The sequence below is a fragment of the Bufo bufo genome, chromosome 1 (genome assembly GCF_905171765.1).
Source record: "Bufo bufo chromosome 1, aBufBuf1.1, whole genome shotgun sequence".
NCBI lineage: Eukaryota > Metazoa > Chordata > Amphibia > Anura > Bufonidae > Bufo > Bufo bufo.
Genome location: NC_053389.1, coordinates 162054797 through 162343154, shown reverse-complemented (window position 1 = coordinate 162343154; position 288358 = coordinate 162054797). Strand labels below are relative to the sequence as shown.

The following is a 288358-nucleotide window of genomic DNA, read 5'->3' as shown; positions in this document are numbered from 1 at the left end:
CTGCGTGAGTGATCTGGGGATGCATCACCACCCGATCCTTCCATCTTGAAGGCAGTGACTGTGTTGTATGAACTTGCGCGTTTGGGTGCAGGTTGTCCTGAGGATAGGATGCAGACAGAATTAGTCTCTTGCTTAACCACTTCATGACCGCCCGTAGACTATAAACGTCCTATGGGTGGTTGTTTATCTCTAAATGAACGTTTTTAGCACTATGGTGTATTTCCCCTGTAACTGGGGCTACTATGTCAGCCCCAGTTACAGGAGAAATCAATAGTAAAAAAAAAAGTGGGACGCAAAGTGTGAAATAAAAAATAGTACCAATAGTACCAATCAAACCGTCACCTCATCCCGCAAAAAAATTAGACCCTACCTAAGACAATCAGTCAAAAAAAAAACTATGACTCAGACAATTGAGACACTAAAATATGTTTTTCTTTTTCCTTAAAAACTGCTATTATTGTGTTAAAGTGAAATAGAAAAATAAAAAAAATTATATTAGGTATTGCTGCGTCTGTAACAACCTGCTCTATAAAAATATCACATGACCTAACCCCTCAGGTGAACACCGTAAAAATAAAAAAATAAAAACAGTGCCAAAAAAGCCAATTTTTGTCACCTAACATCATATAAAGTGCAACACCAAGCGATCAAAAAGGTGTATGCCCCCCAAAATAGTACCAATCAAACTGTCACCTCATCCCGCAAAAAATGAAACCCTACCTAAGACAATCGGTCAAAAAATAAAAACCTATGGCTCTCAGACTATGGAGACACTAAAACATAATTTTTTTGGTTTAAAAAATGCTGTTATTGTGTAAAACATAAATAAATAAGAAAAAAGTATACATATTAGGTATTGCCACGTCTGTAACGATCTTATCTATAAAAATGTCACATAACCTAACCCCTTAGGTGAACGCTGTAAAAAAAAAAAAAAGAAAACTGTGCTAAAACAACCAATTTTTTGGTCACTTTGCCCCATAAAGTGTAATAATGAATGATCAAAATATCATATGTACCCAAAAGTGGTACCAATAAAAACGTCAACTCTTTTGAAATTTGATCTCCATTTTCCTTTAATTCTTGCGGAACACCTAAAGGGTTAATAAGGTTTGTAAGGTTACTTTCACACTCGCGTTTTGGGTGGATCCGTCATGGATTTGCAAAAACGGATCCGTTACAATAATACAACCGCCTGCATCCGTCATGAACGGATCTGTTTGTGTTATCTGTAACATAGCCAAGACGGATCCATCATGAACTCCATTGAAAGTCAATGGGAGACGGATCCGTTTTCTATTGTGCCAGATTGTGATTGTGCCAGATTCTGAAAAAACGGATCCATCCCCGTTTGGCTCAGTTTCGTCAAGTGGACAGCAAAATGCTGCAGGCAGCGATTTGTTGTGCACCTCCAGAGCAGAATGGAGACAGAACGGAGGCAAACTGATGCATTCTGAGCGGATCCTTTTCCATTCAGAATGCATTAGGGCAAAACTGATCTATTTTGGACCGCTTGTGAGAGCCCATGAGGGATCTCGCAAACGGAAAGCCAAAATGCAAGTAGACTGAAAGTAGACTAAAATCAGTTTTGAGTAACTTTAGGGGTGTAGTTTCTACAAGGGGGTCATTTATGGGGGGTTTCCACTATGTAAGCCCCACAAAGTGACTTCAGGCCTGAACTGGTCCTTAAAAAGGGTTTTTTGGAAATTTTCTTAAAAATTTTAAGAATTGCTTCTAAAATTCTAAGCCTTCTAACGTCCTTTAAAAAAAAAAAAAAGACATTTACAAAATGATGCCATTATAAACTATGAGGTATCACTTTCTGTTTTAAAAGCAGAGGAATTGAAATTTAGAAAATTGCTAATTTTTATTTTTTTTTGCTAAATTTGGGATTTTTTCATAAATAAAAGTGTAATATATTGACTCAAATTTATGACTATCATGAAGTACAATGTGTCACGAGAAAACAATCTCAAAATGGCTTGGATAAATAAAAGCGTTTCAAAGCTTTTACCACATAATGTGACACATGTCAGATTTGCAAAATTAAGCCTGGTCAGGAAGGGGGTAAATGGCTTGGTCTGGAAGTGGTTAAAGTATAATGTTTGGTCAGCAGAGGTTGCAGGCTGTGTGACAGGTTCTTGTTGCGGCTTACCAGCAGGGGGTGACTCCACTCCTGGTGCGGAATGCAGGTAGTCGTCTGACTTGCCGTGCTGTAGTACATAGTCTGTAGTCTGAGGTACGTAGCGAGATGTCACGATGACTAGGTTCAGGCCCAAGTATGTTGCTGAGTCTTTCACTAGTGGGGTATGCCCCTTCCTATAAAGCCTGTGCTTTGGCTTCTGCCGCCGCTGCTTCCTTGTCCATAGCGAGTTTCTCAAGGTTAGCTTCTAAGAGGGATCTTTGTAGTTCTCTTTCAGCTTCTAAGCATGCCTTTTTCATTTCCAACTCCTTTTCAGAAAATACAGCTCACTTTTGCTGCTTCCGTCCTTGCCCTGGCAATGGCTATTGCTGTGCTGCCCACTGACTTCCTTGAGGCTCCTGAGCCTGTATGGGAACGTGTTTATATTCCTCAGATCTTCTGTCTGTCATGATGTCTGTTTGCGGGCTTGACTGCTGAAATTGTTACTTGTGGCGGTGTTGCTGAACGGTGGCACCGAGTGGGGACAGTGTACCGCCGTTTGACCTGTGAGGCGCTATCCTTCTGAACAGGGTTCTGAAGACAGCAGGGAAGAGTGCGCGGGAGGTCTCTGTAGGAAGTCTCGCTGACCTGGGATCAGTGACTTGCTATTTAAACTTGTTAAACAAGTCAAAACATATTGAAATACATATGGGCATGAATAAGGTATAGGCATATGTGGGCAAGATGGCTGACTAACAATGAGGGAGGCTAACCGCATGGTATAAGATGGGTACAGCAAAGAAAACAGCAAATGCAGAGATAACCTTGTGGGGTGATGACAAAGGTAAGTGAGACTCACCGACTGTGCTATGGTAGGGTTAAACATCAGGATGAAGCAAATGGTGGAGAGAGAAAGACAACATGTCTGGCTTCCATGAGGACAAGATGGCTTCCTCAAGGACAAGGGGCAAGACCCAAGGGGCAGATGGGAAAACTAAGGTGGCTGGAATAGCCAAACTTAAGAGAGCTAAGCAGGAGCTAATTACTAGTATAGGAAATGGTATAAAACAGGCTGCATCAAGACAGTAGATGGAGTAATTAGCAAGGGCAATACATTACAGTGGGGAATGAGAAAATACACAATAAGGGTCCATTCACACGTCCGTGTGTGTGGATCCGCAAAACACGGACATCGGCGATGTGCGTTCCGCATTTTGCGGACCGCATATCGCCGGCACTTAATAGAAAATGCCTATTCTTGTCCGCAATTGCGGACAAGAATAGGATATGTTCTATATTTTTCGGGATCGGAATTGCAGACCCGGAAGTGCGGATTCGCAATTCCGGATCCGGGCAGCACATCGTGCTGCCCCATAGAAATGAATGGGTCCGCAATTCCGTTCCGCAAAATGCGGAACGAAATTGCAGACGTGTGAATGGACCCAAAAACAGATATTAATGCTTGCGAAGGCATGACAAATGCTATCAATGCCAGGGGCGTAGCTATAGGGGGTGCAGAGGTAGCAGTCGCTACCGGGCCCAGGAGCCTGAGGGGGCCCAAAGTCCCTTGTGCCATATAAGAAGACACCTATTTTATAGAAAGTGCATGCTGGTCACGTTACACCTCTGGCTGGAGGGAAGGTGTTAGGTCAAGAATTTGGCATGGTGGGGGGGTGCAGTTTAAATTTTTGCCTCAGGCAGCTGGAAGGCAATGTGCTTCCCTGGCCACAAAGCAATGAGGGATGGGGGGGCCCAAGCTAAACTCTTGCACCAGGGCCCATGAGCCTTTAGCTACGCCCCTGATCAATGCCCTCATTAACAGCGCCATCAGACTGGTTTCATTAATAGTGCTATCACTGCCCTCATTAATAATTCCATCAGAGTGGTCTCATTAATAGTGAAATCAGTTCCCTCATTAATAATTCCATCAGAGTGGTCTCATTAATAGGGCTATCACTGCCCTCATTAACAGTGTCATCAAAGTGGTCTCATTAATAGTGCCACCAGAGCCCTCATTAATAGCACCATCAGAGTAGTTTTGATTAGTGCCATCAGTGCCATCATTGATAGTGCTATCAGAGTGGTCTCATTAGTAGTGCTATTAGTGTTCTCCTTTGGCAGCCATGCTTAAAAAAAAAAAGACATAGGCATTCCTTGTCTCACCACTGCTGTGTCCCTACTCTTTTTGAGAATGTGGCATGTATGCTGTATAGACAGGATACAGACTGCTGTAATTAACAGAACAGAATTGTACAAGGTTTCAAACAAATCATCGGAAGTGATCGCTTTCCATGACTGCTACTAAACATGCTGTGAACAGTTAAAGGGGTTGTCCGGGTTCAGAGCTGAACCCGGACATACCTCCATTTTCACCCCGGTAGCCCCCCTGACAGGAGCATCGGAGCAGTTCATGCTCCGATGCTCTCCTTTGCCCTGCGCTAAATCGCGCAGGGCAAAGGCATTTTTTGGAGATCTGGTGACGTACCGGGGCTCTCCATGGGGCTGCCAGGAAGCCCGGTGACGTCACTGGCACTGATGGGCGGGATTTAGCGCTGCCCTAGCCAGTAAAACGGCCATGAGATGCTCCGATGCTAGTCTCAAGGGGGCTGCCTGGGTGAAAATAAGGGTATGTCTGGGTTCAGCTCTGAACCCGGACAACCCCTTTAAGGAGACAGTTAGGCCCCTTGCAGACGAGCATGTCCGGATTAGGTCCGGATGCGTCCCGTTGCATTGCGGAAAACCCACGCGAGTAGGTACGCAATTGCAGTCAGTTTTGACTGCGATTGCGTTCCGTTGTTCAGTTTTTATCGCGCGGGTGCAATGCGTTTTGCACGCGCGTGATAAAAAACTGAATGTGGTACCCAGACCCGAACTTCTTCACAGAAGTTCAGGTTTGGGTTCAAGGTTGTGTAGATTGTATTATTTTCCCTTATAACATGGTTATAAGGGAAAATAATAGCATTCTGAATACAGAATGCATAGTACAATAGGGCTGGAGGGGTTAACTCACCTTAATCCACTTGTTCACGCAGCCGGCATCTCTTCTGTCTTTTGTGAGGAATAGGACCTTTGATGACGTCACTACGCTCATCACATGGTCCGTCACATGATTGTTTACCATGGTGATGGATCATGTGACGGACCATGTGATGAACATTAGTGATGTCATCAAAGGTCCTATTCCTCACAAGAAGACAGAAGAGATGCCGTCTGCGCGAACAAGTGGATTAAGGTGAGTTAACCCCTCCAGCCCTATTGTACTATGCATTCTGTATTCAGAATGCTATTATTTTCCCTTATAACCATGTTATAAGGGAAAATAATAATGATCGGGTCCCCATCCCGATCGTCACCTAGCAACCGTGCGTGAAAATCGCACCACATCCGCACTTGCTTGCCGATGCTTGCGATTTTCACGCAACCCCATTCATTTCTATGGGGCCTGCGTTACGTGAAAAACGCACAAAGAGGAGCATGCTGCGATTTTCACGCAACGCACAAGTGATGCGTGAAAATCACCGCTCGTGTGCACAGCCCCATAGAAATGAATGGGTCCGGATTCAGTGCGGGTGCAATGCGTTCACCTCACACATTGCACCCGCGCGGAAATCTCGCCTGTGTGAAAGGGGCCTTACTCTTTCACATGCCAGATACCAGTGATGAGTGATATTGGTGTCAGTTTGACAAAGATTTAGAGACATGGGCTAGATACTATTAAGGACATGTGACATGAAGAACCCACAAAAAAACAAGGCTAACCCCTGCACCAATTCCATAAAAATTACAAATCCTTTATTGAAAAATAATTGAAAAGTTGTCAGAAACCAGTTTAGATGCCAACATATTTCAGAAATGGTGTCCTTCCTCATGGCATGTGGATTTGTGGATTTATCTTGCATGAGCCGATGAGTAACTCCTTCACAGGAAAGCATTTTGGCCCACACGGAATGAACTGACGTTAATAACCGTAAGGGTACTTTCACACTAGCGTTATTCTTTTCCGGTACTGAAATCCGGTAAAAGGTATCAATACCGGAAAAAAACTCATCAGTTTTGTCCTAATGCATTCTGAATGGAAAGCAATCCGTTCAGTATGCATCAGGATGTCTTCCGTTCCGTCCCTTGTACAAAATACCGCAGCTTGTAGGACGGAAGGGTTTCCGCCTAAACCCTGTTCAATGACCTTTGGGCCATTTTTCCACTGCCTCATTTGCTAAAAGTTGTTCCTTTAGGCCTCTTCGACACAAACATATATTTTTTCAGTTTCCGTTCCGTTTTTGTGGTTTCCGTTTGCGGTCCGTATGCGGAACCATTCATTTCAATGGTTCCGCAAAAAAAACAGAATGTATTTCGTGTGCATTTCGCTTCCGTATTTCCGTATATCCGTTCCGCTAAAAGATAGAACTTGTCCTATTATTGTCCGCAAATAATGTTCCGTCGCTCCATTCAAGTCAATGGGTCCGCAAAAAATATGGAATGCATATGGAACACATCCGTATGTCATACGTTTTTTGAGAATCCATGCTCACTTTGCCCATGTGTTTACTGTTTACAAACATTACAGTACATAACAGTAATGATTAAAAATTTTGTTTCCGTTTGCGATCCGCAAAAAACGGATCGCATACGGAAACCATATGGAGATGTTTTTGCAGAAATACGGAACGGAAACGGAAACACAACAGAAGCAAAAAAAGGAACAACAGATCTGTGAAAAACGGACCACAAAATACAGCAAAATACATGCGGTCGTGTGAAAGAGGCCTCAGAGGGTAGAGTCCTGACCAAGTTTTCACCTCCAGTAGAAGAGGAGATAATCCCAACTAAGACTGGGCCCCCTCTTGCCCTGGGCCCCATAGCAGTTGCATGGTCTGCCGCTATGGCAGTTACACCCCTGACTCCATCTGTTGTGAAACTACAACTCCCAGCATGCTCCTTTCACTTCTGTGGTTGTTCAGAGAACAGCCAAGCAAGTGTGCATGATAGGAGATGAAGTTTCACAGCACCTGGAGTGTGGAGGTTCCTGATCCCAGGCCTACAGCTATCTCACCTGTCTCTCCCATACACACACATGTTCAGTTCGGCTGAATAAGAGAGAAGAAAGTCGCTGCCACATATTTCTGTCTGCTGCTTATTTCCTGGGAAAACAAAAGGATCAGGCAAAAAAAATAAAAAAATCAATACAATATAACATTAGATACAATGTAACACTGGACACAATATAACATTAGATACAATATAACACAGGATACAATCTAACATTAGATGCAATATAACATTAGATACAATATAACACTGGATACAATATAACATTAGATACAATATAACACTGGATACAATGTAACATTAGATACAATATAACACTGGGTACAATCTAACATTAGATGCAATATAACATTAGATACAATATAACACTGGACACAATATAACATTAGATACAATGTAACACGATACAATATAACATTAGATACAATGTAACATTAGATACAATATAACACTGGGTACAATCTAACATTAGATGCAATATAACATTAGATACAATATAACACTGGATACAATGTAACACTGGACACAATATAACACAGGATACAATATAACATTAGATACAATGTAACACGATACAATATAACATTAGATACAATGTAACATTAGATACAATATAACACTGGATACAATGTAACACTGGATACAATCTAACATTAGATACAATATAACACTGGGTACAATCTAACATTAGATGCAATATAACATTAGATACAATATAACACTGGATACAATGTAACACTGGACACAATATAACATTAGATACAATGTAACACTGGATACAATATAACATTAGATACAATGTAACATTAGATACAATATAACACTGGATACAATTTAGCATTAGATACAATATAACACTGGATACAATCTAACATTAGATACAATGTAACACTGGGTACAATATAACACTGGATACAATACAACACTGGACACAATATAACATTAGATACCATATAATACTGGATACAATGTAACACTGGATACAATTTAACATTTGATACAATGTTACACTGGGCACAATATGACACTAGATATCATTTTACATTCTCTCTCGCTCAGTGTACAATATATTGTTAATAGGATGAGTTGAAATGTATCTAATTATACCAGGAAGCCTTATGACAGATTGCTATAGGGTTTAGGTCTTTCTTGCGACGGTAGAGTCCCCAGATAATCAGGGAATTAATGCCGACAAGGATCCCACACAAGATATTTATAACTGAGAATTCATTTTTTACAAACCGCATGTGATATATGGATGATGGTTACATAACTGGAGCAGATCTGCTGAAAATATATTTCTGAATATTCCTTGCAGGCAACTGCATATAGCGCATTACATCGTGAGCATTACTTAAAGAGGTATTCCCATCACATACAATGGGGGCATACCGCCAGGATATGCCCCCATTCTCTGATAGGTGCGGGTCCGATCTCTGGGACCCGCACCTACAACGAGAACGGAGCGCGGAGAGCTGAGGCTGGAGGACCCCGGATTTACCGGGGTCTGTCCATCACTAAGCACTGCTCCCATAGAAGTGAATGCTCGGCTATTTTCGGCGGCCCCATAGAAATTAATGGGAGCAGGGGCCGCGCGTGCACATTGCGCCCTCTGTTCATTTCCCCGCTCCGTTCTCATTGTAGGTGCGGGTCCCAGAGGTGGGACCCGCACCTATCAGACAATGGAGGCATATCCTAGCGATATGCCGCCATCGTCTGAGATGGCAAAACTCCTTTAACCACCTCCCGACCGCCTAACGCAGGATTGCGTCCTGTGGGCGGCCGGGTTATTCCTCCTAGACGCATCGGCGCTTCCTCTCGCGAGACGTGAGATTTCCTGTGAACGCGCGCACACAGGAGCGCACGTTCACAGGATCGGGAGGTAAACGAGTGGATCTACAGCCTGCCAGCGGCGATCATTCACTGGCAGGCTGTAGATGCGATTTTTTTTAACCCCAAAAAGATATATTAGATGCTGCTTTGTTAACAGCGTCTAATATGCCTGCTACCTGGTCCTCTGGTGGTCCCTTTTGCTTGGATCGACCACCAGAGGACACAGGCAGCACTGTAAGTAGCACCAAACACCACTACACTACACCCCCCCTGTCACTTATTAACCCCTGATCACGCCATATTAGACTCCCTGATCATCCCCTGTCATTGATCACCCCCCTGTAAGGCTCCATTCAGACGTCCGTATGTGTTTTGCGGATCTGTGGATCTGCAAAACACGGGCACCGCGGATCCGCAAAACACATACGGACGTCTGAATGGAGCCTTACAGGGGGGTGATCAATGACAGGGGGTGACCCCAAATAGACTCCCTGATCACCCCCCTGTCATTGATCACTCCCCTGTAAGGCTCCATTCAGACGTCCGTATGTGTTTTGTGGATCCACGGATCCGCAAAACACATACGGACGTCTGAATGGAGCCTTACAGGGGGGTGATCACCCCATATAGACTCCCTGATCACCCCCCTGTCATTGATCACCCCCCTGTAAGGCTCCATTCAGACGTCCGTATGTGTTTTGCGGATCCGCTGCGGCACTATAAAGATCACTTTTGAGGGGCATGGCGAGTTCATAGAAGTTTTTTTTTTTTGGCACAAGTTAGCGGAAATTGTTTTTTTTTTTTTGTTTTTTTGTTTTTTCTTACAAAGTCTCATATTCCACTAACTTGTGACAAAAAATTAAATCTCACATGAACTCACCATACCCCTCACGGAATCCAAATGCGTAAAAATTTTTAGACATTTATATTCCAGACTTCTTCTCACGCTTTAGGGCCCCTAAAATGCCAGGGCAGTATAAATACCCCACATGTGACCCCATTTTGGAAAGAAGACACCCCAAGGTATTTCGTGAGGGGCATGTGTTCATGTAAAATTTTATTTTTTGTCACAAGTTAGTGGAATATGAGACTTTGTAAGAGAAAAAAAAAAATCATTTTCCGCTAACTTGTGCCCAAAAATTAATATTCTAGGAACTCGCCATGCCCCTCACGAATACCTTGGGGTGTCTTCTTTCCAAAATGGGGTCACTTGTCGGGTATTTATACTGCCCTGGCATTTTAGGGGACCTAAAGCGTGAGAAGTAGTTTGGAATCCAAATGCGTAAAAAATGCCCTGTGAAATCGTAAAGATTCTCATTGGAATTTGGGCCCCTTTGCGCACCTAGGCTCCAAAAAAGTGTCACACATGTGGTATCGCCGTACTCAGGAAAAGTATGGCAATGTGTTTTGGGGTGTATTTTTACATATACCCATACTGTGTGTGAGAAATATCTCTGTAAATGACAACTTTAAAAAAAAATGTATACAAAGTTGTCAATTTACAGAGATATTTCTCTCACCCAGCATGGGTATATGTAAAAATACACCCCAAAACACATTGCCATACTTCTCCTGAGTACGGCGATACCACATGTGTGACACTTTTTTGCAGCCTAGGTGCGTAAAGGGGCCGAAAGTCCAACGAGTACCTTTAGGCTTTACAGGGTTGCTCACAATTTAGCCCCGCCCAAAATGCCAGAACAGTAAACACACCCCACAAATGACCCCATTTCAGAAAGTAGACACCCCAAGGTATTCGCTGAGGGGCATATTGAGTCCATGAAAGATTGAACAAGTTAGCGGAAAGGGAGACTTTGTGAGAAAAAAATAAATAGAAATATTTCCGCTAACTTGTGGCAAAAAAAAAAAAACTTCTATGAAATCGCCATGCCCCTCATGGAATAATGTTTGGTGTCTTCTTTCCAAAATGGGGTCACTTTTAGGGGCCCTAAAGTGTGAGAAGAAGTCTGGAATCCAAATGCCTAAAAATGCCCTCCTAAAAGGTACTCATTGGAATTTGGGCCCCTTTACGCACCTAGGCTGCAAAAAAGTGTCACACATGTGGTAACGCCGTACTCAGGAGAAGTAGGGCAATGTGTTTTGGGATGTATTTTTACATATACCCATGCTGGGTGAGAGAAATATCTCTGTAAAATGACAACTTTGTATAAAAAAAATGGGAAAAGTTGTCTTTTACAGTGATATTTATCTCACCCAGCATGGGTATATGTAAAAAGACACACCAAAACACATTGCTCTACTTCTCCTGAGTATGGCGATACCACATGTGTGACACTTTTTTGCAGCCTAGGTGCGCAAAGGGGCCCAAATTCCAAAGAGTATCTTTACGATTTCACAGGGCATTTTTTGAGCATTTGGATTCCAAACTACTTCTCACGCTTTAGGTCCCCTAAAATGCCAGGGCAGTATAAATACCCGACAAGTGACCCCATTTTGGAAAGAAGACACCCCAAGGTATTCCATGAGGGGTATGATGAGTTCATATAAAATTTTATTTTTTGTCACAAGTTAGTGGAAAATGAGACTTTGTAAGAAAAAAAAAATCATTTTCCGCTAACTTGTGACAAAAAATAAAAACTTCCATGAACTCACTATGCCCATCAGCGAATACCTTAGGGTGTCTACTTTCCGAAATGGGGTCATTTGTGGGGTGTTTCTACTGTCTGGGCATTGTAGAACCTCAGGAAACATGACAGGTGCTCAAAAAGTCAGAGCTGCTTCAAAATGCGGAAATTCACATTTTTGTACCATAGTTTGTAAACGCTATAACTTTTGCGCAAACCAATAAATATACACTTATTGCATTTTTTTTATCAAACACATGTAGAACAATAAATTTAGAGAAAAATTTATATAGAAATGTAGTTTTGTTTGAAAAATTTTACAGAAAGTGAAAAATGACATTTGTTTGCAAAAATGTCGGTCAATTTCGATTAATAACAAAAAATGTCAGCAGCGATGAAATACCACCAAATGAAAGCTCTTTTAGTGAGAAGAAAAGGAGGTAAAATTCATTTGGGTGGTAAGTTGTATGACCGAGCAATAAACCGTGAAAGTAGTGTAGTGCAGAATTGTAAAAAGTGGTCTGATCATTAAGGGGGTTTAAGCTAGGGGGGCTGAGGTGGTTAACCACTGGGGGCTGGGAAGGGGGATATTTACTTATGTCGGTGCTTCCATATAGCATTGCATTGGTCATATACTGTACATATATATTGTCACCTTATAGGCTGCTCTGCTTTATCACTCCTGCTGTTTTGCCTTTGTATCAGTTTTCACTTTAATTCTGGCATTCTGTTCATGCAAAGCTTGGTTTTTGGATTCTGCCCAAGAGTGGAAGGACGTAGAAAATATCCGGTGTTAATGTTCAAGTGCATCATATAAAATGACCGTAATGGCTCATGCACACAATCATGTTTTTTGTCCGCATCCAATCAACATATTTTGTGTGTCGGTTGCGGACCCATTTATTTCATCCATATGGCCGTTCCAAGGCACCCGCAAGAAATAGAACATGTCCTATACTTGTCCGTATTACTTGGACTGTTCTAAAAGATGGCAGGACATTCCGTTCCACAAAATGCGGAACACACATGGGCGGTTTCCGTGTTTTGTGGATCCGCAATTCACAGACTGCAAAAATGGCTACGGCCGTGTGCATGAGCCCTAAAACTGATGTGCTTTGGCTTGTTATGGGACCTCTTTAGAATTCCAAATATTTCTTTACTACCCAGTCCCCACTATAGCACACATAAGAGTACATTCTAAAGAGTATCTAGGCCCCATACTCAAGGGGCCCCAATCTCCATTATGATGCTCCAGTTACGTCTGAATCATCCTATTATATTCTATGGCTTCCTAACAACATTTATATTCAGGCAGCCTTGGACATGATGTCTCCATCAGCAGCGGAGGAATATCCGGCTGCACACACTGTTCATATCTCCTCTGTATCTTTTTGCTGTTGCACAGTGGGTTTACTAATTTATTATTTTGGGCCATGGATATTATTTTTTACCGCCCCCGCACCATCTGATCATTGCCGTCGTTCCAGTACAGATAATTATTTATTTACTTTCTTTTCATTTTTATTCGATACAATATTTTTACCAAATGTAAATTTCATTAAAGCAAATAAATGTATAAAGCCATGTAAATAACCATTTAAAAAAGGACTACATTCACCAAAATGACTAATGAATGAAGCCCCTCACCGGCTCCATGATGTCCCTTATCTATAACCAACTGGATAAATAAAGGTTTAGGAAAATTGAAATTTTCTATGCAATTTGCTGCTGTTTTATTTACGTCGCCCCCATAGTCTGTGGTTCTAAGGCAGCATGCACATGGCTGTTTCCATATTTCAGTCTGAACAAAGTATTGATTATACCGCCACACAGTGTTGAGTGTGTAGCTGTATAAAGTCACACCCAAATTAAAGCAGAGATTTATGTGAACTTGGTATCTTAAAACATAGCTTTTACTAAATCATTTAAAATAGGTATAACACCACTAGGTGAGAACAACAAAATTACAAACAACTCCACTATTTATAGATCACAGTCAAGTGAAAAAGAGTGGATCTTACCATGTCTTGTGGGTTCCACATCCAGTGCAGATAGGTCCTTGTGGTTGGTTACAGAGGGACCAAGGTGACCACGGTGCTTGTGTCTGGTAGCATGGAATGAACTCCTGGTATGCCCTAGTAGTAGGTTCCCTACCTAGAGGAGGGCTATGGGCTATTCTTGACACCTGCCTAACAGACACAGAGCACCCGCCCCGACAGGGGCGACCCCATAGGGAACCTTTCCCTCAGTATGGGCCTGCAAACCACATATTCACCGAAATATTACATCTATGTATGTAAAAGTGAATGTTTGTGTATTTGATAGGCTCTTACATGCCTTGATGGATCTCCACCAAGCTTGGTACATGTATTCATTATCCAACTTGAAATACTGGGAGCTTGTCAAGTCCAGCTGACAGAGTTTTGAAAGGTTCTAATGAAGTAATATATTTTTGGTGCAGCGTGTATACACTAATGTAATGGAACGCCTAGCACCCCGACCGGGTACCTCCGTCGATAGATGCTCCTAGTGCTTCCAGAGGACTCCAAGCACTCCACTTGACACCGTCAGCACTGCAGACCCGGCGAACCGCCGAAGCTTGGTGGAGGTCTCGCCGTCTCCTACCTACCCTGGACCTACGACAAGGCTCCAGGCTCCAGTGGGTGAACCTCTCCTAATTGCAGAGAGCAGGAACCATGAACAAGCTCTTACAAGAGCTTATACTCAGGGGAGTATTGTGATATAGCAATCCCCAAGAGTGTAGTTATCCCATTCCCCAAACATGAGCCAAAACTTCATGAAAGTATAAACAGGAACTCTCTTTATTTTAACACACAAGCATTTTATACTCTTCCGCTGGGGTAGCCTGTGGGAAGTCCGGCTCTGAAGAAGGGGATAGGGGAGGGCAGAGGCCAGCGGCGCTCTGCCCTGATGCCAGCACTTCAGCTGGGGTGCATGGTGCCAACTCCTGCTGGGTAGTAAATGAACGGTTAGGGCAGAGACCAGCGGCGCTCTGCTCTGATGCCAGCTCTTCTGCTGGAGAGGGGTCAGTGGGGTTTAAAGCCTTACCCACTACCCTCAGTATTGGGCTGGGAGAGAGCTGTGGAGGGGGGCTATCACTTACCCCCTCCTCTGGATACCCCATCTGCCGCTGGGGAGAGAGACCAACTGTCTCCTCTCCCTGTAGAGTATACTGCCGCTGGGTAGTGAGACCGGCTGTCTCCACTACCAGTGATTCTGGTTGTTGCAGAGATGAGGGATGGACGATCTCCTCTCCCTGTACTCCCAGTGGCAGTTGGGGATCTGGGCCGCTTGCCCAGCCACCCTGTTGGGACGGTGGAGTGACTACGGTCCCATCTCCACCTGCCGACTGGGGTTCCTCCCAGTACCAGTCTATGAAGTCCCCTACCTCCACAGTTGGTGAGGAAGTAGGGGATACCTCAGCTGTGACTTTCCAGGGGTAGGGCTGCAGGTCTAGGCCTGGTATCCAACTGTCTTGTATCTTGCACTGGGCTTGAATGGAGCGAAACAATTGTTGATAATCTTGCTCCAGTTCCCACTCCCTTTGGACCAGAAAGGTCAGATCTGCCCTCACCCCACTAGTTGTAGGCCAATTGTGCAAGTCCCACCTGTAGTCAGTAATGTCCCAAAATCTAGACTCTTCTGTGCTCCCAAAGTCAATGTCTTCAAAAGACTCCCACAATAAACCAGGGCAATTATATTCCTCACCTTCGGGCTTGGCGTACTCCTCCATCCATGGAGACTGTCGTACTGTGTCCCACCATAGTGCTTGGTAAGCGTCATCCAGCCAGGTTTCCTGCCATACCAGTGTCTCAAGCTCTGACACCCACTCCATCAATGGTTGCTCTCCCAGTAGAGGTAGTCGCAGCGCCAATCGCATTCGCAATCACTGCTCCTCACTGGGAAGACTCTCACCCCTCCGACGCTGCACGTCCTCCAGGGCCTGGTGCCATACACCTTTCCGCTCGGCATCCCTGTAATCCGGGCGATCTTCCTCATGGAATGCTGTGCAGGAACCAACGGCATCCATATTGCTGTAGCCAGGGGCGCTGTACGCATACTAGCGTTGCCCTCAATATACTCCACGAACAGTTTCTCCAAGCTGCTTCTCCTCACACTAGGACGCCATCCCACTGCTTGCCACCAATGTAACGGAACGCCTAGCACCCCGACCGGGTACCTCCGTTGATAGGTGCTCCTAGTGCTTCCAGAGGACTCCAAGCACTCCACTTGACACCGTCAGCACTGCAGACCCCGCGAACCGCCGAAGCTTGGTGGAGGTCTCGCCGTCTCCTACCCACCCTGGACCTACGACAAGGCTCCAGGCTCCAGTGGGTGAACCTCTCCTAATTGCAGAGAGCAGGAACCATGAACAAGCTCTTACAAGAGCTTATACTCAGGGGAGTATTGTGATATAGCAATCCACAAGAGTGTAGTTATCCCATTCCCCAAACATGAGCCAAAACTTCATGAAGGTATAAACGGGAACTCTCTTTATTTTAACACACAAGCATTTTATACACATCTTCCAACAAGGTTACCACCCACAGGGTTTTGTAAAAACTGCCAATAAACCACGTACAATACACTCAGACACTCCCACACAAAATCCTCCCCTCTGCCCGTGATAGAATTACCTCACACTGGGTTGATGCAATCATCACAGGCTGGCGAATACACAATATCCTCTGTCCTGGAGACAACCAAGAAGTAATTAAATTATCTCTCAGGACAAAGAACATCGCCAATACACACAGACAGACAATGGAACAGACCTCCCTACTCAACGTATACAATGTCCCACCCTTTTCAATACACATAGACATTTAACATCCCAAAATGGCACGAATTAGACCAGGGTTCAAGTTAGTCCAAGTCCTTTGTGAACAAATGAGGCCTGGCTGATGAGAGGGCCCATAATCCTGGGGCAAGAGGCTAGTAGCCAGGCCCCTCCAAAACCCAGTGGCGAGGTTGGTTTCGCCACAACTAATGTAACTGTAACTGCTGAGGCACTGCTTCTCACTCTGCCTCTCATCTCCCCGCATGTGCTGTCTAAAAGACAAACTGTAGCCCATAGCAACCAACCACAGCACAGCCTTTATTTTTCTAAAGGTCTTCTTAGTATAGAATACTGTAGACCTATGTTTACCAACCAGTGTCTCTTCCAATTGTTGCAAAATGTCAACTCTCATCATGCCCTGATGGCTTCAGGTTGTCAGGGCATAGTGTGAGTGGTAGTTTAGCAACACTTGGAGAACCACAGGTTGGTAAACATATAAGGGGTGTTCAATAAGTTATCTACCTGAATATGGAAACAACATTTTCAGAGAAAATTTAACTTACTACTTTTCAGTGTAATCTTCCTTGACTTCATCACACTTATTTCACTTAGTCCCCAGTGATCGGATGCCCTCAGAATAGGAGACTTCTTGCTGCTGCAGGAACCTGTTACGGCCTCCTTGACTACATTATCATCAGGAAATAAATGCCCACACAAAAAATTTCTTCAGGTTCCAAAAGAAAAAATAATCACTAGGAGCCAGGTCTGGAATGTAGGGTGGATGGTTAAGCTCCATGAAGCCATGGTAGCTTGTGATTTGCGAGACTTGCTGGCGCATTGTCGTGAAGCAGCAACACACCTGCCGACAACTTCCAACTGCGTTCCCTTTGATTGCCTCACTTAAAGGGGTTATCCAAGATCTATAATGCCCCCCCATGTGCCTGGGTCCCTCGCACAGATAGTACTTACATCGCTCCCCGGTGTGGGGGGGGGGCAGCCAATAGCAGGCCGCGATGGGAACGAGCCTCCCTAGCGTCACCCACGATGCTAGGGAGGCTCATCCCCGTTGCGGCCTGCTATTCGCTGCCCCCGCCGTCGCTGGATGTTTTAATTCGTGCTACGGGAAGATGTAACAGCAGCCGTGCTGGCATCAGAAGCGATGCGGGTGCCGGGGAGCGAGGTAAGAACAACCTCTGTGAGGGGCCCGGACACATGGGGGGGCATTATAGATCTTGGATAGCCCCTTTAATGCCTTCATTGTTGAAGCATAGGTTGTGTGGCATGAATTCTAGTAATAAAATGCCTTCTGCATCCCAAAAAACTGTTGCCATGATCTTTCCAGCTGACTTCACACTAAATTTCTTTAGCGTTGACATGGACTCTTGTTAGGTCTCAGGATCATGCCGGTGGACCTATGTTTCATCACCAGAAATAATTTGAGAATAGAAATGTCCTGAATTTTCTCTGAGCATGTCTAAATTCCTGGTGAATAGTTTTTGCTCAGGACATGTTCATGATAAATGGGTCTGGATACGTCTGTGGAATCTGCACGGATGTTGCCCGTGCATTGGGGACTGCAAATCGCAACGGCAGTGTGCATGCGCCCTAATAGAAATCTTAATTAACTTAAAGTTACGATTTTGAGATTCCAGAATTGCTATTTGAATGGAGCTGTCGCGTTACTCCTGACATTGACTCCTCCCCTTCTGCGGCGGTACTTTGTGTATTATGTGATTGATAGTAGATGACATTGTAACAGTTTCTTGTATCACGGCCATCTCATTTCCTCTCCATTAGGGTATGTTTGTTCTGGCAGGTAGCGTTCAGCCTGGGTAGTGGGCGTACGAGCTGACAGATCACTCTCCATCCGCTCATCATGGCACACAGGATGCCAGGCTCACTCTCTGTCTGTGCCTTTTCTTCCGCTCTGAAGTATTTATATGAAATCATCTTAGTTATGATCAGCTCTTAAGCACCCAGTGAGGAAATCTGCGCAGTTCCTTCCTTGGCTCGTTGGAATCTGTCTCCATGGTGATGCGGAACCCACAGGAATAAAATCTGCAGGCAAATTGATGGGAACAAAGGCATCTGGGACTGTCCGGAATAACGGCCTCGTTACCAGTCACCGCTCCCAATCCCCACCCGCCTGCTGGTCTCACCGGCGATCTACAGGTCACTGATAAGAATAGCACCCTGTATTGTCAGAGGGGATTTCCAGTTTTATGTGTCCTCTGTGAGCTAAACCCATGAGCAGCACACATCTCTCTCCTGTCCTGACAGGTTGTTACAATGTATTTCACTCACAGGGAATGGATATAATTTAAACAAACCCTCAGTGGTGAGATGGTTTAGGTCAGAATTGATTGGTTTTCAGCCTGTAATCCAGGGATCAGCAAACTTCAACACTGCAGATGCTGTGAAACTACAACTCCCAGCATGAACACTTAGGGTACTTTCACACTAGCGTTAGTGTGATCCGGCAGGCAGTTACGTCGTCGGAGCTGCCTGCCGGATCCGCCGATAAGTGTGACAACTGACAGCATGCCGGATCCGTCCTTCAGTTGTTTTGCAAAGCCGGATCCGGCACTAATGCAAGTCAATAGGAATTAATGCCGGATCCAGCATTCCGGCGACTGATCAGGCATTTTGGACGGACATAATACCGCAGCATGCTGCGGTATTATGTCCGGCCAAAACACCTGACAGTGACTGAACAGACGGCATACTGATGCAAATTGAACGGATTTCTATCCATTCAGAATGCATTGGGATATGCCTGATCAGTTATTTTCCGGAAAAGAAAAACGCTAGTTTGAAAGTACCCTTACTCCGCTGTTCTTGTGGCATATATAGAAGTAAAAGGAGGAGTCTAGGAGTTGTAGTTTCAGAAAAGCTGGAGTGCCAGAGTTTGCTGATCTCTGCTGTAATATATAGAAGGGGACAGAAGGCAAAAAACACAGTCAGGGGTTACAATTAGGCTACGTCTACACAACGACATTTGTCGCGCGACAATAAGTCGCGCGACAGGTAGGGAGCAACTACACTGCAACATTTGTAGCGCAACATTTTGTTGCACTAATGTCGCGCGACAATTTTTATAATGGCAGTCTATGGTGTCGCACTGCAACATGCAACATGCTGCGACTGCGACGCAACAGTCGCAGAAAAATCCATCTCAAATGGATTTTCTGCGACTGTTGCGTCGCAGCATGTTGCATGTTGCAGTGCGACACCATAGACTGCCATTATAAAAATTGTTGCGCGACATTAGTGCAACAAAAGCCTTAACTGTTTCTGTAGAATGTGCTTTAGGCACTAAATCCTGCCATGTAACTGAGTGCACAGCTGCATAACAGACTCTCTCTCTCTAAATATATATATATATATATATATATATATATATAGTAGGGATTTACCAAATGGTAGCCTTCGGATAAATACACAGCAGCCTTTATTCGGTGAAAATTAAAGTAATAAATGTATTTTATTGTTGGCACACAACAAGTCAACAGGCTGCAGTAACCGGCTTACTCTAGCCGACACTTAATGAAAAAAATAATAATCAGTCCCATATCTGGTGACATCACACAGGTATTATTAAGGCACAGTACCGTAATCCCCATGGAGTGGAGGGGGATCTGGCTTTGACTTCCGTCTCTCGGCAGAGACTCGCCGGCTTTCACTCAGCTCAAAAACCACCCAGCTATCCAGAGCTCCACCGTCAGCCAGGTAATAACACACACACACACCCTGCTGGCTGACTTTTTGTAAGCCAGTTAAAACCTGGCCTGGACCGTAGGGAGTAGCCACCCGCCCAGCACTATGGCTACTCCCAGTAAGAGCCGTCCCGGATTAGCTTTTTGCAGCTATGCTAACTACCAAAGTGTCCATCAGCAACTGCTGCCAGCATATGCACTACTGGCTCCTACTTCACCGAGGCCAGGAACCTCGGTGAGACATATCTTCCATTATGATGGTCCCTTGTGCCTTTCTAAATACTTCCTACTCTGCCCCAAGCCGGGGGTCTAGGCAACTCCAGCAAACATGCAGTGTACTCTGGACAGGGCATCCGCATTTCCTTGTAGCCTGCCCGGCCTATACTCTACCGAAAACCTAAAGTCCTGCAGGGCGAGAAACCAACGGGTGACACGGGCATTCTTACCCTTTTTCTCTCTTAACCATTGCAGAGGGGCATGATCCGAGACAGTGTAAATCTCAGTTCCAGGAGGTAGTATCGGAGATAATCAAGGGCCCACTTAATGGCCAAGCATTCCCTTTCAATTATATAGTAATTCCGCTCTGCCGGGGACAGTTTTCTGCTGAGGTAACACACGGGATGTTCCTCCTCATTTATGACTTGAGACATTTCTGCCCCTAGGCCTACTTCTGATGCATCTGTCTGAACAATAAATTCCCGGGAGAAGTCAGGGGCTACCAAGATGGGCTGTCTACAGAGGGCGGACTTAAGTTTTTGGAAGGCCTCTTCAGCCTCCGGGGACCATTTGATCACAGCAGACTTCCCCCCTTTTGTAAGGTCGGTCAGGAGTACTGCTATTTCTACAAACTTAGGAACAAATCTCCTGTATGTCTGTGAAGGTTCTCATTTATCCAGGTCATGATATATCTGTAAAGAATAAATCAAGGCAACTGGACTTACTGTAGATTTCTTGAAAACGTTTCACTCGTTCTTCCAACGAGCTTTCTCAAATCTGAGTGACTGTACAAGAATTCTCTGGGAATAAATATGTAACTGAATCAACATCTGGTAATTATACCCAACGCCTAAATACAAGATGGACAACATTGTGTATGCAGTCCAGTGCAATGAGAATGCTCAGAACTGTATATCGGCGAAACAAAACAACAACTACATCAGCGTATGGCTCAGCATAGAAGAGCCAAAACCTCTGGTCAAGATTGAGCCGTGTACTTACATCTAAAAGAAACAGGTCACACCTTTGAAGACAGTCAAGTACGTATTTTGGATAAGGAGGCCGATTGGTAGAAACGAGGTGTAAAGGAGGCCATCTACGTAAAAATGGAGAAGCCAAGCTTGAATAGAGTCAGGGGGATTAGACATCTATTGTCTGCCACATACAATGCTGTTTTGACACCTTTTTCTGGGAGGTCATTATCACCTACTGACTCCAATTAGGATAATGGAATCAACACCTTTCACCCCATGCTGGGTATAATGACCTCTGACCCCATGCTAGGTATAATTACCAGATGTTGATTCAGTTACATATTTATTCCCAGAGTATTCTTGTACAGTCACTCAGAATTGAGAAAGCTCATTGGAAGAACGAGTGAAAAGTTTTCAAGAAATCTACAGTAAGTCCAGTTGCCTTGATTTATTCTTTACAGATAAATCTCCTGTAGTATCCCACAATACCGAAAAAGGCTTTGACCTGTTTATTGGTAAGTGGGTGGGGCTATTTTGGGATCGCTTCCACTTTAGTTACTTGGGGTTTTATTATTCCTCTTCCTACGATATATCCCAAGTATCGAGCCTCTTCCAACCCCATGGCACACTTACTTAGATTTATAGGGAATCCAGCCTTTCGAAGCACATCTAGGATGCTTTGAACTTTACTGAGGTGACTCTCCCAATCTTGATCACTATATATATATACATATATATATATATATATATATATGTAAGCGGCCGTTTATTCCCGGTATGGGTGTAAGATTTTGTCCATAGCTCTCTGGAAGGTGGCGGGGGCCCCTTGCAACCCAAACAGCATCCTAATGTACTGGAAGGACCCTTCCGGTGTAGAAAACGCTGTTTTTTCCCTAGTATCTCTCGACAACGGAATTTGGCAGTATCCCTTTGTAAGATCCAGGGTCATTATGTATTGAGCTGGCCCTAGTCTCTCAATGAGCTCATCCATTCGGGGCATGGGATAAGCATTTACTTTGGACACCTCGTTTAATTTGCGGTAGTCATTACAATACCGCCATTCTCCATTGGGCTTGGGGACTAGCACTATGGGACTAGACCGCGCACTTTTTGATTCCTCAATTACCTCCAGTTTTAACATTCTCTGGACCTCTTTGGAAACTATCTCCCTTCGGGCCTCGGGTATCCTGTACGGTTTTAAATTTACTCGCGCCTGAGGTTCCGTTAGAATCTCATGTTCCACGACCTTTGTTAAGCCAGGGGTTTCTGTAAACAAGTACCTATTCTGCTGTAACAGGAGCTGGCATTGGTATTTTTGGGAAGGGGACAGGGTTTCGGCAATTTTTACATTCTCGATGGTGGCGTCTGGTTGGGTCAACAGACATGGGCTCTCAGGAGGGTCCCTATCCTTCCATGGTTTTAGCAAGTTGATGTGGTAGATTTGATATGACTTTATCCTACCTGGCTGATGTACCTGGTAGTTAACTTCACCCACCCTCTTAGTTATCTCATAGGGCCCTTGCCACTTGGCCAGGAACTTGCTCTCTACTATGGGGACTAAGACTAGAACCCGGTCCCCTGGACTGAACTGTCTAAGATAGGCCGTCGTGTTGTATATGTTCGCTTGAGCCTCCTGTGCCTGGAGAATATGCTCTTTCACAATAGGGGTTTGTGACAGACTGAACCGTCACTGGAGCTGCTGGAGAAGCCTGAGGGCCAGCCTCTATCCTACAGACTATGGACCGAGAACTATGGAGACCCCCTAAGACCTTTTGGGGTTACAAGGAACTATGAACCCTGATTTATGTGTGTAATTTATATGCCACATATTTTCTATTGCCCTTTAAAAAGGCATGGTGTGGATTCAGCAACACAAAAAGTGTTAACTCTGCACTGAGACTCCCACTGATTGTGTTAGTGATGGGATTACGATAGTTGATTATAATAGCAGCCAACTCCTAGATGAGTAGTTCACCCTATGATACACTCAGGAGATAATCCCATCACATGTGTCTCCTCTCTTCCTATTCATTCATTATGGAGGGGGTGAAGATGTCTGTTTGCATGTTGTTCATGGTTGATTGCGTTATGTTTTTAGACTTCTTGAACTGTATATATACTGAGTTGATCTTCAATAAAGTGAGTTCCTATTTTACCCTTTATCATGTTGAGCCTGGTGTTTGGTAACTGATCAATACTGAGGATTGCTATACGCTGAAGATTTGCTATACTCCCCTGACTATAACTACTAGCTCTTGTAAGACCTATTCCTGCTCTCTGGATTTAGGAGAGGTTCACCCACTGGAAGCGGAAGCCCGGTCTTGGGTCCAGCGTGGGTGGAGGACGGTGAGACCCCAACCAAGTGGTTCCTGTTCCTGGTTCCTGTGGTGGTTTTGGTGTAGAGCGGAGTGTTTGGACTCCTCGGGAAGCACTAGGAGCATCCATCAATGGAGGTACTCGGTCGGGGTGCTAGGAGATCCGTTACAGTGGTGGCAGCAGTGGGATGGCGTTCTAGTGCGAGGAGAAGCAGCTCGGAAACACAGTTCGTGGAGCATATTGAGGGCAACGATAGTATCCGTACAGCGCCCTTGGCTACAGCAGGATGGAATCGGCTAGACTTCGGACAGCGTTCCACTATGATGAGGAGGATTACATGGACTGGAGGGATGCAGTCTGGAAAGGCGTCTGGCACGAGGCCCTGGAAGATGTACAGCGTCGGCGGGGCGAGAGTCTCCCCAGTGAGGAGCAGCAATTGCGGATGCGAGTGGCCCTGTGAATGCCCCTTCTGTGAGAGCAGCCCCTGGATGAGTGGGTGACAGAACTCGAGAGCCTGGTATGGAAGGAGCTTTGGCTAGACGATGCCTACCAGGCACTCTGGTGGTATGTGATTCGGCACTCCCCCTGGATGGCTGAGCACAACAGAACCGAGGGTGAGGATTATGATGGCCCTGGCCTGTTTGAGTCCTTCGCAGAACCGGAGTTCGGAGATGCTGGAGAGTCCCGGTTCTGGGATATCTATGACTACAGGGAGGCTATGCATGATTGGGCTACAGCGAGAGAGGTGAGACAAGACCTGGCATCTCTAGTGACAATGGAGTGGGAGCTGGAGCAGGATTACCGATACTTCCTCAGCTCAATTCGGCCCCAATATACACTGCCGGAGAGCTGGGTGGCAGTCCAAGACCTACAACCTTACAGCTGGGAAGACCAGACTGAAGTATTTCCTACTTCAGTACCAGCTACAGAGGTAGGGGACCTCATAGACTGGTCCTGGGGGGAACCCCATATGGCAGGTGGAGATGGGACCGAGATCTCTCCACCGGCCCTACAGGGATGCTGGGCGGTCGTCCCAGATCCCCAACGGCAGCCGGAGTTTCAGGGAGTAGGGACAGTTGGTCCTGCTCACCAGCAGCAGTGTACCTTGGAGGAAGAGGAGACAATCGGTCTCTCTCCCCAACCACAGGGGGACAGCACCACTTACTTAGATGGTGCAGATGGGACCGCGGTCTCTGCACCAGACCTACAGGGATCCCCCACCAACCCCGCAGGAATGCCAGGAGGAGGAGGTAAGCGATCCCTCCTCTTCACAGCTGATCCGCAACAAGGTCCTGGGGGTAGGATTCCCTGACCCCATCCCAGCAGAAGAGCTGGCATATTGGCCGAGAGCAGTTGGCCTCTGCCCTCCCCTATCCTCTTGTCCAGAGGCTGACTCCCCACAGGCTACACCAGCAGAAGAGCTGGCATCTGGTCAGAGTACAGTTGGCCTCTGCCCTCCCCTATCTTCTTGTCCAGAGGCTGACTCCCCAGAGGCTACCCCAGCGGAAGAGCTGGCATCTGGGCAGAGCGCAGTTGGCCTCTACCCTCCCCTATCCTCTTGTCCAGAGGCTGACTCCCCACAGGCTACCCCAGCAGAAGAGCTGGCATCTGGTCAGAGTGCAGTTGGCCTCTGCCCTCCCCTCTTGTCCAGAGGTTGACTCCCCACAGGCTACCCCAGTGGAAGAGCTGGCATCTGGGCAGAGCGCAGTTGGCCTCTGCCCTCCCCTATCCTCTTGTCCAGAGACTGACTCCCCACAGGCTACCCCAGAGGAAGAGCTGGCATCGGGGCAGAGCGCAGTCGGCCTCTGCCACCAAGTACCTACAGCTCCAAGCTAGAGAGCAACAAGGAAGCAAGGAGTAGCAGATGCCCCCTCAACAGCTGGGGACATACAGACTACCCCAGCATAAGAGCTGGCATCTGGTCAGAGTGCAGTTGGCCTCTGCCCTCCCCTCTTGTCCAGAGGTTGACTCCCCACAGGCTACCCCAGTGGAAGAGCTGGCATCTGGGCAGAGCGCAGTTGGCCTCTGCCCTCCCCTATCCTCTTGTCCAGAGGCTGACTCCCCACAGGCTACCCCAGCCGAAAAGCTGGCATCTGGGCAGAGCGCAGTTGGCCTCTGCCCTCCTCTATCCTCTTGTCCAGAGCCTGACTTTCCACTGGCTACCCCAGCGGAAGAGCTGGCATCTGGGCAGAGCGCAGTCGGCCTCTGCCCACCAAGTACCCACAGCCTCCAAGCTAGAGAACAACAATGAAGTAAGGAGTAGCAGATGCCCACTCAACAGCTGGGGACATACAGAACAGAGCCAGGCCCCAGGGTTCAACAGGACCAATGTTCGTTTATGGGTGGGCTACTCGACTAACTCAGGCACCGACCAACAGGAGATCAGGTACCTGGTTAGTCTACTGTTGGGAGGGGAGAAATGTGATGGACTGAACCGTCACTGGGGCTGCTGGAGAAGCCTGAGGGCCAGCCTCCTTCCTACAGACTATGGACCGAGAACTATGGAGACCCCCTAAGACCTTTTGGGGTTACAAGGAACTATGAACCCTGATGTATGTGTGTAATTTATATGCCACATATTTTCTATTGCCCTTTAAAAAGGCATGGTGTGGATTCAGCAACACAAAAAGGGTTAACTCTGCACTGAGACTCCCACTGATTGTGTTAGTGATGGGATTAAGATAGTTGATTATAATAGCAGCCAACTCCTAGATGAGTAGTTCACCCTATGATACACTCAGGAGATAATCCCATCACATGTGTCTCCTCTCTTCCTATTCATTCATTATGGAGGGGGTGAAGAGGTCTGTTTGCATGTTGTTCATGGTTGATTGTGTTATGTTTTTAGACTTCTTGAACTGTATATATACTGAATTGATCTTCAATAAAGTGAGTTCTTATTTTACCCTTCATCATGTTGAGGCTGGTGTTTGGGTAACTGATCGACACTGGGGATTGCTATACGCTGAAGATTTTCTATACTCCCCTGGCTATAACTACTAGCTCTTGTAAGAGCTGTTCCTGCTCTCTGGATTTAGGAGAGGTTCACCCACTGGAAGCGGAAGCCCGGTCTTGGGTCCAGCGTGGGTGGAGGACGGTGAGACCCCAACCAAGCGGTTCCTGTTCCTGGTTCCTGTGGTGGTTTTGATGTAGAGCGGAGTTCTTGGAGTCCTCGGGAAGCACTAGGAACATCCATCAACGGAGGTACTCGGTCGGGGTGCTAGGAGATCCGTTACAGTGTTATTTGAGCTATTCGCTCCTGCAATGTAGTAACATGTTCAATGACACTTTTGTAAGGCGTAACCTCACTCTCCCAGGTCTCCTTAGCGATATCTAACAGGCCTTGTGGATGCCTTCCATACAACAATTCAAAAGGCGAGAAACCTGCTGACACTTGGGGTACTTCTCTGATTGAGAACAGTAGATAAGGCAATAGGTAATCCAAATCTCGGCCATCTTTCTCGACCACTTTTTTCAACATGGCCTTCAAAGTTTTATTGAAGCATTCCACCAGGCCATCTGTCTGTGGGTGGTACACTGAGGTACGCAACTGGGTAATTTTTAATACCTTACAGAGATCCTGCATGACCCTGGACATGAACGGGGTCCCCTGGTCAGTCAGGATCTCCTTGGGCAGCGCTGTTCTGGAAAAAATCTGGAACAGTTCTCTGGCTATAACTTTAGAGGTAGCTTTCTTCAAGGGCACCGCCTCAGGGTTTCGGGTAGCATAATCCATTACCACTAATATATATTGGTGCCCCTAGCGGATTTTACCAATGGCCCGACTAAATCCATCGCAATTCTCTTGAATGGTATCTCGGTAATGGTATTAAAGGGCTGTGGAAAGGTTACTTGGCACGTAGGGCAGGATTGGCAGCAATCCTTAATTTCTCTGTAACACCCGGGCCAATAAAACCTCTGAAAAATCCTTTCAAGGGTTTTATCAGCCCCTAAGTGTCCCCCTAATACATGGCTATGTGCCAACTCCATTACCATGCGTCGGTATGGTTTAGGAACCATGACCTGTTCCATTAATTCTTCCCGGATTTTAGTCACCTGGTACAACAAGTTTTCATTCATTGCAAAGTGAGGGTACCTTTCGTCTGCCACTGGCTCTTGACTACCCCCACATTGTTTAAGGCCCCTTTTAGAGTCTCATCTCAGAACTGAGCAGTCCCAAAGTTTCCACAAGACACCTCTAAGTCTGGGACCGTCTCCTCATTCTTGCCTACCATGGCCGAGAACAGAAAGTCAGGGACCATCTCAGGATCAAGGAGCACGGGGCTGTCTGCGGCCCCAGGGCGTTGTTGCGGTACTGCCTTGGCCCATAGGTCCCAGAAAACAGGACAGTCTTGGCCAATAATCATCTCATGCATCAACCCCTGCACAACCCCTACCTGGTGGTATACCGTACCCTCTTCTGTTTTTAAGGTGACCTGGGCTATTGGGTAGACCTTGGTATCACCATGAATGCAAGTGACTCCCAAGGTCTTCCCAGGAACCAACTTATGAGGAATACAGGCTGTTAGGAGCGTGACCAGGCTCCCCTAGTCCAGAAGTCCCGTTGTGGGGTTGCCATTCACATTAATTGCACAAAAAGGAAGTCCTCCCTCAACATTAGGAACCGCACTACACGCAAAACCTGGCCTGGACCTTGGGGAGTAGATACCCACCCAGCACTATGGCTACTCCCAGTAAGATCCGTCCCGGATTAGCTTTTTGCAGCTATGCTAACTACCAAAGTGTCCATCAGCAACTGCTGCCGGCATATGCACTACTAGCTTACTAGCTCCTACTTCACCGAGGCCAGGAACCTCTGTGACACATATCTTCCATCTATGATGGTCCCTTGTGCCTTTCTAAAATATATATATATATTACACACACCAGTAGCCCTGTTAATTATGGTCACTGGCCACTTGGACAACTGGCGGATGAGGCAATTTTGCAAAAGTCTGTGTACCTCTTGGGAATCAACAGTTTGGTATATGAGGTGCCCTTGTTACTGATTGTTTCTAGAACACAATTCTTTGCCCTTCTGTTCTGTTTCACAGAGGCTTTTAGGTTTTGGCTTTGCATCAAAATACCAGAACCACTGAATCTGGCATATGCCATGATGGATCCCTTTCACTATAATGGGGTCTGTTGGCATGAATACTGACATTTTGCCAGACAGGATACAGTTGCATGCAGCATTATTTTGTTCTTTTCTTGGCCTGAATCTGCGAAAGAGGCTCCTGCCAGAACCTCTGCCACAGATGTGAATTTATCCTTAAAGGGGTTAGCCCTCCGGCAGGGGCGTAACTATCAGGGCAAGAGGGGGCCCAGTCTTAGTTGGGATTATCTCCTCTTCTACTGGAGGTGAAAACTTGGTCAGGACTCTACCCTCTAAAGGAACAACTTTTAGCAATTGTAAAGGGGTTAAGCAGAAACCCTTCTGTCCTGTGTGGGGGGCCTGGTTTGATCCTTGCTATGGAGCCCTTACTTCTCTATGTACACCACTGCCCTCCGGGTTGCCAATTGTCCATAAAAATAGGCAACTTTCCATGAAAAATAATAGAAGTGTCCGTGATTTTATTGAGGCTGGTGGCTTGACTAGATTATTTTGGTGGTAGTTATCTTTATTGTACACCTCACAGTAAATGCTGGCAATGAGTTCTTATCAGTATATTGAGCTATAGACATGAATTACTTAAATTTTTTATAATTCATTGTGATTTTCCAATATGTTCGTAAAAAATGTTGCCTGTCCGTGATTTTTGGATATGTTGTCCAGAAAAAAATTCTGTTTAGAAACCTGGTTAGCTCATCTCATACATTGGTGGAATAGCCTTCCTGCAGAAGTGGTAGCTGCAAATACAGTGAAGGGGTTTAAGCATGCATGGGATAGGCATAAGGCCATCCTTCATATAAGATAGGGCCGGGGGCTATCCATAGTATTCAGTATATTGGGCAGACTAGATGGGCCAAATGGTTCTTATCTGCCGACACATTCTATGTTTCTATGTTTCTATGTAATGTAGCTAGGATATGCCACCAATGTCAGATAGGTGCGGGTCCCAGAGGTGGGACCAACATCTATCTCTATAACAGGGCCCCCAAAGCCAAGGAGAGTGCACGCGTATGTGCGGAGTGCCCTGCATTCACTTTTATGGGAGTTCTGAAAAGAGCTGAGCAAGAACACTGAGATATTTCCGGAACTCCCATAGAGGTGAATGGAGAGCACACCCAGAGGTAAGACCCACACCTATCTGACATTGGCGGCATATCCTAACGATATGCCACCATTTGTGTGGGATGGTAAAACCCCTTTAATGCTTAAACCTCCAGTATAAGGCTGGCACTTCTCCTGGGTTGTGTCACGCTCGTGTGTGAGAGGAAAACATCACACCAAGCGTAGGAGGGAAAAGTGGATATGGGAATAAGGCCTGGAAACTAGGGAAGGAAAATGGACACCTCCTAGAGAAAACCCTAACTCCAGTCCTGACAGACTACTTGTATGAACAGGCCCCAAAGGTAGGCAAGTTCGTACACCGGATACCTAGAATCCTATCTCGCCCTATAGGACCCTGGAACTAATGTCAGGACTGAATTTACCTGTTCCTCCAAAGGGAAGGACGAACAGGAGTCTCCCTCAGGTCTAATGACAAACAACAGGGAAAGGCAACACACACATATATAAACAAAATACAAAAGCGAAAGGAAATACTTATCTTCAATGAAGCTTTGGTAGCACCAGAAACTCAAGCACTTACCCACACACTGCCACTGACTGAAAAAATATGAGACTTCTACTGTTATAGCTGGCTAAGTGTACATCTATACACATGACAATTGCCCCAACACACCCAGCACTGCTATATCTCTATATGACAGCTGTCCCAGCACACTCAGCTCTGCTATATCTCTATATATGATAGCTGCCCCAGCACACCCATCTCTGCTACATCTAATACACATGACAGCTGCACCAGCACACTCAGCTCTACTATATCTCTATATATGACAGCTGCCCCAGCAAACCCAGCTATGCTACATCTATACACATGACAGCTGCCCAAGCACACCCAGCCCCGCTACATTTATACACATGACAGCTGCCCCAGCACACTAAGCTCTGCTATATCTCTATATATCTATCTACTGTATAGCAATACTTAGAGATATATAGATATAGCAGAGCTGAGTGTGCTGGTGCAACTGTCATGTGTATTATCTGGGTGTGCTGGGGCAGCTATCATATATATAGAAATATAGCAGAGCTGAGTGTGCTGGGACAGCTGTCATATAGAGATATAGCAGTGCTGGGTGTGTTGGGGCAACTGTCATGTGTATAGATGTACACTTAGCCAGCTATAACAGTAGAAGTCTCATGTTTTTTCAGTCAGTGGCAATGCAGCTCTTATGGCTGTGTGGGTAAGTGCTTTGCCTCTGATACAGAAGGTCGTGGGTTCGAATCCCAGCAGAAACTTTTCTGAAATACAGGCTAAATTAGAATACACAAGCACTGACTCCATTTATGGACATACAGGAAGAGGCTGCATTGCATCGCTGACATGGAGGTAAGTATAAGTGTTTTTTTGTTTTGTTTTTTATACCCGACTGTTACTGCCATGGGGGAAGCGGGAGGCACTTGATACTGGCACATGGGGGGAGGGGGGTTGGCACCTGATACTGGCACATGGGGGGGGGGGGGTTAGCACTATGATACTGGCACATTGGGGGAAGGAGAAAAGCACCTGATACTGGCACATGGGGGGGGGGTTGGCACCTGATACTGGCACATGGGGGGGGGGTTGGCACTATGATACTGGCACATGGGGGGAAGGAGAGAGGCACTTGATACTGGCACATTGGGGGGGAGATGGCACTATGATACTGGCACATTGGGGGGGGGGAGATGGCACCATGATACTGGCACATTGGGGGGGGGGGGGGATGGCACCTGATACTGGCACTTTTTTTGGGGATGGGAGATGGCACTATGATACTGGGACATGGGGGGAGGAGAGAGGCACTTGATACTGGCACATGGGGGGGTTTGGCACTATGATACTGGCACATGGGGGGTGGGAAGGAGAGAGGCACTTGATACTGGCACATTAGGGGGGAGATGGCACTATGACACAGGGACATATGGGGGGGAGGAGAGAGGCACTTGATACTGGCACATGATGGGGGGCATCTATGGGGACACTTACTGGCACATTATTGGGGGGAATTATGGGGGACACTAGGCCGGCAGCCTATCAGAGGCCGGACACTGAGGGCATCTACTGGGGCACTATATATGGGGCATTTTATACTGGTACATTATGGGGGGCACTAGCAGGAAGGGGGGAGAGGAGCACTATGGGGGAATTTACTGGGGGCACTATATAGGGGTATTTTATACTGGGACATTATGGGGGCACTATGGGGACATTAGCTCAACTGGGGGCATTACAAGGGGGTATTTTTTGTCACATTAAAAGGAGAATTATTTCTACTGGGGGGGGGGCATTATGGTGGGTTTATTACTCCCCTATGGTATGACCCCCTAGTAGCAGCACCAGCCTCTCCCTGCTCTGCTATTCCTCTGCCCCTTCTCCAAATCCTTATTATGAAATCTTTCTCATTAGGATAAAACACAACATCAGCTCCGCCGAGCCCCCCCAGCCAAAGTGTTGAAATGGTGTCCGAGATCCCCAAGGGCCAAGCCAAGTAATTGTAAGTTTTCATGTGAAATATGTTTATGTTATACACATATAGCCTACCCTGTGCCACACAATATACAGTATACCTCTACACTGTGTAGTCTGTTCTAAAAGCACCATTGTTTTGTGGCGGCGGACAGAAAATAATCTGGAAGTGCCCCTCCCGAGACCAGGCTCTGACTGCTAGGGGGGGTCTGCTGAGCTAACGGATCCCCCCTATGGCAGTAGCACCACCATAGCCCCCATATATGGCTAAAAAATTATTGCTTCGGGGGGGTGACCCCATTTTCTACCGCACCCGGTGACACCAGCCCTAGCAACGCCACTGACTTGTATGCCTGTTGATGCAACACTCCTTTAACATCCAACTGCCACAGCTGCTTTTTGTCCAACCTGGAGGCCAGTTCATAGTCTGGTGTAAATGCTGCAATGGTCAGTCCATATTCTGAGACCTGGACTAAGACCTGTAAAAGCTGTAGTTAGTCTATATTCTACTCTAGTGTAAATGCTGTAGTCAGTGAGTACATAGTCTACCGTAAATGCTACAGTCAATCTATAGTCTAATGTAAACGCTGTAGTCAGTACATAGTCTATTATAGACACTGGTGGTAAGTACATAATCTAGTGTAAACACTGCAGTCAAGTCAGTACATAGTCTACTGTAAATGCTGCAGTCAGTCCATAGTCTAGTGCAGCGTTTCCCAACCAGCGTGACTCCAGCTGTTGCAAAACTACACCTCCCAGCATGCCCGCACAGCCAAAGGCTGTCCGGGCATGCTGGGAGTTGTAGTTTTGCAACAGCTGGAGGCACGCTGGTTGGAAAACACTGGTCTAGTGTAAACGCTGCAGTCACTCAGTCCATAGTCTAGTGTAAATGCTGCAATCATTCAGTACATAGTCTGGTATAAACACTGCAGTCTGTACATATTCTGCGGTCAGTCGGTACATAGTCTGGTGTAAACACTGCGGTCAGTCGGTACATAGTCTGGTGTAAACTCTGCAGTCAGTCCATAGTCTGGTGTAAACACTGCAGTCAGTCCATAGTCTGGTGTAAACACTGCAGTCAGTCCATAGTCTAGTGTAAACACTGCAGTCAGTCCATAATATTAAGGAGTTATAGATTGGTTGTGCACACCTCATATGAAGTATAACATATGTATCAAGACTTGTTTGAGTAAGTACTAAATATTTATTGTACACAAATTAAAAATAATATTGTATAAAAACTTAATAGCTGAACAGAGTGCCACAAAACATCTTCATATTTGATGACCGTGGTGTGATAATGACCTTATAGAGGTTCAATCCCTAGAGTGATATTTGAATTCAATCTATAGATATATTATAAATAAGTATAAAAATAAAAAACCGTACATGCAAGTGAATAAGTGTAGTTCACACTAACGCCAGTCAGTCCATAGTCTAATGTAAACACTGCAGTCAGTCCATAGTCTAGTGTAAACACTGCAGTCAGTCCATGGTCTAATGTAAACACTGCAGTCAGTCCATAGTCTAGTGTAAACACTGCAGTCAGTCCATAGTCTGGTGTAAACACTGCAGTCAGTCCATAGTCTAGTGTAAACACTGCAGTCAGTCCACAGTCTAATGTACACACTGCAGTCAGTCCATAGTCTAGTGTAAACACTGCAGTCAGTCCATAGTCTAGTGTAAACACTGCAGTCAGCCCATAGTCTGGTGTAAACACTGCAGTCAGTCCATAGTCTAGTGTAAACACCGCAGTCAGTCCATAGTCTAGTGTAAACACTGCAGTCAGTCCATAGTCTGGTGTCAACACTGCAGTCAGTCCATAGTCTAGTGTAAACACTGCAGTCAGTCCATAGTCTAGTGTAAACACTGCAGTCAGTCCATAGTCTGGTGTAAACATTGCGGTCAGTCAGTACATAGTCTAGTGTAAATGCTGCGGTCAGTCAGTACATAGTCTGGTGTAAACGCTGCAGTGAGTCTATAGTCTGGTGTAAACGCTGCGGTCAGTCAGTACATAGTCTAGTGTAAACACTGAGGTCAGTCTGTTCAAAGTCTTGTGTAAACGCTGCAGTCAGTCTAAAGTCTGGTCTAAACGCTACGATCAGTCAGTACATAGTCTGGTGTAAACGCTGCAGTCATTCCATAGTCTACTATAAGGCTCCATTCACACGTCCGCAAAATGCGGAACGGAATTGCGGACCTATTCATTTCTATGGGGCCGCACGAAGTGCTGCCCGGATCCGGAAATGCAGACCCACACTTCCGGGTCCGCAATTCCGATCCCGAAAAAAATAGAACATGTCCTATTATTGTCCGCAATTGTGGACAAGAATAGGCATTTTCTATTAAGTGCCGGCAATGTGCAGTCCGCAAAATGCGGAACGCACATTGCTGGTGTCCGTGTTTTGCGGATCCGCGAATCTGTGGATCCGCAAAACACACACGGATGTGTGAATGGACCCTAAACACTGTTGTCAGTCTATAGTCTACCATAAACACTGCTGTTAGTCAATGCATAGTCCAGTGTAAATGCTGTGGTCAGTCCATAGTCTGGTGTAAATGCTGTGATCAGTCCATATTCTGGTGTAAACACTGCAGTAAGTCAGTCCATTGTCACATTGGTCAGTTAGTACATAATCTGGCGCACATTTTGGAGTCAGAGTGCCAGAGGTTAGCCATCACTGATCTAGTGTAACTTCTGCAGTCAGTCAGTCCACAGTCCAGTGTAAATCTAATGGGGTAAAAGAGTAGTGTAAAATTTTGCATTGACATAAGTATTCAGACTCTTTACTCCAGTACACCCGTATTTGGGGATTTTCTGCCATTCTTCTCTGCAGATCCTTTCATGCTCTGTCAGGTTGGATCGGAACAATCGGTGGATAGCCATTTTTAGGTCTCTCCAGAGATGTTCAACTGGATTCAAGTCAGGGCTCTGGTTGGTCGAATCAAGGACATTCACAGAGTTGTCCCTAAGTCACTCATTGTCCCTAAGTCACTCCTGTGTTGTCTTGGCTGTGTGCTTAGGATCATTGTCTTTGAGGTCCAGAGCACTCTGGATCAGGTTTGCATTAATAATATCTCTGTACTTTGGCCCATTCAGCTTTCCCCCAACTCTGAGAAGTTTCCCTGTCCAGCCACCGTAAAACACCCCCACAGCATGATGTAGCCACCACCATGCTTTACTGTCGGGATGGTAATAGCCGGCACCTGGTTTCCAGGGATGACACTTAAAATTGAGGCCAAAAAGTTCAATCATGGTTTCATTAGACCAGAGGATATTGTTTCTCACAGTTTGAGAGCGCTTTAGTTGTTTTTTTCAAAACTCCAGGTGGGCTTTCATGTGTTTTTATGGAAGAGAGGCTCCTTTTTGGTCAATCTGCCATAAAGCTCCGATTGCTGGAGTGGTGCAGTGATAGTTGCCCTTTTGAAAGTTTCTCCTATCTTCACAGAGGTTATTTGGAGCTCAGCTAGAGTAACCATTGGGTTCTTGGTCACCTCTCTTGCCAAGGCCCTTCTCCCCCGATTACTTATTTTGGTAGGGCAACCAGCTCTAGGTGTCCTGGTTGTTCCAAACTTCTACCACCTAAGAATTATAGAGGCCACTGTACTCTTGGGATCTTTCAGTGAACAGATTTTTTTAAAAACCTTTTCCAGATCTGTGCCTCCACAAAATCCTGTCTCCTTATGACTTGTTTTTTGCTCTGATTTACAGTACAGACCAAAAGTTTGGAGACACCTTCTCATTCAAAGAGTTTTCTTTTTTTTCATGACTATGAAGGCATCAAAACTATGAATTAACACATGTGGAATTATATACATAACAAACAAGTGTGAAACAACTGAAAATATGTCATATTCTAGGTTCTTCAAAGTAGCCACCTTTTGCTTGGATTACTGCTTTGCACACTCTTGGCATTCTCTTGATGAGCTTCAAGAGGTAGTCCCCTGAAAGGGTCTTCCAACAGTCTTGAAGGAGTTCCCAGAGATGCTTAGCACTTGTTGGCCCTTTTGCCTTCACTCTGCAGTCCAGCTCACCCCAAACCATCTTGATTGGGTTCAGGTCCGGTGACTGTGGAGGCCAGGTCATCTGGCGCAGCACCCCATCACTCTCCTTCATGGTCAAATAGCCCTTACTTTCAAAGTTTTCCCAATTTTTCGGCTGACTGACTGACCTTCATTTCTTAAAGTAATGATGGCCACTCGTTTTTCTTTACTTAGCTGCTTTTTTCTTGCCATAATACAAATTCTAACAGTCTATTCAGTAGGACTATCAGCTGTGTATCCACCTGACTTCTCCTCAACGCAACTGATGGTCCCAACCCCATTTATAAGGCAAGAAATCCCACTTATTAAACCTGACAGGGCACACCTGTGAAGTGAAAACCATTTCAGGGGACTACCTCTTGAAGCTCATCAAGAGAATGCCAAGAGTGTGCAAAGCAGTAATCCAAGCAAAAGGTGGCTACTTTGAAGAACCTAGAATATGACATATTTTCAGTTGTTTCACACTTGTTTGTTATGTATATAATTCCACATGTGTTAATTCATAGTTTTGATGCCTTCAGTGTGAATCTACAATTTTCATAGTCATGAAAATAAAGAAAACTCTTTGAATGAGAAGGTGTGTCCAAACTTTTGGTCTGTACTGTACATTGTCATCTGTAAGACCTTATATAGACAGGGCTGTATCTTTCCAAATCCTGTCCAATCATCTAAATTTACCACAGGTGACTCCAATCAAGGTGTAGAAACATCTCAAAGATAATCAAGAGAAATGGGAGGCCTCCAGACCTAAATTTCTAGTGTCATAGCAAAGGGTTGCAACTGACCACGGGGTTAAAAGTCTGTGATCAGAGTTATCGCCAGATGTCTGCTGTGTCTGCTATATGGAGAAACTGAGTGAGCTCCATCTTTACAGACCTGACATCTGTCATATACTACATGTATGGCGGATGTTAGTAAGAGGTTAATAACCTCATTGATAGCATGGAATGCTGGAATAAATTGAGATGTTTTGATTATTTGTTGTTTTTATTTGTATCATTTGCATATCATTTACATGTCTATCGATCCTATGATTTCCATAATTCCACGACTTTTCCTTCTTGGTGCTACAATTTCAATGTTGAGAAGTGTATATACTTGTATATATAATTTTCATTTAGAAGCAATGTCTGGTGTGATTCTGCGGCAACATGAGGACGTGACTACAATGATAAACTACAACTCCTCCCAGGCTGTCAAGGGGCGTCACGATGATTATAGGGGTTGAGTCGTGCACTGTGGGGAGCAACCTCTGCATATTCTATAACTGTAGTCAACATTGACCGACATACAGAGCGTGTGCTGCCATTTATATCACAGGACAGAAACTCGCCTGCCCCTCAGTTACAATTTGCAAAGATTAATAAAAAGGAATTGATACTTTTTTTTTTTTTTACTTCAAGGTCTCTGCTTGCAGTCAGTGAATGGGAACATTGGCCCAGATTTACTAATACCTATAGATGGTGTAAGCTTAGACAGACTGTCTAGACCTGCAGCAGATTTACCATAGGGGCTCAGGCTGGATGATGAATGGGGGACAGGGATAGAAACTTTTCTCTGACTCCATACCAACTACTGGTTGGCTTACTGTGAGAAACATTTTTACATTGGAATTGTGACAAATTTTTGGTACAAAATGAGGCATTTTAGGCCCCACCCTTTTCCACTAAGCCCCACCCCCACCTTGTCTGAGAATATGTAATGCCCCAGAGGTGCATTACCACCTTTGCACCTTGCTACTGTCTTCTATGGTTAACCACGTGTCATCCTATGTATTAATTGCCTGGTTTACCAGCAGATGGCAGCAAACCTAGCAGAGCTATCTTACAGAGAATGGAGCTTTCCTTCCATTCTAAAACCCTCTCTGTGGTGTGGTGGGCGTTTTCCCACTTGCTGCAGGAAGGGTGGAGTTCTAGTTAGAGTAAGGCCTCTTGCACACGACCGTATGCCCTCCGAGATATACGGTCGTGTGCAAGAGGCCTAAGTTGTAGTTTACCCCCTGCCAAGGGATGGTGTGCAGTAGGTGCACGTCCCCGTTGGACCAGCCCTGTCTGAACCACCTGTAGCACCTTCAGCTCAGCTGGACATGGAGGCAAAAGCCTGAAGTCTCAGAGACCAGGAGTAAAGTGTTCCCTGGACAAAGCTAGAGACAGACCAGATTCCAAAGTGAAGTACAGCATAAAGATAAACTTCATCACAAAGTCTGGACTCAATTTATTTAATAATTCTCTTCATCAACTACCCCCTTTGTCTGCTTCAAAGCCAACACCTGGGGTTCCAGCGTATCCAGGTAAGAGCACCGTGACACGTGCACAAAATCTTAAGGGACATCATAGGCTACCCTATACCACTCTGGCATTCCTACACCTGGGCACCATCCACAGTATCACTAAAAGGGGCTCAGTGCCCTTGTTGCTTCATTGCAACTGTCGTCACAAAAAACAAACACTTAAAGGGACCCCAGCGCGTCCCCCGGCCTTCTGCTGCTGCACATCGCAGAAGAAAGTGTGGAAACTCTAGATGCACCAAATTGCGCCAATTTGCTCCACTTTTTTGGCGAAGACTGATTAGTAAATCAGGGCCAATGGTTTTTACCTGTATGCTATCCAAACTGCACCCGCATAGCACACTGAAATAAATGGTGTAATTCACGACGTTGGTATATGCAAACTCACAGAATGCACCATTTCGTCCAGTTTCCATTTTAGACTTATGCATTCAAGGGAACGGGTCTGTAAAACACCACCAGATGCCATACAGATGCCCACATACATCTACATTTTGTGGACAGAAATCAGGACAGCTGTCTAAATCTGGCCTAGTTTCTGCAGCCAAAAACTCTGTAAAGTTCCCACAGCTGAGGGTTTGTTACAGTAGAATCCAGTCTATACTATCCTTTGTTTGCTAAAACACCCTTAGCTCAAATCTCTCTTCTGCCCTGATTGTTACAGTGTATCAGTGTGGGTAGTCCAGGGTGTTTAGCTGACAGAGGTTTGTCTGGACTGGATATAATTGTAACAAGTCAACAGCTAGTAACATAGTAACATAGTACATAAGGCCGAAAAAAGACATTTGTCCATCTAGTTCGGCCTGTCATCCTGCAAATTGATCTAGAGCAGGGGTGCACAACGTTTTCTGGGTGGGGGCCACATTGTCAGACTGAAGGAATAACAAGGGCCGAAAATAAAAGTTAAAGGGGTATTAACAAGTGAAATACTGTATTTATTGCGTATTGTACACACAGTTATATATCATAAATGTCTAGTTATACCTCCAGGACTCCCATCTAATGGGAGAATACATGAAAAATGCATGTGAGCAGCCGCAAGACATAGGCATACATGTCTGTTACCAAATGGTTGGGGGCCGCACAGAATGGTATCAAGGGCCGCATGTGGCCCCCGGGCCGCAGGTTGTGCACCCCTGATCTAGAGGAAGGCAAAAAACCCTGTGAGGTAGAAGCCAATTTCCCCCACTTTAGGGGAATAAAAAATTCCGTCCCAACTCCAATCAGGCAATCAGAATAACTCCCTGGATCAACGACCCCTCTCTAGTAGCTATAGCCTGTAATATCATTACACTCCAGAAACACATCCAGGCCCCTCTTGAACTCTTTTAGTGAACTCACCATCACCACCTCCTCAGGCAGAGAGTTCCATAGTCTCACTGCTCTTACCGTAAAGAATCCTCTTCTATGTTTGTGTACAAACCTTCTTTCCTCCAGACGCAGAGGATGTCCCCTCGTCACAGTCACAGTCCTGGGGATAAATAGATGATTGGAGAGATCTCTGTACTGACCCCTGATATATTTATACATAGTAATTAGATCTCCCCTCAGTCATCTTTTTTCTAAAGTGAATCTTTCAGGGTACTGTAGTTGCCCCATTCCAGTTATTACCTTAGTTGCCCTCCTCTGGACCCTCTCCAGCTCTTCTATGTCTGTCTTGTTCACAGGAGCCCAGAACTGTACACAGTACTCCATGTGTGGTCTGACTAGCGATTTGTAAAGTGGTAGGACTATGTTCTTATCACGGGCATCTATGCCCCTTTTGATGCAACCCATTATCTTATTGGCCTTGGCAGCAGCTGCCTGACATTGGTTTCTACAGCTTAGTTTGCTGTTTATTAAAATTCCTAGATCCTTTTCCATGTCAGTGTTACCGAGTGTTTTACCATTTAGTATGTACGGGTGACTTGCATTATTCCTTCCCATGTGCATAACTTTACATTTGTCAGTGTTAAACCTCATCTGCCACTTCTCTGCCCAAGCCTCCAATCTATCCAGATCCATCTGTAGCAGTATATTGTTCTCTTCAGTGTTAATTACTTTACACAGTTTAGTGTCATCTGCGAAAATTTATATTTTACTGTGCAAGCCTTCTACGAGATCATTAATAAATATATTGAAGAGAATAGGGCCCAATACTGACCCCTGTGGTACCCCACTAGTGACAGTGACCCAATCTGAGTGTGTACCGTTAATAACCACCCTCTGTTTTCTATCATTGAGCCAGTTACTTACCCACATACAGACATTTTCTCCCAGTCCGAGCATTCTCATTTTATATACTAACCTTTTATGTGGTACAGTGTCAAATGCTTTGGAGAAGTCCAGATATACAACTGTAAAGCCCCTTTCACACGGGCGAGTATTCCGCGTGGATGCGATGCGTGAGGTAAACGCATTGCACCCGCACTAAATAACAGACCCATTCATTTCTATGGGGCTGTTCACATGAGCGATGATTTCCACGCATCACTTATGCGTTGCGTGAAAATCGCAGCATGCTCTATATTCTGCGTTTTTCACGCAACGCAGGCCCCATAGAAGTGAATGGGGTTGCGTGAAAATCGCAAGCATCCGCAAGCAAGTGCGGATGTGGTGCGATTTTCACGCACGGTTGCTAGGAGACGATCGGGATGGAGACCCGATCATTATTATTTTCCCTTATAACATGGTTATAAGGGACAATAATAGCATTCTGAATACAGAATGCATAGTAAAATAGCGCTGGAGGGGTTAAAAAATAAATAAAAAATGATTTAACTCACCTTAGTCCACTTGATCGCGAAGCCCGGCTTCTCGTCTGTCTCCTTTGTTGAACAGGACCTGTGATGAGCATTAATTACAGGAACAGGACCTGTGATGACGTCACTCCGGTCATCACATGATCCATCACATGATCTTTTACCATGGTGATGGATCATGTGATGGCTCATTTTTTGCGAACGTTCTGTTCTTGTCAGTGATACCAATTTGAAGTGTGTGCGACTTTTTGATAAATTTTTATAAAAAACTATTGGGTAGTTGAAGTGACAAAAAATGGTAAATTGGCTGTTTTTTTTTTTTTCCGTTACGCCATTTGCCGTATGCCATTAACCACTTGCCATCTGGGCCATTTGCCCCCTTCCTGACCAGGCCTAATTTTGCAAAACTGACATATCTCACTTTATGTGGTAATAACTTTGGAACGCCTTTATTTATCCAAGTCATTCAGTGATTGTTTTCTCGTGACACATTGTACTTCATGATAGTCATAAATTTGAGTAAAAATATTTCACCTTTATTTATGAAAAAATCCCAAATTGACCCAAAAATTTAAAAAATTCGCAATTTTCTAAATTTCAATTTCTCTGCTTTTAAAACAGAAAGTGATACCTCATAAAATATTTATTACTTAACATTCCCCATATGTTTACTTTATGTTGGCATCATTTTGGAAATGTCATTTTAATTTTTTAGGACGTTAGAAGGCTTAGAAGTTTAGAAGCAATTCTTCAAATTTTTAAGAAAATTGCCAAAACCCACTTTTTAAGAACCAGTTCAGGTCTGAAGTCACTTTGTGGGGCCTACATAGTGTATATCCCCATAAATGACCCCATTGTAGAAACTAAACCCCTCAAGGTATTCAAAACCGATTTTACAAACTTTGTTAACCCTTTAGGCGTTCCACAAGAATTAAAGGAAAATGGAGGTCTAATTTTTAAATTTCACTTTTTTGGCAGATTTTCCATTTTAATCAAATTTTTTCTTTAACACATCGATGGTTAACAGCCAAACAAAACTCAATATTTATTACCCAGATTCTGCGGTTTACAGAAACACCCCACATGTGGTCATAAACTGCTGTATGGGCACACGGCAGGGCGCAGAAGAAAAGGAACTCCACATGGTTTTTTGATGCCATGTCCCATTTGAAGCCCCCTGATGCACCCTTACAATAGAAACTCCCAAGAAGTGACCCCATTTTGGAAACTAGGGGATAAGGTGCCAGTTTTATTAGTACTATTTTTGGGTACATATGATTTTTTGATCATTCATTATAACACTTTATGGGGCAAGGTGACCAAAAAATTGGTTGTTTTAGCAGTTTCTATTTATTTATTTTTACAGCGTTCACCTGAGGGGTTCAGTCAAGTGACATTTTTATAGAGCAGATTGTTACGGACATGGCGATACCTAATATGTATACTTTTTCTCATTTATTAAAGTTTTACACAATAATAGCATTTTTGAAACAAAAAAATTATGTTTTAATGTGTCCATGTTCTGAGAGCTATAGTTTTTTTATTTTTTGAGAGATTTTCTTATGTAGGGGCTCATTTTTTGCGGGATGAGGTGACGGTTTTATTGGTACCATTTTGTGGGACCTACGCGTTTTTGATCACTTGGTGTTGCACCTTTTGTGATGCAAGGTGACAAAAATTGCTTGTTTTGACAGTTTTTTTTTTTTTTTTTTTTTTTTACGGTGTTCATCTGAGGGGTTAGGTCATGTGATATTTTTATAGAGCTGGTTTTTACGGACGCGGCAATAATACCTAATATGTATACTTTTTTATTTGTTTCACTTTAACACAATAATAGCATTTTTGAAACCAAAAAAATTATGTTTTAGTGTCTCCATGTTCTAAGAGCTATAGTTTTTTTTATTTTTTGAGAGATTTTCTTATGTAGGGGCTCATTTTTTGCGGGATGAGGTGACGGTTTTATTGGTATCATTTAGTGGGACATACGCGTTTTTGATCACTTGGTGTTGCACCTTTTGGTGATAGCCAGGGGCTATCCATAGTATTTAGTATATTGGGCAGACTAGATGGGCCAAATGGTTCTTATCTGCCGACACATTCTATGTTTCTATGTTTCTATGTAAGGTGACAAAAATTGCTTGTTTTGACACATTTTATTTATTTTATTTTTTTACGGTGTTCACCCGAGGGGTTAGGTCATGTGATATTTTTATAGAGCTGGTTTTTACGGACGCGGCAATACCAAATATGTCTATTTTTTTTTTTTTTTTATATTTTGAACTTTTTTTTTTATTCCTTTCTTGGGGACTTTTTTTTTTTTACATGTGAAACTTTTTTTTATTTTATTTTTTCAACCCTTTATTTTTTATTTTATTTTTTTACACTTTTCGTCCCCCATAAGGTCATACAAGACCTCTGGGGGACATTTGCTTCACTTTTTCTTTTTTTTTTCACTGTTGATTTCTCCTGTAACTGGGGCTGACATAGTAGCCCCAGTTACAGAAGAAATGCACCCCCCAGAGAGGCTGTACAGCATAATTCTGCGCTGTACAGCCTCAGTGCAGGGCTGATCGAGGTCTCTGAAAGACCTCACACAGCCCCTGCACTCTCCGGTCACGGCGGTCACATGACCGCCGGGCCGGAACAGGAAGCGCATAGCGCTTCCTGCTCTGCATACACAGCGCTCGGTGAGCGCTGTGTATGCAGCGATCCAGAAGGCAGGGACACCTGGGCACTGTCCCTGCCTTCTCTCTGGGTTGCCCTGCTGTCACTGACAGTGGGCAACCCGATCAGCAGCTGCACGATTAGCGTGCAGCTGCAGTTTCTGAACGGACGTTTTAAAACGTGCGTTCAGAAATAGAGATCCACCCATAGGACGTTTATATCCTATGGGCGGACGGGAGGTGGTTAATATTGTTATATTTTATTAGTATGGGCATTTTTGCACGCGGCGATGCCCATGATGTTTATTTTTTTTATTGTATAAGTATTTTCATTTTTATTTTAAGAAAAGGGGGGTGATTTGAACTTTTAGGTTTTTTTTATATTTGCAAAAACTTTTTTTTACTTTTTTTAAGTCACATTGGGTGACAATAACTGGCAATCAGTAGATTGCCTATTGTGTTCATTGATGTCTATATAGACACCATTGAACACTTCATTTGCACTATACCAATATAATGCTGCCACCTAGTGGCCTGTATTGGTATGGTCATCTAATAGACACCGAAGCCTGCTTGAGGCTTCAGCCTATTAGATCAATGTAACAGGTTCCCCGATCTCAGCCGGGGAACGCTGTTACCGGAGCGGAAGTGCGCAGACTTCCAGACTGCTTCCAGACTGCGCAGATGCCGTAGTCACATTTGACCACGGCATCTGAAAGGGAAAATGTATGCGATCAGCCTTATGGCTGATCGCATACATGTGCCGTGGGTCTCTGCTATTTAAAATAGCAGAAACCCGGCGGCTATGGCGCCTGCCGCACGTGCGATCAGGCGCCATGTTTGGGGACCGGACTTCCGCCGTACATGTACAGCGGAGGTCCTTAAAGGGTAAAGTTATACATGCAAAGCCTATTCAGTTATAATATTAATGCATTATATTGGAGATATTCCAATGGACATGTCCAGACCTGTTCGGACGCACTCAGGCTGATGTCAGCAGTAAGTATATAAGGCAAGCTGGACAGATTTTGATAAAGTGATCTGTTATAGTGCTATCAGTTTTGAAACTTAAGATGGATAAACGCAAATGTGTTAACGATCCAGACAATTTCTGCTACATATGTGGCAAATACACTACTTATGATCAGCGCAAGAATCTGACAAAGCGAGTGCGTCTTGCAGCTTGAGATGCATTTGTGCTAGTAGTGCAGAACTTTCTTGGGAACAGACGAGCTGCAAACTATGTTGAATTAATAGACAACATGCTTACAGCATATGAACAACTTGGCTGCCGAATGTCATTGAAAGTGCATTTCTTACATTCCCATCTTGACTTTTTCCCACCCAATTTAGGACACGTAAGTTACGAACATGGAGAGCGGTTCCATAAAGATATTTCTACAATGGAGAACAGGAATCAAGGCCGCTGGAATCCCAACATGATGGGGGACTACTGCTGGTTTTTGCAAATGGAAAATATGACCACAAACGCAAAAGCAGATGCCTGAAGCACTTTAAACAGTACTGGGCCTTGCTCAAGTAAGACTTTTAAACTGAAAAACAAGACTTTTTGAAATGTTGTTATTCCATTACATTTCGATATACTGTTTACTACACAAACTTTGATGTAGATCAGGTAATTGTTGGAGTAAAACTCGTTCTGTTCAAAATTATTCAATGCTTTCCAAGTGCTGAATTCATTTAGGCATACTAATGCAAATTTAGTGACGTGTTACAACAATTCTGACTTTGGATTTGTAATCCATACACTCAATTTAGTATAGGACAAATGGTTTTTGCCCAGTAGCAGACGAAAAGTTTTTTTTGTTGCGTGGTGTTATAGGTTACAAACTGGTATGCGGCCCCTACAGATAGAAGCAATGTTAATGTTAATTTAGACCATTGGTACAGAGAGGAGGAGATATTTGGTTCTCTCAATGGGCGTCTTCTCCCTGGCTGTAACACTCTCTGCTACAATTGGACAACGCTACGTGAGAAAACCAAATGTCTCCTCCTGCCTGTACCGATGCTAATATTTTTCACAAAAGCCTGCCATAAAAAGTTGTCTTTGGGCTACAGTGTTGGACTTGCCCACTAGAGTACCAGACGATCCTCCAGTGGGTCCATGCTCTAATAACGTGGTGGGACCCAAAGGTTCAAGAGAAAAAAAACATTTGGCCTCCTTTGGGATCAATCACTTGCCACTAGGATCTATTCTGTGGATTCAAAACTTAGAATGTAGTCTGACACCAGGGCGTAACTACCATAGCGGCAAACTTGGTCAGGACTCTACCCTCTAAAGTAGTAATGCACAACCTACGGCTGTGTCATGTGGCCCGTGCGACTCCCTGGAAAAAGTCTAAGGTGTAACAATATGCCTTAGACTTTACCCCCACATTCATCAGTGCAGTGAGCACTGTGAATGGCACAGGCAGCGCAGCGATGCTGCCTGTGTCTGAAATAACCAATAGCAAATCTCCTTACAGCAAGGAGCTTTGTTATTGGTTGGTATAGGCGCGCGCTGGAGCGATACAGGTCCTGCAGCAGGGGAAGGAGGAGGGGACGGCTCCAGGGGTGGCTGTTGTAAGGAGAGCGGGACGCACTGCCCGAGGCCCTTGGGAAACATGACAGGGCCGCAGGAGAGATAAGGAGCCGTGGACTCATGTGACTGGTCCCCGGTGACCCTGCACCCCCCTCCTCCTGTCACCCCACTAGTTACACTGCTCCCCCCTACTCCTGTCACCCCACTAGTGACCCTGCTTCCCCCTCCTGTCACCCCACTAGTGACCCTACTCCCCCCTCCTCCTGTCACCCCACTAGTGACCCTGCTTTCCCCTCCTCCTGTCACCCAACTAGTGATCCTGCTCCCCCTCCTCGTGTCACCCCACTAGTGACCCTGCCCCCCCTCCTCCTGTCACCCCCCTAGTGACCCTGCTACCCCTCCTCCTTTCACCCCGCTACTGACCCTGCTCCCCCTTCACCTTTCACCTCATTAGGGACCCTGCTCCCCCCTCCTCCATTTCACCCCACTACTGATCCTGCTCCCCCTCCTCCTGTAAACTCACTAGTGACCCTGCTTCCCCCTCCTCATGTCACCCCACTAGTGACTCTGCTCCCCTCTCCTCCTGTCACCTCACTAGTGACCCTGCTTCGCCCTTCTCCTGTCACCTCCCTAGTGACCCTGCTCCCCCCTTCTCCTGTCACCTCACTATTGACCCTGCTTCCCTCCCTCCTGTCACGCCACTAGTGACTCTGCTCCCCTCTTCTCCTGTCACCTCACTAGTGACTCTGCTTTCCCCTCCTCCTGTCACCCCACTAGTGACCCTGCTCCTTTCTCCTCCTGTCACCTCACTAGTGACCCTGCTTCCCCCTCCTCCTGTCACCTCACTAGTGACCATGCTTCCCCCTCCTCCTGTCACCCTATTAGTGACTCTGCTCCCCTCTCCTCCTGTCACCTCACTAGTGACCCTGCTTCCCCCTCCTCATGTCACTTCACTAGTGACCCTGTTCCACCCTCCTCCTGTCACCTCACTAGTGACTCTGCTCCCCCTCCTCCTGTCACCCCACTAGTGACCCTGCTCCCCCTCCTCCTGTCACCCCCCTAGTGACCCTGCTTCCCCCTCCACCTGTCAACTCACTAGTGACCCTGCCCCCTCCTCCTGTCACCCCACTATTGACCCTGCTCCCCCTTCTTATGTCACCTCACTAGTGACCCTGCTGCCCCCTCCTCCTGTCACCTCACTAGTGACCCTGCTTCCCCCTCCTCCTGTCACTCTATCAATGACTCTGCTCCCCTCTCCTCCTGTCAACTCACTAGTGACCCTGCCCCCCCCTCCTCCTGTCACCCCACTAGTGACCCTGCTCCCCCTCCTCCTGTCACGCCCCTAGTGACCCTGCTCCCCCCTCCTGTCACCTCACTAGTGACCCTGCTCCCACCTCCTCCTGTCAGCTCTCTAGTGACCCTGCTTCCCCCTCCTCCTGTCACTCTATCAATGACTCTGCTCCCCCCTCCTCCTGTCAACTCACTAGTGACCCTGCCCCCCCCTCCTCCTGTCACCCCACTAGTGACCCTGCTCCCCCTCCTCATGTCACCTCTCTAGTTACCGTGCTGCCCCCTCCTCCTGTCATCTCACTAGTGACCCTGCTTCCTCCTCCTCCTGTCACCTCACTAGTGACCCTGCTCCCCCCTCCTGCTGTCACCCCACTAGTGACCCTGCTTCCCCCTCCTTCTGTCACCTCACTAATGACCCTCCCCCCTCCTCCAGTCACCTCACTAGTGACCCTGCTTCCCCCTCCTTTCACCGCACTAGTGACCCTGCTCCTCCCTCTTTTTGTCACCCCACTAGTGACCCTACTCCCCCTTCCTCCTGTCACTCCACTAGTGACCCTGCTCCCCCTCCTCCTGTCACGCCCCTAGTGACCCTGCTCCCCCCTCCTGTCACCTCACTAGTGACCCTGCTCCCACCTCCTCCTGTCAGCTCACTAGTGACCCTGCTCCCCCTCCTCCTGTCACCTCACTAGTGACCCTGCTCCCCCCTCCTCCTGTCACCTTACTAGTGACCCTGCTTCCCCTCCTCCCGTCACCCCCCTAGTGACCCTGCTCCCCCCTCCAACTGTCACTTCACTAGTGACCCTGCTCCCCTCTCCTCCTGTCAACTTACTAGTGACCCTGCTTCCCCTCCTCCTGTCACCCCATTAGTGACCCTGAAACCCCCTCCTCCTGTTACCACCCTAGTGACCCTGCTTCCCCTCCTCCTGTCACCCCATTAGTGACCCTGATACCCCCTCCTCCTGTTACCACCCTAGTGACCCATCTCCCCCTCCTCCTGTCACCTTACTAGTGACCCTGCTTCCCCTCCTCCCGTCACCCCCCTAGTGACCCTGCTCCCCCCTCCAACTGTCACTTCACTAGTGACCCTGCTCCCCTCTCCTCCTGTCAACTTACTAGTGACCCTGCTTCCCCTCCTCCTGTCACCCCATTAGTGACCCTGATACCCCCTCCTCCTGTTACCACCCTAGTGACCCTGCTTCCCCTCCTCCTGTCACCCCATTAGTGACCCTGATACCCCCTCCTCCTGTTACCACCCTAGTGACCCTGCTCCCCCCCTACTGTCACCTCACTAGTGACCCTGCTTCCCCCTCCTCCTGTCACCTCACTAGTGACCCTGCTCCTCCTGTTACCCCCCTAGTGACCCTGCTCCCCCTCCAACTGTCACCTCACTAGTGACCCTGCCTCCCTCTCCTCCTGTCACCTTACTAGTGACCCTGCTTCCCCCTCCTCCTGTCACCTCACTAGTGACCCTGCTTCCCCCTCCTCCTGTCACTACCCCAGTGACCCTGCTCCCCCTCCACCTGTCACCTCACTAGTGACTCTGCTGCTCCCTCCTCCTGTCACTTTACTAGTGACCCTGCTCCCCTCTCCTCCTGTCACCTCACTAGTGACCCTGCTTTCCCCTCCTCCTGTCAACTCACTAGTGACCCTGCTTCCCCCTCCTTCTGTCATTCTATTAGTGACTCTGCTCCCCTCTCCTCCTGTCACCTCACTAGTGACCCTGCTCCCCCCTCCTATCACCTAACTAGTGACCCTGCTCCCACCTCCTCCTGTCAGCTCACTAGTGACCCTGCTCCCCCTCCTCCTGTCACCTCACTAGTGACCCTGCTCCCCCCTCCTCCTGTCACCTTACTAGTGACCCTGCTTCTTCCTCCTCCTGTCACCTCACTAGTGACCCTGCTCCTCCTCCTCCTGTCACCCCCCTAGTAAACCCTGCTCCCCCCTCCAACTGTCACCTCACTAGTGACCCTGCTCCCCCTCTCCTCCTGTCAACTTACTAGTGACCCTGCTTCCCCCTCCTCCTGTCACCCCATTAGTGACCCTGATACCCCCTCCTCCTGTTACCACCCTAGTGACCCTGCTCCCCCCCCTACTGTCACCTCACTAGTGACCCTGCTTCCCCCTCTTCCTGTCACCTCACTAGTGACCCTGCTCCCCCCTCCTCCTGTCACCTTACTAGTGACCCTGCTCCTCCTCCTCCTGTTACCCCCCTAGTGACCCTGCTCCCCCCTCCAACTGTCACCTCACTAGTGACCCTGCCTCCCTCTCCTCCTGTCACCTTACTAGTGACCCTGCTTCCCCCTCCTCCTATCAACTCACTAGTGACCCTGCTCCTCCTCCTCCTGTCACTACCCTAGTGACCCTGCTCCCCCTCCACCTGTCACCTCACTAGTGACCCTGCTGCTCCCTCCTCCTGTCACTTCACTAGTGACCCTGCTCCCCTCTCCTCCTGTCACCTCACTAATGACCCTGCTTTCCCCTCCTCCTGTCAACTCACTAGTGACCCTGCTTCCCCCTCCTCCTGTCACCTTACTAGTGACCCTGCTCCCCCCTCCTCCATTTCACCCCACTAGTGACCCTGCTCCCCCTCTTCCTGTCACCCCCCCCCCCCTTAGTGACCCTGCTCCCCCTACTCCTGTCACCTTACTAGTGACCCTGCTCCCCCTCCTCCTGTCACCCCCCTAGTGACCCTGCTCTCCCCCTTCTTTTACCTCACTAGTGACCCTCCTTCCCCCTCCTCCTGTCACCTCACTAGTGACCCTGCTCCCCTCTCCTCCTGTCACCTTACTAGTGACCCTGCTTCCTCCTCCTCCTGTCATCTTACAAGTGACCCTGCTTCCCCCTCCTCCTGTCACCCCATTAGTGACCCTGAACCCCCTCCTCCTGTTACCACCCTTATGACCCTGCTCCCCCCCTAATGTCACCTCACTAATGACCCTCCCCCCCTCCTCCAGTCACCTCACTAGTGACCCAGCTCCCCCCTCCTCCTGTCACTTTACTAGTGACCCTGCTCCCTGCTCCTCCTGTCAGCTCACTAGTGACACTGCTCCCCCCTCCTGTCACCTCACTAGTGACCCTGCTTCCCCTTCCTCCTGTCACTTTACTAGTGACCCTGCTCCTCCTGTCAGCTCACTAGTGACACTGCTCCCCCCTCCTGTCACCTCACTAGTGACCCTGCTTCCCCTTCCTCCTGTCACGCCCCTAGTGACCCTGCTCCCCTATTCTCCTGTCACCTCATTAGTGACCCTGCTTTTCCCTCCTCCTGTCACCTCACTAGTGACCCTGATTCCCCCTCCTCCTGTCACCCCACTAGTGACCCTGTTCTTCCTCCTCCTGTCACCCCTAGTGACCCTGCTCCCCATCCACCTGTCACTTTACTAGTGACCCTGCTCCCTATCCTCCTGTCACCTCACTAGTGACCCTGCTCCCCCCTCCTCCTGTCACCTCACTAGTGTCTCTGATTCCCCCCTCCTCTTGTCACCTCACTAGTGACCCTGCTCCCCTCTTCTCCTGTCACCCCACTTGTGACCCTGCTCCTTTCTCCTCCTGTCACCCCAGTAGTGACTCTGCTCCTCCCTCCTTCTGTCACCCCCTAGTGACCCTGCTCCCCTCTCCTGTCCCCTCACTAGTGACCCTGCTCCCCCCTCCTCCTGTTACTTTACTAGTGACCCTGTTCCACCCTCCTCCTGTCACCTCACTAGTGACCCTGCTTCCCCCTCCTCATGTCACTTCACTAGTGACCCTGTTCCACCCTCCTCCTGTCACCTCACTAGTGACTCTGCTCCCCCTCCTCCTGTCACCCCACTAGTGACCCTGCTCCCCCTCCTCCTGTCACCCCCCTAGTGACCCTGCTTCCCCCTCCACCTGTCAACTCACTAGTGACCCTGCCCCCTCCTCCTGTCACCCCACTATTGACCCTGCTCCCCCTTCTTATGTCACCTCACTAGTGACCCTGCTGCCCCCTCCTCCTGTCACCTCACTAGTGACCCTGCTTCCCCCTCCTCCTGTCACTCTATCAATGACTCTGCTCCCCTCTCCTCCTGTCAACTCACTAGTGACCCTGCCCCCCCTCCTCCTGTCACCCCACTAGTGACCCTGCTCCCCCTCCTGTCACCTCTCTAGTTACCGTGCTGCCCCCTCCTCCTGTCACCTCACTAGGGACCCTGCTTCCTCCTCCTCCTGTCACCTCACTAGTGACCCTGCTCCCCCCTCCTGCTGTCACCCCACTAGTGACCCTGCTTCCCCCTCCTCCTGTCACCTCACTAATGACCCTCCCCCCCTCCTCCAGTCACCTCACTAGTGACCCTGCTTCCCCCTCCTTTCACCGCACTAGTGACCCTGCTCCTCCCTCCTTTTGTCACCCCACTAGTGACCCTACTCCCCCTTCCTCCTGTCACTCCATTAGTGACCCTGCTCCCCCTCCTCCTGTCACGCCCCTAGTGACCCTGCTCCCCCCTCCTGTCACCTCACTAGTGACCCTGCTCCCACCTCCTCCTGTCAGCTCTCTAGTGACCCTGCTTCCCCCTCCTCCTGTCACTCTATCAATGACTCTGCTCCCCCTCCTCCTGTCAACTCACTAGTGACCCTGCCCCCCCCTCCTCCTGTCACCCCACTAGTGACCCTGCTCCCCCTCCTCATGTCACCTCTCTAGTTACCGTGCTGCCCCCTCCTCCTGTCACCTCACTAGTGACCCTGCTTCCTCCTCCTCCTGTCACCTCACTAGTGACCCTGCTCCCCCCTCCTGCTGTCACCCCACTAGTGACCCTGCTTCCCCCTCCTTCTGTCACCTCACTAATGACCCCCCCCCCCCTCCTCCAGTCACCTCACTAGTGACCCTGCTTCCCCCTCCTTTCACCGCACTAGTGACCCTGCTCCTCCCTCTTTTTGTCACCCCACTAGTGACCCTACTCCCCCTTCCTCCTGTCACTCCACTAGTGACCCTGCTCCCCCTCCTCCTGTCACGCCCCTAGTGACCCTGCTCCCCCCTCCTGTCACCTCACTAGTGACCCTGCTCCCACCTCCTCCTGTCAGCTCACTAGTGACCCTGCTCCCCCTCCTCCTGTCACCTCACTAGTGACCCTGCTCCCCCCTCCTCCTGTCACCTTACTAGTGACCCTGCTTCCCCTCCTCCCGTCACCCCCCTAGTGACCCTGCTCCCCCCTCCAACTGTCACTTCACTAGTGACCCTGCTCCCCTCTCCTCCTGTCAACTTACTAGTGACCCTGCTTCCCCTCCTCCTGTCACCCCATTAGTGACCCTGATACCCCCTCCTCCTGTTACCACCCTAGTGACCCTGCTTCCCCTCCTCCTGTCACCCCATTAGTGACCCTGATACCCCCTCCTCCTGTTACCACCCTAGTGACCCTGCTCCCCCCTCCTCCTGTCACCTTACTAGTGACCCTGCTTCCCCTCCTCCCGTCACCCCCCTAGTGACCCTGCTCCCCCCTCCAACTGTCACTTTACTAGTGACCCTGCTCCCCTCTCCTCCTGTCAACTTACTAGTGACCCTGCTTCCCCTCCTCCTGTCACCCCATTAGTGACCCTGATACCCCCTCCTCCTGTTACCACCCTAGTGACCCTGCTTCCCCTCCTCCTGTCACCCCATTAGTGACCCTGATACCCCCTCCTCCTGTTACCACCCTAGTGACCCTGCTCCCCCCCTACTGTCACCTCACTAGTGACCCTGCTTCCCCCTCCTCCTGTCACCTCACTAGTGACCCTGCTCCTCCTGTTACCCCCCTAGTGACCCTGCTCCCCCTCCAACTGTCACCTCACTAGTGACCCTGCCTCCCTCTCCTCCTGTCACCTTACTAGTGACCCTGCTTCCCCCTCCTCCTGTCACCTCACTAGTGACCCTGCTCCTCCTCCTCCTGTCACTACCCCAGTGACCCTGCTCCCCCTCCACCTGTCACCTCACTAGTGACTCTGCTGCTCCCTCCTCCTGTCACTTCACTAGTGACCCTGCTCCCCTCTCCTCCTGTCACCTCACTAGTGACCCTGATTTCCCCTCCTCCTGTCAACTCACTAGTGACCCTGCTTCCCCCTCCTCCTGTCATTCTATTAGTGACTCTGCTCCCCTCTCCTCCTGTCACCTCACTAGTGACCCTGCTCCCCCCTCCTATCACCTAACTAGTGACCCTGCTCCCACCTCCTCCTGTCAGCTCACTAGTGACCCTGCTCCCCCTCCTCCTGTCACCTCACTAGTGACCCTGCTCCCCCCTCCTCCTGTCACCTTACTAGTGACCCTGCTTCTTCCTCCTCCTGTCACCTCACTAGTGACCCTGCTCCCCCTCTCCTCCTGTCAACTTACTAGTGACCCTGCTTCCCCCTCCTCCTGTCACCCCATTAGTGACCCTGATACCCCCTCCTCCTGTTACCACCCTAGTGACCCTGCTCCCCCCCCTACTGTCACCTCACTAGTGACCCTGCTTCCCCCTCTTCCTGTCACCTCACTAGTGACCCTGCTCCCCCCTCCTCCTGTCACCTTACTAGTGACCCTGCTCCTCCTCCTCCTGTTACCCCCCTAGTGACCCTGCTCCCCCCTCCAACTGTCACCTCACTAGTGACCCTGCCTCCCTCTCCTCCTGTCACCTTACTAGTGACCCTGCTTCCCCCTCCTCCTATCAACTCACTAGTGACCCTGCTCCTCCTCCTCCTGTCACTACCCTAGTGACCCTGCTCCCCCTCCACCTGTCACCTCACTAGTGACCCTGCTGCTCCCTCCTCCTGTCACTTCACTAGTGACCCTGCTCCCCTCTCCTCCTGTCACCTCACTAATGACCCTGCTTTCCCCTCCTCCTGTCAACTCACTAGTGACCCTGCTTCCCCCTCCTCCTGTCACCTTACTAGTGACCCTGCTCCCCCCTCCTCCATTTCACCCCACTAGTGACCCTGCTCCCCCTCTTCCTGTCACCCCCCCCCCCTTAGTGACCCTGCTCCCCCTACTCCTGTCACCTTACTAGTGACCCTGCTCCCCCTCCTCCTGTCACCCCCCTAGTGACCCTGCTCTCCCCCTTCTTTTACCTCACTAGTGACCCTCCTTCCCCCTCCTCCTGTCACCTCACTAGTGACCCTGCTCCCCTCTCCTCCTGTCACCTTACTAGTGACCCTGCTTCCTCCTCCTCCTGTCATCTTACAAGTGACCCTGCTTCCCCCTCCTCCTGTCACCCCATTAGTGACCCTGAACCCCCTCCTCCTGTTACCACCCTTATGACCCTGCTCCCCCCCTAATGTCACCTCACTAGTGACCCAGCTCACCCCTCCTCCTGTCACCTCACTAATGACCCTCCCCCCCTCCTCCAGTCACCTCACTAGTGACCCAGCTCCCCCCTCCTCCTGTCACTTTACTAGTGACCCTGCTCCCTGCTCCTCCTGTCAGCTCACTAGTGACACTGCTCCCCCCTCCTGTCACCTCACTAGTGACCCTGCTTCCCCTTCCTCCTGTCACTTTACTAGTGACCCTGCTCCCTGCTCCTCCTGTCAGCTCACTAGTGACACTGCTCCCCCCTCCTGTCACCTCACTAGTGACCCTGCTTCCCCTTCCTCCTGTCACGCCCCTAGTGACCCTGCTCCCCTATTCTCCTGTCACCTCATTAGTGACCCTGCTTTTCCCTCCTCCTGTCACCTCACTAGTGACCCTGATTCCCCCTCCTCCTGTCACCCCACTAGTGACCCTGTTCTTCCTCCTCCTGTCACCCCTAGTGACCCTGCTCCCCATCCACCTGTCACTTTACTAGTGACCCTGCTCCCTATCCTCCTGTCACCTCACTAGTGACCCTGCTCCCCCCTCCTCCTGTCACCTCACTAGTGTCTCTGATTCCCCCCTCCTCTTGTCACCTCACTAGTGACCCTGCTCCCCTCTTCTCCTGTCACCCCACTTGTGACCCTGCTCCTTTCTCCTCCTGTCACCCCAGTAGTGACTCTGCTCCTCCCTCCTTCTGTCACCCCCTAGTGACCCTGCTCCCTCTCCTCCTGTCCCCTCACTAGTGACCCTGCTCCCCCCTCCTCCTGTTACTTTACTAGTGACCCTGCTTCCCCCTCCTCCTGTCACCCCACTAGTGACCCTGCTCCCACTCCTCCTGTCACCTCACTAGTGACCCTGCTTCCCCCTCCTCCTGTCACCCCACTAGTGACCCAGCTCCCCCTCCTCTTGTCACCCCACTACTGATCCTGCTCCCCCTCCTCCTGTCACCTCACTAGTGACCCTGCTCCCCCTCCTCCTGTCACCTCACTAGTGACCCTGCTTCCCCCTCCTCCTGTCACTCCCCCTAGTGACCCAGCTCCCCCTCCTTCTGTCACCTCACTAGTGACCCTGCTCCCCCCTCCTCCTGTCACCTCACTAGTGACCCTGCTCCCCCTCCTCCTGTCACCTCACTAGTGACCCTGCTTCCCCCTCCTCCTGTCACCCCCCCTAGTGACCCAGCTCCCCCTCCTTCTGTCACCTCACTAGTGACCCTGCTCCCCCCTCCTCCTGTCACCCAACTAGTGACCTTGCTCTCCCTCCTCCTGTCACCCCACACGGAAGAAGCTGAACAGACTTTATCAACTATGATGGGATCTGTTCAGTTTCCGTTCGGGATCCTGTCTTTTTACCGGACATAAAAGAGCTGCATACAAGGCTTTTTTGTCTGGTCTTTCGACAGAATCTGCAACGGAAGCTCCTAACGCAGCCTCCAATGTAGATTTGAAGGCCTACGTATTATGTATTTTAGTAATGCTCACACGTGTCCCCTCACAATGTTTGCATTTCTTTCTGGCAAAGCCACCTGGTTCTGGCCAGCAAAATTTATACCATGTATCAGACGAAAAATGGTTGGGCACCACTGCTCTAAAGGAACAACTTTTAGCAAATGAGGCAGTGGAAAAATGGCCCAAGGGTCGTTGAAAAGGGTTTAGGCAGAAACCTTTCTGTCCTGCGTGGGGACTGGGAGCCTGGTTTGATCCTTGCTATGGGGCCCTTACTTCTCTATGTACGCCACTGTCTGACACTGTGTAGAGCACAAAGGTCAGCGTTTGGTGTAAAAGTCAGAAAAATAGGTCAGAGGTAGAAGAATAAATGTATCCTTTTACTGTAGAGCAAGATGTCAGTTTTAGTACATCCAACTATAGCAAAATACAGTAGTCCAGCTGAAGCATAACCCTAACAAATCTATAGGTAAATATTTATTAATAAATTACAAAATCTTATCCTTATATGTCCAGGCGCACACCAGGCCAACCATATAACTGTTAGGGAGTGGGGTAACTGACCCTATTGACATATACTATAGCTAGGCCCTAAGCCCAGAGGCGGCTCCTAGTGGTGGAGCCCCCCTGTCCTCCAACCTGGCTAACAACTCCTGTACAACCCTAAGAGGATGGCTATTAGGTATGGTACAGGATGTTGGGCTGGTGTGGGCATGGACAGAGAGGATCAAAACAAAAAATGATAAAAAAGCACAGTGTATACAGCCCCGACGATAGGGTCTATCATCAGGTACACGGTGCATCAAATTACAAAACTATAAAAAACTCCTAAGTAAGATAGCTCTAGATGCCACAGAAATAACCCGTGGTAAACCCCAACGCGTTTCCCCCACGGTGTGGGATCATCAGGGGGTAATAGATAAAAGATAATTAAATAGATTCAAGCGGAGTACAGAGTAAACGGAAGGAGGCCCAGATACAGTTGGCGCATCCGTACAAAAACCGTTCAGTACATGGTGTCAAATATGACATTAAGTAATAAGATCAGAATTGTTTGGACCAGATGACAATCTTGGGAGGGACGGATAGAAGGACATATATCGTCAGTCCTGATGTATCATATGCGTGCATCATATCTGTGAAGAAAAAGGAGGATATCCATATATACATATAGATACTTAAGTATGCATCCCAACACCACATACAAAAGTGTGAGAAACCATCACCAGTATGGGTTAAATTAGAGGGATTCACTCACAGTATCATGGAGGGAAATTCCTTATACTTAAGTAGATTCGATCAGTCATATAGATAATGCAGATGACTCCCTTGTAGATAATGAAGTATGCAAAGACCAATCGTGTCACTGATGTTCACATGTATCAATCACAGAGGTAGGCTATAAACACAATGAGATAATCAAATAGTGGAGGGTCATAATACTCTCAGCCCACATGAGATCATCGAGGTGAAATAAAAAGGTGAGCATACCTTCAGATATATGTTGAATCACATACCACAGTCACCCATGCCAGGTTAGCCTGTTAAATACCGGTCCACTATATGACAGAGAAAAGCATATATCACTAAGGCCACACTGCAGACAATTCATGTCTAAGGGTGCATTGGTCAAGTTACTTACTGTTTGTAGTCACGCCGCAGACATACGTCCCCTCCCTGGGTCCAACAATTACTCTCTCAGAGTTAGCCCCTCTTATAGTAGGCACCAGAGGTCCTCTAATTGTATACACCTGTGTTGGGGCGGCGTCCCAAACCACTCCTCCACATAGGGCTGCTGTATATGCCCTGCTGAAGCGCATATTAAGCGCCATGAGTGGTAGCGTGCGTTCCAGGGTGGAACGCACGTCACGCGACTTCCGGTAAGGCTGCCGGAAGTAGCGTCATCGGGACATAAGCTCCAACCCGGAGCAAGCCTAAACAGATAGCTAGTCACATGGAAAGCGTCCGGGTATGACGTCATCTCATCGGGCCCTTGCGTTCCAACATGGAACGCAAACCGCCGGATTGGACAGAACACTGTGGGCAGAATAGAAACGGCTACCTAACACAGGTAGTGACCGCAGTTATGGTGCATGGTAAAACCAGAACATGAAAGGGGCAGGGTAAATGATACGGTCGCCAAAAAGGGCGACAATGCCCTACCTCCCTACACATCTTAGTATATGCATGGACCATATAGATGTTTTCATGAGGAGTAGGTGATCGGGGGTACAAATATAAAGGACAAGATTGACAAGTAAATAGATAAGAGCCGATGAAACAATATATAATAAAGCCGGTGAAACCATTTATAATCACCGTTCAAGAGAATTACAATTTCGGTGCTTCACGCACCTGGTCCAGTAAAGGGACAAAACTAACTACCGGGCTCATAAATTGCAGGGACAGAATAGGGAGAGGGAAGGGGACGGGGAATAGGAATAGGGACCTATTGGGAAAGGGCCAAAAGGCCAGAAAAGGTCACAAAAAACATGAAAATGTCAGTCTTTCATTTAACCCGCGGGGGGACTGGGACCGGAGTCTATGGATCCATTCGCTCTCCTTTTGTAGGATCCTCCTGTCCCAGTCGCCCCCAAGTGGAGATGGATGTACCAGTTCCAGTACAGTGAAGCGAATGCACCTGGGGTCGCCCCCATGAACCTCGTTAACGTGTGTCGCAATCGGGGTAACTTCCTTGTTTTTAACGTCATTTACATGCTCAAGGATTCGTCTTCTGAACTCCCTAATAGTTTTCCCGACATAGTCGAGGGGGCAGGTACATTGGCATAGATAGATGAGAGCCTTAGACTTGCAATTAATGAAGTCACGTATCTGAAAGGTCTGCCCAGATACTGATCCAGTAATGGTTCTTGCTGTATTCAGGAACATACAAGCCTTACAGCCACCACATCTGTAAAGTCCCACCGGTCTGCGATCCAGCCAGGTACCCGCCTTGACTGGAGGCGTATAGTGGCTGGTCACCAGCCGATCCCTAAGGCTCCTGCCCCGACGGTAGGAGACGGACGGACGTTCAGTCACGACCTCAGAGAGGTCGGGGTCCATACTCAGAATTGGCCAATATTTACTTAAGATTTTCTTAACATTCTGATTGGCCGTATCAAAATTCGAGATAATTCTCATTGGTTGGGGACTATCGGGTCTCCTAGTTTTGGGGATAAGAAGATCACTTCGATCTCTAACCTGGGCGTGCTTGAAGGCCCCCATCCACCTGTCACTTTACTAGTGACCCTGCTCCCTCTCCTCCTGTCACCTCACTAGTGACCCTGCTCCCCCCTCCTCCTGTCACCTCACTAGTGTCTCTGATTCCCCCCTCCTCTTGTCACCTCACTAGTGACCCTGCTCCCCTCTTCTCCTGTCACCCCACTTGTGACCCTGCTCCTTTCTCCTCCTGTCACCCCAGTAGTGACTCTGCTCCTCCCTCCTTCTGTCACCCCCTAGTGACCCTGCTCCCCCCTCCTGTCCCCTCACTAGTGACCCTGCTCTCCCCTCCTCCTGTTACTTTACTAGTGACCCTGCTTCCCCCTCCTCCTGTCACCCCACTAGTGACCCTGCTCCCACTCCTTCTGTCACCTCACTAGTGACCCTGCTTCCCCCTCCTCCTGTCACCCCACTAGTGACCCAGCTCCCCCTCCTCTTGTCACCCCACTACTGATCCTGCTCCCCCTCCTCCTGTCACCTCACTAGTGACCCTGCTTCCCCCTCCTCCTGTCACTCCCCCTAGTGACCCAGCTCCCCCTCCTTCTGTCACCTCACTAGTGACCATGCTCCCCCTCCTCCTGTCACCTCACTAGTGACCCTGCTCCCCCTCCTCCTGTCACCTCACTAGTGACCCTGCTTCCCCCTCCTCCTGTCACCCCCCCTAGTGACCCAGCTCCCCCTCCTTCTGTCACCTCACTAGTGACCCTGCTCCCCCCTCCTCCTGTCACCCAACTAGTGACCTTGCTCTCCCTCCTCCTGTCACCCCACACGGAAGAAGCTGAACAGACTTTATCAACTATGATGGGATTTCTGTTCAGTTTCCGTTCGGGATCCTGTCTTTTTACCGGACATAAAAGAGCTGCATACAAGGCTTTTTTGTCTGGTCTTTCGACAGAATCTGCAACGGAAGCTCCTAACGCAGCCTCCAATGTAGATTTGAAGGCCTACGTATTATGTATTTTAGTAATGCTCACACGTGTCCCCTCACAATGTTTGCATTTCTTTCTGGCAAAGCCACCTGGTTCTGGCCAACAAAATTTATACCATGTATCAGACGAAAAATGGTTGGGCACCACTGCTCTAAAGGAACAACTTTTAGCAAATGAGGCAGTGGAAAAATGGCCCAAGGGTCGTTGAAAAGGGTTTAGGCAGAAACCTTTCTGTCCTGCGTGGGGACTGGGAGCCTGGTTTGATCCTTGCTATGGGGCCCTTACTTCTCTATGTACGCCACTGTCTGACACTGTGTAGAGCACAAAGGTCAGCGTTTGGTGTAAAAGTCAGAAAAATAGGTCAGAGGTAGAAGAATAAATGTATCCTTTTACTGTAGAGCAAGATGTCAGTTTTAGTACATCCAACTATAGCAAAATACAGTTCCAACTGTGCAGAGAACAATTCTCTCCCAGATAGCAGTGTATGGATTTAGGTAAGGCTACTTTCACACTAGCGTTCGGATCCGCTCCGATAATGCAGACGTTTGCATCCGTTCAGAACGGATCCGTCTGCATTATTACTTAGAAAATTTTCTAAGTCTGAAAGTAGCCTGAGCGGATCCGTTCAGACTTTACATTGAAAGTCAATGGGGAACGGATCCGCTTGAAGATTGAGCCATATAGTGTCATCTTCAAGCGGATCCGTCCCCATTGACTTACATTGTAAGTGTGGACGGATCCGCTCGCCTCCGCACAGCCAGGCGGCCACCCGAACGCTGCAAGCAGCATTCAGGTGTCCGCTCACTGAGCGGAGCGGAGGCTGAACGCTGGCAGACGGATGCATTCTCAGTGGATCCGCCTCCACTGAGAATGCATTGGGGCCAGACGGATGCGTTCGGGGCCGCTCGTGAGCCCCTTCAAACGGTGCGCACGAGCGGACACCCGAACGCTAGTGTGAAAGTAGCCTAAGGATGGTAGTTATGGCCTTCTTGTTACACTATCTTACTAAATTCTCTCTCAGGGCTAATGCACACGACCATGTGCCGGCTGGGCCCGTGCTGCAAATTGCGGTCTGCAATGCGCGGGCACCGACTGTCGGGCCGCCGCATGCGGATCGCGAACCCATTCACTTGAATGGGGTCCGCGATCCGCATTCGATTGTCCGCACCACGAAAAAGTAGTGCATGGACCCCCACCGTATTGCGGACCCATTCAAGTGAATCTATGGCTGGCAACAGTACTGTCACGGTCAGTGTAAGGGGAAAACTCCACACTGAACACAGGAGGGAAGGGAAACAGTAACTGGGCCTGGAAACTAGGGAAGGAAGAGGTCACCTCCTAAACAACCCTAATCTGGGCCTTAACTACCTATCAATATGAATAGACCTTGAAGGTAGGAATATTCATATGCAGGATACCTAAGCCCTTATTTCCCTATAAGGCCCTGGAATAAGGTTAGGACCAGAGACAACCCATTCCTCCCCAGATGGACGAATGGAAGTCTCTGTCTCAGGTTTAGATACAAACAACAGGGAATATAACAAACACAATACAATAAGAAAAGACAAGACTTACTGTAGCTAAAAGTAGAAAACTGGCAACTCCAGAAGCACCACAGAGTACAACCGACCAGCTAGTAAGAAGACAGGAAGAAAATCTATAAACCGCACCTACAAGAGTGAGAAGCGGCTACTTATGGGGAAGGTAAATTACCAACAAGCAACACCTGAAGCAGGGGATGTAGCGTTTACCAAAACACAGACACAATAAGATCCACAAGGTACTTGTCAATTTAACCTACATGTTGCCAGTCTTTCTGATCTCCTGGTACCTGCCACACGAGAACGTCTGTGACAGTACCCCCCCCCCCCTCCCTTCTACGGGTGACCTTATCCGGGTGAGATCTATGAAAGGCATTCACTAAAAGATTGGCATTAACGTCGGATGCCAGCACCCACATCCTTTCCTTCAGTCCATAACCTCTCAAGTGGACAAGATATTAAAGGGATCCACGGAGAACTCGAGAGTCAACTATTTTCGCGATCTTGAATTCCAAATTACCGTCCACCATGACCCGGAGCGAGTGGCAAGGAAAAGGTTCCACATATTTTTTCAACATAGACCTATGGAAAAAATTATGAATTTTCAGGGCCTGAGGAAGCTCAAGACGAAAAGCTACAGGATTAATAATGGCCGTGTTCTTTTATGGGCCGATAAACCTTAGACCCAACTTCCAGTAAGGTACCTTCAACTTAATGTTTCTTGTGGACAGCCACACAGAATCACCCACACTTAGGTCAGGACCATTCGTACGTTTCCTGTCAGCCACACGTTTATATTTGTTGCCCATATTTTTCAAGTTATTTAGAATTTTTCGCCATATCGATGACAATGATGACGGAAAAACGTTCTTCCTCAGGGATACCAGAAGTATTAGAACCAGAAAATGTGCCAATCTGCGGGTGAAACCCATAGGCCCCAAAAAACGGAGACTCACCAGTGGACTACAACTGTTTATGGCAAACTCTGCCAAAAACAAAAAAAGACCACTCTTTCTGGTTCTCAGATACAAAACATCTCAAATAAGTCTCCAGACTCTGATTAGTGCGCGTCTGTCCGTTCGACTGAGGATGAAAAGCCGAAGAAAAGGACAGTTGAATTCCCAGACGAGTATTAAAAGCCGTCTTCCATTCATCCCCTTCCTTGATCCTAACCAGATTATATGCCCCCCTTAAGTCTAACTTGGAGAACACCTTGGCACCAATTATCTGGTTAAACAAATCGGAATCAAAGGAAGAGGATAAGGATCACGGATAGTAATCTGATTGAGTTCACGAAAATCCAGACATGGCCGAAGACCTCCATCCTTTTTTTTTTTTTTTTACAAAAAAGAACCCTGCAGCCACTGGAGACTTGGAAGGTCTTATGTGCCCTTTCTTCAAACTCTCGGCAATATATTCTCTCATGGCCTGCCTTTCAGGTTCAGAAAGATTTTTCAACCTAGATTTAGGCAATTTAGCCCGGGAATAAGATTGACAGGGCAATCATATTCCCGATGGGGAGGTAAATCCTGACATCCACTCTCAGAAAACACATTGGCAAACTCGGATATTTAGGAGGGTACAGCCTTAGTAGTAACCACAGAAAAGGATGTATTGAGACAATTATCAATGCAATACTGTAGTTCCCCCAATCCAGAATCTGCCTAGCTTGCTAATCAATAGTTGGATTATGCTTGGTAAACCATGGTAAACCCAGACCCATAGGTGCAGGGAGACCTTCCAAAACAAAACACGAGATAACTTCTTGATGAAAGTCACCCACTCTTAATCTGATATCATGCAAAACTTGTGACAAGCACCTCTGAGTAAGAGGGGCAGAATCAATAGCAAATACAGGAATGTCTTTTTTTAATGTATTTGGTGATAACCCGTGCATGCGGACAAACTGAGCATCAATCAGGTTCACCCCGACCCCACTGTCGATAAATACTTCAATTCCCACAGTTTATGACTCTAGCGCCACCCCGGCAGTCAGGAGAAATTGGGTAATACCAGCCAAGGACAAATGCACATTCTCTGACTCCCCACTCACACCGGATTTAGACATCCTTTTTGTTTCTCTTTTTTGCCGCTGAATGCTTGGACATATATTGATAAAATGTCCCCTTTGACCGCAGAAAAAACATACTCCCTGCTTGCGACTCCTACTTTTGCAAGCAGATCTAGGAGTCGCTCCCCCTAATTGCATGGGTTCCTCCCCAGGTATAAGGCCAGGAGTCTCTTTACCCAAAGAGTCAAAGAAATATAGTACATTATGTAACAGAACGTCCTGAGAGAGTGGGCCCTTAGATCTCTCTCTCAGGCGTCTATCAATACGTACAGCCAAAGACATAGCGGCTTCCAAAGACTCAGGATTCTCATGAAAGGCCAAAGCGTCCTTCAGCCTCTCAGATAATCCCTGACAAAACTGTCTACGGAGAACTGGATCGTTCCACTCAGTATCTGTAGTCCACCTCCTAAATTCGGAATAGATGTCCGCCGAACGCTCTACCTGACGCAGGCCGCGGAATTTAGTCTCGGCCAGGGAGGTTTGATCCGGGTCATCATAGATGAGACTTAAAGCTCCGAAAAATGAATATCATACAGCCAGCACCCGCCCGCACTGACAGGAAGCGGCGATCGCGCCGCCCCAGTCATTTAGGGTGAATCACTAGGCTAAATATATAATGGGTACACGTCCCTATGGTATAGCAAACAAAAATATTGAAGACGACGCTTAAAATGGAGCAAAATAATAAACGTTTTATTCGTGCTCAATTAGGAAGGGGGTGAAACCTGTATAAATACGAAGGACTAAACCGTCTATCCAAATTAATCTATCCTCATATATATATATAGTAACCCTACCTAAAGGTGTGTAGGAAAACTATACAGGATAAACCATAAGGATAGACGGACTAATATAGCTAAAATTCACCGCACTATATTCAGATCTGGTGCTCAGAATGGCAAAATACTGCCATCTTGTCCCGCAAAAAATAAGCCCTCATATAGCTATGTGAACTGATAAATAAAAAAGTTTATGGCTATTGGAACGCGGGGAGGAAAAATGAAATGAAAATAAAAATAGGCCTGGTCTTTAAGGGGTTAAAGAACAAACCATTTGCAGACACCCTATGCTCTGGGGTACTGAAAGAATGAAGTGCTAACCCATTATCTGTAGTCTGTACTTTATGACTTTCAAAATGGCCGCTCGTGGTGAGAGCCTGCTTGTGGTATCATAATCGGGGCCATGACAAAATGAAGGCCTCTGACGAACAGCACAGGACCAGAACGGGTAAGGGTACTTTCACACTTGCGGCAGGACGGATCTGACAGGCTGTTCACCCTGTCGGATCCATCCTTCCGCTATTTCGCCGTGCCGCCGGACCACCGCTCCGTCCCCATTGACTATAATGGGGACGGGGGCGGAGCTCCGGAGCAGCACGGCAGTGCATGGCGAAAGGCCGCCGGACTAAAAGTCCTGCATGTCTGACTTTTTAGTCCGGCGGCTTTCGCCGTGCACTGCCGTGCTGCTCCGGAGCTCCTCCCCCGTCCCCATTATAGTCAATGGAGACGGAGCGGCAGTCCGGCGGCACGGTGAAATAGCGGAAGGACGGATCCGACAGGGTGAACAGCCTGTCGGATCCGTCCTGCCGCAAGTGTGAAAGTAGCCCAAGTATGGCTGCTTTTCTCCTGATGTGTTTGGGAATTGTTTTGTTGATCTTTATTTTCTTTCTCTTCAATACAACGTGAGAGCTGCATGTGTCCCTCTCCGTCCCCCGAAAATCTGACTGAGGTGCAACACTCAATCTTCTTCAAAGGAAGAATCCCAGGAGAAAGTGAAGGAGATTCCACCTCCCATAAAGAACCAGAGCCACAGAAATCAAGACCATCTTATAATAAATAAAAGTTTTTGTGTGTTTCTTTAAAAAAAAAAAAAAAATTGTTGTTTTTTTTTCTTTTGCGTTCCTTGAAGGATGGATAACCAATTAACTTCAGAGAGGAAGTTTATTGATGGGTTATTTCCATCTGTGACATTTATGGCATACTGCTAGGATATGCCATAAATGTCAGATAGGTTTGGGTCCCACCTCTGGGACGGGCCCTGAAGTGAATGGAAAGCACCCCATACATGCATAGTGTCATCTCCATTCCCTGCTATGGGACTTCCAAAGATTGCCAAGCAGTTGCACTGTGTATCTAATCCCATCATGTGTGATACTGCCTGCTGCACTGTGTATGTATTCGTCTCCCAGAGTGCCCTCATTAGTAAAGGTGCCCCCATTAGTTATATTGTCCCTTTAAGTGTTCCTGTAGTGCCCCCAGTATTTATAATGTATCCTGTATGTAGTGCCCCAGTATTTATAATGCCCACCTGTAGTACCCCCAATAGTTATAATGGCCCTGGTAGTGCCCTCAGTATTTATAATGCCCCATAGTTATACTGTCTCTTGTAGTGCCCCAGTATTTATTATGCCCCTTGTAGTGCTCCTAGTATTTATACGGGGGAACTACAGGGGCCTTATAAATACTGGGGGCACTACAAGACACAGTATAACTATGCAGCGAGCCTATGAGGAGCTCTGGCTGTCACAGCCATTTACAGCGGCTGTCCTCACACTGTTGCTCCCTTGGGCCATGCAGTCAAAAGAAGGCGTACCCTTTCTTTCCTCAGGCAAACTCTGATTCTGGGGCTCCTGTCTGATGGCAGTTGGGGTTCCCTTCAGGTTAGGTGTCTGGATGGGTTCAAGGTAGGGAGCATAGAGCCAGGGTTGGACTGGCCCATCAGAGTACCAGACGATCCTCTGGTGCGTCCAAGCTCTAATATCATAGTGGGTCCCAAAGGTGTAGGAGAGAAAAAAAACATTTGGCCTCCTTTGGAGTCAATCACTTGCCACTAGGATCTATTTCTTTGATTCAAAACTTATTAGACTTTATTGATGATATAGGGGTCGGCCCCGAGAATACTTTCCAGTTGTGAGCCCAAGGCTCCGCAGTCTGACACTGCCGGGCTCTAAGTAAAAGAACATTACATAACATATGACTGACAACTGCCACCAAGTCTCCTGTACATAACACGTGGCTGACAACTGCCACCATATTTCCTGTATATAACACATGACTGACAACTAGAGATGAGCGAATTTCCACTTAAAGGGAACCTGTCACCAGGATTTTGGGTATAGAGCTGAGGACATGGGTTGCTAGATGGCTGCTAGCACATCTGCAATACCCAGTCCCCATAGCTCTGTGTGCTTTTATTGTGTAAAAAACCCGATTTGATACATATGCAAATTAACCTGAGATGAGTCAGAGCTTGAAAATATGACTCTTCTCTGGTCACACAAGTAAGATATGACTCTTTTATGTTAATTTGCATATGTATCAAAATCGGGTTTTTTACACAATAAAAGCACACAGAGCTATGGGGACTGGGTATTGCGGATGTGCTAGTGGCCATCTAGCAACCCATGTCCTCAGCTCTATACCCAAAATCCTGGTGACAGGTTCCCTTTAAGAAATTTGTTCACACTTCATTTGTTGGTAAAAGGGGAATTGCGCTATGGATTCCGTTACCACGGACCATAACGCAATTCTATGACGGAATGCATAACGGAATGCCTCTAAATGCATTCCGTTATGCATTCTGTCATAGAATTGCGTTATGGTCCGTGGTAACGGAATCCATAAAGCAATTCTGCTTTTACCACCAAACAAAGCGTGAACGAATTTCAAAATATGAAATTCGCTCATCTCTACTGACAACCACCACAAACATTCCGTTATATTACACATGACAAACAACTGCAACAAAGACTCCTGTGTATAACACATGGCTGACAACCGCTAAAAAGTTTCCAGAATTATAATAATGTGGTCCAGCATTGCCACCTTCATAAAACCGAAACCTTTATTAGGCTACTTTCACACTTGCTGCAGGGTGATCCAGCAAGCAGTTCCGTTGCCGGAACTGCCTGCCAGATCAGGCAATCTGCATGCAAACGGACAGCATTTGTAGACGGATCCGGATGCGGATCCGTCTCACAATTGTATTGCAAGAACGGATCCGTGGATCAGTTTGTCATACGGACAAACTGATCCGTTTCAATTATTTTTACATTGCATGCACAGACCAGAAGGACGGATCCGGCATTCAGGCAAGTCTTCAGTTTCTTTCGCCGGAGATAAAACCGTAGCATGCTGCGGTTTTATCTTTTGCCCGATCAGTCAAAATGACTGAACTGAAGACATCCTGATGCATCCTGAACAGATTACTCTCCATTCAGAATGCATGGGGATAAAACTGATCAGTTCTTTTCCGGAATAGAGCCCCTGTGACGGAACTCCGTGCCGGAAAAGAAAACCGCTAGTGTGAAAGTAGGCTTAGTTAGTGGAACACAAGCCAGAGACATTGAAGGCTTTCGGGCTCTATTGTCAATACTTAAAACAAATACATTTTAACCTATATAACATGACTGACAGCCGCCCCAATGTTACCTATATATAACAGAACTGACAGCCGTCACAATGTCACCTATACATAACATGACTGACAGCCGTCACAATGTCACCTATACATAACAGAACTGACAGCAGTCCCAATGTTACCTATATATAACAGAACTGACAGCCGTCACAATGTCACCTATACATAACATGACTGACAGCCGTCACCTATACATAACATGACTGACAGCCGTCACAATGTCACCTATACATAACATGACTGACAGCCGTCACCTATACATAACATGACTGACAGCCGTCACAATGTCACCTATACATAACATGACTGACAGCCGTCACAATGTCACCTATACATAACATGACTGACAGCTGTCAGATATCCCCTATATATAACACATGACTGACAGCCGCCCCAATGTCACATTTATCTGGATCTCCAGTCATTTCATTCTTAGATTGTGAGCCCCATTGGGGACAGCTCGATGCTAATGTCTGTAAAGCGCAGCAGAATATGTCAGCGCTATATAAGTGCATAAAATAATAATAATAATAATGATAATAATTTTAAGATGCAACAGATACTTTTGAATATATTCTGCCATCTGCTGGATGATCTGACAAACTGCACTTTCCATTGATAATGGATGTATTACTCGGAATGTAGGAATCTGCCACAATAACGCACCTGGAACTGAGCCCCTCATCCACGTTGGACACGATTTGTGGTGAGGAGTTGTACCATGGCTCCTGAGCAACAAATCTGCCCGATTATGTGGTGATATGGGGGTGGGGAATATACCTCTGTACAGAACCAGACAGACTCGCCATTCAGGAGTCTGGGAAAGCTGGCTGGCAACATTTTAAGAAGCTGTAATGGCCATCATGCTGGTTTCCAGTCTTGGAATATACTTAGACACCAGTGACAATGGAGACAATTATAATAGCTTTAATGAAAAATTAATTTTAAATATTACAGCGGAATAACTTGGCATCACTGAGAGCGCTCACCGCACCATCATATAACATCACACATCATATAAAATAACAGCCGGCTCATTCGGCTTTCTCGGTGGCTTTGGTTTCATATCTGTTCTGTACAATTTCATTATAAAAATCCACAAAGTAACAAAAGAACATAAATAAGGACGCAGGTCATGTAATCACCGGTTCACTGCCACTGCTGGGCGAGATCCTGATCTGTGAGCGAATACTGCGCAGTCTGGTAATAAAAGAGAAAAAAGGGTCCTGAATCTTACCGAATAAAACATGGGGTCGGGGCAGCACTGCAAGGCTTTATGGTCTTAAAGTTTAACTGATTGAATTTGGTGGGGGGCGCTGTTTTATTGGTGTCTATGGCTTTATTTGCCTGTATCAACATGGTGAAAATAGGTATTGCAAGTGATAAAGTAGCTGTAGTGATTTTATAACATACAGTTCTCATAATTTTATCAGTAAGAAAGACTTGCAAGACAGAAATATAACAAAGCAACTCTCCTAATAGGTGATCCTTCCCCTTTAAACTGTTACCTGTTGGCCTGCAGATGGATTCCCTGCAATGGGGCTATAAATTGTGCACACTGTATAATAGAACGATTCCTGCACCGGTGCTGATCAGGACTCCTATCCCACTACAGATGCGGCCCCAACTGCCAGCACGCTACCTCAAGGCTTACCAAAACGGCAATTCATTCAAGACTTTCTGTTGTCATGGAAACCAATGTCTCGTTCACATACCATTACATTTTACTGAAATTTTATAGAAAATAATCTCCAGGGACTATGTGCTGCTAGGCCGTGTATTTCAGCTGATCATACGTGATACTGTCTGCTGAGCTGCTGTATCTAGGCCCATCATGTGTGATACTGTCTGCTGAGCTGCTGTATCTAGGACCATCATGTGTGATACTTTCTGCTGAGCTGCTGTATCTAGGCCCATCATGTGTGATACTGTCTGCTGAGCTGCTGTATCTAGGACCATCATGTGTGATACTTTCTGCTGAGCTGCTGTATCTAGGCCCATCATGTGTGATACTGTCTGCTAAGCTGCTGTATCTAGGCCCATCATGTGTGATACTGTCTGTTGAGCTGCTGTATCTAGGCCCATCATGTGTGATACTGTCTGTTGAGCTGCTGTATCTAGGCCCATCATGTGTGATACTGTCTGCTGAGCTGCTGTATCTAGGCCCATCATGTGTGATACTGTCTGCTGAGCTGCTGTATCTAGGACCATCATGTGTGATACTTTCTGCTGAGCTGCTGTATCTAGGCCCATCATGTGTGATACTGTCTGTTGAGCTGCTGTATCTAGGCCCATCATGTGTGATACTGTCTGCTGAGCTGCTGTATCTAGGCCCATCATGTGTGATACGGTATGCTAAGCTGCTGTATCTAGGCCCATCATGTGTGATACTTTCTGATGAGCTGCTGTATCTAGGCCCATCATGTGTGATACTGTCTGCTGAGCTGCTGTATCTAGGCCCATCATGTGTGATTCTGTCTGCTGAGCTGCTGTATCTAGGCCCATCATGTGTGATACCTTCTAAGTTTACCACCAAGCACTACATTCCCCCATCATGAATTATTATGTAAGGAATTAAATGGAAATAATAATGAAAGATTAGGAAAACGATGGCCGCTGTCCTGTCCGGTGAGTTGACTTGCAGACAATGTTCTACTCTGTAAATTCTATCTGTGAATCTGATATAGGCAAAAGCCAGGAATAAGTGACCTGGAACTCTTCAGCTTTTGTGACACTACAACGCCCAGCAGTTCTGTCAGGGCATTCTGAGAGTTGTTGTTTTAGAAACATCTGGAGAACCAAAGGTGCAGAACACTTCAGTATAAAGGAGGGCTCGGCATTAAATTTTATAAGCAGGGGCGTAACTATAATTCATGGGGCCACATAGCAACATAAAATGGGGCCCCTACCACCTAGTGTAATAAATTAAAACAGCAGCATAAGTGGCAGAAATGATGGGTATGTATAATAGCACAATATATGAGAAAGCCCACATTATAGCAAAATACGCCATATTGTTATTCCCCACAAAAAAGGTACAAAGTTCTTGCAACTGATTGGGCCCACCAACCTCTGGGGATTACTATAAATCTCCATGACCTGCATGGCTCCAGGTATTGTCATCTGGTAATATGAAAAGTCACCAAGGACGATGTGGTGGAGACCATTATAATCATCACCTTCTTTCTAACCGATCTGTGAAAAATAATACATTTGGGCCATGTTTTAAAGAGACCCTCTATCCAGGACGGGCTCCTTTAAGATCAGGTCATCTGTATAATGTGCAATATTAGAACAAGGCAACCAGAAGACAGTATCCAGTGGCATGACTGTCATCAGCTTCATTTCCGGTCTACACCGTGCTGTCCAGTGCATTATGGCGCCATAAACTCAAAGCCCAAAATCAGAAAATGATGTGATCAAAAAATTACTTCTCGAGACCAAAACGTTATAAAATCCACGATGGTGGGAAAGATATACTGAAGATATTATAAAAGAAAGGGGCATCAATAGGAACACAACACGGTATATGGCAGTGACCCGGAGTATGTCCCACGCCTCCGGACTGGATGAGATGGTGATGGAGTATATTTTGCTGGCAGATAACATGGTGGACAGATGTTGATTCCAAACATTTCATAACTGTTGGCAGCAGAGTCCTGTAAACATTCAGTCCTGTATAACAATGGAGATGGTTTACACCAGAGAGCCTGCCTGACTCTGAGCGGGCACCATGACTGGCACAGCCCCCATCCGCACCAGGTTGGATGGAGTGACTCCAGATGGGATATTTATCTCCTTCCTGGGGGGCTCTGGCTCCATGCCGTTGGTCTTTGGCAGGGTGGCCCGGTTTGTTGGCATGGCTGTGCTGTAGTAGTTGCCATTGGATGGCGCCATGTAGGTGGGCAGTGACTGACTGGACATGCTGGGGGTGGGTGTAGTAACTCTGCCATTGACATAGGGGGGTCTGAAGCCGAGGTTGCTCCCTGTGGCGGTGTTAACAGACGTGGTGTCAGAAGGTGATTTGGGTGGGTACGGCTTGTGATCTTGGTGGCTGCTCAGGGAGGATAAGGTGCCATTTTTATACGCCAGGCTGGAATCATTGCCCTTGGGCCAGGGGAGAGTCTTTGGAGCTGGGGCATCCTCCCTGCAAATAGTACAACGCATTAGTCTGGGAGAATGTAACACCACTATGCAATAACTTCATATCTGCATGTAAAGTGGTTGTCCAGAATTAGAAAATCACGGCTTCTTTCTTTTAGAAACAGCACCATGCCCATACACAGGTTGTGACTGGCATTGCAGGTCAGGTCCACTGAAGTGAATGGGGCAGAGCTGCAAAACCACATACAACCTGTCTACAGGTGTGGCACTGTTTGTGGTGGAAGAAAGCAGCCATATTTTTTTTTTAAATCCTGGACAACTTCTTTAAGAAAGTGCCTCTCTAGGCCCCGACTGGGGAACACCACCTACCAGGATAGTGACAATACCTTTAGGTGATGCCACAACATGGCTGTTATTTATATCTGTTTGTGGGTAAGCTGGGTGATTATAGGCAGTGTTCCTATAGAAGGTGCCACTCTAAAGCTTTCCTAGAGTCCTGAACAGCAAATGAGTCTAAGGCTACATGCACACGACTGTTGTGTGTTTTGCGGTCCGCAAAACAAGGATGGTGTCCGTGTGCGTTCTGCAATTTTGCGGCCCCATTGAAGTAAATGGGTCCGCATCCAAGCCGCAAAGACTGCGGCTCCTATGCGGATCAAAACAACGATCGTGTGAATGAGGCCTAAGGCCTCATGCACACAACCGTATGTATTTTGCGGTCCGCAAAAAATATGGATGACGTCCGTGTGCATTCCGTCAGCTGGCCCCTAATAGAACGGTACTATCCTAGTCTGTAATGCGGACAATAATAGGACATGTTCTATTTTTTTGTGGAATGAAAATATGAACATACAGAAACGGAATGCATTGAAATGAATGGTTCCGTATAAGGTCCGCAAAAAAAACGGAATGGACACGGAAAGAAAATACGTTTGTGTGTATGAGACCTGATTATCCAGCAATGTGAGAGCAGAGGATTTATGGCTATAAGCTTGTAAGATTTAGGCTGGGTTCACACGAGCGTGTCCGGATTAGGTCCGGATGCGCCCCGATGTGTTGCGGCAAACCCGCGCGAGTAGGAATGCAATTGCAGTCAGTTTTGACTGCGATTGCGTTCCGATGTTCAGTTTTTATCGCGCGGGTGCAATGTTTTTTGCACGCGTGTGATAAAAAACCGACTGTGGTACCCAGACCCGAACTTCTTCACAGAAGTTCGGGCTTGGGATCGGTGTTCTGTAGATTGTATTATTTTCCCTTATAACATGGTTATAAGGGAAAATAATAGCATTCTGAATACAGAATGCATAGTAGGTGATCAATTGAGGGTTAAAAAAAAAATAAAAAAATTAACTCTCCTCCTCCGCGTAGTACCCGGTCTCTTCTTTACTTCTTTAATGATGAGCTGTCGGCTAAAGGACCTTTGGTGACGTCAGATCACATGCTCCAATCACATGGTACATCACCACGGTGATGGACCATGTGATTGGAGCATGTGATCTGACGTCAAAGGTCCTTTAGCCGACAGCTCATCAGAAGAGACTGGGAACTACGCGATCAAGAGGAGAAGGTGAGTTAATTTGTTTATTTTTTTTTAACCCCTCCAGCACTTTTTTACTAAGCATTCTGTATTCAGAATGCTATTATTTTCCCTTATAACCATGTTATAAGGGAAAATAATACAGTGAATAGACTGTCACCTAGCAACCATGCATGAAAATCGCACCGCATCCGCACTTGCTTGCGATTTTCACGCAACCCCATTCACTTCTATGGGGCCTGCGTTGCGTGAAAAACGCAGAATATAGAGAATGCTGCCATTTTCCACGCAACGCACAAGTGATGCGTGAAAATCATTGCTCATCTGAACAGCCCCATTGAAATGAATGGGTCCGGATTCAGTGCGGGTGCAATGCGTTTACCTACCGCATTGCACCCGCGCGGAAATCTCACCCGTGTGAACGCAGCCTTAGGCCCCTTTCACACGGGCGTTGCGGGAAAATGTGCGGGTGCGTTGCGGGAACACCTGCGATTTTTCCGCGCGAGTGCAAAACATTGTAATGCGTTTTGCACGCGCATGAGAAAAATCGCGCATGTTTGGTACCCAAACCCGAACTTCTTCACAGAAGTTCGGGCTTGGGATCAATGTTCTGTAGATTGTATTATTTTCCCTTATAACATGGTTATAAGGGAAAATAATAGCATTCTGAATACAGAATGCAAAGTAAAATAGCGCTGGAGGGGTTAAAAATAAAATAAAAAAATGTTTAACTCACTTTAGTCCACTTGATCGCGGAGCCGGCATCTCCTTCTGTAGTCTTTCTTTAGGACCTGGGTAAAGGACCTTTGATGACGTCACTCCGGTCATCACATGATCCATTACCATGGTAAAAGATCATGTGACGTACCATGTGATGACCGGAGTCATCAAAGGTCCTGTAACTGTATTTAATGCTCACCATAGGTCCTTCAACAAAGGAGACACAAGGAGATGCCGGGCTACGCGAGCAAGTGGATTTTTAACCCCTCCAGCGCTATTGTACTATGCATTCTGTATTCAGAATGCTATTATTTTCCCTTATAACCATGTTATAAGGGAAAATAATAATGATCGGGTCTCCATCCCGATCGTCTCCTAGCAACCGTGCGTGAAAATCGCACCGAATCCGCACTTGCTTGCGGATGCTTGCGATTTTCACGCAACCCTTTTCACTTCTATGGGGCCTGCGTTGCGTGAAAAACACAGAATATAGAGCATGCTGCGATTTTCACGCAACGCACAAGTGATGCGTGAAAATCACCGCTCATCTGAACAGCCCCATAGAAATGAATGGGTCGGTATTCAGTGCGGGTGCAATGCGTTCAGCTCACACATCGCATCCGCGCGGAATACTCGCCCGTGTGAAAGGGGCCTTAGCCTTCAGGATTCTAGGAAAGCTGGGTGACAACACCTGTAGGTGGAATAATGGCAGCCATTGGTTGGCACACAGTTTTCCTACTAATAGATGAATATTCAGTTCACCCATTTATGAGTTCTCTCTGTGACATGACAATGAATGGCTGCCATCTCTAGAGAGGCTCTTATCCAGCTTTCCCAGGATCTTAGACAGCAGACCTGCCTAGCTTTCTAGCAATCCATCCTCTGGTCTTATCCTGCTGTATTACCAGGTAGATGTGCTGTTCAGGATACTAGGAAAGCTGGTACATGTTTAAACCATGTCATAAATTTCATGATCAGATGAAAATGCCCTTTAATTTGACAGAAATTGTGGAGAGGAATATTCTTACTTGATGTCATTCTCAATTTCATCCTGTGCGGCTTTCTTCCCTCGTCGGTACAGGTAAATCAATACAGTCGCCAGGATCGCCAGGCAGCAGAGTCCAACAATCGACCCCACAACCGCCCCAATGATTATCGCTGTCCTGGAAACTGCGGGGTATCGGTAATGATCAATATTAGCGCCTCACCAGACACGCAACTCATCAGGGGCATTAATGGCTCCTCACAGCCACACTCACCTGACTTCACCTCCATAGTGATGCTACACTCAGAGACCCCAGCCGTGTTTCGGGATGTGCACACATATATCCCGGTGTTGTCTGCTGTAAGATTGGTCAAAGTTAAGGTCCCTTTCACAGCATCTGCCAATATAAATACTACATGTTAGGCAAATCATTATAACAGTCATTCACAGCAGCACAGAGCATTTCAGCAGTGATATAGGGGCGGTCAGTTACCTATAGAACAAGGCTGCATATGGCAGGAGCAGAGTCATCATGTAAGGAGGGGAGTGGAGACAAGTCAAAGGAGTCACACAGGGAATTACATAGTGGAATTAGCAGGGCCCTCTTACCAGCACAGAGTATTTCAGGAAATACATGTAATGGGCAGTGAATTATTCTATACAATTAACATTTTTACCTTATGTAAATAACGCTCCCTAACATCGGGCTTCGCTCCCTCATCATTTTCAAGATCTTTGTTTGCTGTCAGTTAAAGATGTCCCTCAAAAAATATTCGACAGTTCTCAAACCAGCGCACGGATCTGAATACTTTTGCAATCAGATGTAATTAGATATTTTGTATAGCCACTGTTATTTAACCCCTTCAGGACACAGCCATTTTTCACATTAAAAACCCAGCCTTTGGTTACATTAACACGAACGTATTTTTAGCTTCCGTGTCCGTTCCATTTTTTTTGCGGATTGGATGAGGACCCATTCATTTCAATGGGTCCGCAAAAAATGCATCCATATGTCCATTCCGTAGCCCCACAAAAAATTATAGAGCATGTCCTATTTTTGTCCGTTTTGCGGGTAAGGATAGGCATTGTTACAATGGATCCGCAAAAAAAAAAAACGGATGCAATACTGATGCCAAAAGGACGTCATCCGTGGTATTTGCGGATTAGTGCTTTGTGGACTGCAAACGCATATGGTCGTATGGATGTAGCCTTATTTAGCGAATCTGACATGAGTCATTTTATGTGGTAATGACTTTGGAACGCTTTTACTTATCCAAGCCAATCTGAGACTGTTTTCGCGTGACACCCTGTACTCAGTGTTAGTGGTAAATTTGAGTCAACGTGTTTTACCTTTATTTATAAAAAAAATGTCTACTTTCTCTGCTGAACATATGAGAGGGCTCAAAATGATAAGAGCATCATGCACATTTTGAGGCCCAATGTGGTGATTTACACCACATGTACTGAAAACCGGTGAAATAATAACTGGAACCCCCGAGAAGTGACCCTATATTGGAAACTCTGCCCCTCAAGGTATTAGGGGGGTGGAGCGAGCATTTGGATGCCAGAGGTATTTTGCAGAAATGAATGAGTAGCATACCGTGCAAAATGAAAATTGCAAGTTTTCCATAGAAGTGGCATTTCAGTGCCCAATATGTTGTGCCCATCTCGTGCCATCTAAGACACACCATGCCCCTTAAATTGTTAGGCGGGTTCTAATGGGTGCTGAAATGCCATAATTTTGGATGTAAACTGATGTTCGAGTATGCTGCAGGGCTCAGAAGGGAAAGACCACCTTTTGGCTTTTGCAGCGGAGATTTTGATGGTTTGGTTTATAGGCGCCAAAGTGCAACCATTTTCTGACAACCATACTTTTTTTTTTTCTTCTCTCTTGATGGAGCTGTGTCAGAACTTATTTTTTGTGGGACGATTTGCCATTATCATTGGTTCTGTTTTGGCTACATACGACTTTTCGATCACTTTTTATTTCGCTTTTTAGGAAGCAGGACAAAGATAAAACAGGAACTGCCTTTTACGTTTTGTTATTGCGATGTACACTGTGTGGGAAAAATGACATGTTCCCTTTAGGGCTCATTCACGCGGCCGTTGCCGTATTGCTGGCCACATACGGCGGGTCCGTAATACACAGGGCACCACCGTGTGCATTCTGCAACACGGATGCGGACACATTCACTTGAATGGGTCTGCAAATCCGGAGATGCAGTGCGGAACGGAACGGAACCCTACGGAAGCACTACGGATTGCTTCCGTGGGTTCCGTGCCTCCGCACCGCAAAAAGATAAAACTTGCTCTATCTTTTTGCGGAACAGACGGATCGCTGACCCCATTCAAGTGAATGGGGTCGCGATCCACATGCAGCAGTATCACGGCCGGTGCCCGTGCATTGCGGACCGCACTTTTCGGTCCACAGCACAGTCACGGAGGGGCAATGGTCGTGTTAACAAGCCCTTATTCTGATGATCAGTACGCTTACACAGATAACAATTTTATATAGGTTAAAAACTATAAACTAAAACTACTCCCTGACTGGAGTCGTTTTTATTCCTCTTTTACGCCTGTTTTCAGGTGTAAAAAATAGTAAGTTTGCAGAAGCCAAAGGCCTCCACTATGTCCCCATCACTTCCAAGTGGTGAGGACAGTGTAAAAACGCCCATGTGATAAAATGTTGTCACGCGAGCAGTTAAAAAGTCGTAAAAAGAAGTCTTTCAACATTTTCTTTACACAAAAAACGGGCATACAAATGTTCGGAAATGACCCATTGATGTTAATGAAGTCACAAGCGACTCGCCTCCAACAAGTCACAGCTTTAAAATAGTCTTTAGACTTTTCTGTGACTTGGAGTTGCGCCAAACCCTAAACCTCAACATCTCCTAGTAACCATCAGACCAGTGTATGCCGTCGGTCAATGATAAATAGTGTTGAGCGAACTTGCGATTTGCAAGTTCAGCGTTCGGTAATCTAAGAATTCCGTAATGGATTCCGTTACCATGGACCATAACGGAATTCTATGATGGCATGCACCATGGAAACCTATAAGAGGCATTCTGTATTGCATTCCGTCATAATAGAAGTCTATGGCCAGCAATATAGGTTTCCATGGTGCATGCCGTCATAGAATTCCGTTATGGTCCGTGGTAACGGAATCCATTATGGAATTCTTAGATTACGGAACGCTGAACTTGCAAATCAAAGCCTATGACTTCAAAATGCAGGAAAGTAGCAGAGACATGCTGTGCAGCTGCTGCTGATGGATTTAGCTCACAGTGCATTGTCTAGACTAGGAACAATTGCATCTAGTTCTCAGCTACGTGCAGGACTAGCTATGTAGAGGTTTCAGCCCCTGTGTGTGAGCAAAAGTGTTCTTACCCAGTCAGGAACATACTGGGGCTCCATAGCAAAACTTTATGTGCCCCTATCCCGAATGACATTTCTGCCAAATTGTAAGATTTTTTCAATTGTGAGAAAAAGAATTTCATGCTCCGCGTCACCCACTTTAACCAAATTTTTTGTCAGAAAAGTGCAACAGGTGCTTTATTAAAGCTTCCGCTCACACAATGTATTAGAACACTGACTGCCTGCAGCCGCCAATCAGTGCAAAGGAATTTATACAGTTACATACGGCGGGTCCGCAACACACGGGGCACCGGCCGTGCGCATTCCGCATCACGGAAGCGGACCCAATAACTTGAATGGGTCTGCAAATCCGGAGATGTGGTGCGGAACGGAAGTACGGTACGGAACCCCACGGAAGCACTACGGAGTGCTTCCATGGGGTTCCGTTGTGCAAAAAAAATAGAACTTGTTCTATCTTTCTGCAGAACAGACCGATCGCGAACCCCATTCAAGTGAATGGGGTCACTATCTGCATGTGGCTGCCCTACGGTCGGTGCCCGTGCATGGCGGACCGCAGCACGGGCAAGGCCAGCATACGGTTGTGTGCAAGAGGCCTTAGGGTATGTTCACATGTGGGGTATATGCTGCAGATGTTCCTTTCTGTTCTGATTTGTATGTGGAAAATCCAATGCATTATACATTAGCAGCAGAGTGCATGAGATGAGATTTTACAACTGTAGAAAGAAAAAAATCCACAGCGGACACTGCACCTTGACCTGCCAATTTATGGCAGTATGTCACCTTATGGGACTGAGCTGCAGTAACCAGGCACATTTACTAAGGGACTTGCGACTATTTTAGGTGTAAAATAGTAGCAAGTCCCCTTCTCTAACAAGCCGTGTGACTATATATGGTTGCTCGGCCAGTTTTACGTTGTGTCCGCCAGTTGGGCGTGACAGGGACAGAGTGTGGGTGTGTCGGGGGCCGGGACCCCAGCCCTGGCAAATTTACTAATATTTACACCTGCAAACAGGAGCAAATTTTAGTGAAAAAATAATCCAGGCAGGTCAAATTGGATGAATCCTACGTCAGCGCAGAGGAAAACTAGGACCGGCATAAAAATCCAGTCTTAGTAAATGTGCTCCTGTGCAGGAGCTGTGCCTGGTTCCTGGGAGCTTTGTGTCCAGCACTCAACTAACTGGAGTTGGACCCCTGCCTATCTAAGGAAAGATCATCAATATTAGGCCTTTCACACGAGCGAGTGCAATGCGTGATGCGAACGTATTGCGCCCGCACTGAATCCGGACCCATTCATTTCAATGGGTCTGTGTACATGAGCGTTGTTTTTCACGCATCACTTGTGCGTTGCGTGAAAACCGCAGCATGTTCTATATTCCGCGGTTTTCAGGCAACGCTGGCCCCATAGAAGTGAATGGGGCTGCGTGAAAATCGTTTTTCACGGATGCTTGCTAAGAGATGTTGTTTGTAAACCTTTCGTTTTTTATCACGCGCGTGAAAAAACGCATTAAATCGCATTGCACCCGCGCGATAAAAACTGAACAACTGAACGCGATCGCATAGAAAACTGAATGAACTTGCTTGCGAAATCGCTCATTTGTCACTGAACGCATCTGCAACGCATCCGGACCTAATCCGCTCACGCTGGTCTGCAAGGGGCCTTAAAGTCCTGAAAAGCTTAATGTATGAAAAACCTCTTTGTCTGCGTTACAGCCGATTTTACATCTGAATTTACCTGATCTGGCAGACTGTTCCAGCAGAGAAGCAGCCTGTCGGAGTTCATCGGTGGAGCGAGGTAAGTATAAGCTATATGAGGCACTGGGGGTCATGTTTTATAGCTCTTCTATAACCCTTTTAAAGTCAATAGGGTCTGCCCGTGCCCGGCCGTGTCTGGATGCCAGATCCTGTCAGCTGCGGCCTGGGAACTTAAAGTGGCCCTGGAAAAAATACTAAAAGTGGCCCCGTTTTGTAGTCGGGTCCAAACTGATGGAAGGCAGGGCCAGCAATACCATATTGTGGCACATTATACCACCCCACAGAGCCAAATACCACAGTCCATCACAAAATACCGCCAGCAGCACAAAATAGATCCCCAAAAAGGTCCACTGGCCGGCTGTGAGGAGGGCCCAAGCAGCCCCCTGGGCATCGGCTCACTTGAAAATTTCCCTGTAATGTCTATGGCCAATCTGCCCCTGAATGCGGCAGGCTGTTCCTCTGCTGGATCAGGTCAATGCAGATGTGAGTCAGCCCTTATGCAGTTTTCTAGCACATTATTTAAAGGGCACTATCAACAGCCACGGCCTCCAACAACCGATGCAAATCTGCAACCTGTTAGGCCATGCTAGGACCTGTAGCTGGCTAAAGCTGGAGAACACAGTAAAACACAGTTCAAGTATAAAAGAAGTGGTGTTGGTGCCCATAGAGCTGCAGGGGGCCATTATTATTTTTTTTCCTTTGTACCAGTTACTATTTCCATGTAGAAAATGGCGAGGATGTTCTTCATATGTGCACAAAAAAAAAAAAACACAATTACCATGAGCAGGCGGAAAGTAAACAATGTTGATTGCTGCCTTCTTTATCCAGGAGTACGTGGGCACAGGATGTCCAGATGAAGACTTGCAGCTGAGGGTAACGTTGGCACTGATATAAGGATCTCCATGTAATTGGCATGTGGGTTTTGAAGGAGGCACTGGATATAAAAATACCTAAAATGAATTGCTAATAATTGTAATTCATCACATTTTCCTTATCTTTTTCTATAAAATTGACAAAACAAAAAATCTAACAAAGACTGCAATACTGATATTGACCACTAGATGGCAGGTAAAGCCCAATAAACTTCCATCAGGAGGCACTGTGCGCAGTAAGTTTTTGCTATATTTAACTGGACAATTTTTTTGTTTTTTCAGACTTTATAAACTACACCATTATCTATTAAATCCTTTGTTATATCCCCAGAAAAGATCAGGTTTCCTGCATCTGGTCATCTACCATCTCTCTATAGAAATAAGAAGAATGTGCACCTTAATGAGTGGACTTTTTGTGGTCAGCAGGTAAACCACTGACTGTGGTTAGTAATATAATGCAAGCACAGCTGTAATATTATGGATGCATTGGCTGACTGATAATATGAGGGCAATGGCTGATACTGTTATGGAGATACTGACTGTGGCTGGTATGGTCCTGGAGACACTGACTATGACTAGTAATGTTAGAGGCAATGACTGTGTCTGGTAAGGTTAGGAGAGCACTGAATGTGGCTTGCAATGATAGAAGGCCACTGACTGTGACTGGTAATGTCATGGAGGCATTTACTCTGGCTGTTAATTTAATGTGGGTACTATCTATGGCTGGTAATGTTATGAGGGCACTGACTGACTGGTCATGTTATGTGGGCACTGAATATTGCTGTTAATATTATGGGGACACTGACTATGGATGGTAATGTTATGGAGGCATTTACAATGGCTGGTTACGTTAAGGGGCTCACTGATTGTGGCTGGTAATGTAATGTGGGCATTGAATGTGGCTGTTAGTGTTATGTAAACACTGACTGTGGCTGGTGATGTTATGGGGGCACCAACTGAGGCTGGTACTGGTATGTGGACATTGACTTTGCAGATAATGTTATGTGCACACTGACTGAGGCTGGTGGTGTTATAAAGACAGTGACTGGTAGTGTTATGTGGGCACTGACTGTGACTGGTAGTGTTATGTGGGCACTGACTGACTGGTAGTGTTATGTGGGCACTGATAGTGGCTGTCAGTGTTATGTGGGCACTGACTGCGCTTGGTACTGTTATGTGGGCACTGATAGTGGCTGTCAGTGTTATGTGGGCACTGACTGTGCTTGGTACTGTTAGGGGGGTACTGATAGTGGCTGTCAGTGTTATGTGGGCACTGACTGTGCTTGGTACTGTTATGTGGGCACTGGTTAAGGCTGGTACTGTTATGAATGTAATGATATTTTAAAAATGCAGGTGTCTTTAACTACTTTCCATTTCAAACTGTTGGAATACAATGGCACGGACCATAGTTCTGGTTTCTCGATAACTCAGAAAATCATTACTGCAGAGTAGAGGACTCAGCTCACTGGGGTCCTGGTAAGTACATTTCAAGGTGTGAGGATCTAGAGCAAGTAAATTTTAGCTTTGGGTGGAGTTGCATTTCTCTAGTACATAATAAACTCTATAAATACCATCATTGTTTTGGTGCCTCCCCCCTCCTGTACTCCATTCCCCATGTGTAATAATCCATTTCTTGTTGCATTGTCTGGTGATAATGATATCTGCAGATCGTTCCTCCCTCCACACAATCACTCATATCCTGACCAACCGCACTGAAAATAACAGATTATTTTTAACACTCCATTTATGCAGACTATCCCTGGACTCACCCAGGACGGACACATCAATCACCCCGATGTTACTGCTGCCCACAGTCTGATCATTTCGCACATTTACATAACACCGATATTGTCCGGAGTCTGAGGCCTGAGTCTTATTAATTGCAATCGAGATGTTGTTTGACGGCATCTTATGTACGAAATCCAACCGACCCCTAAAACCATCTGCAATGTCAGCTTCCCCGTCCATGTACTTCAGAATCTGCAAATATGAAAATATAATTTTTTCATAGAATAAAATTAAATAAACTACCATTTAGTAAAATCCATACTTTCTCCATAGTGGGCACTATTATAGTACTTATATACAGTAGTACATAGGGGGCAGTATTATAGTAGTTATATTCTTGTACATAGAGGGCAGTATTATAGTAGTTATATTCTTGTACATAGGAGCAGTATTATAGTAGTTATATTCTTGTACATAGGAGCAGTATTATAGTAGTTATATTCTTGTACATAGTGTACAGTATTATAGTAGTTATATTCTTGTACATAGAAGGCAGTATTATAGTAGTTATATTCTTGTACATAGGGGCAGTATTATAGTAGTTATATTCTTGTACATAGAAGGCAGTATTATAGTAGGTATATTCTTGTACATAGGGGAAGAATTACATTAGTTATATTCTTGTACATAGGAGCAGTATTATAGTACAAAAAATAAAAATCAGGCAGCACACTCACATGAAAAAAGTTGAAGTGTTATTCACCCATGCTGGAAGCGCGACGTTTAATAAACACTTCAACTTTTTTCATGTGTGCTGCCTGATTTTTATTTTTTGTACTTTGGGTCAGGGTCAGACCCCATGGGCTTGTACCTCTGTTTTCTTCTTTTTTGATTTCATACTTTTTTGTCTTGTGTTGCCGTCTTTTTGTTCTGAGCAGTATTATAGAAGTTATATTCTAATACATAGAAGCAATATTATAGTAGCTATATTCTTGTACATAGGAGCAGTATTATAGAAGTTATATTCCTGTACATCGGAAGCAGTATTATAGTAGTTATATTCTTGTATAGGGGGCAGCATTACAGGTGAAACTCGAAAAATTAGAATATCGTGCATGTAATGAGTCTCATATGTTAGTTTCACCTTTTAAGTTGCATTACTGAAATAAATTAACTTTGCACAATATTCAAATTTTTCGAGTTTCACCTGTATAGTAGCTATATTCTTGTACATGGGAGACTGTATTATAGTACTAGTAGTTATATTCTTGTACATAGGGGGCAGTATTATAGTAGCTATATTCTTAACCATATTTCTTTTTATTGAGGTAAGAAGATAAGGCCACACGCCCACACAGGACATCGGTACAATATCATTAAAAGTCACCATAGTTATTTGGCATACATGTCATGTGTAAACAGTACCAGCTGTCATCATCATCATCAGAAATATACATCACAAGAGACAAAAAAAAAAAAAAAAAAAAAGGAAAGAAAAGGAAAGAAAAAGGGAGGAAAAGGGGGGACAAGAAGGGGAGGGTTCTGCTCTATCATGTGAAATTCCTATGTAATTTCCACGGGGACCATAACTTCAGAAAACAGTGGCGAGAGTTTGTCTCCCAGTGCGCCAATTCCTCAAAGCGGTAAATTTGGTCTACCTTATCCGTCCACATACTAGGATTTGGGGGGGAGCAGTGGCGTAGGGATCGCCATAGCAACCATAGCAGTGGCTATGGGGCCCTACGCCACTGGGGGCCCGTCCGGATCGCATTCCTTTTTTTTTTTTTTTTTATATTCACACACACAGGCACTGGCAGCCAGGCCCGCCCGCCCAATGTAGTGGGTGGGGCGTGGGCGGTCCGCGGCTCAGGCCTGGCTGGGGGGAAGCCACGTCAAGTCAGGACTCAGGACTGGAGCAGGCGGGCCCGGGGCAGAAGATGAGGTAGGTGGTGGAGGGGGCCGGAACAGGGGCGTACCCATAGGCGTGCGCACGAGGTGTGCCTGGGCACAGCCTAATCACACCCCTGTGCTCCGCCTCCTGCACTGACAGCCATGCACGTGCGGCGTGACGGAGTGAAGTGACGTCACGTTACGCTGCCTCCGGCTGCCTATTTTGAATGTGAAGAGCGGGAGCCTGCCTGTCCGCCCCCCCCCCGCGCCCAGTGTGCCTAATTAATCTTCAGGATGTGTCATCAATACAGAAGTGAATGGATTCTGATCTTTTGTGCACTGCCAGCAGTCTGGCGTGGAGAGGAGTCCTGACTGTCCCCAGTAAGTAAGTGAAGTGTCAAGTGATAGATAAGGATTATTAGATAGTAGTATACATACTAGTACATACTTTGCACAAGTTTATTATTTACAACTTAAAGGGAACCTGTCACCAAAAAATACTATTAACAGCTTAATAAGCGATTTTTTTGGTGACAGGTTCCCTTTAAGTTGTAAATAATAAACTTGTGCAAAGTATGTACTAGTATGTAGTACCTTATAGTGCTGCATAGTAGTTTCCTAATGCACTTTTTCTTCATTTAGCCTCCTTGAGAAATCAATGTTTTATTCAGTCGCTGCCCCCTGCTTCAAGTCAGGTTTGAAGTCAAGGGGGCAGCGGCCTAGGCGTCTCCAATCATGCTCTCCCCGCCGCCTTTATTGACACGCCGGATCTCAGTGCCGGGACCGCGCTCCCAGCCCGCATGCGCAGTAAAGGGCTGCTGTAGCTTGTAGCGCGATCCCGGCTCCGGCTCGTACACTCAGCCGGCTTCAGTTTCGCTACTGCGCATGCGCCCAGCATCTTCTGTAACTGCGCTAGTATGTAAGGCTGGCGGGCGCATGCGCAGTAGCGAAACTGAAGCCGGCTGAGTGTACGAGCCGGAGCCGGGATCGCGCTACAGGATACAGCAGCCCTTTACTGCGCATGCGGGCTGGGAGCGCGGTCCCGGCACTGAGATCCGGCGTGTCAATAAAGGCGGCGGGAGGCGGGGAGAGCAGGATTGGAGACGCCTAGGCCGCTGCCCCCTTGACTTCAAACCTGACTTGAAGCACGGGGCAGCGGCTAAATAAAACATCGATTTCTCAAGGAGGCTAAATGAAGAAAAAGTGCATTAGGAAACTACTATGCAGCACTATAAGGTACTATTAACAGCTTAATAAGTGATTTTTTGGTGACAGGTTCCCGTTAATCTCACTTACATAAGGAACGCGGGGTCCGTCTTACAATAGTTGTCGGCCTCCACCCCCTGTTGGGGGTCAGTCACTGTCAGGGACACTGTTATGGGGGGGGGGGCGGCCATAATTTTTTTTTGCTATGGGGCCCATGCATTTCTAGCTACGCCCCTGGGGGGGAGTCTGTTTTCCACAGAAGGGGAACCAGTAATCTAGCTGCTGTGATCAGCATTGTAGGGAGGTTGTTTTTGGCGGGAGTTAGCGTGGTATTAGGGCACCATAGTAAGATAAGTTTAGCATCCAAAACAACTTTAGTTTTGCAGATGCTGTTGATCATTGATTCTATCGATTTCCAGAACGGTTGGATCTTGTGACAAAGCCACCAGATGTGTGATAATGAGCCAGTTTCTATGCCACATCTCCAGCACACCTCAGGTACCCCAGGATTGAGTTTGTGCAAGAATTCAGGAGTTTTATACCATCTACTTAGTAGCTTAAAAGAATTCTCCTGAACTCTTACGCAACGACTAAAGCCGTGAGAATGAGCTAACACAAAGGCCTTCTCCGGTTCCGTCAGGGTCATAGAAAGCTCTCGCTCCCAGGAAGTCAAGTACCCCAGCTCTGGTGGCAAGGAGGAAAGCATTTCCTTATACATCTGGGATAATGGCCTAAGAGGGGGCCTAGGAGCCAGGATTTTCTTCTCAAGCCAGGAGGGGGAGTTATTACTAGCAAGGGTTCCCACGCATAACTTAGTATCTCTCCTAAAATCTGCCAAGTGGAAGAATGGAGCAGTCTTAATTTCAGGGCGGTCCATAATTACATCCCAATGCAAACTACCATCTGGAAGAAGGACATCCCGCATAGACAAGCCAGCAAGCCTAGACCAAATTCCAGAGGGGTTTGACACAGAAGGATGAATATAGCTCTGCAACAATTTAAGAGGCATACAGGGATTAGGAAAGCTAAACTGTTGGGACTTAACCATCTTAGACCATTCTACTAGCATTCCTTTCCAAACCGGGGATGAAGCGTAATGGTTGGCTGAAAAGAGTCTAACACCCCATAGAGTGAGCAGATCCTGGTTGGTGAGTAGTATAGATTCAAGCCGTGAGCAAAGGGAGTTGGATTTACGGGTCATGACAGCTATACACCTACATAACTGGATAGCAGTATAATATAACTTTACATCAGGCATCCCAAAGCCTCCAAATTTCTTATCTCTTGTGAGAATAAAATATGCAATGCGTGGTGACTTGCCATTCCAGAGGAAGCGTGTGAACACTCGGCGGACCTCTGAAAAGTAAGAGTTTGGCAGCCATATGGGGATGGCTTGCAGCAAGTAAAGAAATTTGGGGAGAATAAAAGTTTTCAGATAGTTTTTTCTCCCTATCCAAGAAACAAAAGGGAGCCTCAAATTCTGTAAGTGAGTGCGAACCTCTTGCAGGAGTGGAGCGAAGTTAAGGGAGGCTAGGTCCTGAATATTGGCCGAAACATGTGTTCCCAAGAATGTAATGTCTCTGGAGGCCCAGGCGAATGGGGTGGAGCGTTTTAGATTATTAATTATAGTTTGAGGGCAGGATATGTTAAGTGCCATAGATTTCCCATAATTTATTTTGAAATTGGATACAAATCCAAAGTCCTCAAAAGTATTCAACAACTTGGGCAAGGCTTCTGCAGGGTTGGAGGTCATGACTAAAAGGTCATCCGCGAATGCTGCAGTAACATGTGTTTGTTGGCCAATCTGGAGGCCTCTAATAATAGGGTCTGATCTAATTTTACACAAAAGGGTTTCCATGACCAGCACAAATAAAGCCGGGGAGAGGGGGCACCCCTGTCTTGTTCCATTGGTGATGCGAAATGGTGGGGACAAAGCTCCATTGACCTTGACCATGGCAGAGGGGGCCGAGTAAAGGGTGTTGACAGCACTAATAAACTGGTCTGGGAGGCCAAACTTCGACAGGGTCCGCGACATAAAGAGCCAGCTGACCCTATCGAAGGCTTTTTCCGCATCCGTACTCACCAGGACCAGAGGTTTAGAGGATTTCTTGGCCCAATTCACCAGATGTAGAAGTCGCACCGTGTTCTCCGACCCCTGTCTGCCATGGACAAAACCAACTTGCTCCCCGTGTATAATGTCGGGGAGGACATCTTGAAGCCTGGTTGCCAGAATCTTCGCCCACCACTTCACATCATTATTAAGTAAAGATATTGGCCTATAGTTACTGCAGCATGTTGGATCCTTGTTTTCCTTATGGAGGACAGTGATGTGCGCCATTAAGGAATGAGGAGCAAGAGACCCCCCTGTCAGAAGGTAGTTGCACAAGTTCCTGAAACGTGGGATTAACACATCCTGAAAGGATTTATAGTATGCAATGGAAAATCCATCCGGGCCGGGGCTTTTACCCGATGGAATAGACATGAGGACCTTGCGAACCTCTGAATCAGAAATAGGCTTAGTCAGGAGGGAGATTTTTGATGGGGATACAAAAGGAAGGTCTAGAGACTGCAGGAATTTATCAGTAGCTTCGCTTAGATCTCCCGGGGTAGTCCCATTAGGGGGTGGTAAATTATATAATGCTTCATAGAAGGCGCAAAATGCTTTGGCGACATCTGGGGTTGACCTATGTATTTCGCCCTTGGAGTCTTTAATAGAGGAAACAAAGGAGTCAGAAAACTGCTTCTTGGCAATTGCCGACATCAGTCTGTTTCCTCTATCCCCATGCGCATAGGCCTTAAATCGGGCACGAAGTATCAACTTTGCTGAGGTGACATTCAATAGATTTTTTAGTTTTGTTCTGGCTTCAGTTAGTTCTGCTAGGGTGCTTATAGCCCGAGATTCTTTGTGGGAAGATTCTAGACGGGATATGGTCGCCAGTAAGGCGTCCAGGGCCAATGTCCTTTGTTTTTTCACAAAAGCTCCTAAAGCTATGAGCTCCCCTCTTAGGACCACCTTATGGGATTCCCAAAGTATAGAAGGAGAAGGAGGCGACTCTGGGGTATCATTGATCGCAAAAAATTCAGATATTGAGGCCCTGAGTTTATCTGCATGCCTAGGATCTAGAATCAGGGTGTCATTGAGACGCCACACGCGCTCCTTTCTCTGTGGTTCAGACAGGGAAAAGTTAACAATGACAGGGGCATGGTCAGATACTGTTATGTTACCTATCCGGGCTCCAGAGACATTACGTATATGCGAACCAGACATGAAAATATAATCCAATCTGTGGAAAGATAATTTAGCATGTGAGTAAAAGGTGTAATCACGGCCATTGGGGTTCAAGGCCCGCCAGACATCTAATACTTTAAGTTTCCTCAAGGAAATTTTTACTCTTTTCAAGAGCCTGTAGGATACAGAGGGTTTACCCGCCGAGGTGTCCACCGCTGGCTCCAGAGCAACATTGAAGTCGCCCCCTAATATTAATAAGCCCTCTGAGAAGGAGGATAATGCAGCAAGGGTCTGAACGAGCCATGGGACTTGGCCTCTATTAGGCGCATAAAGATTGGCAAACGTAACCGGTGAATCACTTAAAACACCCTTTACAAAAATGTACCGACCCTCAGGGTCTGCTGAGGTAGCGGTGTGCTTGAATGGTAGATTTTTGTGTATAGCCACACTAACCCCCTTACTAGCTGAGTCATTTGTGCTATGGAACCACTGAACAAATTTCTTAGGGGGGAGGTTGGGGATTCGACCTGTCCTGAAGTGAGTCTCCTGTAGGAAAGCAACTGAGACCTTATCCCTCAGGAGAAGGGAGATAATTTGAGACCTTTTGCATGGCTCGTTCAGCCCATGAGCATTTAGGGAGGCGACTACAATTGACGACATATCAACATACGTGTATGAGGGAGATAGAGCCAGATACCCAGGAAAGTATTAGATAGCGCATAGAATATATGAGCAGAGCAGGGAAAATGAGGAGAAAGGGGGGAAAGGTAAAAAGGAATAAAAAGTAAGAAAAACATTACAATCAACATGTGAGACTGGCAATGAGCCAGCGCAGACAGAATATCCATCTGAAAAAGAGTGAGTGCTTCACCTATCACCATCCAAGACAGGGTTGGATTGGCAAGGGGGCAGGTGAAACACCCTATGGTCTGTAACAAATAAAGACCAACAACAAAAAACATATCCAGCACCGGTAACGCTCCGGTCATTACCCTGCATGTGGGGATCAAAAGTTCTCAGTTCAGAGACAACGTCCATTACATAATAAAGAGGTAATTGCAGTTCCTTATAACATCATATTCCCATCCGCCAATATAGAAAAAACAGCTCAGGCCCCAAAAACAGAAAAATAGGTCAGGATCTCCCCTGGCCACACGGAAACTGAAAAAAGGGAGGACCAGAGGTGCAAAACAGACATCCCCATAACCAAAGGGGAAAAAGAAACCTCAGGCCCATAAACTTTTCCTGAAAGGAAAAAGATTAGCATAAATCAGGTGGGGGGCCTCTCCGCCTTGCTGCGATTCGGACGCTCAGGTCTGCCCGATGAGGCCTTCTGCCAGGCCGAGATCCGCGGCGGAACCGGTAAGGGGCCATCTTGGTCGGCCGGTAGCCAGGAAGGGATCTCCACAGGGGGGACATTCAGAGAGTTCCAGACTGAGGCGAGATCGGCAGGGGATCGTATGGTAAGTACTTTACCGTTTCTGGATACAGCAAGCCCAAAGGGGTATAACCACCGGAATGGCGTTGATGATTTCCTTAAGACATCCAGGAGGGGCTTTAGCAGGCGCCGCTTCGCCAAAGTCGATGGCGCCAAATCTTGGTACATCTGGAATGGCGTTCCTTCATATTCGAGTGTCTCCATCTCTCTTTGCCTCTTCAAGAGGGCCGCAGTGTCCACGTAACTCAACAAGCCACATATGATGTCTCGTGGGGGCTCTTGCGGCTTAGGCCTGGGCCGCAGCGCCCGGTGTATCCGCTCCACCACGACACCCTCCGCTCTATCCGGGCCCAGCAGCATGGAGAAGATTTCACGCGCCATTGTCGGCAGGGCCTCCGCCGCTATCGATTCAGGTAAGCCGCGGAATCGAATATTGCGCCTACGGCTGCGGTTCTCCTGGTCCTCAAGCTTTAAAAAGGCATCGTTCAATAAGGCCCTATGGGCCGCCAGCACCTCCGAGGCTTTGCCTTCATACTCCATGATGGATTCCTGCGCTGTTTCTAGCGCAACCACCCTCTGGCCTAAGTGCCTCAGGTCATCTTTTATATCGGATAGATCTTGCTTGATGGGCGAGAGGGCTGATTCCAGGACCCGTCGGAGAGTCCGTTCTGAAATCGGTGGGTCTCTGGGTCTCCTGTCTGAGATGTCAGATCCGCTGCACGCGTCTGAGAGGTCTCCGGCATCGGAGTCATGGGCGGCAGACTCCGCCATATTGGGGCCTTTCTGTGCTACAAGCCGCGGTGTTTTCCGGAGAAACTTCTCCATTTCTGGCTGTTTGGAATGCCTCGGAGTCGTCTCTGTACTTCCTCTGACTTTATCCTTGCCAGGTTTCCCCATAATAAGGCAAAGTTATATGCTTAATTAGGGCAAATGAGCCGGAATGCTGGAGGAGCTCAAGCTCGTGCGGCCATTCAGCAGCGTGGCTCGGCTCCGCCCCTATAGTAGCTATATTCTTGTACATAGGGGCAGTATTATAGTAGTTATATTCTTGTACATAGGGGCAGTATTATAGTAGTTATATTCTTGTACATAAGAGCTGTATTATAGTAGTTATATTATTGTACATAGGAGCTGTATTATAGTAGTTATATTCTTGTACATCGGGGACAGTATTATAGTAGTTATATTATTGTACATAGGGGACAGTATTATAGTAGTTATATTCTTGTACATCGGGGACAGTATTATAGTAGTTATATTATTGTACATAGGGGGCAGTATTATAGTAGCTATATTCTTGTACATAGCGGGGCAGTATTATAGTAGTTATATTCTTAACCAAATTTATTTTTATTCAAAGTAAGTAAGGCATATCAATCGATCACAAACCATCGTAGCATCACTGGTAAGGCAAAGTCACAAATCGGTTATGGAAGTGACCACAAATGCATGTCAGTGCAACACATGTTGTACAAAATGATACATCAAATGTGACAGACAATAAAAATCAAATATAACACAAATAAGAGGAAAAGAGAGGGAAAGGAAGGGAAAGGAAAGGGGGGGGGGGGTAGGGGAGTTTTCCCCAACTCCGTCAGGGGAACTTCCTATATGTCTTCCAGGGCGACCAGATTTTCAGAAAGCGGGAACGCGTGCAAGATTCCCAGTGGGCCAGCTCTTCAAACCTGTAGATCTGATCCACCTTATCCCTCCACATCGAAACAGTGGGAGGTTCAGTATCCTTCCAAAGCAGCGGGATGAGCAGTCTCGCTGCCGTGATGAGCATAGTAGGAAGATCAGATCTACAGGGGGAAAGCGAGTCATTAGGGCACCAAAGCAGAATCAGTTTAGGATCCAGCTTAACCTGCTTAGCACACACCTCATTTATCAGAGCTTCTATACTGGTCCAGAACGCTTTAATCTTTTCACAGTGCCACCAAATGTGTGACAGAGAGCCTACGTCTTTTCTACACCTCCAGCACTCACTTGGGAAATCTGCATTAAGCCTATGCAAGAACTCCGGGGACTTGTACCATCTCGTGAGCAGCTTATACGAGTTTTCTTGTACCTTAATACAGCGGCTAAAGCCGTGAGAGTGTGTAAGGACAAAAGCCCTTTCCGGGTCTGTAAGGTGGATGGACAATTCCCTTTCCCATGAAGAAAGGAAATGTAGCTCAGGAGGGGAGGCTGAGAGTAACTCCTTATATATAGTAGACAGCGGTTTAGGGATCCTACGGGCATCTGATAGTCTCTTAGACAGCCAAGAGGGGGTTCCAGAGGTGGTGGGGGGTGGTAGCTTAATCATCTTAATTTCCTTCTGCAGGGCAAAACTCTGTAGGAAGGAAGCTTTTTTGACTTTAGGGTCATTCAAGACCGTGGACCAATCCAGGGACCCATCCGGGGACCTAATCTCACTTAAAGGGATCTCGGCCAAAAGAGGCCAGATACCTGAGGGCTTCTCGGCTTCCGGATGGACATAAAACTGTAAAGAGGAAAGCGGAGTACCCGGTATGGGAAACTCAAGTGTTCTATCCTTAAACTGCTTGGCCCACTCAACAAACATACCCTTCCATAGGAGTGGCAAAGAGGAACTACCCGGAGAACAAGGGGACAGCCCCCAGAGAATCCGCTTCATTCTAGTGGAGAGCAGAGAGCGCTCAAGACACACATATGGAGCACTATAAGTGCTATTGAGGAGGGATAGACCTCTAAATAGTTGAAAGGCCACATAGTAGGAACGTATGTCGGGCAGACCAAAGCCGCCAAACCTCCTCTCTCTGGTCAGCACCGAATAAGCAATTCTGGAGGGTTTACTTCCCCACAAAAAGAGGGAGAAAACTCTGCGGATGTCTACAAAAAATGAGTGCGGCAGCCAGATAGGCAACACCTGCAGAAGGTACAAAAATTTAGGAGCTATAAAGGTCTTGAGGTAGTTCCTCTTGCCACACCAGGAAATAAACGGCAGTCTAATAGAGTGCAGCTGCCTCCTAACTGAGGACAATAAGGGGGCATAATTCAGAGCAAATAAGTCCTTCGCCTGAGCCGGGACGTGCACTCCCAAAAATACTATGTCTTTTGTAGCCCAGTGAAAGGGGGGTAGTAATCTGAAGGGCCTCTTTAACCGATTCTGGACAAGTAACGTTTAGGGCCATTGACTTGCTATAGTTGATTTTAAAGTTTGACACATAGCCAAACTCCTCAAAAAGAGACAAAAGCCTAGGGAAGGATGTTTCGGGATTGGAGGTCATGATAAGTAGGTCATCTGCAAATGCGGCTGTCAAGTGGGTCCGAGAATCAATGGTCAAGCCCCTAACCGCAGGATCCTGCCGGATCTTACACAGCAAAGTCTCCATCACTATGACAAACAGAGATGGGGAGAGAGGACATCCCTGCCTCGTCCCATTGGATATGGAAAAGGAGGGAGAAAGCGTACCATTTATTTTGAGTTTGGCAGACGGGGCTGAGTACAGAGTGAAGATCGCAGATATAAACGAATCTGGGAAACCAAACCTCGACAGGGCCCGCGACATATAATGCCAACCGACCCTGTCGAAGGCCTTCTCCGCGTCCGTGCTCAGCAAAGCCAGAGGCGCAGAGGAGCTTCTAGCCCAATCCATAAGATGGAGCAAACGTATCGTGTTTTCACAGCCCTGTCTGCCACGCACAAACCCCACTTGCTCGCTATCAATAAGATCCGGCAGGATCAGCTGTATTCGCTGCGCCAGAATCTTGGCCCACCACTTGACATCCGCATTTAGCAGTGAAATCGGGCGATAACTGCCACAGTGGAGGGGGTCTTTGTTTTCTTTATGGATTATAGTTATGTGGGCCTCTAACGTTTGGGGGGGTAGAGAACCTCCAGACAGGAGGAAATTACAGAGTGCCTGAAAATGAGGAGTCAAAACGTCTTTGAAGGTCTTGTAATACGATATAGGGAGTCCATCCGGGCCTGGACTTTTACCTGAAGGAATGGAGGAAAGTACCTTGCCAATTTCCTCTCTTGATACAGGGGCGACTAGTTGGGAAGCTTGTAGGGGACTAACAGAGGGCAGCTTCAGAGTGGACAGGAACTCATCTGTGGCTTGCTCAATAGAGGCTGAACCAGGACGGTCTGGAGTGGGGAGGTTATATAGATCCGCATAAAAAGCACTAAACGCTTTCGCTATATCGTGAGTCGACTTGTGCTTATTGCCTTTCGCATCTAGAATAGCAGGGATAAATGAATCCGCGTGGCGTTGCTTAGCCATGGCAGACATCAGTTTATTCCCTTTGTTCCCATGAGCATAAGCTTTAAACCTGGAGCGGAATATAAGTTTCGCTGATTTGGCGTTGAGCAAGTTTTTCAGTCCCGTCCTGGCCTTCGCTAATTCAGCAGCCACAGCCTGAGCCTGGGTTTGCTTATGGGTCAGTTCAAGACTCGCTATGCGGGACAACAGGTCATCTACAGCCTTGGAGCGCAACTTTTTAACATGCGAGCCCAGGGAAATTAATTCTCCTCTAACCACCGCCTTATGAGTCTCCCACAAGATGGAGGGAGAGGGAGGAGGGTCGCCCACAGCATTAAGAGAGAAGAATTCAGACAAAATCCGGGAGATTCTAGCTGCATTGGTAGGGTCGGAGATCAATGTGTCATTAAGACGCCATATTCTCTCTCGTTTAGGAAGAGCTGTCATAGACACTCGGAGAAATACTGGGGCGTGATCAGAAAGCGTAATGTTCCCAATCCTCGTGTCTACCACCTGAGAAATATGGGGGGAGGATAAAAACAAGTAGTCCAACCTATGGAAGGATTTTTTAGCGTTTGAATAAAACGTATAATCCCTACCAGAGGGATGCATAGTGCGCCACACATCAATAACCCGCAACTTCTTCAGCGCAGTCTTCAGACGTCGTAGAAGTTTGTGGGATAACTCAGACCTCTGAGAGGACGAGTCAAGGCCAGGCTCCATAGTCACATTAAAGTCACCTCCTAGTATAAGCATGCCCTCACTAAAAGCCTGTAATTGCTCAAGAGTCCGAACGAGCCAGGGGATCTGACCTCTATTGGGGGCATATAAATTAGCCAGGGTAACAGGTGCGTCAGCGATGTGCCCCCTAACGAATAAGAAGCGACCATCAGTGTCCGCAAGGACAGCGGAGTGTTTGAAGGGTAGGCGCTTGTGGACGGCCACGCTGACACCCCTGCTAGCCGAGGCAAAAGAGCTATGGAACCATTGTGGGAATGCGTTTTGGGACAATTTCGGGATCTTCCCTGATTTAAAATGAGTTTCTTGGAGGAATACAACGGAGGCTTCATCCTTCAGTAACAAGGAGAGCACCTGAGACCGCTTACATGGCTCGTTCAGACCCTTGGCATTCAGTGAGGCAACTACAACAGAGGCCATAGTGAAGACAGAGGAGGCCTGTCGGCCCAGAGCAAGAGGACATCCAGTCTGGAAAGCCACGGACGGAGTAAGGAGAAGAAAGGGAGGAAGGAGGACAAAGGGAAAGTCAAAAGAAAAATAAAAGACATAACAAATGAGACAGTAACACAACCCAAATAACAAAGAATGTCTCCCCATGGACAGGGAGCGCGTGACCCCACCCAGCATCTGATATGATGGAGATCCTTTTTCATAGCGGCGGACAGCCGGGATCTATCAGAGGGGGGCTCCTGTGGGGCCACCGGGGGTGAGGGAGAGGACATAATCAGTAACATAACTGACAACAGTGCAGACATATAACCCCCGCATAACTAACAGTGCATTCAGTGCTCTAATGCACAGCTCGTAACCTGCATCTCATGCAGGCAAGGTAGTAAAGCATAGGGTCAGGCCCAAAACCCATGAGAACGGGGCAGTGGGCCAAGACCTAAAATAAGTCCAAAACCAATGGACAAACGATGAAGATTCAGCTCCGACAGAGCCAGACAGAGTTCCTACGTCCTGGGACCCAGCAAAGTCACAGAACATTGAACTCAGTGAAGAGTGAACAAAAGCGCCTTCAGCGCCTCCCGGAACAGAGTCAGGTAACAGGTGCTTGCGACCGGCCTGTTCCTTGTTTCCCAGCTCTGGAAGGTGAAACTTGCTGCCACGAATCTATACCCGGAGGGGTAGGCAGGGGATCCCCTTGATCAGCCGGCATCCACGAGGGAACTGTGATGGGTTCAATCCCAAGAGGGCCCCAAATAGCTTTCAGGTCACCCGGGGTCCGCACCGTATACTGCCTCCCGTTTTTCAAGATGGCCAGACTGAAGGGATAGAGCCATCGGAATGGCGTAGCTGTGGCTTTAAGGGCCCCTAGGAGCGGCTTCACGATGCGCCTCTTGGCTAAGGTGGAGGGGGCCAGATCCTGAAAGAATAGGACTGGGGTCTCACCATACATGATGCGGTCGGCCTCCCTTCCCGCCTTGAGCAGTGCAGCAGTGTCCACGTAGCTTAATATGCCGCAAACAACATCCCGCGGCGGCTCACCAGGTTTTGGCTTGGGCCTTAAGGCCCTGTGGATGCGCTCGATCACAATCGGAGCTGCTCTCTCAGCTCCCAGCAGGGAGGAGAAAATTTTGCATGCGACTGAATGAAGCGCGTCAATCGCAATATTTTCGGGTAGGCCGCGGATGCGAATATTTCGCCGCCGGCTCCGGTTCTCCTGATCCTCTATGCGCATCAGCGCGTCGTTTAGCAAGTCTCTGTGGGTTTGCAGGGCTGCACGGGTCTTACCCTCATGCACCAGGATGGCTTCCTGTGCTAGCTCCAGGGACTCCACACGATTCCCAATCTGCCGCAGGTCTCCTTTTATCTCCTCCAAGTCCTTTTTAAGAGGTGCAAGAGCAGATTCCAGGATGTCCCTGAGATCTGTTTTGGAGAGTGAGGAGCTTGTTCGCAGTGGTCTGCAATCTGATACATCAGAAGTGCTTCCTGCCTCAGAGCCTTCCTCTGCTTCTGAGAGCTGCCGCGCCCTCCTGGTTGTTGTAGCAGCAGCAGGAGTCCTGGACTGTTTCTTGAGGTATTTATCCATCTCCGGTTGCCTGGAACGAGCCCCTGTCGGCTCTGGAGTCTCAGAGTGTCGATCCTTGCCTGGTTTCCCCATTGGCACTGAGTTAATAGCTAATAAAAGGGGCTATAATAGCTGCCAGGGAGAGGAGCTCAGGAACAAGCAACCATTCAGCTCCAAGGTCAGGCTCCGCCCCCCCTATAGTAGTTATATTCTTGTACATAGGGGCAGTATTATAGTAGTTATATTCTTGTACATAAGAGCTGTATTATAGTAGTTATATTATTGTACATAGGAGCTGTATTATAGTAGTTATATTCTTGTACATCGGGGACAGTATTATAGTAGTTATATTATTGTACATAGGGGACAGTATTATAGTAGTTATATTCTTGTACATCGGGGACAGTATTATAGTAGTTATAGTCTTGTACATAGGGGACAGTATTATAGTAGTTATATTCTTGTACATAAGAGCTGTATTATAGTAGTTATATTCTTGTACATAGGGGCAGTATTATAGTAGTTATATTCTTGTACATAGAGGGCAGTATTATAGTAGCTATATTCTTGTACATAGGAGAAGTATTATAGTAGTTATATTCTTGTACATAGGAGCAGTATTATAGTAGTTATATTCTTGTACATGGGGCAGTATTATAGTTGTTATATTCTTGTACATAAGAGCTGTATTATAGTAGCTATATTCTTGTACATAGGGGGCAGTATTATAGTAGCTATATTCTTGTACATAGGAGCAGTATTATAGTAGTTATATTCTTGTACATAAGAGCTGTATTATAGTAGTTATATTCTTGTACATAGGAGCAGTATTATAGTAATTATATTCTCATATCATACCTGGGTCTGTTCCTCTTGCATACGCTGTATATACCAAGTGATATATGGTTTTTCTCCTGAGCTGCTTGAATACCAGACAGGGAGTGTAACAATATGTCCTTCTACCACTGTCACTGATTTCTGGTCCACATGAACTTCTAATAGTGCCAAGGAGAGTTCTGTCAGTATAAATCAAGACAGTACAAGTGTGAAAAAAAATGAATTGTAATGAGAAGAGTGGCAAAACAGTATAGGAAATCTGTTGCACAGTGTGTCTGTATACACTTGTAGATTACAGTGGTGCAGAGACTTCATAAATGTGACAGCTCTATGCATAGATGAATCTCCCCCACTGTCTCCTCAGTGCATATACAGTTCATGGAAAAAGTATCAAAGCATATTTATATGTTAGAATTGTCCAAAGCCCAGACCTAAATCCCATTGAGAATCTGTGGCAAGACTTGCAAAGAAGAATGGGCAAACATTTCAGTCTCTAAATGTACAAAGCTGGTAGAGACAAAAGACTTGCAGCTGTTAGGCCTCTTTCACACGGGCGTTGCGGGAACACCCGCGATTTTTCCGCGCGAGTGCAAAACATTGTAATGCGTTTTGCACTTGCGTGAGAAAAATCACGCATGTTTGGTACCCAAACCCGAACTTCTTCACAGAAGTTCGGGCTTGGGTTAGGTGTTGTGTAGATGTTATTATTTTCCCTTATAACATGGTTATAAGGGAAAATAATAGCATTCTGAATACAGAATGCTTAGTAGGTGATCAATTGAGGGTTAAAAAAATTTTAAAAAAAAAATTAACTCACCTTCTCCTCTTGTTCGCGTAGTTCCCGGTCTCTTCTTTACTTCTTTAATGATGAGCTGTGGGCTAAAGGACCTTTGGTGACGTCAGATCACATGCTCCAATCACATGGTCCATCACCGTGGTGATGGACCATGTGATTGGAGCATGTGATCTGACGTCACCACAGGTCGTAGCCGGTAGTTCATCTTTTAAGAAGTAAAGAAGAGACCGGGAACTACGCGAACAAGAGGAGAAGGTGAGTTAATTTTTTTTATTTTTTTTTAACCCTCAATTGATCACCTACTAAGCATTCTGTATTCAGAATACTATTATTTTCCCTTATAACCATGTTATAAGGGAAAATAATACAGTGAATAGACTGTCAGCTAGCAACCATGCGTGAAAATCGCACCGCATCCGCACTTGCTTGCGGATGCTTGCGATTTTCACGCAACCCCATTCACTTCTATGGGGCCTGCGTTGCGTGAAAAACGCAGAATATAGAGCATGCTGCATTTTTCACGCAACGCACAAGTGATGCGTGAAAATCACCGCTCATGTGAACAGCCCCATAGAAATGAATGGGTCGGTATTCAGTGCGGGTGCAATGCGTTCACCTCACGCATCGCATCCGCGCGGAATACTCGCCCGTGTGAAAGGGGCCTAATTGCAGCAAAAGGTGCTGAATACAAAGGGATGCCCCACTTTTCAGATTTTTATTTATTAAACATTTTTAAAACCATGTATCATTTTCTTTTCACTTCACACATACTTGTTACTCTATCACAGGGCTGGCCAACCTGTGGCTCTCCAGCTGTTGTAAAACTACAACTCCCACCATGCTTTGCTGTAGGCTGATAACTGTAGGCAGTCTGGGCATGCTGGGAGTTGTACTTTTGCAACAGCTGGAGAGCCTCAGGTTGGCCATCCCTGCTCTATCACATAAAATACATTTGTAGGTGTAAAGTGAAAAAATGTGGAAACGTTCAAGGGGTATGAAAACTTTTTCAAAGCACTGTATAGCAATTTTCCCCCTAGTCTTGAATATTTTGTTGTTATTTTTATCCTAAGGCCTCTTGCACACAAATGTTTTTTTTTCCGTTTCCGTTCCTTTTTTTGCGTTCCGTATACGGAACCATTCATTTAAATGGATCCGCAAAAAAACGGAAGGTACTCCGTATGCCTTCCGTTTCCATATTTCCGTTCAAAGATAGAACATGTCCTATTATTGTCCGCATAATGGACAAGGATAGTACTGTTCTATCAGGGGGCAGCCGCTCCGTTCCGCAAAAAATGGAATGCACACGGACGTCATCTGTATGTTTTGCGGATCTGTTTTTTGTGGACCGCAAAATACTAAAAAAGCCATACGGTCGTGTACAAGCTGTGTATTTTCTTGTGCAATCTGCTTTTTGAACGGGATGCACATGAGTGGCCCTGGAAAAAAAAAAACTAAAAGTGGCCCCATGTTGTAGGGGTATCCAAATTGACAGAAGGCGGGGCAACAGAAATAGGTTGGTCAGCAATACCATAGCGCAAAATAGTGTCCGAGCAAAAATATATACCACAGTGCAGCACAATATATTGCCCCAAAAGCTGTCCTTCTGTTGTGGCCATCAATAGATGCCATTTTCTGTCCTCCACCTCCAGTTGTCTCTGATTAAGATATGGGGCAGGGGTCTTAGGAGGTGACATGTGGACCACATCAGTTGAATTCAGGAGGGCACATTCTGTTGCTGGTGGGGTACATAAGTTTCTGATTCTCACAAAATACCACTGAGAGCTCATTATGTACCTGGCCAGCGGCAGAGAGGAGGACTTGGGTGGCCCCATGGGCATCAGCCCACCGGGAAAATTCTCTGTAAGGTCTATGGCCAATCAGCTCCTGGAGATGGACCTAAAGCAAGTTTGTGCATGGGGAGACAGTCTAGTGCAGGGGTCGGCAACCCTCGGCACGCGTGCCCGGCATGGCACGCGAGTCTGTCTCTGCTGGCATGTGTGAGCAGCTGTCAATTTCGCCCAATAAGACGCACTTTTTCTTCCCCCAAAATGGGGGAGAAATGCCCCTGCGTCTTATGGGGCGAATGCTTGCCGTTTTACATCGCAAGCTGCGATGTAGGAGCGAGCGGGGACTCGGGGAGGGACTGGGAGGAGGATCTGGGGGCTGGCAATAGCGGCGGGGCGGTGCAGTCAGTGTAGTATAGCCCCGCCGCTCCGGTATACTAATATAAGATGTCATATTCATTTATTGGTTATTAAACATGCTCCCTCAGTCCTATTACTACCTTACATCCTAATCGCATCTGTAGAATTCAGGCAGGCCAGGCGGGCGGCAGCGTAACTCTTGTCATGTGCCTGAATGAAGCAGGCGGCGCAGGCAAGTGACGTCAGTGAGAGACGCGCCGGCCGCCCGGCTTGGGCTGCCTGAATTCTACAGAAGCGATTAGGATGTAAGGTAGTAATAGGACTGAGGGGGCATGTTTAATAACCAATAAATGAATATAACATCTTATATTTGTATACTGGCGGCGGGGGGGGGGGAGCGATCTGTAGATGGCACAGTTATGGGCTGGGGGGGGTCTTTGGATGTCACTGTTATGGGCTGAAAGGGGGTCTGTGGATGTCACTGTTATGGGCTGAAAGGGGGTCTGTGGATGGCACTGTTATGGGCTGGGGGGTCTGTGGATGGCACATATATAACAGTGCCACCCACAGATCCCCCCAGCCCATAACAGTGCCATCCGCAGATCCCCCCCTGTAACAGTGCCAGCCACAGATCCCCCTGTAACAGTGTCCGTCATCCACAGATCCCTCCCATAAGTGTCCGTCATCCACAGATCCCCCCATAACAGTGTCCGTCATCCACAGATCCCCCCATAACAGTGTCCGTCATCCACAGATCCCCCCATAACAGTGTGTCATCCACAGATCCCCCCCATAACAGTGTCTGTCATCCACAGATCCCCCCATAACAGTGTCCGTCATCCACAGATCCCCCCATAACAGTGTCCGTCATCCACAGATCCCCCATAACAGTGTCTGTCATCCACAGATCCCCCCATAACAGTGTCTGTCATCCACAGATCCCCCCCATAACAGTGTCTGTCATCTACAGATCCCCCCCATAACAGTGTCTGTCATCCACAGATCCCCCCCATAACAGTGTCTGTCATCCACAGATCCCCCCATAACAGTGTCTGTCATCCACAGATCCCCCCCATAACAGTGTCTGTCATCTACAGATCCCCCCCATAACAGTGTCTGTCATCCACAGATCCCCCCCATAACAGTTTCCGTCATCCACAGATCCCCCCATAACAGTGTCAGCCATCCACAGACCACCATTAGTTCCAAACCCACCAAACACACAGCACACCTTTTGGTTACAAATATTTTTTTTCTTATTTTCCTCCCCAAAAACCTAGGTGCGTCTTATAGGGCGAAAAATACGGTACGTGATTCGCCCACCCACCTCTGACATTGCCGCATTTCATAAAAAGTATAAAAATGAAAATCTAACTAACACTATGGAGCGCTGTTGTTCACTGGCACCCGGTTGTCTGATGGTTTCAAAAATGGCACTCGGTGTGTAAAAGGTTGCTGACCCCTGGTCTAGTGTATAGTGACTAGTTATGAAAATACAGCTGCACAAATCCAGGTGGTGGTCACACAAGATGCACAAGTAGCCGCTAAACATCTGTCCCGCTATAGTACTAAATCAAAGTAGATTGTATTTTATAGTGCAAATGTTGTGTTGCATTTTAAATTTTTCAAGATTGACCCGTTAACACATGTTGAAACACAGTAATATTGATTATTTACAGTTGGTCACTAGGACCAGAAATTGTCTCTAGGTTTACATGTGTTACTTATCCCTATATATAAAATGTAACGTTTATTTCTTTGTCACTAAAAATTCCTACCTATGACTGACAAAAGGCCGATCGCTTCTCGGCCTTTTGTCAGTCATAGGTAGGAATTTTTAGTGACAAAGAAATAAACGTTACATTTTATATATAGGGATAAGTAACACATGTAAACCTAGAGACAATTTCTGGTCCTAGTGACCAACTGTAAATAATCAATGTTGTGTTGCATGACACATCAGATACACATACCGGGCCTCAGGCATCCATAACACATCATACATATGATAAGTGTACTGACACCGACCAGGGGTATAATAAGCACTAGCCACCATAAAAACATCATAACTAGTCAGCTCAGGGTGCCTCCGTTATGCAGCTAATGTAACTAGGAATCAATAATTAACCTAAATAGACTGATCTGCTGCTGGAATGAACAGAACGTGAACTATTTAACTGTTACTGTGCAAGAGAAGAAAATGACATAATACATCAACTATACATGACATGTATAATCTGTGCATAAGGGCTCCTTCCCACTTGAATATGAAAAAAAACAGATCAAATGCAGACGAGCAATATGGAACATTTCTTATAATAGCCATTTTATTCTGTATTTTCCTGTATTTATTCAGTATTTTTTGTAATGCTGCTAAAATATGTAAAAAAAATAAACAGAGCAAAATACAGAGCATATAAAAAAAAAAGATCAGATACATATGTATAAACTAGGCAAACTTGGAACATTCATCTTTAAAATAAACCCATTGACTCCTATGAGCTATAACCAATATGAATGCAGAACTGTTAGAACATGCTGCAAAAACTCCACGAGGATAAAAAAAAAATGGGAATAAAATTAAATGTGAATAAAACTTAAATATATTGGTACCATTTTTTTACTGAATACAGCAGTATGGTGAGCTCTAAGGGCCTATTCACACAGCGGGTTTTACTGCGTAATTTTGGTGAGGACTTTCCTGCCCCCCATACATATAAATGGGAGGCAGCGCTGAGGATCGCGGAATGGAGGCTTAAAGCGGCGGCCACACCAAGAATGGACATCTGTAGGCTGCTGCTCTGCGATCCTCACCTCTGCCTCCCATTGATATGTATGGGAGGCAGAAAGGATGCAGCTGCCGGCAGGTTTTCGGCGGAATTTTAGCCCAAAAGCTGGCCATACACATTAGCTGTCAGCCTAACCACTGTTCAGCTATCTTTCTCTCCTAATCCTCCCATATATACTCAGTTGAGCAACTTGGGCAATTAAATCCAATCTGCCCAATCCTTATCTCTCCCAACATCAGTCATTGGGGAGAGTTTTGGGCCACCATGGACATTAGTTCAGCGGAAGAACCTGCCAGAGTTGTCAGGTTCAGTCGACACACAACTAATGTTTTGGCCAGCTTAATTCAGCATTAACAGTTATGAACTAAACAGATATGAATCCTGTCTGATGCCCATGGAACCAAAAAGTGCGTGTGACAGATTATTCTCAGTAAAATGTTGTGCTATTTTGATGTAAAGTAACTCATGGGTCATCTGACTGCGCATCAATAACTGTAATAACCAAGAATTCAATAAAGAGCAGTGGTGATATCACTAAGAATGCAGCCAATCCATTCCCCAAACTAGCAGTGACATCACTGAGAATGCTGCCTAACTATTCACTACAGAACAGCGGTGACATCACTGAGAATACAGCATATCCATTCACTGGGGAACAGCGGTGACATCATTGAGAATGCAGCCTATCCATTCACTAGATAGAGGTGGTGACATCACTGAGAAGGCAACCTATCCATTCACTAGATAGAGGTGGTGACATCACTGAGAATTCAGCCTATCCAATCATTTGATTGAGGTGGTGACATCACTGAGAATTCAGCCTATACATTTACTAGAGCTTAGCAGTGACATTTCTGAAGTGTAATGTGAATAACTGAGGGATGTGTAGAAAGATAAAGTCTCAGAGTTGAAGCTTTTGAAGAATAAACCACAGTGTGAACGTCTCAAGAAATATGTACTGGGGGACACTCGCAGTGTCTTCCACTAATGTGGCCTGTAGCAAATGGGAGGAAATGATTATTCCTATTAAATCTTTTCACATCTGTACATTTAGATTATGAGTGTAAGAGAAAAGACAGGACCCTGAGCAGTGTACACAGCCGCCAGCACTAAGACGCTCCGCTCCAAAAGTCCCATCAAGATGATTAAGCAACCACCGAGGAAAGGAGCTTATTCTGCCTGGACGCACAGAAGAGGCTGCAGCGCACAATTTACGGTATTTAACCTTTACTGTGCAAGGGAACATATCCAGCCTGGCTGACACTGACAAACCAATCCGCAGGAGTGCAACAGTATTCAGTACCTATGTGTGCAGGTGCACTGGGACCAGTGTCCAGCCAGTACCAGTTATATGATCACAAGTCTATTCTTCTGAAGGGAGAACTAATAAAGGTACATTTATCCAAAGTGGTGTGAAGGAAAATTGGCTTAGTTGCTCATAGCAACCAATCAGATTCCACTTCTCATTTTCCAAAGGAGCTCTGAAAAATGAAAGGTGGAATCTGATTGGTTGCTATGATTGGTTGCTGTCAATAATATCATAAGTGATAGCTAACATGGTTTTTCTAAGAACAGAAGTTGTCAAACTAACCTGATTTCTTTTTATGAGGAGGAGAGTAGAAGCCTGGACAGAGGGAAGGCTGTCGATATTGTGTTTTTGGACTTTGCAAAGGCGTTTGATACTGGTTTCAAGATCGTATCCAAAGAGTTGTGGTCAATGATTCCTACTCTGGATGGTCCCCGGTTATAAGCGGTGTACCCCATAGTTCTGTGCTGGGTCCCCTTTTATTAAATGTATTCATTAATGACATAGAGGATGGGATTAATAGAGCTGTTTCTCTTTTTGCAGATGACATCAAACTTTGTAATATAGTACAGTCTATGGAAGATGTTAATAAGTTACAAGCTGACTTGGACAAACTTACTGTTTGGGCCTCCACTTGGTAAATGAGGTTCAATATAGATAAATGTAAAGTTATGCAACTGGGGGCAAATAATCTGCATGCAGCATATGTCCTAGGGGGAGTAAAACTGGTAGAGTCACTGGTTGAGAAGGATCTGGGTGTATTAGTATATGATAGACTAAATAACAGCAAGGCCAGTCAGCTGCCTCTAAGGCCAACAGAATTTTGTCTTATATTAGAAGAGGTATGGACTTCTGGGGCAAGGAGGTATTATTGCCACTATCCAACATTGGTACAGCCTCACGGAATACACGGTTCAGTTCTGGGCACCAGTCCATAAAAAGGATGCCCTGGAGTTAGAAAACGTACAGAGGAGAGCAACTAAACTCCTAAAGGACCTGGAAGATCTTAGTTATGAGCAAATATTAAAAGAACAGAATTTGTTTAGCCTTGAAAAAAGACGTCTTAGGGGGCACATAATTAACCTGTACAAAAATATAAACGGACCATACAAAAAATATCAAGGAAAGCTATTCTGTGTTAAACCCCCTCAACAAATAAGGGGCCACTCTCTACGCCTGGAGAAAAAAAGATTCAGTCATAAGAGGCAAGAAGCATTCTTTACAGTAAGGGATGTGAATCTCTGGAAAATCCTGCCGCAGGAGCTGGTCACAGCAAATACAGTAGATGGCTTCAAGAAAGGTTTAGATGATTTTTTAATTCTAAATAACATTGAGGGTAATTACAATGTATAGAAATCTTGTTCTACACTCCCTTTCCCTTTGGCACAACCCCTCCTTAAAAGGAAGATGGACATTGATCCAGGGATTTGTTCCGTGGATCATTATAGCAGGATTACAGGTTGGACGTTTGTCTCTTTCCCACCTTAACAACTATGTAATTATGTAACCAGTTTGGATAAATCTCCCTCTATATGCCCACAATATGTGGACACAGTCCTGATGAGTTTGGTTATTTGAGCCATACCCATTGCAGTAGTACAGTAAATGTACAGTAGGTTATGTCCTCAGTGGCTGTACATGAGGCAATGTAATAGGATGCCACCAGTAGGCTAGTAAAGCTTCTGCTCCGCTAGATCTGCCCCATGTTAAGTGCTATTATAATGACGTGTAAGTGTCTAGAAGACGGAACGGCTCAGCCACGGAGTGGTAGACCACACACACTCACAGAGCTGGGAGAGCTAGAGCTGAAGCGCGTGGGTGCAAAATCTATCTTCGGTTGTATCACTCACTACAGACTTCCATCCTGTCTCTGGAAGTGACATCGGCACAAGAACATTGGGAGTTTCATGAAATACGTCTCCATGGCAGTTTGATGATAATGGCTTTCCATGGCAGTCTGAGTCTGGGGTATATTCGGAAAAAAACTACCTGGTCATAACCATGGAAACGAGCAGTGTATAATGTGATGGAACAATAATCCAGCCAGCAAAGGAGACAATATGGACAATCACAATGAAGTTCTGCTTTATACCAGTTTGATAAATGACCCCAAAAGACTTTAAAATGGAGACAATTAGCACAATGTTCATTAACCCCTTAATTTCTTTCACAAGTATTTAGGATCATAATCATTAAAAAACTCACTGTAATAAAGTGACCAGAACATATATTAGTATTGATATATCATTGCACACATGCCTGAGCAGTGACATTTTTACACCTGTTACTTAGTAGCTGTACCCATCACCTTAGGCTCAGTTCAGACCTGAGCGTTTTACAGCGCGTTCCTACGCGCTGTAAAACGCTCAACAAGGAGAAACCAATGCTTCCCTATGGGAATGGTTCTCACCTGGGCGTTTTACAGCGCGTACGATTGCGCTGTAAAACGCCCGACGCTCAAACAAGTACAGGAGCGTTTTTTTGGGCGCTTGTCGCCCGTTCCCGTACATAGACTTTCGGGAACGCGCGACAATGTGTGTACGCTTGTCTCTGTATGCGCGATTGTAAACGCCCGTACAATCGCGCATACAGAGCGCTCCTTTCAGAACGCTCAGGTGTGAACTGAGCCTAAGGGTAGAACCACGTGGTGCGGTCAAGTCACAGTTGTGACGCGGCCGTGCTACTGTATTTGTGAATACTGCGTGTCTAAAACGGCTGTAGCGGGCTTTAATTAAACTAATGAAGACCGCACTGTTGTGTGGGTCTGTATTGTTAATAGTCAACACTGTGTGGCCATCAACAATACAGATGAACTGAAAAGTGTAGGCTTCCTCAGGTCAATTAGAGCCCGCTGTGGCACTTTTAGCCACGTGGAACTTGAATGCAGCACGGCTGCGACACAACCGTGACCATGTTCCCTTATATAATGAGGGCAGAGGTGTAGTAAATCCCATACAAGATAAACATAAATTATACCCCCAGATTATGCCCCCCTTAACTGGCAACACATTTGATAAAAATGTATCCAATGCAAGGATTCAGAATAAATAATGTGCCCCTATCATGGACCCCCTCCTCTGCCAAGCATCCATTTTATTTATACACAAGGAGCTAAGAGGCCACCAGACACGTATGATGCCGCTTAGGCCTCATGCACACGACCGTTGCGTTTTTTGTGGTCCGCAAACTGCGGATCCGCAAAAAACGGAAGCCGTCCGTTTGCTTTCCGCAATTTGCGGAACGAAACGGGGGGCCATTGTAGAAATGCCTATTCTTGTCCGCAAAACGGACAAGAATAGGACATGTTATATATTTTTTGCGGGGCTACGGAACGGAGCAATGGATGCGGACAGCACACGGAGTGCTGTCCGAATCTTTTGCGGCCCCATTGAAGGGAATGGGTCCGCATCCGAACCGCAAAAATGGCAGCTCGGATGCGGACCAAAACAAAGGAGACACCCCCATGCTCCTAGCGATTGTTGGCAGGGAAGCGTTCACTCCCAGCAGTGCAGAGGACACCACTGCTATTACATGCAGTGATCTCCTCTGCAACATGGGGAGGAGCGATCCCCATGCAGGACAGCAGATCGCTATTTAGACAGAGTGATCTGCCGCCAGCAAATCCAGGTCTTTCAGCAGCCTGGACTGCCTGATGAATGAGCATTTGCTCGTTCATTGGGCATTTAGAAGAAGTATTAGACTGCCAGATGATCGCTAACGAAAGTTCATAGGAACACTCGTTAGCGATTATCGGGCAGAAAATCTGGCAGTCTAATATACCCTTAGGCCCATTTTGCTGGAGGGTGAGGATTCATCGCTGATCTGCATGTGCTCTCAACAGAACTTCACCAAATCCTTAATTAGGAAAATTACAAAAAACTAATCTAGAAAGACACGTAGCAGGAAGAGGAAACACCGCCCTTAGGGAAACCATTCCAGTGCACTTCCTGTTATGTTCTTATTAATTATTATAATGTTTGCCTTATGACCAGTAGAAGATATCAAATCCAAAATATCATTATCAGAAGAGTCTTCGTGTATATGGGGGTTGTACGGCAAAACCTTATATTTACCCCATTATGGACCCAAAGACATATTCACTGTTTCCAGAAGTAGGAGGATCTAATAAGGAAATGCGCTTGAAAAGGACTTTACGTCTAAAATTTACAAAGTTTCTCTCTGTATGCAGTTGGAACTATTCTTTTAGAAATGACTGAAGACTAGCACAAAAAAAGCTGATGTTTAGGGCAGGGGGCATGGCTGTAGAGGTTTCTGAGGGTCCCAAAAGTTTCTGTGCCCTCTAGGAGTGACACCTCTGGTATAGAACACTATGTAACAGCAGAATTAGGAACGCAGCTCTGGATTTGACTGGAGAATATAATGTAATATAGTATTGGAGAGTGTAATAACCACATTGTGTGAACAGGGCCTGATTTCTGACCTGGGTGAAGGTGCATGGACTCTCATACAATATTATAATGTCATGCTGTTACGGGTTAACGCATATTGACTGCAGCGGGCAGCAGCACTGGGAACTGGGCCAGAGCTTTTTTCATCCATCCATTAGCCGGCCATTACCATTAATGTATTAGCCTGGAGGTGGACGACTCCTCATGGATATTTCTTACATTGTGCTGCAGCCTCATGTATCATATGAAAGAATGGCGTCTTGCACAACCAGTGAAAAGATAGCATATATTTACCCTGACATAACCATTACACATGGGAAGAAAATGTAGGAGAAACAAGACTTTAAGATTAGGGGGTGCTGCTGGGGGGCAGGGGAGAACGTCACATCTTTCCAAATGAGTCATATTAGAAGACACCACGTTTCATTGTCCTCTGCCAGGTGATCTCAGAAGAGTCCACATCAGATTCCTCAGAGTATTCTGCATTAGTTTTAGGCCTCATGCACACGACCGTTGTGTGCACCCGTGGCCGTTGTGCCGTTTTCAGTTTTTTTTCGCGGACCCATTGACTTTCAATGGGTCCGTGGAAAAATCGGAAAATGCCCCGTTTTGCAGCCGCATCCGTGATCCGTGTTTCCTGCCCGTGAAAAAAATACCTGTCCTATTTTTTTCACGGCCAACGGTTCACGGACCCATTCAAGTCAATGGGTCCGTGAAAGAACACGGATGCACACAAGATTGGCATCCGTGTCCGTGATCCGTGGCCGTAGGTTAGCTTTTATACAGACGGATCCGAAGATCCGTCTGCATAAAAGCTTTTTCAAAGCTGAGTTTTCACTTCGTGAAAACTCAGAACCGACAGTATATTCTAACACAGAAGCGTTCCCATGGTGATGGGGACGCTTCTAGTTAGAATACACTACAAACTGTGTACAAGACTGCCCCCTGCTGCCTGGCAGCACCCGATCTCTTACAGGGGGCCGTGATCAGCAGAATTAACCCCTTCAGGTGCGGCACCTGAAGGGGTTAATTGTGCTGATCACGGCCCCCTGTAAGAGATCAGGGCTGCCAGGCAGCAGGGGGCAGACCCTCCCCCCCCCCCCCCCTTGAATATCATTGGTGGCCAGTGCGGCCCCCCCCCCCCTCTATTGTAATAATAGGTTGGTGGCCAGTGCTGCCCCCCCTCCATCTATTGTAATAATTCATTGGTGGCACAGTGTGCGCCCCCCCCCCTCCCTCCCTCTATTGTAATAATTCGTTGGTGGCACAGTGTGCGCCCCCCATCGGCCCCCCCTCCCTCTATAGCATTAACAACATTGGTGGCCAGTGTGCGGCCTCCCATCTCCCCCCCCCCCCCCCCCCATCATTGGTGGCAGCGGAGTTCTGATCGGAGTCCCAGTTTAATCGCTGGGGCTCCGATCGGTAACCATGGCAACCAGGACGCTACTACAGTCCTGGTTGCCATGGTTACTTAGCAATAGTACAATAGTAGAAGATTCATACTTACCTGCTGCTGCGATGTTCGTGTCCGGCCGGGAGCTCCACCTACTGGTAAGTGACAGGTCTGTGCGGCGCATTGCTAAATGACCCGTCACTTACCAGTAGGAGGAGCTCCCGGCCGGACACAGACATCGCAGCTCCCAGGTAAGTATGAATCTTTTACTATTGTACTATTGCTAGTAACCCGCTGCCACCAATGATCGGGGGGGAGGGGGGGGGGGGAGATGGGAGGCCGCACACTGGCCACCAATGTTGTTAATGCTATAGAGGGAGGGGGGGCCAATTGGGGGCGCACACTGTGCCACCAACGATTTATTACAATAGAGGGAGGAAGGGGGGGGGGGGGGGCGCACACTGTGCCACCAACGAATTATTACAATAGAGGGAGGAAGGGGGGGGCGGGGGCGCACACTGTGCCACCAACGAATTATTACAATAGAGGGAGGAAGGGGGGGCGGGGGGGGGGCGCACACTGTGCCACCAACGAATTATTACAATAGAGGGAGGAGGGGGGGGGCACACTGTGCCACCAACGAATTATTACAATGGAAGGGGCGGGGCCGCACTGGCCACCAATGATATTCAAACTGGGGAGGGGGGGGGGTCTGCCCCCTGCTGCCTGGCAGCCCTGATCTCTTACAGGGGGATATGATAGTACAATTAACCCCTTCAGGTGCGGCACCTGAGGGGTTAATTGTGCTGATCACGGCCCCCTGTAAGAGATCGGATGCTGCTAGGCAGCAGGGGGCAGTCATGTACACAGTTTGTAGTATATTCTAACTAGAAGCGTCCCCATCACCATGGGAACGCCTCTGTGTTAGAATATACTGTTGGAAATGAGGTTTCACGATCTAACTCATATCCGACAGTATATTCTAACATAGAGGCGTTCCCATGGTGATGGGGACGCTTCAAGTTAAAATATACCATCAGATTGGAGAAAACTCCGATCCGATGGTATAAAAGGGACTCCAGACTTTACATTGAAAGTCAATGGGGACGGATCCGTTTGAAATGGCACCATATTGTGTCAACGTCAAACGGATCCGTCCCCATTGACTTGCATTGTAATTCAGGACGGATCCGTTTGGCTCCGCACGGCCAGGCGGACACCAAAACGACTTTTTTTTCATGTCCGTGGATCCTCCAAAAATCAAGGAAGACCCACGGACGAAAAAACGGTCACGGATCACAGGGAAAACGGAACCCCGTTTTGCGGACCGCCAAAAAATACGGTCGTGTGCATGAGGCCTTACAGGACATTTAGATGGCATCACCCGTCTCCTTTCATCAGGTCACATGTGGTCAGCGAACTCCAGTGTAATAAGCCTAACACAGAATTATCTGGTGCTTCTCTAAGGCCCCTTTCACACGAGCGAGTATTCCACACGGGTGCAATGCGTGATGCGAACGCATTGCGCCCGCACAGAATCCGGACCCCTTCATTTCAACGGGGCTGTGCACATGAGCGTTGGTTTTCACGCATCACTTGTGCGTTGCGTGAAAATCGCATGTTCTATATTCTGCAAATTTCACGCAACGCTGACCCCATAGAAGTCAATGGGGCTGCGTGAAAATGGCATCACATCCGCAAGCAAGCGCAGATGCGATGCGTTTTTCATGGATGGTTACTAAGAGATGTTGTTTGTACACCTTCAGTTTTTTATCACGCACGTGCAAAATGCATTAAATCGTATTGCACCCGCGCGATGAAAACTGAACAGCTGAACGCGATCGCAGACAAAACTGAATGACTTTGTTTGCGAAATCACGCATTTTTCACTGAACGCATTTGCAACGCATCCGGACCTAATCCGCAAACACGCTCATCTGCAAGGGGCCTTATTTAACAGTCACGTTTCACTCATCTGGAGACATCTATCATTTCTTATCCTAATAGTTTGTTACAATGTATCAGTCTGAAGGCCGGGATGTTTACCTCATGGAGGATAGTCTAGACTAGTTTGTACAGGGTTTCAGCCTCTGCAAGTTAGCAACGAATATTCACCTTTTGGCTACATGCACACGACCGTTGTGTGTTTTGAGGTCCACAAATCGCGGATCCGCAAAACACGGATGGCAAAGCGCGGACAAGAATAGGACGTGTTATATTTGTTTTGCGGGGCCACGGAACGGAGCAACGGATGCGGACAGCACACGGAGTGCTGTCCGCATCTTTTGCAGCCCCATTGAAGTGAATGGGTCCGCATCCGGCCGCCAAAACTGTGGCTTGGATGTGGACCAAAACAACGGCCATGTGCATTAAGCCTTACTGACATCAAGGAGAGATCATGAAAAAGATGAGGAATTTATTATGACTCCCTACGCCAGATACTTGTGTACAAAAGTCGCGATCACACGTTTTCCTTTTTTTTCTTTTTTAGCATCACTGCATCTAAGTTTAGGTGTACGTGATTTTTGTACACCACCCTTGGCACTTTCTGAAAAGGTGGAGTAGCAGGAGCGAGATGGGGGGGGTGGCGTGGACACCGGTGCCTCGGCACATTTGCTCCTGGAGTAGACGATAACCGAAATGTACTCCAGGCGCTCGGACTGCCGGAGGTCTGTCCCTCATCATAAATTAAGCGCATCCTCCAGGGGTGCAGGGGACATCAAACACCGGCGTAAAATAGTGGTCTTTGCTAAATGACCCCCAAAGTCCATTAGGAAGTTGCAGAACTGTTCATTGCACAATGATTACGTATATGAAGACCGGACGTCCTTCTTATCTGTGGACGTAGCTGCTCTGATTGTCCACAGACCGTTCTGATAATAGACGCTAAATGTCACTATTTAACATTGTCCTTTAGTGGAACATTTCCTTCTGTGTTCCGATAGCTGCTCAGGAAGCCGTGCTTGGGTTGATAGACTCGAGAAAACAGATGCACATCTGCACCAGAACAATATAACCGCCACCTAAATAAACAGTAGCCGTGCCGCTCTTCACACACATATTTATAGCTGGCGACTCCCTCGCCTTGGACTTACCGTGACTACGATGTGACCAATGACATCATATCTAGACATTGTCGGAACCATATAGGAAATGTGGGGATTTAATACTGGAAGGTGAAAATAATAGGATGAAGAATTGTGCGACAAGAGCTGCTCGTGAGTTGGATGATGTGATGCCCTACTTCACCATTGAAGAGTCAGATCACAACCCTGCTATGGAGGGTAGGAGCACTGGGAGGTTCATAAGCAGGTATCAAACCGCATCTACCAAACTTCAGATCAATCTGTAATGGAAGTATGGAAGTCTGGGGGCATCCTGAGGTATAGGGCGATGAGGGATGTAAGCAGCAGTAGATGGGGTCCTGGTCAATTCCACTATGAACAATATGGACCCTCTTGCAGCCACTTTTGTCAGCCCCCCATACGATTTAATGAATAGGAGATCTGAGTAGGATAAAACATGTGGGGTGGGCGAAGGCCAGGCCGGTATATTCCAAAGGGAACAGAAATAAATGACGTCCTGGATTATCTATGCTGAGATTACAGAGTTGGGAAAGATCAAACTAACCAGCTGGGATAAGATCTCTCAGGAAGTCAAAACTGATCAAATGAAGAACCATATTAACCACAGTGATAGAGACACAGTTCTCACAAGTGCTAGTCCGATGACCGCCCCTCGGAGGTCCTGCTTTTCTCAAACTGTTACTGTGGAGTCTCTGGGAAATTCCAGCAAAAGATCCCAGGAAGAGAATCACAAGCTCCCAGCCGTGTAAGGAGTCAGCAGAAGGTCCAGCCCCATGCCTTACTCGCTCATTTGTTTTCTTAAGGCCACTTAATGCAGCTACAGAAACGCGTTGGCTCATTTTACTATATAAGGGATCATAGGTGACACAAATACATCATAATAAGGACCAAGAACAGGGAGACTTAGGCTGAGTTCACGCTTTAGTTATTTGGTCAGTTATTGTAAACCAAAAACCAAGGTGTGGGTCAAAAACACAGAATAGGTGCAAATTTTTACATTGGGGGTCATACACATAAATGTATCTTTTTTACGTATGCGGAACCATGCATTTCAATGGGTCCACAAAAAAAATAAAAAATGAAATGACTCCATTTACATATGTTCGCATGTCCTTTCTGCAAAATAATAGAACATGTCCTATTCTTGTCCGTTTTGCGGACAAGGACAGGCATTGTTACAATGGATCGGCAAAAAAAAGTGAATGCAACCCGGATGTAATCGTTTTTTATTTTGCAGATCCGTGTTTTGTGGACCGAAAAATACATATGGTCATGTGCATGAGACCTTACACCTGATGTCTGTGTAGGCTTCACTACTGGTTTTGGCTCACAATAACTGATGGAAATAACTGACCAAATAACTGAAGTGTGAACTTGAGTGCAGCTAAGGCTACTTTCACACTAGCGTTTCTTATTTCCGGTATTGAGATCCGTCACAGGGGCTCAATACCGGGAAAAAAAAAAACGCTTACGTTTTGCCCCCATTCATTGTCAATGGAGACAAATCTGAACTGAACAGAACGGAGTGCTCCAAAATGCATTCCGTTCCATTTAGTTGCGTTCCCAGAGCGGAGAGCAAACTGCAACATGTTGTATTTTGCTTTCCGTCCTGGGATGCGGAGCAAGAGGGATCCGGCATGACCCCCAATTCAAGTCAATGGGAACGGATCCGTTTTCTCTACCACAATCTGCTACAATAGAAAACTGATCCGTCCCCCATTGACTTTCAATGGAGTTAATGATGGATCCGTCTTGGGTATGTTAAAGATAATACAACCAGATGCGTTCATAACGGATGCAGACGGTTGTATTATCAGTAACGGAAGCGTCTCCGCTCAAAAATCATGTTCTGAGCGGACACCGAACGGACACCGAACGGACCCTATTATAGTCTATGGGGTCTTTAGGCTCCGTTACGCTCAGTTATGTCTCAGTTATCTGCAGAATCCGTCCTTTCCGTTCTCGTGTCCTCAACGGAGTTGGAGAACGGGAAGGAGAGACGGTGATGTGAACGAGGCCTAATAGTTTTTTACAATTCTATCCAGTCTAGACAATCCTTTGTGAACTAGACAAATCAGGAGCACAATGTATCAGTCTAGGTAAAAATGTATCAGGGTATTTTGCACACAGAGGATTGTCTAAACTAGATAGAAAATCGTAAAAAATACACAGCTGTGAAGTGTTACATTACTGCAAATAAGAATGTTTCCATTCACTGACAGCAAGTAAAGAACTTAAAAATGGTGAGAAACTAAAGCACAAATCTATTAGAAATTATTTGTAATTACAATGATTTCATGCTTTATATAAATTGTATTTTAAGGAGTATAACAAGAACCAGAGCACTCCTTGTCCCCAAACATTGAATGTGCTGACCCCCCTCTCCCTGGGTAGGGTTAAGGAGTGGACCCTCAGACTGGAAGTAAAGTTTTGAGCTGTGTGATGTCAGGTCCCTGCGGTCCATCAAGGACGTTCCTCAGATGTTTCCTGCCCTTCCTGAGCATTGTCTTGAGTTCTTCCTGCTTTTTCTTACAAGATGAGAAAAGACAGGGTGGCAGGGTGAAGAAAGGCAAGTCGTCTCCTCTGGGGGCAGCGCTGCGGGGTCTCTGCTCCTTCTGTACAGTCACCTTCAGACTCTGGATTGGGCTTTTACACAAGTTACATTTTTAGAAGTTTCCATTAATCTGAGGACAAGTCAATCGCTTCACGTTCATCAGTAAACTGAAGTCACTGCCCATGAAAGGGTTAACAGGTTAACCACTCAGCGCCACACTGATCTTATGTACAGTCGGTGTGCACACTGACATCTGATGGTGGAGAACTGCCTGATAATCCGGAAACTTGTACAACTGAAAGTACAGTGTGTGATCATCCTCATCATCCTCCATCTCATTATTATTATCATCATCACTCAACATCATGGTAGTAGTTTTTTTTATTTTTATCAAGTTTACCAAATATCACGCCATTTGTTAAATTTGTTGCACAAATTATCTAGTGATTTTTCAGGCTAAAGTGTAATCTTATTTGTTATAAAGGCACCACCAGTCTCTTCTCCAACAGAGAACTCGGTTACACTTTCTTTTTCCCAAAAATTTTAAAATGTCGCAAGTGATAAATTTGGCAAAAAATTTCACTCTGCCCACAAAATATCTGTGCTCCCCTTTGTAAATACAAAATGGCGAACGTAGTGCAAACCACATAAGAAATGTTGCAAACACGTCTAAATTTGATGCAAATGTTGCTCGACCAACAAAACAGCCAAAAATATTTCAGGAGTCATTTACTAAGGGTCTATTCACACGTCCATGTGTGTTTTGCGGATCCACAGATCCACGGACACCGGCAATGTGTGTTCTGTATTTTGCGGACCGCATATGGCCGGCACTTAATAGAAAATGCCTATTCTTGTCCGCAATTGCGGACAAGAATAGGATATGTTCTATTTTTTCAGGATCGGAATTGCGGACCTGGAAGTGCGGGTCCGCATAGAAATGAATGGGTCTGCAATTGCGGAACGTAATTGCGGACGTGTGAATGGAGCCTAACAGAAATTATTCTATTTTTGGCACAGATAGCGGCGCAAAGGTTATTTGTGCGCAGTCTGCGACTTTTCCCTTCTCGTGGCAGGTCTAAAAAAGTGGGCATTAAGTGGGCGGGGAAGGGGACAGTTCGGCAGGCCCGTCTCATGTTTTAGGCATAGAAAATAGTCTAAAGTTAAGCCAGCAAGGAAGCTGGCACAGATTTAGACCGGCAGTGGAAGTTATGTAGAGGCCAGTGCCTATTCACAGATTCAGCGGATCCACCACCAGCTCACAGGGTTAATAAGACCGGCGTTAAAACATCAGGCTCAATAAATGACCCCCTTTATTTTTCTGGAGGAAAGCCTTTTATACATTACCCCCGGAATAAGCAGTCACTTCACAGCACCTTTCACATACGACTGTATAGGATAAGCTGGTTGTCTGATTAAGGTTTCATGACTTAAAATGTTAATGGCTATATATGGTAGGATTAGCCTATGTCTTGAATAAAATCCCATCTAAAATCCTATTTGGGGAGAATGATAAAACTGTTGTAAAGTAGAACAGGCTAAGTTGCCCATAGCAACCAATCAGATCACACCTTTCATTTTTCAAAGGAGCTCTAAAAAATGAATGGCAGAATCTGATTGGCTGCTATGGGCAACTAAGGGTACTTTCACACTAGCGTTTTTCTTTTCCGGCATAGAGTTCCGTCACAGGGGCTCTATACCGGTAAAGAACTGATCAGTTTTATCCCCCTGCATTCTGAATGGAGAGTAATCTGTTCAGGATGCATCAGGATGTCTTCAGTTCAGTCGTTTTGACTGATCAGGCAAAAGATAAATCCGTAGCATGCTACGGTTTTATCTCCGGCAAAAAAAACTGAAGACTTGCCTGAATGCCGGATCCGGCATTTTTCACCATAGGAATGTATTAGTGCCGGAATGCCAGATCCGTCCTTCCGGTCTGCGCATGTGCAGAACGGTAAAAATGTGAAAAAAGATACAAGACGGATCGGTCTGTCCGCCGGATCCGTTCTTGCAATGCATTTGTGAGACGGATCCGCGTCCGGATGCATCTCACAAATTCTTTCAGTCACGTCCAGATCAGCGGATCCGGCAGGCAGTTCCGACGACGGAACTGCTTGCTGGATCACACTGCCACAAGTGAGAAAGTAGCCTAAGGCCTCATGCACATGACCGTTGTTGTGTTCCGTTCCGCAAAATGGGGTTCCGTTGTTCCGTGATCCGTTTCCGTGTGTCTTCCTTTATTTTTGGAGGACCACCAGACATGAAGGAAAGTAAAAAAAAGTCTAAGTCAAGTTTGCCATGCAAATGATAGGAAAAAAACGGACGCGGATGACAATCTTGTGTGCCTCCGCGTTTTTTCACGGTCCCATTGACTTGAATGGGTGCGCGAACCGTTTTCCGTGAAAAAAATAGGACAGGTTATATTTTTTTGACGGACTGGAACCACAGATCACGGACGCGGATGACAAACGGTGCATTAGCTGAGTTTTCAACGGACCCATTGAAAGTCAATGGGTCCGCAGAAAATCACGAAAAACTGAACAACGGACACGGAATAAAACAACGGTCGTGTGCATGAGGCCTAAGCCAGTTTTCCTTTACACCAGTTTTGATCAATCTGACAGTGATGAGTATCCATGCAATATTGGGTTGGTAACCTACTACAAGCTTTGGCCAAAAAAGGCCTCATGCACACGACCGTTGTTGTGTTCCGTTCCGCAAAATGGGGTTCCGTTGTTCCGTGATCCATTTTTGTTTCCGTGTGTTTTCCTTTATTTTTGGAGGACCACCAGACATAAAGGAATGTAAAAAAAAGTCTAAGACAGGTTTGCCATGCAAATGATAAGAATAAAACAGACGCGGACGCGGATGACAATCTTGCGTGCCTCCGCGTTTTTTTTTTATCGGTCCCATTGACTTGAATGGGTCCGCGAACCGTTTTCCACGGAAATAATAAGACAGGTTGTATTTTTTTTTAGACTGGAACCATGGATCACGGACGCGGATGGCAAACGGTGCACTATCCGCATTTTCAACGGCTCCATAGAAATGAATGGGTCCGCATCTGAAACGCTAAAATCGGCGGAACGGACGTGGAAGCAAACAACGGTCGTGTGCATGAGGCCAAATACTGATGAAAAATACTGACCATGTGAAAGTACCCAGATTCACACATTTGTGTGTCAGCTGTGTTATCAAATTGTATTTCTTGCGTGTCGCATTGCCAACCGTGGGTGGAGTTAGGGGGGGGGGGGGGGGTGGTAGTCATACACCGCTGCACTGCATCAAAACTAGGCAGAACATAGAGCCATTGGCTCCCTGCCCCACCATTTTCTCATGTTGTAGCTCTCTGATTGGTTTAGGCATCATCACAGAATGAGTGCATGCTGATGATGTCAGTGGGGTGCAGTGATGTCATTGTGCCGCCTGTGTCAGGCCGCTACCACAGAGAAAGAAGTCTCAACTAGGGAATAATAAAGGAGGCGTTAAAGGGATTTTCTGCTACTTTTATACTGATAGCCTATCCTCAGGATAGGCTATATTACTGTGTGCGGCACCAAGGGTAGGGAGTTTGTGTAGAGAGTAGGAAATAAGTGTGTATACTGTGCACTATAAGACCTTCATATTACACCTATATATGATTGTACATATATTATACATGTAGTGATATCCCTACTGTGTATTAAAAGGCCTTTCTATTACACATACAGCATAAGTGAGTGTATATGTATTATTATACGTGTAGTGATGTCTCTGCTGTGTATTATGAGACCTTTATATTACACCTATATCTCACAGTAAATAAATTATCCATGTAATGATATCCATACTGTGTATTATAAGACCTTTTTCTGTTACACATACAGTATATAGCACTATATATTATAAGTGTAGTGTATTATGAGACCTGTGTATTAGGGGGAGTACAGGTATTTAATAAAACAGACCTCTCAGGAGAGGTGACATCCTCTCTTCTGATTGTTTCTGACCCCTGCTGTATTCTCTACCTGAGACCTGATGTCTCACTATTATATGCTCACTGTATGGCAGTATTATTGATCATATGGTATACATATTTAATCCTTTCCGGACCTTTGCTGTACATGTTTGACGGAAGTCTGGTCTTTAAAGATGGTGCCCGCTCCAGAACAGAGTGGGAGACACAGGGCTACCGTCTGCGATTGGCGATAATGCTGAACGCATACATTTAACCCCTCAGATGCTATGGTCAATTGTGATCAAATGACACATTTATTAATGAATTTGTTGCATTTTGTGCTATCAATGTGCCACAAGGTGAAATCTATGCCAGCTAAGGGCTGCAGTACATTTCAGATATAAATTACTCCAGTTTTCTGGTTTAAATTATGGCATATCTGTCAAGCCCCACCCCTGTATTAAACTCGGCACACCTTTTCAAAAAGTGGCACAAGAATAGGATAATCTTAAAAACTCACATATTTTTGCACAAAATGTCGATGGCACATAAAAATCTAGCGTACAGCTTTAGTACATGTGCCCCCATAAACCAGAAATCTGGCGCAGCCACAATACAGTAAATATGGGTCACTGTCTAGTAGAAAGTTGTAAAATTTTCATTATATAGTCATTAAGCGTTATACAAAACCTCCATCGATCAGCGGGGGCAGAGGCCGGGAATCCCCCAGGAGGAGCACACAGAGCATCAAACACCCACAGTCCAGGGATTATCTGCTGTAAATCAATACAGATATTCACAGAGTACACACAGCAGAGCTGCAGGTCATTGCCATTGGGGGGTTAGCGGCTGTAGGCCCCAGATCAGGATGCAAAACCCTGGGGGCCATTGAACTTTCCAAATAACATCAAAAAGTCAAAAGTCACTATAACATACAAGGGTCAAGAATCAGGAAGACTGTAGAAGAGCATCAACCTCTGTGTAACACCTGCCAGCTCACAACAGATTTACTGCAGTCCTGTGTAACACCATAGATAACACAGTGATAACTCTCTGAGTAACAGTAAGGCCTCTTTCACACGGGCGTTGCGGGAAAATGTGCGGGTGCGTTGCGGGAACACGTGCAATTTTTCCGCGCGAGTGCAAAACATTGTAATGCGTTTTGCACTCGCGTGAGAAAAATTGCGCGTGTTTGGTACCCAAACCCGAACTTCTTCACAGAAGTTCGGGCTTGGGATCGGTGTTCTGTAGATTGTATTATTTTCCCTTATAACATGGTTATAAGGGAAAATAATAGCATTCTGAATACAGAATGCATAGTAAAATAGCGCTGGAGGGGTTAAAAAATAAAATATATTATTTAACTCACCTTAGTCCAGTTGATTGCGCAGCCCGGCTTCTCGTCTGTCTCCTTTGCTGAACAGGACCTGTGATAAGCATTCATTGCAGGAACAGGACCTGTGGTGACGTCACTCCGGTCATCACATGATCCATCACCATGGTAAAATATCATGTGATTTTAACCCCTTCAGCGCTATTTTACTATGCATTCTGTATTCAGAATGCTATTATTTTCCCTTATAACCATGTTATAAGGGAAAATAATAATGATCGGGTGTCCATCCCGATCGTCTCCTAGCAACCGTGCGTGAAAATTGCACCGCATCCGCACTTGCTTGCGGATGCTTGCGATTTTCATGCAACCCCATTCATTTCTATGGGGCCTGCGTTACGTGAAAAACGCACAAAGAAGAGCATGCTGCGATTTTCACGCAACGCACAAGTGATGCGTGAAAATCACCGCTCATGTGAACAGCCCCATAGAAATGAATGGGTCGGGATTCAGTGCGGGTGCAATGCGTTCAACTCACGCATCGCATCCGTGCGGAATACTCGCACGTGTGAAAGGGGCCTTAATGTAGTAGATGTTACCTGCAGTCCTGTGTAACACCACACATAACACAGTGATAACTCTCTAACAGGTAATGTAGTAGATGTTACCTGCGGTCCTATGTAACCATAGATAACACAGTGATAACTCTCTGAGTACAGATAATGTAGTAGATGTCACATGCAGTCCTATGTAACACCACAGATAACAGTGATAACTCTCTGAGTACAGTTAATGTAGTAGATGTTACTTGCAGTCCTATGTAACACCACAGATAACAGTCAGTGATACCTCTGTAAGTACAGATAATGTAGTAGATGTTACTTGCAGTCCTATGTAACACCACAGATAACAGTGATAACTCTCTGAGTACAGTTAATGTAGTAGATGTTACTTGCAGTCCTATGTAACACCACAGATAACACAGTGATAACTCTATGAGTACAGTAAATGTAGTAGATGTTACCTGCAGTCCTATGTAACACCACGGATAACACAGTGATAACTCTCGGAGTACAGTTAATGTAGTAGATGTTACCTGCAGTCCTATGTAACAACACAGATAACACAGTCATATCTCTCTGATCACGCTGTTAAGCCTCTGGTTGGCATTACATCCATTTGCTGACACTAACGGTTACTGATCTGTTATTCTCAGTGATGGTTCGACAATTATCAGCCATAAGCTGAGAACCGTCTGGCCAAATCCTCCATATCCCGCATTATGTGTAACATGAGCCACAGATAATAATGATGATAACTCCATAATCCCTAAAATAGTGTCTGCCACTCCGCTTTTCACAGACTCCAAATGGTACATAAATCTACATTATGTAGCTATACTTCCCTACCCTTTTTTCCGCAGCTCTGAGTCATTGTTCACTGTCATGCTTGCATTCTACTCCTAAATATTGCCAACGGTTCTACCCACTTACGGAATGGAGGGCTGCAACAAACGAAATTGTGAGAGGACACAAAAACTAGCAATAAAATGGCAGCATAAATATTCTCACGAAGACAACCCGTCTAGTATTGGGGCATATGGATGTAGTAGAGGGGGTCCCCACCTGAGACTGCTCTCTATTGGCAAGAGCTGTTCTGTGCAAGCCTCAGGCCTAGTTCACACGATTGTTTTTTTTGCGAGTGTACGGGCTGTTTTTTTGTGTTCCGTATACGAAACCATTCATTTCAATGGTTCCGCATAAAAAATGGAATGTGTTCCATAAGCATTCCGTTTCCGTATTTCCATTCCGTTGAAAGATAGAACATGTCCTATTATTGCCCGCAAATCACGTTCCATGGCTCCATTCAAGTCAATGGGTCCGCAAAAAAAACGGAACACATACGGAAATGCACCCGTATGTCTTCCGTATCCGTTCCGTTTTTGCGGAACCATCTATTGAAAATGTTATGCCCAGCCCAATTTTTTCTATGTAATTACTGTATACTGTATATGCCATACGGAAAAACGGAACGGAAACGGAAACACAAGGGAACTCAAAAACGGAACAACGGATCCGTGAAAAACGGACCGCAAAAAACTATAAAAGCCATACGTTCGTGTGAACTAGGCCTCACATCCATACCTTAAATATCTTAATATGAAGATCTTTAAGGGTCCATTCACACGTCCGTAAGTGTTTTGCGGATCCGAAAATTGCGGATCCGCAAAACACGGACACCTGCAATGTGCGATCCGCAATTTGCGGATCCGCACATCACAGATACTAATAGAAAATGCCTTTTCTGGTCCGCAATTGCGGACAAGAATAGGACATGTTCTATTTTTTCCAGGAACGAAATTGTGGATCCCGAAAAAACGGATCCCGAAAAAACGGATGCGGATCCTTAAAATGCAGATGCGGATCCAGAAAATGTGGATTTGCATCCGTTCCAGCCCCATTGAAACTGAATGGTCCGCAAATTGTGGAACGAATGCAGACGCAAATTACGGACGTGTGAATGGACCCTATAGGTTTTTTTTTTTCTGAGATTTCTTAACTGATGACCAATCCTCTGGATAGATCATCAGTATCTGATTGTTTGGGGTCCGACTCTTGGGACCATCGCGATCAGCTGTTTCAGATAGTGCCATTCGCAGTAGGCTCATAGCCTTCGCGCAGCTTTGCCTAGGCCATGTGACATCACATTCACCGATCACATGGCCTAGACCTGTGATGGCTAACCTCCGGCACTCCAGCTGTGGTAAAACTACAACGCCCAATGATGCACACTTGCTTGTCTGTTCTTAGAACTCCATAGAAATGAATGGAGCATGCTGGGAGTCGTAGTTTCACCACAGCTGGAGTGCCGGAGGTTAGACTAGATACAGCTCAGCCCCATAGAAGTGAATGGGACTGAGCTGCGATACCAAGCACGGCCGCTGCACAATGTACAGCAGGGTGCTTGGCGAGCCGAGAGAAGCCACACCATTGCTGCAAGCACTGGTGCCTACTCAAACAGCTGACCGGCGGGCGTCCCATGTGTTGAATCCCCACCGATCCAGAGGATAGGTCATCATTTAAGAAATCTCGGAGAACTCCTTTAATTGGAATGATTGTGATGGCCTGTGTGTCAGTCTTTACTGCTATGCTGGCATTCATTCTCATACCAGAAGGCTCAGGATGAACAGAGCTAGTAAACCCCTCCTATATAGTGGAGTGCCACAAAAAATGGAAACTAGTTTGAAATAAAATCTGATCATCTGTGTCATTGCTGCCCCTACTATAGCATGAGTGTGTAATCATGTCCACTGTGGTCATCCTGATGGCGGCACTCTATCTACAGTATGTTATTTCACATCAAGCGTTCCCATATAGAGTAAGTATCAGGTCAGTTCATACGACTGAAGTTCTGCCAGCTCTGCTGCATCAGCGTGACGCATATTTTTTTTTCCGCTCATTTTCCTATCAGGACTGTGGGGAAGCAGAGTTTTATTCTGGACATCAATGTCAGCAGACTCTCTGGCACGGATCATGTTTTGGCATTCTTCACACAAATACTTGCCGCCTTGTTGCCCTCAGACATTCCCGAGTGGCGGACATTTTCACATGCCTAGGACGCTGGACATCTCCCTAATTGGATCAGCTAATAAACTATCGCACAGATGACAATGCCGCATTGTATGGGCACCCTACATGATGGCAGCCTACAATGCTACCCCCCCAAAAAATGATGTTTCCTACGAGTTCATCGTGCTGTAAGTAATGCTGAGTGACATCGCTTTACATAATGACCCAGGATTAATGAGTTGTTTCTGATGCGACTGCCTAACAGCGACGCCAAAGAAAGCTTCGCCACGGCCAAGAGACTAACGATTAAATAAAGGTTAATTAGAGGTCAGGTTACTGCGTGTTCCCGTACGTGACTTCAGCCGCTCAGACGGTTAAAAAGAACTGCAAAAATTCTATGTGATCATTTCTTAGATCCGTGTTTGGGAAAGCTGGGTGACAAGCTATAGGTCTGCCTTTACAGCTCCCACAGTGGAGGTGTCTCCACGGCAGTAGCTGTCATGGCGGTCAGCTATATATGGAACAGCAGCTGCCGTCTTGTGAGATCACATTATCCTGGAATTAGCAGTAAGATCACTGGTGACCTCATTTTAGACGGTCGCTGACTATATTGATTTCTTCTTAGCTTCAACATGTGGCCATATGGTCTGCAAGGGGACTGCTACTCAGGAACGGCCAAGATCCATATACTGGCTTTTTATACATTTTCATGGAAACCGAGATTAGACGAGGAACAGATGGTGGGTGACATACTGCCCAACTTTTGAAAAGCCCAAGGAGGGAAAACAGAAGCGACACGTGTGATTGCCGGGACTTGCTCCTGTAATACAAGTGCACAAATGCCCCTGTATTATGTTGATGTGAAACTGGCCTTAAAGGGGTTTTCCAGTTGTTTTTCTTTATTCCCCCCCTGTACCTGTGGAGAAATCTACAGGGAGTGCAGAATTATTAGGCAAGTTGTATTTTTGAGGATTAATTTTATTATTGAACAACAACCATGTTCTCAATGAACCAAAAAAACTCATTAATATCAAAGCTGAATATTTTTGGAAGTAGTTTTTAGTTTGTTTTTAGTTTTAGCTATTTTAGGGGAATATCTGTGTGTGCAGTTGACTATTACTGTGCATAATTATTAGGCAACTTAACAAAAAACAAATATATACCCATTTCAATTATTTATTTTTACCAGTGAAACCAATATAACATCTCAACATTCACAAATATACATTTCTGACATTCAAAAACAAAACAAAAACAAATCAGTGACCAATATAGCCACCTTTCTTTGCAAGGACACTCAAAAGCCTGCCATCCATGGATTCTGTCAGTGTTTTGATCTGTTCACCATCAACATTGCGTGCAGCAGCAACCACAGCCTCCCAGACACTGTTCAGAGAGGTGTACTGTTTTCCCTCCTTGTAAATCTCATATTTGATGATGGACCACAGGTTCTCAATGGGGTTCAGATCAGGTGAACAAGGAGGCCGTGTCATTAGATTTTCTTCTTTTATACCCTTTCTTGCCAGCCACGCTGTGGAGTACTTGGACGCGTGTGATGGAGCATTGTCCTGCATGAAAATCATGTTTTTCTTGAAGGATGCAGACTTCTTCCTGTACCACTGCTTGAAGAAGGTGTCTTCCAGAAACTGGCAGTAGGACTGGGAGTTGAGCTTGACTCCATCCTCAACCCGAAAAGGCCCCACAAGCTCATCTTTGATGATACCAGCCCAAACCAGTACTCCACCTCCACCTTGCTGGCGTCTGAGTCGGACTGGAGCTCTCTGTCCTTTACCAATCCAGCTACGGGCCCATCCATCTGGCCCATCAAGACTCACTCTCATTTCATCAGTCCATAAAACCTTAGAAAAATCGGTCTTGAGATATTTCTTGGCCCAGTCTTGACGTTTCAGCTTGTGTGTCTTGTTCAGTGGTGGTCGTCTTTCAGCCTTTCTTACCTTGGCCATGTCTCTGAGTATTGCACACCTTGTGCTTTTGGGCACTCCAGTGATGTTGCAGCTCTGAAATATGGCAAAACTGGTGGCAAGTGGCATCTTGGCAGCTGCACGCTTGACTTTTCTCAGTTCATGGGCAGTTATTTTGCGCCTTGGTTTTTCCACACGCTTCTTGCGACCCTGTTGACTATTTTGAATGAAACGCTTGATTGTTCGATGATCACGCTTCAGAAGCTTTGCAATTTTAAGAGTGCTGCATCCCTCTGCAAGATATCTCACTATTTTTGACTTTTCTGAGCCTGTCAAGTCCTTCTTTTGACCCATTTTGCCAAAGGAAAGGAAGTTGCCTAATAATTATGCACACCTAATATAGGGTGTTGATGTCATTAGACCACACCCCTTCTCATTACAGAGATGCACATCACCTAATATGCTTAATTGGTAGTAGGCTTTCGAGCCTATACAGCTTGGAGTAAGACAACATGCATAAAGAGGATGATGTGGTCAAAATACTCATTTGCCTAATAATTCTGCACACAGTGTATATGTACCTACTTCCCGCTGCTCTTTTTCGGCTCTCTGGCCCTCCTCACTGGTCTTCTAGTCCCTGTCTGCACAAATAGGGTCACATGCACCACTCCTGTCCATGGCTGGCCTCAGTGCTCAGGCCAGTCATTGGCTGCAGTGGCACATGTGACCCATGTCCATGCTGAGGTTGAAAGACAGGAAATTCCAGTGAAGGGAGCCGCTACGCACACCGCAAACATTTCTTTACGCTAAGCCATGCCTCTAGCTCCTCCCAATGCCTGTCTATACATACGCCTAATCCCACACAGTAATTATTCCCCCCTTAGTGCCCTCTTCACAGTAGTTAAAGGGGTTGTCCGGGTTCAGAGCTGAACCCGGACATACCTCCATTTTCACCCAGGTAGCCCCCCTGACTTGAGCATTGGAGCAGTTCATGCTCCGATGCTCTCCTTTGCCCTGCGCTAAATCGCGCAGGGCAAAGGCATTTTTAGGAGTTCCGGTGAGGTACCGGGGCTCTCCATGGGGCTGCCAGGAAGCCCGGTGAAATCACCAGCACTGATGGTCGGGCTCTAGCGCTGCCCTAGCCAGTAAAACGGCTAGGGCAGCACTAAAGCCCGCCCATCAGAGCCGGTGACGTCACCGAACACACTGCCGGCAGTGTGTTATGATAAACAAAAGAGCCTATGCCCTGCGCGATCTAGCACAGGGCAAGGGAGCGCATCGGAGCATGAGATGCTCCGATGCTAGCCTCAGGGATGCTGCCGGGGTGAAAATAAGGGTATGTCCGGGTTCAGCTCTGAACCCGGACAACCCCTTTAATTCCCCATAGTGCCCCTACACAGTAGTTATGTCCCCACTGTGCCCATACACAGTAGTTTATGCCCCCTTTAGTGCTACCTTCACAGTAGTTATGTCCCCTTTGTGTCCCCACACAGTGGTTTTGCCCCCTTAGTGCCCCCCATACAGTAGTTATGCCCCCTTAGTCAGGGGTGGACTGGCCATAGACCCTACAGGAAATTTCCAGTGGGACCGATGCCCAGGAGGCTGTCCAAGGCCTCCTCACAGTCACCTGTCAGGTCCATAGCAACCTGATGCTTTCAGCATTAAAGAGAACCTGTCATCTGGATTTTGTGTATAGAGCTGAGGACATGGGTTGCTAGATGGCCGCTAGCACATCCGCAATACCCAGTCCCCATAGCTCTGTGTGCTTTTATTGTGTAAAAAAACTGATTTGATACATATGCAAATTAACCTGAGATGAGTCCTGTCCCTGAGATGTGAAGAAGCCCAGCTCCGTCCCGCATTCTCAGAATCTCCTCCTTGCTCCCCGATGTCACAAAGCTAGAGCGCCGTAATATCGCGATGCGCGAGCTAGCGCATGCGCAGTGTCAGCATAGTGTTCCTTCCCTGTGCTGGCATCAGCATCAGGGAAGGAACTGCGCATGCACTAGCTCGCGCATAGCGAGATTACGGCGCTCTAGCTTTGTGACATCGGGGAGCAAGGAGGAGATTCTGAGGATGCGGGCGGTGCTGGGCTCCTTCACACTGGACTCATCTCAGGTTAATTTGCATATGTATAAAATCGTTTTTTGGACACAATAAAAGCACAGAGAGCTATGGGGACTGGGTATTGCGGATGTGCTAGCGGCCATCTAGCAACCCATGTCCTCAGCTCTATACCCAAAATTCCGGTGACAGGTTCCCTTTAAAATGCTAGGAGCAACTGGTACTTACACACCTGGCTGGCAAAAGAAAGTGCCCTCCTGCATTTAACTGTACTGCCATCCTCAGATAATGATAGAGTTGAATCCTGCGTCGGGGTGGCAGTATTTTGTGTTGCACTACACTCAGTTTTGCAGGCCCTGCCTACTTATATTGGTTCTGCTATCTGTCAATTTGGACCCGCCTACAGCACGAGGACACTTTAATTTTTTTTTTTTTTTTATCAGGGCTACTTTAAGTTTACAGTCCGCCCCTGCCCTTAGTGCTCCTTAATGCCTGTACACAGTATTTTCCATTGGTGCCCCTACACAGTAGTTATTCCTGCTTAGTGCCCCCACATAGTAGTTTATGCCGCCTTAGTGCCCCCATACAGTTGTTATGTTACCTTAGTAGTTATGCCATTTAGTGCCCCCACAGTCATACTTACCAACATTTTTGTTGATAAATTCAGGGCATCTAGCCACGCCCCCTTGAGAATGCCCCAACCCTGCCTGGGACGCCCACTTTTTTGTACATAGTGCTTACACTAGCACCACCACTAGCCCAGGACAGACCGAATTTGCCGGAACTGCCTCTGAAAATTAGGGACAGTCCATACCAATTCAGGACAGCTGGCAATTGTTAAAAAAAAGAGGGAGTCCTTATAGCAGCCAATCAGATACCAGCTTCACGTCTCTAAAGCAAGTTAGAATGTAAGAGCAGTAATCTGGTTGCTATGGGCAACCTCCTCCACAGTAGTACAAATAAGAAATAGTAACCAGGTTACCACATGTCAAGCAAAGCCCCATCCTCAAACATCTAGCGCCCACATAGTGACAACTAATGTCACGACATAGCTGATCGGTCTCACAGGTCATACCCGCTGCAGGTAAGCGTCAGGTGCTTTTAAGACGCTTGTCCAGAATTAGAAAAGCATTCCTGTTCCCTTTCAGTAACAGCGCCAAACCAAGTCTACAGGTTATGTATGGTATTGCAGCTCAACTCCATTCACTTCAATAGAGCTAGGCTGCAATGCCAGACACAACCTGTGGGCAGGTGTGGCACTGTTTGTAGTAGAATAAATGTGTTGTCATATTAGGTTTGTTCATACTAGTGTCATGGCTTCCATCATACCAGAGGCGTGACAACTATGGCAAATTGCACTGACATATATCTAGGTCCACTGGGGTACCAGTAAATTTTTATTTCCCAATCTTTAACTCCCAGCAGCGTACATGTCATCGGTGTGCAGCGTTCCTGTGTGTGGGTACAAGGTCCACCTGCATGCCATGTATTGTGTGTAACTTGTTAACCACGGTGGGCAGTGCATGTTTTACTGAGGCATTTCTATAATGTGACTACAGGGTTGAGACAATCTGTGGCTCTTGAGCTGCTGTGAAACTACAACTCCCAGCATGCAATGACAGCCACAGCTTCAGGGACATGGAGGCACCAACAATCATCAATCCTTATTAGCTGTCATGGGTTGAGCTTTCTATTGGTCGGAAGATCCCCCCCATTCTTCTTCAGTCAATCACAATGAGGTCTAGTTCATACTGTAGATTCTGCCTTTGTCAAAATCTGCCACATTTTCCACAGCGGAAACTCTCTGGTTTCTGCCGCAGTTTTTCCATTTGATTGTGGCAGACTTGATCGCGGTATAGCCCCACTGAATAGATATCTGCCGCGTTTCCAGTGGCGTCGCGTCCGTACAGGCACAGCACTGAGAAAGGATATGTCCCTTCATTGTGTTATCCCAGAAGGTGAACTGCAGCACAGCATCTAATTGGCAGCCCCATAGTTTTTGGAATGGTCAAAAGCCTCCGTGTGAACTAACTCTAAGGCAGGGTCAGACTGGCTTCTCTGGTGGACTCGGGGTCTTATATCGTATTGGGCCCCAAAGGTCCTGGAGAAAAAACCATAGGGAGCTGCCTTCGGAGCCAATAACTTGTAACTACAGTGTATTAGGCCCCTTTCACACGGGCGAGTATTCCACGCGGATGTGATGCGTGAGTTGAACGCATTGCACCCGCACTGAATACCGACCCATTCATTTCTATGGGGCTGTGCACACGAGCGGTGATTTTCACGCATCACTTGTGCGTTGCGTGAAAATCGCAGCATGCTCCTCTTTGTGCGTTTTTCACGTAACGCAGGCCCCATAGAAATGAATGGGGTTGCGTGAAAACCGCAAGCACGGTTGCTAGGTGACGATCGGGATGGGGACCCGATCATTATTATTTCCCCTTATAACATGGTTATAAGGGAAAATAATATCATTCTGAATAAAGAATGCATAGTAGAATAGGGCTGGAGGGGTTAAATTATATATTTTTTTAAATGTAACTCACCTTAATACACTTGTTTGCGCAGCCGGCATCTCTTCTGTCTTCATCTGTGAACAATAGGACCTTTGATGACGTCACTACGCTCATCACATGATCCATCACCATGGTGATGGACCATGTGATGAACGCAGTGACGTCATCAAAGGTCCTATTGCTCACAGATGAAGACAGAAGAGATGCCGGCTGCGCGAACAAGTGGATTAAGGTGAGTTAATTATTATTATTTTTTTTTAACCCCTTTAGCCCTATTGTACTATACATTCTGTATTCAGAATGCTATTATTTTCCCTTATAACCATGTTATAAGGGGAAATAATACAATCTACACTACAACTAACCAAAACCTGAACGTCTGTGAAGAAGTTCGGGTCTGGGTACCACAGTCGGTTTTTTATCACACGCGTGCAAAACACATTGCACCCGCGCGATAAAAACTGAACATCGGAACGCAATCGCAGTCAAAACTGACTGCAATTGCGTACCTACTCGCGCGGGTTTGCCGCAATGCACCGGGACGCATCCAGACCTAATCCGGACACGCTAGTCTGCAAGGGGCCTTAGACTTCATGATGACCATGCTCTAAGTGAACTGGCAAATGGTGCAGATTTGTGTGCAGAAAAACTGCAAGAAATCCGCACAAACGCAAATAGATCTGCCCTATTTATGGCAGTTTTGGTGCTTTTTTATGTGGTTTTGGTGAAGATTCTCTTCTTATTCTTTGCTTATGTTAACCAACCCACCGAAGTGTATGGGGAAAAAGCACTCTAATTGACAAGTGACATGCTATGGATTTTAAAATCCGCACAGCAGTGGTGTGTCCGTAATTTTCACAGACCCATAGACCTCTATGGGCGTGCTTGGGCCGCATCACGGATCAAAGTAGTGCATGTCGCCGTAATTTTTTTTACTGACCCAAGGAACAGACACATTTAAATCAATGGGTATGTGTGCTGTCCGTGGAAAATGCAGACAGCACAGGTCAGTGAAAAGTGGAAATGTGGACGAGGTCTGAGGCATTAGGCCTCATGCACACGGCCGATGTGCGGCAGTTCCGTGCAATGCGCACGGGCAACATCCGGGATGGATCGAGACCCATTCAACTTGAATGGGTCCATGATCCATCCACACTGTAAAAAAACAGAACATGTTCTATTTTTTTTGCGGTGCGGAGGCAGAGGACAGAAACACCACGGAAGCACTCCATAGTGCTTCCATGGGGTTCCGTGCCTCCGTTCTGCACCGCATCCGTGATGCAGGGAGCACACGGCCGGTGCCCGCATATTGCGGACCCACTGTTTGCTTGCCGCAATATGGCCACGGCCATTGCCGTGAGCATGAGGCCTTACACTGCAGCTTTTCCGCAGGAAAATCTGCCATTGATTCAGCAGCAGAAACAGGTGTTTTCAGCTGCTATATCCACAACCAAAACTCACCTACAGTTTTCCCATTGACTTTGATGTTGAAAACTCCACCTTGTGCACACAGCGTAAAATGGTTGAGGTGTTTTCAGTAGCTGATTTGAAAAATGCTTGAGAAGTGACAAGTTACTTCTTGAAAGCAGATTTGATTGTGTATTTTATAGAAGTCAATGGGGATGCTGGAAAACCTCAACCAAATACTCTTCTAAAACTCTTGTAAAAACTCCTCTAAGGCCACCTGCACATGAGTGTGGGTGAACGCACATACGATCCACGCGAATTTATGTGCATTTCTGCAGCATATCCGCAAACATAACTGAAATGCTGCAGATTTTCAAATCCGCAATGCAGGTCAATTTCCACATGGAAACAATCCACAAAGTGTACATGAGCTTTGTGTAATCTCATACACTTTGCTGGCACTGTACTATACTGCAGTTTTTCGTCAGGGGAACCCAATCAGAAAGACCGTGTGCACTCCGCAATGTGTGCAGGTGGCCTAAGGGTAAGTTCAGACAGAGGATTTGTCCTCCATTTGTAGCATACCCCACTGCGTTGTGCTGCACATTCTGCCATGGCTTTTCATGCGCACCTGCTCTAGGTTTAGCTCCATTGAATACTGGTGCTACGGCTTTGTGAGGAGTCTGTACGGTAAACGTGCCAAGAATGGACAGCACATTCTTGGTGCCAGATTGAAAACCGTGCAGCAAAAATCCAAAAAACAATAGGAGGGAGTTGCATTGCAGATTCGGCTCAGTTTTCGGCACTGAATCTGCATTGAAACCTGCACCCAATATCTTCCATCTGAACATTCCCTAAAATTCCCCCAGCCACCAAAATAAGAAATCTGCCACCAAAAATGACCTGTTTTCAGCTACTAATCTGCTACAGATTTTTCTGCTCTGATTTCTGCCGTGTGAACATACCCTATGGCTGGAAACGCACATGCAGCCTTTTAGGAGCCAAAGCCAGAGGTGGATCCCGACAGAAGCAAAGGTATCAGTCATTCATTTGTATTTCCCATCCCTTTTGAAACTACTCCTGGATGTGACTGACACGAATGAAAACTGCAAGAAATCTGTGTGTCTGATTCCAACACATTTCCTGTGTTTGATCTATAAATGACAGTGCCTTGTGAAATTATTCCCCCAAATTGATTTTAATTTAGATTTTATGTACTGAACCTGACAAATGAATCCAAATTGTAACAGTGGAATGAAAAAATATATACTTTGTATATAAATAAAACTACAAATAAATAACTAAATAATGACAGTTGTGAGTGCATATGTATTCACCCCCAAGTTAATTGGTCCAACCAATGAATTTACATAAGTAGTTGAATAAGGTCCCCCTGTAAGTTTCACATGACGCGAGCATAAATCCACCTGTTCTAAAAGGCCCTTCAGTCTATGACACCATTAAGGCCGCTTTCACATCACCGTTCATTTTTCCGTTCTTCTGATCTGTCAAAATAAAATAAAATAAAGAAAAACAAATGATCCTGCATGTTAAGAATCTATTATGCTCATTTATGCACATTTGGCATCAGTTTTCTAAAGGCTAAAATGGATGCCAAATGCTGGATGCTTAAAGTACAGGATCCGTTTTTTCTTAATATTTCTGTTCTTCGGACGAATCAGAAGAACAGAAAAATAAATGGTGATGTGAACACAGCCTTAGGGCCCATTCAGACGGCTGTAGTGCTTTGCGGATCCGCAAAACACAGATACCGGCCATGTGCGTTCCGCAATTTGCTGACCGCACATGGCCGCAACCATAATAGAAAATGCCTATTCTAGGACATGTTCTATCTTTTCCGTGGAGCAGCGGAACAGAACCACGGATGTGGACAGCACACAGTGTGCTGTCCGCATCTTTTGTGGCATCATTGAAATGAATTTTGCGGAACGGGTGCGGACTCATTCATACGGCCGTCTGAGTGAGCCCTTACCAAGGAGCTATATCCATCATTCCAAAATGGAAAGAATATGGCATAACTACAAACCTGATAAAAAGGCCACCTACCAAAACACAGACTAGGTCAAGGAGGGCATTAATCAGATATTCAACAAAGAATGGATGTTTTGTGGCCCGCAAATTGCAGATGTACAAAACACAGATACAGGCCGCGTGCATTTCGCATTTTGTGGAAAGAAATGGCCGGCCTCTAATAGAACAGTCCTATCCATGTCCATAATGCGCACAATAATAGGACATGTCCTATTTTTTGGAGGAACGGCCATGCAGATATATGGACACGGAACGCACATGGCATTTTTTTGCAGCCCCACTGAAGTGAAAGGTTCCACATACGGGCCGCAAAAAAAAAAAAAAAACGGAACGGACAAGGAAAAAAAATACATTTGTGTGCATGAGTCCTAACACTGAAGAAGCTCTAAAAATCCAAAGCGGAGACGCAAGTATCTGTCCATAGGACCACTATAAGGCCTGTTTCACACTACCGTTAATAGTTCCGGCAGCCTGCCAGATCCGTAACTACCGTGTGCTGCCAGAAGTCCATCCAGCCGCGTTCACTATAATGGGGACCGGTGTAGATCCGGCTGCAGCACGGCAAATATTAAGAGAGGCAGACAGACAAAAAACGCTGCGTGCCTGTCAGAACAGCCTGCCGGGACCATTAACGCCAGTGTGAAACAAGCTTAGTTGTACACTTCACAGAGTGGGGCTTTATCGATGAGGGGCCAGAAAGACAAGATATAAGAAAACACTTCTGGAGTTCGCCAGACAACATGTGGTAAACTCCGCAAACACACGGAAGAAGGTTCTGTAGATCAGGCATGCTCAACCTGCGGCCCTCCAGCAGTTGCAAAACTACAACTCCCAGCATGCCCGAACAGCCTACAACTATCAGCCTACAGCAGGGCATTGTGGGAGTTGTAGTTTTACAACAGCTGGAGGGCCGCAGGTTGAGCATGCCTGCTGTAGATAGATGGACAGACAGAAATGAGATGTGACAGACTGAAGTGAGTAAATTAACCTAATAACTGAACCTAATAATAATGGGAACCTTTTATTTGGAGCTTTTCAGACTTTCCAGGAGTGCCTGTGTAATCTCTGACATTTCACACTTTTCTTACAGTTCAGGACAATCAGCAGGTACGGTGACAGTGAAAGTTCCCCCAGGGACAACAAAAAGTGTGAAGAACAAAACCTGAGCAGAGGGAGGCGGATGTGCGGCTATTATTCTGCAGATCATCAATAAAAGCTGCTAAAAGGCTTCAGGAGTAAACTGCGACTTTTCACAGAAGCGGCCGCTCACTGCGCTCTCATATTGCAATGAAATGTACCCCAGACATAAGAGACAACATCAAAGTGCTGATCTGAACAGCGGTTACTAAACAGCAGGTGTTTGTTTAAACCGTGCTGTACCCCCCATGTTGCTCAGAGCCCCCATAACTCTCACGTCAGTAAACTGCAGTAAAACAGCGAGCTCCACACACAGTCTCATAAAAGCATGATAATAAGATAGGGGAATTCCTTCAATCAGTCATCTAATTATCCGGAAATTCTGAAAATCTGGCACTTGGTTTTAATATTAGACTGCAGGATAATATTGATATAATATTGATATTCCAGAACCCATCAATTTCCAATAATGAAAGATTTTTCTCTGTAATATAAATAGTTTTGGGGTTGGTGTCCTGAATGTTCTGCTCTCCACAGGACTCTGATTCTGCACATAACCTGGACTGTCAGGTTCACTTATGATCTGGCTGTCCTCACATATCTGTCTGATGCCTCCAGCCCTAGCACAAATCTCTTTGGAGAGATCACCACACCCAAGCACCAGTCACTCTTCAAAGATGTCTTCAAGTATTTCAGCCGCAGAATGTCCTCTGAATTTGTAGTGGATTTGCTGTAGATTTCACCCTCTGAATTGCAAAGGGAGAAATCTGCGCCGGAGATCCAAGAGAGAGCATATTTATATATTTTATTTACGCTGCTGTTTTTTTTCGATTTCTTAAAATCTCATCCACGATGTTTGTACTGTGAACACTGCGGATTTGCAGCAGCGAATCCTCAGCCTGTATATCGCCTCTCGATGTACCCTTATATACCTGTCACTCCACACACTGGACATATGGACACTGCACCAACCACACTAGGCCTAAGGCACATGATGGTATTTTCGCTCTGTGTCCTATCTGCATTTTTTGCGGATCAAACATAAACCCGTTCATTTCTGTGGGTCCGCAAAAAAAAAAAAAAAAAAAAAAAAAAAAAAAAAACTGACAGCAAACAGATGTTATCAGATGGCCGGGCCGCAAATTTTTGAAAATGTCCTTTTCTTGTCTGTTTTGCCAATGACTGGCTTCAGTGGTGATGTGTCCCCAAGCGATAGTGTAACACCCCAGAGTGGTGTTACCACTTTTGCACCTTGCTACTATCTTTTATGGTCTAAGCTGTATGTCACCTATATATTTATTTCCAGGTCCCTCAACACTGTGCATTTATAATAATGTTATGTAACTGTTCATATAATGTGCCTGGTTTACCAGCAGGTGGCAGCAAACACGGCAGAGCTATAGTTAGATAGAATGGAACTCACCATTCCACTCCCCCCTCCCCCTTTGGTCAGAAGTGGGCCAGTCCGGCTTGCTACCAAAAGGAGGTGGGGCAGTTCTGGTTTGTTTTGGTTGAGACTCCATGTTGGAGCTGCCAGGATTCTAACCTACTTTTTGGCTGACCATAAGTCCAACTACAGAGTGAAGTCCAGCATAAAGAGGAAACAAAGACACCAAGTCAGCCTATCAGTAGAGTAGTGAGAGAAAGATATAGCAGAGTTGAGTTTGCCTGCCAGTTTAATGCTAAAGCCTGCTGGAACCAAGACAAAGCCTGAAACTGTTTGGAGAAACGTCTATTAAAGTAAAGCTGCCATTGAACTTCATCTCAAGTTCTGGACTCAAGTTATTTCTTCAAATCCCTCAATTATTCCCCCTATTTATTGCTTTGGAGCCAAAGCCTGTGTCAGTATGGGATCTGCGTCTCCACCGCAGGGTGGCAGAACGCTGTCTGCACATCGCAGCACTATGGGTCCCAGTACTGGCTTACCTTGTAGACGCAGGCGCCCGCCAGCATACCGCCGCATCCGTCCTCACTGCCAGGTGTCATCTGATGCGCTATAGCACGCGCGCGCACCTCTCCCTTTCTTATAGGAGTAGGCAGCTGGTTCCTGATTAACATCCCCACCCGGAGGCGGGACTATTTGTATTTAAGGCAGCTTCACTCATCATGAAGTGCCCAAGTGTGGTTGTTGTACCTCTTGACTCCCGCTGAAGCATTCCACTGTGTCTGTTTATTGGATTTCCTGGATTCTGACCTCTGCTTCGTTTGTCTACGCATCCGCCTGCCGTCTGTTTATTGGATCACCTGGATTATAGACCTCTGCAATGCCTGACTATGCGTCTGCTTATCTCCTCCTGTAAGTCTGCCTGGATCCAGACCCTGCACTGCCTGACAAGACCGCTTATATCTGCACGCTATATTGCTCTGAACTTTGTGTTGCCTGTATCTGTCAAGTGACTTTTGAATACTGTCTGCCAATAAAGACCATCTGTTCCTTTATTCTGCCTTTGTTGGACTCTGTTCACACTACTGCAGGTAGCTACATTCAAGGAAACAGGTGCAGACACCAGGGTCCTGACTCTAAAAGAGTCAGCAGTCAGCAATATTTGACTAATTCCCAGTCCTCTATCAGCTGACACAGAGGATCCACATGCTCTGGTCGTAACAGCCTGGGGTCCAGCCGTATCTAGGTAGGAGCACCGTGACACACATAAAGAGACATTTTAGGCCGCAACATACCACTCAGCATTTCCTATACCCGGGATGCGTTATAGGAGGGCCCTGGGGGGGAGGCGCCTGTTGGAGTAGAACACTGCTGGGTCGCATGTCACCACTGAGGCTTTCTTGGCTGTAGCAGCACAATGACCCTGTCTGTACAAAAGTTGACAGATGGGACTGGAATAAGCAAGCCAGGGAGATTGAATGGAACACCAGGGAGTATGGATTTCTCCACATATAGTCCTGATCAAAAGTTTAAGACCACTTAAAAAATGGCAAAAAATCATATTTAGCATGGCTGAATCTTAAAAAGGTTCCAAGTAGAGCTTCAACATGCAACAAGAAGAAATGGGAGTGAGACAAAACATTTTTTGAGCATTCAATTTAATGAAAACAACGAATAAACTGAAACAGGCTGTTTTTCAGCTGATCAAAAGTTTAGGACCACACCTCGAAAAAAAAAAAAAAAAAAACTCCCAAAACAGAAATCCAACTTCCAAACATGAACTCAGTAATGATTAGCTCCGTCGTTATTGTTTATCACTTCAAAAATTTGTTTCGGCATGCTTGATGCAAACATTTCCATGAGGTGAGTGGGAACATTTCTCCAAGTGGTGAAGACGGCCGCATGAAGGCCATCTACTGTCTGGAACTGTTGTCCATTTTTGTAAACTTCCCTTGCCATCCATCCCCAAAGGTTCTCAATTGGATTAAGATCAGGAGAACACACAGGATGGGCCAAAAGAGTGATGTTATTCTCCTGGAAGAGGTCCCTTGTCCTGCGGGCATTGTGTACTGTAGCGTTGTCCTGTTTAAAAACCCAGTCGTTACCACACAGACGAGGGCCCTCAGTCATGAGGAATGCTCTTTGCAACATCTGGACATAGCCAGCGGCTGTTTGACGCCCCTGCACTTCCTGAAGCTCCATTGTTCCACTGAAGAAAAAAGCACCCCAGACCATTATGGCGCCCCCTCCACTGTGGCGCGTAGAAAACATCTCAGGTGGGATCTGCTTGTCATGCCAGTAACGTTGGAAACCATCAAGGTTACATTTTTTTCTCATCAGAGAATAAAACTTTCTTCCACCTTTGAATGTCCTATGTTTGGTGCTCTCTTGCAAAGTCCAAACGAGCAGTTCTGTGGTGTTCAAGGAGACGAGGCCTTTGAAGACGTTTTTTGTTTTTGAAGCCCTTCAGTCTCAGATGCCGTCTGATGGTTATGGGGCTGCAGTCAGCACCAGTAATGGCCTTAATTTGGGTCGAGGATCGTCCAGTGTCTTGACGGACAGCCAATTGGATCCTCCGGCTCAGTGCTGATGAAATTTTTTTGGGTCTTCCACTTGACTTTTTTGTTCCATAACCCTCAGGATCATTTAAGAATTTAAGAAATTCCAAATGACTGTCTTACTGCGTCCCACCTCAGCAGCGATGGCGCGCTGTGAGAGACCCTGCTTATGCAGTTCAACAACCCGACCATGTTCAAAAAGGGAGAATTTTTTTTGCCTTTGCCATCACAACGTGTGACTACCTGACAGAAAATGACAATGAATCCACATCTTTGCACAGATTTGGCCTTTTAAAGGCATGTGGTCCTAAACTTTTGATCAGCTGAAAAACAGCCTGTTTCAGTTTATTCGTTGTTTTCATTAAATTGAATGCTCAAAAAATGTTTTGTCTCACTCCCATTTCTTCTTGTTGCATGTTGAAGCTCTACTTGGAACCTTGTTAAGATCCAGCCATGCTAAATATGATTTTTTGCCATTTTTCAAGTGATCTTAAACTTTTGATCAGGACTGTATATAGTTGGCTGACAAGGCAAGGTGAGAGAGGTCAAGGCCAGGCATAATGACATTTTCACTGCCTGTCAATCAAAGTGGAGAGGGTGCGGCAGTTGCAGAGAGAGTGGAGCCTCTAGGTGTAATGACAACGCCCCCGTTGCTCCTAAAAGCTCAATTGCATATATTTCAACTTCATTTTTGGCATTCTATCTGTATCGCAATATTATATTTGGGGTGCTATTATATATGGCCAGACAGCCCCTTTAAGCCTTTTTTTTGTGATACTGTCTGCTGAATTAATTTATCTAAGTCTGTCATGTGTGAACTATGTCATGTGTCACAGAGAACAAACAAAAGAGATAAGACCAGATGCAGAAGAATAAACCCTCAAACTATGTGAACAGACAGGACCGCCAGCACAACTAACCCCAGGACTATATGTTGTATTATACACCAATGTCATATTTTTTGTTACAATATGCTACCTGATATCATATATACCTAGTATTATATGTTCCATTGTATTATACTACATTATGTTACATTGTAAAACTACATTATACAGTATATTACCGTATATTATACCGTGTCATATGTTATATTTTATGCTACACTACAATATATTATATACGTCACATTTCATTATAGGTTCCATTGTATTACACTACATGTCAGATTGTAAAACTGCATTATATGCTATTATATTATACTATGTTATTTTTTATCCTATACTACAATATATCATATACTTTCCTCAACATTGAAATTGCAACACCAAGAATGAAAAGTCGTGGAAGTATGGAAATCAGTAATCACAGGATCGATAGACATTGGAAACAAAATATTTTAAACATCTAGATTTATTTATTATGGAGTATGAGCGTATCGCGCAGAAATACCTGCATTTACACGCCTTGGCATTATATCAATGAGGTTATTAATAGTTGTCTGGGGAGCGTTCTGCCATGCTGTATGCACTTGGGCACGCAAATCATCAAGATCCGCTGCTGGCAGCTCCCTTTGCAATTGCCGTGCAATAATGTCCCAGTTCTGCTCGATGGAAGACAAGCCTGGAGATGCTGCAGGACACTGTAGCATGTTTAGGCTACTCAGGCTGCTCAAAAGAGCACAAACAACACGAGGCCTGGCTTTGTCCAGTTGAAAAAAGACTTATCAAACGCTTTTGGAGAAATGTCCGTAGCACTGGTTCCACAACTAAATTAATGTAGCAATGAGCTGTAAGTGTACCTGAAATGAAGACTAGAGGGATCCATCTAGTACAGGCATGCTCAACCTGCGGCCCTCCAGCTGTTGTAAAACTACAACTCCCACAATGCCCTTCTGTAGGCTGATAGCTGTACGCTGTTTGGGCATGCTGGGAGTTGTAGTTTTGCAACAGCTGGAGGGACGCAGGTTGAGCATGCCTGATCTAGTACATTATACCACATCATAATCCTGGGATTAAGACCAGCGTGATGTTCTCCTGTGAAGGCTTCTTCCTGGCTTTGCCCACGTGTTCTCCAGACCAATCTTCAGCTATCATTGCGTCAGAGACAAAAGAAGGACTCATCACTGAAGAGGATAGACCTTCATTTCAGCCTCCATTGTCTTGCAGTGCACCATGATAGCCTCTAAGAGTGGTGGCATGAGATCAATGGAACAACTATAGATGGATCTCTGGCTTATAGCCCAATGTCATGCAAACACCATCTGATGGTTTGTGTAGACACTGTTTATCGTCCTAGGCTTGGGATGTGACTTCCAATTTCACGTGCAGTATAGAATGGATCACTACGCTTCATTCTTCTAATCAGACAATCCACCCGTGCACCTCTTGCTGTCATTCCAGTTCATCGTTGTTCTCCCAACCAACAGAATGCGCAACTTTGAACAGTGCTGACATCTCTGCCTAGGTGCGTAGTGATCTGCCAGAATGATAAACCAAGGTCTCTCAGTTCAAGGATTCTGTCCCTTTGGAGGAGGCATCACACAATCATCTCACATTACTTGATCCGATTTGTGAGGTTTCATGTGGCTACAAAACTTCAATCTGGCTTTGATGCCTCTTCCACATTCCACAGTTTGGAGCTAGGTGCTTGAAAATTTTATCATTTTCAGATCCTAGCAACAACTGCTACTTCCTCAATTTGCATAACCTTACAGCATGTCTGTCCTTCATGGTGTTACAATTTTAATATTGTTACCATATATTGTATTATTTGATACATTACACTACATTATACCATGCATTCGGAAAGTCTTCAGACCCTGTCACTTTTTTCACATTTTGTTATGTTGTGGCCTTGTGCTAAAATTAAAAAAATCAAGTTTCCCCTCATCAATTAATACCCCATAATGAGAAAGTGAAAAATTATATTTTTCATGGACATAAGTATTCAGATCCATTGCTATGACACTTGAGATTCTCCCATTTCTCTTGATCATCTTTGAGATGTTTCTACAACTTGATTGGAATCCACCTGTGGTAAATTCAGTTAATTGCTCATGATTTGGAAATAAAAAAACCCTGTCTATATAAAGTCTCACAGCTGACAGTGCATATCAGAGAAAAAATCAAGCCACTAGGACGAAAGAACTGCCTATAGAGCTCAGAGACATGACTATGTGGAGGCACAGATCTGGAGAAGGGTACACAATTATTTCTGCTGCACTGAAAGTTCCCAAGAGCACAGTGGAAGAAGTTTGGAAAAACCAGGACTCTTCCTAGAGCTGGCAGCCCCATCAAACTAAGTAATTAGGGGAGAAGGGCCTTGGTAAGAAAGGTGACCAAGAACCCCAATAGTCACTCTGGCTGAGCGCCAAAAAACCTGTGTGCAGATAGGAGAAACTTCCAGAAAATCAACAATCACTGCAGCTCTCCACCAATCTAGGCATTATGGCAGAGTGGCCAAAAAGAAGTCTTTCCTCAATAAAAGACACTTGAAAGCCCACCTCTAGTTTACAAAAAAGCACCTAAAGGACTCTCAGACTGTGACAAACAAGATTCTCTGGTCTGATGAAACCAAGACTTAACTTTTTGGTCTCAATTCTAAGCATCATGTCTGGAGGAAACCAGGAACTGCTCATCACCTGCCCAATACCATCCCTACATTAAAGCATGATGGTGGCAGTAGCATCATGCTGTGGGGGTGTTTTCAGCAGCTGGGACAGGGAGACTGGTCAAGGTAGAGGGAAAACTGAATGGAGCAAAGTACAGATATTCTTAATGAAAACCTGATCCAGTGTGCTCTGGACCTCAGACTGGGCTGAAGTTCACCTTCCAATAAGACAATGATCCTAAGCACACAGCTAAGACAAAGCAGGAGTAGCTTGGGGACATATTTTTGAATGTCTATGAGTGGTCCAGCCACAGCCCTGACTTGAACCCCATTGAACATTTGAGAGACCTGAAAATAGCTGTCCACCGACAGTAACCACCAACCTGACAAAGCTTGATAGGATCTGCAGAGAATAATGGCAGAAAATCCCTAAATCCAGGGGTGCAAATCTTGTGGCATTATACCCAAGAAGACTGGAGGCTGTAATCTCTGCCAAATGTGCTTAAACTAAGTCCTGAGTAAAGGGTCTGAATAATTATGTCAATGCAAGATTTTAGTTTTTCCTTTTCAAAAAATTATGGGGTACTGAGTTCACAATAATGGGGACAAACTTAAACTTTCTTTATTTTAGCACAAGACCTCAACATAACAAAATGTGAAAAAAGTGAAAGGGTCTGAAGACTTTCCAAATGCACTGTATGCTACATTGTTAAACTACATTATATGTCATCATATTATACTATGTATAATACATAGTATTACCGGTTCCATTGTATTACACTATATTATATTAAGTCATTATAGTATACTATATTACACAGTACTATACGCCAGTCTTTGAGCGCAGCGTATAACACTTGTGGTACACAATTCCATTAAGGACAGGAGCTTATTCAATCTGTGAAATCAAGTGGCCATCATGCCGCCATGTATCCTGGGTTTTTACGCTTCACAACTTAACACGTGCACTGTTCCCTGTGGTGCGGTAATAGAATCGACATTCATTAAATAATAGATGTGTGTAAGCTAATATGTCCGAGAATAGAAAGTTCTCTGTGTGGACGCACGTGAGGTGGATCCTTGCTGCTATAATGTGCTCTGCACAGTCATACAAGTTCAGACATGAAAGGTGACTTCAGACATGTTGACATTTGCAGCTTTGTTATTTTGCAAAAATCACAGCAAAACTGCAAAATATGAAGACAACCTATTATAAACCACTGATGAGGCCTGTGGCCATGTATACCGACAGTGGAGAAGCTTCAGGATTTAAAGATGCCACCTCTGCTAAAATCTGCACCTGAAGCACTGCCGAGGGGCACTGAAAGGGCTCATGCACACAAACGTATTTTCTTTCCGTGTCCGTTCTGTTTTCTTTGCGGACCGTATGCGAAACCATTCATTTCAATGGGTCTGCAAAAAAACGGAAGTTACACTGTGTGCATTCCGTTTCCGTATGTCTGTATGTTCGTTCCGCCAAAAAATAGAACACGTCCTATTATTGTCCACATCACAGACAAGGATAGCACTGTTCTATTAGGGGCCAGCTGTTCCGTTCCGCAAAATACGGAATGCACACAGGCGTCATCCATATTTTTTGCCGACAGTAAAATACATACGGTCGTGTGCATGAGCCCAAATAGGGATGACTGATCCCTGCCAACGGATGTAAATGTCTCTGGAAGTTCTCAGCACTGCAGATATGTGGCATACAGTAGTGATCATAGGGGTCAGGGATGTCTCTGCATATATTGTCACATATTGCAGTCAGTGTCTCCCAGGTATGAAATGGCTGATAACTGGGAACGTTTTCCCAATCTTGGTCGTTTTCAACCTTGAATGATAACTGGGAACTATAGACGGCACTCTATAGGGCAGGGGTCAGCGTCCAGCTATGTTGAAACTACAACTCCCAGAGTGCTCCATTCGCTTCTATGGGAGTCCTGAGAACAACCAAGCAAGTGTGCATGCTGGGAATAGTAGTTTCACCACAGCTGGAGTGCCGGAGGTTGCTGATCCCTGCTATGGTGGAAGCTCCATGCTAAGGCTACATTCACAAGACCGTAAAAAAAACTTGCTATGAAAAACAGACACACTTTGTTTTTTAAAATGTTTCAGGTTTGTTTTATGGTGGGTTTTAAGCATTTTTACGCTTTTTGTTTAATACATCGAATAGCAGTATGCTGCAATTTTAAAAAATGGCTAAGGACCCAAAAAACACACCCCACAAGTGAAGAAACATGGCACTAAAAAAAACTGCATATATGTACAGCATTTCATAACTCTCCAAAAACTAAGGTCCCTTTCACACGAGCGAGTTTTCTGCGTGGGTGCAATGCATGACGTGAACGCATAGCACCCGCACTGAATCCTGACCCATTCATTTCAGTGTGTCTGTGTACATGAGCGTTTTTTTTTCACACATCAGTTCTGCGTTGCGTGAAAAACGCAGCATGTTCTATATTCTGCGTTTTTCACACAGCCCTGGCCCCATAGAAGTGAATGGGGCTTCATTAAAAAACAGATAGCACCCGAAAGCAAGTGCGGATGCAATGCGTTTTTCACTGATGGTTTTTAAGAGATGCTGTTTGTAAACCTTCCGTTTTTTACCACACGTGTGAAGAACGGATCAAAACGCATTGCACCCGCGCGGAAAAAACTGAGCAACTGAATGCAATCACAGACAAAACTGACTGAACTTGCTTGCTCGTGTGAAAGAGGCCTAAGGAAAAACAACGCTCATGTACACAGACACATTGTAATGAATGGGTCAGGATTCAGTCCGGGTGCTATGCGTTCACATCACACATTGCACCCGCGTGGAAAACTCGCTCGTGTGAAAGGGGCCTAACAGCTAGCATGTGAGTTGGCATTTTTTAGCTAAAAAGGCAGCAAAAATGCTAAAAGACAAACAACAAAACTGAGTGAAACCAGCCTTATGGACCCTTAAGCACAAACTATGATGTCATTGTCGCATTGTGGGCCCATTCATAGTGCCCTTAAGTTGTCTAAGGCTACGTCTACACGACGACATTTGTCGCGCGACAATTTTTATAATTGTGTCGCACTGCAACATGCTGCGACTGCGACGCAACAGTCGCAGAAAATCCATTTCAGATGGATTTTTCTGCGACTGTTGCGTCGCAGTCGCAGCATGTTGCATGTTGCAGTGCGACACCATAGACTGCCATTATAAAAATTGCCGCGCGACATTAGTGCAACAAAATGTTGCTCTACAAATGTTGCAGTGTAGTTGGACCCTATTTGTCACGTGACAAATGTCGTCGTGTAGACGTAGCCTTATTCCTATTTATTGGATGTCACATTATTGGGATGCAGTACTCTTTTCATTAAAGGGAACCTTTCACTGGGATTTTGTGTATAGAGCTGAGGACATGGGTTGCTAGATGGTCGCTAGCACATCCGCAATACCCAGTCCCCATAGCTCTGTGTGCTTTTATTGTGTCAAAAAAACGATTTGATACATATGCAAATTAACCTGAGATGAGTCCTGTATGTGAGATGGCATGTAATACTCTGGTCTGTTTTCTGAATCAAATGCAGACCCTTGCTAGGATATGCACTGAAAATACCCTTTTTAGCCTAGCAGTGCACGACAGAATAAAGTTCAGTTTTATTTTTTCAGTGTTTGTTCAGTGATTTCCAATGATTATGAGCCAAAACCAGGGGCAGGTCAAAAACATCTTCCGATTACACCTTATCTCTGTGCAGGCATTACTCCTGGTTTTTCGCTCTCAATCACTGATGGAGATTTTTTTTTTTTGACTAATTTACTACTGAAATTGTGCCCGTTTTGGACGCTTTTGCATCTCGTTCGCCTATTTTGATTTTTTTGACAAATTTTCAAACTTTTGCAACTTTTTTACCACCTATGTTTTGCGCCGGAATTTGTTGCAAAGGCAATCTAATTTCTACCACCCAGTGCTGGTGTTACTTTACTTTGTCTGTTTTGAGTAGTGAGGTGTGATTTTTTTTTTTTTGCATTTAAAATCGCACTTTCCGGGAGACATGCGACTTTTATCCTCAAAGATGCAACTTTTTTCATTCGCAAATAAGTAAGACCAGTCTTAGTGAATATGAATCTGTCTAACTGAAAACCAACCACTAGACGTCAGACTAAGGCCTCTCGAACACAAAAGTGTGCCCCCCGTGGCCGTGCTGCGGCCCGCAAATTGCAGGCTGCAATGCACGAACACCAACCCGTGGGGCAGCCGCATCGAATCGCGGACCCATTCACTTTAATGGGTCCGTGATCCACCCGTTCCGCAAAAACATAGGACATGTTCTATCTTTTTGCGGAACGGAAGTACGGGACGAAACCCCACGGAAGCACTCCGAAGTGCTTCCGTAAGGTTCCGTTCCGCATCTCCGGATTTGCGGACCCATTCAAGTGAATGAGTCCGCATCCGTGATGCGGAATGCCCACGGAATGGCTCTCGTGTATTGCGGATCCGCAAATGCGGTCTGCAATACGGCCTCAGAGCGCACACGTTCGTGTGAAAGAGGCGTAATAAAAATATTCCTCGTATAATTCATCAACTGCTGTGTGACTTAATAAATACTCGGCAAAAGAAAGACCGCCGAATGAAATACACCTGTCTAATTTTATGGCGAAAAAAGGTGAGAAATGTGCTCCAATGACTTTGATTTTGGCTCTGCTTCTGGTTTTGGCTCCCAATCACTGATGAAAATCACAGATCAAACACTGACCAAACATTGTGTGAAAGACACAATGGGGGAGCATTTATGATGAGATGTACGCCATTTTTTGGGTACTCTTGTTGCAGATTCAGTCGCAAAGGGGACGCCTCTACATACATAACTTAGGCCCATCATTCTTAGACGAGGTGTGTCAAACTCATGGCCCTCCAGTTGTTGCAAAACTACAACTCCCAGCATGTCTCGATAGCTGTAGGATGTCTGAGCATGATGGAAGTTGTAGTTTTGCAACAGCTGGAGGGCCATGAGTTAGACATATGTGTCTTAGACAATGTTGGGGGAGATTTATCAAACTGGTGTAAAGTAGAACTGGCTTAGTTGCCCATAGCAACCAATCAGATTCCACCTTTCATTTTCCAAAGGAGCTGTGAAAAATGAAAGGTGGAATCTGAGTGGTTGCTATGGGCAATGAAGCCAGTTCTACTTTCCACTAGGGCTGCAGTAAACAATTATTTTAGTAATCGAGTATTCTATCGATTATTTTTTACGATTAATCGAGTAATCTAATAAGAAAAAAATAATAGACTGTTTTCCTTTATAAAAACTCAGACCTCCTGCCATTAGTCCAACACCCTTCGTCCCCCCTGTGCGATCAGCCCAAGTGCATCAGCTCCACTAGCCCCCATTGTGCCACCAGCTCTGCCCCCATTGTGCCACCAGCTCTGCCCCCATTGTGCCACCAGCTCTGCCCCCATTGTGCCACCAGCTCTGCCCCCATTGTGCCACCAGCTCTGCCCCCATTGTGCCACCAGCTCTGCCCCCATTGTGCCACCAGCTCTGCCCCCATTGTGCCACCAGCTCTGCCCCCATTGTGCCACCAGCTCTGCTGCCATGCTCCTCCTGACACCCGGATTGCACAGCGTCACTGGTTTCTATGACGCTGTGCACTCCAGGCGCCTGGCCTTAGTTGCGCCCCCACCCCCTCGGTTTCACCAACTTACTTTTCCAGCAGGGGCGCTGCCGACACTCCATCGTTCTGCGCTGCTCCTGACGTCACACAGTGCGTCAGGTCACGGCGTGCGTACGTCAGAGCAGCGCTGGACCATGGACGTACTGTCGAGTGTCCGGAGGCCGCCTGCTGGAAAGGTAAGTATTCCAAGCGCCGCGGGAGACCACGGAGCGGGAGTAATAGCAAGCGCTTCACTCCCGCTCCGTGGTCACATGACACAAACGAATCTTCGATGCAAAAAATTAGCATCGAGGATTTTTTTGTGTCTAATTACTCGATTTAATCGAGTAATCGTTTCAGCCCTACTTTCCGCTAGTTTTGATAAATCTCCCCTTTGACTCTTCTGTGCCCATTTCACATTAGTGGAAAAACTGTCAACATTTAACTTGTGAAGATGTCCGTATATCCGTTTTGTAGCCTCTGTGTCGTCTGTATTTCACGTACACTGTTGGGGCTTACGCACACGAACGTATTTTCTTTCCGCGTCCGCTAAGTTTTTTTTGCGGACCGTATGCAGAACCATTCATTTCAATAGGTCCACAAAAAATAAACTGAAGTTATTCCGTGTGCATTCCGTTTACGTATGTCCGTATTTCCGTTCCGCAAAAAAATTGAACATCTGCTATTATTGTCCACATTACGGACAAAGATAGGACTGTTCTATTAGAGGCCAGCGGTTCCGTTCCGCAAAATACAGAATGCACACAGATGTCATCTGTTATTTACGGATCCGTTTTTGCGGACTGCAAAATACATACGGTCGTGTGCATGAGCCCTTAGAGCGCATTCACATGACCATATGAATGGGTCCTTTTTCGCACTGCACTGTGTACATGAGATTTTGAAAATCTGGTACTCTATTATGGTACGACCACACTGCACGGGTGCGTGGCATTTGCGATGCGGCTGCACTGCATTCAAGTGCCGCGCGGCGTTTATGTACGAGTTGCCATTCACAATACAGACTGATAAAACAGTGCTGCCTCAATAATTGAATTAGAACCCTCTGTGGCCCATACAGCCGCACAGTACTGAAATGCAGGGCAGTGTGGTTATACCCTTAGGGCTTATTCAGACGGCTGTGTAAATGGGTCCACATCCGTTCTGCAATTCTGCGTAACGGGTGCAGACCCATTCATTTCAATGGGGTCGCAAAAGATACGGATGGTACACTATGCACTGTCTGCATCTGTTGTTCCGCTCCGCAGCCCCGCAAAAAAGATAGAGCATGTCCTATTTTTGTCTGCAATCACAAACAATAGGCATTTCTATCATAGTGCCAGCCATGTGCAGTATTCGTGTTTTGCGGATCCAAAATTTGTAGACCACAAAACACTTACGGTCGTGTGAATGCACCCTTAGGGCTCGTGCACACAGTCATTGCCGTTTTTGCATTCCTACAGAATCATACTGACAGCTTTATATCACTATGATCTTGTATCAGTAAGGTCAAGCAGAGCCACATAGTATTATAAATCATGAAAATGGCGTGCGTGCCGGCAACTCCAGAATGTAGGATCACTCTCACACACAGAGCATGATTCCCGCAATGGACTCGCTTGTGTGAAACTACTCTAAGGCCCCTTTCACACGAGCGAGTTTTCCGCGCGGGTGCAATGCGTGAGTTGAACACATTGCATCTGCACTGAATTCGGACCCATTCATTTCTATGTGGCTGTGCACATGAGCGGTGATTTTCACGCATCACTTGTGCGTTGCGTGAAAAACGCAGAATATAGAACATGCTGCGATTTTCACGCAACGCAGGCCCCATAGAAGTGAATGGGGCTGCGTGAAAATCACAAGCATCCGCAAGCAAGTGCGGATGCTTTGCGATTTTCACGCACGGTTGCTAGGAGACGATCGGGATGGGGACCCGATCATTATTATTTTCCCTTATAACATGGTTATAAGGGAAAATAATAGCACTCTTAATACAGAATGCATAGTACAATAGGGCTGGAGGGGTTAAAAAAAATAAATATATATATATAACTCACCTTAATCCACTTGATAGCGCAGCCTGGCTTCTCTTCTGTCTTCATCTTTGCTGTGCACAGGAAAATGACCTTTGATGACGTCACAGCGCTCATCACATGGTCCATCACCATGGTAAAAGATCATGTGATGGACCATGTGACGTCATCAAAGGTCCTATTCCTCAAAGAAGACGACAGAAGAGAAGCCGGGCTGCGCGAACAAGTGGATTAAGGTGAGTTATATTATTATTTTTTTTAACCCCTCCAGCCCTATTGTACTATGCATTCTGTATTAAGAATGCATTATTTTCCCTTATAACCATGTTATAAGGGAAAATAATACAATCTACACAACACCTAACCGAAACCCGAACTTCTGTGAAGAAGTCCGGGTTCGGGTCTGGGTACCAAACATGCCGATTTTTCTCACGCGCGTGCAAAACGCATTACAATGTTTTGCACCCGCGCTAAAAAAACGCAAACATGAAACGCAATCGCAGTGAAAACTGACTTGTTTTAGTGTCAAAATCGCACCATTTTCCCTGAACGCATCCGGCCCCAATCCGCAACGCCCGTGTGAAAGGGGCCTAAGGCTCAGTTCACTCAGTCAGGCAATTGGCGGTCCCCAATGCACGGGCAACTTGAATGGGTCCGTGATCCATCCGCAAATGTTCTATTTTTTTTGCGGTGCGGAGGCACGGACACACACACCACAGAAGCACTCCGTAGTGCTTCCGTGGAGTTCCGTGCCTCTGTTCCGTACTGCAGCCCTGGATTACGGACCCATTCAAGTTATACGGCCACGACTGGGTGCATGAGCCCTCAGTGTTCGGTCAGTGATTTCTCAGTGATTATGAGCCAAAGGGCTTATTCCCACGACCGTGTGAAGCCCATGCCCGTATTGCGGACCGCATTTGCGGATCCGCAATACACGGGTCCTGTTCCGTTGCCATTCCGCATCACGGATGCGGACCCAATAATTTCAATGGGTCTGCAAATCCGGAGATGCGGAATGGTTCGGAACGGAATCACAGAACGGAACACTACGGAGTGCTTTCTGAGGTTCCGTTCCGTGTAGGGTTGTTGCGGGTATCGAAATTTCGATACCCAATTGATACTTTTGTCCTGGTATCGATACAATACCGGGATTTCCATTTTTTCGATACTGGCCTGCACTTCTGCGCAGTCTAGTATCACAGAACATGAGCGCGCTGCTGTCAGCGCGCTCATGTTCCCTCAGCAGCACAGGGGAGAAGGAAGCAGTCTCTCCCTCCCCCCTGTGCTGCCGCTGCCACCAATGAATGGAGAGAGGGGCGGGCGCACTGCGCCACCAATGATAGCACTTTTCCTACACAGAGCGGCGCCCAGCGATGTCCCAGCACTTACTATTATTCCTGGGCGCCGCTCCGTTCGCCAGCAGTGCTCCATTACGGTCTCCTCTCCTGCTCCATATGCCAATTACTATCGGAGCAATTGGGAGGAGACAGCAGCTTCTCTAGTGGGCGTTCCTTCTCCCTGCGCTGCGATTGGACAGTGCAGGGAGAAGGAACGCCCACTAGAGAAGCTGCTGTCTCCTCCCCATTGCTCCGATAGTAATTGGCATATGGAGCAGGAGAGGAGACAGTAATGGGGCACTGCTGGCGAACGGAGCGGCGCCCAGGAATAATAGTAAGTGCTGGGACATCGCTGGGCGCCGCTCTGTGTAGCCTAATACTTAAAGGGAACCTGCCACCGGGATTTTGTGTATAGAGCTGAGGACATGGGTTGCTAGATGGCCGCTAGCACATCCGCAATATCCAGTCCCCATAGCGGTGGCACCTGAGGGGTTAACTGCCGCTGATCTGCCAGTACCCGCCTCCTGTATTAGGCCTCATGCACACAACCGTTGTGTGCATCCGTGGCCGTTGTACGTTTTTTTTCGCGGACCCATTGACTTTCAATGGGTCCGTGGAAAAAAAAAAAAAAAAAAAAAAAAAAAAACGGAAAATGCACCGTTTTGCAGCCGCATCCGTGATCCGTGTTTCCTGTCAGTCAAAAAAATATGACCGGTCCTATTTTTTTGACGGACAACGGTTCACGGACCCAAAGCTTTTTCAGAGCTGAGTTTTCACTTCGTGAAAACTCAAATCCGACAGTATATTCTAACACAGACGTTCCCATAGTGATGGGGACACTTCTAGTTAGAATATACTGAGAACTGTGTACATGACTGCCCCCTGCTGCCTGGCAGCACCCGATCTCTTACAGGGGGCTGTGATCCGCACAATTAACCCCTTAGGTGCTGCACCTGAAGGGGTTAATTGTGCATATCATAGCCGCCTATAAGAGATCAGGGGCTGCCAAGCAGCAGGGGGCAGACCCCCCTCCCTCCCCAGTTTTAATTTCATTGGTGGCCAGTGCGGCCCCCCCCCCATTGTATTATTTTCATTGGTGGCACAGTGTGCGCCCCCCCCCGTCCCCCTCCCTCCCTCTATTGTAATATCATTGGTGGCCTGTGTGCGGCCTCCGTCGGGCCCCCCTCCCTCCCTTTATTGTAATATCATTGGTGGCCAGCGTGCCCCCCCCCGGCCCCCCCTCTATTGTATTAATATCATTGGTGGCCAGTGTACGGCCTCCCCTCTCCCCCCCCCCCCTATCATTGGTGGCAGCGAGAGTTCCGATCGGAGTCCCAGTTTATTCGCTGGGGCTCCGATCGGTAACCATGGCAACCAGGACGCTATTGCAGGCCTGGTTGCCATGGTTACTTAGCAATATTACAATATTAGAAGCATCATACTTACCTGCTGCGCTGTCTGTGACCGGCCGGGAGCTCCTCCTACTGGTAAGTGACAGATCATTAAGCAATGCGCCGCACAGACCTGTCACTTACCAGTAGGAGGAGCTCCCGGCCGGTCACAGACAGCGCAGCAGGTAAGTATGATGCTTCTAATATTGCTAAGTAACCATGGCAACCAGGCCTGCAATAGCGTCCTGGTTGCCATGGTTACCGATTGGAGCCCCAGCGAATAAACTGGGACTCCGATCGGAACTCTCCGCTGCCACCAATGATGGGGGGGGGAGGCTGCAACTGGCATTAATACAATAGAGGGGGGCCGCACACTGGCCACCAATGATATTACAATAGAGGGGGGGGGGCCGCACGCTGGCCACCAATGATATTACAATAAAGGGAGGTCGGGGGGGGGGCGACGGAGGCCGCACACTGGCCACCAATGATATTACAATAGAGGGGGGGCCGCACACTGGCCACCAATGATATTCAAACTGGGGAGGGAGGGGGGTCTGCCCCCTGATGCCTGGCAGCCCCTGATCTCTTACAGGGGGCTATGATACCCACAATTAACCCCTTCAGGTGCGGCACCTGAAGGGTTAATTGTGCTGATCACAGCCCCCTGTAAAAGATCGGGTGCTGCCAGGCAGCAGGGGGCAGTCATGTACACAGTTCGTAGTATATTCTAACTAGAAGCGTCCCCATCACTATGGGAACGCCTCTGTGTTAGAATATACTGTCGGATCTGAGTTTCACGATGTAACTCAAATCCGATGGTATATTCTAACAGAGGCTTTCCCATGGTGATGGGGACGCTTAAAGTTAAAATATACCATCGGATTGGAGAAAACTCAGATCCTATGGTATATTAACTCCTGACTTTACATTGAAAGTCAATGGGGGACGGATCCGTTTGAAATTGCACCATATTGTGTCAACGTCAAACGGATCCGTCCCCATTGAATTGCATTGTAATTCAGGACGGATCCGTTTGGCTCCGCACGGCCAGGTGGACACCAAAATGACTTTTTTTTCATGTCCGTGGATCCTCCAAAAATCAAGGAAGACCCACGGACGAAAAAACGGTCACGGATCACGGACCAACGGAACCCCGTTTTGCAGACCGTGAAAAAATACGGTCGTGTGCATGAGGCCTTAAGGGGTAATTATCATTGGTGGCGCAGTACGCCCCCCCCTTTAACCCCCCACCCCATTAAAATCATTGGGGGCACAGTGCCCCCTTCCCCCAGTATTAAAATCATTGGTGGCAGTGGCCACAGGGTCCTCTCCCCTCCCCCTCATTGGTTGCAGTGGCAGCTTCTGATCGGAGCCCCAGCAGTGTAATCCTGGGGCTCCGATCGGTTACCATGGCAGCCAGGACGCTACTGAAGCCCTGGCTGCCATGGTAACATCCCTGATGCTGTGTGCACAGAGCCCAGGGCAGCAGGAACAGTGTGAAGTCCTATTAAGGCCTCATGCACACGACCGTTGTGTGCATCCGCGTCCGTGGTTCCGTTTTTTTTCGCTTACCCATTGACTTTCAATGGGTCCGTGGAAAAATCGGAAAATGCACCGTTTGGCAGACCCCCTCCCTCCCCAGTTTTCAATTCATTGGTGGCCAGTGCGGCCGTCCCCCCTCCCTCCCCTGTATTTAACTCATTGGTGGCCAGTGGTTTTGGCTCACAATGACTGATGGAAATCATTGACCGAACACTGAGGGCTCATGCACACGGCCATTGCCGTTTTTGAGGTCCGCAAACTGTCGATCCACAAAACATGAATACCAGACGAGAGCCTGACGCCCTTTTTTTTTTTAACTCCTTCAGAAATGTCCTATCCTTGTCCGCATGTTCTATATTTTTGCGAGCGCTGTGGAACAGACATACGGATGAGGTGAAATGAATGGCCCGCATCTGATCCGCATAAAATGGAGAGAAGATTGTACTGTGATATATTTTGGAACTGTGCCGTTTCCTGCTGTATGTACTTCTACTACTCCTATCATCAACTCAGTAAAAAGACTGTTACAAACAACCTAAGGACATGAACTTGTGTGCACTGTGCCCGTATCGCAGCCCGCATACCGCAGGCCTGCAGTATACGAGCACCGACCCTGTGCACTCCGTATCATGAATGCGGACCCTTTGACTTTAATGAGTCTGCAATCCTCAAGATACAGATCGGATGCCCACAAAAGCACTAATGGGTCAACATTCGCAAACGCCGCGCACACGGATGGTGCCTGTGCATTGCACGGGCGTGGGACATACACTCTTGTGTGCATGAGTCCTAACACCAGGCAGTAGCTCCAACTCCAGGGAGTGCCCCGAGGGAAGAAAGGGTGTTTCCTCAGGCCCAGGGAGAGCCAGGGGGGCAGACTGCCACTGTGAACTGTGAGTACTACCACCAACATATCCAGTATCACTCCCATCCTCCTCTCAGCACTTCCCCTGTGGGTCGCTGCACAAGGACCCATTAATACTTATCTTATTTTTACCTATTCTGTCTATTTTCCAAAACATGTTATCGCTCCATTAACATGTTAACCCTTTTAAGGTTTGTACAAAATCTCAGCCTTTGAGTATGAACAGGAGACAGCAAGCAGAGATCACTGACAGCAAGCAGAGATCTTGGAACTAGTGACAAATAGCAACACAAAGTAAATTAGAAAATTGCAGGTTAATGTGAGCCCTTTAGGCCTCTTTCACACGGGCGTCATGTTTTTTGCCCAGATAAGATGCGGGTGCGTTGCGGGAAAATGCACGTTTTTTCCGTGCGAGTGCAAAACATTGTAAAAATCGGCATGTTTGGTACCCAAACCCGAACTTCTTCACAGAAGTTCGGGTTTGGGTTAGGTGTTCTGTAGATTGTATTATTTTCCCTTATAACATGGTTATAAGGGAAAATAATAGCATTCTTAATACAGAATGCTTAGTAAAATTGGGCTGGAGGGGTTAAAAAAAAAAAAAAAAAAAGTAACTCACCTTAATCCACTTGATCGCGCAGCCGGCATCTCTTCTGTCTTCTTCTTTGCTGTGCACAGGAATAGGACCTTCACCATGGTGAGGGACCATGTGATTGGATCATGTGATGTGACATCACCACAGGTCCTTAGCCGGCAGCTCAACATTACAGAAGACAGAGATCCGCAACTACGCGATCAAGTGGACTCCGTGAGTTAATTTATTTTTTTAACCCCTCCATCACTATTTTACTTTGCATTCAGAATGCTATTATTTTCCCTTATAACCAGGTTATAAGGGAAAATAATACAGATCAGGTCCCCAGCCCGATCGTCACCTAGCAACCATGCGTGAAAATCGCACCGCATCCGCACTTGCTTGCGGATGCTTGCGATTTTCACGCGGCCCCATTCACTTCTATGGGGCCTGTGTTGAGTGAAAAACGCACAATATAGAGCTTGCTGCGATTTTCACGCAATGCACAAATCACAGCTCATGTGCACAGCCCCATAGAAATGAATGGGTCAGGATTCAGTGCGGGTGCAATGCGTTCAACACACGCATTGCACCCGTGAGGAATACTCGCCCCTGTGAAAGGGGCCTTAAAGGTTTGATGAATTCGCTTCTGCAAGATTACACCTCTATTCAGAAGCCATTTTCCCCCACAGAACAGCCACTGGACGTTACTATAAATGGCTGGACGAGGGTGCTGAGAATTAAGACGTCACCACCCTGTACAGTAAATCCCGAAAGGTCTCCGACGACAGATGGCATCAAATATTTATCTAAAATAGGGAATATAGGATCTCAAGTGCGTGTGCAGGAGCAGTGTCTGATGGGAAAGTCACCCACAGCAATTCTCACGACCCCAGGGCCAAAAGTAGCAACATCCTCTAGGGATCACGTATCTGGAGTAGCGACATTAATGCAGAGCAGTCTGGCTCAATACAGGGGACGTGTAGCCAGCTTACACCAATTTATGTCCCTCGCTGTGTAAACTTTACATTATGAATGAAAGACTAGCAAGCAGGAGAGAGCGCCCTATCACTTTAAGGTTATGATGGGTATCATGAGCAACATTTAAAAGGGCAAGACCGGGACCCCCAAAGATTCACAGCAACAGAGGATTATCAGAACTGGTGAAAAGGAGAACTGGTCTAGTTGCACATAGCAACCAATCAGATTCCGCCTTTCATTTTTCAGAGCTCATTTTGAAATTGAAAGGTGGAATCTGATTGGTTGCTATGGGCAGCTGAGCCAGTTTTTCTTTATACCAGTTCTGATAAATGTCCCTCAGTGTTTGATCAGTGATTTCTATAGGTGATTGTGATCAGATGCGGGTCAAGAACACAGAGCAGGTGCAAATCTTTTCATCACACCTTATCTCTGTCCATGCCCCACTCCTGGTTTTGGCTCACAATCTCCGATAGAAATAACTGATCAAACACTGACAACACAGAGGAGCATATTTACTAAAGTGTTGCAGCACGCCAGACCTGCAGGGTATAGCGAAGCGAGGTCACGGTTATAGGCAATCGAGGGTTGCTCACTATATTGGAGAACCCTGGGCAGGCATGCGGCAGTGAAGGAGAGGTAGACACAGTTCCTCTGGGGCACACTCTGTATATAGGGACCAGGCCTGATGGTGGATGAGGTGCCCTGGATGTTACGGGTATTTTTAGTGCCTGGGGCAAGGTCCCTGTTGGATTCGTGACGCCAGTGCCTGTAACGGTGGCACACCGATTTATAGGAGGAATAACTGAGTACTCAGTGGGTAAACCAAACGTTGCTTTACTTGGTGAACACAGTCCAACTTGGTACATACAGTTACAGGTGATTGTGATGATAATGCAGTCCCTTGAACAATACTTCACAAGCAGGTAGACTTTAAATAGTGGCAGGTATTAATCATGCAAGATACTTGGAGGGCGCAACAGTTAATGCTTTGCAGTGCAATGCTGCTCTATCCCCTTCAGCTATTCTAGCTGGCTGGATCCCAAGGCCCGGATGCCTGAATGCTGACTTTAATCCTTGGTATATAAATCCTCTCTCCAGTATTGGCGCTTGCTGTACTTTATAGAACCTCTGCCCATCAGGGTACTTATCTGACTTGTATTATCCTTGCTTGGTTGGGAAGCTGCAGGTTTCTCCCAGGAGGTGCTGTCCTGCAACTGGGGTGTCTCTACTGAGCTAATCCTAGCCTCAGGCGGACGAAGTAACTCCTCTAGTCCCCTGGAATGAACTACCACTCCCCTGCCTGGGCCTTCCTATATATATCTAGGGCTCTCTGGCTCCCTCTAATGTCTGGGAGGCTAAACTGCACCCTAACTAGGCCTGACACCAGTTAAACACAGGGAAATGCATACACATAACATTAAATGTAATAAAGACACATTAACCCCTTTTGTGCAGTGCCCACCTTAACCTAGTGGGACACTACAGTGTCACCACCTGTTTTCATGACTTTCTAACCGTCTTATTTTTTAAGTCTCAAATACGAATTGTTTTTGCGCCTTGGAGGCATTTGCACCTGTTGCACCTATTTTGAGACAAATTCAGACGTTTTCTAACATTTGCGCCTAAATTCCATCATAAAACAATCTAATTTCTACACCACCCCAGGGCTGGCGTACTTCTCTCTCTGTTTTGAGTGGTGAGTTGCTCCAAAATTTCTCTACCTTCATGGACATGTGCGCCAAATTTCAGCTCACTTGCGCCACATTTTCCTGCACATACTATTTGGAACAATTTTACTGAATATGAATCTGTCTTACAAGAAAACAACCAGTAGATGTCGGACTTAAATAAAGACAAACGAGATTTATGTAGGGATAATAAACGAGGCACAAACTTTTTTTTTTTTACTCCAGGTGAGCTTAGTGAGGCCTCTTGCACACGACCGAATGGCTTTTTCAGTATTTTGCGGTCCGTTTTTCACGGATCCGTTGTTCCGTTTTTTGTTTCCGTTGTGTTTCCGTTTCTGTTCCGTTCCGTTTTTCCATATGACATATACAGTATACAGTAGTTACATAGAAAAAATTGGGCTGGGCATAAAATTTTCAATAGATGATTCCGCAAAAACGGAACGGATACGGAAGACATATGGATGCATTTCCGTATGTGTCCCGTTTTTTTTGCAGAACCATTGACTTGAATGGAGCCACGGAACGTGATTTGCGGGCAATATCTTTCAAAGGAAAGGAAAAATGGAAACGGAATGCATACAGAGTACATTCCGTTTTTTTGGCGGAACCATTGAAATGAATGGTTCCGTATACGGAACGCAAAAAACGCGCCGTAAACGGAACAAAAAAATGGTCGTGTGAAAGAGTCCTGAGTGAGTGAAAGTAGACTTAGGCCTCATGCACCAACATTTATTTTGGATCGGATGTGGGCCCATTCAAATTAATGAAGCCGCAAAAGATGCAGACAGCACACCCTTCATGGATATCTTCAAGGATAAAACACAGACGAACACAGGGGCGGACACAGACAGCAGAGGGCCCCTGTGCAAAGAATGTGCCTGGGCCCCCTCCCCTCCAAGCCAAGTTCTTAACATAACCAATTCCGTCCTAACATTACTTATAGCAATACAAAACATACAGGTTAAGGCCTCCTGCACACGACAGTATTTTTTCACGGTCCGCAAAACGGGGTTCCGTTGGTCCATGATCCGTGACCGTTTTTTTGTCCGTGGGTCTTCCTTGATTTTTGGAGGATCCACGGACAAACGGATCCGTCCTGAATTACAATGCAAGTCAATGGGGACGGATCCGTTTGACGTTGACACAATATGGTGCAATTTCAAACGGATCCCTCCCCCATTGAATTTCAATGTAAAGTCAGGAGTCCCTATTATACCATCGGATCTGAGTTTTCTCCAATCCGATGGTATATTTTAACTTGAAGCGTCCCCATCACCATGGGAATGCCTCTATGTTAGAATATACTGTCGGATATGAGTTAGATCGTGAAACTCATATCCGACAGTATATTCTAACACAGAGGCGTTCCCATAGTGATGGTGACGCTTCTAGTTAGAATATACTACGAACTGTGTACATGACTGCCCCCTGCTGCCTGGCAGCACCCGATCTCTTACAGGGGGCTGTGATCCGCACAATTAACCCCTCAGGTGCTGCACCTGAGGGGTTAATTATGCATATCATAGCCCCCTATAAGAGATCAGGGGCTGCCAGGTAGCAGGGAGCAGACCCCCCTCCCTCCCTCCCCAGTTTTAATTTCATTGGTGGCCAGTGCGCCCCCCCTCCCTCTATTGTAATATCATTGGTGGCCAGTGTGCAACCTCCCCCGGCCCCCCCCCCCTCCCTCCCTTTATTGTATTATCATTGGTGGCCAGTGTGTGGCCCCACCTCCCTCCCTCTATTGTATTATCATTGGTGGCCAGTGTGCGGCCCCCCCTGGCCCCCCCTCTATTGTATTAATATCATTGGTGGCCAGTGTGTGGCCTCCCCTCTCCCCCCCCTCCCCCCCCCCCGATCATTGGTGGCAGCGGAGATTCCGATCGGAGTCCCAGTTTAATCGCTCTGGGGCTCCGATCGGTAACCATGGCAACCAGGACGCTACTGCAGGCCTGGTTGCCATGGTTACTTAGCAATATTACAATATTAGTGACAGATCATTAAGCAATGCGCCGCACAGACCTGTCACTTACCAGTGGGAGGAGCGCCCGGCCGGTCACAGACAGCGCAGCAGGTAAGTATGATGCTTCTAATATTGAAATTAATGGATCAGGATTCAGTGCGGGTGCTATGCGTTCACCTCACACATTGCACCCGTGTGGAAAACTCACTAGTGTGAAAGGGGCCTTAGGGCTCATGCACATAAACGTATTTTCTTTCCGTGTCCACTCCATTTTTTTGTGGACCGTTCATTTCAATGGGTCAAGGCATTACAGACAAGGATAGTACTGTTCTATTAGGGGCCAGCTGTTCCGTGCCACAAAATACGGAATGCACACAGACGTCATCCATATTTTTTGCGGATCCGTTTTTTGCGGACTACAAAATACATACGGTCGTGTGCATGAGGCCTTACATTGAGGATTTTCTGCATGTAAGGCTACATTCACACGACCATATGTGTTTTACGGTCTGATCCGCAAAAAATACGGATGATATTCTTTTGGCATCCATATTGCATCAGTTTTTTGTTTTTTTTGCGGATCCTTTGTAACAATGCCTATCCTAGTCCGCAAAACGGACAACAATAGGACATGCTCTCTATTTTTTGAGGGGCTACAGAGCGGACATACGGATGCGGACAGCACACGGTGTGTGGGCTGCGTTTTTGCAGACACATTGAAATGAATGGGTACTCATCCAATCCGCAAAAATACGGAACAGACATGGAAACAAAATACATTTGTGTGCATATACTTTAAAAGTGCTTCACTTATGTTTTATTTCAGTCCAAACACTTGTGGAGTCATTTAAAGTGTAAAGTAGAACTGGCTCAGTTGCCCATAGCAACCAATCCGATTCCTCCTCTCATTTTCCAAAGGAGCTGTCCAAAATGAAAGGTGGAATCTAATTGGTTGCTATGGGCAACTAAGCCAGTTCTACTTTACACCAGTTTGATAAATGACCCCCTATATTTTCAGACAGACTCCAAATTAAAGGACCAGTCCTGGCTTTATATTTTGTCCTGTTATTCACTGGTAGTCCCATATTCAAAAGGACTAGTCCTAACTTTGCTCGTTCTCTTTGTATTTAATATTTTATATGCGCTGGTAGTCACACATTTAAAGGAACAGTCCTATTTTTTAATAGATCTAGCTTTAACAAGTTTTAAAGGGGAAGTCCTGATTCTTTAGGCTACTTTCACACTAGCGTTTAGGTCGGATCCGTCTGGTATGTGCCCAGACGGATCCGCACCTATAATGCAAATGCTTAGATCCGTTCAGAACGGATCCGTTTGCATTACCATGAACAACTTTACATTGAAAGTCAATGGGAGACGGATCCGTTTGAAAATTTGAGCCATACTGTGTCAACTTCAAACGGATCCGTCCCCATTGACTTACATTGTAAGTCTGGACGGATCCGTTTGCCTCCGCACGGCCAGGCGGACACCTGAACGCTGCAAGCTGCGTTCAGGTGTCCGCCTGCTGAGCGGAGCGGAGGACAAACGGAGCCAGACTGATGCATTCTGAGCGGATCCGCATCCATTCAGAATGCATTAGGGCTGGACGGATCCGTTCGGGGCCGCTTGTGAGCCCCTTCAAACGGAACTCACAAGCGGAGCCCCGAACGCTAGTGTGAAAGTAGCCTTACTTGTACAATATATTTTCTATACAGAGAAGTTATCTGGAGAGCCCCCTATTTTCTGCTAGTCACAACAAACCTGGAAGCAAAACTGTCCTGCTTTTTGTTCACGTAAAAAGTATATATATATATTTTTTGGTCTGCGCTGAAACAACTTTGATAGAAGCTTGCACAAAAACTACAGATTTTTCAGGCTGTTCCACTTGATCTTCTTTCTCCACCTCCTCAGACTCTGAACCGACCAGTAACGAGCACATTCATCATTCCTCCCCAGTATATAAATCAGCCGGCAGCAAACGTTAGCGTATGTTCCTTTAAGGCCTCATGCACACGACCGTTGTTGTGTGCCGTTCCGCAAAATGGGGTTCCGTTGTTCAGTTTCCGTTTTTGTTTCCGTGTGTCTTCCTTGATTTTTGGAGGATCACCAGACATGAAGGAAAGTAAAAAAAAGTCTAAGTCAAGTTTGCCATGCAAATGATAGGAAAAAAACGGACGCGGATGACAATCTTGTGTGCCTCCGCGTTTTTTCACGGTCCCATTGACTTGAATGGGTCTGCGAACCGTTTTCCGTAAAAAAAATAGGACAGGTTATATTTTTTTGACGGACTGGAACCACGGATCACGGATGACAAACGGTGCATTAGCCGAGTTTTCAACGGACCCATTGAAAGGCAATGGGTCTGCAGAAAATCACGAAAAACGGAACAACGGACACGGAATAAAACAACGGTCATGTGCATGAGGCCTAAAGGAAATCAACATAGAGCAGACCCGTAGGTAAAAGCAGTCAGTATACTTTATTATACTCACAGAGTTTTCCTCTTTCAACAACGCATATACAATAAAAATGCTGCCCTACCCGGGTTTCACTCCTGCTTCATCTGGGGCGTCTCCAGATGAAGCAGGAGCGAAAGATCAAGTGGAACAGCCACCTGAAAAAACTGTAGTTTTTGTGCAAGCTTCTATCAAAGTTGTTTCAGCACGGACCAAAAAATGTATATATATACTTTTTACGTGTTTTATAGGAAGTCAGGACCTACCTTCCTTTTTGGGACTGCAGCTAAAGATCTAGCATGAGAGAATAACACCATTTCCATCATTTTAAAGCCTGCTTTTTGTTAGTTGTCCCATATTTGCTCCCTTTGAATTTTGTCATATTGCTCTGTGAAATCCATATGTATTAGGCCTCTTTCACACGACCGTTGTGTGCACCCGTGGCCGTTGTGCCGTTTTCCGTTTTTTTTTCGCGGACCCCATGACTTTCAATGGGTCCGTGGAAAAAACGGAAAATGCACCGTTTTGCAGCCGCATCCGTGATCCGTGTTTCCTGGCCGTGAAAAAAATATGACCTGTCCTATTTTTTTCACGGCCAACGGTTCACGGACCCATTCAAGTCAATGGGTCCGTGAAAGAACACGGATGCACACAAGATTGCATCCGTGTCCGTGATCCGTGGCCGTAGGTTACTTTTTATACAGACGGATCCGAAGATCCGTCTGCATAAAAGCTTTTTCATAGCTGAGTTTTCACTTCGTGAAAACTCAGAACCGACAGTATATTCTAACACAGAAGCGTTCCCATGGTGATGGGGACGCTTCTAGTTAGAATACACTACAAACTGTGTACAAGACTGCCCCCTGCTGCCTGGCAGCACCCGATCTCTTACAGGGGGCCGTGATCAGCACAATTAACCCCTTCAGGTGCGGCACCTGAATGGGTTAATTGTACTATCATATCCCCCTGTAAGAGATCAGGGCTGCCAGGCAGCAGGGGGCAGACCCTCCCCCCCTCCCCAGTTTGAATATCATTGGTGGCCAGTGCGGCCCCCCCCCCCCCTCTACACTGCGTGCAGAATTATTAGGCAAATTAGTATTTTGACCACATCATCCTCTTTATGCATGTTGTCTTACTCCAAGCTGTATAGGCTCGAAAGCCTACTACCAATTAAGCATATTAGGTGATGTGCATCTCTGTAATGAGAAGGGGTGTGGTCTAATGACATCAACACCCTATATTAGGTGTGCATAATTATTAGGCAACTTCCTTTCCTTTGGCAAAATGGGTCAAAAGAAGGACTTGACAGGCTCAGAAAAGTCAAAAATAGTGACATATCTTGCAGAGGGATGCAGCACTCTTAAAATTGCAAAGCTTCTGAAGCGTGATCATCGAACAATCAAGCGTTTCATTCAAAATAGTCAACAGGGTCGCAAGAAGCGTGTGGAAAAACCAAGGCGCAAAATAACTGCCCATGAACTGAGAAAAGTCAAGCGTGCAGCTGCCAAGATGCCACTTGCCACCAGTTTGGCCATATTTCAGAGCTGCAACATCACTGGAGTGCCCAAAAGCACAAGGTGTGCAATACTCAGAGACATGGCCAAGGTAAGAAAGGCTGAAAGACGACCACCACTGAACAAGACACACAAGCTGAAACGTCAAGACTGATTTTTCTAAGGTTTTATGGACTGATGAAATGAGAGTGAGTCTTGATGGGCCAGATGGATGGGCCCGTGGCTGGATTGGTAAAGGGCAGAGAGCTCCAGTCCGACTCAGACGCCAGCAAGGTGGAGGTGGAGTACTGGTTTGGGCTGGTATCATCAAAGATGAGCTTGTGGGGCCTTTTCGGGTTGAGGATGGAGTCAAGCTCAACTCCCAGTCCTACTGCCAGTTTCTGAAAGACACCTTCTTCAAGCAGTGGTACAGGAAGAAGTCTGCATCCTTCAAGAAAAACATGATTTTCATGCAGGACAATGCTCCATCACACGCGTCCAAGTACTCCACAGCGTGGCTGGCAAGAAAGGGTATAAAAGAAGAAAATCTAATGACATGGCCTCCTTGTTCACCTGATCTGAACCCCATTGAGAACCTGTGGTCCATCATCAAATGTGAGATTTACAAGGAGGGAAAACAGTACACCTCTCTGAACAGTGTCTGGGAGGCTGTGGTTGCTGCTGCACGCAATGTTGATGGTGAACAGATCAAAACACTAACAGAATCCATGGATGGCAGGCTTTTGAGTGTCCTTGCAAAGAAAGGTGGCTATATTGGTCACTGATTTGTTTTTGTTTTGTTTTTGAATGTCAGAAATGTATATTTGTGAATGTTGAGATGTTATATTGGTTTCACTGGTAAAAATAAATAATTGAAATGGGTATATATTTGTTTTTTGTTGAGTTGCCTAATAATTATGCACAGTAATAGTCACCTGCACACACAGATATCCCCCTAAAATAGCTAAAACTAAAAACAAACTAAAAACTACTTCCAAAAATATTCAGCTTTGATATTAATGAGTTTTTTCGGTTCATTGAGAACATGGTTGTTGTTCAATAATAAAATTAATCCTCAAAAATACAACTTGCCTAATAATTCTGCACTCCCTGTATTGTAATAATAGGTTGGTGGCCAGTGCGGCCCCCCCCCCTCCCTCTATTGTAATTATTCGTTGGTGGCACAGTGTGCGCCCCCACCCCTCCCTCCCTCTATTGTAATAAATCGTTGGTGGCACAGTGTGCGCCCCCCCCCTTCCTCCCTCTATTGTAATAAATCGTTGGTGGCACAGTGTGCGCCCCCCATCGGCCCCCCCTCCCTCTATAGCATTAACAACATTGGTGGCCAGTGTGCGGCCTCCCATCTCCCCCCCCCCTTCCCCCATCATTGGTGGCAGCGGAGTTCCGATCGGAGTCCCAGTTTAATTGCTGGGGCTCCGATCGGTAACCATGGCAACCAGGACGCTACTACAGTCCTTGTTGCCATGGTTACTTAGCAATAGTACAATAGTAGAAGATTCATACTTACCTGCTGCTGGCTGCTGCTGCGATGTTCGTGTCCGGCCGGGAGCTCCACCTACTGGTAAGTGACAGGGTCTGTGCGGCGCATTGCTAAATGAACTGTCACTTACTAGTAGGAGGAGCTCCCGGCCGGACACGAACATCGCAGCTCCCAGGTAAGTATGAATCTATACTGTACTATTGCTAGTAACCCGCTGCCACCAATGATCGGGGGGGGGGGGGGGGATGGGAGGCCGCACACTGGCCACCAATGTTGTTAATGCTATAGAGGGAGGGGGGGCCGATGGGGGGCGCACACTGTGCCACCAATGTTGTTAATGCTATAGAGGGAGGGGGGGGGGGCCGATGGGGGGCGCACACTGTGCCACCAATGTTGTTAATGCTATAGAGGGAGTGGGGGGGCCGATGGGGGGCGCACACTGTGCCACCAACGATTTATTACAATAGAGGGAGGAAGGGGGGGGGGGGCGCACACTGTGCCACCAACGATTTATTACAATAGAGGGAGGAAGGGGGGGGCGCACTGGCCACCAATGATATTCAAACTGGGGAGGGGGGGGGGGGGTCTGCCCCCTGCTGCCTGGCAGCCCTGATCTCTTACAGGGGGATATGATAGTACAATTAACCCCTTCAGGTGCGGCACCTGAGGGGTTAATTGTGCTGATCACGGCCCCCTGTAAGAGATCGGATGCTGCTAGGCAGCAGGGGGCAGTCATGTACACAGTTTGTAGTATATTCTAACTAGAAGAGTCCCCATCACCATGGGAACGCCTCTGTGTTAGAATATACTGTCGGAAATGAGGTTTCACGATCTAACTCATATCCGACAGTATATTCTAACATAGAGGCGTTCCCATGGTGATGGGGACGCTTCAAGTTAAAATATACCATCGGATTGGAGAAAACTCCGATCCGATGGTATAAAAGGGACTCCAGACTTTACATTGAAAGTCAATAGGGACGGATCCGTTTGAAATGGCACCATATTGTGTCAACGTCAAACGGATCCGTCCCCATTGACTTGCATTGTAGTTCAGGACGGATCCGTTTGGCTCCGCACGGCCAGGCGGACACCAAAACGACTTTTTTTTCATGTCCGAGGATCCTCCAAAAATCAAGGAAGACCCACGGACGAAAAAACGGTCACGGATCACGGAAAAACGGGACCCCGTTTTGCGGACCATGAAAATATACTGTCGTGTGCAATAAGCCTTAGGCTACTTTCACACTTGCGTTAGGAGCGGATCCGTCTGGTATCTGCACAGACGGATCCGCTCCTATAATGCAAACGCTTGCATCCGTTCAGAACGGATCCGTTTGCATAACCATGAAAAAAAAAAAAAAATATATATATTTTTTTTTTTTTGGTCATGATGATGCAAACGGATCCGTTTTGACTTTACATTGAAAGTCAATGGGGGACGGATCCGTTTGAAAATTGAGCCATACTGTGTCATCTTCAAACGGATCCGTCCCCATTGACTTCCATTATAAGTCTGGACGGATCCGTTCGCCTCCGCACGGCCAGGCGGGCACCCGAACGCTGCAAGCAGCGTTCAGGTGTCCGCTCACTGAGCGGAGCGGAAGCTGAGCGCTGGCAGGCGGATGCATTCTCAGTGGATCCGCCTCCATTGAGAATGCATCAGGGCTGGACGGCTGCGTTCGGGACCGCTCGTGAGCTCCTTCAAACGGAGCTCACGAGCGGACACCTGAACGCAGGTGTGAAAGTAGCAGACAGTCATGACTTTATGTCTGCTCTGATAAATGATCTAATATCATCTCTAAGGCCCCTTTCACACGGGCGAGTATTCCGCGCGGATGCGATGCGTGAGGTGAACGCATTGCACCCGCACTGAATACCGACCCATTCATTTCTATGGGGCTGTTCAGATGAGCGGTGATTTTCACGCATCACTTGTGCGTTGCGTGAAAATCGCAGCATGCTCTATATTCTGCATTTTTCACGCAACGCAGGCCCCATAGAAGTGAATGGGTTGTGTGAAAATTGCAAGCATCCGCAAGCAAGTGTGGATGCGGTGCGATTTTCACGCACGGTTTCTAGTAGAGATGAGCGAACTTCTGTTTTAAGTTCGGCGTCTAAAGTTCAGCTTCCGGTTAGCGGAGGATCCCGATATGGATTCCGAATTCCGTTGTGGTACGTGGTAGCAGAATCAATAATGGCCATTATTGATTCCGCTACCACGGACCACAACGGAATTTGGAATCCATATCGGGATCCTCCGCTAACCGGAAGCCGAACTTTAGACGCCGAACTTAAAACAGAAGTTCGCTCATCTCTAGTTGCTAGGTGACAGTCTATTCACTGTATTATTTTCCCTTATAACATGGTTTTAAGGGAAAATAATAGCATTCTGAATACAGAATGCTTAGTAGGTGATCAATTGAGGGTTAAAAAAAAATTAAAAAATTAACTCACCTTCTCCTCTTGTTCGCGTAGTTCCCGGTCTCTTCTTTACTTCTTAAAAGATGAAAATACCGGCTAGGACCTGTGGTGACGTCAGATCACATGCTCCAATCACATGGTTCATCACCGTGGTGATGGACCATGTGATTGGAGCATGTGATCTGACGTCACCAATGGTCCTTTAGCCCACAGCTCATCATTAAAGAAGTAAAGAAGAGACCGGGAACTACGCGAACAAGAGAAGAAGGTGAGTTAATTTTTTTATTTTTTTTTAACCCTCAATTGATCACCTACTAAGCATTCTGTATTCAGAATGCTATTATTTTCCCTTATAACCATGTTATAAGGGAAAATAATACAATCTACAGAACACCTAACCCAAGCCCGAACTTCTGTGAAGAAGTTCGGGTTTGGGTAGCAAACAAGCGTGATTTTTCTCACGCGAGTGCAAAACGCATTACAATGTTTTGCACTCGCGCGGAAAAATCGCGGGTGTTCCCGCAACGCACCCGCACATTTTCCCGCAACGCCCGTGTGAAAGGGGCCTAAGGCATCTGGTTCCCTCTTGTCAATGTAGTGAGCCATCACTGCTGATATCACACCGCGTTAGGGCTCGTTCACACAAACGTTTTTTGCGTTCCGTATACGGGCCGTTTTTTGCGTTCCGTATATGGTCCGTATACGGAACCATTCATTTCAATGGTTCTGCAAAAAAAAAACGGAATGTACTCCGTATGCATTTTGTTTCCGTATTTCAGTTTTTCTGTTCCGTTCAAAGATAGAACATGTCCTATTATTGTCCGCATAACAGATAAGCATAGTACTGTTCTATCAGGGGCCTGTTCCGTTCCGCAAAAGAAACTGACTGCAAAACACTGAAAAAGCCATACGGTCATGTGCAGGAGGCCTATGTCTTCCGTATCCATTCCGTTTTTGCGGAACCATCTATTAAAAATGTTATGCCCAGCCCAATTTTTTCTATGTATTTACTGTATACTATATATGCCATACGGAAAAACGAAACGGAACCGGAAACACTATTGGAAAAAAAAACTGAAAAACTGATCACTTAAAAATGGCCCGCAAAACACTGAAAAAGCCATATGGTCGTGTGAACGAGCCCTTACAGTGATAAATGTGACTGTTATACATTCTGTCGGTTTTATTGGTGATCATGGGAGTTATGGTCCGGCCACTCCCAGGGCATTGTTACCTTGGACTAACGTACAGTCGGCTGCGTCACTGCGTGAACTCAGATGACAAAACTTGAACTTTGTGTACAGGATACAGAAACCAGTTTATACTATTAGCAAAGGGGAATAAGGGGTCAGGACATATATGAGAACGTCTGGAGATTTCCAGGACTCTTAAAGCGCTTCTGTCAGCCCACTAAACCGTTTTGTTTTTTTTTTTGTTTAATAATAACCCCTACACTGCGATCTCTGCATACATAAGTAAAATAATAATTTTCGTTCAGTAGAATTTGATAAAACGCTATTTTTATAATATGTAAATTACCTTGCTACCAGCAAGTAGGGCGGCTACTTGCTGGTAGCAGCCGCATCCTCCGATCCTAATGACGCCCCCTCCGCATTCTGATTGACGGGCCAGGGAACGGAATCGTTCTCTGCTGGCCCTGCCTGTTAGCATTCAAAATCTGGCGCCTGCGCCGCGGCCGTACCTATCTTCAATCTGCGCAGGCGCACTGAGAGACGGCCACTCGCTCGGCCGCTCCATCCTCAATGCGCCTGCGCCGGGTGTAGATGTGACGTCATCGGCGCATTGAGGATGGAGCGGCCGAGTGAGTGGCCGCCTCTCAGTGCGCCTGCGCAGATTGAAGATAGGTACGGCGCAGGCGCCAGATTTTATTAGGGTTGGAGGATGCGGCTGCTACCAGCAAGTAGCCGCCCTACTTGCTGGTAGCAAGGTAATTTACATATTATAAAAATAGCGTTTTATCAAATTCTACTGAACGAAAATTATTATTTTACTTATGTATGCAGAGATCGCAGTGTAGGGATTATTATTAAACAAAAAAAAAACGGTTTAGTGGGCTGACAGAAGTCCTTTAAAGGGGTTTTTCCGAGTGGAAAACGGAACAACGGACACGGATGCACACAACGGTCGTGTGCATGAGGCCTTAAAGGGGTTTTTCCGAGTGGTTAGGTCATCAGTATCTGATTGGTGGAGGTCCCATCCGAGGCACCCCAGCCAATCAGCTGTTTAAAAAGGAGCCCGTCGCAGCTTACGAAACACAGCGGAGTCCACTGGATAGCGGCTGTGCTTGGTATTGCAGCTCAGCCCATTCACTTGAATGGGACTCAGCTGTGCCTAGGCCATGTGAGCGATGAATCCTGGGGATAGGTGATCAGCATTAAACAACCCCTTCAAAGGGAATGTGTCACCAGAAAAAGACCTATTGTTTAAATCATGTTTTTAAAGAATTTTCTATATTTAAATAAAAATCACAAAACCCTGCAGTTTTCCTACTGGCCACTAAGCCTAATAATAGGCACCACTTCACAGCCTGTACCTATCACTTTACTGCAGTTCTCTGGTTAACATTACAGCCTCTCTGTACAGACCACACAGGGTCCACCATTCCTTATCAGCTCCCTCCTGACCACTGCACAGGGCACAGAGCATGCCTATAAAACTCTCCCATAGAAGTCAATAGGTTCCTCTCCTGTCCATTGCTTTCTAAATGCTGTTATGAACAGCTTAAGCAAGATGGCCACCCCCATAATCATGTTCAGGAAATAGAATTAAAAAGTCTAAAAACAGAAAAAAAAAAAAAAAAATATTAAAAAGGATATGTGTTAGGCATCATGCACACGGCCGTTGATTGGCTGTTCCATGCATTGGGGATTGCAATTTGTGGTCCCCAATGCACAGGTAACATAGGCGCGGATTCCGCAGACGGATCCAGGCCCATTCAACTTGAATGGGTCCGTGGTCTGCCTGCACAGCAAAAAAGTAGTGCATGCGCTACTTTTTTGCGGTGCGGAGGCACGGACTGAAACCCCTCGGGAGCACCCCGTGGTGCTTCCGTGGGGTTCCATGCCTCCGTTCCGCCCCAGACCTTCCGGATTGTGGACCCATTCAAGTGAATGGTTCCGCATCACTGATGCGGCGTACACACAGCCGGCGCCTGTATATTGCAGGCCCTCTGTTTGCGTGGGCACGGCCGTGTGCATAAGGCCTAACACATATCCTTTTTAATATTTTTTTTAATTTTCTGTTTTTAAACTTTTTAATTCCATTTTCTGAACATGATTATGGGGGTGGCCATCTTGCCTGAGCGGTTCATAACAGCATTTAGAGAGCAATGGACAGGAGGGGACCCTATTGACTTCTATGGGAGAGTTTTCTAGGCATGCTCTGTGCCCTGTGCAGAGGTCAGGAGGGAGCTGATAAGCTGTGTTATCAGCTATTGGGAATGGTGGACCCTGCGTTGTCTGTACACTTTTAAGATCTGAGTTTTCACTTTGTGAAAACTCAGATCCGACAGTATATTCTAACACAGAGGCGTTCCCATAGTGATGGGGACGCTTCGAGTTAGAATATACTACGAACTGTGTACATGACTGCCCCCTGCTGCCTGGCAGCACCCGATCTCTTACAGGGGGCTGTGATCCGCACAATTAACCCCTCAGGTGCCGCACCTGAGGGGTTAATTGTGCGTATCATAGCCCCCTGTAAGAGATCAGGTGCTGCCAGGCAGGAGGGGGCAGACCCCCTCCCTCCCCAGTTTTAAATTCATTGGTGGCCACTCCAGTGCGGCCCCCCCTCCCTCCCTCCCCTGTATTTAACTCATTGGTGGCCAGTGCGCCCCCCTCCCTCCCCTGTATTTAACTCATTGGTGTCCAGTGCGACCCCCCTCCCTCCCTCCCCAGTATTATATTCATTGGTGGCCAGTGCGGCCTGCCCTCCCCCCCCCCATTAAAATCACCTTCCATCAATGGCCATCAATGATGGGGGAAGGTGAATTTAATTAGGGGGGGGGGAGGGGAGGTCGCACTGGCCACCAATGATGGGGGAAGGTGATTTTAATTAGGGGGGGGGGAGGGGAGGCCGCACTGGCCACCAATGAATATAATACTGGGGAGGAAGGGAGGGGGGCCGCACTGGCCACCAATGAATTTAAAACTGGGGAGGGAGGGGGTCTGCCCCCTACTGCCTTACAGCACCTGATCTCTTACAGGGGGCTATGATACGCACAATTAACCCCTCAGGTGCGGATCACAGCCCCCTGTAAGAGATCGGGTGCTGCCAGGCAGCAGGGGGCAGTTATTACACAGTTCTCAGTATATTCTAACTTGAAGCGTCCCCATCACTATGGGAACGCCTCTGTGTTAGAATATACTGTCGGATCTGAGTTTCACGATCTAACTCAAATCCGATGGTATATTCTAACATAGAGGAGTTCCCATGGTGATGGGGACGCTTCAAGTTAAAATATACCATCGGATTGGAGAAAACTCAGATCTGATGGTATAATAGGGACTCCTGACTTTACATTGAAAGTCAATGGGGGACGGATCCGTTTGCAATTGCACCATATTGTGTCAACGTCAAACGGATCCGTCCCCATTAACTTGCATTGTAAGTAAGGACGGATCCGTTTGGCTCCGCACGGCCAGGCGGACACCAAAATGACTTTTTCCTTCATGTTCGTGGATCCTCCAAAAATCAAGGAAGACCCACGGAAGAAAAAACGGTCACGGAACAACGAAAATCCGTTTTGCGGACCGCAAAAAAAAAACGGTCGTGTGCATGAGGCCTAAGAGTCCTGGAAATCTCCAGACATTGTCATATATGTAAAAACAGAAATATGTCGCACACGGGTGACGGGGAATCGCTTAGAGGTGCTCCCACTGACAGACACCCAATCTGACAAGTGAAGGAATATATAAATAAATAATAGTGGGGCACTCTCTATAGTATTGGGATTTTATTGATAATGGATAAAATTCTGATGATAAGGGTACAATCAAGGGTATAGATAGGTCAGTGAAAACCAAATACTAATGCTAAAATTAATTGGCAGCAATAATAAATAAATATGTATAAATTGTAACACAATAATGTTATAAAAGGATTCACCAATTCATCAAGAGATCTCAGTCCCAGGAAGGGTAACAATCAACCAGGCCTCTAAATCCCGCGCCAACCTCAGTGGCCCTGATGAAGGGGTCATCTCTCTAAACCCCCGAAACACGTTTGGTGTTACCCCTTGTTCTGGAGTGGAGACAGACGCACATCGACCTGCTGAGGAGGCGTGGAACCTATTACTGAAGTCATCGAGCCTCGCAGACAACTTTCGCTACACGGAGGAAACCCTCATTCATCACGGGGTCACGTGTACTTTAAAGGTTGGCGTGGGATTTGAATACAAGTAATAGCCCTTGAGACCGGAACCCCAATTTCCATAGGAGGCTTATTGTGTCGAGGGTAACGAAGTCCACTGAAGTCCTCCCGGTAAGATTGTGACAGTTTGTTCCACCTAGCGATCGCATCCTTTGGATAATACAGCGGGACGCCGCTGTTCCTGTTAAGTGAGCGGGACGCCGCTCTGCTTGTTGCCAGCGCTCGTCTGCGCTTGAGACTAACAACTACCTGGCATATTGATTTGGCTCTTGGAAAACTTTTGTATTGCGAACACTCTATACCATTAGAGGCCTGGTTGATTGTTACCCTTCCTGGGACTGAGATCTCTTGATGAATTGGTGAATCCTTTTATAACATTATTGTGTTACAATTTATACATATTTATTTATTATTGCTGCCAATTAATTTTAGCATTAGTATTTGGTTTTCACTGACCTATCTATACCCTTGATTGTACCCTTATCATCTGAATTTTATCCATTATCAATAAAATCCCAATTCTATAGAGAGTGCCCCACTATTATTTATTTATTTATATTGTCATATATGTCCTGACCCCTTATTCCCCTTTGCTAATAGTATAAACTGGTTTCTGTATCCTGTACATAAAGTTTTGTCATCTGAGTTCACGCAGTGACGCAGCCGACTGTAGGTTAGTCCAAGGTAACAATGCCCTGGGAGTGGCCGGACCATAACTCCCATGGTCACCAATAAACCCGACAGAATGTATAACAGTCACATTTATCACTGTAACGCGGTGTGATATCAGCAGTGAGAGCTCACTACATTGACAAGAGGGAACCAGATGCCTAAGAGATGATATTAGATCATTTATCAGAGCAGACATAAAGTCATGACCGTCTTAATACATATGGATTTCACAGAGCAATATGACAAAATTCACAGGGAGCAAATATAGGACAACTAACAAAATGCAGGAGTGTTTTGCTTCCAGTAAAAATGAAAGGTTTCTTTTGACTAGTAGAAAATATGGGACTCTCCAGATAACGTCTGGGACTCTCCAGATAACGTCTGGCTTTCCTTATACAGTAGCTTTCAGTAGGTTTAGCACCCGTCTTCCTTATGATACATCCTCTGCTCCTGTACTTGTGCTCTCTATGTTCTCTGTGGACAGCATGTATCCATTGATTTCAATGTGTTTATTTAGATATCAGTGATTTTCTGGGCCCACTCAACTGATTTGGGTATGAATCCATTGCAGATCACATACACCCATACATGCTCATTGTATTCCCTGGGTGGACGAGATCTTGTAGCAAGACAATGTGACATAACTAGAAATGTCCGACACTGGTTGGAAGAGCAGGACTAAGACTTCCAAGTACTACCCTGGTCCCCGATTCCCCAGACTTGACGCCAATTGAGCTTCTGTGGGACCACCTTGATCGTCATTGTTCACTCTATGGACCCTCGCCATGCACCCGCCAGCAGCTCTGGGATGCAGTACAGTCAGCATTGCTCCAGATACCCAGGATCAGTGATGGCCAGTTCGCCGTGATCGCCCGCGAACACATGCGAGCTGCCATGTTTACTCACAAGTCCGGCGAGGCACAGGTAAGCACTTACCTGTGCCTGTGCGCGAGCCGGTCTGAAATGAAATGCGGTCTCCGGGTGCAGGCAGTTCCGAGAACAGCCCGACAAAGGCCCCCGGAGGCTGTTCTCGGAACTGCCTGCTCCCGATGACCGCATTTCATTTCAGACCGGCTCGCGCACAGGCCCAGGTAAGGACTTACCTGTGCCTCGCCGGACTTGTGAGTAAAGATGGCAGCTCGCATGTGTTTGTGGTCGAACACGGGCGAACTGGCCATCACTGCCCAGGATAACCTACAAAGACACGAATGAGTCTCTCCCAGCCCGTCTAGCTGCTGTCCGTGCTGCACACGGCAGTTACTCTGGATATTAGCTGGTGGTCACAATAATGTGACTTGGCTGTCACACACACACAAAACGCACCAAAGTTGTGATATAATAGTGTGGATTTGTGTGCAGTTTTTATCGTGCTTTTGGTGCGGATCTCCAGGCGTAAAGTTAGTGAATTTACTGGGACTGGTGGCCCCGGCGTGACCCTGCACCACTCCTGCCACTCTCCAGTGGCAAGGACGGTGTAAAAAAACTGCGTGCGACAAAATATGGTTGCATGAGTTGCAAAAAAGGGCATGCAACTTATTTTTTATGCCAAAAACTGGCATATCAATCTTAGTAAATGACCCCCAATGTTTCCAATGAATACTTGTCAGCAGTTAATAGGAAGCAGTGAGCGCATACTAGAGCCACGGCCTAAGATTAGGGGTCATTAACTCCTCTACACAACAAGCAGAGTTCCTGTAAACACTAAGCCGCTCAGTACTCGGACACTGACGTTGGCGACTCAAGTCTTTAATCAAATTCCCTCCCCGGATTTATCTCCTTAGTTCTGATTAAAAGCTGAGAGGTCAGTGATTTCTCATGTGGCAGAGCTCACAGCCCCGGCTGTTCTCAGAGAGCGCTAAACACGAGTACCCTCATCACAGGGTACGAGCTAATAGTGACATTAGAGGTCATAGGATGTGGGGATCAGAAATACAGGTATCCCGGAGGAGGAGTGAACGTGGGTCCTCCTGTTCATCACTGTGGAGAGGTGGTCCCAGGTGCGACTGCTGCCTCTGCCCCCCTTATATCGACACACCTGGCCTGGATGCCAATGTGGAAATGAGCACAGGTACGCCCAGATAATACCATACTGGTATTATGGACCTGGATGACACTGAGCATAATGGGGGTCATTTACAAAGACCTGCATTTTACGATTCCCCCTTGTGCTGCTGGAGGGTGTGCATAATTTATGTCTCGTCATAAATTAGGCCTAAATTAGGCATTCTGGCAAGTGAATATGCTGGGGGTGGATGACGTGGCTCCCGCCATTCCCAAGTGGCAAAAATGGGGTAAAAACACAGTGTGAAACAAAATATTGTCACCAGCACTGAGCACCTTGTCACCAGCACTGAGCACCCATCACCAGCACTAAGCACCCATCACCAGCACTAAGCACCCATCACCAGCACTAAGCACCCATCACCAGCACTGAGCACAGTGTCACAAGTACTGAGCACACTCCCACCAGCACTGAGCACACCTTCACCAGCACTGAGCACACCTTCACCAGCACTGAGCACACTGTCACAAGTACTGAGCATCCATCACCAGCACTGAGCATCCATCACCAGCACTGAGCACACCGTCACAAGTACTGAGCATCCATCACCAGCACTGAGCACCCATCACCAGCACTGAGCACACTACCGCCAGCACTGAGCACAGCGTCACAAGTACTGAGCACACTACCGCCAGCACTGAGCGCACTGAGCACACCGTCACAAGTACTGAGCACACTCCCACCAGCACTGAGCACACTCGCTACAGCACTAAGCACACCATCACCAACACCGAGCACACTCCCTACAGCACTGAGCACACCGTCACAAGCACTGAACACACTCCCGCCAGCACTGAGCACACCGTCACCAGCACTGAGCACACTCCCTACAGCACTGAGCCCACCGTCACCAGCACTGAGCACACTCCCTAGAGCACTGAGCACACCGTCACCAGCACTGAGCACACCATCACCAGCACTGAGCACACCGTCACCAACACTGCGCAGACGATCACCAGCACTGAGCACACTCCCGCCAGCACTGAGCACACTCCCTACAGCACTGAGCACACCGTCACCAGCACTGAGCACACCGTCACCAGCACTGAGCACACAGTCACCAGCATTGAGCACACCGTCACCAGCAGTGAGCACACAGTCACCAGCACTGCGCAGGCGATCACCAGCACTGAGCACACTGTCACCAGCACTGAGCACACTCCCTACAGCACTGAGCACACCGTCAACAGCACACTCCCTACAGCACTGAGCACACTCCCTACAGCACTGAGCACACTCCCTACATCACTGAGCACACCGTCACCAGCACTGAGCACATCGTCACCAGCACTGAGCACACAGTCATCAGCACTGCGCAGACTATCACCAGCACTGAGCACACCGTCACCAGCAGTGAGCACACCGTCACCAACACTGAGCACACCATTACCAGCACTGAGCACACCGTCACCAGCACTGAGCACACCGTCACCAGCACTAAGCACACTCCCTACAGCACTGAGTAAACCGTCACCAGCAGTGAGCACACCGTCACCAGCACTGAGCACACTATCACCAGCACTGAGCACACCATCACCAGCACTGAGCACGCTGTCACCAGCACTGAGCACACTATCACCAGCACTGAGCACACCATCACCAGCACTGAGCACACTGTCACCAGCACTGAGCACACTCCCTACAGCACTGAGCACACCGTCACCAGCACACTCCCTACAGCACTGAGCACACTCCCTACATCACTGAGCACACCGTCACCAGCACTGAGCACATCGTCACCAGCACTGAGCACACAGTCATCAGCACTGCGCAGACGATCACCAGCACTGAGCACACCGTCACCAGCACTGAGCACACTCCCTACAGCACTGAGTAAACCGTCACCAGCAGTGAGCACACCGTCACCAGCACTGAGCACACCATCACCAGCACTAAGCACACCGTCACCAACACTGAGCACACCATTACCAGCACTGAGCACACCGTCACCAGCACTGAGCACACCGTCACCAGCACTGAGCACACTCCCTACAGCACTGAGTAAACCGTCACCAGCAGTGAGCACACCGTCACCAGCAGTGAGCACACCGTCACCAGCAGTGAGCACACCGTCACTAGCACTGTGCACACCATCACCAGCACTGAGCACACCATCACCAGCACTGAGCACACCATCACCAGCACTGAGCACGCTCGCTACAGCACTGAGCACACTGCCACCAGCACTAAGCACACCATCACCAGCACTAAGCACACCATCACCAGCACTGAGCACACCGTCACCAGCACTGAGCACACCATCACCAGCACTAAGCACACCGTCACCAGCACTGAGCACGCCATCACCAGCACTAAGCACACCGTCACCAGCACTGAGCACACCAGCACTGAGCACACCGTCACCAGCACTGAGCACACCGTCACCAGCACTGAGCACACCATCACCAGCACTAAGCACACCAGCACTGATCACACCATCACCAGCACTGAGCACACCATCACCAGCACTGAGCACACCATCACCAGCACTGAGCACACCATCACCAGCACTGAGCACACCGTCACCAGCACTGAGCACACCATCACCAGCACTGAGCACACCGTGACCAGCACTGAGCACACCATCACCAGCACTGAGCACACCGTGACCAGCACTGAGCACACCGTCACCAGCACTGAGCACACCGTCACCAGCACTGAGCACACCGTCACCAGCACTGAGCACACCGTGACCAGCACTGAGCACACCGTCAACAGCACTGAGCACACCGTCAACAGCACTGAGCACACCGTCACCAGCACTGAGCACACCGTCACCAGCACTGAGCACACCGTCACCAGCACTGAGCACACCGTCACCAGCACTGAGCACACCGTGACCAGCACTGAGCACACCGTGACCAGCACTGAGCACACCGTGACCAGCACTGAGCACACCGTCACCAGCACTGAGCACCTTGTCACCAGCACTGAGCACCTTGTCACCAGAACTGAGCACCTTGTCACCAGAACTGAGCACCCATCACCAGCACTGAGCACCCATCACCAGCACTGAGCACACCGTCACCAGCACTGAGCACACTACCGCCAGCACTGAGCACACCATCAACAGCACTGAGCACACTGTAACCAGCACTGAGCACACTGTAACCAGCACTGAGCACACTGTAACCAGTGCTACTGCTCTGGTCACATTTACATAGAGACGAGCAGTTAATAAACATTTATTGCTTGAAATACTTGGAATAACTTTGTGTGCCCAGTGTATAAATGTCAGTAACATAATTTATGTGCCACCAACCAGACGATAAAGTCACAAATCTACAGCTGTGAATGTATCGCTCTGGAAATGGTCACATAACTATTCATTAAAAGCAATTATGTGAATTACAATTAACACCATCCACAGAGCAATCATCCATTAAAGGGACGTTAAATTATAACCTCACATTGAGAATTGGACAGAAACTCTATTCAGAAACAGCAAGCGGAGGTAGTAGGCGGTGGGGGTCTGGGCTGTACTATGTGCGGCAGATTTTCTAACATAGGATTTATTGTAATGTCTAGTTTAACTTTATACCACCTAATGGTTGGTTTACTTTTCCCCCAGGATCTCAGACCATTTTGGCGCACATTGGGACCGATATATTACCGTGGCCCAGATTTACTAATCCTGTAGATGGTGTAAGCTTAGACCTGCAGCAGATCTCTCACAGGGCTCAGGCTGGATGATGAATACCCCCATAGACACTTTTCTCGGATTATATACCATCCATTTTGGTGGCACATATTAGGCCCTGTCCCTTCCAGTGATGCTCTGCCCACTTTCCGCTAAGCCTCAACTCTTTTTTCGAGAATGCCGGGAAAAAGTGTTGAAACCCTATATGCACCAAATTGTGCCAATTTGTACCATTTTGTGCCACTTTCTTTTAGATAGATTCTTGCTACAGATACATTAGTAAATCTGGGACTGTGTCTACACCATTTTTAGTTCTCACCATTGTGACATTACTCTCTATATACAGTATTATACCGTCACTATACACAGGACATTACTCTCTATATACAGTGTTATACCGTCACTATACACAGGACATTACTCTCTATATACAGTGCTATACCGTCACTATACACAGGACATTACTCTCTATATACAGTATTATACCGTCACTATACACAGGACATTACTCTCTATATACAGTATTATACCGTCACTATACACAGGACATTACTCTCTATATACAGTGTTATACCGTCACTATACACAGGACATTACTCTCTATATACAGTGCTATACCGTCACTATACACAGGACATTACTCTCTATATACAGTGCTATACCGTCACTATACACAGGACATTACTCTCTATATACAGTGTTATACCGTCACTATACACAGGACATTACTCTCTATATACAGTGCTATACCGTCACTATACACAGGACATTACTCTCTCTATACAGTGTTATACCGTCACTATACACAGGACATTACTCTCTATATACAGTGTTATACCGTCACTATACACAGGACATTACTCTCTATATACAGTGCTATACCGTCACTATACACAGGACATTACTCTCTATATACAGTATTATACCGTCACTATACACAGGACATTACTCTCTATATACAGTGTTATACCGTCACTATACACAGGACATTACTCTCTATATACAGTGTTATACCATCACTATACACAGGACATTACTCTCTATATAGAGTGTTATACCGTCACTATACACAGGACATTACTCTCTATATACAGTGCTATACCGTCACTATACACAGGACATTACTCTCTATATACAGTATTATACCGTCACTATACACAGGACATTACTCTCTATATACAGTGTTATACCGTCACTATACACAGGACATTACTCTCTATATACAGTGCTATACCGTCACTATACACAGGACATTACTCTCTCTATACAGTGTTATACCGTCACTATACACAGGACATTACTCTCTATATACAGTGTTATACCATCACTATACACAGGACATTACTCTCTATATAGAGTGTTATACCGTCACTATACACAGGACATTACTCTCTATATACAGTGCTATACCGTCACTATACACAGGACATTACTCTCTAAATACAGTATTATACCGTCACTATACACAGGACATTACTCTCTATATACAGTGTTATACCGTCACTATACACAGGACATTACTCTCTCTATACAGTGTTATACCGTCACTATACACAGGACATTACTCTCTATATACAGTGTTATACCGTCACTATACACAGGACATTACTCTCTATATACAGTGTTATACCATCACTATACACAGGACATTACTCTCTATATAGAGTGTTATACCGTCACTATACACAGGACATTACTCTCTATATACAGTGCTATACCGTCACTATACACAGGACATTACTCTCTATATACAGTATTATACCGTCACTATACACAGGACATTACTCTCTATATACAGTGTTATACCGTCACTATACACAGGACATTACTCTCTATATACAGTATTATACCGTCACTATACACAGGACATTACTCTCTATATACAGTGTTATACCGTCACTATACACAGGACATTACTCTCTATATACAGTGTTATACCGTCACTATACACAGGACATTACTCTCTATATACAGTGTTATACCATCACTATACACAGGACATTACTTTCTATGTACATGGGACATTACTCTCTATATACAGTGTTATACCGTCACTATACACAGGACATTGCTCTCTATATACACAGGACACTATACAGTATACAGTGTTATACTGTCACTATACACAGGGCATTGCTCTCTATATACTGTCACTATACACATGATATTGCTCTCTATATACACAGGACACTATCAATACAGTACACAGCATATATACTGTCACTATACACAGAACATTACTCTATATACACAGGACATTGCTCTCTATATACACAGGTCATTGCTCTCTATATACAGTGTCTAATCAATATGTGGATTCCTAGAATTCCCTGCTCAGGCTGAGCCTCTGTATTATGACACTTGATTATTATGGGTCTGGAGTCATCACTGAGGATTATACAGTGAAAGACCCAGTAAACTGTAACTAGGAATAGATCCTGAAATCCTCTCAGAACAAGATCCGCCTGATCCCCTGCCCATATCTAATAAGTATATACAATCTATATATATACAGGGCATTGGTACACTTCATTGTTGTACTGGACTGTGAGCTCTGTTGCCAACACCCTAATGACATAAAACTCCAGTTTCACCCCATCCTCTGACTGAGGCTTGCTATTAGTGGCCTCTCCAACTGTTGTCAAATTACCACCTTCAGCATGCAATACAAGAACATGTTGAGAGTTGTAGTTACACAGCAGCTGGAGCCACAGGTTGCTGGTCACCGCCATATACCATCTGACAGGACACAGGACAGAGTAGGATTCAGTTCTGCTGTGAGGCGAAACTTTGCCCCGAGAAGTAAGAGGTTAAAGGATCCCACAGCTGCTGATCACTGCGATTGAGGTGACTCACCCACGAGCAGGTGCAGGGCCCCCAGGACCCCGAACCAGCGCCTCCGTGATCCCCATCTAATCCTCATGATGCCCGCGCCGCTCTCCGCTCCTCACAATTGATTTGCTCTTGTCCTCCTACAGCTGCTGCAATGTACTAGACTCCGAAGTGGGCCAGGGGGCGGGGGCGCAGGGGACACCTGCAGAGGAGGACACGCCCCACCGAGAGGGACACTGCCGGTAATGTGCTCCGCAGGAGGAGGAGTATACAGTGTGCAGCCTCGGAGTATACTCGGCACTGGGAGAGAAGACACTGTGCAGCCTCGGAGTATACTCGGCACTGGGAGAGAAGACACTGTGCAGCCTCGGAGTATACTCGGCACTGGGAGAGAAGACACTGGGCAGCCTCGGAGTATACTCTGCACTGGGAGAGAAGACACTGTGCAGCCTCGGAATATACTCGGCACTGGGAGAGAAGACACTGTGCAGCCTCGGAGTATACTCTGCACTGGGAGAGAAGACACTGTGCAGCCTCGGAATATACTCGGCACTGGGAGAGAAGACACTGTGCAGCCTCGGAGTATACTCGGCACTGGGAGAGAAGACACTGTGCAGCCTCGGAGTATACTCGGCACTGGGAGAGAAGACACTGTGCAGCCTCGGAGTATACTCGGCACTGGGAGAGAAGACACTGTGCAGCCTCGGAGTATACTCGGCACTGGGAGAGAAGACACTGTGCAGCCTCGGAGTATACTCGGCACTGGGAGAGAAGACACTGTGCAGCCTCGGAGTATACTCGGCACTGGGAGAGAAGACACTGGGCAGCCTCGGAGTATACTCTGCACTGGGAGAGAAGACACTGTGCAGCCTCGGAATATACTCGGCACTGGGAGAGAAGACACTGTGCAGCCTCGGAATATACTCGGCACTGGGAGAGAAGACACTGTGCAGCCCCGGAATATACTGTAACTCGGCACTGGGAGAGAAGACACTGTGCAGCCTCGGAATATACTCGGCACTGGGAGAGAAGAAACTGTGGCAGCCCTGGCTCCTGTAATGTACTGACCACTAGGCTGAGGGAATGTGCCACCTGTGCAGATGAGATACTGTGCCACCCCTGGGATTTACTCTGGGAGAAAAGAGACTGTTTTCACCTGTGCTGGCTGCAGTGTACTCAGCATTGGCTGTCACTGCCTGACCTGGCTGCAGTGTACTCAGCACTGGCTGCAATGTACTCAGCACTGGCTGCAGATGAGATACTGTGCCACCCCTGGGATTTACTCTGGAAGAAAAGAGACTATTGTCACCCGCCCTGGCTGCTGTGTATTCTTCACTGGCTGTCACTATTTGCCCTGGCTGCAGTGTATTCAGCACAGGCTGTCACTCCTTTCCATGGCTGCAGTGTACTCAGCACTGGCTGTCACTGCCTGACCTGGCTGCAAAGTACTCAGCACTGGCTGTCACTACCTGCCCTGGCTCCTGTGTACTCGGCACTGTCCATCACTGCCTACCCTGGCTGCTGTGTACTCATCACTGGCTGTCACTATTTGCCCTGGCTGCAGTGTACCCAGCACTGGCTGTCACAAGCTGTCCTGGATGAAGTGTACTCTGCACTAGCTGTCCTGGCTGCAGTATACTCAGCACTGGTGGCTGTCACTACCTGCCCTGGATGCAGTGTACTCAGCACTGGCTCTGTCACTGGCTGCAGTGTACGCAGCACTGGCTCTGTCACTGGCTGCAGTATACTCAGCACTGGTGGCTGTCACTCCTTGCCCTGGATGCAATGTACTCAGGACTGGTGGCTGTCACTGCCTGACCTGGCTGCAGTGTACTCAGCACTGGCTCTCACTACCTATCCTAGCTGCAGTGTACTCAGCACTGGCTGTCACTATTTGCCCTGGCTGCAGTGTACTCAGCACTGGCTGTCACTACCTGTCCTGGCTGCAGTGTACTCAGCACTGGCTGTCATTACCTTTCCTGGCTGCAGTGTACTCAGCACTGGTGGCTGTCACTACCTGCCCTGGCTGCAGTGTATTCACCACTGGCTGACACTACCTGCAGTGTAGTCAGCATTGGCTGTCGCTACCTATCCTGGCTGCAGTGTACTCAGCACTGGCTGTCACTACCTGTCCTGGCTGCAGTGTACTCAGCACTGGTGGCTGTCACTACCTGCCCTGGCTGCAGTGTATTCAGCACTGGCTGTCACTACCTGTTACTGGCTGCAGTGTACTCAGCACTGGCTGTCACTCCTTGCCCTGGCTGCAGTGTACTCAGCACTGGCTGCAGTGTACTCAGCACTGGCTGTCACTCCTTGCCCTGGCTGAAATGTACTCAGCACTGGCTGTCACTACCTGTCCTGGCTGCAATGTACTCAGCATTGGCTGTCACTGCCTGACCTGGCTGCCGTGTACTCTGCACTGGCTGTCACTACCTGACATGGCGGCAATGTACTCAGCACTGGTTGTCACAGGATGCAGTGTACTTAGCAACGGCTGTCACTCCTTTCCCTGGCTGCAGTGTAATCAGCACTGGCTGTCACTGCCTGACATGGCTGCAGTGTATTCAGCACTAGCCATCATTGGCTGCAGTGTACTCATCACTGGCTGTCACAATTTGCCCTGGCTGCAGTGTATTCAGCACTGACTGTCACTGGATAAAGTGTACTCAGCACCGTCTGTCACTACCTGCCCTGGCTGCAGTGTACTCAGTACTAACTGTCACTACCTGCCCTGGCTGCTGTGTACTCAGCACTGGCTGTCATTACCTGCCCTGGCTGCAGTGTACTCAGCACTGGCTGCAGTGTACTCAGCACTGGCTGTCACTCCTTGCCCTGGCTGAAATGTACTCAGCACTGGCTATCACTACCTGTCCTGGCTGCAGTGTACTCGGGACTGGCTGTCACTGCCTGACCTGGCTGTAGTGTACTCGTCACTGGCTGCTGTGTACTCAGCACTGGCTGTCATTATCTGCCCTGGCTGCAGTGTACTCAGCACTGTCTGCAGTGTACTCAGCACTGGCTGTCACTCCTTGCCCTGGCTGAAATGTACTCAGCACTGGCTATCACTACCTGTCCTGGCTGCAGTGTACTCAGGACTGGCTGTCATTACCTGCCCTAGCTGCAGTGTACTTATCACTGGCTGCAATGTACTCAGCAGTGGCTGTCACTATTTGCTCTGACTGGCGTGTACTCTGCACTGGCTGTCACTACCTGACCTGGCTGCAGTGTACTCAGAACTGGCTGTCACTATTTGCTCTGACTGCAGTGCACTTAAGCACTGGCTGTCACTGCCAGACCTGGCTGCAGTGTATTCAGCACTAGCTGTCATTGGCTGCAGTGTACTTAGTCCTGGCTGTCACTACCTGCCCTGGCTGCTGTGTACTCAGCACTGGCCGTCACTGCCTGCCCTGGCAGCCAGTGCCGAGTACACTGCAGCCAGGTCAGGTAGTGACAGCCAGTGCAGAGTACACGGCAGTCCGAGCAAATAGTGACAGCCACTGCTGAGTACATTGCAGCCATGTCAGGCAGTGACAGCCAGTACTGAGTACACTGCAGACAGGTCAGGCAGTGACAGCCAGTGCCGAGTACACTGCAGCCAGGACAGGTAGTGACAGCCAGTGCTGACTACATTTCAGCCAGGGCAAGGAGTGACAGCCCTGGCTGTCACTACCTTCCCTGGCTGCAGTGTATTCAGCACTGGCTGCAGTGTACTCAGCACTGGCTTTCACTCCTTGCCCTAGCTGAAATGTACTCAGCACTGGCTGTCACTATGTGTCCTGGCTTCAGTGTACTCAGTACTGGCTGTCACTACCTGTCCTAGCTGCAGTGTACTCAGCACTGGTGGCTGTCACTACCTGTCCTGGCTGCAGTGTACTCAGTACTGGCTGTCACTAGCTGTCCTGGCTGCAGTGTACTCAGCACTGGTGGCTGTCACTACCTGCCCTGGATGCAGTGTACTCAGCACTGGCTGTCGCTACCTGTCACTGGCTGCAGTATATGCAGCACTGGCTGTCACTCCTTGCCCTAGCTGCAATGTACTCAGCACTCGTGGCTGTCACTAGTTACACTGGCTGTAGTGTACTCAGCACTGGCTGTCACTGCCTCATCTGGCTGCAGTGTACTCAGTACTGGTTGCTTCACTACCTGCCCTGGCTGCAGCGTATTCACCACTGACTGTCACTACCTGCCTTGGCTGAAGTGTACCCAGCACTGACTGTCACTACCTGCCCTGGATGCAGTGTACACAGCACTCGCTGTCACTACCTGTTACTGGCTGCAGTGTACTCAGCACTGGCTGACACTCCTTGCGCTGGCTGCAATGTACTCAGCACTGGCTGTCACTGCCTGACCTGGCTGCGGTGTACTCAGAACTGGCTGTCACTATTTGCCCTGGCTGCAGTGTACGCAGCACTGGCTGTCACTACCTGTCCTGGCTGCAATGTATGCAACACTGGCTGTCACTACCTGCCCTGGCTGCAGTGTACTCAGCACTGGCTCTCACTACTCGCCCTGGCTGCAGTGTACTCAGCACTGGCTGTCACTCCTTGCTCTGGCTGAAATGTACTCAGCACTGGCTGTCACTACCTGTCCTGACTGCAATGTACTCAGTATTGGCTGTCACTGCCTGACCTGGCTGCCGTGTACTCTGCACTGGCTGTCACTACCTGACCTGGCTGCAGTGTACTCGGCACTGCCTGACATGGCTGCAATGTACTCAGCAGTGGCTGTCACTATTTACTCTGACTGCAGTGTATTCAGCACTGGCTGTCACTGGATGCAATGTACTCAGCACTGGCTGTCGCTCCTTTCCCTGGCTGCAGTGTAATCAGCACTGGCTGTCACTGCCTGACCTGGCTGCAGTGTACTCAGCACTAGCTGTCATTGGCTGCAGTGTACTCAGTACTGGCTATCACTACCTGCCCAGGCTGCAGTGTACTCAGCACTGGCTGTCACTACCTGTCCTGGCTGCAGTGTACTCAGCACTGGCTGTCACTAGCTGTCCCGGCTGCAGTGTACTCAGCACTGGTGGCTGTCACTACCTGCCCTGGATGCAGTGTACGCAGCACTGGCTGTCACTAGCTGTCCTGGCTGCAATGTACTCAGGACTGGTAGTCATTGCCTGCCCAGGCTGCAGTGTACTCAGCACTGGCTGTCACTACCTGTCCTGGCTGCAGTGTATTTAGCACTGGCTGTCCTGGCTGCAGTGTACTCAGCACTGGTGGCTGTCACTACCTGCCCTTGATGCAGTGTACTCAGCACTGACTGTCACTGACTGCAGTGTACGCAGCACTGGCTGTCACTATTTTCCCTGGCTGCAATGTACTCAGGACTGGTAGTCATTGCCTGACCTGGCTACAGTGTACTCAGCACTGGTGGCTGTCACTACCTGCCCTGGCTGTACTGTATTCAGCACTGGCTGTCACTAGCCATCCTCATCTGGCTGCAGTGTACTGTCACTACCTGCCCTGGCTGCAGTGTAATCAGCACTGGCTGTCACTCCTTGCCCTGGCTGCAATGTACTCAGCACTGGCTGTCACTGCCTGACCTGGCTGCAGTGTACTCAGCACTGGCTGTCATTATTTGCCCTGGCTGCAGTGTAATCAGCACTGGGTGTCACTACCTGCCCTGGCTTCAGTGTACTCAGCACTGGCTCTCACTACTTGCCCTGGCTGCAATGTAATCAACACTGACTGTCACTACCTGCCCTGGATGCAGTGTACACAGCACTGGCTGTCACTACCTGTTACTGGCTGCAGTGTACTCAGCACTGGCTGTCACTCCTTGCCCTGGCTGTCACTGCCTGACCTGGCTGCAGTGTACTCAGCACTGGCTGTCACTACCTGTCCTGGCTGCAATGTACGCAACACTGGCTGCCACTACCTGCCCTGGCTGCAGTGTACGCGTCACTGGCTGCAGTGTACTCAGCACTGGCTGTCACTCCTTGCTCTGGCTGAAATTTACTCAGCACTGGCTGTCACTACCTGTCCTGACTGCAATGTACTCAGTATTGGCTGTCACTGCCTGACCTGGCTGCCGTGTACTCGGCACTGCCTGACATGGCTGCAATGTACTCAGCAGTGGCTGTCACTATTTGCTCTGACTGCAGTGTATTCAGCACCGGCAGTCACTGGATGCAGTGTACTCAGCACTGGCTGTAGCTCCTTTCCCTGGCTGCAGTGTAATCAGCACTGGCTGTCACTGCCTGACCTGGCTGCAATGTATTCAGCACTAGCTGTCATTGGCTGCAGTGTACTCAGTACTGGCTATCACTACCTGCCCATGCTGCAGTGTACTCAGCACTGGCTGTCACTACCTGTCCTGGCTGTAGTGTACTCAGCACTGGCTGTCACTCTTTGCCCTGGCTGCAATGTACTCAGGACTGGTAGTCATTGCCTGACCTGGCTACAGTGTACTCAGCACTGGCTGTCACTACCTGTCCTTGTTGCAGTGTACTCAGCACTGGTGGCTGCCACTACCTGCCCTGGCTGTAGTGTATTCAGCACTGGCTGTCACTAGCCACCCTGGCTGCAGTGTACTCAGCACTGGTTGTCAATGCCTCATCTGGCTGCAGTGTACTATCACTACCTGCCGTGGCTGCAGTGTACACAGCACTGGCTGTCACTACCTGTTACTGGCTGCAGTGTACACAGCACTGGCTGTCACTCCTTGCCCTGGCTGCAATGTACTCAGCACTGGCTGTCACTGCCTCACCTGGCTGCAGTGTACTCAGCACTGGCTGTCACTATTTGCCCTGGCTGCAGTGTAATCAGCACTGGGTGTCACTACCTGCCTGCCTGCAGTGTACTCAGCACTGGCTCTCACTACTTGCCCTGGCTGCAATGTACTCAACACTGACAGTCACTACCTGCCCTGGCTGCAGTGTACTCAGCACTGGCTGTCACTATTTGCCCTAGCTGCAGTGTAATCAGCACTGGCTGTCACTACCTGCCCTGGCTGCAGTGTACTCAGCACTGGCTCTCAGTACTGCCCTGGCTGCAGTGTACTCAGCAGTAAGCGAGGACCATCTTCAGTGGTTGTGAAAATCTCTGCAGAGTGGAGAACTTCTGCACAGCGCACTGGTGAAGCTCATGGAATCTCACAGCCAGAGGTGTAGGTCCAGGGCAGCAGGTGTCTGGTGGAGCCTCCCCTCTGCCAGGAATGTACATTCTGCATCAGGAAGCTCTGTGGCCCCTGATAACCATCCGCTGGCTGCTGGAGAACCAGTATGTGACTTCCTGTGCCTCATCTATGTCCCATCACAGGGACAATGACACCCAGGGCTCAGGGATCCATTAATAATCCGGTACAGCTGCACTGGTTTCAAGGCTGATATTTTTAGAAATAATTTTTTCCTCGAATTGTGGACACATTACAGACATTCTTTAATTATCCGGCATTAACCCTTTATATTGCTGTTCTCCTGCAATGGAGTTTCCAGGGATTTCTGATGGAGAAGTGGCCTCTCTATGAAATGACACTACAGCTACAGAAATACAGTCCAATATAAAGTTCTGCAAAGATTAAATTAATAATTTTCAAGATCTCTGCCTGCTTTTCATTTGCATCCCAAGGTAGAAAAACCCCTCTGACTCAGTCCTCACAGCTAAACCTTGCACGTTTTACTGCAATAATATAATGCGGCTTTTGGCTACACGGCTTCTCCAGTAGCAACTGGTGTTTTCAACTTGTGTCACCTGAATAAGCCATACAGGCTAAAAACCAGCTGCAGCGGGTGGTAAATACATGGTTCTGCCGCACTGTAATTGCTCGCATGGCGGGTGCCATTTAGGATGTACGAAGACACCTTCAATATAGATTAGAGCTGCTGCTGTGTTCAGCTCACAGAGGATTGTCTAGGTCAGGGATCAGCAACCTTTCGGCACTCCAGCTGCTGTGAAACTACAACTCCCAGCATGCACACTTGCTCAGTTGTTCTTGTAACTACCATGGACGTGAAAGGAGGATCCTGGGAGTTGTAGTTTCTGAAGTACTGGATGTTGCTGATCTCTGGTCTACAATGATATATTGTAACAACCACTAAAAATATTATATCAGCACGAGGCTACAAACAATAAATGTTCCTCCTTCAATGACAGCAAGAAGAGATTTTTAAAATTCTGAGGGATTAAAACAAAGTACGCTGAGTAGTCCTCAGTGACCCCGACCCCTCCTCTGCTCTTCTATAACAATATCAGCCCCACATTTACCTACATTTACATAGGAAGTGCGTGTGGATGGTGTAGCAGCATGGCTCAGGCAGAGAACCGGTTTTGTGTCTGCCTGCTCGTCTTTCTGCATTTACCTGGCACACAATAACTGAAGTCATGTACATATCTCTACCGGAAATGAGAAAAGAACACCTGGAAAACATAATGCGATTGAGCTGAGACTGACAAAGGATAAGCTGCTAGTGGTGATGGTCAATAATCACACAGCCAAGGTGGTGCACCCTTTATTTTGGGTTCTGCAGCAGGGTGACATTAATCTTGGGTGGCATCTCCCCTTGTTGTGATACAGGCTGCCACTCTGGCATGGTAACAGTCATCCAGATGCTGGAGATCCTCCTGCGGTATGTCATTCCAAGCTCTGTCAACTTGGACCCGTAGTTCAGCTAAGGTGGTTGCTGGCTGCTGTGCATGGGAGAGACTGTCGCCCTATCCAGTACCCGGACATTTTCTATGGGGGAGAGATCTGGTGATAAAGCTGGCTTGGGAAGCTGTTGGAGACCCTGAAGAGCACATTGTGTAGTGTGGGTGATATATTGTTGGAACACCACATCTCCTGAGTCATAAAAGGCAATGTCCTGGACATGACGAAGGCTGGTCAATGTTCCCTCCATTAATACAGTCTTATTAGCTAATGGCGCCCCAAGTGTCTCCGCCCTATCCATGATGGCAGAAGTCACTCTCCAGTCCTCCTGCAAGCTTTGATGTGCCAGCAATGGCAAACAATAGTACTGAAAGCAGGTTCTGCCTTGGTACTAATGGCCAAAAAAGTTTCTCAAATATTTCAGCACAGTTCGCACAGGTAGTTTTTGGTGCAGTGAAAGCATTTTAAAAAAAACACCCCCCCCCCCCCCCCCCCAAGAAAAAAAAAAGAAGACATATTTTAGCTGCAGGTTTATAGGTCACCTAAACATGGCTATAAAAGCACCAATAAAACCTGAACAACACAGCCTTGGAAACAGAAGTCACACCTCACTTACCCCGCACTCCCCCCACCCCCCATAACTGGGGCTCTCAAGCTTTTATGGAACTACAAGTACAAGCCGCAGTTACATTTATAGCAGTGCAGGGTCTGGGAGCAGAGGAGTGCAGTACCTACAAGAAGAGAAGGAAAGCAGTATTCTGTAATCACAACGCTGGACCCCCATAGAACCTGAGACTAAAGTAATATAGGGGGACATTTATCAAATCTGCTATGCCAATTTTGTGTCGTAAAAATGTAATATTGTGAACTTTTTGCGACTTCTGGTAAAATTTTGCAACATTTGATCAGATTTGGCATTTTCAAAAGTGGAGTGAAAAGTAGGTTGGAATTAAAGATTAGAACACTTTTATGTATGAATGATATTTTAAAAAGTTGCAAAAAAGTTGCATCTCCACACCAGGCAACCCACTGGCATACTTTCACTGACAGTGGCTAAAAACCCATTGGATTTGCACCAAATGTAATAAAACCGAGTACCAGTTCGTATATTTGGCGCAGCAACACAAACCAAAGACTTAAAGGCTATGTACACATTTGGTGGCAGTTTTTTAATTATCGCATTGTACTCATTTTGAGCTAAAAATCTTTTTTTTCAATTGGTCTTTATGAAAAATGATGAGCCGTTTTCCCTACACAGCTTTGAGTTTATCTACTAGCAGGATCTGTATTTTCTCTCTGCTCCATCAGGCAGGGAGCTGAGGGGCTCCTTATCTCTGACCTTATAAACACTCATTATAGCTCCGTTGTGGCTTAAATGAGTGTTTAGGACCTTTTAGTAATTTAGAGATAAGGGTTATTAGATGACCAGCACAAAGTGAAAGTACCAGTCACACAGCTAGAAAAAAAGTTAACCCTTTGTGACAGGCTCAAAATTTTTAATAAAGACAAATTGAAAAATCTATTTTAGCCCAAAATGAGTTAAATGCAATCATAAAAAGAATTTCCCTGAAGGTGTACATGGCCTTTAAAACTGACACCAAAAACACTGCAAATGATAAATTTCCCCCTCCCCCATAGTTTATAAGGCTGAAAAAATACATACTTCTGTCAAATTCAACCTGGTATCCTGCCATGTCGATCCAGAGGAAGGTAAAAAAGAACCCTCATGAGGTAGAAGCCAATTTTCCTCATCATAGGGGGAAAAAATTCCTTCCCGATTCAAATCAGGCAATCAGAATAACTCGTCGACCCTTGTCTAGAAATCTATTAACTATAACCTTGTGTATTATTATTACACTCCAGAAATACATCCAGGCCCCCCTACCATCACTACCTCCTCAGGCAGAGAGTTCCATAGTCTCACTGCTCTTACCGTAAAGAATCCTCTTCTATGTTTGTGTACAAACCTTCTTTCCTCCAGACGCAGAGGATGTCCCCTCGTCACAGTCACAGTCCTGGGGATAAATAGATGATGAGAGGGATCTCTGTACTGACCCCTGATATATTTATACATAGTTATTAGATCTCCCCTAAGTCGTCTTTTTTCTAAAGTGAATAATCCTGATGTTGATAATCTTTCAGGGTACTGTAGTTGCCCCATTCCAGTTATTACTTTAGTTGCCCTTCTCTGAACCCTCTCCAGCTCTGCTATGTCTGCCTTGTTCACAGGAGCCCAGAACTGTACACAGTACTCCATGTGTGGTCTGACTAGTGATTTGTAAAGTGGCAGGACTATGTTCTCATCATGGTCATGTTGTAAATGTGGCTGTGCTACAGCTCTCTAAACAGCTGGTGGCCAGGAAAAACTTTGAAGGGGATCCTTCATTTTCAGGATCGGTGGAGATCCTAGAGTTTGGACCCCCATCCATAATTATGTGATGTTATACCATGACTCATGTTTCAAGTGAACCAAACTTTGGTCCCCACAGAATCCTATGATGGTCTAAGTTTGGTTCACTTGGACATCGGAAAGTCAAAATCCTGCAGCCGTAACATGGATAATAATTTGGCTGCCTTAATAAGGCCTTAACATTGTAGAAAAATGTCACCCATCTCTTATGAATCCCCTCCCCCACGCTCAGTATATGGATCTTGCCAAGGAAAAAAACAGGAAATATATCATTGTTGTAGGGAAGAACGTCTTTTGTCTGAAAAGCAGGAACCTTCTTGGGAACAGGTCTGCCTCCACTTAAAGACTTCTTATCTCAAACAGCCTTCACTTCCTCAGAGACCAGCTTCCTTCCCCATCATAATCTGAGCGGTCCTCCCATAAGCCCAGTTCACTCTAAGGAAGTTCATAATTTACAATAAGAACAGAAGCAAATATGAGAAAACACATGGCTGTGATGATGGGGACTGCAAATTCTGTTATTTTTATTATAGAGAATATCCCCTAAAAATACTGGTACTGAAGTAGTCCTGGTCTGTTAGGGCACAGCTTTGATGAATAGGCACTGCAAGTACTACTGAAGTCTGAGGTAGAACCATCACAGACTAAGGGCTGTATTACACAGGTCAAGCAATGAGCGATCTGCCGCCGGCAAACTATGATTTTTAGGTGTGCTTAAAAATCACAATTGCACGATAAATGAACTTCGCTCATTCATTGGGCAATCAGAGGAAATATTGCACTGCAAGATAATTGCTTCATATAAATGCTTGTTAGCGGTCATCTGTCCAAAAATCGGCAGGTGTAATACAACCTTTAGGATGCTCACTCTCCTATGCTTTACACTGCAACACATTTTCAGGCCTGTTTTTGGAGTAAACAAAATCGCAAGACCCCATTTTGTGTCTTTCTAAACGCCAGTGCATTTTTACGCCGTCCTCGCCACTTGGGAGTGAACTGCCTGCGGTACGCCTATTTTATGACAAAGCGCACGACTAGTCTTTAATTAGGTCGGGCAGCGCAGGAAGCCAGTCTTTATAAATGGACTTCAACTTATCAGCACTTCCTTTTTGCACTCGGTGTGAAATCCCTCAGCTATTGCTGCTGCTCTATTCCTCTCCATGCTTTACACTGCAACCCTACTTGTTAAGATTTGCCCATGTTATGTTGGCAGGACATGGACTGCCAAAAATAAAGTGTATAAGGAAGGGGGGGGGGGGGACTCTCACACACCTTTCTGTGATACTTTAGGCCATCTTCTGTGGTTAAAGGCTTGTTCACACGAACGTATTTTGCGTTCCGTATACGGGCCGTTTCTGTGTTCCACATACGGTACCATTCATTTCAATGGGTCCGCAAAAGATGCGGACAGCACTCTGTGTGCTGTCCGCATACGTTGCTCTGTCCCGTTTTGCGGACAACAATAGGCATTTCTATAATGGGCCTCCTGTTCCGTTCCGCAAATTGCGGAAGGCACACGGGCGGCATCCGTTTTTTGCGGATCTGCAATTTGCGGACCACAAAAAACGGCACGGTCGTATGAACAAGCCCTAAAGCTGATGGCTCTTTCTTCAGGTTACTTTTTCACTCCCTCAGTTTATTATCTGATTTTCATTTGAGGCGCCGACAGTGGAGCTCTTGTCAAATTTGAGATGTGGGTAGCAGGGATAGAAAAGCACTGCAGACAGAGGGGGTCCTTTATGAATATTTTTATTTTCATCTTTATTCATTTTGTCATTAAGGGTGGGTTAACGTCACGTTTTATGCCTCCGTTTGTCATATATGTTACAAAAAAAAGAATACAAAAACGCAGCATTCCTGCAGAGTCCGGTAAAAAACGTATACATACCGGTATATTTTTTTTACAATGAAACTATGGTGAACGGATGCTGCTGTATGGCCTCAGTCTGAGCCATCTGTTTAAGGCTACTTTCACACTCGCGTTTTGTGCGGATCCGTCATTGATGGATCCGTTCATATAATACAACCGTCTGCATCCGTTCAGAACGGATCAGTTTGTATTATCTGTAACATAGCCAAGACGGAACAGTCATGAACTCTATTGAAAGTCAATGGAGGACGGATCTGTTTTCTATTGTGCCAGATTGTGTCAGTGAAAACGGATCCGTCCCTATTGGCCTACATTGTGTGCCAGGACGGATCCGTTTGGCTCAGTTTCCTCAGACGGGCACCAAAACTCTGCAAGCAGCGTTTTGGTGTCCGTCTCCAAAGCAGAATGGAGACGGAGCTGATGCAAACTGACGCATTCTGAGCGGATCCTTTTCCATTCAGAATGCATCAGAATGCAAACTGATCAGTTTTGGACCGCTTGTGGGAGCCCTGAACGGATCTCACAAACGGAAAGCCAAAACGCCAGTGTGAAAGTAGACTAACGTATATGTTTTTTGTATGCATTAAACGGATGGGGAAAATGTTATGTGAACCCAGCCTTAGTGACAATACAACTTACAATAAAATGTACAACGTTAAACAGAAAAAATAAAGAACTCAAAGAAAATTGGCCTGAAATGCATGTGAAGAAATGTCTATCAATAAGGGTCCCACAGTGAAGTGACAGTCTAAGACGTATCCAGAGCGAGCGGGGGAACAGAGGGGCACCCTGTGGAGAGCCAGTATTTGAGGTATGAATTGTCAGGTCCAGATCTAAGCTGCAAACGGCCCAGGGTACCTTTTAGTTGCTCAGTTAAGTACCACTCCATCAGTGTGAGTGGTTCAGAATTTGACATTTATGAAAAATAATTTTTGCAAGACTCCTTTTTACGACTTTTTTAACGTCCATGCGACAAAATAGTGTTGCACAGGCATTTCTGCCATCCTCGCCACTTGGGAGTGGCAGGGGCTGGGACTTGGGCTCTGCCATAATTAGTGTCACTTATGTCTGAAAACAGACATAAGGGGCGTAAAAACTACTCCATCCAGGGACTGCAGGAGGTGCGCCTAATTTACAAATAAATTAGGTAAATCCTCCAGCAGTGCAGGGGGAAACAAAGACCGGCATAGATAGCCAGTCTTTATAAGGCTGCGTTCACACGGGCAAGATTTCCGCGTGGGTGTAATGCGGTAGGTGAACGTATTGCACCCGCACTGAATCCCGAGCCATTCATTTCAATGGGGGTGTTCAGATGAGCGGTGATTTTCACGCATCACTTGTGCGTTGCGTGAAAATCGCAGCATGCTCTATATTCTATATTTTTCACGCAACGCAGGCCCCATAGAAGTGAATGGGGTTGCGTGAAAATCGCAAGCATCCGCAAGCAAGTGCGGATTCGGTGCGATTTTCACGCACGGTTGCTAGGAGACGATCGGGATGGAGACCCGATCATTATTATTTTTCCTTATAACATGGTTATAAGGGAAAATAATAGCATTCTGAATACAGAATGCATAGTAAACTAGCGCTGGAGGGGTTAAAAAAAAATAAAAAAAGTTTTAACTCACCTTAGTCCACTTGATCGCGTAGCCCGGCATCTCCTTCTGTCTCCTTTGCTGAACAGGACCTGTGGTGAGCATTAATTACAGGTAAAGGACCTTTGGTGACGTCACTCCGGTCATCACATGATCCATCACATGATTTTTTACCATAGTGATGGATCATGTGATGACCGGAGTGACAACACCAAAGGTCCTTTACCTGTAATGAACGCTCACCACAGGTCCTGTTCAGCAAAGGAGACAGAAGGAGATGCCGGGCTACGCGATCAAGTGGACTAAGGTGAGTTAAATTATTATTATTATTTTTTTAACCCCTCCAGCGCTAGTTTACTATGCATTCTGTATTCAGAATGCTATTATTTTCCCTTATAACTATGTTATAAGGGGAAATAATACAATCTACAGAACACCGATCCCAAGCCCGAACTTCTGTAAAGAAGTTCGGGTTTGGGTACCAAACATGCGCGATTTTTCTCACGCGAGTGCAAAATGCATTACAATGTTTTGCATTCGCGTGGAAAAATTGCGGGTCTTCCCTCAACGCACCCGCACATTTTCCCGCAACGCCCGTGTGAACCCAGCCTAAATGACTCCCAGAGACTACTGATTCTATCTGGTCTCCTAGCGTCCTATATTCCAGAGACAACAGCCTGAACTGATTGGACATTGATGGCAAATATAAACTACGTGATGGTCCCAGCAGCTCAGCACCCCCTTATTAGTATCATTCTGGGGGAAACATAATCTTAAAGAGTTTTCTAGTTTTATCTTGACTGCATCAGGAACACTGTCAAAAGTCTGCAACTTACTAATATACCTTGTATTTCAATACCTTTCAGGAAGGGACATATCTTCTCTTGTCATCTGAGCGGAAATAATCTGTGGGTGCATGAAGGGAACCTGTCACCATGAAAATGCTAATTAATCTTCAGACAGCATGGTATACAGTAGTAGGAGCTGAGCAGAATGATATATAGTTTTATGGGAAAAGATTTAGTAAAACTTGTAATTTATTAATTTAGATTCCTGCTCATTCTGGGCTTTGAAGTCAAGGAGACGGTCCTATCAGTGACTGACCGCTATCTCTGTATACACAGTCATAGAGGGAAGGCTGTCAATCACTGGTAAGGAGGGGGGGGGGGGGGGATGTTTTTGATTCACATTTTTTTAAAGACCTTTTTTTTTTGCCTATAGAGATGTCTATGAAAAACCATCTGAAAAATCACCACTCTAAAATCATGCTGTGATTTCATAGAAACAAGGGAGAAAAAATAAAATAAAAATGCAAGGAAACAGTTTGAACACGCCACTACAAATTAAAATCTAGTGTGTTCTATAATTTCTTGTCGGCCAGCATGCGACATCTGGCATGGTGTTTTTGGCTAAAAAAAATGCAGTGCGTTTCAAAAAAGGACCATATGAAACCACCCAAAACCCCGGGCAAAAAAAAAAGTACTTTGCAAAGTGTCAAAAAGCGCAGAGGAGTAGTGTTGAGCGAACTTGTGGTTTCAAGTTCGGCGTACAAGGTTCGGGTTATGAAAAAATTCCATTATGGATTCTTCTACCACGGACGATAGGTTAGAATTCTTAGATAACCCGAACCTTGTACGCCGAGCCTGAAAACGCAAGTTCGCGCATTCCTACAGGGGAGTATCCGAACCTGGACATTTCCAATGGGATTGTTCCTGTCTGTTTATAGATCTTTTTCCAGAACCTAAAACTCAATCAGTGAAGATTCTTCACAAAGGTCTAAGATTTTTTAAAAATACAAATCCATGAATACAATAACCCAATTTCCTCAGCTTAAATACTGCCTCATTATATTTGGGTGGGCTGCCATGCATGAAGAGAGCTAAGGGCCTGCAAGGAAGAAGTTGAGGCTCTTACAGCAGAAGTTGCCTCTGAGGAAAATCTAAAGGACGTCTCCTTGAAAGATGCTCATAGAAAACGTCACATTATGTACAAGGGACACATCATTAGAGAAGCAGTGCACATGGGGGACAATGCTGCATGAAAGTAATGAAAGGAGGGTCCGAGACCTCAGAGAGGCGCACTGTGAGAGCTGTGAGCAATGATGGCCACTTACAATGCAGGGGGTTAGTATTTTTGTTACATCAGATGACTTTACATAGTCTGGTGCAAACATGACACTTATTTTTGCTACATCAGATGACCTTACATAGTCTGGTGCAAACATGACACTTCCCAGAATGCAAATAACCAGAGCAAGCGCTATGCACATACCAGACAGGGAATACCGGGAAACATCATTTCTGAAGCCTGCAGCTCTGGAGTATAAGGCTACCTGCATACAATCCAAATTACAAATAGTTTTTCCGTGTGAATTTACATGCAGAAACTGACCTCTCGTACGGATTTTAAAATCTGTAGCATGTGAATTGTTTGTAGAGTGTTTTTTCCCACTGAATTTAATGGGGTTGTTAACATAAACAGAAAAAACACACCAAAAAAACACCAAAACCGTTGAGCTCTGGAGTATAATACAGGATGTAACTCAGCATCAGGACAGGATAAGTAATGTACAGTCAGGTCCATAAATATTGGGACATCGACACAATTCTAAAATTTTTGGCTCTATACACCACCATAATGGATTTGAAATGAAACGAACAAGATGTGCTTTAACTGCTGCAGACTGTCAGCTTTAATTTAAGGGTATTTACATCCAAATCAGGTGAACGGTGTAGGAATTACAACAGTTTGCATATGTGCCTCCGACTTGTTAAGGGACCAAGGGTAATGGAACAATTTGCTTCTCAGCTGTTTCATGGCCAGGTGTGTGTTATTCCCTCATTATCCCAATTACAATGAGCAGATAAAAGGTCCAGTTTTCATTTCAAGTGTGCTATTTGCATTTGGAATCTGTTGCTGTCAACTCTCAAGATGAGATCCAAAGAGCTGTCACTATCAGTGAAGCAAGCCATCATTAGGCTGAAAAAACAAACCCATCAGAGAGATAGCAAAAACATTAGACGTGGCCAAAACAACAGTTTGGAACATTCTTAAAAAGAAGGAAAGCATCGGTGAGCTCAGCAACACCAAAAGACCCGGAAGACCACAGAAAACAACTGTGGTGGATGACCGAAGAATACTTTCCCTAGTGAAGAAAACACCCTTCACAACAGTTGGCCAGATCAAGAACACTCTCCAGGAGGTAGGTGTATGTGTGTCAAAGTGAACAATCAAGAGAAGACTTCACCAGAGTGAATACAGAGGGTTCACCACAAGATGTTAACCATTGGTGAGCCTCGAAAACAGGAAGGCCAGATTAGAGTTTGCCAAACGACATCTAAAAAAGCCTTCACAGTTCTGGAACAACATCCTATGGACAGATGAGACCAAGATCAACTTGTACCAGAGTGATGGGAAGAGAAGAGTATGGAGAAGGAAAGTACTTGCTCATGATCCTAAGCATACCACCTCATCAGTGAAGCATGGTGGTGGTAGTGTCATGGCGTGGGCATGTATGGCTGCCAATGGAACTGGTTCTCTTGTATTTATTGATGATGTGACTGCAAAAGCATACCGTAAATGTAACCAAAGAGTTTTTTAAGGGAAAGAAGTGGAATGTTATGCAATGGCCAAGTCAATCTCCTGACCTGAATCCAATTGAGCATGCATTTCACTTGCTGAAGACAAAACTGAAGGGAAAATCCCCCAAGAACAAGCAGGAACTGAAGACAGTTGCAGTAGAAGCCTGGCAGAGCATCACCAGGGATGAAACCCAGCATTTGGTGATGTCTATGTGTTCCAGACTTCAGGCTGTAATTGACTGCAAAGGATTTGCAACCAAGTATTAAAAAGTGAAAGTTTGATTTATGATTATTATTCTGTCCCATTACTTTTGGTCCCTTAACAAGTGGGAGGCACATATGCAAACTGTTGTAATTCCTACACCATTCACCTGATTTGGATGTAAATACCCTCAAATTAAAGCTGACAGTCTGCAGTTAAAGCAGATCTTGTTCGTTTCATTTCAAATCCATTGTGGTGGTGTATAGAGCCAAAAAATTTAGAATTGTGTCAATGTCCCAATATTTATGGACCTGACTGTATGTACACAGTGACTCCATCAGCAGAATAGTGAGTGCAGCTCTGGACCAGCGGTTCCTGTGGGTGAGGCCGTCTCTCTCCTCCCCAGAGAGAGAGTGGGTTCTCAGGCATGAGCGAGGGAAGCAAGCCCCAGGCTCCTGTTCCCAGCGGCAGGCCATGAGGGGACAGGAGGAGCCAGAGTTTGGCTTGTATGGAGGACTCAGGGGTAAGAAGATCTGGCAGGATTCACAGCAATGTGGCTTCTGTCTACCCTGAGTCTGTGGACAGTAGGAAGAGCCGCAAGGCTGGATCCACTAAGGATGACCTGAATGCTATCTCAGGTGAGAGTGGCCCTTCCGGGCCCAGCGAAAGCCGAGTGTTCATGGAGGTGAAGCAGATCTTGAGGAGAAAGGCTGGGGCGTACTGAGGGCCCGTGAGTCCATTTCAATCTACGGCTCCCGGGTCATGAGCCACCTCCGTAAATATGAAGATGCGAGTAAGATCCTGAGGAGGCCGAGGAGCTGCGCAGCTTGAGGGCTTGTTCTGAAGTGGACCCCAAGAGGAAGAAGCAGGGGCTGCAGAACCAAATAAAGCAGCTTCAAGCTGTGATTGGCGAGTTGAAGGAAAGAAGAACTGTACTCAGAGAGAAAAGCGGCCCGTTTAAGGAGAAACTCCTAAACGAACATTGGCAGAGGAGAAGGAGAGAAGGCAGATGGTGCTGCAGCCTGACAGCCAGGTGGAGAAGGACCAAGCAGTCGAGCAGGATGACAATGGTGACCAGCAAGATCCACCTGGCAACCTGCAGGAGCAGCAGCAGGTTCCATACAGTGGGACCCCTGCACGCCAAGCAGCAATGTCACCCAGCTGTGGATCTGGCGGCTTGGGGGATGTGTGAGAGACCTGAAGCCCGGGAGGGGGCCTCATGGAGGAGATCCAGCTCCTGGAGTCCCCAGTGCGTTTCCAGGACTTGTGCTTTGGTGATGAGCTGCCACAGGAGATGCCTGGGGAAGATAAAAAGAAAAAAGCTAAGAAGACCAAGCTCCAGGAACAGGTAAGATTTGTATACACCCCCCTCCCTGGTACCCCTGGGTCGGCCGCAGGGCCGGCTCACTGTATTAGCCCCTCTTCTCAGCCCAGCCCGTGTCCTGCAGTGGATTGGTGCAGGGGAGAGTGAGGTATCCAATATGGTGGTGAGCTCCATCTCTGTTTGCAGTAAAGGGGATGGATCTGGTGTGGCACTGGCTGAAAAGACAGGAAGGTTATCGCGGGCGATAAGAGAAAAGGCACTGGCACTGGAGTTTGCTCCCTGATGGGAGGGAGTCGGGGCGGGCGGAGTTGGCTGCGTAAGCTCCGGAGGCTCCGACCACTTATGACGCGGTTTCCTCGGGGCAGCAGACGCATGAAGGAGCTGCCGGGGCTTTGATGGTTACGCCTCCCAATAAAGGACTAGAACTGGGACTAAAACCTTTGTTTTGTATTGGCGCTGCTGGTCCAGACACCATGAAAGAACAGATCAGAGGCGTCTGTGTTCAGATCAGTGGCGCCCAGTAATTGATCAGAGGCGCCCAAAAGTTGTGAAGAATAGTACTGATGAAGTGGAGGGCAATGATAAAAGTGGGGTTGGGGCTGCTTCTAAACAGGGTAAGCATGCTGACTGGCCCCTACACAAGGGGCTGGCGACCTGTCTTTTGGAGGCAGCTCTGGCCCCAGGGCCCAGTGATGCTGAGGTACCAAAGCTTACACCAAAACACACCGGTTCAGCCAGTATGAGTGAGGAAATGAGTGGAGGGCAGAATGTGGGAGACTGTGGGGGGGGGATGTTTTTGTTAATAAAAATGTGTCTGAGGGTTTGGATGGTGGAGTGAGTGGTGGTAGGGGGGACGGAAGGGTGGGCATAGCAACCGTTATAAGTGAGGCTGGTTTGGTGGTGGAGGGTCTTTGGTAAGTGTGGAGAGTGTGGGACCTGGCCCGGTTGCCCCCCCGGCTGCGGCAGCCCCTGTGCGCAGCTATGCTAATGTCACAGCCTTGTCCTCTGGCTCTGGGGACGGCGTTTTGCAGTGGCGTCTTCTGGAGGCTCTAAAGAGAGGGGAGAGAACAATCAATGTAGATGGTAGGGAGGTTGATTTATCCTTCTGGATAAAGAGGCATGGCCTCTCAGCCTTCCGAGAGGAAAGGAGCTGGGCTGGTTGGTCTCTGTAGGAATGTAGTCCGTCTGAGGTGGAGGGGCAGTGATACATGTCCTTCAAGATCAGAAGTAGTTGAGCTCCTGCTTAAGATGGGCTTCAAGGCGACTGACATCTACTCCCTTATACATCCCTATGGGGCCCCCGAGTTCGATGTCAGCTTTGTTCGGCCGGAGGAACTTGAGCTCTTCTGGTCTAACTATGAGGTGGCAAGGCAGGAGCCCAGCTGGCGAGACTGCCGTCCAGGCAGTGTCTCATCAGAACAATGTCAAGAGGGTGACCGTTTTAACCCGCAACAAGTCACTCTCGTGTATTGACATCATGACATGGCTTGGCCGATATGGGGAGGTGGTGGAGGTTCCCAAGAAGAACAGGGATTAATATGGCATTTGGTCTGGGGCCTGTACGTTTATGGTAAAACTTATGCTTTCAGGAAACACGGTTACCTACATACCATCTGTAACCTTCCTTGGAAGGGATCGCATCCAGATTTTGTGCCGAAGCTCTGTCACAGATGCGGCAGCCTCACACACTTCAGTGCTAACTGCACTGTACAGAAGTGTGCGCTGTGTGGGGAGATAGGTCACCTCGCTGCATCATGTGCGGAGATTAGGTGTCACCTGTGTGGTGACTTAGGTCACCTATTCAGTCGCTGCCCTCATTCCTTTGACAATGCAGTCAATACCCCGGCGGGAGAAAGCCGTGGGGCCAATTCTACTGTAGGAGAGGCTGGCAGAAGTGAAGGAACAGAGGGGCCAGGGAGGAAAAGTAAGGGTCCATTCACACGTCCGTAGAATGGGTCTCCGGATCCGTTCCGCATCGTTGCGGAACGAATCCGGACCCATTCATTCTCTATGGGGCCGGAAGAGATGCGGTTAGCACACATTTGTGCTGTTCGCATCCGCATTTCCGGAATGCGGCCCTGATCTTCGGGCCTGCAGCTCCAGAAAAAAATAGAACATGTTCTATTCTTGTCCGCAATTGCGGACAAGAATAGGCAGTTCTATGGGGGTACCGGCCGGGTGTATTGTGGATCCGCAATACACTACAGACGTGTGAATGGACCCTAAGCAAAAGACGTCTGCCCAACTGAGGCGTCAGGAAAAACTCCAAAGGGAGAGGGAGGCGGGCGAGTCTCTGGAACCTCAGGAAACTGGGACAACCTCTGATCTCGCCCCTGAGACTGTTGCTACTGCTGAGGCCCAAGGGGGCAGTGAACTGGACGAGGAAATTAGGAGGGTCCAGGAAGAGCAAGGTACCATCTCCTCAATATCCCCTCATGACAAAAGTATGGAGGGGAAAAGTGGGGGATGGCAAGAGAAAAGCAGGGTAAAAAATGTATAGGAAAAAAGGGAGATTTAAGGTCTTCTCCCACCCGCCAGATGCCAAAGGAAGGTACAACCAACCCCCTTCTCATTAGTCTCTCAAACCGGTTCCAAGCCATCGGTGACACCTCCCCCTCTTTGGGAACCGGGGGAGAGGTTTCGGGAGTTGCAGTAACACCGGGGCCTGCGGGAAACGCCGAACCTCCTTCTCCTGGGGAAAATATGTCCTTGGGGGGGGGCTTCAGAGCACAAGGACGGAGGTGAGATGGACACATCTGTTTCTTTGAAAAGGGGTAAGCCATCATCTGATGGAAAAGATGGCATGGACAGTGGGAAAAAGAAGTTGTCTAATTCAATCACCCATGATGCAGGCACCCACTCCATTGACGCTGGCGTCCATTAATGTCGCCAGCATTAAGTCAGATACGGCTAGATTTGCGGCCTTTCATTTTTTTCAGCTGGGTTGAAGCTGACATTTTTGAAGGAGACCAGGCTGCCAGATTTGGCGGCTGTATTTAAAGCTCAAAGGAAGTGGAGGGGCGGAGCCGTATAGCGCCCGAGCTGTATAGCGGGGGAGGTGTCTGATCTTGGATGTCCTCATGAAGGGACAAGAACTTCGTCTAATTAACATCTATGGTCCCCAGTCCAAGTTGGACCGGAAGGGTCTCTTTATGTGGATCAAGCCCTATCTTTCTACAAGTCGGCAGGTGGTCTTTGGAGGGGACTTCAGAACTGTCACGAGGCCCCAGGATAGGGGAGGTTCCAGGGACAAGCTGACTTATGACAGCGTCGCGTTCAATAGTATAGCTAGTGAGACTCACCTGGTGGATGTCCACATCCAGCACACCCCAGGCCACCCAGGGTTCACCTATCATAGGGGTAGTTGTAGGTCTAGAATAGATAGGTTTTATTTAAAGGAGGAAGCCGTCTCTGCTGTGGAAGTGGAGTTCTCCGACAACTGTTTGATTTTGTTTTCTCTGAATGTTACAGAGACCCCCGGATGGGAAGAGGCTACTGGAGGTTCAATTCATCGCTCTTGAAAGAAGCGGAGATAAGACAGTCCTTTGAGGATTTCGTTTAGAGCCAGGTACCATTTTTGATCTCTGCAGCAGTAAGTCTTGAGTGGTGGGAGATGTTCAAAGAAAGGGTGGGGAGATTCTTCCACCAGCTCTCGAGCCCCAGGATTCTAAGTGTCTCTCCTCGGGTACTCTACCAAAGTCAATGAGGAGGTTGATCCTGATCATTCTGTCAAAGGTTAAAGATCCATTCCACATTGGCGTCCCATAGCGCTCCTCTGTGTGGACAGAAAGATTCTGGCGAAGGTGCTATTTATTTGGTTGGTGAAGTTTGCACCCCAGCTCCTTACTGGGGCCCAGCATTGTTCTGTTCCAGGCCGCAGTACTTTTAGTGCTGTGCTCAGTGTCCGGGAGGCCATGGAGCAGGGCAGGTCACTGGAAGGTGTACATGCTGTCCTTGGATCAGGCAAAAGCGTTGACCACGAGTACCTCTTCTCTGTCCTTCTGAGATATGGCCTGCCGGGGTTTTTTTTTTCTATTGGCTTAAGACCTTGCATGCAGGAGGAGAGTTTCCCACTTGTGAATGGTTGGATTAGCCACCCTTTTGAGGTGGGATCTGGGGTTCGCCAGGGTTGTCCTTTGAGCCCGCTATTGTACATGTTTGCGATTAATCCATTCCTTAGAAGGGTTGATCGTGGGCCTTGGCGGGATGGACCGGGAAGTTCCAGAGACCACACTGAGGATGGTGGCGTATGCTGATGACGTAACTATATTTGTGTCTTCGAGAGAGGAGGCAAAGTGGGTGCTGTCGGAGGTAGAACGCTACTCAGTCACCTGGTTAAGTGTGAGAGTTTTTGGCTGGAAGGTGGAGATCCTGGTTTTGATCTCCCGGACACCCTTCCAGAGCCCCAGGAGTCTACAAAAGTCCTCGGCATTGAATTTGGCCAAGGGGATTACCCCCATCAAAATTGGGATAGCAGGCTCAAGATTGCCGCTCAGAGGGTGGACCAGTGGAAGGGTTGGTCTTTGACCCTCAGGGAAAGGGTGAACATTGTCAAAACCTACCTAATCCGTTTGCTGTTATATCTGGGCAGCAGGGGCGTACATAGAAATCATTGGGCCCCATAGCAAGCATCTGAATTGGGCCCCATAACCCCGCCCACTACCCACCCCTGGCCCATCCCACCTCCTGTCCTGGCTCCTCCCATGCCACCCCCCATTAAAGAATTCCTAATGCCCCCCAAAATGCCCGGGGCGGAGGAGTAGGAGAGCACACTGTCCACTATGAGCCCCCCAAACCCTTAATGCCCACCAAAATGCTCAGGACAGTGTGCTTTCCTTCTACTCCTCTCCCCCTGGGCATTTTGGCGTAATGGGGGCATTAGGGGTTGGGAGGCAGGAGGCTCATAGAGGACTCAGGGGGGGGCAGAGAGACTCAGAACAGTGTGCTTGTCTCCTACTCCTCCTTCCCCCTGGGCATTTTGGGGTAATTGGGGGGCTCATAGAGGATTCAGGGGGGGGGGGGCTCATACAGGACAGAGTAGGAGGGAAGCAGACTGTCCTCTATGAGCCCCCCAAACCCTTAACGCCCCCCAAAATGCTCAGGACAGTGTGCTTTCCTTCTACTCCTCTCCCCCTGGCATTTTGGGAGGCAATAGGGATTGGGGGCTCATAGAGGACTCAGGAAGGGGGGGGGGGGGCCATAGAGGACAGTGTGCTTTCCTCCTACTCCTCCCCCCCTGGACATTTTGGGGTAATGGGGGCATTAAGGGGGCTCATAGAGGATTCAGGGGGGGGGGGGGGGAGGCTCATACAGGACAGAGTAGAAGGAAAGCAGACTTTTCTCTATGGGCCCCCCCTCCCTATGAGTTATCTTGCTGCTGCCTGGCAATGCTGCAGCCTGCATTAACCTATCTATCCATCCCATTCCTGGCTGGGGACCCTTCCCAATATAACAAACCACCGGCAGTCCGGCACCAACCGTGTCCGGTCAGGAGCGGGCAGGCAGTCCTTCAGTCTGGGGCTGGGATCGATGCAGTGTATGTCCGGCGCCCGTCCCTGCTACCCACAAACACTGGCCAATCAGCAGCTGCCTCTGTGTGCTGCCGACTTGCGCTGATTGGCCAGTGTGAAAATTAGAACACACCTGCAGGCTGGCCGGGCGGGAGAATCAAGTGAGGCAGCATGATGAGCAGGTTAATAGGGAAGGGGGGAGGGAGGAGGGGGCCCGCCGATCAAAGGCAAGTGCCGCGGTCCCTGCGCCGCCCAGTGTGTTCTTCATAATTGTACTAGTACTGCTTACTACTTGGCTAAAATAAACGGAGGGGGCGGGGCCTTCCGAGCGCTCCGGGCCCCCGGTGCTGCGGGCCCCATAGCAGTGGCGTACCCTGCCTCTATTGGCGGTACGCCACTGCTGGGCAGTGTGTGCATCTTGCCAGAACTTTTCTGGACCCGGGTCTACAGTCTGACTCATTTCTTACAGATGTTATCGGGAAACAGACTGAACCTTGTCAAGAGGGAGGTTACTTACTGTACGAAGAGACTAGGAGGGTTGGATATGGTCAACCCTGTGGTGTTCCCGGTGAACAGCTTTATTAAGATCAATCTCGCAAGCCTCTGAAGAGTGGGTAGTCTCCTGTCGGGGATGGTTTCGGCCTTTCTTCCAGGAATGGGAGACGGGGGCAAGTGAAGGATCTCCGCAAACCACATGGGCATCTCCCGGCTTATGCTGGCCGGGTTCTGAAGGTATTACGTCGGTGGGGTCTGGGGATGTGGGGATTCAGGACTTAGGCAAGTAAACTCCTTGACCAGAGGGTTCTGCTGACCCATTTCCAGAAACCTCTGGCCCTCAGGGAATGCCCAAGTCAGGATATGGGGGTCGGGTTATGGCTTTTGAATTCCATTAGGATCCCTTTGAAGTTTTTTGACTTGACGCCGCTTCCATGGGAAACTGTGTGTGAGGGACAATCTGAAGTGTAGGAGCTTTGAGGACAGGGGGTGTCCCTGGGAGGAGTGTGGTGGTGTGCTGGAGAGCATGGACCACTTCCTGCTTCATTGTCCCTTTAACACAGAGGTTTACACCAGGGTGGGGACCTGCATCAGCTGGCCTAGGCTGGTCACTCTTTCCTATGCAGAATGGGCCTATGGAGCATTCAGACATCTGGGTGGTAGGGACCGCTGCACTTTATTCCTAGTCAGCTCAGTGGTCGGTTACTACACATGGCATGCACGATGTTTAGTCTCAACACATCGCAAAATCCTCCCAGTGGATGAGGTGGTTAGGAACATTCTTGGAGATCCGTTGAAGGTGCGGTCTCCTGAGTATGAGAGGGTGGGGGCTGGTAGAGCCTCTCTACTCTGGAGGGGTTTTGCCTTTAGGGTACCCTAGCGTATTGTCTCCCTTCCTGGTGGTGGCCTGATGCTGACACTCTAGATTTTTATTTTGGTGGCTTTATGTGGACATGGGGCTTGCAGGCGCCGAACTTGGGCTTTAATGGTTGTGTGTGGCTGAAAAGCCTCACTGTGGGTGGTATGCCATGTATGTACTATGTACAGTTGTGTTCAAAATAATAGCAGTCAGACATTACTAACCTGATCAATCACTGTTTTTGGTAGAAATGATATTTCTACATGGCAAATACTTTACTAGCAGGTGTAGTAGAGTAATAGAAACCCAACAGTCATGACATGCATGCTGCTGATTCTCTGCAATTCAGTCACTTATTGAAAGGGGCATGTTCAAAATAATAGCAGTGTGGAGTTCAATGAGTGAGGTCATTTATTCTTTGAAAAACAGGTGGCAATTATTGCCCTTATTTAAGGAAGCAAGGCAACAAATGTTGTACATGCTGGTTACAGTGCATTTCGCTCTGAAATTCTGAGGAAAATGGGTCGTTTCAGACATTGTTCAGAAGAACAGCGTACCTTGATTAAAAACTTGATTAAAAACTTGATTGGAGAGGGGAAAACATATAAAGAAGTGCAGAAAATGATAGGCTGCTCAGCTAAAATGATCGCAAATGCTTTAAAATAGCAACCAAAATCTGAAAGAAGTGGAAGAAAGTGAAAAACTACCATTCGAATGGGTAGAAGAATAGCCAAAATGGCAAGGACTCAGCCAACAATCAGCTCCAGGAAGATCAAAGAAGGTCTAAAGTTACCTGTAAGTACTGTTACAATTAGAAGACGCCTATGTGAAGCCAAGCTATCTGCAAGAAGCCCCCGGCAAAGTCCCACGGTTAAAAAAAAGACATGTGCTGAAGGTTACAATTTTTCAAAAAGCACATTGACTCGCCTAAAGAGACATTTTGTGTACTGATGAAAGTAAGATTGTTCTTTTTGGGTCTAGTGGCCGGAGACAGTTTGTCAGATGACCCCCAAACACTGAATTAAAGCCACAGTACACTGTGAAAGACAGTGAAGCATGGTGGCGCAAGCATCATGATATGGGGATGCTTCTCATACTACGGTGTTGGGCCTCTTTATCGCATACCAGGGATCATGGATCAGTTTAAATACATCAGAATGCTTGAAGAGGTCATGCTGCCTTATGCTGAAGAGGAAATGCCCTTGAAATGGGTGTTCCACAAGACAACGACCCCAAACACACCAGTAAATGTGCAACATCTTGGTTCCAGACCAACAAGATTGACGTTATGGAGTGGCCAGCCCAATCCCCGAATCTTAATCCAATAGAAAACTTGTGGGGTGACATCAAAAATGCAGTTTCTGAGGCAAAACCAAGAAATAGAGAAGAACTGTGGAATGTAGTCCAATCATCCTGGGCTGGAATACCTGTTCACAGGTGCCAGAAGTTGGTTGACTCCATGCAACACAGATGTTTGTACACTAGTTCTCAGAAACAGTGGTTATACAACTAAATATTAGTTACCGTCATTTTCGCCCTATAAGACGCACCGGCCCATAAGACGCACCTTTTTTGGGGAGGAAAATAATAAAAAAAAAATTTTTAACCAAAAGGTGTGCTTTTGGTGGGTTTGGAACTAATGGTGGTCTGTGGATGGCACTATTACTGGGGATCTGTGAAGGACACTGTTATGGGGGGGGATCTGTGGATGACGGACACTGTTATGGGGGGGATCTGTGGATGACGGACACTGTTATGGGGGGGATCTGTGGATGACGGACACTGTTATGGGGGGGGGTCTGTGGATGACGGACACTGTTATGGGGGGGATCTGTGGATGACGGACACTGTTATGGGGGGATCTGTGGATGACGGACACTGTTATGGGGGGGGGATCTGTGGATGACGGACACTGTTACAGGGGGAGATCTGTGGCTGGCACAGTGCCGCCCACAGACCCCCCACCCCCACCCCCACCCCTTAACTGTGCCATCCACGGATCAGCCCCCCCGCCCCCAGTATACAAATATAAGATGTCTTATTCAATTATAATTTATTACATATGCCCCCTCACTCCTAAATTCCTAATAGTACCTTACATCCTATTCCTAATAGGTTCAGTACAATGCCGGCAGGCAGGCCGGGCGGCCGGCGCGTCACTCACTGACGTCACTTGCCTGCGCCGCCTGCTTCATTCATAAAGTAGGCGGAGCAGGCACGTGACATCAGGGAGTTACGCTGCCGCCCGCCCTGCCTGCCGGCATTGTACAGAACCTATTAGGAATAGGATGTAAGGTACTATTAGGAATTTAGGAGTGAGGGGGCATATGTAATACATTTTAATTGAATAAGACATTTAATATTACTATACCGGAGGGGCGGGGCTATAGTACACTGACTGCACCGTCCCGCCGCTATTCCGGCCCCCAGCTCGCTCGTACATCGCATCCAGCAATGTTAAACTGTCAGCATTCGCCCCATAAGACGCAGGGGCATTTCCCCCCCATTTTTGGGGGAGAAAAAGTGCGTCTTATGGGGCGAAAAATACGGTAAGTTTTTCAAAGGAAAGCAAAATCTTCAAACATTTTTCAGTTTATATAGTGAATGTTTGAGTTTGTAAAGAAGAATACAAACACTGCTATTTTTTTGAACAGTCTAATATTCAATTTTCATCAATTATTTTAGAGGAACAACATAAATTTTATATATTTTTCTTCATGTTTTGATTTGGAATAGAATGTGTAGTGTTCCAAATGCATTTGTGTGTATGGAAATCAAAGCTATTAGAAGGATTTTGAGCTTTATTCACTTTTTAACCCCTTAAGGACACGGCCATATTTCACCTTAAGGACCAGGCCATTTTTTGCAAATCTGACCAGTGTCACTTTGTGTGTGAATAACTTTAAAACGCTTTTACTTATCCAGGCCATTCTGAGAAAGTTTTTTCGTCACATATTGTACTTCATGACACTGGTAAAATGGAGTCAAAAAAATTCATTTTTAATTTATAAAAAAAATACCAAAAATGTTGAAAAATTAGCAAATTTCCAAGTTTCAATTTCTCTACTTCTATAATACATAGGAATACCTCCAAATATAGTTATTACTTTACATTCCTCATATGTCTACTTCATGTTTGGATCATTTTGGGAATGCCATTTTATTTTTTGGGGATGTTACAAGGCTTAGAAGTTTAGAAGCAAATCTTGAAATTTTTCCAGAAATTTTAAAAAACCCACTTTTTAAGGACCAGTTCAGGTCTGAAGTCACTTTGTGAGGCTTACATAATAGAAACCACCCAAAGATGACCCCATTCTAGAAACTTCACCACTCAAGGTATTCAAAACTGATTTTACAAACGTTGTTTACCCTTTAGGTGTTCCACAAGATTTTTTGGGCAAATTTTCCATTTTAATCCATTTTTTCCAGTAACAAGGCAAGGGTTAACAGCCAAACAAAACTCAATATTTATTGCCCTGATTCTGTAGTTTTTGTAAACTACTGTACAGGCACACGGTAGGGCGTAGGGGGAAAGGAGCGACTTGTGGTTTTTGGAAGACAGATTTTGCTGGACTGGTTTATTTACACCATGTCCCATTTGAAGCCCCCCTGATGCACCCCTAGAGTAGAAACTCCATAAAAGTGACCCCATCTAAGAAACTACACCCCTCAAGGTATTCAAAACTGATTTTACAAACTTTGTTACCCCTTTGTGTTCCACAAGAGTTATTGGCAAATGGAGATTAAATTTAAGAATTTCAATTTTTTGGCAAATTTTCTATTTTTTCCAGTAACAAAGCAAGGGTTAACAGCCAAACAAAACTCAATATTTATTGCCCTGATTCTGTAGTTTGCAGAAACACCCCATATGTGGTCGGAAACTACTGTACGGCAACATGGCAGGGTGCATAGAGGGAAAGGAGCGCCGTGTGGTTTTTAGAAGCCAGATTTTGCTGGACTAGTTTATTTACACCATGTCCCATTTGAAGCCCCCCTGATGCACCCCTAGAGTAGAAACTCCATAAAAGTGACCCCATTTTGGAAACTACGGGATAAGGTGGCAGTTTTGTTGGGACTATTTTTAGGGTACATATGATTTTTGGTTGCTCTATATTACATTTTTGTGAGGCAAGGTTACCAAAAATAGAAATTCTGAAATTTCATCTCCATTTGCCATAAACTGTTGAGGAACACCTAAAGGGTTAATAAAGTTTGTAAAATCAGTTTTGAATACCTTAAGGGGTGTAGTTTCTTAGATGAGGTCACTTTTATGGAGTTTCTACTCTAGGGGTGCATCAGGTGTTCTTCAAATAGGACATGGTGCCAAAAAAGAAGGCCATCAAAATCTGCCTTCCAGAAACCATATGGCGTTCCTTTCCTTCTGCGCCCTGCCGTTTGGTCATACAGCAGTTTACGACCACATATGGGGTATTTCTGTAAACTGCAGAATCAGGGTAATAAATATTAAGCTTTGTTACTGGAAAAAATGGATTAAATTGGAAAATTTGCCAAAAAATAGCTGTTTTGGCACCGTTTTTATTTTATTTTTTTGACCGTGTTCATCTGAGGGGTTAGGTCATGGAGTATTTTTATAGATCAGATTCTGACAGACGCGGCGATACCTAATATGTCAACTTTTTTGTCAATTTATTTAGGTTTTACACTATATTATCCTTTTTCAAACAAAAAAAAACATTTTAGTATCTCCATAGTCTAAGAGTCAGGTTTATTTTAGTTTTTAGCCGATTGTCTTAGGAAGGGGCTCATTTTTTGCGGGATGAGAGGACTGTTTTATTGGTACTATTTTGGGGGGCATATGACTTTTTGATCGCTTGCTATTACACTTTTAGTGATGTAAGGTTGCAAAAAATACCTTTTTTTGACCAGTTTTTTTTTTTTTTTGACCGTGTTTATCTGAGGGGTTAGGTCATGTAGTATTTTTATAGAGCAGATTCTTACGGACGCGGCGATACCTAATATGTCTACTTTTTTATTTATTTTAGTTCTACAAAATATTTTTTTTTTTAAATATCTTTTTTTGGTGTCTCAAGTCTGAGAACCATAGTTTTTTTTCGATTGTCAGTGGCTAAATGGAATTAAAATTGGGGAAGGGGATTATAAATTTAGTACTCCATGGAAGTGTGGTACTCTCTGAAGCAACCAATAATGCAGAGGCCCAGATCATCTGGGCACGTGTCACACTGAGTGGTGGTGTCCTTCCGTATCCCCCTCCTGTGACACACTCTGCACCTTTTTTGGGTCCGTCCCTTCTTTCCAGTATGGGGGAGCACACTTGGAAAGTGTTGGCCAGGGACGATCGGGGCGCTTCCAGTTCCCGAGGTACTCCGGCCTGCTCTTTCCCGGTCAGAAATGATCAAGTCCTTGAGGACTGCCTCATAGAACTGGAGGAATGTCCCTGTGTTGCCAGCTCTCTGGGACAGCACAAAAGCATTGTACAAGGCAACCTGTACCAAGTAGACTGCAACTTTTTTTGTACCATGCTCGGGTTTTGCGCATTGCATTATATGGCTTGAGGACTTGATCAGAGAGATCAACTCCTCCCATATACCGATTGTAGTCGACGATACAATCGGGCTTGAGGACCGTTGCCGCGGTACCCTGCACAGGGACAGGGGTGATGCTGTTACCGTTAATTGTGGACAGTACAAGGACATCCCTCTTGTCCTTATATCTGACCAGCAACAGGTTTCCACTGGTAAGGGCAGGGGTCCCGTGTTGATTTTTCAATAGACACACGACATGCTGCATTATCTGTATAATGCAGGCATTTCCGAATGGCCTCAAACCGTGTACATGTCATGGCCGTACTGTACAGTGGGGTCTGGTAAAAGCTGCAGCACCCCTGGGGGGTCTAGGGTCACACAGTTGTGCTGTGGACCCCAGACACCCGATCAGGGTGATGCAACAGTCAAATTTTTTATTTTTTCCCCCCTAAACTTTCCCTGAATATCCCTGCCTAACCTAACCTTTCCCTAAAGTACCTTTTAGTGCCAGATGGCACTGTGGAGGGTCAGAAGGGGGGTGCTGGGCACAGATGGGGGTGCTGGTTCAGGAGATCCGACGCAGGCTGCTCTCTCTCCTCGCTCCCGGACGCAGAATGGAGGGGGAGAGCTGGGGGGGAGTTAACCCCCGCCCGCCCGTGCAGCCAATAGGAAGCGAAGGGTCACAGAGTGCCTGAAGAATGATTTCAGCAGGCACTCTGTTCCAATCACCGCGCGGCGGTGATCGTAAATACACATGACGTACCGGTATGTCATGTGTCCCCAACAGGTTAAACACACTGCTATTATTTTGAACACAATTGTATATATGTTGTATATATTTTATAATTTAAGTTGTTCGGTTGGGTGGTGGGCAAATGGGGGAGGGTTCTAGGGTTCCATGGGACATTGGGGACTTTTGGCGTATACGAGAAATTCTGGGCTGGTTCATGGACATCTGTTATCATGTACTGGGGGCATGGGATGCGGGACCAGCTCAGGGCCAAAAAAAAATAATGTGTGTTTCATTGGGGTGTTGGTGTGTGCGATTTTTGTAAGTTTTCAGTATTTTGCTGTGTGTAGGTAGGGTGCAACCGGATCAGGAAGGTTAGTACATTGATACTGAAATAGAAATTGTAAATACTGTTGGGCTGGACCGGTGTTGTCTGTACCATGCTGAGGTGCATTATGTCCTGTATTTTTTGTTTGGGTTTTGTGTTATGTTTTATTGTGATTTCTGTATTTATTTATTTATTTGTTAGGTTTTTAAAATGTTATAAAAGAAATACATATAACTCAAGAAAGGATAAATAATGTAATGTATGTACACAGTGACTAACAACAGAATAGTGAATGCAGCTCAGGATCAGTACAGGATAAGTAATGTAACTAATTGGGACATAATAATGTAACTAATTGGGACAGCCTGATAAATGTTTAGAGGGCTTCTGTCAACAGAAACATCATTATTAAACTGGATGACTTTAGATACAGTGCCTTGCAAAAGTATTCACCACCCTTGACTTTTTTCGTATTTTGTTACATTACAGCCTTAAATTCAATGTTTTGTTAATCTGAATTTTATGTGATGGATCAGAACACAATAGTCTAAGTTGGTGAAGTGAAATGAGAAAAATATAGAAATAAAACTATTGTTTAGAAATAGAAAACAGAAAAATGGCATGTGCGTATGTATTCACCCCCTTGGTTAGGAAGCCCATAAAAAGCTCTGGTGCAAACAATTACCTTCAGAAGTCACATAATTAATGAAATGATGTCCACCTGTGTGCAATCTAAGTGTCACATGATCTGTCATTACATATACACACCTTTTTTGAAAGGCCCCAGAGGCTGCAACACCTAAGCAAGAGGCATCACTAACCAAACACTGCCATGAAGACCGAGGAACTCTCCAAACAAGTAAGAGACAATGTTGTTGAGAAGTACAAGTCAAGGTTAGGTTATAAATAAATATCCAAATCTTTGATGATCCCTAGGAGCACCATCATAACTATCCTAACCAAATGGAAAGAACATGGCACAACAGCAAACTGCCAAGAGACAGCCACCCACCAAAACACACGGGCCGGGCAAGGAGGGCATTAATCAGAGAGGCAGCACAGAGACCTAAGGTAAACCTAGAGGAGCTGCAGAGACTGGAGTATCTGTACATAGGACGACAATAAGCCGTACGCTCCATAGAGTTGGGCTTTGTGGCAATGTGGCCAGAAAAAAGCCATTACTTTCAGCTGAAAACAAAAAGGCACGTTGCGAGTTTGCGAAAAGGCATGTGGGAGACAAAATGTATGGAGGAAGGTGCTCTGGTCTGATGAGACTAAAATTGAACTTTTCGGCCATCAAAGAAAACGCTATGTCTTGCGCAAACCCAACAGATTACATCACCCAAAGAACACCATCCCCACAGTGAAACATGGTGGTGGCAGCATCATGCGGTGGGATGTTTTTCAGCAGCCGGGACTGGGAAACTGGTCAGAGTTGAGGGAAAGATGGATGGCGCTAAATACAGGGATATTCTTGAGCAAAACCTGTACCACTCTGTGCGTGATTTGAGACTAGGACGGAGGTTCACCTTTCAGCAGAACAATGACCCCAAACACACGGCTAAAGCAACATTTGAGTTGTTTAAAGAGGACCTTTCACTTGTAAAAACAATGTGAACTAAGTATGCTGCCATATAGAGCGGCGCCCGGGGATCTCACTGCACTTACTATTATCCCCGGGCGCCGCTCCGTTCTCCCGTTACAGAGCAAAGGTACCGGAGGGCATAAACAGGAGAACGGAGCGGCGCCCGGGGATAATAGTAAGTGCAGTGAGATCCCCGGGCGCCGCTCTATATGTCAGCATACTTAGTTCACATTGTTTTTACAAGTGAAAGGTCCTCTTTAAGGGGAAATATGTAAATGTGTTGGAATGGCCTAGTCAAAGCGCAGATCTCAATCGAATACAAAATCTGTGGTCAGACTTGAAGATTGCGGCTCACAAGCTCAAACCATCCAACTGGAAGATGCTGGAGCAGTTTTGCAAGGAGGAATGGGCAAAAATCCCAGTGGTAAGATGTGGCAAGCTCATAGAGACTTATCCAAAGCGACTTGGAGCTGTGATTGTCCCAAAAGGTGGCTCTACAAACTAGTATTGACTTTAGGGGGTGAATAGTTATGCATATTGACTTTTTCAGTTATTTTGTCCTATTTGTTTGCTTCACAATAAAAAAATAAAAAAATCTTCAAAGTTGTGGGCATGTTCTGTAAATTAAATGATGCAAATCCTCAAACAATGTTAATTCCAGGTTGTGAGGCAACAAAATACGAAAAAAGTCAAGGGGGGGTGAATACTTTTGCAAGGCACTGTATGTGCTCATGTCAGCCAAAGCTAACGTTTTTTGTCCCTTCTTTCTATGTGCCTCTGTTTTTGTGAAAAATGAACTTTTATTTTATGCAAATTAGCCTCTAGGAGCAACGGGGGTGTTGCCCCTACTCCTAGAGGCTCCGTTCTCCCTTCTCTAACCACGCTCTAATCATGTTGATTAACAGGGCCAGGCAGGATCAGCATGATGAGGGCTCAGCCAGAGAAGGGAGAATTAGGGGCAACACCTTCATTGCTCCTAGAGGCTCATTTGCATAAAATACAAGTTCATTTTTCACAAAAAAGTAAGGCAAATAGACAGAAGGGACAAAGACGGTTAGCTTCAGCTGACACGAGCACGTCTAAAGTCAGCCAGTTTAATAACTATGTTCCTAATGACAGAAGCCCTTTAAAGGTGACCCTATGCTATACCTTTCATGAGATTGAGGAGCTCTCCAATGTGCACAGAACCTTAATGAAATAAATAAGAAGTGTCTCAATCTCCATTTCCTGGGGGGAATACAACAAAAAAAGACATACAATCATAGTCACTTTACTCTGTCACCTGTAATAACATTTTCCATGTGGGTATAAGAGAATAATTTACTGTCGCACATCTCCCAATATAAAGGAGTTGTGCTGATGACAATATAACTCTGGGTCTGAATAAGCGATTTTTCTTTCAAACCGCGCCAATAAATGCCTTGTGAAAATGAAAGTTAAAAACAATCTACTTTCTGTATAATCTATTGGCACTGGTTTGGGCAATCCATCTGCCTAACTGTACCCATAGTTCAGTACAATAACATGACTGCTTCTCTACTCCTCCACTGAATATTCCACACCATGAGGCCATTAACCTAATTCTGTTTGTACTGAAATCCATTGTGCAGCAGGTAAAATGGAGCAGCAAGTGAATGAAGACTGCAGCGACATGGAACACATCTTATACAGACACTGCTGTGACAATAGTCCCCCCAAGACACACAATACTTGGCAGCTCTGTAATAAGAAACACATAGGTAAAGAACGATGTCATCAGAACCCAGCCATGCCACCCGTGGTGCCCGGAGTGAGGACTTCCGGGCAAGTACATACTGCTAAACCACAATAGAAATGTTGCTATTTTTTCCTAGTTTTGGGTAGAAACTATTTACACTATATAGGGCAGGGATCAGCAACCTCCAGCACTCCAGCTGTGGTGAAACTACCACTCCCAGCATCCACGCTTGCTTGACTGTTGTCAGAACTCTCATAGTAATGAATGGAGCAGAGGAATCACCACAGCTGGAGTGCCGGAGGTTGCCGATACCGGATATAGGGAGTCTCAAAATGTTCTATGCCATTGATAATTAGGAGCTGCCATTGTGGAGCCTGTAGGTTAGGGAAAGGCAACCTTCAAGAGGTGAACTTACAATTTTTCCCCTGGTGTTAATTAGTACCATACAAAGTGCCCCTAACTATAATAGTGCCAAGCAGATGGTGTCATACAAGGGCAAGCAAATGTAAATTGTACTCAGATATTGCCTTCAATCAATAATGGTTCCCACAAAATAACTGTACCAATAAGTACCCTATAGTGCCTAGAAACATTCCCAAACAGTAAATGCCCCATGTACCTAAAATAATTGTGCCAACCAGAGCACCTACAAAAGTATTCTCATACCACAGTCTCCAAGGCATCACCGCTAGTTCTCATCCCTAGCTCCTCAGAATGAACTACAAATCCAAAGAGGACTTGCTGAGGAGACGCAGCCACTGCAGGACAGTACAACCAGGCACGCTGATGTCATCATTCTTGCTACTTTGAAGACATGCCCTCTCGAGGGTGAACTGCAGGGCATGGGGCCGATGGTTTTCAACACCCTGTTGACACAAAGTTGAAATTGACCTCCCACTGTAGGCATCATTACAAGCTTTTTGCAGACTCCCTTACATACTGCGTTATATAATGTATATAATGTGATTACACTACTAGATATCGATCTATTGTTTAGGAAGGTAACAGAGATGGAAAAAAAAAATGGAGACAGCACGTCCAAAGTTATGGAATTTAATCCGGATGCAACGTTTCAGCTCAAACAGCCTTTGTCAAGCTTGACAAAGGCTGTTTGAGCCGAAACGTTGCATCCGGATTAAATTCCATCACTTTGGATGTGCTGTCTCCATTTTTTCATCTCTTTGTTATGTATGCTGAATTGGGGGCTTTTTACCACCCCCTGGAGATGTGCACCCACCACATTGATACTAAGGAGTGCTGTTCATCCCTATATTGCTCTATTTGTTTAAGAAGGTGTCTGGAACTAAAAATGAACTATATAAATGTTCTCGGCAGGATGTAGTGACAGCACAGGGTTCGTTAATTCGACTACCTGAGGAACAGTCTGTAGAATATTTGCCATTACTAGGTAACCAAGGACAGAAAGTCATTCTTACATCTCACTGTAAGGGCATGACTGCCATCTGGTGGTGGGATGGAGAGTTGCAGCTCAAACTGTAGAGATGATAAGGGGGCTTACTGCTGCCAATACACCCTTCATAACTTGTCCACCTCTGCTTGCCATCTAATAGCTTACATTTAACATTCACCTACATGAAATGGAGTCACTGCGTAAATACTTTACTTATTCGGTATAAAACAACATCTCTTAGCAACCATCAGTGAAAAACGCATTGCATCTGCACTTGCTTGCGTATGCAATGAGTTTTTCACTGAAGCCCCATTTACTTCTATGGGGCCAGGGCTGCGTGAAAAACACAGAATATAGAACATGCTGCGTTTTTCACGCAACTCAGAACTGATGCGTAAAAAAAAAACCGCTCATGTACACAGACACATTGAAATTAATGGGTCAGGATTCAGTGCGGGTGCTATGCGTTCACATCACGCATTGCACCTGCGCGGAAAACTCGCTCGTGTTAAAGAGGCCTTAGGCTGGGTTCAGACCTGAGCGTATTTAATATGCGCGGTTAACGCGCGTTTTTGTCGCGCGTTTTTATGCGCGTTTTTTGCAATAGTAGACGCGCGTTTGTGTGATTGACTGCAGTGTCCTATGGCCACAAACGCGCGTCAAAACGCCCCAAAGAAGCTCAAGAACTTGTTTGAGCGTAGGGCGTTTTTCAGCGCCTTCAAACGCGCTGTAAAACGCTCAAGTGAGAACCAGGGCCATAGGGAAGCATTGGTTTTCATGTGTTGAGCGTTTTACAGCGCGTTTGAACGCGCTGTAAAACGCTCAAGTGTGAACCCAGCCTTAGGGCTCTTTCACACGAGCGGATGATGTGCGGGTAATCTGCAAAAAAAGAGGGTTAGTCAGCACCTCCCAGTGCGCAGGTGCACGCCGCCATGGCAAAGACCTAGAGGAAAAAAAGGAGACAATGCGGCAGCACTCTGCAAATCAGACAAAGTACAACAATGCTTACAAAAATTATGGTGCTAATACTACGCTTATTTATAAAAGCGAGATGCTTGGTCAATGCATTTTGTAGAAAACCATCTAAGCCCGTATGCCAAACGTCAAGGCGATCTCTGTTACACGGGTCCTAACACTAAATACTACCTGTTATGCGCCATAATGACCGCCATAAAATTCAGGGAGTGTTGGACCCACATGCATGTTGGATCCACTCTGCCTTTTTCCGTTTTTTGTGCCAAAATGGCCTCCATTACAAGGGATGCAGGTACCAACATGCATGCTGAGCCCACTCTATACCCTTCCTGGTGCTAAACAGCTTCCAATGAATGTAGTGAAAGAGAGCCAAGCCCCGCTACGGACAGCAGAGACACGGAGCATTAACATGATTAATAATACTCTGTGCCGCTCTGTGATCTTTTTACTACAAAATCACAATGAGATAAAAGTTGTCACTGTGATTTTGTAGTAAAAAGGTCACAGAGAGACAAAGAGCATTAACAATCACAGTGCTCCAGACTAAAAAAAATAAACAAACAGGAACCATTGGTTCCTAAACTGAAACATTTAGAAGCCAAATCACATTTTCAGTCACCAAATGGAAAATATATATAATTATAATAAAAATAAAAAAAGACAGAAGATGAGATAAAGACAAATCAAGCCAGCGCTAGCTGCTACAGGTCAGCGTTGCTGCGGGGAGGAGTGAAACTCCACGAGGACAAAAGTCCATCTGTACAAATTCCATCCGTACAATGCACATTTAGATAATGTGGTTAGGAAGTACTGGCATATTCTAACTAAAGCCTATCCGTGATGAATTTAAATGTCTACCTCTGATTTGTAATAAGAAAAATCCAAATTTGAGGGATAAATTGGTGCATGCGGATCTAGGCAGTGGGAGGGAGACCCCTAGACAAAATGTACTGAGAACTGTGAAAAACTGAACGTTTCCGTGCCTTCACTGTCTGCAGTGTTCCCATATTATCAAAGGCCCTGAATTTCACCACCCACGCACAGGTCAAGCGTTTCACAGGTAAAAAACCCTTTCACTTTAATCGAAAAACGTGATTTCCTTGATTAAGTGTCCGTGCGGCCTGGGGTATGTGGGAGAAACAATGCAGACAGTGAGGGACAGGATTTGTAAACACAAGTCCACTATTAAGACTAAAAATCTCCTATTACCACTACCCTATCATTTTGATTAGTGCAGACATAGAATTTCGCAGTTAAGATTCCAGGTCCTGGAACAGGTGATAAGACCAAGGAGAGGAGGGGATATCAAAAAACTCCTCCTCCGCCGTGAAGCCCATTAGATACATACGTTGGATACATTGTATCCAAAAGGTTTAAACCGTGATTATGAGGTTGCAAGACTGTAATTTATGGTATCACTAATGATATGTGTTTCTTTCTTTCTCTTTTTTCTATTTAGACACAGCAGACTAGCTGATCTTTATTCTCTGGCACTGGGTATCCTTTACTCTCTGGTGCTCCTCTTGATGAATAGAAAGTAGGTGATTGATTGGTGGGTAGTGAATACCCGCCTATTAGTGGGTGGATGACGTCACTTGCACCTGTAATTGATTTGTCTATATACACTGCTCAAAAAAATAAAGGGAACACTTAAACAACACAATGTAACTCCAAGTCAATCACACTTCTGTGAAATCAAACTGTCCACTTAGGAAGCAACACTGAGTGACAATCAATTTCACATGCTGTTGTGCAAATGGGATAGACAACAGGTGGAAATTATAGGCAATTAGCAAGACCCCCCCCAATAAAGGAGTGGTTCTGCAGGTGGTTCCCACAGACCACTTCTCAGTTCCTATGCTTCCTGGCTGATGTTTTGGTCACTTTTGAATGCTGGCGGTGCTTTCACTCTAGTGGTAGCATGAGACGGAGTCTACAACCCACACAAGTGGCTCAGGTAGTGCAGCTTATCCAGGATGGCACATCAATGCGAGCTGTGGCAAGAAGGTTTGCTGTGTCTGTCAGCGTAGTGTCCAGAGCATGGAGGCGCTACCAGGAGACAGGCCAGTACATCAGGAGACGTGGAGGAGGCCGTAGGAGGGCAACAACCCAGCAGCAGGACCGCTACCTCCGCCTTTGTGCAAGAAGGAACAGGAGGAGCACTGCCAGAGCCCTGCAAAATGACCTCCAGCAGGCCACAAATGTGCATGTGTCTGCTCAAACGGTCAGAAACAGACTCCATGAGGGTGATATGAGGGCCCGACGTCCACAGGTGGGGGTTGTGCTTACAGCCCAACACCGTGCAGGACGTTTGGCATTTGCCAGAGAACACCAAGATTGGCAAATTCGCCACTGGCGCCCTGTGCTCTTCACAGATGAAAGCAGGTTCACACTGAGCACATGTGACAGAGTCTGGAGACGCCGTGGAGAACGTTCTGCTGCCTGCAACATCCTCCAGCATGACCGGTTTGGCATTGGGTCAATAATGGTGTGGGGTGGCATTTCTTTGGAGGGCCGCACAGCCCTCCATGTGCTCACCAGAGGTAGCCTGACTGCCATTAGGTACCGAGATGATATCCTCAGACCCCTTGTGAGACCATATGCTGGTGCGGTTGGCCCTGGGTTCCTCCTAATGCAAGACAATGCTAGACCTCATGTGGCTGGAGTGTGTCAGCAGTTCCTGCAAGACGAAGGCATTGATGCTATGGACTGGCCCGCCCGTTCCCAGACCTGAATCTAATTGAGCACATCTGGGACATCATGTCTCGCTCTATCCACCAACGTCACGTTGCACCACAGACTGTCCAGGAGTTGGCAGATGCTTTAGTCCAGGTCTGGGAGGAGATCCCTCAGGAGACCGGCCGCCACCTCATCAGGAGCATGCACAGGCATTGTAGGGAGGTCCTACAGGCACATGGAGGCCACACACACTACTGAGCCTCATTTTGACTTGTTTTAAGGACATTATATCAAAGTTGGATCAGCCTGTAGTGTGTTTTTCCACTTAAATTTTGAGTGCGACTCCAAATCCAGACCTCCATTGGTTGAAAAATTTGATTTCCATTTTTTAATTTTTGTGTGATTTTATTGTCAGCACATTCAACTATGTAAAGAACAAAGTATTTCAGAAGAATATTTAATTAATTCAGATCTAGGATGTGTTATTTTTGTGTTCCCTTTATTTTTTTTGAGCAGTGTATATCTATGCAACACATGTTGAATGTACCTGTTAAAAAAGGCAGTGTGCCGAAACACGTTGTTACCTCTTATATAAAATAAGAAATAAAAATAAGAAGATTCAGCATATCCAAGCAGTTGCCGGGATTTACTTTCACTTTTGAGAAGATGAGACGCAGATCACAGTAATGAGCCAGCACTACATATTAGGGGTGTCTCAATACCAAAATTTTGATTCGGTTTCGATACCATAAAGCATTGCGATACTTGATACTATGCAAAAAAAAAACAACAATAACAGAAAAGTCCTATCCTATTTTTTGGGGGCACATGGTGACACGGTTATTTTTTCTTTTACGACGCATAGGAGATATTTTTTAATATTTTAATAGTCTGGACTTTTTGGACGTGGTGATATAAAATATATAAACAATAAATAAACATATTACATAAGTAAAATTGGGAAAGGGGGCGATTTATACTTAATATTTTGATGTTTAACCACCTCCGGACCGCTGTACGCACAGACGCGTCCTGGAGGTGGTTGATTCATTCCTCCTGGACGCGCCGGCGCGTCCTCTCGCGAGACGCGAGATTTCCTGTGAACGCGCGCACACAGGCGCGCGCGCTCACAGGAACGGAAGGTAAGAGAGTTGATCTCCAGCCTGCCAGCGGCGATCGTTCGCTGGCAGGCTGGAGATGTGTTTTTTTTAACCCCTAACAGGTATATTAGACGCTGTTTTGATAACAGCGTCTAATATACCTGCTACCTGGTCCTCTGGTGGTCCCATTTGTTTGGATCGACCACCAGAGGACACAGGTAGCTCAGTAAAGTCCCACCAAGCACCACTACACTACACTACACCCCCCCCCCCCCCCCGTCACTTATTAACCCCTTATTAGCCCCTGATCACCCCTAATCACCCCATATAGACTCCCTGATCACCCCCCTGTCATTGATTACCCCCCTGTCATTGATTACCCCCCTGTAAAGCTCCATTCAGATGTCCGCATGATTTTTATGGATCCACTGATAGATGGATCGGATCCGCAAAACGCATCCGGACGTCTGAATGAAGCCTTACAGGGGCATGATCAATGACTGTGGTTATCACCCCATATAGACTCCCTGATCACCCCCCTGTCATTGATCACCCCCCTGTCATTGATTACCCCCCTGTAAAGCTCCATTCAGACGTCCGCATGATTTTTACGGATCCACTGATAGATGGATCGGATCCGCAAAACGCATCCGGACGTCTGAATGAAGCCTTACAGGGGCATGATCAATGACTGTGGTTATCACCCCATATAGACTCCCTGATCACCCCCCTGTAAAGCTCCATTCAGATGTCCGCATGATTTTTACGGATCCACTGATAGATGGATCGGATCCGCAAAACGCATCCGGACGTCTGAATGAAGCCTTACAGGGGCATGATCAATGACTGTGGTTATCACCCCATATAGACTCCCTGATCACCCCCCTGTCATTGATTACCCCCCTGTCATTGATTACCCCCCTGTAAAGCTCCATTCAGACGTCCGCATGATTTTTACGGATCCACTGATAGATGGATCGGATCCGCAAAACGCATCCGGACGTCTGAATGAAGCCTTACAGGGGCATGATCAATGACTGTGGTTATCACCCCATATAGACTCCCTGATCACCCCCCTGTCATTGATTACCCCCCTGTAAAGCTCCATTCAGACGTCCGCATGATTTTTACGGATCCACTGATAGATGGATCGGATCCGCAAAACGCATCCGGACGTCTGAATGAAGCCTTACAGGGGCATGATCAATGACTGTGGTGATCACCCCATATAGACTCCCTGATCACCCCCCTGTCATTGATTACCCCCCTGTCATTGATCACCCCCCTGTAAAGCTCCATTCAGACGTCCGCATGATTTTTACGGATCCACTGATAGATGGATCGGATCCGCAAAACGCATCCGGACGTCTGAATGAAGCCTTACAGGGGCATGATCAATGACTGTGGTGATCACCCCATATAGACTCCCTGATCACCCCCCTGTCATTGATTACCCCCCTGTCATTGATCACCCCCCTGTAAAGCTCCATTCAGACGTCCGCATGATTTTTACGGATCCACTGATAGATGGATCGGATCCGCAAAACGCATCCGGACGTCTGAATGAAGCCTTACAGGGGCATGATCAATGACTGTGGTTATCACCCCATATAGACTCCCTGATCACCCCCCTGTCATTGATTACCCCCCTGTAAAGCTCCATTCAGACGTCCGCATGATTTTTACGGATCCACTGATAGATGGATCGGATCCGCAAAACGCATCCGGACGTCTGAATGAAGCCTTACAGGGGCATGATCAATGACTGTGGTGATCACCCCATATAGACTCCCTGATCACCCCCCTGTCATTGATTACCCCCCTGTCATTGATCACCCCCCTGTAAAGCTCCATTCAGACGTCCGCATGATTTTTACGGATCCACTGATAGATGGATCGGATCCGCAAAACGCATCCGGACGTCTGAATGAAGCCTTACACGGGCGTGATAAATGACTGTGGTGATCACCCCATATAGACTCCCTGATCACCCCCCTGTCATTGATCACCACCCCTGTCATTGATCACCCCCCTGTCATTGATCAACCCCCTGTCATTGATCACCCCCCTGTAAGGCTCCATTCAGACATTTTTTTGGCCCAAGTTAGCGGAATTATTATTTTTTTTTCTTACAAAGTCTCATATTCCACTAACTTGTGACAAAAAATTAAATCTCACATGAACTCACCATACCCCTCACGGAATCCAAATGCGTAAAATTTTTTAGACATTTATATTCCAGACTTCTTCTCACGCTTTAGGGCCCCTAGAATGCCAGGGCAGTATAAATACCCCACATGTGACCCCATTTCAGAAAGAAGACACCCCCAGGTATTCCGTGAGGGGCATATTGAGTCCATGAAAGATTGAAATTTTTGTCCCAAGTTAGCGGAACGGGAGACTTTGTGAGAAAAAAATAAAAAATATCAATTTCCGCTAACTTGTGCCAAAAAAAAAAAATTTCTATGAACTCGCCATGCCCCTCATTGAATACCTTGGGGTGTCTTCTTTCCAAAATGGGGTCACATGTGGGGTATTTATACTGCCCTGGCATTCTAGGGGCCCCAAAGCGTGAGAAGAAGTCTGGTATCCAAATGTCTAAAAATGCCCTCCTAAAAGGAATTTGGGCCCCTTTGCGCATCTAGGCTGCAAAAAAGTGTCACACATCTGGTATCGCCGTACTCAGGAGAAGTTGGGGAATGTGTTTTGGGGTGTCATTTTACATATACCCATGCTGGGTGAGATAAATATCTTGGTCAAATGCCAACTTTGTATAAAAAAATGGGAAAAGTTGTCTTTTGCCAAGATATTTCTCTCACCCAGCATGGGTATATGTAAAAAGACACCCCAAAACACATTCCCCAACTTCTCCCGAGTACGGAGATACCAGATGTGTGACACTTTTTTGCAGCCTAGGTGGGCAAAGGGGCCCATATTCCAAAGAGCACCTTTAGGATTTCACTGGTCATTTACCTACTTACCACACATTAGGGCCCCTGGAAAATGCCAGGGCAGTATAACTACCCCACAAGTGACCCCATTTTGGAAAGAAGACACCCCAAGGTATTCCGTGAGGGGCATGGCGAGTTCCTAGAATGTTTTATTTTTTGTCACAAGTTAGTGGAAAATGATGATTTTTTTTTTTTTTTTTTTTTTTCATACAAAGTCTCATATTCCACTAACTTGTGACAAAAAATAAAAACTTCCATGAACTCACTATGCCCATCAGCGAATACCTTGGGGTCTATTCTTTCCAAAATGGGGTCACTTGTGGGGTAGGTATAATGCCCTGGTATTTTAGGGGCCCAAATGTGTGGTAAGGAGTTTGAAATCAAATTCTGTAAAAAATGACGAGTGAAATCCGAAAGGTGCTCTTTGGAATATGGGCCCCTTTGCCCACCTAGGCTGCAAAAAAGTGTCACACATCTGGTATCTCCGTACTCAGGAGAAGGTGGGGAATGTGTTTTGTGGTGTCATTTTACATATACCCATGCTGGGTGAGATAAATATCTTGGTCAAATGCCAACTTTGTATAAAAAAATGGGAAAAGTTGTCTTTTGCCAAGATATTTCTCTCACCCAGCATGGGTATATGTAAAAAGACACCCCAAAACACATTCCCCAACTTCTCCTGAGTACGGAGATACCACATGTGTGGCACTTTTTTGCAGCCTAGGTGGGCAAAGGGGCCCATATTCCAAAGAGCACCTTTTGGATTTCACTGGTCATTTACCTACTTACCACACATTAGGGCCCCTGGAAAATGCCAGGGCAGTATAACTACCCCACAAGTGACCCCATTTTGGAAAGAAGACACCCCAAGGTATTCCGTGAGGGGCATGGCGAGTTCCTAGAATTTTTTATTTTTTGTCACAAGTTAGTGGAAAATGATGATTTTTTTTATAATTTTTTTTTTTTCATACAAAGTCTCATATTCCACTAACTTGTGACAAAAAATAAAAACTTCCATGAACTCACTATGCCCATCAGCGAATACCTTGGGGTCTCTTCTTTCCAAAATGGGGTCACTTGTGGGGTAGTTATACTGCCCTGGCATTCTAGGGGCCCAAATGTGTGGTAAGGAGTTTGAAATCAAATTCTGTAAAAAATGACGAGTGAAATCCGAAAGGTGCTCTTTGGAATATGGGCCCCTTTGCCCACCTAGGCTGCAAAAAAGTGTCACACATCTGGTATCTCCGTATTCAGGAGAAGTTGGGGAATGTGTTTTGGGGTGTCTTTTTACATATACCCATGCTGGGTGAGAGAAATATCTTGGCAAAAGACAACTTTTCCCATTTTTTTATACAAAGTTGGCATTTGACCAAGATATTTATCTCACCCAGCATGGGTATATGTAAAAAGACACCCCAAAACACATTCCCCAACTTCTACTGAATACGGAGATACCAGATGTGTGACACTTTTTTGCAGCCTGGGTGGGCAAAGGGGCCCACATTCCAAAGAGCACCTTTCGGATTTCACTGGTCAGTTTTTACAGAATTTGATTTCAAACTCCTTACCACACATTTGGGCCCCTAGAATGCCAGGGCAGTATAACTACCCCACAAGTGACCCCATTTTGGAAAGAAGAGACCCCAAGGTATTTCGTGATGGGCATAGTGAGTTCATGGAAGTTTTTATTTTTTGTCACAAGTTAGTGGAATATGAGACTTTGTAAGAAAAAAAAAAAAAAAAAAAAAAAATCATCATTTTCCGCTAACTTGTGACAAAAAATAAAAAGTTCTATGAACTCACTATGCCCATCAGCGAATACCTTAGGGTGTGTACTTTCCGAAATGGGGTCATTTGTGGGGTGTTTGTACTGTCTGGGCATTGTAGAACCTCAGGAAACATGACAGGTGCTCAGAAAGTCAGAGCTGCTTCAAAAAGCGGAAATTCACATTTTTGTACCATAGTTTGTAAACGCTATAACTTTTACCCAAACCATTTTTTTTTTACCCAAACATTTTTTTTTTATCAAAGACATGTAGAACAATAAATTTAGAGCAAAATTTATATATGGATGTCATTTTTTTTGCAAAATTTTACAACTGAAAGTGAAAAATGTCATTTTTTTGCAAAAAAATCGTTAAATTTCGATTAATAACAAAAAAAGTAAAAATGTCAGCAGCAATGAAATACCACCAAATGAAAGCTCTATTAGTGAGAAGAAAAGGAGGTAAAATTCATTTGGGTGGTAAGTTGCATGACCGAGCAATAAATGGTGAAAGTAGTGTAGGTCAGAAGTGTAAAAAGTGGCCTGGTCTTTCAGGGTGTTTAAGCACTGGGGGCTGAGGTGGTTAAAAAAAAACACACACTTTTTATTTACTAACTATTACCCCCCTCACGGGCTACAACCCTTGTCCTATTCACCCTAAGGCTAGGTTCACACCTGAGCGTTTTACAGCGCGTTCCTACGCGCTGTAAAACGCTCAACAGGCAAAAACCAATGTTTCTCTATGGGCATGGTTCTCACCTGAGCGTTTTATAGCGTGTGCGAACGCGCTGTAAAAACGCCCTACGCCCCAAGAAGTACAGGAGCTTCTTTGGGGCGTATTGTCGCGCGTAACACCTCTGTTTTTCATTGTACGCCTCTGTGTCAATAGCAAGAACGCGCGTACGACGCATGTTTCCAAAATACAAAAACGCCCCAAAATACGCCTCAAAAACGCCCGATAAAAACGACTGTAAACAGCGCTTATCGAATACGCTCAGGTGTGAACCCAGCCTTATAGAGCTCTATTAGGGTGAATAGGACTTCACACTTCCTGCTGCCCTGGGCTCTGTGCACACAGCAGCAGGTAGCTTACCATAGCAGCCAGGGCTTCAGTAGCGTCCTAGCTGCCATGGTAACTGATTGGAGCCCCAGGATTACACTGCTGGCGCTCCGATCAGAAGCGGTCACTGCACCACCAATGAGGAGGAGGGGAGAGGACCCTGTGGCCACTGCCACCAATAACTTAATACGTGGGGTAGGGAGGTGCACTGCACCACCAATGTTTTTAATAGTGGGGGAGGGGGGGGGCACCTGAGGGGTTAACTGTCGCGGATCGCAGCTACCTGTCATAGAGATCGGGTGTCGGCTATGTGATTCTACAGCCAGCACCCACCTTCTGTATTTGAATTAGAATTAATGGGTGAGTTAACATCATTGGTGGCGCAGTGGCCACAGCCCCTCCCCTCTGTCTTCTCGTTGGTGTTGGTGGCGGCAGCAGCACAGGGGGGAGCGGGAGAGACTGCTTCCTTCTCCCCTGTGTTGCTCAGTGAACGCCTATGCTGGGGTGGCAGGGCAAGGAATTATTGGCTCCCATGCCCCGCCGCAATATCCAGCTACAGCGCGGAAGCCCTGTCGCAAATGGCAACAAAGCTAAAAAAAAAAGTCTTGTCGCCATCTGCAAATTTTAAGGCGCATTGGCGACCATTTTGGTCGCCATCTGGAGCACTGAATCATGTTAATGCTCCGTGTCTCTGCTGTACGGAACGGGGCTTGGCTCTCTTTCATGTAGTGGATTCCACGCACAGGATCTGCTCTTGTGAAAGAGCCATTGCAGTTGCAAGAAAAATGTAAGTGAACCTAGATTCCTGCATTGATTAGTAATAAAATGTGGTCTGAACGCCACATCTAAAAACACATCTAGTAACGCATGAAGCTGGAAAAGGCTACAAAAGCATCACTAAACATCTACACGTGAATGGATCTGCAATCCGGAAAGTGCGGAACGGAGGCACGGAACCTCATGGAAGCACTATGGATTGCTTCTGTGGGGTTCTCTCCGTCTCTCTGCACCGAAAAAAATAGAACTTGTTCTATTTTTTTTGCTTTGCAGACAGATCACGGACCAATTCAAGTTGGCGGCAGCCACACAGATAGCACCCATGCACAGGGGACCGCATCATGGAACGGCCAAAAAAAAATGGCTGTGTGCATGAGGCCTAAGGTATACATTTAATGGATGTGCATATGTTTCAATAAGTTTGTCAGTTTTTAAATTTTTCGTTAAACCAAGTATCTGGATATAAAAAGAATATGTTTAAAATTAATAGATGGAAACTTATTGTCATGTTTCTATCTTTCTCCCATTCACTGCAATGTTAAAAAAAAAAAAAAAAAAAAGTATATGTTTCAGAAATAAGTGTGGTATGCTACACCATTCTGTCCAAAAAAAAAACGTACATACACAAACAAGAAGTAACAGACTCAACTATGTTTGCCCAAATATAGTCTATGGGTACATAAAGCCATACGTTTCTGCTTACAAACGTATCCATTTGTCGTACAACAAAATTGAGATGTGAACAGCCCCTTGTTTGCACCCTCAGGTTATTAAATGGTTCATGTACTTTTCCTTAATTCCTTAAGGAACCATTGTACACTCCCTGCCTTCCTGAACTCTTTTTTTTTTATATATATATTTCTGTTCACATAGCATTATGAGGTTTTTATATTAATTTTTTGCAAGAGAGTTGGACTTTCTAATGGCACCATTTAATATTGCATATGATACAGTGGGAAGCCAGAAAACATTCCAAATGGAGTGGAATTGGAACAAAAAACGCAATACTGCCAGTTTTATGGGTTTCGTTTTTATGGCATTCCCTTTGCTGTAAAACTAACCTATTCCCTTCTTAGAGTCAGTACAAAGATACTAATATAATATTTTTTTTTATTCATTTATATTGTTTTTGTTTTAATACTGTAAAAAAAAAAAAAAGTTTCTTTTCTTTGCCATATTCTGACCCCCATAACTTTTTTTTTTATATATATAGTTATGGGGAGAGAGCAGGGGACAGCTGTTACATGTTAGCCACGCTCCTACTCCAACAACCTAGACCGGCAGGAGCACCTATCCGGGCCATTGAACCCCTTACATGTCACAGGCCCAGCAGCATGCAAGTGGTTACAGAGGGAGTGGTCTCCCTCTGTCTCCCATTGGCACGCCACAAATGAGATCGCCGGGTGCTGTTGTCAGTGCAAGCAGGCCAGGACCTAGTGTAAGCCCCTGGCCTGCCTCCAGCAATTTCCATCTCTGGCGCAGCCTGCTGCTGAATGTCAGTATAGCACTGTATAAATAGTGTATTGTATTTTAGAAGCAATCAAAATATCTCCTATTATAGTCCCCTGCTGCTTTTTTGCCACAAAATAAACTGAATAAGGGGACTTCCGGTTCCGGCGCGCTCCCATGAGGAGGTAGTAAAAAAACAGCTCCGAGTGCCCGCATACAACTAGTCGGGATAGCAGTCGCAAAACAGGACGAAAGCTCCCATAAAACACCTCCGGCAGTGGAGACACTGCAGATGGAAAAATACATTGTGCGCGGCGGCACCCCGACATTAGTAACTCCGCTCTCACAACGAGACGCATCGCCCTGCAAGGTACAGAGCAAGATGGCGGACCGGCGCCAAAGACCCACCCGCTCTTCTTCTCAGCCTCCAATACAGCCAGCAGAAAGTGAGGTACATCTTCCAAAGACCCAGACCCTTTCTCAGGGGCAAGGGCTGGAGCTCCCTTGTAAAGAGCTGGCTATAGAAGTGGCGAACTTGCTGGCGCCTGACATAAAGGCATCCCTTGAAGCTACGGTGGCCACATGTCTTCAACATATACAGGTGGAGATCGCACAACATACGCTCCAATTTCAGGAGCTAGAGCAGAGGGAAGGAGATATGGAAGACAAGCTTGATAAAACACAGAGCTTGGCGGAAAACACCCTCAAGGAGAACCAGATCCTCAGAAATAAAATCGACGATCTGGAGAACCATTCACGATGGAATAATCTGAGGATTGTGGGACTTCCTGAATCGATCCCCCCTAATCAGTTAGTTCAAATTTGCGCGGTGGAACTACCGCAGGCCTTGGGGCTGCAACAGCAGATGACCGTTGAAAGAGCACACCGCATCGGTCCTATGAGAGAGGCTCCTAAAGAGGGATTAGGTCAAAGACCCAGAGCTATGATAGTAAAATACCTTAATTACGCAGAGAAAGAAGTCCTCCTAAACAACTACAGAAAGGCAACGCGCCCGACACAAATTCGTGGACATAAGATCTTATTCTTTGGAGATTACTCGGCCTAAGTCGCTAGGAAAAGGAGAGCGTTCTCCACGATCTGCACACAGCTTGCTCAGGATAAAGTGAAATTTGCGCTAATTTATCCAGCTACCCTCAGGATCTTTAGAAAGGAGGGCACCATTGAAACGTACCACACTCTGGCGGAAGCCAGAAAATGCTTGGATGACCAGCCTGAATCTACACCTCTCAGAGGGGGAATCACCATCAAGGACTCCCTCGCAGACACTGTCCCGGTTCCTCCCCAACTACTCAACGAAGAGAGCAAAGTCAAGCGTCAAGCCCAGAATGGGACTGAGACATTCATAAGTAAAGGTAAATTGTTGAAGATTCCTTAGCAGGACTTTGATTAAATGGAGAAAAACGTACTAATCGGTACACAGAGAGACGGACTATTACCTTTGCATTGAAGGGCACTAAAGTCAGAATGTGATTTATGAATATGTATTCTGGTTATGCGTTTACCAACAAACCTAGCCAGAAGGGGGCGAAAAAAGTGAAGTCTAAACTACTATATTGTTCGTTTGTTTTACCTCCTAAAAGGAGTTATTGTTGGGATGTTGGGGAAAGAGGGGGGGGGGGGTTTGATATGCCTCAAAATGTATTACTCAGAAGGGATCGGCGTCCTCCGGGTGGGTCTCCGGACATGATCACAGTTACTACCAGATTATTAAAATTGTGACTTGAAATGTTAAAGGCCTAAAGGCCCCACATAAGAGAATGTCGATTTTACGACATTTGAAGAAACTTGATGCTGACATTGCTCTACTACAGGAGACACACCTGGGAAGCAGATTTTTGGCGGATGAAGCGCCTGTGGGTAGGTCAAGTATATGGTTCACCTGCACAAGGGAGGAAGACAGGAGTTCTGACCTTAATACACAGACGTTTACGTCATAAACTAACAGCAGGTCAGAGTGATGATGAGGGAAGGGTGTTGATGACTAAAATGGAGACAGATGCAGGTGAACTGACCGTGTTCAATATATATGGTCCTAACATGGGACAGTCAATCTTTTACAGGACATTGGTTCCAGTTATTTTGAAGGAGGGCAGGGGGAAGGGGATCTTAATGCGGTAAGAAAGTTGGAAGAAGATCGCAAATACTCCTACACTGATGTATTACCTAAAACTCAGGGAAACTTTACTTTAGAACCCTTTTTAGAAGCCACTGGTATGAATAATGTGTTGAGATTTTTCTATCCGATGGAACGGGAATTTACCCACTTCTCCCATGCTCAGCATTTATGGTCAAGGATTGACTACGGTATATTCTGTCCTCACAATTGCTTATGCAGAGGGTAGACATGGTGGAGATTGCAGATCTAATTATTTCAGATCACGCCCCAGTCGTTGTTCATATAAGAGAGATAACGCCTAGAGGCACCGACTACACGTGGCAGATTCCCAATCACTTGATCTCGAACGAAGACTTTCATGATAGGTTGAAGGGCTGGTGGTGGGAGTTTCAAGAGAATAACAAATCACACACGGAAGACCATGTCCTATTTTGGGAGACAGCCAAGTCTGTTCTCAGGGGAAATAGAATTTCATATGCATCAGCAAAAAGGAAAAAAGTACAAGATCAGTATAGACAGGCCACTGAAAAGGTACGACAAGCGTATACCTCTTTCCTGGCGGACCCATCGTCCATAAATGGGATCAATTGGGTCACGGCAAAGCATTCATACGATCATCATCTAAAACTGAAAACGAGAATGTTTTTAGATCAAAAGTCAGCGGAATTCTTCAGGTTTGGAAATAAGGCGGGTAAATTGCTAGCTAATCTAGTTAAAGCTCAGAGAGGGAGTGGGGGACCTAAAAATTATAAAGGAAGATGGAGGGGAAATAAGAGACTTAAAAACTATCACGCAATGTTTTGGGAAATTTTTATAAAAAACTGTACTCGCAGGAACCCTGTGAGGGATCTTGTGGTAAGGAGCTTTTGGGAAAGGTCCAGTTGCCCCAACTGACAGAGGAAGCACTAACACATTTAAATACTCCTATTACAGAAGGAGAGGTGAAACGAACTGTAAATAAGGCTACTTTCACACTTGCTGCAGAGAGATCCGGCAAGCAGTTCCGTCGCCGGAACTGCCTGCCGGATCAGGCAAAATGTATGCAAACTGATGGCAATAGTAAGACTGATCAGGATCCTGATCAGTCTGAAAAATGCCTGATCTGTCGAAAAAATGCATTGAAATGCCGGATCCGTCTTTCCGGTGGCAGACCGGAAAGACGGATCCGGCATTCCGGCAAGTCTTCAGTTTTTTTGGCCGGAGATAAAACCGTAGCATGCTGCGGTTTTCTCTTTTGCTGATCAGTCAAAACGACTGAACTGAAGACATCCTGAACGGATTACTCTCTATTCAGAATGCATGGGGATAAAACTGATTAGTTCTTTTCCAGTATAGAGCCCCTGTGACGGAACTCTATGCCGGAAAAGAAAAACGCAAGTGTGAAAGTACCCTAACCTAAAAAACGGTAAGGCTCCCGGCCCTGATGGGTATACAGGGGAGTTTTTTAAATTACTGACTCCAGAAATCACACCAACTTTGACGAGATTGTTCAATTTTTTCATGGAAGGCGGGGCTATGATGCCTGCAGGGAACATGGCCCACATCAAAGTTATCTTAAAACCAGGCAAGGATCCGAGTTTAACTAGTTCATACAGACCAATATCGCTAATCAATCAAGATTTGAAAATCTTTTCTAAGATTCTAGCAAATAGATTGGCAAATTAAATGCCAGACCTCTTAGATCCACACCAGGTGGGCTTTACTTGAAGAAGAGCGGCGGTGACTAATATTAGAACGGTGCTTGCTGTGCAGGATTATCTAACCCACAACAAATCGAGCAATACCCAACCAGCCTTTTTATCACTGGACGCTGAAAAGGCTTTTGATAATGTTAATTGGAGGTGGTTGGGATGGGCTCTGGATGCCTTTGGAGTAAGGGGTCCGTTCCGAACAGCATTGGATGGTATGTACAGTATGCAACAGGCAAGAGTCAGTCTTCCGGGATTCCTTTCTGACTAATTCGCACTCGTGAGGGGAACCAGGCAAGGATGTCCCCTCTCACCCCTTCTTTTTAAATTTAGCCTTAGAGCCATTGGTAGCATATCTGATTCAATCGGACACTTTTGAGGGAGTTAGGGTGGGTGGAAGGGAAGTGAAACGGATATGTTTTGCGGATGATGTCCCGATATTCATGTCTGATCCCCAGAAACATTTGAGAATAATAGTGGAGACTATACTTTACTTTGGCTCTGAGACGGGATACAAGATTAATATCAGTAAAAGTCAACTGTTAATACTGTCTGAGAAGACGCCCTAATCTAATAAATTAGAGGGGGTGGAAGTGGTCCCACAGTGTCTGACATACCTAGGTATTAAAATAGGTAAATTGCCAGCCTCTTTGTACTCATTGAATTACATACTTCTCATACAGAAGATTGAAAAGGAATTAGATAGATGGTCTAGCCTCCCATCATCTCTATTTGGGAGGGCTCATCTGATAAAAATGATTAGCTTTGCGAGGTTATTATACCCAATGCAGACAATTCCTCTGCTAATTAAACACACAGACGTGAGTAGATTAAATAAAAGTTTCACCCGATTTTTATGGAATAAAAAACGTCCAAGAATTAGCTATGAAAAACTAAGCCTGACAAAATGGGAAGGAGGAATTCACCTCCCAAATATAAGAAACTATAACCTGGCAGCCCTAGCTAGACATATTAGGGATTGAACCTGGAACACCTTTTTTTTTCTCAAATATAGAGTTTGGAGAGTGCTTTGGTTGCCCCTTGGGATCTGGTGGCACTTCTACATTCTAGAGTAAGAAATTTGCCTACAGGGGTGAAATCTTATATCCTGATTAAAGACAATATAGCTGCATGGAGAGCTATTAGGAAAATATACAGATTGCCAATGTATATTACTCCCCACATGCCTCTGGTCGCTCCCGGTTTTCCCTTCAGGAAGGGAGTCTAAAATGTTCCACAAATGGAAGGAAAAAGGGTTGGTCAGGTTAAGGGACTTGTTGACTCCTTCGGGATTGGAGATAATGTCCTGGGAAGAAGTTCAGCACAAATTCTCATTTCCAGATTCCCACGTTCTGCCATATAAACAGATTAAATCGTTTTGTACGCAACAAGCAACAAAATTAGGAGACAGTAACAGATTGGCTTGGTTCGAGGGGCTAATAGGTAGGGTGGGAGTAGCTAGCTCGCTATCGGATCTATATCATCGAATCCAAAGTACCCAAGCAATAGCTTTAGGGAAGACAGTTTTTAAAAAATGGGAGAGAGAACTACAAGATGACTCCTTGACTGCGAAGATTAGGGCAGGTATGGAGAGAGTGAGGCAGGCAATCAGCAGCGAAACCTGGAGAGAGATGCAATTTCGTATTATCCATAAAGCAACATACGCTTTTGATCTCTCATATAGGGATGCCCCTGCTCACTACCCTAGGAGCTGTCCGAAGTGTCAACTCCCAAGGGCTAATCTATTACATGGCCTATGGGAATGCCCCAATATCTCCCAGCTTTGGAGACAGGTAAGGGATTTTATTAAAGAAGTCTGGGAAGTGGAAGGGAGTCCTTCTCCACAACAATGCATATTTCAATGCATTCCGAGAAGCCAGGAGGGAGATCAAACTCAAGCGATGGGAGTTAAAGGCGTACATCTGTTTTTGTTGGCTATGAAAAAATGCTTATTAAGGCACTGGCTATATCCCACCATCCCTACAATAGATGAGGTAATCGGTACTATGAAACATATTCTATATATGGACCAATTAGAAGCAGAGAAACAAAGGAAAAACTACAACAGCCTTTTTTCATAAGTGGAGAAAATTCGCAATCCATGCACTACCTCCAGGAGAATTGATGCTTCCATTTCAGAACACACTATGGTACTTGGGAGAGCAGGCTAAAGGCACTTTAGGAAAACGGTCCATTAGTTAGAAGAAAATACCGATCCACATTGAAGGGTATCATTTCAAATGTATACAAATGGGGATGAGTATTTATGGAGTAGATATTGTTATACTTTCATTATTGTTTGGGACGGGGAGGGAAGTTGGGGGGAATAATAACAAAATGGGGGAACAATTACATGCTATTTTTATTTCATTGATGAAAGATTGTACAAAAAGCTATAAAACATATCTTGTTAAACCAAGAGAAGCAACACCAAATGTTTGTAACTAGCAGTATGTAAGAATCTCTCTGATCTATGCAATGTGTACATGCATTTTTCTCCTTCAATAAAGTTTATTGAAAAAAAAGAAACTGAATAAAAATCTAAGTGTTATGTACCCAAAAATAGCAATGAAAACAACAAGGTGTCAGGCAAAAATCAAGCCCTCACACAGCTCCGTAGAAAAAATAAATAAAAAAAATTCACGGGTCTTGAGATGCGGCGATGCAGAAACTTTTTTTTTTTTAAATTGTGCAAAAGTAGTAACATGTAAAAAAAACTATATGTATTTGGTATCACCGTAATTGTACTCACCCAGAGAATAAAGTTATCATGTTATTTATGCTGAAAAATGAACGCTGCAAATTTTCTAATGTAAAAACTTAGTGGCAGTATTGCTATTTTTTCCTAAGAGGTAATAAAAAAAAAGTAATCAGTAAGTTATGTGTACCCCAAAATGGCACCATTAAAAACTACAATTTGTCACACACACAAAATAGCCCTCATACGGCTACATGATGAAAAAATTTAAAAGTTAATTATGGGAAAGGGGGTGGTTTGAATTTTTTTTATATTTTATTATTATTAAAAACGATGCAGTGCATTGCAGACTTGCTATGTTCCTATGGAGCCCTGCCACCTTCTGGAATGTGTTTTCTTATAACTATGCTGTGCCAATCTTGCTAGATGTTTATGAATAAAAGTACAGATGGGAGCTACCAGTTGGGGGTGTGTCCCTGCTAGAGTTGTTGCGATACCAAATTTTTGATTCGGTTTCGATACCATGAAAAAGTATTGCGATACTCGATACCATTCGATACCACGCGAAAAAAATAAACAAAAAAAGCCACGTGCATTCCTCATTTTTAAAAATGGCGAATCGCGCAGTTTTTATTTTATTTTTTCTGTTCCGGCATTCACCACCTAGATTTTTTTTTTATATTTTAATAGTTTGGACTTTTCTGACGTGGCGATGTAATATGTTTATTTATATATTTTATATGTGAAATTGGGAAAAGGGGGGTGATTTATACTTCATATTTTAGTGTTTTTTTTTTTTTTCTCTTTTTATTTAATAAACTATTTCCCCCCTTAGGGGCTAGAACCTGGGATCTTTCATCCCTTTTCCTATTCACCCTGATAGATCTCTATCAGGGTGAATAGGACTCCACACTGTCCCTGCTGCTCTGTGCTTTGTGCACACAGCATCAGGGATGTTACCATGGCAACCAGGGCTTCCTGGCTGCCATGGTAACCGATCGGAGCCCCAGGCTTACACAGCTGGGGCTCCGATCAGAAGCTGCCACTGCACCACCAATGAGGGGGAGTGGAGAGGTCCCTGTGGCCACTGCCACCAATGATTTTAATACTGGAGGGTTGAGAGGGGCCGGCGCACTGTGCCACCAATGATTTTAATGGGATGGGGGGATTGAGGGGGGGGGGCACACTGCACCACCAATGATTTTACCCCTTTATACAGGAGGCGGGTACTAGCAGATCAGCGGCAGTTAACTGCCGCTGATCGCAGCTCCCTGTCAGGGGCAGGGTGCCGGCAATGCGATTCTGCTGCCGGCACCCGCCTCCTGTATGTGTTAAAGACTGACTACTGTATATGAGTCCAGACTTTCACTATTAGGCCACACAGAGCGGCGCCCAGCGATGTCTCAGCACTCACCATTTAGTCCTGGGCGCCGCTCCGTTCGCCCGCAGTGCCCCATTACTGTCTCCTCTCCTGCTCCACATGCTGCTGATTACTATCGGAGCGATGGGAGGAGACATCAGCTTCACTAGTGGGCGTTCCTTCTCCCTGGCTGTAGCGCTGTCCAATCGCAGCGCAGGAAGAAGGAACGCCCACTAGTGAAGCTGATGTCTCCTCCCATCGCTCCGATAGTAATCCTATCATTGGTGGCGCAGTGCGCCCGCCCCTCCTCCGCCCCTCTCTTCTCATTGCCGCCCCTACTCCACCCCCTCTCTTCTCATTGCCGCCCCTCCTCCGCCCCTCTCTTCTCATTGGTGGCAGCGGCAGCAGCACAGGGGGAGGGAGGACTGCTTCCTTCTCCCCGTGCTGCTGAGAGAACATGAGCGCGCCGATAGCAGCGCGCTCATGTTCAGAGATACTAGACTGCGCAGAAGCGCAGCCCAGTATCGAAAAAACGGAAATCCCGGTATCGTATCGATACCGGGACAAAAGTATCGATTGGGTATCGAAATTTCGATACCCGCAACAACCCTAGTCCCTGCACAGTCTGACACTATCCAGTCAGTGCTACCAGTGTCACACTGTGCAGGGACACATCCCAAACTGGTAACTCCCATCTGTACATTTATCCATAAACTTCTGTACCTATGCATGGGTCACACCTTTGGTGAATATCACAGGAGATTTTCTGCAATCACAGTTTAATCAGAGCCTAAGGAATAGCTACATATCTGTAAAATTTCAGGCAGAAACATGCACTGGCCTTAGGGCTCTTTCACACTTGCGTTCTTGTCTTCCGGCATAGAGTTCCGTCGTCGGGGCTCTATGCCGGAAGAATCTTGATCAGGATTATCCTAATGCATTCTGAATGGAGAGAAATCCGTTCAGGATGCATCAGGATGTCTTCAGTTCCGGAACGGAACGTTTTTTTGCCGGAGAAAATACCGCAGCATGCTGCGCTTTTTGCTCCGGCTAAAAATCCGGAACACTTGCCGCAAGGCCGGATCCGGAATTAATGCCCATTGGAAGGCATTGATCCGGATCCGGCCTTAAGCTAAACGTCGTTTCGGCGCATTGCCGGAGCCGACATTTAGCTTTTTCTGAATGGTTACCATGGCTGCCGGGACGCTAAAGTCCTGACAGCCATGGTAAAGTGCAGTGGGGAGCGGGGGAGCAGTATACTTACCGTCCGTGCGGCTCCCCGGGCGCTCCAGAATGACGTCAGAGCGCCCCATGCGCATGGATGACGTGTCCATGCGATCACGTGATCCATGCGCTTGGGGCGCCCTGACGTCACTCTGGAGCGCCCGGGGAGCCGCACGGACGGTAAGTATACTGCTCCCCCGCTCCCCACTGCACTTTACCATGGCTGTCAGGACTTTAGCGTCCCGGCAGCCATGGTAACCAAAGTCCTGACAGCCATGGTAAAGTGCAGTGGGGAGCGGGGGAGCAGTATACTTACCGTCCGTGCGGCTCCCCGGGCGCTCCAGAGTGACGTCAGGGCGCCCCAAGCACATGGATCACGTGATCGCATGGACACGTCATCCATGCGCATGGGGCGCTCTGACGTCATTCTGGAGCGCCCCGGGAGCCGCACGGACTGTAAGTATACTGCTCCCCCGCTCCTACTATGGCAACCAGGACTTTAATAGCAACCTGGCTGCCATAGTAACACTGAAAGCATTTGGAAGACTGTTCCGTCTTCAAATGCTTTCAGTACACTTGCGTTTTTCCGGATCCGGCGGGCACCTCCGGCAACGGAAGTGCACGCCGGATCCCAACAACGCAAGTGTGAAAGAGGCCTTACAAGATTAAAGAAAACCAGGGATCTTTGTGTTACCCTAAGGAGTCTTCGTCAGTCATACAGAAGGAGTACATGTAACAAATTGTTCACTCTTTATTTCCAATGACATTTTATACATTAGCTCTTACAGTGAAGGTTCGGTTACATAGCAACCCATGAGGCCAATGACAGGAACTGTTGCGGCCTCACCAACAGACACGCAACATAATGAAACGTAGTAATGTAACATCGTTGTCCATCAAAACTTCCTTGGTTTGATATTAAAACATGTTTAAAAGCATCAGCCCAGCACTTGAGCGCAGACAGAACGCATGAGATATACAATGTATATACTGCTGTCATGGATATATAATAAAAAATAAAAATAAAAAAAAGGGAAGAGATTTAAATATTGAAACTATTAGCAGCTACATCAAACACTGAAATACTCCGGCCATGTGCAAAACATTGTCCTTACAAACAAAAGTTGATATAGAACAGTTACAATTTAGAGACCTTGATGGGTGGCAAAACTACTAGGACCAAGAACGGGACCTTGAAAGTGAGAAAAATACCTTTCTGGTAGAGTAGACCGTTGTACTGCGGGCACGACCTGGATAGGTGGCTCAAGACACATTGTGGGAGATTTATCAAACTGGTGTAAAGAAAAACTAGCTCAGTTGCCCATAGCAACCAATCTGAAAAATGAAAGGCGGAATCTGGTTGGTTGCTATGGGCAACTAAGCCAGTTCTACTTTCCACCAGTTTGACAAATCTCCCCCATTGTGCATTAGCAACATGTCTTGCGCTGCTTTATAGAATTTTGGGGGTCATTTAAGTCTGTTTTAGAAGCCAGTTTTAATAACCCCTGTGCTGGTGGTGGATCCGCCGAAGGTATGTAGAGGCGCATCCACTGCCGGTCTACTATGCCAGCTGCCCTGCTGGCGTAGATTTAGAAAATTTTCTACGCCTAAAACAGGTATAGAAAATGATAAATGAGACAGGCCTGGCAGCCCACCATGTCCCTTTTTAGACCTGGGGTGAATGGGGAAGTGTCGCAGGTTGCGGTGCAAGTAACCTTTGCACCGCAATCTGCAACAGATATACGCCAGAAAACTGACGTATATCAGTTAGTAAATTGCCACCTTTATTTTTAAAGGTCTTAGAAAAAATAAAATAAAAATCCAATGCAATGCTGCACAAATCATCAAGAATCTGGTGCAAGGAATTGTAAGGCTACCTGCACATGGCCAGAGGTTTACAAAACAGAAAATCGGCACAGAACTGTGGTGTTAATAGAGTTCACACTCCGTGTGCTGTCCGCACCCGTTACTCCATTGCGAGGCCCCGCAAAAAAAATATAGCATGTCCTATTCTTATCTGTTTTGCGGACAAGAATAGGCATGTCTACAATGGGCCACCCATTCCGCAAATTGCGGAAGGCACGGTCGTGTGCATGAGGCTTTACGCAGAGTTCTTTTTTTCCACATCAGCATATGAGTGGAAAAACTGCACGTAAGATGCACCATGTGCAGGTAGCCTAAAAAGCCTGACCATCCACATAGACAATCCTTTGATACACATGCCCCAGGGTGTTCAGTACTAAAATACTAAACATGCAAGAAGGGAAAGCAATTTATTAGTAAAAATGTGGGTGTCTATGCCAATTTTAATCAACCACAGAGATCAAATGGAATGAAATAAATAAGCAGTGGCGCTAGATCACGAGTAGAACACGTTTATCAGGGGCTGGGAAATTCTTACATAAAACAAGACACGTGTATCTCATTGCATAAATTTGATTTAGAGCTCATGCACACGAACATGGTTTGGTTCCGCATCAAAGACGCATTTTCGCGACTCAGATGCGGACCTATTCACTTCAATGGGGCCGCAAAAAATGCAGACAGCACACGAAGTTGCAACAGTTCGTGGCCCCGCAAAGAAATTAGAACATGTCCTATTCTTGTCCGTACTGCAGACAAGAATAGCATTTCTATAATGGGCAGCCCATTCTGCAAATTGCGGAACGAACACGGGAGGCATCCATGTTTGGCAGGTCCGAAATTTGCAGACCGCAAAACACGGCACGTTCGTGTGCATGAGCCCTTATGATGTAGTTAGTCCTTGGCAAGGTAACAAACATAAGATAACCAGGTCAATAATCAATTCATGGGGGGGGGGGGGGGGGTTAATTTATCAAGCTTCTATGCATTTTCTACAATAGAAAACTCAAAAATGTTGCCAAAAATGCCGGTTTACGAAATAATGTGTGATTTTTTATTTATTTTTTAGCTTTTTCCGACACCCTTGCAACTTTTCCAAAAAGTGGGTGGGAAGTCTGCTACCCGAGTCATTTAACGTGTCAGGTTAAGAAAACTGGCGCACGTTACAACCGAAATGTACTCCAGCTCTTGGCTAGAGTAGATTTCAGCTGTGCTTCACGGGCAGCCCAATATGCCCCGCAATTACTAAGAGGTGTGCAGCTCTTAATTGTGGCACATCTTACGCTAGTGCAGGAGAAATCAAGACCAGCGTACACAACGCCAGTTTCAATAAATCTGCTCCACTGTCACCTACTCATCTTTTATCAGTCATTTTCTGCATACAAACCAAACCTACAACTTATTATACGGCTTCAGAAGTGTGTATGGGGAAAGGAAAGGGGGGGGTCGACTGATGCAACAGGTGTCCTGAAAATAAAAGCAATGTACAACCACTGATCAGTACTTGACAGTTTTTATGAAAATATTAAAGGGGTTGTCCAAGTTATAACACCTTATATAAAGTGATATAAATAAAAATAAATAAAGAGCACTGTAAATCTGAAGGTCAGCAATATACACATAAGCTAAGCAAGTTTTAGGCAAAAAAAAGGTTATATTTACTCATTTACCTAGTTCTGTTTTGGCCCCTTTGTTTACATGCAGTTGCAGAGCTGTGTGGGCGCGTAACAACAATCTATAAGGCCTCATGCACATGACCGTATTTGTGGTCTGCATCCGAGCCGCATTTTTTGCAGCTCGAGTGCGGACCCATTCACTTCAATGGGGCCGCAAAAGATGCGGACAGCACTCCGTGTGCTGTCCGCATCCGTTGCACCGTTCCGTGGCACCGCAAAAAAAAAAATATAGCATGTCCTATTCTTGTCCGTTTTGCAGACAAGAATAGGCCTTTCTACAATGGGCCACCCGTTCCGTAAATTGCGGAAGGCACACGGGCGGCTTCCTTTTTTTGCGGATCCGCGGTTTGCGGACTGCAAAAAAACGGCACGGTCGTGTGCATGAGGCCTAAGGGTGTTAAAGACTGCCTTTCCACTCCCCCTGTTCTGCAAGTGTAGTAAATTAAATTGCTGCCCTGAGTGAAATGTCTGGCTGCTGGGACACTTATGTTGTATGGGTGGGACTACAAGTACCAGCTGTATAGTACAATGACTTTGCTGATACACCCAATCTTCCCCCTACCTATTCTCGTGCAATGCTCTGCAGACAGCCAGCAGAAGAGTACAGAGGAGAGAACTCCTCCAGTCTTTGTCAGCTCTGTGTCTGCAGGGTGAGGAGGGAGGGAAGATCCTGTGCACAGCATTTGTCTTTTCAGTACCTGGAGAAAATGTTGCAGCTGCTCAGTACCTGAGGCAGAGCCTCCTGCCCCGAGTCTGTGCTGCTGATGGCAGAAGGGGTTAAAGTTTGCTAAAGAATCCAGTGAGGGGACACACAGGGGAGACAGCAGATCAGCAATGCAGGGGGCATGGCTTATCTATCCAACTAGCAACACCTTCACATTGAGTTTCCTGCACGGAGGGAGACCTGCTCCTTCAGGCTTGTGCACAAAACGTCATCAGAGCTGGGAAAGAAGCAGACGTCACAGGTCATGTGACGTCAAGCTAACTAGGTGAACGGGGGCCACTGTAGATGAAGTCTGAATTGAAAACCCCTTACATTTGCTTAGTTAGAAACATACAAAGAAACAAAAAATAACGGACAACCCCTTTAATCCCTTGCTATTTCCATTGCTGCAGCCCCAATCCTACATCTACAGACTGCATTGGTGGTGTAGCGCATGTCTCCACTACAGCCTGTAATCAGGAACCAGAAGACTGCAGAGCTGTAAAGAGTGGAGAAGTAAGCAGTAAGTACATATTCTTTTATAACATTTGAGGACACGGGGGGGTTATAACTCCAACAACCCACCTAAAAAGTTGAGTCACTCTAAACACAAACTGTGGGTTCATAAATCAGAGCCCTCCCAAATCACCAAAGAACCTCAGACCAATACATCAGTATAGCAACGTATTATATTAAAAATAGGCCCATATACAAAGCGGTCTTACAGATTCCAGGAGGCAGGCTGGTGAGTCAGTTGACAAGGTAGCAGCAGGGGCAAATACCTACACTATAACTGCCCTGTTAGCCTAAGCCACAGAGTGAAAGCCCAGAAAAGGGCGCCCATGTCAAGGAGGCTCTGAAAATATCAGTAGTGGGTGAACGATACATATTCCCCCAGAGAGGCAATCTTGTCTTATTGGATTTAGATCCCTTCTGGGAGACTATGCATCATCCCACACACTATGGAAATTTTCAGAGCCTCGTACACGTAGGCTATCACTTTGCGGCTTAGGGTACTTTCACACTAGCGATTTTCTTTTCCAGCATAGAGTTCCGTCACAGGGGCTCTATACCGGAAAAGAACTGATCAGTTTTATCCCCATGCATTCTGAATGGAGAGTAATCTGTTCAGGATGCATCAGGATGTCTTCAGTTCAGTCATTTTGACTGATCAGGCAAAAGATAAAACCGTAGCATGCTACGGTTTTATCTCCGGCAAAAAAAAACTGAAGACTTGCCCGAATGTCGGATACGGCCTTTTTCCCCTTAGGAATGTATTAGTGCCGGATCCGGCATTCAAAATACTGGTATGCCGGATCCGTCCTTACAGCCTGCGCAGACCGGTAAAAATGTGAAAAAAGATACAAGCCGGATCCGTCTGTCCGCATGAGAAGCGGAGTGACTGATCCGCTCTTGCAATGCATTTGTGAGACGCATCCGCATCACAAATGCTTTCAGTCACCTGCAGATCGGCGGACAGTTCCGACAACGGAACTGCCCGCCGGATCACACTGCCGTAAGTGTGAAAGTACCCTAAGTGCGAAAGTGTGAAACAGGGTGTTACAGCATGCAGAAGGGAGCAACAAGGAAAGTTTCTGCCCCACTGTTACTTTCAACAGGGTTACCAAACTACACCATGAACCAGTAAGACTGGTTTATACAAGATTTTCATGCATGCGGGGCATACTATAGCATTAATACATGGGTGTTGAAATTGGCACTATAAGGCTTAAGCTACCCTGATGCTAAAGGGAATGTGACATCAGAAAATGACCTATTGTTTAGATCACGTTTTTATGTTAAAATTTTTTAAAGAAATTTGGGTGGGGTTATTTTTTATTTTCCATGTCAATATCTATATGTAAACAAAAAGCATAAAATCCTGCAGTTTTCGTAGTGGGCACCAAGCCTAATAATAGGCGCCACTTCTTGGTCTGTACAGATCACTTCACTGCAGTTATCTGCTTATCATTACAGCCAGGTTTAGAATGACAGTAAGCACCTCTGTGTATAGATAATACATGATCCTTCATTTACAATAGACGATTGTCAAAGCTTTTCTCGTTGCTTAGTACAATGAATCACAGAGCATGCCTGGAAGACTCTCCCATAGACGTCAATGAGGTCCCCTCCTGACCACTGTGTCCATGGCCCATGTGGATGCTGTAAAGAAATTCTATAAACTCTTTCTAAATGCTGTTAAAGGGCTTGTCACCCCACTAAACTGTTTTTTTTATTTTTTGGTTACTTATAATCCCTATACTGCGATTTATGCATACATACTGTAATTAATCATTTTGGTTCTGCAGATTATGTTAAAAATGTACTTTTAAAATATGCAAATTACCTTGCTACCAGCAAGTAGGGCGGCTACTTGCTGGTAGCAGCCGCATCCTCCTATCCTAAAGACGCCCCCTCTGCATGTTGATTGACAAGGCCAGTGGACGGGATCTTTCTCTGCTGGCCCTGTTTGCATTCAAAATCTGGCGCTAGCGCCGTACCTGTCTTCAGTCGGCGCAGGCGCACTGAGAGGCGGACGCTTGCTCGACCGCTCCATCCTCAATGCGCCTGCGCATTGAGGATGGAGCGGCCGAGCGAGCGTCTGCCTCTGCCTGCGCCGACTGAAGACAGGTACGGCGCAGGCGCCAGATTTTGAATGCAAACAGGGCCAGCAGAGAAAGATCCCGTCCACTGGCCTTGTCAATCAACATGCAGAGGGGGCGTCTTTAGGATAGGAGGATGCGGCTGCTACCAGCAAGTAGCCGCCCTACTTGCTGGTAGCAAGGTAATTTGCATATTTTAAAAGTACATTTTTAACAATCTGCAGAACCAAAATGATTAATTACAGTATGTATGCATAAATCGCAGTATAGGGATTATAAGTAACCAAAAAAAATAACTGTTTAGTGAGGTGACAAGCCCTTTAAGAACAGCTCAAGATAGCTGCCCCCATAATCATGTTCAGAAAATAGAATAAATCCACAGTCAAAATAAAAACAGAAAAAAAAAAGAAAAAAAAACATATTTTGCTATATGGTTTTAGGCTACTTTCACACTGGCGTTTTGGCTTTCCGTTTGTGAGATCCGTTTCAGGGCTCTCACAAGCGGTCCAAAACCGATCAGTTTTGCCCTAATGCATTCTCAATGGATAAGGATCCGTTCAGAATGCATCAGTTTGCCTCCGTTCCGTCTCCATTCCGCTCTGGAGGAGGACACCAGAACACTGCTTGCAGCGTTTTGGTGTCCGCCTGACAATGCGGATGCAATTGGATCCGTCCTGACACACAATGTAGGTCAATGGAGACGGACCCATTTTCACTGACAGAATATGGTACAATTGAAAACAGATCCGTCCCCCATTGACTTTTAATGGTGTTCAAGACTGATCCGTTTTGGCTATGCTACAGTTAATACAAACGGATCTGTTCTGAACGGATGCATGCGGTTGTATTATCTGAACGGATGCGTTTGTGCAGATCCATGACAGATCCGCACCAAACGCGAGTGTGAAAGTAGCCTTAACTGGCAGAAAAAACATTGGTGACATTCCCTTTAACTTGTGTTTTTGGATTGTATATAGGACTATTTTTAATATCATATGTTGTTTGCTATACTGGTTCAATCCTGCAGTAGGCTAGCGTCATATGTTCTAGCATCCTGTCTGATTTCTCTTTCTTCAAACTGATCTGTTAACAGATCCTTGGATTTTAAAAGAGGCTTCCATTATTACAACTGTTCGGTTTCCATCAGGACGTGCGTTTTCTACAGGACGGACACAGACTGTCCAGTTGAACAACATGATCCCGACAAACTTTCTTATTTTGTACAATGCAAGTCTACAGCAAAAGGACAGCATCCTACTGTACCATCCTGTGTGATGTCCCTTTTCTTATTTTACATGATAGTCATTTTAAAAGGATGCTAAAAATGTATGTAAACCTAACTTTACACAGCCTATGTTATACTCCACAGCAGAGCCCTCTATTCCGCCATTGGAGTATCTGTGTACTTACAATACTTAATGTATCTTGCACAGATTCTGGGTTACAGCCTGCATTATTCTCCAGAGCTGCATTCACAATGCTGCTGTTGTTAGAAACAATCATGTCTGCTATTAGACACCTCCCCTCGGCTTAGCCAAGCTCCGATAAGGCAGCACTGCAGGTGACAATGCCATGGCTTGTGTGAAGAAAACACTTTACAGAATGCAAGTCCCCCCAGACGAAGCAATGCACAAACACAGAAGCAGGGAATACACCGACTGTCAGCAATGAAGCCTGCAGAATAGTAAGTACGCCTCTGGAGTATAAGGGTATGGCCACTGTGCAGCGGAAGATCTGGTCGAAATAGGATGTTGCAAAAAATACCTGCAACGGTCTGGTTTTCACTGCAGCCAGAGTCACAACAGCTGCTTTGTATTACAAAAGGCTGAAAACTGAAGAAAACCTGCAGCACAAAATGACCATGGACAGAAAACCCAAGAAAGACAAACTCGTGCACGTTGCAGGTTTTTTCTGCATCGTGTGGATGAGATCTCTGGAATCGCTTCCATTTTGCTGGTACTTTAAGTACTACGGATTTTCGACACGCAATTCCACTGCGGAGAATGTGCAGCAGTTATGCCATGTGTAAGTAATGTGGCGATTGTACACAGTGACTCCACCAGCAGAATAGTGAGTGAAGCTCTGGAGTATAATACAGGATGTAACTCAGGGTATGTAATGTATATACACAGTGACTCCACCAGAATAGTGAGTGCAGCTCTGGAGTATAAATCAGGATGTAACTCAAGATCAGTACAGGATAAGTATTGTATGTACACAGTGACTTCACCAGCAGAATAGTGAACGCAGCTCTGGAGTATAATGTAATATTTAACTCCAAATCAATACTGTATGTACACAGAGACTCTGCAGTTTATGTAATTGAATTCCATTTGTAAACTGTAAAAACGTATTTAGAGATGCTCTCATTCTGTGAGAAAAGGCACTAGGGACTTCCTTTACCTAGCAGCGCTCAGGAATTTAACATCTACGTAACCAGAAACCTTAAGCTCTGGTTTTAGAGGGTAAAAAAATGGACAAATATGTGACACTACGGTTCACACACCAAGAATTTGACTTCTCGTAAAATCATAGCGTGACTGGACGAGGAAAGGTCTTAACTGTTCCTCTGTGGAAAAACTAGCAATGGCAAAAAAAAGTAATACTTTAATGAATAATAATAAAATAAAGTGATATGGAAAATATGGCAAGACGGCTAAGAGTGGATACAGTACATCACAGAAACAAAGTCTTTGCAGGCAACACTGGCTGGAAATAGTAAAAACACTTAATGGGTATAAAAAAGTGATTATCTAAATTATATACAATATTATCTACCTGGGCTACGATGGCCTCCTGTTTTTGTCTCTCGACTTTGAACTTCATCATTCATTACTTTTCTAAGTCTGTTGTCAACACACAAATAGATATGTAAAAATGATATGTGAACAAAAAAAAAAAAAAAACAATTACAGTATTTCCATTTGAAAAATGAAAGTATAAGCTATGTCCAATGTGGAATGTACAGACAGCAATACATATCAGGGCTCTACAATAAAATTCTTTATAAAAACATCATTTGAACCCCCAAACATACAGTCCCCATTCTCCAAGGACAATGGTCTTCAGAAATAGAGTAGGGACCATTCTTCCGAATATCAGACAGGCATTACCCCCCCTCCTCCCCCTCCCTCAATAGACAAAACTCATTCACAGTTCGACAGCAAAACCCAGGCAAGAAAGGGGAAGGTGTCTGTAGAAGCCCAAGTCCTTATAAAGGACAAGATTCATTTGTTGAACTTTAAAGGGTACCCAATGGCTTTTTCCAGGCACTCTACTAAAGACCCGGCGGAAAGAAAATCTCTTTCCACCTCAACAAACTTGATGTAGATAGTTTTCGGGGATACCCCCGGCTCCACCTTACAGTTCTGCGCTAAGAATCCATTGATACTAGCCCACTCTTTGCTTTGGTTCTTGATGGTGGACTGGAAATGAAAGAACAAGCACTGCTGTAACGTTATGCTCTCGGCAATACCAAGGTAACAATAGTTGATTTTAGGAGTTACTGGGTCGGACTTCGAGGCAAGCCCTGTCGGAGACTCACAATTGCCATCATTGACTAAATCAACTACTGAATTGTCAGCTTTCTTCCTCAGTTCCTCATATCCAATGGCATAGAGACCCGGACACTTGGGGATCCCACCGGGTAAAAGGTACTGAACTAGGTCTCCACCAATGGGCTTTGAGTGAGCTATAGGAATCCAGTCGGTCTCCATGTGCAGTTCAAGACACCGGGCTTCGCTGATAGTAATTTCCAGAAATTTATAATACACATTTTTCCAATTCATTTTCTGTACTCTGGTCATAACCACCCGTCCCTCCGGCTTCTCGGGATTGAAGTACTCACGCAGCCGCTTTCCAAGTGGAACCTGTGAACTGATTTCCGCATAATGATAGCGAATATCCTCCTTCCATCTAGTGTTGTATCCAATGCCAAATATTGCCAGTTTGTTCGAGAGGTGCAACCTTGAAAAATCTGTCCAGCTTTGAAACAGCTCCCACTTGAGCTGGACGGACTCCAGAATGTGCATGATGGTCTGCAGCAGCTCTCTCTTCCTGAAAGTAAAACAGGTTTTATCGAAGGAGGTTTCGAGATTATAATCTGTGCAGAAAACAGACATGCGCCTTTAAAAATGGTTGGTTACGGAGAGGAGCCACTTTTTATGTTGGCAGGTCAGGTAAATGGTTGAAATACATGGCTTAAAGGGGTTGTGTCACTTCAGTAAAGAGCATTTATCATGTAGAGAAAGTCAATACAAGGCACTTACTAATGTATTGCGATTGTCTATATTGCCTCCTTTGCTGACTGGATTCATTTTTCCATCACATTATACACTGCTCGTTTCCACAGTTACAACCACCCTGCAATCCATCAGTGGTGGTCGTGCTTGCACACTATAGGAAAAAAAAAAGAGGTAGCCTATGTGTGCTCCCATGGTTCCGGCCACCAGAGAGGCTGACGCTTTTTCCTATAGTGTGCAAGCACGGCCACTGCTGGATTATAGGGTGGTCACAACTATGGAAACGAGCAGTGTATAATGTGATGGAAAAATGTCTCCAGCCAGCAAAGGAAGCAATATGGACAATCACAACACATTAGCAAGTGCCTTCTGTTAACTTCCTCTACATAGTAAATGCTATTTGCCAAAGTGACACAACCCCTTTAACCCCTCCGTGACCAAAACATTTTTTTCATTGTCGCATTTCAAGAACTATTATTTGTTTATTTCGATATAGCCACATGAGGGCTTGCTTTTTGTAAGACAAGTTTGTAATTTTTAATGGCAGTACAGTTGGGGTACACAACTTCCTTATTAACTCTGGGGATGGATTGAGAAAAAAAAAATAAAGAAAAACACGTCAATACGTCCCGCCACTAACTTTTTACATTATAAATTTTGCGTCATAAATAACACAATAACTTTATTCGCCTGGTCAGTACGATTACAGCAATACCAAAAACAGTGTTTCTTTTGCACAATAAAAACCCTTCAACAAATAAAATACTGTATAAATATTTTTGCATCACCACTTCCCAAGACCATTATCTTTTTTATTTTTCTTTATATGGAGCTGTCTAAGGACTTGTTTTTTCTATTTCTTTTTTTGTGGTGAATATTTAAAAAAAAATAAAAAAAAATAAGCATTTCTGGCATTGTTTTAGTGCATTCACCATGGGGTGATAATTGTATAGTGCACGTTGTTACAGATTCAGTGATACCAAATATGTGGAGGGGATTTTATTTTTGCTATTGTTTTCCATTGAATTTTTTTTTTAAATAAAACTAACTTTTTTTTACCACTTAGTCCCACAAGGTGACTAAGAGGCAATCTTCTGATCGCTTGTATAATACACTTTACTGACTATGCATCTACTCATCACTGCACAGAAGTGAAGGGCTTTGACAAAGCTGCCGTAAAAAGGCGGCAGCCTAGGGTAAGGCCCGTTAGTGACCACCATAAAAATGCCGTATTGGCGGTCAGTAATCAGTTAAACAATTGGCCACCACACACACACCCTCAAGGTTCTGTATACTTCACCTGAGCCACTAAACGATGGCATATTGGAAACTTTTCAGGTTGCACCTTTCTAATGTAACTGTTCTGTGCAGGAAAGCCATACAAGTAAACATCAAAGAATTTCTCACTTGTGTGCACCTCATGGAAAAGATATCCAGAGCAGATCACACTATTTCTCCCATTTGTGCCTGTAAAGCAGCAGTTCAATGCAGAAACCCACTCCCACAAAAATTCTCTGACCTGTTAGGCTACTTTCACACTTGCGTTCGGTGCGGATCTGTCTGGTATCTGCACAGACGGATCCGCACCTATAATGCAAACACTTGCATCCGTTCAGAACGGATCCGTCTGCATAACTGTTTTTTCAGATCTGAGTTTTCACATCGTGAAAACTCAGATCCGACAGTATATTCTAACACAGAAGCGTTCCCATGGTGATGGGGACGCTTCAAGTTAGAATATACTAAAAGAACTGTGTACATAACTGCCCCCTGCTGCCTGGCAGCACCCGATCTCTTACAGGGGGCTGTGATACGCACAATTAACCCCTATTAGGGGGGGGGGGCACCTTAGGGGTTAATTGTGCGGATCACAGCCCCCTGTAAGAGATCAGGTGCTGCCAGGCAGCAGGGGGCAGTTATTACACAGTTCTCAGTATATTCTAACTTAAAGCGTCCCCATCACTATGGGAACGCCTCTGTTAGAATATACTGTCGGATCTGAGTTTCACGATCTAACTCAAATCCGATGGTATATTCTAACAGAGGCATTCCCATGGTGATGGGGACACTTCAAGTTAAAATATACCATCGGATTGGAGAAAACTCCAATCCGATGGTATATTAATAGGGACTCCTGACTTTACATTGAAAGTCAATGGGGGACGGATCCGTTTGCAATTGCACCATATTGTGTCAACGTCAAACGGATCCGTCCCCATTGACTTGCATTGTAAGTCAGGACGGATCCGTTTGGCTCCGCATGGCCAGGCGGACACCAAAACGCTGCAAGCTGCGTTCGGGTGTCCGCCTCCTGAGCAGAATGGAGCCAAACTTTTGCATTCTGAGCGGATCCTTATCCATTCAGAATGCATTGGGGCTGTACGGATCCGTTCGGGGCCGCTTGTGAGAGCCTTTAAACGGAACTCACAAGCGGAACCCCGAACGCAAGTGGGAAAGTAGCCTTACAAAGGTACATGATGTAGTGAAGGTAATCTTCTTACTAGTGACTAATAACCTCCCTTCTGATCCTCAGCTGGGTCATGTGACCAGTACTCTGATCTCCAAATGACACAGGACAGGAAGTCAGTTACTTCTCTAGTCATTTCTATAAAATGGACATTGAGGCTCCCATAGGAATATATAGAGAAACTGAATTCCTGCCCACACAAGACATTGTGCCTGTTTGAGTCTCAGAGTTTGTCACATGACACATCTGAGGATCAGAAGGGAGGCTATAACTCACAAATACAGTCAATGGTAAGATTACCTTCATTACAGTTTACATCATGTACCTTTCTAACAGGTCAGAGAATAAACTTTTTTGAGGGAGAACTTCTTTAAGGGTGTTTGCCAAAGCTACATCAAAAGTGTTTCAGCATTTCATTTAATATTGTGTAGACAGCGATTTTAATAATTTTTGTAAAATACTTTATTATAAAAATATGTGTGTATTTAACAGAATGTATAGTGTCTTCTTAGCAACACTACATGAGCATTTCTATGGAGACCCCCCATCTTCAGCATATACTAAACATGGCAACGTGTAACAGAGAGGCAAGGTTTCTCAGCCTGCCTCTTTATTCCCTACACTAGCCCATGCCTCTTTACGTGTAGTCTACTATATTTCTGACCTGTCCATGCCTATCTAACTTTCTGCCAGCACTAATAGATGTGCTCATTTCTAGCTACCCTGCACTTCTCAGTGAGGGCAAAGAAGAGGGGAGCATAGGACTGCAGCGATGAACATTGACAGTAAGGCAAGTTTCACACTTGTGTTTACCGCTCCGGCAGAAGAGCAGCCTGCCGGAGATGTCTGGATTGGCACTGCCAGATGCTACCCAACACTTGCCGGCCCTACAACGGGGACTGGAGGCGATCCTGCAGCAATCCGGCAAACATTCTTAGAATCAGCCGCTTTTCTGCATATTTGCCGGGTTGCGGACAGATCTCCACCGGTGCCTATTAAAGTAATTGGGGCTGGACAGGGATGCTGTTGCTCAAGGCAATGCCAGAATGCAGAGAGAGACCTGGCTGGCAGTTCCCTGCTGAAACAGCCTGCCTGCAAGTGCGAAACAGGCTTTAGTGCACGGTTTCTGTACACCTGCTGATCAATGCAGTTCCATTCTCTCTTCTCTGTGCTCACTAATAAAGAAGTACAGATCCCCCATTAGCAGCTATAGAAGGAGAGATAAAAGGAGAAATGGGGCGTATTCCAACTTATGAGGAAAGTATGGGGTAAGGCAAAAAGTATTTTAGGAATAACGGGATTAATAAATATTTCACCTCTGTGGAACAATTCAGCACTTCATGAATTGAGTGGCCTGAATGGATTCTTACAGTGGAAAAATAAAGGAATATGGAACTTAGGCCATGTTTATTCTAATGGGATTTTAAAGCAATATCAGCAGCTGTGCTCTGATTTTGGGCTCCCCTCTTCACAGTTCTACAAGTATTTGCAGTTTAGGCATGCATTGGAAGATCAGTCTAAATCAGCCCCGGTGACGTTTGTATCCAATCAGACATTAAGCACAGTGGTTAATGTAGGATCAGTAAAGGGAGCGATCTCCATGGTATATCAAGCCTTGTTAGAAGACTTTCTTAAAGGATACCCCCTTAAAAATAAACAACATTGGGAAAGAGATGTGGGTGAAATTACGGATGAACAGTGGGAGGAGGTGTTAGGCCTCACCCCTAATTTATCTCTTAGCAAAGCGGCGCGGCAATCCCATTTGTATTTAATACATAGAGTGTACAAGACCCCGGTGTTTTTACATAAAATAGGTTGTAGAGATAGTCCGGCTTGCCCAAAGTGTGGAAGTGCTGAGGCAGATCTACTTCATATGCTGTGGACATGCCCCTCACTGACATCGTATTGGAAGGCTGTGATACACCTTGTAAATAAAGTATATAGTGCTAACCTTGCTCTAGACCCTAGGCTGTGCCTTTTAGGCATAATACCGGGGGATAGTTTACAATCTGTTATAGCCACTGGAATAGGGAGAATGCTATACCAGGCAAGGAAAATGTTAGCGGCAAAATGGATCCAATCAATACCTCCAGATATTTCAGAATATGTCGCTAAATTAAACATGGTGATCCGCTTGGAAAGGGGGGTATACCAAAAGAGGAAAAATCTGTCCAAATTTGAGGCGATATGGGGAAGCTGGATTGATAATTCTGGATGCTGCAGTCCTTGGTTGGCGCTTACAAGAAGTTTTCTGTGTGCTAGGTGTATTGAGTGTGGAAGATAAATGCGATTCCGCAGTAAGTACGAGGTGGGGGAGAGTCCACAGTGGTTGATATACGTGAGGTGTGTATGCCAAAACTGGTTGCTTATCGACCTAAAGGGAGTTGGGATATGGCTGAATGTGGATATGGACACTTGAGGAAGATACTATATGGGTATATAGGTGTTTGGAGGATAGAGTTGGGCGATGGATTATTAATGAATATTGCGGTGCCGACACCCCAGGGGAGGAGATGGAGAGATTGATATAAATAGGTCCTGCTTTTGTAGGGTTGGGGCTACTCGTTAATGGGTGGTTTTATTAATGGCCTTAAAAGATGTCTATATTATATGTCTTTATGCTTGGATGTATGATTTGACTAGGCAGCCATTTGTTTTGTACTATGTTTATTATTTATGTCTGACAATGGAAATTCTTTTTGTCAACAAAACATGACATAATGATGTTAAAAAGACTGAAAACTGATAATAAAGAGTTATCTGATTAAAAATAAAGAAGTACAGGGAAGCAAGAAATAAGCAAAGCTGCCAACGATCAGTGCAGCACGTCAGACAGGCAGGGACAGGTTTGTAGTAGGGTACGTATGGGGAAACAGGAGCTGGGGGGAGAAGAGGCAGGCTGAAAAGCCTTCCTCTGTATGTTACAGTATTTAGCATTACTAAAGAGATAATTTACATGCCATTTTCTAAATAGACAAACATTGCCCTAATTATATAACAAATTATTCAAATCCTGGTCCCTACTCAGTATTTATGTAATTATATATATATATATATTTTTTTTTTTTTGAAATGACAGGTATATTTTAAAAGCACAGCAATTGTTTACACTCCGTGCATAAAAAACTATGATGAGGCAATAAACCCAGCCAAAATGTAGACCAGGTAGACGTAAAAAAAAATTGCACAAAATGTATCACATTGGCTCATGCTGGATGATACACAAATTATACCACTTATGTCAAAAGTGTCTCACCAACTGCATGCTTTACTAACAGTGTTTTAGGAGAAGCTCTAAAAAGTGTATATTTTATTCCAGCTTAGGTTCACTAACAAAAGTCAGCAATAGCCATTTCTATTGCCGAGAGACAAACCAATGTTACCCCAAAACTGTGCGTCTCCAAGATGCAAACTAAAGGCATCATCTTTTCAGTACTTACTGTAGATCCTCTGCAGGTTCTTTATTCTTTGGAGGTCTTTTAGGAATACTGATTTCTTCTGAAAGAAAAAAAAGAAAAAGGATTTAGAATCTCACAAAAGCAGGGTCATTCATAAGATAGCATAACAAAGGTGCGGATTTTGTTGCAAAAAAGATAGCGGATATGCTGTAGATTTGCAGCAGGTTTCACCCTCTGCATTGCGAAGTGTGAAATCTGCGTCACATAAATTGACATGCTGTGGGTTTATGCTATGTACGGCTGTACCCTTAAAAGGGTTGTCTGAGATAATTAAAAATCCTGGATAAGCCCTCCAATTGCCCGACATAACAAATGAAATTATACTCACCCCTTTTCCAGGTCCGACGACATTATGGTTTGCGGCATTTGATCACTGCAGCCAATTAATGGTTAGACCACTGAGGACAGTGCTTGACTACAGTGGTCATGTGCTATATTACTGCCGTATGTAAAAAGCAGAAGGATTAGGCACAGGAGAAGGGGCGACTATAACATTTGCTATTTTAGGCAATTAGAGGGCTTGTCCAAGACTTAATTATCTCGGACAACTCCTTCAACGAGAGTTCAAACACAGCCAAAAAATAATAATAACTAGCAGCTGATTTTAATGTGGATTAGTAAATACAGCTAAACCGCAGCATAAGCATGTTGCTAGTTGGAAAATTTCCAGCATGTACTCAAATCTGCAATGACTTAAGCAACAGTCAAAAGCAAAAAAAATATATTTTTTTAAAAAGTTTGTGTGAAATCTTTGAAAGTATCAGTGACAGAACTGGGCTCTGAGCTGAGATCACAATGTGCAATGCAGGCATGAAAAGTGTGGGAACGGCGCTCTACAAGGAAACAAAGTAGAGTTCTAACAGCTTCGGTCAGCAGTTTATGGAGGCAACTTACACTGCCATAAACATCCCCTGTAAGCTGCTGACATGCCTCCTGGCTGCAGGTACAGGTTAACTTTATTTGTATATATCTGCAAAAACTACTCATCTAAGGCAAACATTTTCCCCATTTAATAAAAATCTGCTTAAAGAGGACCTTTCACCGATTCTTACCCTATGAACTAAGTATACATACATGTGGAGCGGCGCCCGGGGATCTCTCTGCACTTACTATTATCCCCGGGCGCCGCTCTGTTCTCCTGCTATGTCCTCCGGTATCTCCGTTCCCTAAGTTATGGTAGGCGGAGTCTGCCCTAGCGCTGGCCAATCGCATTGCAGAGCTCACAGCCTGGGAGAAAATAACCTCCCAGGCTGTGAGCTCTGCGCTGCGATTGGCCAGCGCTAGGGCAGACTCCGCCTACCATAACTTAGGGACTGGTATCTCCGCCTACTATAACTTAGTGAGCGGAGATACCGGAGGACATAGCGGGAGAACGGAGCGGCGCCCGGGGATAATAGTAAGTGCAGAGAGATCCCCGGGCGCCGCTCCACATGTCTGTATAGTTAGTTCATAGGGTAAGAATCGGTGAAAGGTCCTCTTTAACGTTCCACTTGGGCATGTCTTCTGAAGAAAACCTCCTCATGCAGTATGAGATCGTAAGGACATCATAGAAGGGGGTTGGGACAGCAAGTATTAGTCAGTTTTTTCTCTCATTCTAATAGTGCCACTTTTTTGTTATGAAATCCAACTCTGAGAACCCCTTTAAACAATTTATGTAACAGAATATAAAAAATAATCACGGGGGAATAACAGTACAGTACCATCATTAGGGGGACACGGCGCAGGCTGCTTCTGGACCACCCAAGGTGCTAAAAAACAAAATAAATATACACAAAATAAAAAATAAAATAAACACCTTGTGTGAATGCTCAGAATGGTGGAAGTCTCACCAGTAAAAACCCCTACACAACTCCAGTGATGATACGCAGGCGCACAGCTCATTCACTACAGTTATCAGAGCAATGGCTTAGGCTACTTTCACACTAGCATTTTTGCCTGATCCGGCAGGGTTCAGCAAAAACGCTTCAGTTACTGATAATACAACCGTTTGCATCCGTTATGAACGGATCCAGTTGTATTATCTTTAACATTGCCAAAACTGATCTCCATTGAAAGTCAATGGAGGACGGATCCGTTTTCTATTGTGGCAGCAGAGAAAACGGATCCGTCCCCATTGACTTGCATTGGGGGTTATGACGGATCTGTTTTTCCCAGGATGCAAAATAAAACAAGTTGCTCTCCGGTCTGGGAATGCAAATAAACAGAACGCATTTTGGAGCACTCTGTTCAGTTTTGTCCCCATTGACAATGAATGGGGACAAAACTGAACCTTTTTTTTCCCGGTATTGAGCCCCTATGACGGAACTCAATAACGGAAAACTAATACTAGTGTGAAAGTACCCATATACAGCAAAAATAGCGGGATAAATCTATGTGCTGTTAAATACTTTTACGCTAAAAAGTACAAAAGTATTATAGCCGTTATAGCAGGGGGGGGGGGTAGCCAATAAAGGTATCACTGTTATAATACTTTCGTACGCAAAAGTGTTTAACATGACAGAGTAAGAGAGTAATGTCTTGTAATCAGCCATGTATAACCACGTCTATCACAAGACCAGGGCTGTTTTTTTACCCGTCAGACCTAAGCAATGAAGGATGAACTTCTTAATGGAGAAGATACCCAACACTGAATTAGGCTTTCATTTGGACATGTGTTTCTAACCTACCTGTTCACCTCTGACAGACATCACCATAGGTGACCATGAGGACAATGACACACAACCTATATTACTTTTATAGAAGTTACAGAAATTTAAATGAGATGTGAAAAACAGAACCACAGTACTGGATCATCATTATCTGGTCAAAACTATATATCTGACAACAGTGCCAATGAGCTTTCCAAGGGTCCTGAATGGCAATCAGCCAAGTCATGACTTGACTAAGGCCTCATGCACACGACCGTATGTATTTTGCGGTCCTCAAAAAATGGATCCGCAAAAAATACGGATGACGTCCGTGTGCATTCTGTATTTTGCAGAACGAAACAGCCAGCCCCTGATAGAACAGTCCTATCCTTGTCCATAATGCGGACAATAATAGGACATGTTCTATTTTTTTGCGGAACGGAAATACGGACTTAGGCTACATGCACACGACCGTGTGCCCCCCGTGGCCGTATTGCAGCCCCCATACAGCGGGTCCGCAATACACAGGCACCGGCCGTGTGCATTCCGCATCACGGACCCATTTACTTGAATGGGTCCACAATCACAGAGATGCACAACGGAGGCACGGATCGGAACCCCACTGAAGCACTACGGAGTGCTTCCATGGTGTTTCTGGTCGTGCCTCCGCAACGCAAAAGAGTAGTGCATGCACTACTTTTTAGCGGTGCGGACCGTCCGATGCAGATCACGGACCCCATTCTGCATGCAGCTGCCCCACGGTCTGTGCCCATGCAACACGGAACGGACAAGGAATGAAAATACGTTTGTGTGCAAGAGGCCTAAACCATGCTTAGCAGTGTGGAGCCTTGAAAAGCTGAGTGACTATCACTGAAGGACAGGCTGTAGCAGACATACTGCTTTGTAATTTAGATGTCTCAAAGCTGACCTGAATTTTTCGTAAGGGTATGTTCACATGGACCAGTTGAGGTGCAGTTAAAACTAGATTGGAACCGAAATGGGAATAAATGCTGCATTTCTGCTCCATTTTTCAACTTAGATGCAGTTGTTAAATGCGAAGCACAATTATTCAACATGTTTGACGACCTGTAAAAACCCCAACCACACCACAAAAACCCATTCAATTTTTCAATACCACACCACAACCACTGGATGTTTTAACAAAATGGTGAGGCATACTATGCCACAAGCAGGTAGTATTCTAATGTTAGAGTATCTGCACCTTTTAGTGCAGCCTTAAAGGGTTTGTCCCACCGTAACAACTTATCCCCAATCCACAGGATAGGTGGAGGTGCAACTGATAGGACCTTCCCATCAAATTACAAGAATGAGGTGCCCGAGTCCCCACAGTGAAAGAAGCAGCGGTCATGTACGTGCGCTGCTGCTCCATTCCACCCGATGGGACTGCCAGAGATCGAGCACGGTACTCTGCTTTGCTTTAGAAATGCCATCTCACATCTAACCACCCACTCCAACACCACATAGGAGTCCCACCAATCAGATACTTATCCCTTATCCTGTAAATAGGGGATTGGTTTTTATGGTGGGACAACCCTGTTAAATCTGAATGGATAAACAGTTTAAGAGCTTTGTTCTACAGGGGAAAGACGGAACGTCTTAATGTGTACAGTGGCTCCAATCAAAGACAAAATGTACACTGTTTTGTACAAGCAAAATACATTTCATTCAGAGTCATTAAGACAAAACACTCAGGGGGAGATTTATCACTCAGTGGCGTTAATTCACAGGTGCAACTTCTGTAAAATTTGTTGCATCTATCCCTAAAGGGGGTGTGGAAAATTCATCTTCATTTACACCAGTTTTCTGGAGCAAATGAAGCAAAAAACCTACAGCAGCTCTATGCGGTCATAGATTTCTGTTTAGGCACACGGACTGCCGGAGGATGTGCCTAATTTATGACAAAGCACGCGGCTTGTCATAAATTAGGCACATTCCTCCAGCAGTACAGGGGATATCAAGACTAGCTCAGAAAGCATTATTCTTGATAAATCTCCCCCTCAATATTACAGTGTGAAACTTAAATGAAGTCTGGCTGCAGCTTTGACTGTGCAACAGCGCAGGCTGCTTCTGGACCAATGCCTTGGGTTTTCTTCCATCATGCCTGGTTTTTCAGAACACTATACAGTCACTTTACATCTGTTTCTAAGACAGCAGGGAGACCACCCATACGGCTTTTACTGCAGCTCCTAGAAGGATTGGCATCAAGTCTTCCCCAGACTTCAGAAGAAATATAGGAACATGGAAGCCGATACTGTATTACTAAGCAGGTTTACTGTTCAGGAGTCTGGGAAAGCCAGATGCCAGCTCAAGGACAGGCGGGAAGATGTTCTTCCACCTCTATGGCTCAGAAACACGACTTACAGAGGATATTGACCCTTTACATAAAACAGACATTGGTGGGATCCACCTGCCAAACCTCACCTGGCTCCTCCGACCTCTTCCCAATTTCTTCCACTGCCTCATTGCCTCCACTGAAGACTCCACACTGCAGCTCTCCCCGTGTGTGTAGCTCGCTCGCATTGCGGTATGGCGCAGGTGTCAAGTATGAAATGTTAGCCTTTTCTACCCCTGTGCAAGCGTGAGAATGTTTTATGCCATTTGTTGATATCTAGACTCCAATAATCGAATAATATTTAGGGGATATATACATATTTATACAATTTTAATGAACAGCTAAAGTAAACCTATAACTGGAGGCGGATACTCAACATCTCACCTGGGATCTTATGAAGATTGGATCTCAGGTAAAGATCACACACACCGCTAATACAGTGTAATGCAAGATAGCTCCAACTATAAGGTTTTATTTAGTAACTAGTACCTTACCCAAATCCTCTCCGGGAAAGCCCTGGACCTCCTGGCTGTGGTTCGCCCAGTCCTCTTGGGAATAGTCCTCCATGGTGCTGCCATCCGACTCCATCTCTTGGTATAAGCCGCTACTGTTAATAAGCACAGGTTGACATGGCTGTGTGTCCCATCCCCCTTGTCCGAAAACTCGCTCCAGCTGCTCAAATGTGTAGCTGCTCTTCCGTTTTCCAACACCGCGCTCTTTTACCCGACTGTAGCATCTGCGGAGAGTCTGGAATAACACAGGTAAATACATAAACCTGGTGCTGGAGAATTAGATCCTGTCAGTCAGTATGGCATAAAACTGGTATTTTCTTAAATAACACAACTCATCCATAGTCTCCATGACCTAAAAAAAAAGCGCACTTCTCACGTACCTTCACCCTCAGAAACCTACAGAGCTGTTACCGCTAAAGATGTATTAACACGACAATATGTATTTTGCGGTCCGCAAAACGTGGATAAAAAAATAAATCTGCTTGTGTAACATCCGTTTTTTTTTTTCCGGATCCATTGTAATAGTGCCTATCCTTGTCCTCAAAACAAACAAAAATTGGACAAGTTCTAACTTTTTTGTGGGGCTGCGGAATGGACATACAGATGTGGACAGAAAAAACGTGTACCGTCCATATTTTTTGAGGACCCATTGAAATAAATGGGATGACATCCTATCCGCAAAAAAAGGTGGATCGGATGTGGAGCAAAAATACGGTCGTGTGAATGGGGCCTAAATGTTCTACACCAGAGATCAGCAACCTCCGGCATTCCATCTGTTCTGAAACTACAAGTCCCAGAATGCTTCATTCACCTCTATGGGAGTTACAAGAACAGCCAAGCAAGTGTGCAAGCTGGGAGTTGTAGTTTCACAGCAGCTGGTTTGCCGAAGATTGCTGACCCCTGTTGTATACGTTTCTGGGGAAAACAGAAATCATAGCAAAACCATGGTGTGAACAAATGGTGATCAGATCTCATGGAAATAAATAAATGCTGCAACATGTAATGCATGTACAGCTTAAAGGGCATGTCCAGAATTAGAACAACATAGCTGCTTTCTTCCAAAAATTTCACCACCCCTGTCCATGAGGCATGTCTGGTATTGCAGCTCGGCTCCATTGGAGTAAACAGGCAGAGCAGCAATACTACACAAACCTATGGACAGGGGTGGTGCTGTTTTGGAAGAAATAAGCCATGTTGTTCTAAAAACCACAAGCAAGCTGCAATGGTTGTGTGCAAATCACTAATTTCATCGCAGTGTATGATGCAGTGCTCCAGACTAAAAAAAAAATACCTAGTAGCCATTGGCTCCTAAACTGAAAAATTTAGGAGCCAAATCAAATTTTTAGTCGCCAAATCGAAAGCGAATCAAAATTTTGGTATCGTGACAACGCTACGCCGATCAGATCGGCGTAGGGTTGTTTCGATACCAAAATTTTGATTAGCTTTCGTCACCATAAATAGCGCGCAAAAAAATATAAAAAAAAACACAAAAAAAAAGCTGCCGTGCATTTCATGAAACGTTCGGCCCATAATAGAACAGTCCTATCCTATTTTTTGGGGGGACTAAAAAATGGCGAATGCTCACCGCATAGGAGATATTTTTTAATAATTTAGCAGCGCTATGTAATATATTTATTTATTTATTGTTTAAATACTTTATATGTAAAATTGGGAAAGAGGGATTTAAACTTAATATTTTAGGGTACTTCCACACTAGCGTTTTTCATTTCCGGCATAGAGTTCCGTCCTAGGGGCTCTATACCAGAAAAAAACTGATCAGTTATATCCCCATACATTCACAATGGAGAGTAATCCGTTCAGGATGCATCAGGATGTCTTCAGTTCAGTCATTTTGACTGATCAGGCAAAAGATAAAACCGCAGCATGCTACGGTTTTATCTCCGGCGAAAAAAACTGAAGATTTGCCTGAATGCCGGATCCGGCATTTTTCCCCATAGGAATGTATTAGTGCCGGATCCGGCATTCAAAATACCGGAATGCACCCGAACTGAATCCGGACCCATTCACTTCTATGGGGCTGTGCACATGAGCGGTGATTTTCACGCATCACTTGTGTGCTGCGTGAAAATCGCAGCAAGCTTTATATTGTGCATTTTTCACGCAACGCAGGCCCCATAGAAGTTAATGGGGCTGCGTGAAAATCGCAAGCATCCGCAAGCAAGTGTGGATGCGGTGCGATTTTCACGCACGGTTGCTAGGATGAAAGTCTATTCACTGTATTATTTTCCCTTATAACATGGTTATAAGGGAAAATAATAGCATTCTTTAATACAGAATGCTTAGTAGAAGGTCAATATAATAAACATTATATACACCCCAGTATAATAAACATTGGTGGCGCAGTGTGCTCCCCCCCCCCCCCCCCAACACCCCAGTATAATAAACATTGGTGGTGCAGTGCGCCCCCCCCCCCCCCAGTATAATAAACATTGGTGGCACAGTGGGCCCCCCCAGTATAATAAACATTGGTGGTGCAGTGGGCAGTGCCAATGAGGGTTAAAAAATAAAAAAATAATTAACTCACCTCCTCCAATTGATCGTGTAGCAGCCGGTCTCCTGTTCTTTCTTCAGGACCTGTGGTGACATCACTGTGCTCATCACATGATCCATCACCATGGTAATGGACCATGTGATGAGCTCAGTGACGTCACCACAGGTCCTGAAGAAAGAACAGGGGACCAGCAGCTACGCGATCAATTGGAGGAGGTGAGTTCATATTTATTTTTATTTTTTTAACCCTCATTGGCACTGCCCACTGCGCCACCAATGTTTATTATACTGGGGGGGGGGGGCGCACTGCGCCACCAATGAAGATAACTGAGCTGTTAATACAAATACAGGAGGCGGGTGCTGAAATCAAATAGCCGGCACCCAACCTCTATGACAGGGAGCTGCGATCCTATGCAGTAAACCCCTCAGGTACCGCTCCCTGTCATAGAGGTCGGGTGCCGGCTATTTGATTCCAGCACCCACCTCCTGTATTTGTATTAACAGCTCAGTTATCTTCATTGGCGGCGCAGTGGCCACAGCCCCTCCTCCTGTCTCTCTTCTTATTGGCGGCGGCAGCACAGGGGGAGGGAGAGACTCCTCCACTGCGCTGCTGAGAAGAACATCGGCGGCAGAGAACTATCAGCTCCTGTGCCCGCCGCTGTATTGAGCAGAGCTGCAGCGGCGGGTCTAGTCGCAAATGGCGACAAGACTAAAAAGTCTTGTCGCCATTTGTGAATTCTAAGTCGCATTGGCGACCATTTTGGTCGCCATCTGGAGCCCTGTGATGGCAAACTGGCTTGGGTTTTTGTTGACATTCATGTCACGAGCACCAATGTCACCACACTGCCAATGTGATGCCACAATGCAATACAGCGATCCCGATATCACATGACCAAATACACTGTGTAGTCCTAGCCTAGAAGTAGCCCGAGACTAGATGCATCGGGGAGCAGTCACACATAGCAGCTGCTGCAACGCATCCCAAAGCATCAGGGAGGCGCAGAAAAGTGACAAAAGTAGCCGTGTTGTGTGCGTCAGCATCCTTACACACTACATAGAAAGCAGCAGACATGGAGCAAGTCAGCTGGTTCTGCCACAGTGTAACCTGCCCCATACATTAAAGAGCAGTAATGAAAGTGACCCGCCAAATCAAACACATAAATCAGTGTACAGTAAAGAAACCAGGTAGCCTCAGGCTACCCTACGCACAGAAGCCCAGATTTACTCATGCGAGTGCTGCTAGACCTTGCTGTAAACTGCGCCAACATTGGGTGCCTTTTGACACACTTATCAGGTCATTTATCAAACTGGTGTAAAGTAGAACTGGCTTAGTTGCCCATAGCAACCAACCAGATTCCACCTTTCATTTTCCAAAGTAGCTGTCCAAAATGAAAGGAGGAATCTGATTGGTTGCTATGGGCAACTAAACCAGTTCTACTGTACACCAGTTTGATAAGTTACCCCATTAGTTTTGGGAACAATCTCTGCTCCTTGCTTGACTAGGGGATGCAGCTTACTGGAAAAAGAGTTGTGGCCCAAGATGCAACAATATGCACAACAAACCTGTTTCTTCTTGTCACATATTAAAGGGGTTGCTGACCCCTAGAAATATTTTCTAAAGAGCCCCCCAGCGGGAATCATAGTTACCTGATCCTTGCTGCTGGGTTCCGGCTCCATCACTTTTTCTCAGGAGGACAGGTCTGGGGTCTCCCTGGGTCAACATCCAGTTTGACATGGGTCACATAGCTGCTGCAGCGGTGACGTTACTCCCATGTCACTGGGTCACATGGTGCAAACGTAACATGTCACCGCTGCAGCTGCCACGTGACCCACATCAAACCAGATGTTGATGCAGGGAGACTCAGGACTTTCAGCACCTGAGGGGGGGGGGGGGGGGGGATGCAGCTGGAACCAGTCGGCGGGGAACAGATAAAGTATAATTCCCACCGTGGCCTGGACCCCTTAAAGCTAATCAGTAGGTAATATAAAGTCAGAGAAAAGTGTCTATCCCCGCACCACATCTATCCTCCAGCCTGACCCCGGTGAGGATAAATCTGCTGCAGGTCTAGGCGGCCAGGATAAGTTTACGCCAAGAGACACTTCTCCCTGAGTAGATGCAACCAGGCTATGGAACGAAAAAAAGGCGACAGCAGCTTTCAAAGGGAGGGCACCGGGTTCATCTATGTATAGTCAGAGGTTTACTTTAATATGTAATACAGAGCATCCCTGCAGGATAATAATATATACAGCTAACACTATACAATCTATATACCAACCCCATAACATAAACCTGTATAACACAAAATCATAGATGGCCAGTCATAGATGATATCCCAAAAATGACGAACTGCCATCAAGTCACACATTGACCACTCAGCAGACACCTACAAACATATGGGGTCATTTATCAAACGGGTGTAAAGTAGACCTGGTTAAGGCTGTCACATCCGCGTTTTCAATTCTGCTATTGAGATCCGTTATAGGATCTCAATAGCAGAAGAAAACGCTTCAGTTTTGTCCCCATTCATTGTCAACGGGAACAAAACTGAACGAAATGGAGTGCACCAAAATGCAATCCGTTCGGTTGCGTCCCCATCGCGGACAGAATAACGCAGCAAGCAGCATTTTTCTTTCCGCGATGTGGTGCGGAGCAAGACTGATCCGTCCTGACACACAATGTAAGTCAATGGGGACGGATCTGTTTTCTCTGACACAATAGAAAACGGATCAGTCCCCCATTGACTTTCAATGGTGTTCATGACCGATCAGTCATGGCTATAGAAGACATAATACAACCGGATCTGTTCATGACGGATGCATGCAGCTGTATTAGGGCTCTTTCACACTTGCGTTCTTGTCTTCCGGCATAGAGTTCCGTCGTCGGGGCTCTATGCCGGAAGAATCCTGATCAGGATTATCCTAATGCATTCTGAATGGAGAGAAATCCGTTCAGGATGCATCAGGATGTCTTCAGTTCCGGAACGGAACGTTTTTTGGCCGGAGAAAATACCGCAGCATGCTGCGCTTTTTGCTCCGGCCAAAAATCCGGAACACTTGCCGCAAGGCCGGATCCGGAATTAATGCCCATTGAAAGGCATTGATCCGGATCCGGCCTTAAGCTAAACGTCGTTTCGGCGCATTGCCGGAGCCGACATTTAGCTTTTTCTGAATGGTTACCATGGCTGCCAAGACGCTAAAGTCCTGGCAGCCATGGTAAAGTGTAGCGGGGAGCGGGGGAGCAGTATACCTACCGTCCGTGCGGCTCCCCGGGCGCTCCAGAGTGACGTCAGGGCGCCCCAAGCGCATGGATCATGTGATCACATGGATCACGTCATCCATGCGCATGGGGCGCTCTGACGTCATTCTGGAGCGCCCCGGGAGCCGCACGGACTGTAAGTATACTGCTCCCCCGCTCCTACTATGGCAACCAGGACTTTAATAGCGTCCTGGGTGCCATAGTAACACTGAACGCATTTGGAAGACGGTTCCGTCTTCAAATGCTTTCAGTACACTTGCGTTTTTCCGGATCCGGCGTGTAATTCCGGCAAGTGGAGTACAAGCCGGATCCGGACAACGCAAGTGTGAAAGAGGCCTTATTGTAACAGAAGCGTTTTTGAAGATCCATGACGGAAAGTAGCCTTAGTTGCCCAGAGTCCACCTTTCATTTTTGACAGCTCCTTGCTATGGGCAACTAAGATAGTTTTCCTTTACACCAGTTTGATAAATGAGCCCAATAGTTTTCTTATATCATGGCTGCAGGTCATCATATATAAAGCAATAGTAACACGCTATATACACTGATGTATAGGGCTGCTCCAAGTAGACATACACATATAAGAGCGATCATCAGATGTCACACAATTACACCCTGTCAGGCCGCCTGAGCTTATAGAGCCTATAACATCAGGGATGCAGCATGCTGTAGATTGCAGAGCAGGGAGGATGGGGGAGATGGAGATCTATGGAGGACAGACAGCCAATCAGATGCCAGCTCCCATTTCTCACAGGCTCCTTACAACATGACAGCCTCGCGCTGATTGGCTGCTGAGGGACGTTGCTCCTCTCTTGCTGAAGCTGTGACAGGTCCTACCCCCCCCCCCCCCCCCACCCCATTGTGACCAGACCAGGCGCTATTTGTGCCCCTCAGAGCATGTGCGGTGTGTAAGCCCTGCACTCACGTCCTCTGTAGGAGGCAGCCGTACATCATGCATGCAGAGCGGTGTGTGACATGTTGTGGTGGGGGAGGTGGGCACACAAAGCCCGTGGAAAGAAGGGGGAGGGGTAATGGCGGGGCCGCAGTGTGAGGGGCACACGATGGCTGCGGCCACTCTGCACGGAGGCAGTTACCTTCATACGTTCCCGGCACTGGCTTGGCGTGCGTTCATAGCCGAGCTCGGCCAGGGCCCGGGAGACCCGGTCGTACATGGCGGGCCCGGGCGCTTTGGTCCCGAAGATGGTACCGGCGCCCTCGAGCTGCTGGTACCGCGCCTCCACCAGCCGCTCGTTTCCCCACACGGCGATAAGTGCGTTGGTCTCGGCCGGGGTCCAGGACATGCCGCGGCAGGCTGTGGAGAAGGACACGGATGGAGAGGCCCCGCTCAGGCCCGCCGGGGCCGCCCCGCCGCCTGTCACACCGGCGCTGAGAGGGGATGAACGGCTTGGGGTGGACGGGTTGGATAAGGAGCGGTTCCCATCGCTGAGCCCGGGGGAGGGCGGCGATAAAACCTCGCTCTTCGGAATTTTTAGACAAGACGAAGCCTCGGACGGAAGCTCCGAATTACAGGGCGCCGCCATCTTCCCCCTTGTGTGCGGCCGGAAGTGACATAGGATCAGGGGGCGGGGCCGCAAGAGCTGCCATACAGGGACGCTGGGTGTCAGCGAAAAGAGGCGGGAAACAGGATTGGAGGCTGTAGTGTCATTACCTGACAGGATAACTGTCACAGAGCTGCAGTACAGCCGCCGGGTATAACGGGGATTCATCCGGGGCCTCAGTGTGCGCCTGTATCCCTGCATGTGATCTTATACCCTGCTTCACATAGCAAGCGTGCTCCGAACGTGTACCTCAGTCACCATGTGCTTATTCTCCTTTCTGACTATACAGCACATTTACCTCAGCCATGTAATATCCACAGTCACCTGTATGCCCCAAAAAGCAACCAGACCCAGGAGCCTCCTTATCTAAACACAGAGGCCCCACAGATACAGAAATGGCAGCTGTAGGACACTATATAAATGTGGCAGCAGCAGATCCCAATAGGAATGTTTTACCTCACAACTTTTAAAAAAAAGTCCAAGGAGGGACATTATCAATAGTGCTGCCCCCTTCGTGGCCGGGGTACAGGACATGCCGCGGCAGGCTGTGGAGAAGGCCCACTCAGGCCCGCCTAGTCACAGTAGTTATGGCCACTTGGTGCCACTTATAGTAAGAATGACCCCTTAATGCTCCTGTCGCAATAGCGCTGTCACTACAGTGCCCCCTTACAATAGTGCTGCCACCATATTGCCCTCTTATAGTAAGAATGACCTTTTAATGCTCACGTCACAATAGTGCTGCCACTACAGTGCCCCTTAAAATAGCGCTGCCACCATAGTGCCCCCTTATAGTAAGAATGACCTATTAATGCTCCCGTCACAATAGTGCTGCCACTACAGTGCCCCCTTACAATTGTGCTGCCACCATAGTGCCCCCTTATAGGGGTCGTTGATCCAGGGAGTTATTCTGATTGGAGTCGGGAAGGAATTTTTTATTCCCCTAAAGCAGTGCTTCTCAAATAGTGGGGTGCGCCCCCCAGGCTCCGTAAAGGGGGGCTCGTTCAGGGCCGGCCTTTGGGGTGTGCGAATTTCTTCTGTATAATGCCGGCAGGCAGGCTGGGCGGCCGGCGCGTCCCTCAGTGATGTCATGTGCCTGCGCCGCCTGCTTTATGAATGAAGCAGGCGGCACAGACAAGTGACGTCACTGAGGGACGCGCCGGCCCACCTGCCGGCATTATACAGAAGAAATTCGGATATACGGTACTATTAGGAGTGAGGGGGGCATGTTTAATAACTTTAAACGGCAGCGGCGGGCACACGGAATCTGTGGATGGCACAGTTAAGGGGTGGGGGTCTGTGGATGGCACTGTTATGGGGTGGGGGGTCTGTGGATGGCACATATATAACAGTGCCAGCCACAGATCCCCCTGTAACAGTGCCAGCCACAGATTCCCCCCCCATAAGTGTCTGTCATCCACAGATCCCCCCATAAGTGTCCGTCATCCACAGATCCCCCCCATAAGTGTCCGTCATCCACAGATCCCCCCATAAGTGTGTGTCCGATCCACATTTCTTTCTTTTTTTATTCTCTTATACGTTAATAAGGATACAGTGTTATGCAGAGGTGTACTTATAACAATTTTATAGACAAATGATACTATTTACAGTCGCGCGGGGGGCGCGAAATGTTTTCTTCCTAGGGGGGGCATGACAGAAAATAATTGAGAAGCACTGCCCTAAAGTGAGGAAAATTGACTTCTACCTCACAGTTTTTTTTTTTTTTTCCTTCCTCTGGATCAATTTGCAGGATAACAGGCCGAACTGGATGGACAGATGTCTTTTTTCGGCCTTATGTACTATGTTACTATAGTGAGAATGATCCCTTAATGCTCCCGTTACAATAGTACTGCCACTACAGTGCCCCCTTACAATAGTGCTGCCACTACAGTGCCCCCTTACAATAGTGCTGCCACTACAGTGCCCCCTTAAGATAGTGCTGCCACTACAGTTCCTCCTTACAATAGTGCTGCCACTACAGTTCCTCCTTACAATAGTGCTGCCACTACAGTGCCCCCTTACAATAGTGCCACCACTACAGTGTCCCCTTACAATGGTGCTGCCACCATAATGCCCCTTTATAGTAAGAATGACCCCTTAATGCCCCCTACAATTGTGCTGCCATTAAAGTGCCCCCTTAAAATAGTGCTGCCACCATAGTGCCCCCTTATAGTAAGAATGACCCCTTAATGCTCCCGTCACAATAATGCAGCCACTACAGTGCCTCCTTAAAATAGTGCTGCCACTACTGTGCCTCCTTACCATAGTGCTGCCACTACTGTGCCCCCTTACAATAGTGCTGCCACCATAGTGCCCCTTTACAATAGTGCTGCCACTAAAGTGCCTCCTTACAATAGTGATGCCACTACAGTGCCTCCTTACAATAGTGATGCCACTACAGTGCCTTCTTACAATAGTGATGCCACTACAGTGCCCCCTTACAATAGTGCTTACCCTGTAGTTTAAAGAGGACCTGTCACCAAAAAATGGAATGCAATCTGACAGCACCATGGTGTCGAGCAGGAGGAGCTGAGCAGATTGATATATAGTTTTGTGGGAAAAGGGTCTTTAAAACTTGTCATTTATCCATTTAAATCTCAGCTTTTTTTTCTACCTTCTGTGAGCAGCTATTGGTACAGGAGGGAGGTGTTACAGGTGACTGGCGCTGTGTGTATAAGTGTCCATAGAGAGATAGCTGTCCGTTACTGATAACCCCTCCCTCCTGTACTGATAGAACTTTACAGGGCTGCAGTTATAAATGTAAAAATTACAAGTTTTACAAAATCTTTTCCCACAAAAATATATATCAATCTGCTCAGCTTCTCCTGCTCTATAACATGTTGCTTTCAGATTGCATTTTTTTGTGACAGGTCCTCTTTAACCACCTCAGCCCCCAGTGCTTAAACACCCTGAAAGACCAGGCCACTTTTTACACTTCTGACCTACACTACTTTCACCGTTTATTGCTCGGTCATGCAACTTACCACCCAAATGAATTTTACCTCCTTTTCTTCTCACTAATAGAGCTTTCATTTGGTGGTATTTCATTGCTGCTGACATTTTTACTTTTTTTTGTTATTAATCGAAATTTAACGATTTTTTTGCAAAAAAATGACATTTTTCCACTTTCAGTTGTAAAATTTTGCAAAAAAAACGAGATCCATATAGAAATTTTGCTCTAAATTTATAGTTCTACATGTCTTTGATAAAAAAAAAATGTTTGGGTAAAAAAAAAATGGTTTGGGTAAAAGTTATAGCGTTTACAAACTATGGTACAAAAATGTGAATTTCCGCTTTTTGAAGCAGCTCTGACTTTCTGAGCACCTGTCATGTTTCCTGAGGTTCTACAATGGCCAGACAGTACAAACACCCCACAAATGACCCCATTTCTGAAAGTAGACACCCTAAGGTATTCACTGATGGGCATAGTGAGTTCATAGAACTTTTTATTTTTTGTCACAAGTTAGCGGAAAATGATGATTTTTTTATTTATTTATTTTTTCTTACAAAGTCTCATATTCCACTAACTTGTGACAAAAAATAAAAAGTTCTATGAACTCACTATGGACTCACTCACTCACTATGGGGTCTCTTCTTTCCAAAATGGGGTCACTTGTGGGGTAGTTATACTGCCCTGGCATTCTAGGGGCCCAAATGTGTGGTAAGGAGTTTGAAATCAAATTCTGTAAAAAATGACCTGTGAAATCCGAAAGGTGCTCTTTGGAATATGGGCCCCTTTGCCCACCTAGGCTGCAAAAAAGTGTCACACATCTGGTATCTCCGTACTCAGGAGAAGGTGGGGAATGTGTTTTGGGGTGTCATTTTATATATACCCATGCTGGGTGAGAGAAATATCTTGGCAAAAGACAACTTTTCCCATTTTTTTATACAAAGTTGTCATTTGACCAATATATTTATCTCACCCAGCATGGGTATATGTAAAAAGACACCCCAAAACACATTCCTCAACTTCTCCTGAGTACGGGGATACCAGATGTGTGACACTTTTTTGCAGCCTAGGTGGGCAAAGGGGCCCATATTCCAAAGAGCACCTTTCGGATTTCACAGGTCATTTTTTACAGAATTTGATTTCAAACTCCTTACCACACATTTGGGCCCCTAGAATGCCAGGGCAGTATAACTACCCCACAAGTGACCCCATTTTGGAAAGAAGAGACCCCAAGGTATTCGCTGATGGGCATAGTGAGTACATGGAAGTTTTTATTTTTTGTCACAAGTTTGTGGAATATGAGACTTTGTATGAAAAAAAAAAAAAAAAAAAAAAATCATCATTTTCCACTAACTTGTGACAAAAAAAAAAAATTCTAGGAACTCGCCATGCCCCTCACGGAATACCTTGGGGTGTCTTCTTTCCAAAATGGGGTCACTTGTGGGGTAGTTATACTGCCCTGGTATTCTAGGGGCCCAAATGTGTGGTAAGGAGTTTGAAATCAAATTCAGTAAAAAATGACCAGTGAAATCCGAAAGGTGCTCTTTGGAATATGGGCCCCTTTGCCCACCTAGGCTGCAAAAAAGTGTCACACATCTGGTATCCCCGTACTCAGGAGAAGTTGAGGAATGTGTTTTGGGGTGTCTTTTTACATATACCCATGCTGGGTGAGATAAATATCTTGGTCAAATGACAACTTTGTATAAAAAAATGGGAAAAGTCTTTTGCCAAGATATTTCTCTCACCCAGCATGGGTATATATAAAATGACACCCCAAAATACATTCCCCACCTTCTCCTGAGTACGGAGATACCAGATGTGTGACACTTTTTTGCAGCCTAGGTGGGCAAAGGGGCCCATATTCCAAAGAGCACCTTTCGGATTTCACAGGTCATTTTTTACAGAATTTGATTTCAAACTCCTTACCACACATTTGGGCCCCTAGAATGCCAGGGCAGTATAACCACCCCACAAGTGACCCCATTTTGGAAAGAAGACACCCCAAGGTATTCCGTGAGGGGCATGGCGAGTTCCTAGAATTTTTTATTTTTTGTCACAAGTTAGTGGAAAATGATGATTTTTTTTTTTTTTCATACAAAGTCTCATATTCCACAAACTTGTGACAAAAAATAAAAACTTCCATGAACTCACTATGCCCATCAGCGAATACCTTGGGGTCTCTTCTTTCCAAAATGGGGTCACTTGTGGGGTAGTTATACTGCCCTGGCATTCTAGGGGCCCAAATGTGTGGTAAGGAGTTTGAAATCAAATTCTGTAAAAAATGACCAGTGAAATCCGAAAGGTGCTCTTTGGAATATGGGCCCCTTTGCCCACCTAGGCTGCAAAAAAGTGTCACACATCTGGTATCCCCGTACTCAGGAGAAGTTGAGGAATGTGTTTTGGGGTGTCTTTTTACATATACCCATGCTGGGTGAGATAAATATCTTGGTCAAATGACAACTTTGTATAAAAAAATGGGAAAAGTTGTCTTTTGCCAAGATATTTCTCTCACCCAGCATGGGTATATATAAAATGACACCCCAAAACACATTCCCCACCTTCTCCTGAGTACGGAGATACCAGATGTGTGACACTTTTTTGCAGCCTAGGTGGGCAAAGGGGCCCATATTCCAAAGAGCACCTTTCGGATTTCACAGGTCATTTTTTACAGAATTTGATTTCAAACTCCTTACCACACATTTGGGCCCCTAGAATGCCAGGGCAGTATAACTACCCCACAAGTGACCCCATTTTGGAAAGAAGAGACCCCAAGGTATTCGCTGATGGGCATAGTGAGTTCATGGAAAAAAAAAAATTTTTGTCACAAGTTAGTGGAATAGGAGACTTTGTATGAAAAAAAAAAAAAAAAAAAAAAATCATCATTTTCCACTAACTTGTGACAAAAAATAAAAAATTCTAGGAACTTGCCATGCCCCTCACGGAATACCTTGGGGTGTCTTCTTTCCAAAATGGGGTCACTTGTGGGGTAGTTATACTGCCCTGGCATTTTCCAGGGGCCCTAATGTGTGGTAAGTAGGTAAATGACCTGTGAAATCCGAAAGGTGCTCTTTGGAATGTGGGCCCCTTTGCCCACCTAGGCTGCAAAAAAGTGTCACACATCTGGTATCTCCGTACTCAGGAGAAGGTGGGGAATGTGTTTTGGGGTGTCATTTTACATATACCCATGCTGGGTGAGAGAAATATCTTGGCAAAAGACAACTTTTCCCATTTTTTTTATACAAAGTTGGCATTTGACCAAGATATTTATCTCACCCAGCATGGGTATATGTAAAATGACACCCCAAAACATATTCCCCAACTTCTGCTGAATACGGAGATACCAGATGTGTGACACTTTTTTGCAGCCTAGGTGGGCAAAGGTGCCCAAATTCCTTTTAGGAGGGCATTTTTAGACATTTGGATACCAGACTTCTTCTCACGCTTTGGGGCCCCTAAAATGCCAGGGCAGTATAAATACCCCACATGTGACCCCATTTTGGAAAGAAGACACCCCAAGGTATTCAATGAGGGGCATGGCGAGTTCATTGAAAAAAAAAAATTTTGGCACAAGTTAGCGGAAATTGATTTTTTGGATTTTGTTCTCACAAAGTCTCCCTTTCCGCTAACTTGGGACAAAAATTTCAATCTTTCATGGACTCAATATGCCCCTCAGCGAATACCTTGGGGTGTCTTTTTTCCAAAATGGTGTTATTTGTGGGGTGTTTGTACTGCCCTGGCATTTGAGGGTCTCCGCAATCATTACATGTATGGCCAGCATTAGGAGTTTCTGCTATTCTCCTTATATTGAGCATACGGGTAATGAGATTTTTTTTTTCCGTTCAGCCTCTGGGCTGAAAGAAAAAAATGAACGGCACAGATTTCTTCATTCGCATCGATCAATGTGGATGAAAAAATCTCTGCCAAAAAAAGAAAAAGGAGGGGAAAGGCGTCTGCCAGGACATAGGAGCTCCGCCCAACATCCATACCCACTTCAGCTCGTATGCCCTGGCAAACCCGATTTCTCCATTCACATCAATCGATGTGGATGAATAAATCATTGCCGGGATTTTTTTTTTTTATATATACAAAGTGTTTGCCAAAGTATATGAACACCGCCACCTCCTCAGCTCATATGCCTCGGCAAACATATCTTTTACTGCAGAGGAGAAATCTCGCCTTGCAGCGCCGCATACACCGACTTGCGTGTAATCTGACAGCAGCGCAATGCTTCTGTCCGAATGCACATCAGTGCTGCAGCTGGTCGATCGGTTGGTCCACCTGGAAGGTAAAAAAAACAAAACAAAAAAGAAAAAACCAGGCCGCAAAGCAATAACTTTATTAACTTTAGAACAGAACATATTAACTTTTTTAAACTTTTTTAACTTTTTTACTTACCGGTAATTGTTTTTTTGTTTAGTTTTTTTTACCTTTATAGAACAAACCTCTCCTTCCCCATGGGACAATGTGCAAAGCGCAAATCGCCCAAAGATGTGGTGAAGTACGTTATGCACTTTATCCCAGGTGAAAGGAGAGGTTTGCAGCAGCTGAGAGTAAAAGGGCCCTAATAGCCCTGTGTGCCTGTCCTGTGAGATGCAATCCCTATGCTAGGTGTACCTGTGTGTGGTACTTCCGGAAACACTCTCCATAGCATAGGGCAGGGTGGTCCGGACATTCAGGACAGAAATAGCGGGTGTCACGCCTTATTCCACTCCTGCTACAGACACGACATCTTTTTCGGGGTGACGGTTGGGTTGAGGTACCAGGAACGACACTGGGGAAATGTCGCTCGTGTAGACGGCTAACTACACTGGGGGATGGGGCCACGGAACCTCCTGGGTAAAGGAGGTTCTCGATGATCTCTTCCTGGAATTTGAGGAAAGATCGTGTTCTCCCAGCCTTACTGTAGAGAACAAAACTATTGTAGAGCGCCAATTGAATTAAATATACAGACACCTTCTTATACCAGCGTCTGGTTCTGCGGGAAACTAAATACGGAGACAACATCTGGTCATTGAAGTCCACCCCTCCCATGAGCGCATTATAGTCGTGGACACAGAGGGGCTTTTCAATGACACGGGTTGCTCGCTCAATTTGGATTGTCGTGTCTGCGTGAATGGAGGAGAGCATGTAAACGTCACGCTTGTCTCTCCATTTCACCGCGAGCAGTTCTTCGTTACACAAGGCAGCCCTCTCCCCCCTTGCAAGACGGGTGGTTACAAGCCGTTGGGGGAAGCCCACGCGACTAGTTCGCGCGGTGCCACAGGCGCAAATCCGTTCTAGAAACAAATGCCTAAAGAGGGCCACACTTGTGTAAAAATTGTCCACATAAAGATGGTACCCCTTGCCGAATAAGGGTGACACCAAGTCCCAGACTGTCTTCCCACTGCTCCCCAGGTAGTCAGGGCAACCGACCGGCTCCAGGGTCTGATCTTTTCCCTCATAGATCCGAAATTTGTGGGTATAGCCTGTGGCCCTTTCACAGAGCTTATACAATTTGACCCCATACCGGGCACGCTTGCTTGGGATGTACTGTTTGAAGCCAAGGCGCCCGGTAAAATGTATTAGGGACTCGTCTACGCAGATGTTTTGCTCGGGGGTATACAAATCTGCAAATTTCTGGTTGAAATGGTCTATGAGGGGCCGAATTTTGTGGAGCCGGTCAAAAGCTGGGTGGCCTCTGGGACGGGAGGTGGTGTTGTCGCTAAAATGCAGGAAACGGAGGATGGCCTCAAATCGTGCCCTGGACATAGCAGCAGAGAACATGGGCATGTGATGAATCGGGTGCGTTGACCAATATGACCGCAATTCATGCTTTTTTGTCAGGCCCATGTTGAGGAGAAGGCCCAAAAAAATTTTAATTTCGGAAACTTGGACTGGTTTCCACCGGAAAGGCTGGGCATAAAAGCTTCCCGGGTTGGCGGATATAAATTGTGTGGCATACTGGTTGGTCTCTGCCACGACTAAGTCCAAGAGCTCCGCAGTCAAGAACAGCTCAAAAAATCCCAGGGCCGAACCGATTTGAGCCGTCTCAACCCGAACTCCAGACTGGGCGGTGAAAGGGGGAACTACAGGTGCGGCTGAAGTTGGTGACTGCCAATCAGGGTTTGCCAGCACCTCAGGGATTCTAGGGGCTCTACGGGCCTGTCTGTGCGGTGGCTGCGACGGGGTAACTAGTGCACGTGCCACCGTACCAGCTTCAACTGCCCTTCTGGTGCTCGCCACGTCACCATGTTGTACGGCAGTGCTGGTACTAGGTCCAGGGAGGGCTGCGCTGCTGGTGTATGCCTCACCACGTGATCCGGCAGCGACAGCCCCACTCTGCTGCTCTTGAAGCGGATCCTGCGTAACCTGTGGTCTAGCGACATGGGGCCGGGTACGCCTGGTGCTGCCAGGGACCTCCACCTCCTCGTCCGAACTTTGGGTCAGAGAGCCACTGCTTTCCACAGGTTCATATTCTGACCCGCTAGATTCGTCAGATGAGGGTTCCCACTCCTCATCCGACTGGGTCAGAATCCTGTAGGCCTCTTCAGAAGAATACCCCCTGTTTGACATTTTGGACTACTAAATTTAGGGGTATTCCCTGAGACTACCCAAGAAAAAAAGCAAACCTGTCTTACAAAGGGGAGGCTAGCGAAGTACCAGAGGCCGCTGCGGTTGATAAAAAAATATCAAAACTGATTTTTTTATCGCCGCAGTGCGTGTAAAATGAATGTGCAGTGATCAAAAAATATATATTTTTTGTCACTGCGGTGGGGCGGGCGTGGGTGAACGCACGTGTGGGCGACCGATCAGGCCTGATCGGGCAAACACTGCGTTTTGGGTGGAGGGCGAACTAAAGTGACACTAATACTATTATAGATCTGACCGTGATCAGTTTTGATCACTTACAGATACTATAAAAGTACAAATGCTGATTAGCGATACGCTATTCAGCGAATAAAAGTGACTGCGGTGCGGTGGGGTGGGCGCTAACTGACGCTAACTACCTAACCAAGGGGCCTAAACTATCCCTAAAACCTAACAGCCAATACTAGTGAAAAAAAAAAAGTGACAGTTTACACTGATCACTTTTTTTCCTTTCACTGGTGATTGACAGGGGTGATCTAAGGGTTAATTGGGGTGCAGGGGGGTGATCAGGGGCTACAGTGAAGTGTTTGGTGTACTCACAGTGATGTCTGCTTCTCTGCTGGATCCAACCGACGAAAAGGACCAGCAGAGGAGCAGAGAAGCCATATAACAGATCATATTTACTAATATGATCTGTTATATGGCTTGTGATTGGATTTTTTAAAAATCGCCAGCCTGCCAGCCAATGATCGTTGCTGGCAGGCTGGTGACGAACTTGTTCTTTAACTTTTGCCGGCCCGCGATGCGCATGCGCGGGCCGGCTTGGAGCGAAATCTCGCGTCTCGCGAGATGACGCGTATATGCGTGACTGTGCGCAGCGCTGCCACCTCCGGAACGCGAATCTGCGTACAGCGGTCCGGAGGTGGTTAAATAAAATTTAAAGTAATACTCGCCTAATCCCGTTCCCCTGATGAGTGAGGCACATCATCCACAGCCTGTGCTCTATCCTGCTCAGTGCAGCAGGTTTGAGGATGTCACAGTATTGCAGCTGCACGCATGGGAGAGTGCAGGGAATGGTGGAGCAGGGAGCTGATGGCTCTTGCTTTATCATTGTATAAACCTGTATTTGCACCCTGAATCGAGACATTTCACTGCTGTAGCAGGACAGCTTCCAAAACCCAGAACTGTCCCGCTGGATCCAGCACAGTTGGGAGGTACGGGATATGACAATTTTTCAAAAACATTTTTTTTTTGTATGCTGCTCTTGTACATGTATGTAAATGGTAAGGCCTCATGCACAAAACCGTATTTTTGGTCCGTGTCCAATGTGCATTTTTTTGCGGACTGCACATAGACCCTTTAATTTCCACGGGTCTGCAACAAAAATATGGACAGCAACATGGATTGTGCGGCTGGGCCGCAAATGATAGAATTTGCCCTATTGTCGATTTTGCAGACAAGAATAGGCTTTTTTACAGAGGGTCCCGCGAATACTGCGGGGTACATAAACTGCATCCGTATTTTGTGGATCTGCAAACCGCAAAACGGATACGGTCTTGTGCAGGAGGCCTTACAGACAGCAAACCCTGTGTAGTCTGATCCTGCAGTCTTGGTGCAGTGTATTGGTCCCCTAAGGTTAGGAAGTGCACGTTGGAGGATGTCTTGTGGATTTAGGCCACCTGCACACGTTGTGGAACATGCAGATTCTCGTGTGGAAAAACGCAGCGTAGTACAGTAGCAGCAAAGTGTATGAGATTACCACTCCTGTGTTGTCTTGGCTGTGTGCTTAGGGTCATTGGGGGACATTAACTTAGCCCTTTATGCTACTACTGTGGCATAAAAAAGTCACACATTATGGCGCACACCACATGTGCGCAATAATGAATTTTTAGGCTTCTCGCCACTTTTCTTAAGTAGCGAGGAAAGGTGTGGGGCTAAGCAGACGGGTTTACTATAAATGATGCCAGAAACTGTCGTAAGTTAAAGCTGAAGTCTGTGGCATCCCCTGCCTGGCATAGGTTTCAGTTTCTGGTGCACTAAAGGGAAGAGTTGCACCTAATTTATTAAGTGTTTACCTGCCTCTTAAAAAATTAGGCACATCTTACCCCAGTGCAGGGAGATCAAGACTGGCGTATGGTGATAAATCTCCCCCACTGTCTTGTTGGAAGGGGAATCTTTGGCATAGTCTAAGGTCCAGAGCACAGTGGACCAGGATTTCATTAAGAATATCTCTGTACTTTGCTCTATTCAGTTTTCCCTCAACTTTGACCAGTTTTCCCTGTCCCATCCGCTGGAGAAAAAAAAAACTGCAGCATCATGCCTTCACCACCATACTTCACTGTAGGGATGGTATTGGGCAGGTGATGAGCAGTGCTGGTTTTCTGCAGACATGACACTTGGAATTGAGACCACAAAGTTCAATCTTGATATAACAAGAGGTACTGAGGGCACCGTCCTCCCACCTGGAATATCAGGGAACACAGTCCTGGCCTCCTCCTACCATTCCGGAAAGGGGGGTGCAAGGCTTAAACAGAAAATAATAAAAGACGAGAAGAAAAGATAAGCCGCACTCACCATCCGTGTTCACCATTTTTTATTGCAGAGTATATTCCAGGGGCAGACTCACATGGAGTATCAGTTCAATCTTGGTTTCATCAGACCAGGGAATCTTGTTTCTCACAGCCTCAGGGCTCATGCACACAAACGTATTTTCTTTCCGCTTCCGTTCCATTTTTTTTGCGGACCATATGTGGAACCATTCACTTCAATGGGTCTGCAAAAACAACGGAAGGTACTCCGTGTGCATTCTGTTTTCGTATTTCCGTTCCACAAAAAAGTAGTGCATGTCCTAATATTGTCTGCAAATCACGGTCCGAGTCAATGGGTACGCAGAAAATATGGAACACATCCTTATGTCATCCGTATTTTGCGGATCCATACTGTAAAAATGCTATGCCCAGCCCATATTGCTCATGTGTTTGGTGATTGATAAGTTACTGTTTCCGATCGGCAAAAAACGGATCGCATACAGAAACCATACGGATATGTTTTGTGGAATAATGGAACGAATAAGGACTTAAATCAGAGAAAAAACCTTCGATACGGAACAATGGATCCGTGAAAAACAGACCGCAAAACAACAACGGTCATGTGCATGAGCCCTAAAAGACATACGAAAGCCCTAAAGCACCTAAAGGACTCTGAGGGCTCATGCACACGACTGTTGTTGTTTTGCGGTCTGTTTTTCACGGATCCGTTGTTCCGTATCTGTGAAGTTTTTTTTCTCTGATTTAAAGGGTTTCTGTCACCCCACAAAACTCTTTTTTTTTTTTTTGGATAGTTAGATTCCTTATAGGGCGATATAGGAGAATATAATAGTCTTACTTACTTTCATGCGGCCGATTCTTTATAAAACAAAGTTTTATAATATGTAAATGAGGGCTCTACCAGCAAGTAGGGCGTCTACTTGCTGGTAGCCGCAGCAGCAATCCGCCCCCTCGCCTGTTGATTGACAGGGCCAGCCGGGATCTCCTCCTCCGGCCGGCCCTGTCAGTAATTCAAAAATCGCGCGCCTCTGGTCATTCGGCGCAGGCGCTCTGAGATGAGGAGGCTCGTCTCCCCAGTGCGCCTGCGCCGATGACATCACCGAAAGAGAAGACGTCATCGGCGCAGGCGCACTGAGGGAGTGCTG

The 288358-nt window shown here is 46.1% G+C and overlaps 2 protein-coding genes and 1 long non-coding RNA gene across 5 annotated transcripts; all 3 read right to left on the bottom strand.

The window, feature by feature from the left end:
- Nucleotides 1-71027: 71027 nt before the first annotated feature.
- ESAM (endothelial cell adhesion molecule) lies at nt 71028-185923 on the bottom strand. Its single transcript, XM_040431196.1, has 7 exons — nt 185779-185923; nt 99391-99548; nt 83836-84046; nt 81973-82128; nt 76342-76464; nt 76111-76252; nt 71028-72868 (listed from the first exon to the last, which is right to left on the bottom strand). The coding sequence occupies exons 1-7, from the start codon at nt 185843-185845 to the stop codon at nt 72418-72420; spliced, it is 1308 nt and encodes a 435-aa protein (XP_040287130.1). The 5' UTR covers nt 185846-185923; the 3' UTR covers nt 71028-72417.
- Nucleotides 185924-187844: 1921 nt separating this feature from the next.
- LOC121000637 lies at nt 187845-189668 on the bottom strand. Its single transcript, XR_005778871.1, has 3 exons — nt 189425-189668; nt 189051-189156; nt 187845-188607 (listed from the first exon to the last, which is right to left on the bottom strand). It is a non-coding gene; the product is annotated as an uncharacterized LOC121000637 (long non-coding RNA).
- Nucleotides 189669-255026: 65358 nt separating this feature from the next.
- On the bottom strand, nt 255027-275147 carry MSANTD2 (Myb/SANT DNA binding domain containing 2). 3 transcript variants are annotated; one of them, XM_040431167.1, is made up of 6 exons: nt 274689-275147; nt 267813-268065; nt 267408-267554; nt 264039-264086; nt 262321-262378; nt 255027-256228 (listed from the first exon to the last, which is right to left on the bottom strand). In XM_040431167.1, the coding sequence occupies exons 1-6, from the start codon at nt 275133-275135 to the stop codon at nt 255400-255402; spliced, it is 1782 nt and encodes a 593-aa protein (XP_040287101.1). In that variant the 5' UTR covers nt 275136-275147; the 3' UTR covers nt 255027-255399. The 3 variants fall into 3 exon arrangements, with proteins under 3 accessions (XP_040287101.1, XP_040287111.1, XP_040287118.1); XM_040431177.1 differs by lacking the exon at nt 267408-267554; XM_040431184.1 differs by lacking the exons at nt 264039-264086; nt 267408-267554.
- Nucleotides 275148-288358: the final 13211 nt, after the last annotated feature.

Coding starts and splice junctions, on each gene's coding strand:
- ESAM (XM_040431196.1), bottom strand. CDS start 185,845: ATGAGGATTAGATGGGGATCACGGAGGCGCTGGTTCGGGGTCCTGGGG. Junction 82,129..83,835: donor GATTGATGTGTCCGTCCTGG/GTGAGTCCAGGG, acceptor TTTTATATCCAG/TGCCTCCTTCAAAACCCACA. Junction 76,465..81,972: donor TTACTTTCCGCCTGCTCATG/GTAATTGTGTTT, acceptor TTATATTGGCAG/ATGCTGTGAAAGGGACCTTA.
- MSANTD2 (XM_040431167.1), bottom strand. CDS start 275,135: ATGGCGGCGCCCTGTAATTCGGAGCTTCCGTCCGAGGCTTCGTCTTGT. Junction 267,555..267,812: donor CTTTCCCGGAGAGGATTTGG/GTAAGGTACTAG, acceptor ACGCTTGCACAG/GGGTAGAAAAGGCTAACATT. Junction 256,229..262,320: donor GAACCTGCAGAGGATCTACA/GTAAGTACTGAA, acceptor TTTTACTTTCAG/GAAGAGAGAGCTGCTGCAGA.